Genomic DNA, 280,658 nt, shown 5'->3' on the forward strand with positions numbered 1-280,658 from the left:
CACAAATGATAAAGAAAGAGAAAACTAAGAAAACCATCATAGAAAACTACCTAATTGAATTAGTAGTCTGAAATACACAGGACGAGAAACAAAGGAAATGCAGAAGAAGCGGAACATGAGCTATAAAATGGCAGCATTAAGCCCTCCTAGGTCAATCATCACTCTAAATGTGAATGGATTGAATTCTCCAATCAAAAGACACAGAGTGGTGGGATGGATTAAGATACGAGACCCAACAGTCTGCTGCCTCCAGGAAATACGTCTCAGCTTCAAAGAGAAACACAGGCTCAGAGGGAAGGGATGGAAGATGACACTCCAGACTAATGGCCGACAAAAGGAAGCAGGTGTTGCCATACTTATGTCAGACAAAGGAGACTTCAAGTTAAAACAGGGAATGAGTGACAATGAAGGGCAGTATATAATGATAAAAGAGATGCTCCACCAAGAAAATGGAATACTGATAAATATGTATGCACCCAACACAGGACCACCGAAGTACATAAAGCAACTATTAACAAACCTCAAAGGAGATATTTACAAACAACACAATAGAAATGGGGGACCATAACACCCCACTTAGATCACCTATCTGAATGGAAAGATAATCCAGAGAGAGATTCGATGAGGAAATGGTGGATTTAAATTAAAAACTAGGCCAGATGGACGTTATAGATATTTATAAAACACTCCATCCAAAAAGCACAGAGTACACATTCTTCTCAAGCGCACTGTGAACGTTCTCAAGATACACCATATATTGGGAAACATAGCAAACCTCAATGAATAAGAAGATTGGAATCACATCAAACAACTTTCTTCACCATAATGCTATGAAAACAGATAATTACAAGAAAAAACTAGGAAAGGGACAAAGATGTGGAGACTAAATAGCATGCTACTCAACAACCACTGGATCAGTGAAGAAATTTTAAAAGCTATCAAAAAATATCTGGAGATGGATGAAAATACACCATACCAACTTATATGGGATGCAGCAAAAGTGATCCTATGAGGAAATTCATAGCAATACAGGCCGATCTTAACAAACAAGAAAAATCTCAAATAAGCAATCTTAAACGACACCTATCAGAAATAGAGCAGAAGAACAAACAAAGCCCAAAGTCAACAGAAGGAGAGAAATAACAAAAATTGGAGCAGAAGTAAAATAAATTGAAACAAAAAACGCAGTAGAAAGGATCAATGAAACAATGAACTGCTTCATTGAGAAGATAAACAAAATTGACAAACCCTTAGAGAGACCCACTAAGAGAATAAGAGAGAAGGCTCAAATAAATAAAATTATAGACGAAAGAGGAGAAATGACAATGGATACCACAGAAATACAAAGGAATCTAAGAGAATACTAGAAAGGACTATCTGCGTACTAATTGGACAATCTAGAAGAAATGCATAAATTCTTAGACTCATCCAACCTCCCAAAACTGAACCAAGAAGAAATAGGGAATCTGAATAGACCAATCACAAGTAGGGTGATTGAAACAGTCATCAAATACCTCCCAAAAAATAAAAGTCTAGGACCAGATGGCTTTTCTGGAGAATTCTAACAAACATTCAAAAAAGATTTAACACCTATCTTTATCAATGTATTCCAAAAAAGTGAGGGAGATGGAACACTTCCGAGCCCATCTTATGAGGCCAACATCACCCTGGGACCAAAGCAAGAGAAGGACAAGAGAAGGAGTTAAATTACAGGCCAATGTCACTGATGAACATAGAAGCAAAAATCCTTAGCAAAATATTGGCAAACTGAGTACAGCAAGACATTAAAAAGATCATACACCATGATCAGGTGGGATTTATACCAGGGACACAGGGATGGTTCAACATCTGAAAATCAATCACTGTGATAAGCCACGTTAACAAAATGAGGAATAAAAATCACATGATCATCTCAATAGACACAGAGAAAACTTTTGACAAGATCCAACATCTGTTTATGACAAAAACTCTCAATAAAATGGGTATAGAAGGAAACTACCGCAACATAATGAAGGCCATATATGACAAACCCATAGCCAACATCAAGGGGAAAAAACGGAAAGCCATTCCTCTGAGAAAAGGAACAAGACAAGTGTGCCCACGCTTGCCACTCTTATTCAACATAGTACTGGAGCTCTGGGCCAGAGCAATTAAGCAAGAAAAAGAAATAAAACGAATCCAAATAGGCAATGAAGACGCACAGCACTTGCTGTTTGCAGACCATAGGATTTTATACATAGAAAACCCTAAAAAATCCATCAGAAAACTATTAGAAATAATCAACAGCTACAGCAAAGTTTCAGGGTACAAATCAACTTACAAAAATCAGTTGCATTTCTATACGCTATTAATGAGCTAACAGAAAGAGAACTCAAGCATACAATCCTATTTACAATCCCATCAAGAAGAATTAAATATCTAGGAATAAATTTAATTAAGAAGGTAAAAGACTTATACAAACAAAACAACATGTCATTACTGAACTCAAATGATGCTAACAAAGAAAGGGAAAGATATTCCATGCACACGGATTGGAAGAACAAACATAGTTAAGATGTCCATATTACCTAAAGCAATTGACACATTCAATGCAATCCCCATCAGAATGCCAGTGACATTCTTCACAGAAATAGAACAAAGAATCCTAAAATTCATGTGGGGCAAGAAAACACCATGAATAGCTAAAGCAATCCTGAGAAAAAAGAACAAATATGGAGGTTTCACAACGCCTGACTTCAAAATATACTACAAATGTAGAGTAATGAAAACAGCATGGTACCAGCAGAAAAACTGACGCAGAGATCAATGGAACAGATTTGAAAGCCCCGAAATATAACCACACACCTATGGACAGCTGATCTTCGACAATGGAACCAATAATCTACAATGCGGAAAGCAAAGTCCCTTCAATAAGTGGTGTTGGGAAGACTTGACAGCCACATGCAAGAGAAGGAAATTACACCATTCTATTTTGCCGTATGCAAAAATTAACTCAAAATGGATTAAGACTTGAAGGTAAGACCTGAAAGTGTAAAACTCCTAGAAGAAAGTACAGGCAGTATGCTCTTTGACACTGGTCTTAGCAGCACCTTTGCAAATGTCATGTCTACTCGGGAAGGGAAACAAAAGAAAAAATAAACGAATGGGACTTCAGCAAACTAAAGAGCTTCTGCAAAGAAAAGGAAACCAAGATCAAAACAAAAAGGCAACCCATGAACTCGGGGAAAATATTTGCAAATCATGTATCTGACAAAGGGTTAATCTCCATAATATATAAAGAGCTCACACAACTGAACAACCAAAAACCAAACAACCTGATCCAAAAATGGGCAGAGGATATGAACATTTTTCCAAAGAAGAAGAACAGATGGCCAACAGGCCTGTGAAAAGATGTTCAGCAACACAAATCATCAGGGAGATGCAAATCAGGTCTGCACTAACATAGCCTTACATCCGTTAGAATGGCTATAATCACCAAGACAAAAAATAACAAATGTTGGAGAGGCTGTGGAGAAAAAGGAACCCTCATACAATGGTGGTGGGAATGCAAACTGGTGCAGCCACTATGGAAAACAGTATGGAGATTTCTCAAAAAATTAAAAATAGAAAAACCACATGACCCTGCCTTCCCGCTACTGGGTATTTATCCAAAGACCTTAAAATCAACAATTCAAGTAGAGGTGTGCACCCCTGTGTTCATCGCAGCATTATTCACAATAGCCAAGATGTGGAAGCAACTCAAGTGCCCATGGACTGATGAGTGGATAGAGAAGAGGTGGTGTATGTATACAATGGAATACCACTGAGCCAGAAAAAAGACAAAATCGTCCCATTCAGAACACCAGGGATGGACATTCAGGGTATGATGTTAAGTGAAATAAGCCAGACAAACAGAGACAAACACTGTGTGATTTCACTCATATGTGAAAGACAAAGGAAACGTGGACAAAGAGAACAGATTAGTGGATGCCAGAGGGGGAAGGGGTTGGCGGTGGGCGTGAGGGGTAAGGAGCACATATGCGTGGGGACCAACAATAATGCACAGCTGAAATTACACAACGTTATAAACTATTTTTAAAAAGTATCATTACTGTGTGTTTACAATTATGTATTCCTATTCATTTCATATATTTTCAATAATTTTTCATATTTCGATGTAGTTGGTAGTTGTGATTCGAATAGATGCATAAGCTTTCATTCCCTTCCCAGATTCTAAGCTCCTGTCCAGAGTCGAGAGCTTTAGAGGGTCCCTCATATCACACACACATGCAGAGTTTATTGAAGAATACGTGAGCCCCTCTGTCACTTGGGATCTGGTCCTGCAACTGGCACAGAGTGACCCACAGCCCTAAACATGCTTTTTCACAACCAACACCGTGCAGACCCCAGAGGAACAGTTCCTCGCATTTTGCACTCGGTCCCTGAACCATCGGGCTGCTGTCCCCGGCTGTGCTGAGCCTTTGTGGAGGATGCTGCTGCCGACACGGGAGACGGACCTGCTTCAGAGCTCAGGGAGCATCAGAGGAGACTTAGGGCTCAGAGAAAGGACAAGTGACTAACTTCTGATTCCTCCCTCTCAGCGCAAAGGCAGTAAATTCTTGCAACATCAATGTTTGTTTCCCAATGAGACGGCGAGTCCATCACTGCGCTGTGTGGCTGGGCTTGGTCGCCTGAATTGGAAACAGGTGGTATTTGCAAGAGTTGCACGTGGAGCTGAGAAACATTTGGCAATATTAAGTCATTCATATGATCCAATTGTGTCTACATAGATGTGACACACAATACAATACACGGCTGGGGAAGGGAGGGCGGGTGGCACGGTCCCCAGGGTGGTCTCCTCTATCCTGAGCAGCCCTTTCTGAGACCCACGAGCCATTCACATGTTACCACTTTCTCTGCGTCCGTGATATGAAGTCATCCGGGAGGGCTGCCTCTGTCAATCTCGGGCTCTTTGTCCATCAGTCATTCAGCAAACAGTTTCCGACGCCTCCGTGCCCCAGGGCCCATGCGTGGTTCTGGGAGCCCATGCAGCTGTCAGTCATAAGGAGGGTCAGGAAGCACCTGCTGTCGCAGGACCTGGGCTGCATGCGAAGACAGAATCATCTACTCCCATCCGAGAGCCAGGGCTGGGTCCCCAGGGACCCTGGGTCATGAACCAGGCACCCGGCGCAGAGTCAGGCTCCAGATGAAACACAGTAGGATTTCAAAGTGCTTAATGTTACAACATGCAGAGAGATGGCTCCTACTTCCATGGATCTGACTGCAGAGCAGAGCAGACAATAACGAGTAAGCGGTTATGGTAACAGTGCAGGTTATCACATTAGTAAGTGAGTTATAGACGTGGCCATCCCCCGTGGCTCACTGGGAGGGGTGGGTAACTCCAGAGCCACTTGCAGGGGGCTGGGGACAAGGCAGCAACAGGAAACATATCTGTCCCGGGTGAGCGGACAGAGGCCGAGGAGCTGGGAGTGACAGGGTCCCGGAACATCACACAGAGTGGGACCCTCACGGCCCAGGAGGGAACGAAGAGCCGGAACCGGGCCATGCTGAAGGTCTGACTGAGACCCAGGGATGTCGAGGCAGGGGTGACGGACGGGGCTGCATGAGGACCCAGAGTCTGTCCAACTTTCTAAGAACATTGAGCGTTTCACATCTGCCAGGGCTGAGGGGAGTGCCTCAGGGATCCGGCCCCATCCGGTTCCCCCAACAAGCCTGTGACATGCACACCATGACTGTCCCCATCTTACAGCCCCTGGAGCACAGGGAGGAAACCCCGCTGCCCCCAGGCTGAGTCTTCCCATCACAGCCAGCAGATGGGGGTCCATGGGGAGTTTCCCTCTGCCCTTGCTGAGCCCGGCTTCCTGGGCTGCTTTCCCATCCTGACCGAGCTTGGGTTTGTTGACTGCTTCTGTGGGTCACGAACCAGGCAGCTGGTACCCAGGTAGGATGTGGGATGAAGCAGGAGTCTGAGCGAGCTTTCAACAAATAGAGAAATAAACATGTTTTTATGGACATGTGTCTTTGTGGACATATGCATATATCCACACACACACACATATATACATATATATATATACACCCCTCCAGCCAATAATTTATAGACAGATGGACAGATGTTTTAAACTGAGGAGTGTTCCTGTCTTGCATCCTCCGTAGGAGGCCGGAGAAGAAGGGAGAGGCCAGGGGCTCTGGTGCACACCTGGCCACCCGCCTGTCACCAGCTGCTCTGGAGCAGCGATCCCTGGGATGGATGTGGCTGGGGACCTTCCTCTAGTGACTGGTGGCCCGTGTGGCACCTTGACACCACTGGACCATCGTAGCATGGCAGCACTGAGGGTGACGTGCGCCCAGCCTTGCTATGGCTGGAGAGGCCTTTCCCGGAGCCTCCAGGGATGGACACGCCCACAGACGGCCTGGGAAGCTGGCAGCCACGGCCCCTCCCACACCTCCCTCCACCTGCCTCCCTCTGGTGGCTTCTGTGTCTCCCACTTTCCCCCTCTGCCTCTCTCAGAACCATAAGTCTTTCTACTGGAGCTTCTGCAAAGAGAGGCCGTCTGATCAAGCCCTTCGTACGGAGGCCAGAGATGCTACAAGACACACAGTAGATCAATGTGTGCAAAAGCTGGAGCCTGGACTCTCTCTGCAGTGCTCCATTAAGTAGCAAACAGCAGCCACAGCTGCCGTTCGCTGAGCGCCTACCAGACGCCGACCCCTGAGCTGAGTCTTGGGTGTGTGCAGCTGGCTCTTTGGTGGGCGGTGGTGTGTGAGCGCAGGACTGGGCATCAGGCGTGGGGTTGGGGCCTGTCTCTCTGAAGGCTGAGGCCGCTCACACGAGGCTTTGCCTGGAAAATTCAGCCCCGCCATTCCCGCCCCCTGAGTGGAGCCTCTGCCCTCCCGTGACCACAGACCCAGAGCCCTCAGGCTGGGAGGAGGCGGCCTTCCTCGCTGGCCCCTGTTCAGGTGCTCATCAGCCTCTTCCTGCCACAGCGTGGGCTGCCCCGGACGGGACCCTGTCCGGAGGATGCAAACATATTGCAGGGTGGTTGGCTCCCAGGAGCCACATCCCGCTGGGTGTCGTGTCCTCTTGTTGGGGTCAGGCGGGTGTCTCAGGACGTGTCACAGTGACACACGGCCCTCGGTCCAAGGTGCCAAGCCCACACGTCCCTCGCCTGTGCTCCTGGCTGTGGTCCAGACCCCCGCCTTTGCCAGGATGCTTCTCACGGCCCACCTCGGGTCTTCGTGCCTCCAGTCTGGCTCCTGCCCCCTCTCTTCCCCTCAGGGCCAGAGGGATGTCCCCAGTAATGTCCCTCGTGCTTGGACCACACGCCCGAGTCCTCCCTGCCCCGAATCCAGCTGAACCCCTACGTGGGGTCCACTGCCTCAACTTCCTCCAAGGCGTCCTCCCAGATCCTTGGGCTGCAGCGGAAGCAGACGTGGTATCCAGTTCCTATCTTTCTACACCAGTACAGACGCCCCTTCCAGGCAGCCCACCCGGACTTCCCCATACAGAGGGAACCATCCCCGTGCTGGGCTCCCACTGGGCTCAGGCACATGGTCGTCTGTCCTGGCACGGGTGCTGGGGCTTCTAGCGGGGGCCCTGTGAACCAGGGGCAGGGCCTTGTCCAGTGCTCGGCCAGCGCTCAACTCAGGGCGGGTCTCAATGGGAATGAATGAATGAAGGAGCGAATGACGGAATGAGTGAATGATGAGTGCCCGTCCCAAAGGCAGAAGCTTTATTGTTGCCACTGAGGGAAGGAATGGAGGTACAAAGGGTGGGTCGGGGCTGAGGACGCCCCCAAGTCCCCGAGGCCCCAACCCAGGGCTGCGTCCTCCTAGGCCTCCTCCTGTTTCTCCTTCCTTTCCTCCTCGTGCTGCTTCTCCAGCGGCCCACACTGATCCTAGAAGATGGGGAGAGAGAGCACAGTGACGGGGTCAGCAGGGGTCCCTGGGGGAAGCCGGAATGACCTGTGGACTGTGGTCAAGGCCACCCAGGGCTCCGGCCCGGCTCTGCCACTTCCGAGCTGGGTGATCTTGGGTGAGTCACTTTCCCTCTCTGAGCCTCAGCTTATTCACCTCTACAATGGGGCCTCAAACCCTTAGGAATAGCCGGCAGTTGCCCAGCCCTTATGTCCCGCCCATCCCTCATGCTGACCTCCTATATCCTCACCACCATAGTGCAGATGCTGCCACTGAGGCTCTGGGCGGCCGTGTGGCCCCCGAACTCCCCGAGTCAGGCGATGGGGTGGCAGGCCACAGGCCAGGGGGCCACCTCCAGTGCCTGTGTCCATCAGCCCTTTCCCAGGGTTCCCAGGAATTGGGGTGATGGTGCCACCTGTGTCATGGGTGTGGCGTCTTGGTGGGCAGCTTTCCCTCCCTGGGACTCTGGGGCTGCCCCAGGGAGGACACACTTGGGTGCCCGCTGCCCAGCCCTCCTTGCACTCACCTTTTTCTCATCAGTGTACATGATTTCCGACTTGTCAATGTCGATGCACCCAATGGCTTCATGGAACTCACTCATCTGCTCCGGGGTCACCTCAGGCCTGTCCGCTGCAGGAAGGAGCAAGGGGCTGAGTGAGGATGCTGGGAGCCTGGGTGGGAGGCCAGGGGGGGCCGGGGTTCTGGGGGCTCAGCCCCCGGATCGGGGGTTCCCTGGGTCAGGCCTGGAGGGCAGGGGTTGGAGGAGAACCTACCATAGAAGGACAGCCCCATATTCTGCTTATCGTCCAGGAAGTAGGCAAACATGAAGGTTCTGGGGTCCTTGGTGAGCCACACGTAGGCAAACTGTTCTCTGCCATTTTCTGGAGGAGGAAGCCTCTGGTGAGACCACGAGGACGGCACCATGGCTCCCATCTCACAAGCGAGGAGACTTGTGTGCCCCGGGCCACATAGCCAATGGGAGAAAGCCAGGGCTCAATTGGGCCCCATGTCCCTGGCTCCTACTGTGCGCCACGCCCTGCCTGCGCCAGTTCCTCGTGTGGAACCCTGGGAGCTGCACACGGACTGTGGCTGTCAGCAACTTCCTCCCCATTTTGCAGATGAGGAAAATGAGGCCTAGGGAGGGGCCCTGAGGCTGCTACGTACTGTGGGTTCAAGTCCATCAGCATCATGTGCTCATACTCTGTACCCTCTCTTCTGTGATGGTGGGATCGAGTGAAGTCACTTCCTGCCCAACGCACAGGCTGCCACTTGAGCTCCCAGAGGATAGAGAGCAGTGAGAGAGAGGTGGGACAGAGCCAGCCTGGGGTTTGATCCGAGTTCTCATCGCAAGTGTGTGACCTCAGGAAACTACCTGACATCTCTGTGTTTCTGTGTCCTCATCCGATCCCTGTAATGTCCTCCTAGGGTTGTCTGTGAGTGTGAAGTGGGTTAATTCATGTCAGAAGCTTCAAGGTGCTGGGCACAAAGTCAGAACTCGAAACTGGTGGCTGTCATTACTGATTATTGCAGTGCGCAGGGGCTGGCAGCACGGATAGAAGAAGAAGTGGGCCTGTCCCATATTCTCTCTGCCCAAGGCCCCCGGGGCTTTAGCCTCATCCCCTCCTGTAGGCTGGCCACCCACATCCTCCCCGTTCCACACAGCAGCCCTGTGCCCAAGGACTGGCCTCACCGTGTATGGATAAGGTCCCTTCCTTCCGGTGGACATTCAAGAGGGCTGATTTGTAGACACACTGGTTCCCACTGAAGCCAGACCGAAGGGGAGAAAAACAATAAGTGGGTCAAGGAGAAGTGGACCATCACCCATCGCAGTCATCCTGGACAAGAGTCAGCTGGCGACTGGAGTCAGCCCTCCCCATTCCATGGATAGGAAGGCCGAGGGCAGGAAGGGGGCAGGACTTGTTCAAAGTCCCTGGGCAATGAGGGGTAGAAGCCAGAAGCTGGGGCTGGGGTGTGTGTGTGGGGGTCTCACATGGTTGAATAAGCTCTGAGCTGTATAGTGTCCTCCTTGTGGCTGGGATCAAAGTAAAAGAAGGCTGCCTGATACGTCTTCGCTGAGTGCTTGTACCCAGCATTGCGGGAGGCCGACGCGATATAAAACCACTTGCCAGAGAGCTGGGGAGAAGCCAGGAGCAGGTGAGGGAGGCTGGGAGCTGGGGTCTCAATGGTCCAAGGGACAAGACTCCAGCACACCTCTCTCCAGTTTGCAAACAGGGGGACAGAGGCACCAGGTGAAGAGTGGACATGTAGGAGCTCACACTGCAGGTCAAGCATCCCACCAACCCAGTGGACTCTCCTTGTTAAGTACAGAATTATCCCCTGCTGGGGGACCTGGCAATCAGGCTTCTATGTTGGGAGGCAGAGGAAGGCCACTGGAGGCTGGTCAGAATTTCACCCCCGGACCCAGGAGAGAAAAGGCAGAATCAGGAGAGGGGACTGACCACAAGCCAGCAGAGGAGAGGGAAGCCCAGAGAGGGAGGAAGCTGCCCATGGTGCCCAGCACTCACCCAGTCTAGGGTGGCATCGGTGATAGGCAATGCCCTGAATTTGGCACATCCTAGGCTCTGGGCATCCAGCAGAGGAAGGAGGCTCAGGACAGTGAGAACCCAGGGCAGCGCCATGCCGAGATTGGGAGGCACCTGGAGACAACGGAAGTGGTGGCTGAAGGGTGCAGTGACCTTTATAAGGAGCTGTAGGCTGATGTGACATCATCCGGTGATGGGGAAATGCCTTGCACAAAACCTGCCCTCCTTCCCCAAAAGCCAGATGTAGGCAAAGCCTCTAAGCCCAGGTCTAACTTGGGTCCCTGACCTGGAGGTCTGGCTATTCCAGGCCAAGGTGGGTGTGGGCTGCATGGAGATTTGTCAACATGTGGATATCAATAGTCTTGCCTCTCAGCAACCTCTCACATTTTCATCCAATTACTGCCCCACTGACTTCAGACGGGCCCAGCCGTAGATCACATGCTGAAAGCAACTAAGAGTTCCCAGGCTTGTGTGGGGAGCAGGAGTAATGGGGTGGGGGAGGAGCTTTGGGGGTGGACGTGACAGCAAACAGGAAGTGAATTCAACTGAGTGTGGTGACAACTGTGACAGTGCAAATGTCCAGAGTGGCTGACGCATTCCCAGAGGCAGGGACACTTCCCAAAGAAGGGGGCACAAACGCTGAATGTCTATTTTCAGGAAATGTGTTACTTGAACTACCTCCCATCGTCCAAAACAGGAAATCATCCCCATGTGGTCTCCAGCCCCTGCTATGCAAACAGAGAGCCTGTCTGTCTCTTCACCAGGACGTCGAGTCCTGGGACAGTGCCCAGCACAGGGAGGCTTCAGTAAGAACTGTGGGATGAATAATTCCACTGCCCATTTCCAATTCTACCTCATGGGGTCCAATCTTCATCCATATGAATAAATACTTTCCAGAAGTATTATATAAGGGGAGACATAAGCATCATGGCAGAGAGAACTCTCCCTGTAGACTTGGCCCCTAGATACAATGTAAAAGATGTTCACACGCCAACAGACGACCTTCACAGAACACAAAAGATGTCTGAGAGACTCACACAGCCTTATGTCTGAAGGTGGTGGTGCTGGCCCCCCTGGAGCAAGGGGCAGGAGGTAAGGGGATCTACTCTCCCTGCCCCACGGCAGCAACACAGGGCCTGGGACAGCATGGCTATAAGACGGAAGGGAGAGTGGTGGCCTTCCGTGAGAATACCTTGACTCTCTGACATCTCTCACTGCCCAAGGGAACATCCCATACAGAGGTGATCAAGCTATTTCAAGCTACCACCTGAGGAGAGCAGACAGCAAAGACAGGGCAAGAGCACCCCTAGGATACAGCAGCCAACAGAAAGCCCCCTTTCCCCGCCAAGCACTGCAGGTCAGCGGGTCGGCCAGAGCACCCACACAGTTGCAAATGTCGCTAGCAGCTGTGAGCGAACAAGCTGCAGAATGCGGCTGTGAGCTCAGAATACACAGCACTTGACTCCTACCCAGGGGCAGCAGGGGGAAGCTGGGATCAGACACTATCACTGTGCACAGGCACGAATCCATGCCATCAAACAGTATGAAAAAGTGGATGACCTCTCCAGACCTGGAGGAAAATGACAAGTACCCAGAAATTAGTCTTGAAGGCACTGAAATTTATAATCTAAATGAGAGAGACTACAAGCAGCTATCATAAAAAACTCAAACGGCTACAAGAAAATACAGATAGACAATTCAATGACAAAAGGAACTTCAACAACAAAGAGATTGAAACTATAAAGAAGAAGAAATCAGAAATGTTGGAGATGAGAAACACAATGGGTGGTATTCAGAAAATTCTAGACTCCTTGAAAAATAGAGTTGATATTATGGAGGAGAGAATCAGCAGTCTGGAGGACAGAAATCTAGAAATGCTTCCAGTGGAGGAGGAGAGAAGTAAGACTACAAAGAAATGAAGAAATTCTCTGAGAAATATCCGACTCCAATGGAAGTGCAACAGAGAGATTATACGCATTGTTCCAGTGCAGTGAAGAGAAAGGAGGATGCACCAGAAAACTTCTTCAAAGAAATAAGAGCTGAGACCTTCCAAAACTTGAGGAGGGAGCTGGAAATGCAAGTGAAAGAAGCCAGTAGATCTCCTAACTCTATCAATGCAAAAAGACCTTCTCCAAGGCATATGGTAGTAAAGCTGGCACAAGTCAATGATAAAGAAAAGGATTTCAGGGCAGCAAGGCAGAAGAAAATAACTTACAAAGGAACCCCTATCAGGCTGTCTGCAGATTTCTCAGTGGGAAACTTAGAGTGTAGGAGAGAGTGGAATGATATATTCAAAATTGTGAAAGACAAAAACTTGGAGCCAAGAATACTCTATCCTGTAAAAATATCCTTCACATATCATGGATAAATAAAAACGTTCCCAGATAGACAAAAGCTAAGGGAGCTCATGGCCACAAGACCCCCCCTTTCCCCCAAGAATAAATGCACAAGAAAGCCCTCATACCTGAAATTGAAAAGAAAGGGGTTACACAGCCTTGAGCAAGGAGAGAAATAGGTAGGCAAAATCAGACAATTGCAGCTCTCTATCAGAACAGGCCCGAAAACACTGAATTATAACATTAAAGCTAAAGGAAGGAAAACACCAAAAATAAATATAATATCCTCATTTTGACCACACTCAAAACACAACATGGAATGAATTGAGACAATAACAACTTAGAAGAGGAAGAGGAAAGGAATGGAATGAGCTTAGTCTAAGAAAATAAGAGGCTATCAGAAAAAGGACTATCTCATCTGCGAGATTTTTTACACAAACCTCATGGTAACCACTAAACAAATAATTAGAACTCAGACACTAATGATAAATAAAGAGAAAACTGAGAAGACAACCAAGGAAAACTACCTAATTGAATTAGTAGTCTGAAATACGTGGGACAGGAAACAAAGGAAATGCAGAAGAACCAGAAAACAAGTGATAAAATGGCAGCATTGAGCCCTCATATATCAATAATCACTCTAAATGTAAACTGATTGAATTCTCCAATCAAAAGACACAGAGTGCTGAGATGGGTTAAAAAACAAGACCCAACAACATGGTGCCTCCAGGAAACACATCTCAGCTGCAAAGACAAACACAGGCTCAGAGAGAACAGATGGAAGATGATCCTCCAAGATAATGGAGACAAAAGAAATCAGGTGTTGCCATAACTCTATGAAAGTAGACTTCAAGATAAAACAGGTAATAGGAGACGAAGAGGAGCAGTACACAATGATCAAAGAGATTCTCCACCAAGAAGACCTAACACTGATACTTATATGTGAACCACACACAGGAGCACCAAAGTACATAAGGCAATATTGCAAACTTAAAAGGAGATATTAACAAGACACAATAATATTAGCGCACCTTCACCCCCACTTACACTGCTGAGAGAATGGCTAGATCTCCAGAGAGAAAGTCAACAAGGAAATAGTGGATTCAAATGAAAAACTAGACCAGATGGACTTTATAAATATAATAGAACAGTCCATCTCAAATCAGCAGAACCCACATTCTTCTCAAGGACACATGGACATTCTCAAAGATAGACCATCTGTTAGGAAACAAGGTACACCTCAAAGCTTTCAAGAAGATTGAAATCACGTCAAGCATCCTTTTCAGACCACGAAGCTATGAAACTCGAGGGAAACGACAAGAAAAATAGCTAGGAAAGGGAAATCATGTGGAGACTAAACACCATGCTACTGAACAACCAATGGATCATTGAAGAAATTAAAGGAGAAGTAAAAAAATATCTGGAGAGAAAGGAAAAGGAAAATACACCAGACCGATTCATTTGGGATGCAGCAACACTGGTCCTTGGAGGCAAATTCATAGCAAACAGGCTCACCTGAACAAACAAGAAAAATTTCCAATAAGCAATCTTAACCTACACCTAACAAAATAGAAAAAGAAGAACAAACAAAGCCCAAGTCATCAGAAGGAGGGAAATAATAAAAATTAGAGCAGGAGTAAATGCAGTTGAAACAAGAAAGACAGTAGAAGGGATGAATGAAACAAGGAGCTTGTTCTTTGAGAAGATAAAGAAAATGGACAAACCCTTAGCCAGACTCACCAAGAACAAAAGAGAGAAGGCTCAAATAAATAAAATTAGAAATGAAAGAGGAGCAATTACAACAGATTCCACAGAAATACGGAGGATTCTAAGAGAATACAATGAAAAACTATATGCCAACAAATTGGACAATCTAGAAGAAATGGATAAATTCTTAGACTCATACAACCTCCCAAAACTGAATCAAGAAGAAATAGAGAATCTGAATAGACCAGTCACGAGCAAAGAGATTGAAACACTCATCAAAAACCTCCCCGAAAATAAAAGTCTAGGACCAGACAGCTTCTCTGGAGAATTCTACCAAACATTCCAAAAAGATTTAAAACCTATCTTTCTCAAAGTTTTACAAAAAATTGAGGAGGATGGAACATTCCTAACACATTTTATGAGGCCAACATCACCCTGGTACCAAAGCTAGAGAAGGACACCACAGAGAAGGGAAACTACAGGCCAATATCACTGACGAGCATAGATGCAAAATTCCTCGGCCAAATATTGGCAAACCAAATACAGCAATACATGAAAAAGATCATCCATCATGATCAAGTGGGATTTATACACCAGGGGCACAGGGTTGCTTCAACATTTGCAGATCAATCAATGTGATACACCACATTAACACAATGAGAAATAAAAAACACATGATCATTTCAACAGACTCAGACAAAGCATTTGACAAGCTCCAACATCCATTTATGACAAAAACTCTCGATAAACTGGGTACACAAGGAAAATACCTCAACATAATAAAGGCCGTATATGACAAACCCACAGCCAACATCGTACTCAATGGGGAAGAACTGAGCACCATCCCCCTGAGAACAGGAACAAGACAAGCGTGCCCACCACTTCTACTCAATATAGTACTGCAGGTTTGGCCAGAGCAATTAGGCAAGGAAAAGAAATAAATGGAATCCAAATAGGCAAGTAAGTAAAACAGTTCCTGTTTGCAGATGACATGATTCTACATATAGAAAGCCAGAAAAGATCCATCGGAAAACCTTTAGAAGTAATCAACAACTACAGCAGAGTTGCAGGGTACAAAATAAACTTACAAAATCAGTTGCATTTCTATACTCTAAGAACGAACTGACAGGAAGAGACCTCAAGAATGCAATCTCGTTTACAATCACAACAAAAAAGAATAAAATATCTAGGAATAAATTTAAATAAAGAGCTTAAAGACTTCTACAGGGAAAACTATAAAACTTTATTGAAATAAATCAATGATGACATAAAGAAATGGAAAGATATTCTATGAACATGGATTGGAAGAACAAACAGTTAAAATGTCCATATTACCTAAAGCAATCTACACATTCAATACAATGCCTATCAGAAGCCCAACGATGTGCTTCATAGGGCTAGAACAAAGAATCCTAAAATTCACATGGGGCGACAAAAGATCCTGAAAAGCTAAAGCAATCCTGAGAAAAAAGGACAAAGCTGGAGGCATCACAATCCCTGACTTCAGAACTTATTGCAAAGCTACAGTAATCAAAACAGCATGGTACTGGTACAAAAACAGTCCCACAGATCAATGGGACAGAACTGAGAGCCCAGAAATAAAACCACACGTGTATAGACACCTAATCTTTGACAAAGGAGCAAAGAACATACAGTGGAAAAAAGATAGTCTGTTCAATAAATGGTGTGGGAAAAACTGGACGGCCACAGGCAAAAGAATGAAAGTAGACCATTATGTTTCTCCACACACAAAAATTAACTCAAAATGGATTAACGACTTGAAGGTAAGACCTGAAACCATAAAACTCCTAGAAGAAAACATAGGCAGTACACTCTTTGACATCCGTCTTAGAAGCATCTTTTCCAATACTATGTCTACTCAGGCAAGGGAAACAAAAGAAACAATAAACAAGGGGACTCCATCAGACTAAAGAGCTTCTGCAAGGCAGAGGAAACCAGGAACAAAACGAAAAGACAACCCACCAACTGGGAGAAAATATTGGCAGGTCATATATCTGACAAGGGGTTAATCTGCATAATATATAAAGAACTCACACAACTCAATGACATAAAAACAAACAATCAGATCAAAAAATGGGCAGAAGATATGAACCAACACTTTTCTAAAGAAGACACACAGATGGCCAACAGGCACATGGAAACACGTTCAACATCACTAATCATCAGGGAAACGCAAATCAAACTACACTAAGACAACCTTACCATGATTACAATGGCTATAATCACCAAGATAAAAAATAACAATTGTTGGAGAGGATGTGGAGAAAAGAGAAACCTCATAAACTGCTGGTGGGAACGCAAACTGGTGCAGCCGCTATGGAAAACACTACAGGGATTTCTCAAAAAATTAAAAATAAAAATACAATAGGGCCCAGCTATCGACTACTGGGTATTTATCCAAAGACCTTGAAATCAACAATTCAAAGAGACTTATGTACCCCTATGTTCATTGCAGGATTATTCACAATGGACAACATGTGGGAGCAACCCAAGTGCCCATCGACTGATGAATGGGCAAAGGAGATGTGGTGTATAGACACAATGGAATACTACTCAGCCATAGAAAAGACAAAACCGTGCCATTCTCAAGAACATGGATGGCCCTTGAGGGTATGATGTTAAGCGAAAGAAGCCAGATGGAGAAGGATAAACAGCACATGATTTCACTCCTATGTGGAGGATAAACAGACACGTGGACAAACAGAATGGATGAGTGGTTACCAGAGGGAAAGGGGGTTAGGGGGTGGGAATATGGGGTAAAGGGGCACATTTAGATGGTGACTGACAAACAATAACATGCAAGTGAAATTCCCAATGTTCTAAAATATTAAAAAATCTTATAACTGTGTGCCTACCATTTTGTATTCTTCTTCATTTCATATATTTCCAATAATTTTTCATGTTTTGGTGTAGTCAGTAGTTGTGAGTTGAATGGACACATAAGCTTTCGTTCACTTCCTAGATTCGACCTGATCAATAGATGAAAAGCAACAGTATATATTGGAACATACGATGAAGCCATTTGGTTTAAAACTAGTTCAGCCTGACCTTGTTTTTCCAGAAGTGCCTGACGTGGCCTGTTGAGCGTGCATTGTAGGTCTGCTTCATGTATTTACGATGTCCCAAAGACAAGCTGATGCCCTTAGATACGGAGGTAACAGCCCCATATGGCATTTCTTTAAGGATAAGCGTCTCTCCCTAAACGAAAGATTAGTTCCTGACCTGCTGTGCTCACCTGGTGAGCCCCCACCTTGTCACCACTGACCTGCTGACCACTGACCTGCTGTGCCAGCTAAGGTCTCATGACATTTGTAAAAGGACATTCCTCTCCTATGTGAGGCATACATCTTTGTTACAAGACGGTCCATAACTCACTTTGCACACCCCACGTCTTTGGTGCCCCTCCCTCCTTGGGGAAGGAAGGCCCCGGGCTGGTCCTCAGATCTGGCTCATAATAAACTCACCCCAGTTTTGATTTATAGCTTGATCATGGATGATTTCTGTCGACATGACTTACCGGGCCGTGTCCTCTCTTTATTTCTATAGTATTTTGTTTGAGGTTTTCCAGCTTTATTGAGACACATGTCTGTACCGTTTTTTATTGTGATGTTTTCCTCTCATGTTAAATGTGAGAGATCGAATTCCTGTCTCTACTCGCTGCACCATCACGAGAGAGAGAAGTGTGTGTCGTGTGGAAGACTGTAGCGTTATTCAAAATAGCCAGAAACTGGAAACAATTCGAATGTCCATGGATATGAAAATAGAAAAACCAACTGGGGCGTTTTCATACCATGGGATGTCACTCAGCAATGAAAAGGAGTGAAAGCAGATCCAGACAACGTGAATGAATCTCAGAAACGTGGCACTGAGCAAAGGAAGCCAGACTCAGCAGAGCTCCTACCATCAGATTCCGTTCATGTCAAGTTCTAGACGCGCCAATGCTAATCTATAATGACGGAAATCAGGTCGGTGGCTGCCCAGGGCGAGGAGACAGCACGATTGTCAAAAGGCCAGGAGAAGTGTGTGCAGTGGACGGCGATGTTCTGCATGTGCTGGTGAGGACACACGTGCTGTGCACCTGTGAGAACCCATGGAACCGGGACCGACAACCTGTGCATTTCACTGTATGCCAGTTACACCTCAGCTAAGACGATTCAAAAATCTCTCCCCAAGGGGCTGACCCCATGGCCGAGAGGTTAAGTTCGCGCGCTCCACTGCAGGCGGCCCAGTGTTTCGTTTCTTTGAATCCTGTGTGCAGACATGGCACTGCTCATCAAACCATGGTGCGGCAGCGTCCCACATGCCACAACTAGAAGGACCCACAACGAAGAATATACAACTATGTAGCGGGGGGCTTTGGGGAGAAAAAGGAAAAAATGAAAAAAAATCTTTAAAAAAAAAAGCTCTCCCCCAAAACAGAGAAAACAAAAAAGGACGAATAAAGGATGAAAAAACACTGATGATTTTTAATGCTGTGTTAATTACGCAAGGAATAAATGAGTCTCTTTCTCCACATGATGGCCAGAGACGGAACTTCCCTTTTTCACTTTCTTTTTGGCCAGCTCAGGTCGTGTTTTGAATTTGCATTGCTCTAATCTGAGTCTTGAAGAAATGGTTGCAGTTCTTCAGGAGGGCAGAATGCAGATGAGAGAATGTGGGGAGGAAGAACCTGGCACGGCTCTGTGGCTGGAGCCTGCGATGGTGTCAGAGGGACCAGGACAGATGCTGAGAGGTTGCTGGGATCCGAGCCTGCAGGGCATGGAGCCAGGCTGAGGAGTTCGCAGTGCACTCTGGGGAATTCAGGAGAAATTGAAAGACTGTGTGGGGTGAACAGTCAGCTTGTTCTGTAGATGGATCACTGTGTGTGCAGTGGGGAGGGTGGGAGGACAGAGGACAGGAGAGGGTCTCGGAGAGCAGCGGGAGGCTACGGGAGTGGTCCAGGTGTGAGATGACGGGAGGGGGACACACGCGAGACAGTTTATTTCAAGGAGAGGCTGCGTGATGGGTGGGACAGCACCTGCATGAGACCTAGGCCATTCGGGCTCCTGCCCAGAGCCCAGAATTTAGAGGGTCCCACATATCACACACAGACACACACACACACACACACACACACGCAGAGTTTACTGAAGAACACGTGAGCACCTGTGTCGCTTGGGTTCTGGGTCTGCTACCAACACAGAGTGACCCACAGCCCTCAACATCCTCTATCACAACCAACACTGTTCACACCCTGGGGAACAGTTCCTCGCATTTGGCACTCGGTCCCTGAACCATCGGGCTGCTGTCCCCGGCTGTGCTGAGCCTTTGTGGAGGATGCTGCTACTGACACAGGAGACGGACCTGCTTCAGAGCTCAGGGAGCATCGGAGGAGACTTAGGGCTCAGAGAAAGGACAAGTGACTAACTTCCCAGTTTCTCCCATTCAGCATAAGCCAATAAACTCTTGCAATATCCACGCTTGTTTCCCAACAACACGGTGAGTCCATTTCTTGCACCGTGTGGTCGAGGAGGCCTCCCGAGGGTGGCTGGGCTCAGAGAAGGTGCTCACGGAATGTTCGTGGACGCCTGCAGCCCCATCCGAGGACAGTGATGGGTGCCCAGCAGGCAGGGGTGTGGTCGGGGTACGTTGTAGAGCCAGCTCTCAGGCCACCAGGAGGGTGAGGAAAGAGGCCGAGAGACTGCTGAGAAGCCTGCCTCACCCGGGAGGGATGCGGGACCAGTGGGGAGGGGGTGCATCTCAGAAGAGATGTTAGACGTTGGACCCACAGGACTTGGGAGCTGGCTAACTCTCGGGTGTGCTCAGGGAAGGAGAAGGGTCTAGAATGACTCAGATTTCTGGCTGACCAAACAGTTGGTGCCGATCCAGAGATGGGAACTCAGGAGGGGAGTGAGTTTGCAGGGAAGAAGCATTTGAAGGGCCAGCTGGCACTCAAGCACTGAGGAATTAAGTCAGAGAGACTGAGACTCTGACACAAACAACCCAGAGACGGCAGGGGACCCCCGAGTGGGATTCCGAGTGCCCGCCCCATTCAGCAGCCTTGGGCCTGAGACAGGGACCAGAACCGCTCTCCGGGTCTGCACGCAGCATGCAGTCTCGGCCCTGCCTCCCAGGGGACACCTGGAGACGCAGCTCTCCTGAGCCACCACCCCCACAGTTCACCTGGGAAAACCCAACACGTGCCCCCTTGGGGAGTTCCCAGGGAACCACCACCCTGGACACTGTGCTGGGGCAGAGCCAGAAAGGGGTCCCCGCTCCTTCTGTGCACTCATCCGAGAGCTGGAGGTGGCGCCAACACACACTCACCCCTCGGGCCAGGGGCCACCAGGCAAGAAGTCACCCTGAGGGGCTCCTCGCCCAGCAGCTGGCCCAGGAGTGGATGGAGAGCCTGTCGCAACCTGAGGACAGCCAGGCCGGGCCCACACCCTGACACTCTCTGAGGAGGGCGTTTATGGGGGGGTTTAGGGGGATCCTCTGCCGCCATGCCCACCACGCCCTCAGAAGGAGACTCTGGAGCTTCAGGGAGGGATGGAGAGAAATGCAGACAGGATTTCCTGCCAGATGCTGGCAGCTCATGAGGTCCCATCTCAGGCTGGGCTGCTTTGGGGGCTCCACCGGGAGGACAGCAGCCTTGCAGAGGGCACCCCAGCATATCCCAGCCTGGTCCCGTTCCGGTGGTGGAGGGAAGTCTCATGGCCTCTCCGCGTCCTCTCCCCATGCACGGCCTGCACTTTGCTCCTCTGGAGCCTGGGGTCCCTTCAGTAGAATTTCCTGAGCATCTCTGAGCTGTAGGGTACTGGGGTGTGAGATGGGGAAGCCCTGGCTCACTATCTGGTGGGGAGACAGAGGGACAAGCATCTTCTGCTGGGAGTAGAGACATGAGCTTGAACAAGATGGGAAAGTTTTGGGGGACCCAGGAGCGAGGGGCTGAGTCAGGGCAGGAAGGACCCGGGCCTGGACGGGGAGTTAGGGTTTCCGCAGACAGAGAGGGGAGGGAGGGCAGCCCAGGGGCCGAGGCGGCCGAACTCCAAGCGTCAAGTGGAACGTGAGCCAACGCCCTCCTTACTCTGCACCCTCGTCTCTCTTGAGAAATTGTCGCTGGGGTTTCCGAACAGCTTCTCAGAGGCCCTGCGTGTGAGTGTGTGAACCTCAGAGTTCGGCTCTGCTCACCGAACGTGCAGGAACGTGGACAGAGAGGTGTCACCAGATGGAGCCAGAAAAGTGGACACACAAGGAGCGTCCAGCATCAATGCATCCGTGGGGCATCCTCTTCAATGGCCTGTCCTCAGAGGCCTGTGTCTGAGGACAGCGAGGGGCCAGCGTCCCTGTGACGGAGGTTGCTGGGTGGGAACAGAGGCTATGGCCCCATCCAAGCTCAGTCCCCACGAGGACTCCCGCCCCCAAGGTGGTCCCTGCCCTGCAGCCCACTGGGGACGGGTCTTTAGGGAACCCCGGTTCCATCCTCTGTGTGAGGCCAAGGCGCATGCGCAGGTCTGCGCGGAGCTGGTGGAGATGCCCGCTGTGCCCCGCTCATCGGGCAGGACGGTCTCGCTGGAATTTGGGGACCAGGATGCAGCTCTGAGCGCCTGTGGGAGCCAGGGGTCTGTCCACTTGAGGCCCTTCGTTCCATGTCCTTCGAGTCTCAGGTCTGTGGACACAACTAGTCAGTCTTCTGTCCCCAGGCCTGGACGGACACGGGGAGGGGAAAGGCCCTGGTCCTTAGTGCCTGACAGACCGCCAGTAGGAGCCTTGTCACCTTGGACGGGTCACACTGCTCCTCTGGGCCTCAGTTTCCCCTCTGTGAAATGGGCTGTAGTGAGGATCAAGTGAACTAGTGTCTGGAGGACGCATCGTACACGGAGGGCGGCCGGTACCCACAGCCCGTCTGACGCTGCTGAAATTGGCCCTGATTGCGCCCAGGAGAGTCTCCAGCTGTCAATCAGCAGACTGCGCATGCTCAGTGGCCGCGGCCCTGCGCTTCAGGAAGCGGACCGGGCCTGCGCTGCCCCCTGCTGGTCGGCCGCCGCACAGCGCCTGCGTCGGAGGCTTTCCGGCCTGGATGGCTTTTTGTTGGTTTTCTGTTTGGCTGTTTGTGTTTTCGTTCTTGCCTTTTTTTTAGCTCTGCCCGTGGGGAGTTTTGGGTAACTTTCAGGCCGAGCTGGGCCTCCAATTCTCAGAAGGTCGGGGAGTGTGGGAGCCCAGCACTCACCCCGCATAGTCCCTGAAGGAGGGAGGGGGATTCAGAAGCCTGTTTATTGGGTTCAGCTGATTCGGATCAGCATCTCCTGGGAGCTCAGTGGCTCCGGGTGTGGACCCAGCCCTGCCCGCCCAGCCCTCCGGCCCTGGGCCTCAGTGGCTGCACTTACAGAGTGTTTCCGTGGCCAGGCCACGGACAGAGCTGTTAGCTGGATGATCCTGTGGGACCGGCCCGGGGACACAGCTCCATATGGCTGTTTCCGGTGGGGAACCGGAGCCCTTGCAGGAGGAGAGGCTGGGCCAGGGTCCTACTGCTGGAGGGGAGCATCGGTTCATGTGCTTCCTGGCCATCTGTGTGTCTTCTCTGGAGAGACGATGTTCAGATCCCAGCAAAGCCCCTTTCTCACTCTGTCCATAATGGAGCTTAGAGAGTGGGGGGTCAGCAATGAGAGCAGAGTTCACATCTGCCGGGCAAGACGCCAGGGAAAGACTCCAGCCGGGTCCTCCCTCCTCCTTCCTGCTTTATTTGGGCAAGCTGCTTCTTTTCCCTCTGTCTCCCTGCCACACTTTATTCCAGACACAGGGCCACACCCTCTTCTTGCCCAGCACCACTTTCTAGGAACCCTACACTGGGTCACCTCCAATGAATGCAGGAGTCACTCCCTAGAAAATGGGTGCTGCATCTCATGAGGTCGGCCCATGGTCCTCAGCACTTTAACCCACCACCCCAAGTCCTGCAGGGCCAGGCTGGGCAGGGACCTCTCCACCTGCTGGCCTGGGTGAGTGGACCAGACCCGCCGCCTCCTGCAGGCCCCTAACTGTTCTTTTCTCATTGTTCCAGTGCCCCCACTGGCACGCGGGACTCCCGTATGTGACCTCTGCCAGGAAGGGGGTTTGCTGCAGAGCCTGGGGTGATCCTGGTCTCCCTGAGATCTGGCTCTGGGATTAGAAGGTCCAAGGAGGCCTCGGGGTCCGTGTTGTTCCTTCCACATTGAACCCCAGGGCCGAGCACATGGGCTGGCACGTGCTCTGTTGTGAGGAAATATTGAATGAATGGGCAGATTGAACTACTCCTTCCTGAGCCCCTGTTCTGGGTCAGACACGCCCGTTTTCTTCCCTCATCTTTCTAGCACATCCCTCCAAGTAGGCCTTTACTCTTCCTATTTAGAGGTGGAGAAACTGAGGCCCAGAGCATCAGGGCCTTAGGACGGTTGGCTCCAAACCCCGGCTCCTTGGCGCCCCTGCCCTCTCTGTGGCTGACGCTCTCTCTGCCATCTCTCTTCAGGTTCTTCGCGTCCCCAGGACCTACCTCAGCCCGACCAGCCTCCGAGTGGCACTCCTCTTCCTCCGCCCGGCCGGCCCGGGGCCCCCGGCACTCTGTCCAGCTGGACCTGGAGGACCTGGAGGCCCTGCACCAGGCCCTGAGCCGCGCCGTCGGGGCAGCCATGCACGTGCGCTCCCGCAGCCGGCAGCTGAGCCGCGCCCTGGAGGCTGAGCTGCGCCAGGCCCCCAGCCTGCGGGGCTCCTGTCCCCTCTGACCCCACTCGGAGCCAGGGACCCACGGGGCAGGGTGCAGGCCGCCACTGTCTCTGGGCGAGGAGTCAGCTGAAGCCCCTTCTGAAGGTCCCGGGGACCCTCAGGAGGAGGCCCCCCAGCACAGGCCCTGCCTGCTCAGCCTCAGTGTTCTCAGACCAGAAGGGGCAACAGGCTGGTCATGAAGAGAAGTGGCTGCCCAGGGGACCAGCCCTGCAGCATCTGCTGGGACTGAGGCCACCCTCCGTCCAGGCGCCACCGTGGGGGCTCCTCGTCCTGCACTTGTCCTCCTCCAGCCAATAATATGGACTTATAGACGATGGACAGATGTTGTAAACTGAGGAGGGGTCCTGACTTGCATCCTCTGTAGGAGGCCGGAGAAGAAGGGAGAGGCCAGGGGCTCTGGGGCACACCTGCCACCAACTGTCACCAGCCTCTCCAGAGCAGCCGTCTCTGGGACAGACGTGGCTGGGGACCTTCCCCTGGTGACTGGTGGCCCATGGGGCACCTTGAGACCACTGGGCCATTGTAGGATGGCAGCGCTGAGGGTGACGTGTGCCCAGCCTCCCTGTGGGTGGCGAGGCCTTTCCCAGGGGCTCCAGGGACAGACACGCCCACGGAGGGCCCAGGAAGCCGGCCGCCACGGTCCCTCCCACACCTCCTCTGAGACCCCGCTCTACTCCGGGGTCCCTGGGACTCTGGCCAGTGGGCAGCTCCTGCCAGGCCGTGTCCTGCCCCCACCCTGTAGCAGCGCATACCTCAGCTCTTCTGGAATGTGTGTGCATCAGTGATATCTGTATATTTGAGGCATTTAAAAATCTATTTTCGTTACGATGGCAAATGAAGAGAATGAAAATCAATCTCAAAAAGAAAAGAAGTCGGCCAACATTGCCAAAGGCACCCAGGTCTGTGGTGTGTGTCCTCAATTTGTGGTCCCTGAAGTCAATTGTAGGGGGGAGGTTGGACGCTAAGGCCCCTCCCCCCCAGGGGGCCTGCTGGGTGCAATTTCCTGACTCCGCCTGCCTCCCTCTGGTGGCTTCTGTGTCTCCTACTTTCCCCATTGGCGTGTCTCAGAGCCATAAACCTTTCGACTGGGGGGGCCTGGGAGGAGGGGCCCTGGCTCCCAGGGGATGACCTCACCCATAGGTGTCGCGTCCTCCTTCTGGTGTCAGGCGGGTGTCTCAGGACGTGTCATGGAGACACACGGCCCCTCTAGCCGAGGCCCCAAGCCCCCACCTCTCCGAGTCTGCCCCAGGCTGGCCAAGTCCCCTGCCCTTGCCAGGATGCTCCTCACAGTCCGCCTTCCTGCCTCCTGTCCGGCCCCTGCCCCCTCGTCTCCCCTCAGGGCCAAGGGGATGTCCTCAGTAATGTCCCTCTTGCTCGGACCACACACCCGAGTCCTCCCTGCCCCTCATCCACCTGAACCCCTACGTGGGGTACTCTGCCTCAATTTCCTCAAACGCGCCCTCCCAGATCCTTGGGCCGCAGCAGGAACAGACGTGGTGTCCAGTTCCTATCTTTCCACACTGGTTCAGACGCCCCTTCCAGGCAGCCCACCCAGACTTCCCTACACGGGGAGAACCGTCTCCGAACTGGGCTCCCACAGCGCTCAGGCATGTGGTCATCTGTCCTGGCACGTGTGCTGGGGCTTCCAGCGGGGGCCCTTCCAACCAGGGGCAGGGCCTTGTCCAGTGCTCGGCCAGCGCTCAACTCAGGGCAGGCTTCAACGGGAATGAATGAACGAAGGAGCGAATGACGGAATGACTGAATGACAACTGCCCGTCCCAAAGGCAGAAACTTTATTGTTGCCACTGAGGGAAGGGATGGAGGTACAAAGGGTGGACGGGGGCTGAGGACGCCCCCAAGTCCCCAAGGCCCCAACCCAGGCCTGCGTCCTCCTAGGCCTCCTCCTGTTTCTTCTTCCTTTCCTCCTCGTGCTGCTTCTCCAGAGGCCCACACTGATCCTAGAAGATGGGGAGAGAGAGCACAGTGACGGGGCTGGCAGGGGTCCCTGGGGGAAGATGCAATGACCTGTGGACTGCAGTCCAGCCCACCTGGCTCTGCTACTTCTGAGCTGGGTGACCTTGGGCGAGTCACTTTCCCTCTCTGAGCTTCAGCTTATTCACCTCTAAAATGGGACCTCAAACCCTTGGGAAAGGCTGGCGTTTACTGAGTACTTATGTCCTGCCCATCCCTCACACTGACCTCCTGAATCCTCAGCACCATAGTGCAGATGTTCCAACTGAGGCTCCTGGAGGCTATGTGGCCTCCGAGGTCCCCCAGCCAGGAGATGGAGCGGCAGGCTGCAGGCCAGGGGACCACTTCCAGCACCTGTGTTCATTAGCCCTTTCCCATGGTTCCCGGGAGCAATGGCGGAGGTATTTGTGCGACTTGTGTCACAGGTGTCTCATCTTGGCCAGCCGCTTTGCCTCCCTGAGCCCCAGGGGCTGCCCCAGGCGGGACCACCCTCAGGGTGCCCACTGCCCAGCCCTCCTGGCACTCACCTGTTTCTCGTCGGTGTACATGATTTCCGACTTGTCCATGCCCACGCACACGATGGCTTCATGGAACTCACTCATCTGCTCCTCGGTCACGTTCGCCTTGTCCGCTGCAGGAGGGAGCATGGGACATGGTGAGGATGCTGGGAGCCCTGGGTGGGAGGCCAGGGAAGCTTGGGGTTCTGGGGGCCCAGCCCCAGGATCAGGTGGTCCCAGGGTCAGGCCTGGGTGGACCGGGTGTTGGAGGGGCACGTACCGCAGAAGAACAGTGCTATTTTCTGCTTATCATCCGGGAAGTAGACAAACAGGATGATACTGGGGTCCTTGGTGAACCAAACATGGCCAATGTGTTCTCTGCCCATCTCTGGAGGAGGAAGCCTCTGGTGAGACCGTGGGGTGGCACTGCAGTTCCCATCTCACAGGCGAGGACATTTGTGTGCCCAGGGCCACAAGGCCCATGGGTGACAGCCAGGGGCTCACATGGGCCCCATGTCCCTGGCTCCTACTGTGCACCAGGCCCTGAGGGAGCCCGGTCCTCGTGTGGAAGCCCAGGAGCTGCACGCAGACTGTGGCCGTCAGCAACTTTCTGCCCATTTTGCAGACAGAGAAAATGATGCCCAGGGAGGAGCCCCCAGGCTGCTACGTCCTGTGGGTCCACGTCCAACGCCACCGTGTGCTCCTACTGTGTGCCCTCTCTGCGGTGATGTTGGGGACAGGGGTGAAGTCACTGTCAGCCCAACGTGCAGGCTGCCACCTGAGCTCCCAGAGGATAGAGAGCAGTGAGAGAGAGGCGGGATGGACCCAGCCTGGGGTTTGATCCGAGTTCTCACGGCAAGTGTGTGACCTTGGGAAACTACCTGACATCTCTGTGTTTCTGTGTCCTCATCCAATCCCTGGAATGTCCTCCTAGGGCTGTCTGTGAGAATTAAGGGGATTAAGTCATGTCAAGGGCTTCAAGGTGCCGGGCACAAAGTCAGAACTCGAAACTGGTGATTATTGCAGTGTGCAGGCGCTGGCAGCACGGATAGAAGAAGAAGTGGGCCTGACCCATATCCTCTCTTCCCAAGGCCCCCGGGGCTTTAGCCTCATCCCCTCCTGTAGGCTGGGACCCACGTCCTCCCCATTCCACACAGCAGCCCTGTGCCCGAGGGCTGGCCTCACCGTTTGTGGTTATGGTCCCATTCTCCCGCTGGACAGTCAAGATGCTGAAGTTATAGACACACTTGTTCCCACTAAAGCCAGACAAAAGGGGCAGAAAAATAGTAGGTCGGTCAAGGAGAGACAATCACCCATCACAGCCACCTGGGGTCAGGAGTCTGCTGGCAATTGGGTCAGCCCTCCCCATTCCATGGAGGGGAAGGCCGAGGCCAGGAAGGGGACAGGACTTGCTCCAGGTCCTCCGGCGGCTCAGGGTAGAAGCCAGAAGATGGGGCTGGGCTGGGCGTGTGGGGGTCTCACATGGTCGAGTACTCCCTGAGCTGTATCGTGTCCTCTGTATGGTTGGCGTCACAGTAAAAGTAGGATGCCTGATATGTCTTCATAAACTCAAGGTACTCAGGGTTGTGGGAGGCTCCCGCAATGTAAAACCACTTGCCAGAGATCTGGGGAGAAGCCAGGAGCAGGTGAAGGATGCTGGGAGCCGGAGTCTCGATGGTCCCCTGGGACAAGACTCTGGCACACCTCTCCCTCCAGTTTTCAAACAGGGGGATGGGGGCCCAGGTGAGGAGAGGACATGCAGAAGCTCACGCTGAGGGTCAGGCATCCTCCCACCCCAGTCACCCCTCTTTGCCCAGGACAGAATTGTCCCCTGCTGGGGACCTGACAACGAGGCTTCTGAGTTGCGAGGTTGGTCAGAATTTCACCCCCAGAGCCATGAGAGGAAAGGGCCGAGTCAGGGGAGGGGGTTGACCACAAGCCAGCAGGGGAGAGGGAAGCCCAGAGAGAGAGGCAGCTGCCCCTGGGGCCCAGCACTCACACGATCCAGGGTGGCATTGGTCATAGGCGCTGCTGTGAAGTTGGCACACCCCAGGCTCCTGGCTTCCAGCAGAGGAAGGAGGCTCAGGACAGCGAGGGCCCAGGGCAGCGCCATGGCGAAATGGGGAGGCACCTGGAGTCAAGTACAACTGGTGGCTGCAGGGTGCAGTGACCTTTATAGGGAGCTAAGGGCACATGTGACACAGTCCAGTGATGGGGAAATGCCTTGCATGCAAGCTTCCCTCTTCCCAACATGCCAGCTGTTGGTAAAGCCTCTAAGCCCAGGTCTAACTTGGGTCCCCGACCTAGAGGTCTGGCTGTTCCAGGCCAAGGTGGGCGTGGGCTGCACGGAGATTTGTCAACATGTGGATTTCAATAGTCGGGCCTCCCAGCAATCTCTCTCATCTTCATCCAATACCTGCCCCACTGACTTGAGGGGGATCCAGCCATAGATTAGAGGTTGAAGGCAACTAAGACTCCCCCAGGCTTGTGTGAGGAGTAGGGGCGATGGGCGGGGGAGGGTTAGGGGTGCGGGTGATGGCAAACAGGGGTTCAGTTCAACTGAGTTGAGTTCAACTGTGACAGAGCAAAAGTCCAGAGGGCCTGACCCATTCCCGCAGGCAGGGACACTTCCCAAAGGAGGGGCCATCTATGCTGAATGTCTAACTCCAGGAAAAGTGTTACTTGAACCATCTCCCAACGTCCAAAATAGCAAGTCATCCCTGTGAGGTCTCTACCCCCTGCCATGCGCACAAGGAGCTGCCTGTCTCTTCACCAGGAGATGTTGTCCTGGGACAGCGCCCAGCACGGGGTGGCCTCTGTAAGAACTGTGGGATGAATAATTCCACTGCCCATGTGCCTTTCTACCTGATGGGGTCCAATCTTCATCCATATGACTAAATACTTTCAACAAGTATGGATTACGGTGTGTGTACAATTTTGTATTCTTACTCATTTCATATATTTGGAATAATTTTTCACGTTTTGGTGTAGTTGGTAGTTGCGATTGCAATGGATCCATAAGCTTCATTCGCTTCCTAGGTTCTAAGTTACCGAATCATGTCCTCTCTTTATAGGATTTTGTCTGATGTTTTCCAGCTTTATTGAGACAGAGTTGTCTGTAGAGTTTTATATTTGATTTTTTTCCCTCTGATGGTAAGTGTCAGAGACCAAATTCCTTTCTCCATTCACTGCACCATCAAGAGAGAGAAAAGCGTGTGTCATTGTGTAAGACTATAAGCGTCATTCAGAATAGACAAAACTGGGAGACAATTCAAATGTCCATCGATAGGAAAATGGAAAAACAAATTGGGACGTTTTCATACAATGGGATGTTACTCGGCAAGAAAAAGGAATGAACTTTGGATCCGGATAACAACGTGAATGAGCCTCAGAAACGTGACATTGAGCAAGAGATGCCAGACACAGTAGAGCTCCTACTGTATGATTCCATTCATGTAATATTCTAGAAGCACCAAAATTAATCATTAATCAGTGGTGGTTGAAATCAGATCAGTGGTTGCCCAGGGCAAGGAGGACAGCTTGACGACCAAAAGGCCCGGGAGAATTGTGTGGAGTGGACGGCGAAGTGCTGCATGTGCATTGTGCTGGTGAGGATAATGTACTGTGCACCTGTGAGAACCCATCGAGCCGGAACCGACAACCTGTGCATTTCATTCTATGCCGGTTACACCTCAGCTAAGATGATTAAAAAAACTCTCCCCTGAAACAGAGAAAAAAACCCAGGAGAAATGAAAGAATACTGACGATTTTTAACACTGTGCCAATTTGGTGATGAACAAATGAGTCTCTTTCTCCTCATCCTGGCCAGAATTGGAATTTCCCTTTTTCTCTTTCTTTTTGGGCAGCTCAGTTCGTGTTTTGAATTTGCGTTGGTCTAATCTGAGTCTTGAAACAATGGTTGGAGTTCTTCGGGAGAGAAGAGCGTAGGTGAGAGAGCGTGGGGCATGATGGACCTGGCAGGGCTGTGTGGCTGGAGTCTGTGATGTCGACAGAGGGACCAGGGCGGATGCTGAGAGGTTGCGGGGATCCGAGCCTGCAGGGCATAGAGCCAGGCTGAGGAGTTGGCAGTAGACTCTGGGGAATTGGGAGAAATGGAAAGATTTTAATGGGAGGGGGGTGTGAATAGGCAGATTTGAACAGGGAAAGCCAAGCAAAGAGCAGGGTTTGATTTTTCTTTTGTCAAAAGCAATTCCGCTCTGTCCCAACCCACATGCCTCCTGAAGCAAAACCACAGACAGTGCACGAGATACAATACACAGCATCTATTTGGTCTCTCCCTCTGTTTCCTGGCACACAACCCTTGGAATCTCCAAAGTGGTGTCTTTTTGAATGCTAAGGAGATGGCCAGTGGCTGGGGGCTCCTGGACAGCCTGACGATGGGGTTCTGGTGACCACAGAATTAGAGGGTTGGAATTTTTAGCCCTACCCCCTGACCTCCCAGAAGGAACTGAGGCTGGAGACTGTCGACGAAAATAATCCATAACCAATCTATAATGAAAATTTGGGAGAGTTTATTCTGAGCTAAAATCTGAGGACCATGGCCCAGGGCCTTTTTTCCCAAAGGAAGAAAGAGCACCAAAGAAGTGGGGTGTTCAGAGTGGTTATATACCCCCAAACAGGATGTTTCACATAGGATTGAAATGTCCCTTTTACAACAGTTGCGAGACTGCTCTGTCGGCACAGCGATTGATGGACACAGCAGGTAGGTCTGCTGTCTCAGTGAACACAGCAGGGTGGCAGGTCTGTTGTCTTGAGCTGGGTGGTCACAGGTGAGCTGGGTGGTCAAAGGTGATCACAGTAATCAGTTCCTAGCCTAAGGAAAGATGCTTATCCTTAAGGAAATGCCAATGTGGGGGGAAGTTGCACCTTTATCTTAAGGTCGTTTGTTCTTGCCATAGGAAATGTTTAAAGCAGATATACAATGCCTGCTCAATGACCATGTCAGGCCCTTTTGGAAAAAAAACAAAGTCAGGCCGAGTGAGGTTTAAACCAAATGGCTTCCCCATATATTCCAATATATCCTATTGCTTGCCATTTCTATTTTGTCAAGACTGACTCGATCACTAATGAATGACCAATGATTTAATCAATTGTGCCTATGTAATGAAGCTTTCACAAAAATCCTAAATTTCAGGGTTCGGAGTGGGAAACATGTGGAGCTGGACAGGTGGCCCCTACAGAAGAGGCGTGGAAGCTTAGCGCCCCTTTCCACCTACTTTGCCCCAGGCACCTCTTCTGACTGTTTCTTTCTTTCTTTGTTTTTTTGAGTTATTTATAAGCCTTTAAAATTTTTTTTTTTTTTTGGTGAGGAAGATGGCTCTGAGCTAACATCTGTTGCCAATCTTCCTTTTTCTTCTCCCCAAAGCCCCAGTACATAGTTGTATATCCTAGCCATAAGTCATTCTAGTTCTTCTATGTGGGATGCCACCACAGCATGGCCTGATGAGCAGTGCTAGGCCCGCACCCAGGATCCAAACTGGTGAAACCCCGGGCTGCCGAGGTGGAGCACGCAAACTTAACTACTCAGCCACAGGGCCGGCCCCCTCTGACTGTTTCTGAGTTGCATCCTTTTATAATAAACTGAGAATCTCGTAAGTAAACTATTTTCCTGAGTCCTGTGAGCTCTTCTAGCAAATTGCCACACCCTGAGGAGAGGGCTGTGGGAGCCTCTGATTTATGGCCAGTCGGTCAGCGGCCCAGGTGACAACCCGGACTTGTGATTGCTGTCTGAGGCGAGGACAGTCTTGTAGGACTGAGCCCTTAACCTGTGGGATCTGATGCTACCTCCGGTTCGTGTCCCAGCTGGATTGAATTGCAGGACACCCCACTGGTGTCTGGAGAATCCGGGAAGTGCTTGGTGTGGGAGAAAAATGCACATATTTGGTGAGCAGGAGTATGTGAGTAGAGCAGAGAGAAGGGAAAGTGTGAAAGATGGCGTGAGCGGCGCCATCGTAAAGTAGACCGGAGCGGGCTTTGCAGAGGAACTGCCTGGCACGCCTTGTTTTCTTCATCTTCCAAACTGGACCAAGCCATCAACATTCCAGGGAAGTCAGCAAGGACAAGAGAATCCTGTCTGTCAGGGCTGATGGAACAGGACTTTGCTTGTGGTCGAATCGCTAACCCATCGATGAAGCACAAGTCGAGCCTCTGCCTGATGATGGAGCCTCAGCCAATCTCTGAAGTGCAAGCCTAGCCTCACCTCATCTGGTACCACTGACCTCTCCTTTCATACGACTCACCTCGTCCTCCTCTCCCCGTAAAAACCCCAAGCCCCTGCCCTGTAACCGGGACACTATTTGGGTTTCTCCCAGATCTGTGCTCCCCCAATTGCAATTCTTTGACCCCAAATAAACGCTTTTCTCTTAAACTGGTTTCTGTTTTTGTCAGTTGGCAAAAGTTTCCCTTAGAGTGAGCAATGGAGTGGCTGTCCTTGGAGGGGCGGGTGGTCCTCAACACCCTCACTGTCGCTCAGGCTGCCCCTCGGGGGTCTCACTCTCCTTCTAGGAGGCTATCCAAGTAGCTCCCCCAGGTGCACCCTGCGCTCACCCTGACAGTACAATTTTCTCCATCTTCTTATGTTTCAAAGACGCTTTACTCTCTCTACGGATTGAGGTTCTGGGCAGCCCTCCGAGCCCGCCACTCCATCTGGCCCTGGCACAATGTCAAGAGGAGTTTGGCAGGAAAGAAAGAGACAGAAAAGCAATCAAGGCAGTGTAGGATGGTGGTGAAGTGTTGTCCGGCTCTATCCCTTCCTAGCTGTGTGACCTTGGACAAGTTACTTAACTTCTCTGTGCCTCGATTTCTCTTCCTATAAAATGGGGATAAAAATGGTACCTAGTTCTTTGGTTGTCAGGAGGATTAAATCAGTTCACATTTGCCAAATGCTTGCTAAAGGAAACCAACTTGCTTCTAAGGGTCCGCCAATGGTGATAACCGTCTCCATCAGTTTCAGGACAAGCCGGGGTGGGGGAGAAAGAAAGACTTCTGCGTTACATAAATATTTCAGGGACTGCAGGTTCCATCCCACTTCTAAAGACATCAAAAAGCAAAAATGTGTCTATAGAAGCTTCAGAGACAAAGGATATTTTCCCCACTAGACAGATGAGGCGACAATGGCCCCGAGAGGTAAGGTGACATGATGAAAACAAGGAGGTTTAGATACTCAGGGAAATGCATCCATTTGAAATGATTCATTTCCTGAGAAAGCCACTTAATGCGTGTGTCTTCCTCAAAGCCCGGGCTGAGCTGCGTCTGATGACTAATTTGTGATTTCCTGGATGAGCAGCCGTGAAGAATACATGGGCAGAGCGACTGGTCCTCATTAGGAGCTTTGGGCGGGGGCTGAGGAAGTCCCCCAAAAGAAGATCCGCTGAAGTTCAAATCCTGTTTTCGTGATTTTGGGCAGCTTATGTAACGTCTTTGGACCTTGGTTCCATCATCTGACGGGCCGGGGGACTAACACGTGACGCAGGGGTTGTGTCTAAGAGGAAAACACGCCACACTCAACACGGCTCCCGGTGCACGGTTGGTGCACAGACATGGTGGCCACTCTTATTTTGAATGGTGCTATTATTGGGTGGAAACATACGAAACTGTGGATTTGATGATTCGATGGGTCAAACGCAGTTAAATATCATTCAGTTTCATACGGTTCACCCCACTATTATCAAACAATGGCCCTGTCTCTGGTTGGCAAGCCAGGAAGGGCAGAGCATCCCCATTTTGCAGAGGGAGAAACTGAGGCTCAGAGAGAGGGACTGACCCACCCGGGACAGCAATGCACCTGCCAGCCCCTCCCCTTCTTGCCTGCACCGCCCTCACTGTCCAGGCGCCAGGCTGCTGGTCACGGTGGGGTGTCACTGTCCCCACTGGGGCTTGATTCACTGTGGACAGAGCAAACACAGGCCGGCCTGGGCTTTGTGGAGTTGGCTGGGCCTGGGAGGGCCACCCTGGCTGTTTCCCGATGCTTAGTTGTGCAATGGGAGATTGGGAAAGGCAGGTGCTGCCAGCTCGGGAAGAGCCACCTCCTGTCCCCAATGACCTCCTATCTGTTCCTGCTGAAAACAAGCTGTCCCAGGTTCAGTGTCTCACTCGTCAGGTCGCAGAGGCCCTCCTGGAGCGTGGACGGGGCCGAGAGTTGCATGGGTCTCATTTGAACGTAGGCCCCCTTCCCTTCTCCCTCTGGCCTTTCTTCCTGTCCCTCTCGTGTCCTGCCACGTCTTCAAAGCCATGCAGCTGCGGCTGGTGGCTCTGGAGCTCCGACTGCGGGTGGCACAGACGCCTCTCCTGTGCTCCCAGCTCAGCCAGCTGCCTCCTGGACAGCTCAGCTCCAGCGCCCCAACTGTGGCTCAAACCCAGCTTGGCCAACCCACACCCTGTGCAAACCTGAGGCTCGTCCTATTCCAAGCCAAGTACCCTGGGTGTCCCCACGCAGTACCCTGTGGCACCACTTTGAGATGCTTACTGTTCCTCAAATGCACAGCACTACTTATGGGCCTTGGCAGGTGCTGTTCTGTCTCCCCCTAATGCCCTTCCCCATCTGGCTAACCTGTATTCATTCTCTCTCAGCCTCAGCTTGTGATGGTTAATTTTATGTGTCGACTTAACTGGGCCACGGGTACCCAGATGGCCGATTAAACATTCTGGGTGTGTCTGTGACGGTGTTTTTGGATGAGATTAACATTTGAATGGGTTGAGTGAGTAGAACAGATTGCCCTCCCAGCTGTGGGTGGGCCTCGTTTAATCTGTTGAAGGCCTGAATGGAATGGAAAGGCTGGGTAGGAGAACCCCTCCTGCCTGATTGCTTGAGATGCACATCAGTCTTTTCCTGCCTTCGGTCATGAACTGAAACATCTGTTCTTGCTGGGTCTCAAGCCTGCCAGCCTACAGACTAGAACGACATTGTCAGCTCTCCAGGGTCTCCAGCTTGCCAAGTCACTCTGCAGATCTTGGGACTCACCAGCCATCATGATCATGTGAGCCAATTCCTCGTAATAAATCTCTTTGTACACGCACACACACCCACACAAGCTCACATGCACACCCACACGCATGCACACACATCCTATTTGTTCTGTTTCTCTGGAGATCCTGATCCATCCGTGTCACCTCGTGACTATCCTCCCTGTGCCAAGATTGCATCAGCTGTGCCACTTTTTGCTCCCCTGCCCCCCTACACCTGGCCTCCTGCTCCCCGCCTTCCTAACCCTTGACCACACAAGGTCCAGCTCCTCCAGCTGCCTCCACCAGACTCAGAGCCCCTCAGACACGCTGTCAGACCTGTCTCTGTGACTCCAGCGCCCACCCGCAGCTTTATGCAGGGAAGGCGCTGCTGGTAAATGCATGTCGAGGCAATGAAGATGACACTTCCTGTGAGCAGTGGCTTAAAAAGTCGGAGTGCCTACGACATGCTGAGCTCTGTGCTACAGCAGAGAACAGGGTCCATCCCCTGCCCTCACGGAGCTTTCTACGGGGAAAACAGACAGTAAAGTGACTGAGCTTTCCCATCTGCAAAATGGGAAGTGTGATGGAACAGCTGGGCACGCTCAGGGGGTGACCATATATGGCAGATCTCAGGAAATAGGCCACTCTGTCTCAATTTCTTTTACTTGGCAGTCAAAGAAACGAAAAGACCGTTCTTATCTCATTTCCAAGGTTTTTTTCCTCCAGTGCTGGAAATCGGTTTTCCAGATTTAGGAAACAGTGCAGGGCCATGATTCTTGGGACGTGAGCTTGCATGGAATCTCCAGGAAGGCTTCTTAAAACATAGATTGCTGGGCCCCACCTCGGGGTTTGTGATGCAGTAGGTTTGGGATGGGGCCAAAAAATGTGCCTCTGTAGCCATCTCCCAGGTGTGTGGCTTCTGCAAATTCCAGGGACCACAACGAGCCGCTGGTCTAATGCATGTGACAGTGCCCTCTGCAGTCTGGGGTTTGAATGGCAGCTCGGTCTCACCCGGGGACCTCAGGCACATCCCTGGGCTTCAGCTGCCCTCTGAGTGAAGTGAGAGGGCATACTTGGGACCTGGGAATCACCAGGTCCTTCTGGACCATAAATCCTGGGCTGTGTGGACAGGACTCTGGGGGCCAGGCCAGGACAGCAGCTCCTGGTGCTCATGGTCCGGGGGTAGTTGTGGGATGGGAGGGCAGAGAAGACCGAGCTGTAAGTAGACTGATGATCTGGAAACCTAGAGAAAATTTTTAAAACATAAAATCATGGATACAAACTCAACTACTTGTGATTTGTTTTTTTCCTAAATGAGAAGAGCAGAAAAGTTCTGATTCATCTAAGGTCCCAGGGAAGGAGGAAGAAGCTAAGGAAGAAAGAACTCTGAACCCAGGTTCAGAAAATAGGGGTTCCAGGCCCAATAGGTATAAGTACGTCCCCAATATTGAATGGGATATACTTATGCTAAAAAAAAGTACATACTATTTATCCGAAATCCAAATTTATCTGGGTGTCCTGTAATTTTATTTGATAAATCTGGCTGTTTCCCAGACTCTCCCTCACGTCTTCTAAGGCAAGTGATGGTGTGGCCTCTCTCAAGAATCTCACAGGTTAAGAATTGCTCAACCTGAAGCACAATTCACAATTGCCAAAAGATGGAGACAACCCAAATGTCCATCAATGGACGAATGGATAAAGCAATGTGGTCTAGCCACTGCAGTGGAATATTACTCAGCCATAAAAAGGGATGAAGCACTGACACATGCCCCAAAGGGATGAGCCTTGAAAACATGATGCTAAATGAAAGAAATCCATCACAAAATGTCTTATATTGTAGGATTCCATTTATATGAAATATCCACCGTAGGCAGAGCCACAGATGGGAGCAGATTTGTGGTTTTTAAAGGGGGGCTGGGGGGACCGCTTCATGGGTGTGGAGCCACCTTTAGGGGTGATGAATATGTTCTGAAACTAGATAGTCGTGACGGTGGGACAACATTGTGAAGGTAAGTTTTATGTGAGGTGTATTTTGCCATGATAAAAAAAAAAAGGAGTTGCTCATGAGAACCTCCATACCCTCCTCCCTGTGTGTTAGGGGTTGAATTGTGTCCCCCAGAAAGATATGCTGAAGTCCTAGCCTGGTGACCTGTGAGTGTGGCTTTAGTTGGAAAGGGGGTCTTTGCAGATGTAATCAAGTTAAGATGGGGTCTTGAGGGTGGGCCCTCCTCCAGTATGACTGGTGTCCTTCTAGAAGGATGCCAAACAGAGACACACAGGGAGAAGGTCATGAGACTACAGAGGCAGAGACGGAGGGGCTGCAGCCACAAGCCAAGGAAGGCCTGGGGCCACCAGGAGCTGGACCAAGTAAGGAACCTCCCCAGAGGCGTCAGATGGATCATGGCCCTGCCAACACTTTGATTTCAGACTTCCAGCCTCCAGGGCCAGGAAAGAATGCATGTCTGGGGCCGGCCTGGTGGAGCAGCAGTTAAGTTCGCTCATTCTACTTCATCAGCCCAGGGTTTACCGGTTTGGATCCCAGGCGTGGACCTACACACCACTTGGCAAGCCATGCTGAGGCAGGTGTCCCACATATAAAGTAGAGGGAGATGGACATGGCTGTTAGCTCAGGACCAGTCTTCCTCAGCAAAAAAGAGGAGAATTGGTGGCAGATGTTAGCTCAGGGCTAATCTTCCTCAAAAGAAAAAAAAAAGTCAATGCATTTCTGTTGTTTTAAGCCACGAGGTTGGTGGTATAGTTACAGCATCCCTAAGAAACCAATACACTATGGGTCCTGGACCCCCTCACTTTTAGCGCCCCCCCCCCCAGGCACCATATCTCTCCCTGTCTTTTGCTCCTTTGGGAGAAGCCGCCTAAGCAGGGCATCCTCTGAGCATCGTCTCCCGGGCCCCCAGCCCTGCCAGAAACCTCCCTCCCGGCTTTTCAAAGAAGCACACGGCCACAGATGCATCATTCCATTGCCTCAGTTTTAAATATTTATTTAAAATCCAGAAGGGAAAAGGAGAAATGGAACCCACTGGGGTTTTAACACACTGACGTGGACAGAGACATCAACGAGGACAGCAGAAAAACCCAAGAACGAGACAGAGGCCAGGTTGAGACTGGCGGCGTGCGGACACCGAGCACTGAGATGAGGCCCGAGCTGCTACCAAAACGCACTTCCACGGGGAGCATCCGGGCTGGGGCAGGAGGGCGAGGAGACAGGAAGTGTCCAGTGGGGAGGGTGGGCCAGAGTGAGGTATTAAATAATGAAAATCAAATCCAATTCCCAAAGACACAACTTTAGAAAAAAAAAAAAAAAGACACAAATAGGCTTTCACATAAAATTTCCCCTTCTATAAAAATAATTCCATAGTTAAAATCATCTCAAAATCAACCTGGATGTTGACTGGTTCGCTGAGACAGGACAATTCAGACGACACTGAGGACCGCTATGATGCTGAACTCCAAGATTCCCATAATTACTGTTTCTCAGCCCACGTTTACATTGGCAGCTAATGACGCTGGGTTTCTACAGAATTTAATGACAACGAAAAAGCAAGAGTGATGATTGCATCTTGGAAGGACGAGCTCCTGGATGGGAGGACCTTGGGGGATGGTATGCGGCTCCGGGAGACGGTTCCATATTTCTATTCCACCTCCAAGGCCAGCCCTGACCCAACTCTGCTCACTGGTTTCCTCAAGGTCAAGACTTCTCCCAGGATTCTCCAGTCTCGATCGCTCCCTCCAAGACAAGCCTGACTTCCTTGCAGGGCCGTGAAAGGCCAAGTCACAATGCTTCAAGCTCAGACCACCCCCTGCCTTCAAGACGACAAACGTTTCAACGTCTATAAGTTAAAAGGTAAAATCCTTCTACTTCTGTTTCTGATAGTTTTTTTTGGTATTTTTTTGCTTTGCTTTTTTTTTTTTTCTTTTTCCTTTTTTTTTTTTTTTTCCCCTCCTTAGCAGATTACCTGATGAGCACAAGGGCGATGGCAGGAAAATCGAAAACGTCCCCAAACTTGGTCATTTGGAGGAGAGAGAAAAATGTGGCTGATAACCCCACATCAACGTGTTGCTTCAAAGTCTGTGGCAAAAATGCTAGCACCTTCAGAATCTTAAATAGGTTTTTTTTTTCCTTAAAAAAATCACAAACGCTACGAGACAATTGCGAGCACCAGGGGTTTCACAGTGGGAGGTAGCACGCGTGGCCCCCCAGCCCCGAGGATCTCGCCTCGCCCCCGCCGCTTCCCGCCCTCTGGCTGTTCATTCTCTCTCTCACCTGTTTCTCTGGTGAAAAAAATAGGAACGCACCTCCTTTGTGTTTGTTTAAATAAAATATATATACTTCTTTCTTTCCTTTTCTCCTTTTTCATGTCTCCTCTCTAATATTGCACATCAAAGCGCCCCCACAGGGACCAGCGGACGAGACGCCCCCTTCCCTCGAGCTGGAATGTGGGGCTCTTTGGGCAGGAAGCTGGGAGAGAAGGGGGTGGCCGCAGAGCTGGGAGACAGGCCGCGGGGCTCAGGCGGGTTGCAGGCCCAGCTTGCTCTGGCTGGCTCTTTGGTTGGTCTTTGGGGTTGAGCTGGGATCCATTGTTCCCAACATCACCCGGGGCCCTGCTACCCACCCACCCCTCCCCCTGCCCAGGCCACTTCTACTGGGCAGACAACAGCTGGGGCCTGCCCAAGGATGCCGGGGCGGGGGAGCTACCTCTCCTGGGCTCACCTGCCCCTAGGTACCCTCCCTTTGCAGCCTCTTCCTCTTCCCTCCCCCACGAGGCCTAGAGGAGCCAGGAGGTCAGAGGTCAGAGGAAGCAGGCAGGTCCAACTTCGAGGCGGTACTGCTTCCCGGATGAGGCAGGAGGGAGGTTGTCCACGCCGACAATGGGCAGCTGCTGGGGGTCCTGGGTCCGGAAGGTGAAGAGCGTCTGATGCCAGCGGCCATCCTGGACCTGAGGGTCGATGGAAAAGAGGACGCATGTATCCATCAGGGTCCTCATCCTGTATCATGTGCATTTCCCCATCACCTGTCCTCACAATTTTTAATCGTCATGGGGTATTTCACTATCATGACGACTTGTCTTTGTCCATTTAGATTGCTTCTAATTTTTTTTCTTGTAACTGATGCTGTAATGAACATCATTGTAGCTAAAACTTTGTGCACGTTCTTAGTTACTTCCCGAGATCAAATTCTAGAAGAATTGCGGGATCAAAAGATAGGTACATTTCCAAGGCTCTGATTATATATCTAGCTGCTGTCCCAATGTCTCTGCCTATTTCTTTTTTCTAAATAGCTTTGTGTGAGAGTGTCAGTTTCCCCACCTCCTCACTAACATTGCGTATTACCAGTTTTGTGTAATTTTGTGAACCCGTTTTTGGGGGCAACTTTCTGTCTCCCTCTCCCCCAACAACCCACCTGTTTTAGATATCTGAAAATGACCGAAAATCTTAAGAGAAGAAATTAGCCTGATCAGAGCGGGGATAGAGAGAATAGTAGAAATACAACCGCCTATAGGCAGCCTTGCAAATAAGTATAGCATTTACCAGCTGGTTGGCTTTTACGAGCCCAGATCTTCCCTCAGAAGGTTCCCAGAGAGGAAAGTGAATAAAAACAATCTTATGAGGCTGTCATGATAAAATTACCGCATAAAGATAAAAATTATACAGATCATACTAACATAGTATAAAATTGTCATATATAACTTTATAATAAAAATAAATTTTTCCACTTGTTCTGCATGAGGGGTCTGTGAGGGGCTCCCAGAGTTACCTTGCAGCCATCCACGGACACCTCCGGCCTGAACTGACCCCCGGCTTCAAAGATTTGCCCATTCCAGGCCCGGAAGCGCACGGCCTGCTTGGCTGGGGTCTGTCCGGTGCTCTCCTGCCACACGGTCATGTTAAGGCAGTGGATGGTGATATGCTGCGTCACCTCAGAGCTAAGGAGGTGCAGAAAATTCATCTGGACCCGGCTGACGGCAAACTCGACCTGGGGAAGAAACAAGCCACAAGACCGGGTCAGGCTTGGCTGCCTACCTTCCTCGCCTTTCTCTGGATAGCGTGGGGATGAATGGTCTCCTGGCAGGCATTTCCCAAGCATGCTCCCAGATGGGTGCCCACTTGAAAGATATGGAAATTGAGGTCTGCGTGAGCCAGTCTCACAGCCAAAGGGTAACAAGGAAGGGAAAGGACCGAGATCTGTGTGACCCTGGGGCCAGGGCTGCAAGGGTCCTGGTGTCATCTGATCCTCCCTAGTGTATGGAGGGGTCTTTTGAGCTGAGCTGGTTTCCAGAGGCCCAGAGAAGATGAGAGTCTTGCCCAAGATTGAGAGGCCGTTGGAGTGCAGAGGAAATGAGAAGTGACTTTCTGTCCCTCCTAAGTCCCAATATTCCAGTGGAGTGGGGTGGGGTGGGGTGGGGTGGGGTGGGTGCTGCTGGAAATGGCAGAGCTGACAACAAATAGGATGGCATGGTGGCTTCAGGGGTTGTCATGGGAGCCCTGACAGTTGGGTTTTCTCTTTTTTGTAATACAGGTGCCTGACTTAAGTTTTGATTGCTGAGGCATTCACTTCAAAGACGGTGATCTGGAATAAACACACGGCCGGCCACATGACCAGATAAAGAGCCAGGCCACCTCCCACCACCAAGCCTCCTTTGCTTTAGGTCTTGGTTGATTTCGATAACTAACCATTTAGGCCACTTGTTTTTTTCTCTGCTCGTGCTTTAAATTCCCGCTCTTAAGTTTTTAAATTCACGAGCCCATGAAACCCTAGGCCACCACCCTTGACCCTAATAAAAGCAGAACCCCAGGCCCATGTGCCCTTTCTCTCTCTACCTGGGACCTCACTGTGTGTCCCCAGGTGTGCTGTGTAATTTGTAGGTCCTGTAAGTAAGAAACCTTTAGTTTTTCAAAGTTTCCTGATGGTAACTGCTGAAGAGCATCTTGAAATCCTGGTAAGAACCACAAGCAAGAGTCCAGCCGTAGGATGTGGATAGGCTGAGACCAGCACAGAACAACTGGCGTAGTCGGCAGGACCGCGTGACTGCCCTTGCAATGAACCAAGGGGAATGCCCTTTGCCTGCAGCTTGCTTCCTAACCACCTAACTCAGGTGGGTAACACCATCTGGGAAGGGAGAGCCACTTCCTGAGGTCTGTCACACCACTGCATGCTTTCACATATTACCTCTGTCATGTGTTTCCTGTGGGGATCCAACCCAAAAGGTCACAGCTGCCGTAATAACCCAGTGATCTCGTGAGAGCAGCCTGATCAAGGCCATATCGTCTAGCAAGACGATTAGACCACTAATTACAAAGGCCTTAATGTATGTAAGGTTCCTCCATGCCTCAAGGCCAAGGAGAGCTAAGGAGGGTGGACTGGATCACAAGGCTATTATTGTCATCCAAGGAGAGGCTCTGAGCTAAAGGCATGACAAAGAGATTCCCATAGGTGAGGAGGATGGCAGACCTATGCCTGCGACCACTGAGTCAGCAGGTCGTGCCAGGACTATGTGTCCTAACGCAGAAGAGTGAAATAGCCTTGCACCCAGAAACCAATGGCACCAGCAGAGGAAGATATAACAGAAGCCTGTGGTCTCTGAGCCACCACTTCACCCACTGCTTCGCTGTTCACCCCCTGACCTAGTGGGATATTATGGGTCTAATCCCGGGTGTGATGTCACTAAAAAAATTAATGGACGGGGCTGGCCCCGTGGCCGAGTGGTTAAGTTTGCGCGCTCCGCTGCAGGCGGTCCAGTGTTTCGTTGGTTCGAATCCTGGGCGTGGACATGGCACTGCTCATCAGACCACGCTGAGGCAGCGTCCCACATGCCACAACTAGAAGAACCCACAACGAAGAATATACAACTATGTACCAGGGGGCTTTGGGGAGAAAAAGGAAAAAAATAAAATCTTTAAAAAAAATAAAAAAAAAAATTAATGGGCAAATATAAATGTCGTGAACATCTGGTGCCAGTGCCTCCTAAGAACCCTGAGGAGGCAAACCAGCTCCTTGACAAATGCAAAACCCCGAGGAAGCTCCCTAGGCTTGCTCAGTGCCATGGCATAACCACCATGCCGAGACTCTGGAGTGACGCTCCGGAGGCCTGAGGGCTTTTCCCAAAGACTCTGCACACATCATGCTAGTGGAAGCAGACCAAGCTTAGAGAGATCTCTTGAGAAAATCCTGAAAGGAAAGCAGCCACCCAGGAAGAGGGCTCACAGCGATGTCATCTAAAAACTTCCAGTCACAACACACAAGATTAAGGTAACAAGAAAAAAAGCAAGAAGTTGGGGCCAGCCCGGTGGCGCAGCGGTTAAGTTCGCACGTTCTGCTTCTCGGCGGCCCGGGGTTCGCTGGTTCGGATCCCGGGTGCGGACACGGCACTGCTTGGCAGCCATGCTGTGGTAGGCATCCCACGTATAAACTAGAGGAAGATGGGCACGGATGTTAGCTCAGAGCCAGGCTTCCTCAGCAAAAAGAGGAGGACTGGCAGTAGTTAGCTGAGGGCTAATCTTCCTCCAAAAAAAAAAAGAAAGAAAAAGAAAAAAAGCAAGAAGTAGAAACTGAGATTTAAAAACTATACCTTAACTAAAATTCAAACCTTTCTTAAAGATTTTACGCAGCAGGAAGGAGAGAGGGGGGCTAACTGGCTATTTTGGGTTTTTTTGTTTATTCGTTGGTTTTTTTTGGAATGGGCACTGAATTGTTACTCAGGGCTGCCGAAATGTCAACTGGCCAATTTGTCTCTGAAGACCCCGAAGTCCACAGCTTTCTGAAAGATCCATCCTGGCTATATGCTGGCTTCCTCCGAGACACCACAGACCCTGAGGCCCCTCGGCTTTCTCCTGAATAGGGCGGGACTAAGAAATGTGCCCCACAAGGTGTCCGTGCCACCAAGGGGAAAGCTGACAGGGTTATCGAGGCCTCCAGGGAGGAGGAAGATAGAAAAGGGGAGGCAAAGGTCCCTAGAGCCCCGATATTTGTACCAGGGCCCTTCCTCCTCTTCTTTTTTTTTTTTTTTTTTGAGGAAGATTAGCCCTGAGCTAACATCTGCTGCCAATCCTCCTCTTTTTTGCTGAGGAAGACTGGCCCTGAGCTAACATCTCTGCCCATCTTCCTCCACTTTTATATGTGGGACGCCTACCACAGCATGGCTTGAGAAGCAGTGCCATGTCTGCACCCAGGATCCCAACTGGCGAACCCTGGGCCGCCGAAGTGGAACATGCGCACTTAACTGCTGCACCACCCGGCCAGCCTGGCCCCTCCTCTTCTGACTTGGATGTTTACTGCCTGGCGCCATGTCCACCCTTCCATCACAGTGAAGATGGCTAAGGCTCACAGTGAAAGAAAACATCAAGATGAGGACTATCTCCAGTTGCACAGAATTGGCACAACCCAAGGAGTTTATCATTTCCACGACCATAATGACCCAAACGGCCCAGTCTTCATTTCCAGCTCCAAAGAGGCCCCATGTGAGCCTGAGTCCAAAGAATTGTTTTTACAGGGCGCTCCCCCCAATCACGGGGCTGCACCACTACATTTTATTGGGGCTGCCAAAACCATACAACCTGGGCTAAAAGTCCTCGCAGAAAACTTACATCCTTTCCCTCTCCCGTGAAGATGTAAATCTGGCCATGTCTTTGAAATGCAAACACCCCAGGAGGTAACAAAAACTCTGCCCACAACCACCTGGGACTGAAGGAAAAAAAGGGCGGGAAGAAGCCTCTTGAAACACAAACGGCTATAAAAGCTCTCTTGCCCCCAATCTCGCTCACAGTCTCCTTAAGATAACTTGTCAAGGACAAATACAAATCTTCAAAGTCTTCTCTAGGGGCTGGCCCGGTGGCACAGTGGATAAGTTCACATGTTCTGCTTCTCCGTGGCCTGGGGTTGGCTGGTTTGGATCTCGGGTGTGGACATGGCACCGCTGGGCAAAAGCCATGCTGTGGTAGGCGTCCCACACATAAAGTAGAGGAAGTTGGGCATGGATGTTAGCTCAGGGCCAGTCTTCCTCAGCAAAAAGAGGAGGATTGGCAGCAAATGCTAGCTCCGGGCTAATCTTCCTCAAAAAAGAAAAAGAAAAAAGTTTTCTCCACAAATATTAAGAAGATTTAGTTATCGGAGTGGGTAACCATAACTTCTTCCATCCACCAGACACAATTTGGAGCCCAATATTACTCATAAACTAGTGAGTTTTATGTTGCTGTACCTGATTCACAGCTAAAATTTTGCAACAGAAGCTACAGGGTCTCTGTGTTCGGCTGTGAGTATATGTATGTCTCTGGATGTATGTTACGTATGTGTGATTTTTTCTCTGTCTCTCTACCTCCAGATGCTTTGCCAAAATTAATTTGTAGGAGAGCTCTATTTAATTGGCTTACAAATAAGTGTTTATGAATGAAGTATTCCTAAAACTCAGAAATATAGAAACTAATTCAAATATTTTTCAATTTCACAGGATCTGGGATAATCGTTGGTAAATAAAAGCTAGTTTAAGTTCAGTTTCTTTAAAACAGGTATGCCTTCAGAGTTATCATCGTTAAATATAATGCAGATAAATGGTTTTTATTCTACCTGGGTTTACTAGCCAAACAAATTCATACTGTCTCGATTACAAAATTTTTCGGTGAAAAAAGTGGCTTGGGATGATGGCTGACTTTGTCTACTGTCCAATGAAGTTTTGTGGGTAATCTTACCATAATTTTTGGGAGAAAGTGATTTAGACAGATGTAAGTGGAATAAGAGTTTAGGTGAATTTTACAGCAAGAATTATGTGTTATGTTTACTTAAAAATAGTTTCCAAAATCTTTGGTAGCTTCCACCCTTAGAATTTTCCTAAGTTAAATTAAATGATGGGATTTATAAGGAATTGAATGTCTAGATCATTTCCAAATAAGATAAAATACTGAAACATTAATTGCTAAACAAGTCTAAGTTTACCTACTTTTGACCTCTTATTACAGTGTAACTAAAGAAATTTGGGTCTGTTAGTAAACACATCTTGTGCCACACTGAACAATTATGCTATGAGAAAATGTATGTTTCTAGAAATTATGAAATGTATTCATAAATTTGACAATTTAAAGAACGCTGGTGTAACCGACAGTTCGTGACTGCTTCTTAGTTTTCACTGGAAATGAAAGTTTCTAAGGGTTAAGAATTCTAATTAATGTATGTAATTAAAACTACTAGAAATAATAAGGCACACGTCTCTGTATGCAAGGAAGGTAGGATGTGTTTTGGGGCAAAAGAAAAAGTATGAGGTATGGAGATGCATTTTTGTTAAGGGAAAAGAAAATAAATTTGTCCTAAAGTAAAACTGGTTATTTCAGAATGGGAAAGTGGAAAATAAAGGAAAAAATGGTATAGAAAGTTAGGAAAAGAGAGAATGAAAAAGAGAGAGAATATTACTTTGTCTGGTCCAGTTTGCTAGAATTGGATTATTATTATAACTGAATTTTTTTAATAAGTTTTAATTCAATAATATGCTTACATAACTTTCTTTCATCTCATAAAAGGACAATGTTTTCTTGGCATATTGGTCTGCTCCTGATAAGAGATTATGAAAGGCTTTAAGGCTTTTCTTTGCCTTTTGAGTAATCTGGCTAGAAAGCAAAGACTTTGTGTTTTATCAAAATAATTTCCTATGCTTCATGTTATCTTAATCAGGTCTTTATGAAGAAAACTGAGTTTTCTCAACATTAAAAGAGCTAAGTTTTGCTCACAAATATGTAACCTTCTCTATTCATCTTTAAAATCTTTTGTCATTTTGGTTAAGTAGATAATTAAGTACAGTTTCATAATGATCTGTGATCTTATTCAGTCAAGTGTTCAAAATCTTTGATATTTTTGACAAACTTCCCCAAACCAAATTCTAAGTGAAGTCTTCTTGACCTGGAAGTAACTTCAGGATCTTCCAGAGGGGCCCTGGAACATCTCAAAAGATTTGTTCTCTCCCTTGTAAAAAGGGAGGCATTAAACCAATTAGGCTTATTTGATAATAAGAAATAAATAATGCTAGACCTTCTTTATGGATATCCTTGTATGAATATACATTATTAATATAAGTGTTCCAGAAATTATATGAAATTCCTAAAAGTCTGATATGTAATGTTATCAGTCATAATTCCAGTTATTATATTAAAATGTGTGTCACAGAAATAGCCCAAACTTCCTTGTCAATTGCATCCTAATGAACTCTCATCAGATCTTAACCATGGGCGTTTTTAAGTCTTTTGTCATTTACAGACAGTTATTGTTTTACTCGGACACTTTTGCAGCCATCTCTTCAAGGAGGTTCATGGAAAGGACTCTGACAAGTACAGGTTTCTGATCACTTTCAGATCATACTGAAACTGGTAAGAATTTACAGAATTCTAAGGACAAATTGGATTAAAAAAACTGCTGAAAAAAAAAGATCAAGAATTCGTTACACAGGAACTGAATGAACCGATGAGGATGATTATAATTTTTTTATATACTTCTGTTTGAAACATTGCTGATTCTTTAATCTTTTGTTTTCCAGACTTAAGGAAACATTTTTCTTAAGCTGGCTATGACTTACAGCAATTTGGTAAAGAATACCTTTGTGGACAAAGATGAAACAATTACTCTTTCTCCCTACCTTATCCCTCCAGGATTTGGAAGCTCTCAGTGAGTATTCTTATTCTCATGGCAATTTAGTTATTTGCATAAATTCAATAAGAATCTGTGTTCTCCTTGTAACAGGATGCTATTGGAAACATTGGTTATATTACCAAAGCTTTGACCAGAAAGTCATATTTGAGAGAGACATACATAGACTCAGCTATGACCAGACAGCTTTAAGGAATGAAGGTTGACTATATGGAGCCAATAAAGCCCTCTTGGAAAAATCAGCCTTATACCTCATTTACAGGGTTCCCAGCAGCCTTTCCAGGTGAGTAAGGAAGGTCACTTCCTGGCAGGCCCAGGAACCCCAGGAAATTTTGGGGACCTCGAGAAGAGAAGAATTCTCTCAAATCTATAGGTATTCCAGGCAAAGTCTGATGATGAGTTCTTGGCCAGGCTTCCTAGCCTCAAAGAGGCTTTTCAAAGTGAATCTGAGATTCCTTAAGAAAGGTTCCAGCAAAGCAGACTTAAAAGAGCTTGCATCGTCAATCGCTATTCCTGCTGTCCTTACGTAATAATCAGGCCAAGTTTATTGAAACTAAACGTAATTTGCAAGCAAATTCGTCTTACTGTGGTTATCTTCAAATAAATGGGGGTGATTGTAGAGAGAAAAATTGTATTTCAATGGAAACTATAATACACCCTTGTGGATATTAGATTCTAGTTCTGTTAGTTATCTTTGTTTTGTTTTCTACCCGTAAACTGAACTGGATGCTGAATTCTCATTTCCTCCAATATTGGTTACAGCTCTAAGAATTAATGTTTCCAATTTTTCTCCTACCCTTCTGACCTGGAATCATTGAGAACTAAAATTGCCCTTTTCCCTAAGCTGTGCAAGCTAAAGTGGGACAACTTGATAGAAACATCAGAGAAATCACCACAACAGCTCACACATGATAATCTTCATGCCTGTTGCCAGGTGGGCCGCTCAGAAAGATCACCAGAGACATTCGAACTGTAGACCAGGAAAATCTATCAATTGCCACTGACTGCCCTCACTCCATCCGAAGATGCTTTGAGCCCAACATCTAGAAATCTTCTCAAATGGCTGCCTTCAGAACTCAGAAACTGGGACTATAATCTGCTCCCATCATTAATCTTTGGGGCTTGTTTCCTTTTGTTTCCATAGAAATGCCTCTTATTAAATACTTGATTACCTGCACCATGTAGGCTTAACTTGGAGAACCCACTTACATCACTGCCTCCTGAAATGAGACACAGCCCTTTAACTGAAGTGACCCATTCTCAGGGCTAAGAGACTGGCTCAATGAGACATGGAGCAATCTACTGACTCGGGATGGGTTCAAACTTACCAACACCAGAGGACCCAAGATGTTAAAATACTTCCCAATATTACCCACAACTTTGACCAGATTCCTAGGGCCCCTGAGATCACTGACTTAGTTTCATTGTTGGACTCTTCAAATTTGGGACTATGGCTATGGACTAGATTTCAGACTATTGCCTGTATAATTTTTACAGGATTTGCCACTATAATCCTATTTAGATGTGCACTTCCTGGGTTACAACATGCCCTACCCCTGACTTTCAGCATGTCAGCTACCCAGGCAGTTAGTGTCTCATCATTGACTCCGATGCCTCGACCCCGCAGGGTGGACTGTAGCGTGAGCCCCGACAGTTGAGTTTTCTCTTTTTTGTAATGTAAGTGCTTGATTTAAGCTTTGATTGCTGAGGAGTCCATTTCAAAGAGGCGTCCACTTCAAGATGAGCTATCTGGAATAAACACATGGCCAGCCACAGACTAGAAAAGAGCCAGGCACCTTCCCACCCTGAGGCTCCTTTGTTTTAGAGATCTTGGTTGATTTCAATAACTCACCATCTGGGCCACTTGTTTTTTCTCTTCCTGCACTTTAAATTTCCACTCTTATGTTTTAAATTCACCAGTAAAGAGCGAGCCTGCAAAACCCTAGGCCCCCGCCCTCAACCCCAATAAAAGCAGAACCCCGGGCCTGTGCTCTTTCTCTCTCTCTACCTGTGACCTCACTTTGTGGCCCCAGGTGTGCTGTGTAATTCCCAGGTCCTATGAATAAGAAACCTTTATTTTTTTCAAAGTTTCCTGATGGTTACTGCTGAAAGGCATCTTGCAATCATAGTGAGAACCACAAGGGCCAGTCCAACCACAACATTGGTTATTGATAGGCTGAGACTGGCACACAACAGTGGTTCATTGTTCCTGATGGGGATGGCCACCCGGCTGGGCAGTCACGCTGCCAACCCAGGCGCCAATGGTGACCTCACTCTTCTGCCGGGCGGGTTTGCCACGTGGCCCCCAAACCTCAGAAACAGAGGAGAAAGGGCCTGCTGGACCGTGACCCATGTTTCCTGCTGAATCCCAGGACCTGGCTCGGTGCCCGGCACATGGTAGGAACTCAACAAAGACTGGTTGCCCTGCTGGCTTGACTAGAGATTCTCAAACCCTGGGTCAGACACGGTCATCACAAGGCACCTCCTCGAGCCTCCCCAGTGGGGCTGATAGGATGGGATGCAAAGGGACTCTGGGTCCGCACCACCCCTGCAGCCACAGCTGCTCTTCTCCCTGGAGCGTGAATCGTCCCACACGGAGGACTTCATGCACCTGCAGACCCACAGTCCCTGGGGGGTTATTTTGGGTGGGGTGGTTACACCCCCTTGCCGCCACCTGCCTTGGTTTACTGTTGAGTTGCCCTGAGCTACCTAAAATTCTCAGCCCAGAGACAGGCACAGGGTAGGCAGGCTTCGAACATTAAATATTTGCACACACAGTTCTGCCAGCCTGTCCCAGGTGACCATCACACGGATTTATTTTGTGCTGATGGTTCATGGTTCTCCAAGCCAGGCCAGCTTGGCCAACTAGGCTGTTTTAGATATTAGGCAGAAAGTTCTATTTGAAGAAAGAAATATTAGCATTGTACAACTCGAAAGGGGTTGGAAACCACAGATTTATAACAATTTATCCTAAATTTACAGATGAGGAAACTGAGGTTCCGAAAGAGGAGATGACTTCCCCAAGGCCATGCAGCAAGACAGTCAAGGCTCCAAACTTGGGTGGGCTGTGGCCCAGGGCAGGGTCAGGGTAGAGCCGGCCAGCCGGTGGGGGGTGGGGAGCAGATACGTACCTTGGAGGCCGTGATGGGTTTGAGACACGTCTGTCCACCATGTGTGAAGTTGCAGGAGACTTCGATGGTGTCGGATGAGCAGCCAAGGTTTGGATCCACCCAGTAGGTACCTGCAGGCAACGTGGGATGTGGGGGAGGGGTGTGTATGTAGGGAGGAGCCCAGGGCTTGGTTCTGCAGGTGGACCCCGCACATTGTGACCCGCTGAGCCCCAGCTGGATGCAAGGTTGGAGAAGGGGAAGCATAAAGAGACTCCACGGGCCACAGAGATGGCAGGAAACCCTTTGGGCAGAGCTCACAACTGGCAGAGCCCCCACAGGGGCCACGTGGCTGCGTACTTGCCCAGGTTGCTACTGGGAAGTGTCCATTTCATAAAGGGAGCAGCTGAGGTTGAGAGAGGCTGAGCCGCCTGCCCAAGGGTCTTAGGGATCATCTAGTTGAAGGGTTTCTCCGCAAGGCCAATGATCCTCCTAGGGCTGGCGGGGGGAGGGTGGAGTCTGGGCTCCCACCCCATCAGCCTGGCCCCTCTTCTGGCATCTGATTTCCCCACTGGGCTTCCAAATGAGCCAAAGGCCCCACAGCTGAAAGGGTGGGACAACCGGCCACTAGTCCACCATCCTGTGCAGCGGAGGGAAGAGTGGCTCGGGGGGTGGCCGTGGTTTGACCCCGCTCACAGAGCTGGTCGGAGGCAGGGCTGATACTGGACTCAGGTCTGCTTGCCTGCAAAGCTTGTGGTCCTTCCACGGCACCACATGAGCTCACAGAGAGAGCTGGACGAGGTGCAGACAAGAAGGGTGGAATCCTGGCTTGCCAGGGAAGCCATGACGGGGTCCCCCCCCCCGGGTCCCCTCCTGTCCCTCAGGGGTTTTTTCTGCCAAAACTCTAGTCTTGTTGCACTGAAATGGTCGTGCCCAGCTCGTGGATCTGTGGGTTCTGGAAGGGTGGAACCACTCCTTCTATGTTTCCCACTATATCCCCATAATCCCAAGTGCAAGGCCTGGCATATTGTGAGGCTCAGGGACTGTTTGTTGAGTGAATAAATGACTGCCCACGTGCCTATCTCCTCAAGGACAGAAACTTGGCCCAGATGAGCTGAGATTCGAATGCTCCATCTCCCCCACCTCCTTCCGGAGCTCCCCCGTCCGGTCCCCGCCCCACCCCCAGGGCAGGAAGCCCTCTCTTCAGACCCCACAGGCCCTCATACCATCCACCATCTTCTGCTCGCAGTCCATGAGGTCCCGGCACACCCGGGCGGGGTTCTCTTTGGTGCCCAGGGGCGTCTTAATGCTCTGGATGAGGTTGCTGAGGTAGTGTAAGGTTTTAAAGATCTCCCCGCCCTGGTCCAGCACCAGCCGGTCCGGATGGCTGTAACCCTGTCGTGAGGAGAGAGGTGACCAGCGGCCCCTTGAGGTCCCGGCCCGGCCCGAGGTCCAAGCTGCCACAGCCCCAAGTTCTCCCTACTTGGGAGACATCTCTGCATCCCCAGGGGCATGGGTGGGACAGGGGTGGGTCCGCCTCCATGTAATGGATAAAGAAGTAGGGACCAGGGATGGAGGGGGGGGTGCCCTGCCACGAGGGTCTAGAGGCTTGAGGAGCAAGGCTCAGCCTGGTCCCCAGTGCCGGACGGGCAGGCCCCCATGAGTGAGGTAGACAGGGTGTGCAGGACCCTGGGGAGGGGCCAAATCCCTCCGGAAGGGGTCGGTGGAGGTCTTTCCTCTGATCTCCCTGGATGGAAGGAAGATAACGGGCCTTTGCCTGCTGCCGTCTTTCCTGGATTGTGAGCCCTAGAGAAGCGACTTGGCATCAATGTTCCCTAGCATGCAGCTCAGGGAACAGATGGAAATGCCTATAGGAGGTCTGAGCTCGGGGAGGGGGTGGTGAGTTCCCCGTCACAGGAAGGAATCAAGGCAGCGAAGGCACTCTGGACAGGAGCTCAGCCAGAGGACACTCAAGGGCTTTCTCAGCCTGGAGTCTTGGAGCTGAGCTGGCCCCAGGCCGGGGTCTGAGCAGAGCCGTGCGGGCTGACCATGAGCTTCCTGCTCCTGGAGGCTGGCGGGACTGAACCACGGGAAGCTGCTGTGGGCTCTGGGCCTGGATGAGCATCTCTCCTGACTCAGGCCAGCAAGAGCTCTGAGCCCCTGAGAGGGCTGGCGGGAAAGCAAAAGGGCTCTGGGCCCGTTTCTGGCCCCGTGCTGGCTCGCACCGGCCGTGTGGCGGTGGACTGGCCGCTCTCCATGCCGAGCGCCTGTGGTTGGGGGATGTCACCAACGGCTATGAAACGCCCCGTGTGGGCCACGTGGAGGGCGCTGACCACACGCGGGCCATTATTTCCGTTTCCCTGGGAAAGATCCCACGCGGGCAGGGCTCCTGGTGGTACCTCTGCTCTCAGTGCTCCATTCGTGTCCATCCACGTCTGGAAAGCTGCCCCAAGGTCATCTTGTTGCTGTGCAGGGAGAAGACAGGGCATGTATCCTGGTCCCTCAGGGCCCCCCAGGGCCCCCTAGATGCACGAGGCAGGAGCCCCAGGGTCTGAGCATGAGCTGTCCCATCCCCCCTTCCCTGGTGAGAGTGTGGCCAAGTCACATGTCCTCTGGAGTTCCCAGTCCTTCCTCCTCTTGCAGGGAGTCAGAGCTGACCCTTCAATCCCTTTCTCCAGGCACTTCCATAGCTGTCCATCGCCCTTCAGATTAAGTCCAAATTCCTCAATGTTTTTACGAGACCCAGCCTGAGTGCTGTGGTCATTGACCCTGCCTCTCTTCTCTCCCACAGATGCTCTGTGCACCTGACACACTATCACACTTCAACATTCCCAAGCACCAAGCTCTAACTAGCCACGGGGCCTTTGCACATGCTGCACCCGTTTTGCCTGGAGCACTCTTCCTTCCCTCCAATGCTCCATCCGGCTCTTCTTTTCCAGTGGTTCCCAACCAGGGGCGATGTTGCCCCCTAGGGGACCTTTGGCAATATCTGGAGACATTCTTGGCTGTCACAACTGGAGGAAGGGGTGGTACTGGCTTCTAGTGAGTAGAGGCCAGGGATGCTGCTAAACATCCTGCAATGCCCAGGACTGTCACTCCCAGCAAAGAATCATCTGGTCCCAAATGTCGGTAGTGCCACAACTGAGAAACCCTGCCCTGCCCTCATCCTATAGCAGTCAGCTGTGATGGGGGCTTTGTCCTGATGCTTCTGCCCCCAGGCTGGGTGCGGCCCCCTCTCTCTACGCCCCCACAGTCCCCACGTCTCTCCTTCGGCTGGCACTGCAATTGTCTAACGTACACTTCCACCTCAGGCCCTAGCTCCAGGCTTTCCAGAAGCACAGCTGCAGTCTTGCCACAAAAACAGTGAAGAGAAGGTGACAGCAGGCGGAGCTCAGGACGGGGTTTCAGGGCTGGGGTTCAGGGGTACTTCCCAAGTTCAAATCTCAGCCTTGCTGCTTCCTGACTGCATCTTGCTGACTGGGCAAGCTGCTTAATCTCCCCTTTTCCTCAGTTTCCCCATCTTGACAATGGGCACGATTATAAACCTCTCTCAGAGCAGTCGGAAGAAGGGAGTTAATACACGGAAAGCACTTCTAATGGTGTCTGGCATATTACAAGCGCTCGATATATTAATTATCATTCAAACTATTCAGAATCCTCTAATGTTCCATCGTTTAGAGGGCAAGGCTTTTTCCTGGCTCTCTTCACATTCCGTAGCCGGCTTTCTTACTGACAAGGACCCGGGAAGGGAGCTGAGAGAGGGCCAGGGCTGTCGGAACGTTTGTGTGGGCGACGCAGACAGACAGGGACGGCAAGAATCTGAGACAAGAAGAGCACAGATTCCTACGGCCCCTCTCCATTCACTCTGTCCCCTTGGTCACTCCCTGGAACGCAGTGGGCCTGAGTCTCCCAGCCAGCCGGGGGCACAGGGGTGAATGGGGACGGATGCGTCAGAGGGCTTGGGCCGGGTACCCACCAGGCAGGGACGCAGGGACCTGATCTGCTCTCTCACCCGACCCCCATTGGACTCAGAATCTGAGCTGGAGGGACCCCGTGATGGTGCGATTTATAGTAAGAAATACATATTCGGTCTTTGAACCTGATCCTGGCACAGAGCCCTGTAAACCCTTGGAATTTCCCGTGATGAGAGTGACAGAAGTGTCTTTTGTTATGCTAATGAGGCGATTTTTGGAAAGCCCTTGGGGTGGGGGCTGGCAGCCTGGGGAGCCAATGACGTTATTAGTGGGTTGGAACTTTCAGACCCATCCCCACTTCCCACCAGGGAGGGGACAGAGGCTGGAGGCTGAATCCATCGCCAAAGGCCAGCGATTTAACGATCGTGCCCTCAGATGCTCTCTCCTCTCCGGGTGGTGTCAGAGTTGAGTTGAACTGTAAACTGTAGGACACCCAGCTGATGTCCTGAGACTTGATTGTTGGTGTGGGGACCCCACTGCCCCCGGAATTGGTACCAGATCCTATTCAGAGCCTCAGCAAGCAGCTGGTCTGTAAGAGTGCACCGGCACGACCCGGGAGCCCAGCAGCTGGAGAGTCCTCCTGGGTCCAGGGCTCCCGTAAGGAGTGACAAAGGACACGTGCATCCCTGGGCCCAGCTTAGGGTTCTAGCCACCATGGCCAGAGAGGTCAGCTGCCAAACACCCACCCCCTTCCCGCAAGGCCTTACCCCAAGGAGGCAAAAGAGAATGTTCTCCAACTTACAAAGTGGAGGGGGCTTCCTGGAGGACCCTGCAAAAGAAGAGGCTGGCTCAGGATGTGATGGGGACTGGGGGCTGGAGGCCCGGGGCCACCAGGAGACTAGAGAGGACCCCCCAAGCTGGTCTGCACTCTCCCGGAGGCCTGGCCCCACCGGGGCTGGTCTCCACTCTCCTAGAAGTCTATGGGCTCTAAGAAGCTTTCAAGTCCTATAAGGTCAGGGTCAAGAAAAGCAGCTGCTGGCAAAGCCCTGGGCTCCCTCACAGGACCCCGCCTCCTGCCCTGCAGTCCCAGGGGCGCCAAACACACAGTCACCTACCGGTGGGCCGGGCCGCCCTCGGGGGCCGGGAGGACCCTGGAGGGAGACAAAAATAGTGAGGCCCTGGTCCAAATTGTTCCATCTCCCCAACCCCAGGCCTTCTCCAGCCAACTTCAGACCCTGGGACACTGGGCCCCCAGCAGAGACAGGTGCCGGTGGGACGACAGGTCCAGGAATCCAGAGTGCCCCTACCCCGTCCCACTCCCCCCCCCACCCAGCCCGCACACCCCAGCCCACTCACCCTCGGACCTTGCAATCCCTGGAGGGAGACAGAAGCGGGGAGAGAGAGTTAGGGGACCCGGGCTAAGCCCCCCACTCCTAGAGTCCACCCCTCCCCCAGCCCCAGCAGCACTGTCCCCCCATCCACTCACCAAGTCCCCTTGGCTGCCTTTGTCGCCCTTCGGACCCTGCAATAAACCACAGCCCAGTGAGTGAGGGCTCAGAGAGGAAGGCCCATTTCCCAGATGGGGAAACTGAGGCTCAGACCGGCCCTGGGTCACAGAGACAATCTGGAGCCAGGCAGAAAAGGGAACCCAGCAGTCTGTCTGGCCAACCCCCTGCACACGTACCGGGCGTCCTGAAGGTCCCAGGATTCCAAGGGGCCCGATGATGCCCTCCTTTCCCTAAGGGAGAGAGAAGGGCTTCTGTGTCCTCGTCCCAGGGCCCAGGGAATAGAGTCACAGGGGCGGGAGGGTCGAGGGCAGCCTGAGTGTCCCAAGGGAACAGAACGGAGACCTCCTCAAGCAGGCACCAGGCCATGCGTCTCCTGAGCCCCCTCTGTGCTTTGGGGGGTGGGGGGTGTCCAAGAGTGGAGACAGGAGAGCAGGCAATGGGGTAAGATGGTGGCCAGCCGGCAGGCATGGCATAGACAAGGAAGTGGGGACTGTGGGCGGAGGGGCCGCCAGGCTGAAGGAGCAGGAAGAGGAGCACACACCCCCACCCAGCCGGTGGCTGGCCAGCCTTGGGCCGGGACAGAGAGGGAGGGGACTCACCATCAGGCCAGGGGGCCCCCGAGGGCCCTGGATGCCTTTGAAGCCGATGTCTCCAGGGGGGCCCTGGGGAGGCAGAGGAGCGCTGTCTGTGAGTGGGTGGCCGCTGGTAAAGGCGCCAGCAGTTCCACCACCCCTGGGGTCTGGCCAACTTGCCCTCCCTGCCCAGAGACACCCCAGGGAGAGTAACAAATGTCCACCGCTATTAAGCAGCACCAGTGCGCAGGCCCGGTGCCACGCGGTGTATATGCCTCTGGTCTTACAGCAACCCTCTACCGTTGTCAAGCCCATTTCACAGGCGAGGAACCTGAGGTTTGGAGACCAAGTGACCTGCCTGCGGCACAGAGCAGGTAAACTGTGGAGCTGGGCTTAGACCCCAGGTCTGCGGGGCTGTGAGCACCCGGGGCAGGATGCTCAAGCTTGACTCTGCCTGTGTTCCAGCCCACATTGTAAATGCTCCAGAAATCTTTGTTGAATGAATAAATGACCACGTAGGTGGGTGGACGGGACCCCAACAGGAACTGGGTGGAGTGGGAATCGGTACCTTGGGTCCGAAGAGGCCGGCCATTCCTGGGAAGCCCATCTCACCGGAGTCACCCTGAGGGGAGAAAGGGATGAGAGGGGGTGAGTGGGGCTGGGACAAGGGTGCCTAGCTGGTCGCCCAGGACCCCCAGGCCTGCTGCCTCCCGGGGACATTGGCCACCCACCGCGGGCGATCAGATGACGGGAACAGCTTAGACTAGACACCAGCTCAGCCTGGCTGAGGGGGCAGGAGCCTGTGCCGTCTGCCAGATGAGAAAGCGGAGGCCAGCCCAGGGATTCCATGAGGAACGTTCTAGAACACTCGGGATCTCCTGTCCTAGGTGTTCCAGGAAGAGAATGGAAGGATCTGCAGACTCTTCCCAACCCGCAGACCCCAAAGGCTCTATGAAGGAAGGAACCCGTAACAGTCACCCCATTCCTGAGGGCGAGCCACGTGCCAGGTGCTCTGTGTGAACCACCAGGTGTGCAAGTTCCTCCATCAGCCCAGGGAGGTGCACACACCCTCTTCACAGAGGAAGAAACGGAGGCTCAGAGAGGGCAAGAACTTGCTCAAAGTCACACAGAGGCCGTGTTGTGGAGTGCGTAGATTCACATCAGGTGCGAACAATTCTAGAGGTCTGGACCATGTGGTAGGTGTATGTTTAACTTTTTTTTTTTTTTTTTTAAAGATTTTATTTTTTTATTTTTTTCCTTTTTCTCCCCAAAGCCCCCCAGTACACAGCTGTATATTCCTCGTTGTGGGTCCTTCTAGTTGTGGCATGCGGGACGCTGCCTCAGCGTGGTTTGATGAGCAGTGCCATGTCCGTGCCCAGGATTCGAACCAACGAAACACTGGGCCGCCTGCAGTGGAGCGCACAGACTTAACCACTCGGCCACGGGGCCAGCCCCTGTATGTTTAACTTTTAAAGATGCCGCCCAAGTGTTTGCCAAAGTTGTACTGTTTTACATTCCTATTAGCAGAGTATGAGAGCTCCAGTGGCTCCACATCCTTGCCAACACTTGGTATAGGCAGTCTTTAACATTTTCAGCATTCTAGGGACCAGCCCAGTGGCATAGTGGGTTAAGTTCACACCCTCTGCTTCAGTGACTCAGGGTTTGCAGGTTTGGATCCCAGGTTGTGGACCTACACACTGCTCATCAAGCCATGCTGAGCCAGCATCCCACATACGACATAGAGGAAGATTGACACAGATGTTAGCTCGGCAATAATCTTCCTCAAGCAAAAAGAGGAAGATTGGAAATAGATGTTAAGATCAGGGCCAATCTTCCTCACCAAAAAAAAAAAAAGAAAAGAAAAAGAAAAGAAAATTTTCACCATTCTAACAGGTGTGTAGTAGCATCTCATTGTGGTTTTAATGAGCATTTACCTAATGACATTGATCTCCTTTTCATGTGCTTATTTGCCATCTGCATATCTTCTTTGAAGTGTCTATTCAAATCTTTTGCCCAATTTGTTTACTGGGCTGCTTATTGTCTTATTGAGTTTTGAGAGCTTTCTGTATATTCTACATATAAATCCTTTACAAGAAATATGATCTGTGCTTTCTCCTAGTATATTGCTTATCTTTTCATTCTCTCAACAGTGTCCTGTGAGGAGCAAAAGTCTTAAATTTTGATGAAGTCCAATTTTTCAAATTGTCTTTGTGGATCATGCTTTTGGTGTCCTACCTAAGAAATCTTTGGATAATCCAAGTCTCACAGATTTTCTTCTATGCTTTCTTCTAGAAGTTTTAGCGTCTTAGGTTTTACATTTAGATGTATAGTTCATGTTGTGTTCATTTTTGTACATTAATGAGGTATCTAATTGTTCTGGCGCCATTTGCTAAAAAAGACTATTCCGTATCCATTAAAATGCTGTTGCACCTTTGTCAAAAATCGGCTGTCCATATATGTGTGAATATGTTTCCGGATTCTTTGTTCTGTTGCTTTGATCGATTCATATGTTTATGGAACTACCATACTTTCTCGATTGCTGTAGCTTCAAATGAAGTCTTGAAATCTACTATTGTGAGTCGTTCAATTGCGCTCTTCTCTTTCCAAGTCGTTTTGATTATTCTAAGTCTTTCGAATTTCCAAATGAATTTTAGAATCAGCTTATTATTTTCTACAAGAAAAGTTTGATGGGATTTTGACTGGGATTGTGTTGAATCCATAGACCAATGTGAGGAAAACTGACGTCATAACCATATTGAGTCTTCTGACCCACGAGTACAGCGAAAACCTCCATTTTTAGGTCCCCCTCACTTGCTCCCAGCAATGCTCTGTACCTTCTCAGTGCACGTCTTGCACACCTATTGTCACACGTATCTCTGAGTATTTCATATTTTTATGCTATTGTAAACAGCACTGCTTTTCAGAGTTCAAATTCCCACTGCTTGTTGCTGGTGCAAAGAAATATGATTCATTTGTGCCTCTTGAGCTGGTGTCCTGCCTTCTTGCCAAACTCACTTATTCTAGCAGCTTCAATGTAGGTTCCATTGGATTTTCTACATAGACAATCATTTCATCTACAAATGGAAAGTTTCACTTCTTCCTTTTTGATATGAGTGCCTTTTATTCATTTTTCTTGCCTTACTGCATTGGCTAGAATTGCCAGTACGATACTGAATAGAAGTGGTGAGAACAGATGTCTTTGACTTGTTTCTGCTCTTGGGGAGAAAACTGTCATTCACTATTAAGTATGAGGTCAATTATAGGTCTTTCATGGATGCCCTTTACTGAATTGAAGAATTTCTTTTCTATACCAACTTTGTTGAGAATTATCAGAAACAGAGTTGGATTTTGTCAAATGCTTTTCCTGCACCAACTGAGAGGATCAAATGGGTTTTCTTTTTTTAGTTTGTTAATATGGTTAATTATACTGATTTATTTTCAAATGTTAAACCTTCCTTGCATTCCTGGGATAAACCTCATTTGATGTTTATGTACTATCCTTTTTATATATTCTTAGATTCATTTTTCTAAAATAGCATTGAGAATGTCTGTATGCACATTTATGAGGTATATTCGTCTGTAGTTTTCTTTTTTTCCCTTTTTGGTGAGGAAGATTGGCCCTGAGCTAACATTTGTTGCCAATCTTCCTCTTTTTTTTTTTGCTTGAGGAAGCTTGTCGCTGAGCTAACATCTGTGCCAATCTTCCTCTATTTTGTATGTGGGATGCTGCCACACATGGCTTGATAAGCGGTGTGTAGGTCCACACCCAGGATCCAAACCCATGAACCCCAGGCCACCAAAGCAGAGCATGTGAACTTAACCACTATACACTGGGCCTGCCCCTGTAGTTTCATTTTCTTGTAATGTCTTTATCTGGCTTTGACATCAGGGTAATGCTAGTTTCAAGGAACGTGTTGGGAAGTATTCCTTCCTCTTCAATTTTCTGGAAGAGTTTATGAAGAATTGGTATTATTTCTTCCATAAACATTCACTAGAATTCACCAGTGAGGTCATCTGAGCCCAGAGTATTCTTTGAGGAAAGCTTTTTAAACTATAGATTCAATTTCTTTAATAGATATAAGGCTATTTAGGGTTGTGGGTGTGATTCTCCTCTCCTCATTCTGAAGGGACCACTCCAATCTCATTTCTCAGCCTCCTTCCACCCACCCCGCTCTGCGGATGCAGCACGGCATCTGGTGCCCAGAGAGGATCTTGCTCTGCCCTCATCACAGAGCAGGCCGGTGGCTTCTGGGTCTGTGTGTGTGCACGTGTGAAGGTGAGTATTTGTGTGCATGTGAGCGTGTGAACACGTGCTTCCCCTGGGGCTCACTCACCGGCTGGCCTTTGGATCCGGGCTCCCCCTGGGTCCCGGGAAGCCCTGTTCCGCCCTCTGTCCCTCGCTTGCCAGGAGGACCCAGCTGCCCGGGTAACCCACTTTCACCCTTAAAGAAACACCAAAATGAGCAATCAAAGGGGGGAAATGGTCCTAGGGGAGGGAAGGGAGGTACAGGAGACACAGAGCAGTGGTTCCACGGGGTCAGCCGAGCCGAGATCTCAGGATGCTGGGCTCAGACGTAGACGTGGCGAGGCCTCAGAACTTCAGCCTCTTCAGAAGGAAAGTCTTCCCTTCCTCTGGCATTCCAGGGCCCACCCCCTCCCCTCTCCCACACTGCCTCTCCTCTTTTTTGTTTTTTCCCATCAGACCATGAAGTTCCCACCTCTGCACCGCCACCCACTCTGTTCCTCTTGCCCGGAAGGTGGCCTCCTCTTCTTTCCTCACTTACATCCTCCCTGGGCCGAGGCCGCCTCTCCCTCCTCCACCTGCTCTCCTCACCAAGGGTTCCACCTCTCCCCATCCCAACCTCGAGCTCAGGGAGGGTGAGAGCCGTGTGGATTCATTCCCCTCCATCTCCCCTTCAGTGGCTAGCCCTGGGCTCAGACAGACTCACAGCAGCCTCCCCCACCCAAGGAAGGTTTCTAAAAAGATGCCTCGGAGGAGGGTCCCAGCCACAAGCACCATCTCCTTCCAAAAAAAAGTCCACAAGAGGGCGCCCAAGGACAACTCAATGACCAGCTGCCCGTTTCAAGGGCCTGGCAGGGGGCAGTATTGATAGCTATCGGGATCAATGATCCTTTAAGTCAGGTTCAAGCTTGGGGCAGGGACCCCTGAGAAAGGTCAGCAACGTGGACTCCATTTCACACAGGCCCTGGGACCCGGGTGCCCGTGTGAGCATTACAGTCAGCGTCATTATAGGTAGCGCCAAGGCGGGAAGGACGGAGGGTGGGGGAGTGGATTAACGAGTGTCTGACCTTGAATCCTGGGGGCCCCTGGGCTCCAGGCAAGCCGGCCACCCCTGGATTTCCTCTCTTCCCAGCAGGGCCCATGGGGCCAGGGTCCCCATCGTCTCCCTGCTCCCCCTGGAAAGAAAAGAGGGCAAAGGAGGAGCTCTCATGTTCCAGGACACAGGCAGCCAAGGAGGCAGGATGGCTCGAAGTCTGGGTGGTCTCGGGGGGCTGAAGGGAGGGAGGTCAAACTCCAGGATGGAGGTCATCCGGCCCGTGTGCGAGGAGGGCTGGACCAGGGGGACAAGAGGAGATGAGGATGTGCAAGTGGGGAAGGAGAGGGATCTTAAAAACCAGAAGCTCTCTTCCTTGGACCGGGATGACCTTTGGGTGCTGGCCTGGAGGAGAGACAGTCAGAAGGGCCACACTCCCAGGTCCCAAGCGATGAGGCAATTCGCCCACGCAGGAAACGTCTGGGTATGTTGGGTCTGCCTCACCCAGGTTTCCAAACCTGCTCCCCCTGGCCCAGGGCCTATGGCAGCACCCCCCACCCCCCTGTCTCCAGTGGAGACACCATCTGTTCACCTCGGGCCCTGCTCACCTGCTGTCCCACTGGACCGTCTCTGCCAGGAAGCCCATCTGGTCCAGCGATGCCCTCGGGGCCCTGTCTCCCCACCACGCCCCGAGGCCCCGGCAGCCCCTGCAGGCCCTGGGGGTACATGAGAAGCTGGTGAGGGCTTCTGGGGCGGGCAGGGGAGCAGGTGGGGGAGGAGTAGCTGCCAGTCACTCACCTGGATCCCCCTCCGTCCTGGTGCCCCGGCCTTGCCTTGTTTTCCCTTTGGTCCCTGAAAAACCAAGGGGCACATGACGGGGGGCTGCCTGGAGGAGGCATGGAACCCTAGGAGCTCTGGAAGGAGGCGTTGAGGGGATCATGGGCCCCTGTGTGGCTGAGCCCTGCCCTTCGGCCTCTTGGGCCTCTGCACCTGAATCTGCAAATGGGCCCAAGCATCCTGGCCTGAAGCCCAGAGCAGGGCTGGCCTTGTGATCTGCCCGAGTGGTCGCTGACCCTGCTCTGGCCCTGGGCCCTCACAGGCTCCCTGCTGCAGAGGCTCTGAGCATTCCGTTTCCAGGTGGGAGCCTGAGTCCACAGCTGGCTGGTCCCTGTGACCCTCAAGAGTGTGGCGATCCCTGAGGGATGGGGTGGGTGTGCCGGCAGAGGGGACATGCCTGGGGGTAGCTTGGGGGCATTAAGGCAGTGCTGGCCCAACCTCAGGCAGGCAGATGCAGGGGCCCCGGGGGCAAGGCAGGAGATCGCTCCTCCAAGGGCTCTCAATTCCTTCACAAGCATCACTGTCCCTCTCTCTTCCTCCAGACCCCCTCACTTCACTTCTCCCAGTTGCCTCTCTTTCTACAGTGTGCTATGGTGGAAAGAGGCCGACTTGGGATCTTGACTGTCCTGGATTCAAATCCCACTGGCTGACCTCGACAGGCAGTCCCCCACATGGAGGCTCCATAAGTGGGGCTGGTAATCCCCCTCCCTGATCCCATTGCTTTCCAGCCCTGCCCCCCGCCCGCTGTGTGCATGGGCCGGTCTCTTCCCCTCCCCGGGCTCAGTCTTCCCTGTGGACATCCAGGCCTCTTACCTCTTCTCCTTTCGATCCTTTAGGTCCCGGTCGCCCCCGGGGTCCTGGATGCCCCTGCAAACCAAGGTGAGATGACGCAAGGCAGCCCCAGGATTCTTTCCCGGGGAGGGTGGCCAGTCTCCGCCTGGAGGGGGAGGGGTGGGGAGGGGTTTGGGGGTGCAGGCTCTGGGGGTGCCCCCAGGGTCAGAGCAGGAGAGACCAGAACGGGCTGCCCCAGGCTGTCCTGCAGGGAGGATCCCCTTTAAGCTTTAAAGGGCCCAGTTCTTTAACTCCCCCACTGCTGCTCCACCCGCCTCAGGGGAGGGGGGATGGGACTGGAAACACCACTCACGGGTAGGCCCTGCTGGCCTGGATTTCCACGGAGGCCTTGGACACCCTCCTGTCCCTGCAAGTCAAGCAGAGACAGGTGAGGGGGCTTATCTTGGAGGGGGCTGGGGGCGGGGCAACTTCCAACGTGGAGGAGCCCAGGAAGCCCGTGTTCTTCCCAGCCATGCGTCACTGTCCCCCTGAATCTCAGCTTCCTCATCTGCAAAATGGGTGAAATAACGACCCTGCGAGCGAGGAGGATGAAGGAGGGGAGGCGAAGAGCCCGGTGGGAGCCTGGTGCTCATTTGGTGGCTTGTCTCCTGCTTCTGTCCACAGCTTCTGCCGCCAGAGCTGTTCTCAGCCAGCGATGGGGAGGCTGAGGCCTCAGACGGGAGGGATCTCTCTCCTCCCCCTCCTTTCCCTCCTTCAGGACCCTACCCCTTGCCGCGTGCATTACACCAGGAGCCCTTTCAGGGGGTTGTGCTTCAAGCCTGGGCACGGATGGTGGGAGGAAGGGTTTGTCTCCTGGTGAAGTCTGTTCTGACTCCAGGGGGCACGGATGGGGCTGAGGAATGTCCTCCTGTAACACACACGCGTGCACACACACACACACACCCCCCGTGCTCCTGGCAGGTAGGAGCTCTGACACTTACAGGGTATCCGGGGTCCCCTGGTTCCCCACGGTCTCCTTGATCACCCACGGGGCCCTGAATGACAAGCACAACAGAACATATGGGCCACTTGCTGCAGATCCTCCTCCTTGCCTGGCCTCCCCTCCCCACATAGCAGGAAGGCCGGGGATCCCCCTTGGCCATGGTCCACGGGATGGAAGGAGGGGGCTTACCCGATCTCCAGGTGGCCCGGGGGGCCCCTCGGCCTTGCCGTCCTCGCCCTGCTCCCCCTGTGGACACACAACCAGCTTTAGGACAAAGCTCCTGCTCCTCGTGAATTCTGGGAATTCCAGACCCTCCACCCTGAGGCCGAAGGGGATTTCATCAGAGACGAAGTCCAGCCTACTTAGGGTTACAGACGGGGAGACTGAGGCTAGAAAGGGCAGGGACAGGAGTGGGGTCAAAGCCCGGAACCAGGACTGTGGACAGAGAACCATGCTGTTTACCCTCCAACCCGTGGGCACGCCTGGCTGACGCCCTCAGGCTGGGTGACCCAGGTGGCTCAGAGCAGAGACCTGGTCACGCCCAGCTTTGCACAGGACCAGCTGCTGGGACCTTCAACAGGTCCCTTCCGTCTCAGAGCTCTTTCTCTCAGCTACAGAATGAGGGTGAGGTGGGGCGAAGGGACGGTGGTGACGCCCACAGGGGACTGGTGGGGCGTCCATGGAAGGATGCAGAAGCCCCTGCATGGCAGCCAGCAGCGCGTGACAATAATGCCAACAGCTGGCACGCAGCGCCCTGCCCGGGCCAGACACAGGCACCCGCCGAATCTGCCCACAACCCTAGCAGGCGAGGTTAGTCTCCCCATTTTACAGATGGGGAGACTGAGGCTCAGTGAGGCGATGGGAGCTGCTCCGTTGTTCAGCCCTCAATTAGAGTCCCTTTCTCCAACTCTCGCTGGGAGAAAGTGGGCCGAGAACCAGCTTCAGGACCTCAATGGAAGCCCCGAGAAGGCCCTGGGCTGCCCCAGCTTGCACTCAGCAGCGGGCCAACTTGCGGGTCTCATCCACAGACAGTTTCCTATCTGCAAACGGGACTGCAAGGTCGCACAGCGTTGCTCTGAAGACCCAGGGAGGAAAGGCACAGTGAGCTCTCAGCTCGCAACTGCACACGTCGTGGGAGCTCAGACAAGGGCTGTGAAACTGGCTGTTATTGATCATAATAACAGCAGGGACGATGTGTGGCAGGGGTGTGGTCAGAGAGATCGGGGGAGGAGCGGAGTTTGGAACGGAGGTCCTTCCGCCGTGTCAGGCCACCCTGGGCCCTGGTCCACCCACGGGGCAGGTGGCTGGGCATCATGTGCCAGCTGCAAGGAAGGTGTAAGCAGAATAGCAAGTGGCAGAACCTCAGGGCTCAGGATGTTCCAGCCCAGACAACCGGTGTCACCCCCTGTGGAGGTGCATTCTGGGTAGGGGCTCAAGTCAGGGCACCCCTGAGCCCCCCGCTGTCAGCAGGGATGGAAGGGGAGGCCTGAGAGGCAGGACAGACAGGAGCAACCCTGGGGTGGAGCCTGTCCCAGGCCCCGATCAGTCCAGAGGGCTGACGGTGTAGCATGTGGGCCCAGGGCCTCTGTGGCTCCTGCGGGCAGACTGAAGGTGGGAGGGACCGAGGTGTCCCCTGGGGGGTGGCCCAGGGAGTGAGGATTCCCTCTTCTCCCTGCCACTCTCTATGGCTCTTTGTCCCGGGGCTCGGTCCTGCTGTGGAGGGAGCTAGCTGGACTGGGGGCTCTGGGAAAGGGGGCAGTGTTTGCCTAGAATGTTCTACGTGCCAGGCACTTCATGCAGCATGTTTCACAGAATCCATACAGCACCCCCATGCTGCTGCAGCTATTGGCTCCATTTTACAGATGGAGAAACTGAGGCTCAGAGATGGAACGGTGTTAGCCAAGGCCACACAGGGGCGGTCTGGGCCCAAAGCCAGCTGTGCAGCCTGCCTCTCCCCCTACACTGTGGCTGTAATTTGGGGAGGATTTGGTGGAGCCCCCGACCCTGTCCCCGGAGTCTTATCCCGTCTCCCCATCCCTCTGGCCACCGCCTTGGTAGACACACGCCTCCACAGGGAATTTTCAAGCTAAACAGCATCTTGACTCATCTAAGCGTCTGCTTCCGGTTAGGGAAGCAGAGCCTGGCATCAGACAGTCTGAACCCTGGTCCTGCCACCCTCCCACTGCTCCTCAGCTAGTCCTTGAGCATCGCGGAGACTCAGTTTCCCCACCTGTCATGTGACACACGGATACCTCCGTGCTGGGGTGGTGGTGAGGATTATGGGGAAATCCTGGGGGAAGAGCTCTGCACATGGCCGTGTGCTTCAGAGGCGGGGTCTCCCTCACGGACCTGCTGTCTCCCCTCCCGGCACCATCCGGCTCATGGCTGGCTATTTATTGATGTGACATTTTTATGTTTGAGTTCTTTAGAGCATCCTTCCGCAGGCCCTAGCTCAGGGCCACGAACACACTGAATAAATCATTGTAAATCCATAAATACCTGTTGGATAGCCGGAGGAATGACTGAATTAATATAATAATACCTTCTAGGTCAGAAAATGCATCTGGCTGACATATACACGCTGCCCTGCTCAATGTCCTCACATTCTCGAGGTATCCACCCACTTAACAGATGAGGCAATCAAGGCTCAGGCAATCTGGGGCCCCACCCAAGGCAGACTGAGGGCAGATTTGGGGTTAGGGTTCCATTCTCAGCAGCCTTGGGGACTGCTTCTGGGGCTGTGGATGGCAGCCTCGTGTCAGGGTCCGCGTTAACCCCTCCTGGGCCAGCCCTGCCAGACAGTAAGGAGGGCCAAGGAAGGACTGGAGGGCCGAGCGGCGCTCTCTGCAGCTTCCTGTGGGCTGTGTCGGAGCCCGCGGCCCGCTCCGATTGCAGATCTGTCCTCCTCCAGGCAGGAGGAAGGGGCCAGCTGGAGCGCCAGCAGCGCAGGGTGATTCACCCGCCAGCCGGATGTAGTTAACGGGGAGCTGACTCGGCAAAAGAAAGGGGGGCAAGGAGACAGCGGCGGGCCGCCTGCTGGAGGCCGTCCAGCAGAGCCATCAGGGGAGGAGGGAAGAAAGGCAGGAGGGACTCAGGGCCACTGATGTGGGACTCAGAGCCTTGGGGCCCGGGGCAGGCTCGGGGCTGCCTTGGAACGTGACCCAGGGCCAATGCCTTGGACCTCTGGTCCCCCACGTCCCACCTGCACAGTGGGGCAGGCGCAGTGGTCAGCAAGGTTCCTTGCAGCAATCTCTGTCCTCTCCAGAATCTGGAGCCAAGGGGTGGGGAATGGACACGCCCCCCCCACCCCCACCCCCCCGCCACCTTGGTGGTTCCCCCCTGGCCATGAAATGTTGCTGTCCATCGCTCTCCAATCTAAGCCCTGTCCCGGCTCTCGCTGGGTGATCCCCTCACGAGCAAGGCTTTGATTGCCACGCTCCCGGAGAGGATGGAGTTACAGTTTTAACAGGACAGAATTACATCATCCAAGACTGATGTCCATTTCTCCCGCTCGACTGGAAGCCCCAGGAGGGCAGAAACTGTGTCCGGCACAGAGACCACATCCAATCCAGCTGTGCTGAATGTGGGTCTTGTGGCTCCTGCTGCCCCACACGGCCGTGGCGACCCTGGCCTCCTGGCCAGCCAACCGTGGTGTGAGCGGGGTGAGCCTGCCGTGCATGTCCCACGCCACTGCAGCCTCAGTGTCCCCGGGGGCCTGCGCCTGCCGCCCGGATAAGAGGCGGCAACTGCTTCCCAGGACCAAACACCCACCTTCTCGCCCTTTGGTCCAGGAGGTCCGAGGGGTCCTATGACACCTTTGTGTCCCTGCAGGAGACAAGATGGCGGGAAGTGAGAGCATGGGCAAGGGAGGACTCAGCGGGGACGCATGGGGAAGGACGGGAACTCGGAGATGGAGACACTGGGCTGTGTGCTTGGGTCTTGGCTCTGCCCCCACTTGCTGTGTGACTCTGAGTAGGCCCTGTGCCTCTCTGAGCCCTGGCCTCCCAGACACGCCATGTGGGTCCCAGCCACACCTTTAAAGGGTGTGCCCACATGGATGGTCGGGGGCTCTGCTCACCCCACCCTGGAGCAGACCTGGGGCTCGTTACTGGGAGAGCCAGCTCTGTCCTCTGGGGCCGGGCCCTCTCCCTCTGCTCTCCTCCCCCCGTCTCCTCCTCTCCCTGCTGTATCTCTTTCAGACACTGGATCCCACCTTCAAACTTAACAAGCTCTCAGGCCAGGTTGTTTAGCCCCCCTGAACCTCAGGCTCCATTTCTGAGCAAGCCCCACGCCTCTCTGTGGCCTGATCTCCCAGAAGTATAACGTGGGTTTGGCTCAGCCGCCTTGGAGGGTGCCAACTTGGATGCAAAACGGGCTCAGGCTCTTCCCTTCCTGAAAGCAGCTGTGAAGCTCAGACACCAGGTATTCGGGGTGCCCGCCTGGGGAGGAAGGACTCAGCAAGGGTGCTGGGAAGAGGAGGGCTATCTGTCCGTCCCACCGCCCCCCGAGCCCACCGATGGTCCCTGACCCCCCACCCTGGCCTGTGGGCCCAGGTGCTCCCCGGGACAGGAGAGACCACGAATCTTCAGGGGCCCCAGGACCAGCCCTCAGCTGGGAGGAGGTGGGGGCAGCGGCCGAGGCAGGCCTGGGTGCAGAGTTCCAGAGAAAGAGGGAGGCAAGATCTCCTTACTTCGTAACCAGCCAGTCCCGGTTCTCCTTGGGCCCCCATCCGTCCCGGAGCACCCTAGGAGAGGAGGGGACCGGCGTTGGTACGGCGTGTGGCTCTCACAGCAGGGACTCAGGCTGGGCCTCTCCCCCAGGCCCCAGCCCAGTTCATCCCAGCTGCCCGGCTCGTCCACTCCGCCCGGAACCCCGGCCGGAGGGAGAGAGAGGTGGAGAGGAGGTGCCATCTATCCCCTCCTCGGGGGAGCTCCCCTCCTCGCGTCAGCCCTTCCTTCTCCCAGCTCCAGTGGTTCATGAGAGCCGATCGCTAAATTTCCCCCAATTTTGTGAGCCAATCGTTAAACAGAATCGTTACGAAAAATTAAACTATATGAACTTACGATTAAATCAATTCTATTAAAGACAAAGAACATAAATATTCAAAACTCATCCCGTCCTATTTATTTTACTACTAGCCATGCTCCTGAGGTCACGTCTGCCTGCTGAGTCTGCGTGGTGGGAATACCACACGAGGGAGCACTCCCGCACATTGCTTCCCAAGTCTGCATCCCGTGACATGATGTCGGGAGCCTGGCCTCGGCGTGATGGGGCATTTACACCACGGCAATCGGCAAGTGCCACCAACCAGCATAGCTGTTGACCAGCACAGCTGGCAGGTCCGAGATGCGGCAGCACCCTCCTCTGCCCCTCCCTGGCTCCCTGTTGGGGTCCTCCTCTTCCTACAGCTGTCACACCCCTCAGGGGCCCTTCCTTCGGGGCAGGCCAGTGATGGGCTGGGACACCCTCAGCGTCACCCGGGACCTGCAGCAGCTTCATGCTACTCCTCCTGCATCTATTTCCAACGGGAAAACTCCGTGCTCAACACAAACACTCCCGCTGGGGGGTCTGGTGCCCTCTCCCCATCCCCGCAGCAGGGGTGCCCGTCTGTCTAGAAAGGGCTTCAGAAGACCCACAGACCCCTACAGATCACAAGAAAGACTTTGCCTTGGGAGCACTTTTCCGGGGAGGGGCCTGCCACGTCTGTAGCTTCCCAAATGGACCCACGATTCAAAAGAAGTGGCTGGGCCACCGAACCCCAGCGGTTTAGAGGAGAGCTGGGGTGGGCGACGCCTCCCTTTCCATCCTTGGCGCCCTCTGCTCTGCGCCTGATCCCCACCCCACCCCACCCAGAGAGTTCTCACCGTTGGTCCCAGACTGCCCCGGGACCCTTTAGGGCCTGGGGTGCCAGGGGGTCCGGGGTCTCCAGGGACGCCCATCTCACCCAGCTGTCCTTGGTAGCCCTTGGCACCCTGCAGTGGGAGGAGAGAGAGGCTGTCACCGGCCCAGCAGAGACGAGGGGAGGGGGCGTGGGAGCTGGGGGGGGGGGGGCGGGCCACAGCGGGAGGAGAAAGGTCCCACCTTGGCTCCGGTCCTGCCCTTCTCGCCTTGTTTCCCTGGTTTTCCTTCAGGACCCTGAAGGGAGAAGGACGGAAAAGAGAGAGAAAGTGGAGAAATGAGACAAGATGGTGGCAGACGCGTGGAGCATGGAGCCAGCCCCGGAGGCAGACCACCTGGGGTCACAGCTGATCCTGCACTCGGTGCCCGTGTGACCCGGAGCGCGACCCCACCGCCGGTGCTGGGTCTCGTCTGGGAAGCGGGACAGTAGTCGCCTCTGCCTTACAGGGCTGAGGATTCAACCTGGTGTTGGGGCATCACATCTGCCAGTGGCCTGGCCCACGGAAATGGTCCATAAACTGCATTGTCATGGTGACTGTCCCACCCAGGGCTGCCCGGGGGAAGCCACTCTGCACGGAGCTCTCCTCATGCCACACACTGTCCCACCCTCCTAGTCACCCCGAGCCTCAGGCCCGATTCGGATCCCTCCCATAGATGGTGACAGCAGAGTGCCCAAAGGTGATGTGACTTGCTCTGTGGGTCCGTGGCAGGGCCCCGATTCCATTGCAGATGTGTCTGTCCAGGGCTCAGGGTGCCCCCTGATGACAAGAGTGAGGCAGGGGCAGTGTTCTAGGTTCTCCTTCATCTCTGAGATGCTGTGCGTCACTTCTGACCATCCCTGAGGCCACATCCCACTGACAGGGCGCCCCTCCCTCAGGGCTTGGGGCTGGAGGGGCCTCCTCATGGGGGGGCATCACGCTGGAAGGTCAGCCACCCTCCCCTACTCTCTCCCACTGGGGCACCCAGGCCACTTCCTCTAACAGGCCGCTCCACCCCCTCCCCCCCAGGGCATCCTAAATCCTGCCCTAGGGAGGCCGTCTGGCTTTGTCTCCAAGTTGTCAGAGAAACTCAGTTCAATGGGGGGAAGTGAGTGTGTGTGAGTGTGCATGCGTGAGTGTAAGAGAGAAGAGAGAGTCCCGACCCTGGACCACACTGTGTTGGGATGCAGGGGGTAGGGCAGGCAGCATTTCAGGACATCCCAGCTGCCCCAGAGGACAGTCCCCTCAAGGCCCAAACCTCAAAGGGAGCTGGGAAGAACATCTATATTCTTGGCAAGCATGAAAGAGCTGGTTTGATTCAATTCCTTTGGCTGCATTAACAGAGGCACATGCTGTAGGATGAGGGAGGTGATTGTCCCATCTTGGAATAGGTATTGCACTCGAAGGCACTGCACAATGAGGCACTGACTAATTGTGATGGAGGAGGGGCAGGAAGAGGGGATCCTAGAGGAACAAGGAAACATCTGGGCTAACCCAGAGGGACTTAATTCCTGCATCCGGGTGCTTGAGTCCTCATGTGACCCTGGACAGGTCCCTCCCCTTCTCTGTGCCTCAGTTTCCCCACCTCTAAAATGAAGTGTTTGAACTATCCTTGTACCATCCAACGTGGTGGCCCCTAGCCACACAGGGCTGCCAAGCACTTAAAATGTGGCTCCCGTGGCTGAGGAACTGAGTTCTTTATTCGATTTAATTTTAATTAACCTAAAATTAAAGTTTAAAACTGAGAATTCAGTTATTGGAAAACTTTTAAGTATGTTTGGAACAACTTGGGGATATAAATCTACATTTTCAACTGTATATTTTATGAAAACTAAATACAGATCAAGTATTTCCAATGGAAATTTAGCATCTGACTTGAGATGTGCCGTAAGTGTTACACACCAGATTTCAAAGACTCAGTATGACCAAAAGCATGCAAAATAGCTTACGAATGGCTTTTTACATTGACCACGTGTTGAAATGTTAGTATTTTGGATGTATTGGGCTAAGTAAAATATATTAGTAAAATTAATTTCACCCCTTTCTTTTTAGCTTTTTAGAAAATTTTTAAATTCTGCATTTAGCTCATATTCTGTTTCTACCAAACTAAAAAATCTCAAGATCTCTTGCTCCTCCAGTAATAAAATACTAACAATTGTCACAGCCTCAACCACGGGCGGGGGACTGTGTCCACACTCTATGTCATATCTCATCCAACTGGGGCCACGGGCGGGAGGAAGAAATCATTTATCCCATTTTAGAGCTAAAGAAACAGCCTCAGAGAGATGAAGGTGCTGGCCACGGGTCACCCGGTCAAGTTAGAAGGAAATGGATCCTTAGTAGGACCGGCCCGTGGCCGAGTGGTTGGGTTTGCACGCTCTGCTTCAGTGGCCCAGGGTTTCGCCAGTTCGGATCCTGGGTGTGGACATGGCACCACTCATTAGGCCATGCTGAGGCGGTGTCCCACACGCCACAACTACAAGGACCTACAACTAGAATATGCAACTATGTACTGGGGGGCTTTGGAGAGAAGAAAAAGAAAAGAAGAAGATTGGCAACAGATGTTATCTCAGGTGCCAATCTAAAAAAAAGGAGAGAAATAGGGATCCTTAGTTTCTGGGGCACCCCTTGTCCCAGGCTGGTCCTGTACAGGCAATTGTGAAATCATGATACAGGGTCTGGTGGAATTTGCCGGTGGACTGAGGTGATTGCAATGGCTGATCCCTTGTCAGAAGAAGAAATGAGTCAGCGCGAAGTATTCAGCACAAGGCCAGGGAGACGGGCGTCTCCCCCAGGACAGGGCGGGCGGCTGGCCACTTGCTCTGACAGGCCGTCTGTAGCGGGGCGCAGCTCCCATGGTGTGGGAAACCCTGAGTAAGGGCTGGAGAATCCAGTGGGGTGAGGCTGTGGGGCCAGAATGAAGAATTTTGCTGGGCCCCCATCCACATAGATGTATTTCTGGAAAGGCCCTGATGGCTCGTAAAATTCTATTTTTAAATACTCCACTGTTTCCAGGCCACAGAGTGGGAGATACTGTTCTGCAGCCCTGATGACAAAGAGACTCAAATCCAGGCCTCCGTCACCCAACACACACTCAGTCTAACCCCAGGGAACCTCCTTCTAGTTCCAGTATATGAGAATTGGGAGTGACCGCAAACTACGGACAGTAACACTGCTACCAACAACACCATTCCCATCACCATGGCCACTGTCACCACCACTGCCACCACCAGCACCAACACCACCACCATCATCAACACCACCATCTCACCATCATCACCATCACCATCACTGTCACCACCACCACGACCATCTCCACCATCATCATCACCACCATCTCTACCATCATCACCATCACCATCTCCACCATTACCACCATTGTCAACATCACCACCAGCATCATCACTACTGCCATCACCATCACCACCATCTCCACCATCATCACCACCACCATCATCACTACCATCACCACCATCACCATCACCATCTCCACCATCATCATCATTACCATCATCACCACCATCTCCAGCACCATCACCACCATCTCCACCATCACCACCACCACCATCACCACTACCATCACCACCACCAACACCACCATCAGCACCATCACCACCACCAGCAGCCTCCAATCATTTCCTCCTCCACATTCATAAAGACCATCTTTTATATTTTTGGTGCATTTTATAAAGTGCTTCCCTATCCAATGTTTCATCAACTCTTTATAGACGAGAAAACCAAGGCTCAGAGAGAGGCACGGATTTGACCAAGGTCACACTGAGAGTGGGTGCTTGAGCCAGAACTCAACCTTTGGACTCTGGGTCCAGAGCCATGTCTGCCACATGGTGCTGCCCATCTCACAGTCATGACACTTAAAAGCTCGCTAGGAAAAGGCTCCTGGAATGCTGGAACTCAAGTGATCTCAGCACGCATTCCTTCTAAATCCTTCAGCACGCCCAGGGCGCGACCCAGACAGGGCAAGGGCAGGGGAAAGGTCACACAGCAAGTTACTGGCGGAGAATCAGCCAGCGCCCCTTCTGTACACTCAGTGTGGCTGACCGTGAGGGTTGCGGAGGGCGAGGTAAGCAGGGGCCGGGTGTGTGCAGAGCACGGCAGCCGGGCTAAGGACAGTCCTGTTATTCTGCGGGCGCTCGGGAGCCACAGGAGGGCTGGGCCGGGGAGGGACATGGTCCGCTCGGTTCTCTGGGAAACTCCCGGGTGGAGGAAGGACCACAGTAGAAGACCCTCCCACATAACGGCCTAAAGAAGCCTGAGTATTATTCACACCCAAGAGCCCCAGCGCTGGCACGCAGCCATGCACACTCACCCGGATACCAGTGATGCCAGGGGGCCCGGGGGGCCCATCCTCACCCTTCAGCCCCTCCTGGCCCTTCTCGCCACGTTCACCATCAGGCCCGGGGTCACCCCTGTCGCCCTGGGTTGGAAGGGCATGAGAAGGGGAGAGAGAGAGAGGGAATAAATTAGTCACCAAGTCCCTCCAAGGCCCCAAACCTCGGGCTCCATTTGGATGTCCACAGCCGACGAGTTCCTGATTCTCCTGTCGGTTCCGAGCTGCCCAGAGGGTGGGCTGGCACAGGCAACATCCCCCACGTGGTGGTTTCTAGTGTCCCTGCCTGCGCCGGGGAGGGAGTGGCTCAGTGGGCAGAGAGGACCCAACCACGCCCACCCGTGGAGCTCTCAGGAAGGGGGCAGGTTTGGGGGACCAGGCTATTTCTCCCCGACAAAGACACATTGCGAGGACAGGAGTCTTAAGAAGCTGAAGGACATTTTTATAAAGGAAAAAATTCACCCACTTCTGCCTCTGAGAACTCTTTGCATTTTTCTGAGTTGCATCTTCAATGTTTGCTTACACAAAAACAGTTGGCAACAATGATAGTAAGTAACAGGCGTTGGTTTCAATTGCTGTGTCCAGGCTCAGAGTGTGAAACAACTGTTGCAAATCAATGATGCTGGTTAGCGGGAAACAGTTTTAAAGCCGTCACCCAATAGGACGGCACTCTCCCATCTTTTTTTTTAAATGTCTTTCTCTACTGTGAGCACGTTCTCCCATTGCTGTCTGCTCTGGCTGGTTCTCACTCCCACTGACTGCGGAACACTCCCTGTCCAGCGATGGCAGCTGACACTTACACAGCACTTGCCACGTCCATGCTCTGGCACGGTAGGCTGTGCCAGGAGGGGGCACAGGCTGTCGCCCTTGGCCCCCTGGGCAGAGCAGGTTGAGGGGTGCAGCATGGGCCGCTGAGGAGTAGGGCAGCGCCCATCAGAGGGCCGCCTCTGTGAGGGCTGGCAGGCCTGGTGGGCCCTGTGGCCAGTCTGCAGGTGGCTGGGCTGTGACTGTCCAGGGAGGCCCATGGAGAGGGTATGAAGTTACAGGTAGGAGGAAGGGTGGGCGGGGGAGCGGGCTTGGAAAAGCAGAGCACATCTTTGCCAGTTTTGTTTCCCAGCACCATGCCCTACGAGGGCACTGATAAAGTGGTGTGCATCCAGGAGAGGCAGCACGGTGCAGAGGGTGTGCAGCCGGGGTCTGGGGACAGGACCTCTGGGGGCACATCCTGCAGGCCGGTCCTGCTGGGGCCTGGGCTCTGGGGGTGGGAGGCTGGTGCCAGAGACCGCTCAGCCCGGGTGGACTTCCCGGTGGAGAGGGGTCCGGGGATGACACAGATGAGGGAGGAGGCTCCCCGCTGAGGCATGGGGCAGATGTGTGCCCGAGGAAAGGGTCAGACAGCTTGGTTTCTGGGGTCCCTTCCCACTGAGATTCTCAGATTCCAAGCGTAGCCTGGCCTGGAGACGGGGAGCTGGCCCTGAGGACCCTCTTGCAGAGGTCTCCGGCTCCAAGATTCCCCTTCTGGCGCTCCTAGCTCTCAGAGGCAGGCAATCTGTTCCAGGCAGCTGTGCTGGGGTTTCAGCGAGGGGTCCCAGCCTGGGCCCTGCAGGGGCTCCAGCTCCAGGGACTGCCCAGCCCCCCACAGCCTGGGCTCCTGCACAGCCGCGGTAGGTGGGCAACCTCATGGGTCCCTTGCAGAATGGGCTCGGGGTTGGGGGGCGGTCCTAGAGAATCCCAGAATCCGAGGACAACTGCCAACGCTCAGAAGCACCTTACACATTGCCAAACTCCCCCTTCTCAATCTACAGATGGGGAAACTGAGGCCCGGAGAGGTGGAGACTTCCCAACACCACATAGAAGTCAACGGCAGAGCATGGCTAAGCCCCCGGGGTTCTGGTTTCTCTGAATTCCACAGTTTTTTGCTGAGAGGACAAGACCTCCCTCACCCCAGGGGCCACGTCGCCTAAATTCAAGTCTTGCTGCCCCCTCGCCATGGCTGTGCGGCCCCGGGCAAGTGTCCTCCTTGGTAAAATAGCACAAAGGGTCACTGCGAGGATGGAAAGACAGAATCCACATAAACAGCTCAGCGCAGCGTCTGGCCCCCCGGGCCCTGGAGAAAGATGCACTATCACCAGGAGCCATGGCCACCCTTGTCACCCTCAGTGGGTTGTCAGCCAACTCAAAAACGATAATCGACACAGAAGCACCCTCCAAACTATAAAGTGCTGTGCACGTCCAAGAGGTTGTTTTTTACCATGAAGGTGATTCTTGGACACACACCACAAAGAAAGCAGATTCTGTCCTGGGATTCCTGTGAGGACTGGGGCAGACGCTGCACACCTGCGCCCTCCTCCGGCCCAAGGTCTCGGGTGGCACTGGCCTCGGAGGGGGTGAAAGAGGAGGAAGCCAGGGCCGAGGGGCCGGGACGAGGGAGCAGGAGGGACTGTGGATGCCCCCGAGCCTGGGAGACCCCCTCCCGTCCCCCATCAGCAAAGATTCCAAGGAGAAGAAGGGTGGCTGCGTAGGGTGCCTCAGTTTCCTCACCTGTCAGTGGGGATGGTGATGAATCTAGCTTATAGGGTTTCTGGGAGGATTAAATGGGGTAATTCAAGGAATGCTCTTAAGGCGGGTGGTGCAAGTACATGGCGAGTACACGAGGCATTCTAGCCACAATGTGCTTCAGTGTCGCCACAATCCGGGCCGGCACTCGGCAAAGGATGGGGTTGTACCCCAGGATGCAGCAGGGGTGGAGGGGCGAGAGGGCAGACGATGGCAGACAGGGGGCGCTCTCGCCCTTGCAAGGAAACCACGGGGCAGACGGGGAGCCAGTGGGGGGGTCTGTCACAGAGGCATCCCCAGACCCAGGGCAACCGTGGGGACGGGGCAGTGGGCTGGAGGTCTGGGGATGGGGAATCGAGGCCTGGAGAAGAGGGGTGCTTCTCTGAGGCCACATGAGTCAACGGGTGACAAAGGGACGGGGAGCCGACTCACATGTGTGACAGGCCAGCCCTGGGGAAAGCCCACGGACAGGTCCAGGGCTGGGCCAGGGATGGAGGCCAGGGACAGGCCTGAGCTGAAGGCAGGGCTAGTGAGTCAAAAAGCGATGCCGACCTGCCCCGTGGTAAGGGGGCCCTGGTGCCTCCTTAAGTTCCCAGCATCTGTGGCCGACAGATGCATCTAAGGGACACAGCAGGGCTGAGTTCAGCCCACATGCTTTGGTGCCAGGGAGCCCTGCGTTTGGGTTTTGGATTCTCCGCTCACAGCTATAGACTCTGGATGAACACACCTCTGCCTCCTTCTGAGCCCAGTCTCTCTCCCTTTAGAATAGGCTCATGGTGCAGAGAACGAGCCAAGGCTCGGGTCTCGGCTGTGCCAATTACTAGCTGTGTGTCCCTGGGCAAGTTGCTTAACCTCTCTGAGTCTCAATTTCCTCATCTAAAGACAGAAATTACCCTGTAGCATTGATTGACGTGATCCATATAAAGGGCTTATACGTGTGTGACTAGTCCTCCATAAATAGCAGCTTATAGGTCATGGGTGGTCATGATCATTTTCCTGATCTCTTAGGATGTTTGGAAGATAACAGTTATCAAAGCCACTGGCTCTCGGCCTGGCAAAGAGTGGGTGGTCAGGTGCCACCTTAGCCAGGAGAAGCCGCAGTGTCGAGGAACAGGGCAGCAGTGAGGCGTGGCAGGGGGGGATGGTCCCCGGTCCCGCCTGAGTAGGGTCGGGAGCAGTGAGCAGGGTGGGGGGCGGGCACTGGACAGGGCTCACCACACCCACCCTGCTCTCAGTGGGAGCCGGGGGTCTGCTCGCAGAGCTTCATGGGAGCACACTGTTTCTGGGATAAAACTTAGGTCCTGATGGGAGGGCAGTGGGGACAGAGGGAGAAGGCAGCTCGCGAACAGCGCTCCTCCCCAGACCCTGCACGGGACACTCACCTTCAGCCCGTCGGGCCCCGCAGAGCCACTGTCACCCTCGAGGCCTGGCTCTCCCTGGAAAGGGGGGACAAGGAGACATTACCAGGGAGAGTCCCAGCACACTTTGACCTCCTCCCCTCCCTGGAGCACGACCCCAAACCCCAATCTCCAGACAGTGGGGCCCCGGGGCACCTGGCACACAGCGGGCGCCCAGTAAACAGGGGCTGAATTAATGAATGAGCAGGAGAGGTGAGCAGACCCCCAAGCCACAGCCTGCTCTGTCTGCAGGGTCTACATGAGGTCACAAGTGAAAAGTGCTGGTCGCAGAGCCGTCCAGGTTGGCTGATAGGACGGGGGGGAGCAGTGCAGCCTGGGGTTGAGAACAGCTCTGCCATCAGACAGACCTCAACAGCCCCACTGGGCTTCGCCTTCACTGGCGGGTTGACCACAAGCAAACCACTGAGCCCTCGCGGGCGTCTGTTTTCTCATCTGACAATGGGGCTGATCCCACTTCCTTTAAGGGTTCCCAGAGGGCATGGTGGAAGCACCCCCAAATGGCAGCCGTAGGATATACTATTCCTGGACACGGGGCGAGCCCTCAGACCTTCTTGCCAGTAAGTTTAGGGGCAATACCAAGACCCTGAATCCCCATCTGAGCCCAGCCAGGTTCTCTCCTCGCCCTTCCAGCTCCAGAGATGCCCCCGGAATCCTTGGTTCTCCAAACAGCCGTCAATGTAAGGCTGGGTCTCTCTCTGCTTTTGGAATTCATAGCTGTTCTGCATCTGAGCTGGAAGGGGCCTCAGAAGTCATCAGATGCAGGGATGGCAAAGACGTGATGGGCGTGTGTAGATCCCGCCCCTCTCATGCCCATGGCAGACATCACTAATCGATCCACTAGGATGCGGGTCCATGAAGCCAAGGCCTTCTGGTACTCGCTGCTGTGCTGCCAGTGACTTGAGAGAAGTGCCTGGCACACAGAGGGCATCAAGCGAATGCCTGTCATTCTCTTTCCTACGGTGCCTGATAGGGCCTCAGGATCCTTCTTAACATGGCTCTCCACGAAGACAGTACTGATCCATCTTCATGGACACATAAGACTTGCTGGCTCCACGCCGTCCTCTCCTGCCCTGTGGCCTCCCCCTCATTCTATATCTGAGCTCAGCTGTGGGGTCTCTGTTAGCTTTGGGAAGCGGGTAGCAGGAGGCATCAGAAATAAGGAAAGAGGAGAAATGAGGGGACTTGGGTTGGGGGCCCAGTGCCCTGTGAACTGAGCCCCACACAAATGCCCCCTCACTCTCGGCCCCATCTGTGAGGTGCTCAGCATCTGTTCCTGTACTCAGGGAGCCACGTCCAAGCAGGGACCGTATAAACCGGGCACGGAGCACAGAGAGGTGGACACAGGCTTCCCAGAGCTTCTCAGAGGAAGACAAGATGTGAGGGTTTCTTTTGGACAAAAGGAAGATAACCTTCCATAGAACAGTTTCAAGGATGATAACAGGCATTTTTTCAATAAAAGCGCTCGGAGGTCAAATAAGTTTGGAGACCCCGGATGAATCCAAAAGGAACAGATTTCTTCGGTTGCAGGCCTTCTCAGAGCCTTGAAAAAGCTACTGCTAACGTGGAAGAGGGAAGACTGGGCACGCAGTGAGTCCCAAACGCTTTGACACAGCATGCTCTTCTTTGAAGAGCTCCCTACACTGTGGAGATGCTGGCCTCCCAGGAGAGGCTGGACGAGGCTGTAGAGACTCATGGTCCATTTCTGCAGTTGGGGAAACTGAGGCTCAGATAGGCTGAGTAAAGCCCTGCCGCCACCCGAACACCCCGGGGGACGCTTTTCCAGGGAGAATGAATTTGCATCAACTTACCCGCTGCCCAATGAGGCCCTGCTCCCCAGGGGTGCCCAGAGGCCCAAGGTCCCCCTAGGAGAAGCCAAACACAAGTGCATGGGGGTGGGTAGGGCCAGCCCGGCCCTCACCACCAGCTCGGATGTGTCTTTCTCCTACAGGGATTTCCAAGCTTTCCTCCCCCATTGCTGGTGTCTGGAGGGTGGGGCACAAAGAGGAGGTGGAGCTCGGAGCCCCCAGACCCGCCCCAATGGGACAACCCCACTTCTCTCCGTCTCATATACAGGGTGATTTTCTGCACTGTTCGAGCAAAGGATGCTGGAACTGAGCAGAGACTGAGTCCCAGGGCTGGTCCAACTCCCTCTGGATGCTGGGAGGCTCAGGCAGAGATGGGGGTGGTGGGCTTCAATCCTGCAGCCCCACCAAGGCTCCCCCAGGCCCCTGCCTCAGTGAAGCCCTCAGGCCACCAGCATGGCTCCCCAGCTCCAGGAGCTGCGTCCTCTGCCAACAGCAGAGCAGGGAGGGGCTCTCAGAGCCCAGGTATCAATGGGTGCCTGTTCCCAGCAGGTAATGAGGGGCACTGGGGCTGAAATGCCGATGGTATTGCTGGAGGCCGGGAGGTGGGACCGCCCCAGGATGGGCGGGTGCCAGAGAAAACATTGCCGGGCAGGGGGCAGGGGCGGGGGCTTCGGATCGGCTGGGCCCTCCGATGTGGCCATGGACAAGCCCTGCTCCCCAGCCAGGAGCACAGAGGACCCATTATCCAGGGCACAAGAAAGGCCCGTTTCTCTTCCGTGGGGAGGACGTGGCCGCCAGCTGGGAGCTGGTTTCAACAAGTCATTTTTCTCTTCTTTCATCCCGCCTTACCTTCATCCCAGCTTCCCCAGGAAGGCCCGGTTCTCCCACTGCACCTGGTGGCCCCTGCAAGAAAATGCCATTGGTCCCTCCTGGAGCAGGGGCTGGCCCCCGTGGTTCTAAGGGAGGAGATAACTGAGGCAGGTTCAGAGAGGGCAAGGGACATGCCTGAGGTCAAACAGCAGGAGAGACCCAGCTGGGAGCAGGCTGCAGCCTTTTCGGAGCTGGGAGCTGGGAGGGGAGTGGTTGGGCCCAGGCTGCTGAGCCTCGGGGCTACCCAGAGGCTGCCGGAGCCCGTCCCCGCCCCATGAGTGTGGTTCACCACATTAGGAGTCCCTTGGCGAGCACGGGGAGGAAAATTTCATGATTCACATCAGAACAGGGGAGGAAGCCAACGGATGCTGTGTTCGGGGCTGAGGGGTTCCAGCCCTTCTCTCTGTAGCCGGGCCAGGATGACAAGGGCGGGAGGGGTGCTGAGTTATCCCTGCTGGCATGGCTGCGGCCCTTGCATAAACCCTGGGGCTCAGCTTTCTCCTCTGGAGAAGGCCCGGTTGTCTGAGGCCCCTGCCAAGCTCCTCGCTGCACGACCTCAGGAGGGCTGGCTCTGTACTCAAACCTGGTGCAGGGGGGAGGCCCCAGCGAGGGTGGGGGGATTGCCGCTTTCCCTGGTGCTGAAAAAGAGGCAGCGCCAACCCCCAGGAGGGTCCCGGCACCCTGCAGCCCATCCCTGCCCCTGGATCTGGGAGCCAGCTCCTCACCCTATGCCATTAGGGTGGACCTGCCCTCTCTGCCAGGGTGTCTGCCTCCAGTCTGTAGCTCACAGAACGTGACCACCTCCTGGGACCAGGACAGGGACCCCCCAGGAGGAGGAGGGCTGGGAGGCGCTGATGCATCCTCAGCGGCATCATGGGACGAACGAGGGTCCCTCGGCACTCACCTTGGGTCCCATCTCTCCTGGAGGGCCAATTAGCCCCTGGGGTCCCTGAGGGCCCTGGAAGACAGACAGACACACAGACTGTTGGGAGAAGCCAGCCTGGGCTCTCTTTGGGGTCTGAGGCTCGATAATGCAATCTGGAGGGGTGGGCGAGGGTGAGGACCCACAAAATCCTGGAGTCTGCAGCCCACCCACCCCCTGCCACACTGAGGGTCCTCCTCCGACCCCGTATCCTCTCCAATCCATCTGCACACTCTTCTCTTCATTTCCCTAAACCCCGGTGGGGCCCTGCCCTGCTCAGAAACCTGCCAGCTCTCGAGCCTCGCTCACTCTGTTCCCTCTGCTTGGATGCTCTTCCAGCTCAGATCTACCTCTGGAAACCCCCAGCCCTGCCCCTGGTCAATCCATTGCTCAAGAGGGCATCACTTTGGGCGCCAAGATGTGGGAGTGCGGCGGGGTCCTGGGGTGCAGGCACCTCCTGTCCTCCCCCTGCCCCATCCGGGCTTCCTCCTCTGAGCCCCCTGAGCTGCTGCCCTCTCCTCTCCAGCAGCACCACTCCACAGCCTCTTCATGGGGTCCCCGACGCTGGGACTGTCCCCCAAACCCATCCTTCCAGGGAGATCTTCTGTGGAGTCCCCTCTGTTTCAAACCCATCCATGGCTCCCATTGCCCTTGGGATAAAGAGCAAATCGTCTCCAGGGCTCTGGGGGACTGACCCCTGTGACCTCCCCCTGCAGCTCTGTCCCCTCCAGCCATGCTAGACTCTGCAGTTCCCGGTCCGCTTGTCCATTTATTCTTATCTCCCCTCCCTGAATACGCGGTTCCCTCTGTTTTTCACAGTGCTAAGCACTCTATATGCATTTTCTCATTTCCTCTGCACAGCAGGAGGGCAAGGTAGGAACAGTTATTCCCACTTTACTGGCAAGAAAACTGAGGCTGGAGGGCAGGTGAGCTTAGACTCAAAGGCAGAGCTGCTGAGCTCCCCGTCCAGTGCTCTCTCCACCACCAGAGGCCTGTCCCGTCACGGCGGGGGAGCCTCAGCACCGTCTCCCTCCATCCTCTCTCCTTGTCTGACAACACGGCCCACACGCCCAGGAAGGTGGCGCATCTGAGACCCTGCCCGGGGCAAAGATGTGAGCAAGGGAGGGAAAGGGCACCTACCGGTTCTCCTGGGAGGCCCTTGGTGCCTGGGGGGCCCGAGGGACCAGGGATGCCCTGCAGAGACAAACAAAGGCAACCTGAGGCCCTCCATGGCCTTCTGCACCCTGCCTGTCCCCTGGGCCTCAGTCAAGCGGTTGCAGCGTAGGAACGTCCCACTCCCACTCTCTGCCGTATGAGGGATGGGGAAACTGAGTCCCAGGGGGGAAGACATGTGCTGGAGGGTCTTCAGTGCAGGGAGTGGGCACCCAGAACTTCGGGGTTTCCACAGCAGGATGGCTAAAGTGGGTATCAGCTCCCCCAAAAGCCCCAGGGAATTTCAGGAACCGCCGCTACTCACGGGAAAGCCTCGCGGGCCTGAGTGCCCTCGCTCGCCAGCCGTACCCTGGAAGCACAGGGGGTTCGTTAGGGGCCCATGTCACCAGGCAGGGGGCGGAGGTGGGGTTGGTGGCCGTGCCTGACGTACCTGCTGCCCGGGCTGGCCCGGTCTGCCCTGCGGTCCTGGAGGGCCCTGCAGGAGGCAAGACACAGGGAGGTGGCAGAGGGCACTTGGGAGGACCCTTCGGGGGTCTCACACTCCCACGGGAGATCCAGGGAACCAGGAGCGGGAGCATGGCACCCACCCCTCTCCCCAGGGCGCAGGTGGGAAGACTTAGGGCAGTGGGGGAGTGGCTCCCCACAGTCAGCAGGTGCTCGGGGTCAGGAACCAAGGATCCCTTGTTTCCGATAGAGGTAGGAGCCGGCTCAGCTCTCAGGGGCCCTGGAGGGGGCTGAGGGTCCCAGGGAAGGGGCCAGAGGCTGGGTGTGATTCCTCCGCCCTCTCCCCTCTCTTTCTTGCTTCCTCCTGCTCTCTCTCCATCTCGAGCTCTCTCTCCCTCACTTTCAGTCTCAGGACTCCCTCTCCCCTCCCGTCTGCATGCTCGGCCAGGAGGAGCGCTGATGAGCTCTCAGGAAGTGCCCTGCAGCCTCTCGGGACACCCTGCTGTCCCCAAGGGGCCTGCTGCTGACGAGGGTGTGACCTCTGGTGCGGGATCCCAAGCTAGCATGGGAGGCGAGAGGAAGGGCAGGCCGGAGGTGGGGGCAGTACCTTCAGGCCCCTGGACCCCTGCTCCCCAGCTGGTCCATCTGGTCCTCGGGGGCCCTGGAATAGGAAAAAGGGACTAGTGCAGTGGACAGCAGGGGTCTCCCTTGGGCTGGGAACCAGGAAGGCGGGGCTGCCTGGAGCCTTGGGCCTTCCCCTGCACAAGCCTGGGGCTCTCTCCTCCCCGACTCTGTGTCCCTCTCCTCTGCACACTCCCGCCCTGAGTGGGTCACCCACGTGCAGCGTGCCTGCTGAGATGGCTCTGTGGGGGCTCGGCATGGAGGACTCAGCTGGAGGCCCTACCATTTGGAATGGGGCTGCTGGTGCATTGAAAGCCTGTTTAAAGTGACCTTGGCGGGGGGTCAGCCAGCCAAACCATTTCACACACGTGGAAACTGAGGGCCAGAGCCAAGAGACGTGTGGCCAAGTCCCCAGAGCCAGGCCTTCAGATTCTGCGGTCGCATGCTCTTCCCAGAGCACGTGGGGCAGAAACGGGGTAAGGACCACAGCCCCTGGGGGAAACTGACAGAAGGCCCTGGGGGGTCTGCGTGCGGCCAGATGTGTGGAGGTAATCTGGCCCAGCTCACAGAAGAGTTGAGCTGAGGAGGGGGCAGGGGTGAGACGGCTGTTCCCTGGAGCTCTGGGCTCAGGGATGACCCCCCCCTCCCCCCCCCCCCCCCCCCCCCCCCCCCCGAGTCAGGAGCGTTGTTCCTTTGAGAGCTGGGAGGGCCCTGAGGCGGGTGGAGTGCGCTCCCTGCCGCCACTCCACAGACGGGAACACTGAGGCCCAGCCCAGGAAAGCGACTTGTCTAAGTGCTTAGCACATTAGCAGCTGCATCCCCCCCAGGGTTCCACCCACTGCGCCATATGTCCCCTCCATGGGGCCTCCCACAGGGACACAGATGGAGGGGGCCCCCTGGAAGAGGCCCCTGTGGGGAACAGTGTGGTCTCTGTTCTATATGGGATCGGAGAGGCCATGCTGGGGAGACGGAGGGTCCTATGAAGGAGGTTGGTCCACTGAGCCAGGGAGCACCGGGCCAGCCGCAAAAGGGGGCTGGAGAAGCGCCTGGCGGGGAGGGGGTAAAGGGATGAGAAAACGGAACATGGGGAAATCATTTACAATTGAACAAGGAAACTTTCCATTAATAACTGAGCCAGAAAAAGTGACAATTCCTCTGATCAGTCACCCGGGGCTCCCGGGGCTTCGACTCTGCACGGCAGCCTTAAATAGCGCCTTGTTGATTAAATAAACCCAGGACAGGAGACCACGGGCTGCAGGGGGCGGTTCAGCTGGGGGTCGTAGGTCCCAGTGTCTCTGGGCCCAGGACCCACTGGGGGGTCCAGCACCGGGCACAGTGGCGCTCGGGAAATGCTGTGTCTCAGGGACAATGACTGCTCCTCACTGAGCCTCAGTTATCTCGTCTCTCAAATGGGGACAAGAAATCTCTCTCTCAAGGCAGGAGATGATGCACGTGGCAGCTCTGCGCCTGGCATGGAGGAAGCACGCTGTGACGCCCGGGTTTGCCAGAGCAGTCTGCAGGCTCCCTTGGCCAGTCTGGATTCAGTCCCTTCCTCCGAATAGGCAGCTTAGATACAGCATGTGGCATAGAACTGGAGAGAGTGTTTGCAGGCTCAAGATGAGGTTGGATAAGAGGGCGTGGGGGCAAGACTCGGTTCTGCTGCCAGCTTGCTGTGTGACCCCAGGAAAGCCCCTTCCCCTCTCTGGGCCTCAGCCTCAGGTGGGCCCTGTCAGACCATGTGTTAGACTTACCACCTCTGCTTCATGGACAGGGGCCTGGTGGAGATGGAACCCAATTGGGGGGAGGGGTCATCCAGAATCATGGGAGCCAGGACAGAGGCTGAGCTGACCGGTGGGCCTCTGGGCCCTCCTGAGGGATGGCTTCAGGCCCCTGGGCTCTGTCTCCAGCTGAGGCATCAACCTCCCTGGAAAGGGCCAGCTCGGGGAGTGGAGTGGAGGCCCAGAGGGGTTGAGGGCTTGGCCTGAATCACACAGTGCCCTGTTTCTCCTTAGAAGCAAGGCCTTTCTGGGAGAAAGGTCATGGGATCTACAAAAATAGTAACAGCAGCAGCAGCAGCAATAATAGCGAAAGCTATTATCCTCATCTTACAAATAAGGAGACAGCCTACGGTCACACTCTAGCAAGCGGAGGAGTCAGAATTTGAACCCAAGTCAGCCAGATGCCCATTTTTTTCCCCAGCACTACCTGTTACAGTTAATCAGTGTGAGAGTGAGCTCCCCATCATAGGGAGTGTGCAAATCAGGGTCTACAGGAGCCTGCCCTGAAGGCTCGGCCCTGGGGCAGGGTGTGGGAGAAGACAACGTCCAAATGCCTGTTATCTGCGAGCCTCCGTTATCCCCCGGGAGCACCGCAGAGCTCAGGGAGAGGCTGGGGCTGGCTTGGGGGAGACGAGATCAAGCTCTCCTGTCTGGAGGGAGAAGGAGGGAATGGGGCCGCAGCCATCCTCCCTCCCCGGCTCCGCTGTGCAGGGAGAGCAGCCAGGGCCGCCAAGGGCCGTGCACACGCCCTCACCCCTGCTCTGGGCCGCTCTGCAGCTCATCCTGTGTCCTGCGGGTCCCCCAGTACGGACTCTTTCTTCTCCAAATGAACACGGCTGCCCCCCCACCCCGACCCCGGCGGCAGGCCTGGGTTTCCATCAGAGCCGCACGTCTGTGCCCTGGGAGCCACTCCCCAGCAAGATGTCTGCAGCCCCCGCCTGCTGGGGCTTGGCAGGAGGGGGCCCAGGACAGAAAATCCAGCCAATCACAGCTCTCGTGACAAAGGGATGGATGAATGAGGGGGAATGAACACGAGCTGCGTGCATCCTGCGGGCCGCCCTAGCAGCCGCTTCCCACGGGCGAGGAGCTGGCAGGAAGATGGACTCCCCAGGGCCATCCGAAGAGGTCAGTTCCATGGCTGACCCATTTTACAGAGAAAAACTGGAGGCTCAGAGAGGGGAAGTCAGTTGCCCGAGGTCAAAGAGGAGGGGCCGGGATCCGAGGCTGGGTCTGCTGGGATCTGAGCCCTACTCACGGGAGCCGAGTCCACCGTTACGCTTGACTCACCATCGTCACAACCCCCTCAAGGTGGATGGCAGAGGGAGACGGCGGAGGCTCCGTGATAGGGATTTAGACATCATCTTCTCCAACCCCTGGCCCAGCACGCAGCCTTCCTGGCAGGATCCCCAGGCCCTGACCTGCATACCCCTGTGATGGGGAGCTCACTCCCACACTGATAAACAGTGACTGGTAGTCGTGAAGAAAATGGGCATCCAGCCGACTAGGCTTCAAATTCTGGCTCCTTAGGACTTCCTCCTGATGTCATCCACCAAGCCTCAGAGAGGTTAAGAAACCGGCCTGAGGTTGCAGAGCTGGTAACTGGGAAGGCTGAGACTTGCTCCCTGTCCGACCCCAGAGCCCCACTCTTTCAACTGGGGCCCGTGGACCAAGAGCCTGGTCAGCAGCTCTACCAAGAGCCGAGGGTCTGGGGCCCCATCCAGTCCCTGGCTTTGACCCCTTAGTGCTCATTCTTCCCAGGGCAGAGGGTGGGGGAGGGGAGCAGCGGGGCCCACCCGGCACACAGGCAGAGAAGCTGGCAGGGCCTTGCAGACCTCCAAGCCCATTCCTCATGGCACATATGGGGAAACTGAGGCCCAGAGAGCAGCAAGGCCTTGGTAAAGTCACAGGGCCAGCTGGGAGCTGCACAGGAGCCCTGCCCAGAACTCAGCTCTTTCGCAGGCACAGTGGGTGCCACCCCATCTGTGAAGTGGGGCCAAGGGTGGCCTGTTAGGCAGGGGACCCAGGGGGCAGATCCCACAGGTCTTGTATTCCTGCCAAACCCAGCAGGGGGGAGGGGCTCATGTTCCCGAAGCTCCCCTCCCAGCCCCCAGACTTTGATGTGGTCGGGAGCCTGGGTTTCCTCAAGCAGGAGATACATTCTTGGAGTCGCGGCTGGGAAGGGGTGGTGGAGAGGCTGCGGGGAGCTCCCTGAGCCGAGGGGAGCCCGAGCTCCCACCTGGGGGGTGGGGGCCAGGGCCTGGGCCAACGTGCTCCCCCTCCAGCTACTCTGGTTTCCTGGGGCAGGAAGGAACATGCCCAGGGTCACGGTGGAACCCGGCTGCCAATGGGGCTCGGCCCACTCAGCCCAGGACGTGGCCCCGGGAGGGGCCCCGATGAGCCAGAGGAATGCCTCTTAATCTCCCGGCTCCCAGGCCGACGGCGCAGGACATCTGGTTCGGAGGAAAATGTAAAACCACTTGACACTCAGCCAAGGGAGAACAACCATCACACATCCCCTCTGTGCAGCTTGGAGAGCAGGCCTGGGCCGCCTGCTCCACCGGTGCCATCCTGTTTCTTTTTTTACAAGGCTGCACAGCCCGGCACCTGTACACCAGCTGGGGGCAGGAAACCACTCCAGCAGCCCTCCCTGCGTGATGGAAAATAAGGCTGCATTCAGTGTGCCAAAGAGCCGAATTCCCTGGGTTCAAATCCCAGCTCTGCCGCTTTCTAGCTGTGCAACCTGAGGCAAGCAATGTAACCTCTCTATGCCTTGTCTGTAAAATGGAAATAAGAACAGCACCTACTTTATAGGGTTGTGTTGAAGACTAAATGAGTTAATGGATGTGACAGACAGTGCCCAGCACATAGTAAGTACTAGTGATGACCTCTGGCTACTGAGCTCAGGACAGCGCTGGCTTAAAACCCTCTATAGCTCCCTACTACCCTCAGAGCACGGCCCACAACTTAGCTGTGGTGTTTGAGGCCCTGTTTGGCTTGGTACTCACTAATTTTTGGTCTCATCCCTCTCCCCTGGCCCTCTGTTGGACAACTGGGGACCCCTATACGTGCCACATCATCTCTCACCTTCTGGCTTTCCCTCTGCCTGGACCCTGTCACCAGCTCCAACATCACCCTCTCCCTGAGGCCTTCCCTGGTACCCTGTCCAGGTGAGGTGCCTGTGCTTCCACCATCATCATGCTAATGCCCCGCACTGCCCCTCAGACATTCTAGCCTGAGCCGTGAGGCAGGCAGGGAGCATGCCCATCAGAGCCTCCGACAGTGGCTGGCACCCAGTGGGTGCTAATAAATGGTGGCTGAATGAATGAATGGAGCAACAAATGAATGGACCAACCACGGGTACCACAGAGTCCGTCTGTGCCCACTGGGTGGTAAGGCCTGGTGCTCAGAAATGGGCTAGAAAAGATGGTCCCACACTGAGCGGCAGGCCTGGGATGAGCCGGGAACCCTGCCTGGTAGCAGGAGAGACAGATCTCAGGGCCGGGCGGAACAACAACCGGGAGGTGGTCTCTATGGCAGGTGGCCCCTGCCAGCATCAGCCCCTCAGGGAGCTGGGCCCCACTTACCCGGCGTCCCTTGGCTCCCCTCATTCCCGGAGGGCCTCGAGATCCTGGAGGACCCTGTGGGGAGGAGAAAGCTTCTGGAGAAGCCCCCTTTTCAGAGGGCAAGTGCAACACCGAGGGCCAGGACAGCCCACCCGAGCCCAGCAGCCCCCATATGGAAGGATGGAGCCCAGTGGGCTGGCTGAGCTACAACCTTGAGTCCACGCCCTGGGTCCCAGGAGAATGGGCCTCAGCCTTGTCTGGGGCCCCAGCAGTGGGGAGAAGCTCCCCTGGATGGATGAGCCATTTCCCCCCTTATGTCAAGATCAACGACGAGAAGCTCCATGACGTTCTGCCAAAACCCTCCTCAAAGCCCCATTTCCCCTTTTCCCCTCCATCAGCAAGGAGAGTCTGGCCACCCAAGTTCGGTCCCCCACCCTGACCCCAAATCCCACCTGCATGCCGTCCAGAAGGCTCGTACCAGGGCAGAAAGAGCCCAGAGGCAAGAGGGGAAAGGACCAGACCATAGCCAGAGGTAGGGGGAGGGTCAAGGAGGGGGAGCGGATGACAGGACAGGCAGTGGGGTCGGGGGGAGGCGAAGAGAAGAGGACAGACCTGGCCCAGGGAAGATGCGCAGTCCACTCTGTGTGATGAAGGAGTGAAAAGGAGAGGCACAGGGAGAGCCAGAGAGGGAGGGAAAGAAATCCCAGGGCTGGCTTTGTTCTCAAATCCTCAGCCCTCGCCCAGGACAAGGACTTAGGGATGCGACGATAGAACATGAACACACGACAATGGAAGAGGACAGAAAGGTGGAAAGGGAGAGAAAGAAGCTGAGGAGAGGAAGGGGTGCCTGCCTGCCTGATTTCTCTCCCCATGCCAGCCCAGCCACACACAGCAGGCAGCACCTTCCCCATGGCGGCGGGACACTCGGACGGCTCTCCACTCAGTGGCCAGCATCCGATGGCACGTGCTCCTCTGACAAGGAGGAGGCAGCCTCAGCCCCTCCCCAAAGAGCAGGGAGAGGCCCGGCTCCGTGTGCTCCTCCCATTTCTCTCTCCAGGGAGCCTCGAGGGGTGTTGCACTGCTGGAGGGCTGATGGGGGTGGGGTGGCCAGGTCCCAACCCGCCCCCTTGACAGCAGAGCAAGCAGGGTGTGGACCCGGGCTGGGCCCCATCAAAAGGCAGATCTGACTCCAGGATGGGGGAGAACACAAAGATTGGGTGAGAACGGACCATTTTACAGAGGGCGCTCAGACGGCAGAAGGCACACGACATGGCACGGGAAATTTCACGTGCCCGAGACTCAACCGAGAGGCAGCAGGGCAGGTGCTTAAAAGAGCAGACTGCCGCCAGGGAACCAGCTTCAAATCATGCCTCTGCCGCTTCCCGACTCTGTGACCTTCAGTGAGCCACTTAACCTCTTTGGGCCTCAGTTGCAACACCTATAAAATGGGCACGAGAAGAGTTCCTGTCTCCCAGAGTTGCTGGGAAGATGAAATGATCCAGAAGGTCCTCCATAAAGGGTAGCTGTCAGCTCTCTCCGAGGGGAAGGCGGTCGGAAACTGGAGGTCCCAGAACCTGATGGGCCCCCTCCCCCAAATAATGGAGACGGTCATCTTGGCTGACCGCCAAGGAATGTAGCAGAACATGGATGTTAAAGTGATTGGAAAGGTGGGAGAATGCCCGTCAGATGTGAACAGCATCATCAGAAACGTCATTTTAATAGTAATGGTCTTACTAACAATAGAGGTCATTGTATCCAACAAGTAGTAATAGTAAACAGTATCCTGACCATTCGTTAAGCCCTTAGTCTACGCAGGGCGTTTGCTGAGCGTCACATCATGCACTGTCTCATTTATTTCTCACAACCGTCTCTTAATACAGGTAGTATTATGCTGACTTGCCGATGGGGAAACTGAGGCTCAGAGAAGCTATGAACGTTGCCAACCATCACACAGCTGGCAAGTGGCAGAGCCAGGATTTGTCTCACGTGTGTCTGAGTCTGTAGTTTCCTGGACCTCCGTGCTATCCTGGGCGCTGGGGGCAGCTGGCGGCTGGAAGGGTCCCCCAGAGACCCGAGGGACAGGCCACATTGCAGCCATGGGGGGTCCACAGCAAACTTGAGATGTGAAAGCCTCAATGACTGTCAGATTTCACTCAGTCTGAGCCACCTCACTGAAGAGATGGAAGCACTGAGGGAATGGGGCCGGGAGGTCAATGGGGCCACAGAGGCAAGGGGATCAGAGGAAGCCAGCACCTTCCTCCTATGGGCTGGCCTGGATGTCCCCACTGTTTCCCCATCTCCCCTTGGCCTTCCAATTTGTCCCAGGATCTCCTTTCCAGGCTTTTCTACTCCCATTGGACAGAGAGGCAGACGGAGGCCAGGGAGGCCGAGGTCCAGGGGCGTGGGAGCAGGAATTTGATGACAGACCCTAGCATCCTCACGCTTGGGCTTCGGCCCTCCTGTGGGCACCTCCCACCCTTTGGCAAGCGACTTAAACTCTTGGGCCTCAGTTTCATCGTCTATAAAATGAGGACAAGAAGAGTCCCTGCCTCTTAGAATTGCTGGGAAGATTCTAGAGGGCTCAAATCACTCCAGGAGCAGCTGCAGGGCCCTAGGACTCAGGTCCTGGGGACACTGGGGAGGGTGGTGGCCTTCGGGCTGGGTGGGCGGGGACCCTCGGATTCCACTTGGACACTTCAGCCAGCCAACCAGCCCCTCCAGCCCCGGGCTAGATGTGGTTTTTCCTCCTCCTCATGGACAGGGGTAAAAACACACCAGGGGGAGCCCAGAGTGCTGGCTTCTGATGCCGACTCTGAGCTCTGGGAGTTTTCCACCGCATCAGAAGGATTGCGGGGGGCAGACAGAGCCACCTGGCACCTGGCACCTCTGTCTTTGGAGGATGGTTCCTTGTGTCCGGGCTTCTCACCCCTGGGCTGGCCCTGGGTACCCCTCCTCAGCACCTACCACTGCCTGGCACGTAGTAGGTACTCAGTGAAGGTCTGTTAATGAGCAAGAGGATGTTTAACCTCAGCACCCCACTAGACAGCGAGACTCCTAAGATCAGATCAATCTCATCCTTTTTGCACCTCCAGGGTGGAGCATAGGCCCTGCACACAGTAGGTGCAGGAAAAGTTCGGGAACCGGGTTGGCCTTGCTTCCCTAGTTGGCACAGAGAGCTGGTGTGTGTGAGCGTCCCTTGGGTTCAGACCATCAAAGCTCCCGTTCCCTCCTTCATCGGACCCCGGAGAGCCCCTCAGTCTGGCCTCTGGAGGGACCTGGGCAGCCTGAACTCATCATCGCCCCGGGACGCTGCCTGGGCTGGTCCCCCTCCCCCTACGCCCTTCTCACCTGCCTGAAGCCCATCCCCCAGCCTCCCCCGAGTGGGCTCCCGGCCCTGAGCCCCGGCCTCGGCTGAAGGGAGTGCCCTTACCCGTCTCCATATTCTCCATCAGCAGAAGCCCCTCGTGCTCCAGACCCCACGTCACCCTCGGGGAGTGGAAGGGGCCCCTGAGTCTGAGTGCTCCCCGCCACACCCCTCCCCTGGCCCTCCTGCCTCCCCCATCGCTCCCTGCCCTGGGATGCTCAGGAATATCCCTGAATCCTCAGTCATCACAGGAAACCCTGGACCGCTGCATCCTCGGCTCTGACCCTCAGCCCATTGGTCCCCAGCATTTCTCTTCTTCTCCCCTGCTTTCCCCACAGCAGACACCACTTACTCATTGGCTTCTCTCCCCCCGCCATGCAGAATGTAAGCTCCTCAGGGCAGGGACGACTTTCTGCCTTTCTGATGGTTGCCTCCCAAGCTCCCAGAGCAGCCCTGGGCACGCATCCCACAGTAATTCCCGAGTGAATGAGCAAAGCAATAATAAATAATAGTGCTGAAGACGAAGGGGCCCCTGTGGCAGGAACATCACTCGATAATGAACATTAGCCGCACGGTTTCATTTAACCTGAGCAATCACACTATCACGACAACAATTATTTCTCACTTTTCCAGGTGAGCAAAATTCAGGCTCAGAGTTCAGTGCTCTGCCCTGGCAATGGAGCCAGGGAGTGGGCGAGCTAGGATTCAAACCCAGGTCTGTCTGACTCTGCGGCATGGACCCCTCATCCATACTCGATGGTGGCTTTGAGCTCGGGGAACATGAGAGCTATGCTTACCGGGGGTCCAGGCTCTCCGGGGGTCCCAACACCACCTGGCATTCCGGGATGACCCTACTCAGAAGAAAAAGAAGGAATCAGCTGTGGGAGGGGTGCCTTCCTCCTTCAGGCCCTCCTCGCTGGCTCAGCCCCAGCCCAGGGACACGAGGGCGGCAGCCAGGCCTCCCAGAGGGAGAAGGAACAAGTCATCCTGAACGCCTGGGGTATACAGAGGCAGGAGAGCAGGGCTGTCACTGCGCTGTGACAGGAGAGGGCAAGGGGAGGCAGACTTGCTCCTTACCATTGACCCCTTGGGTCCGGGCACGCCTGGGGGTCCCACCATGCCCCGGTCACCCTGTGATGGAGACAGCAATTCAGGGAGGTCACGGCGGGCAGTGCACTGGCTCTGTTGGGGGCAGGTGCAGAGGCCTTCCAGAGGCCAAAGAGGGGCAGGGACTTGGCCAAGGTCTACAGAGTCCCTCCCGGCTCACGGCCACATCACCCAGGGCGGTTACAGGGGAAGGGTGGAGGTCTGGGATTCCACCCAGCACACGCCAAGACCCCTGGCAAGTTCTGGGAGGCCTCAGCATCCACTGCAGCATGCCATGCCGTGGGCTTCTCTAGGGCAAGGATGGTCCTGATTGAGGATGCGCTCATTACATTGTCCCCTTTGATCCCTGCCCACGTCACGTGGTCCTCGTTAGGCCTGGCATCCCCTGAGCAGGGCTTGCTGAGGCAGAGATAGCCATAGAAGCCATTTCTTTCATTCCCCCCACCCCCTGCCCAAACCTAGATAAGATGCTGGAGAATCAGAGGTGTCATTCATTCCCTCTTGAGCAACCCAGACAGACTGAGCAGAGACGGCAGGTGTAGCGGACAGAGCTACGGCCGGAAGGCAGGGGCCCTGGGTTTTGAATCCTGGCTCTGTTTTGGGGAGGCCCTGTTTCTGGCATCCACCCGGCCAGCAAACATAAATTGAGGATCTGCTGTGTGCTGGGCACGGTATGCTAGAGCCTAAAGATACAGTGGTGAGCAGACACAGGCAGACCCTGCTCACACGGAGCAAGCCCCTCAGACTGTGGTGGGAGATGGAGACAAATGAGCACAACAGACGCACCCTGGGGTGAGGGCAGTGAGGGAGGGATCTTGGGGCTATGGCATTTTCAGCAGGGGATTTGACCTCCCAGGTGCAGGGGTGCAGCAGGGAAGTCTTGCTTGACTGAGAGCTGAAGGATAATCGAGAGGCATCTATGCGAAGAGGGTGGAGGGGGCGGGAGCGGGAAGAGTGTGCCTGGCCGAGGGAACAGCGTGGACAACAGTTTCTAGGTGAGGAGGGACACGGACGTTTGAGGAACCAGGGAAGGCACAGTTGGCTCTGCTATCGCACTGTGGTTGTGGAAGGTGTCACCCCTGGGGCATCAGGGGGATGGGCACACGGAACCTTTGTGTACTATTTTTTGCAACTTCTTGTGACTCTATAGTTACTTCGAAATGAACAGATAAATTACAAAAAGAAGAGGTAACGAAGGAGGAGGAGTGGAAGGAGGAGGAGAAGAAGGTGGGGGTGGCCAGAGGGTGTGGGACCCAGGGAGGCATGAGGAGAGAGGCCCAGGAGGACCCCGGAAAGCTGGATTAGGGGAGATGCTCCCTCTCTCTGGCCTCAGCTTCTCCATCGTTCCAATGGGAAGAATATCAGGTCCCCCAGAGGGCCTGATGGGGATGAGATAAACCCAAAGGAAGGAACGCGGGGACCCTCGGGGCCAGGCGGGAAACGGGAAGCCACAGGCTGTCTGGGGGCTGGGAGCCAGCCTGAGGCAGAGTGGCTGAGAGGCAAAGGTGGGCTTGGGGAGTGAACCCAATTCAGATCCCAGCTCTGCCACCTCCTCTCTGGATGACTTTGAGCAAGCCCCCTCCCCAGTTTGAGCTTCGGCTGTCTGGTCCATAGAACAGAGCTGCCGGGGATTAACAAGCCAGCCTAAGGAATGTGCTCCTTTTTTAAAAAGATGAATCCTTCCCCCGCTTCTGCTGCCCACCCTGTGCAGTGGCAGACCACGAGCATCGGCTGGTTCTCATGCAGACGCCTAACCGCACTGCGGGCTGCACACAGAGGGCCGGGCAGAAGCCCTAGAGGATGCTGGGAAAGGAGACAATGGCTCCTTGAGGATGAGAACACCAGGGAAGTGAGGAGAGGCTGGGGGAAAGAGGTCTGAAATCCTCAGGTCAAAGGACCCCCTCATCTTTTTAAAATTTCAAAGCACAAGCTCAACTGGTTGATCTCTTTCCCCCAACACAACTTACCTTTTCTCCCATGATTCCTGGCTCCCCGACCAGACCGATGAATCCCAGAAGTCCCTACAAGAAACACATACAAAAGCAAGAGAAAGGAGGAAGCCACGTGAATTCAGGGATGTGCTGAGTTTCAAAGGCAGCTTGCCTGCATCTTCCTCTCCATGGAGCTGTCTCCCCCACCCCCTGCCCCGTGCCTGGCAACCCTGCTGGCATGGGGCTGCCACCGAGGAGAGGGCTGCCTCTCTCTGGGCACTGTCCTGACTTCCCTCACTCCACCAGATGGTTCCGATTTTGGAGCCAAGCGGTGGGGCCACTGCCAGCCTCCCTGGGAGAGCCACACATTGCTCCCGCGCCAGGCACAGGCTGGGAGGCGGCCACGCTTGGGGGGTGGGTTGGAATGGGGGGAGGGGTCGGCCCCTAAGCTGTCCTGGGAAGAGACCTGCCTGTGAGAAATCTGTCCCCATCTTTCGGGGCTCTGGGTCTGTTTCAAAGTGAGAAACAAACCCGCTGGCCAGGGTAGAAATATAACAGCCGCTGCCAAAAGTCCTGATTGAAATCTGGTAAGTGGAGTCCTTTTTACTGTCTTGTGAAAGGCTTCCTCTCCTTTCTAAAAGGGCACACACACACACACACACACACACGCCATGGTTCCTGTTGCTCTTTTTAACTCTACTGGGTGACAATCCGCCTCTGTGTTCCAGGGGCTCTTCCGTGTCTGCAGACCTCGCAGTGGTCCCGAGCGAGCGAACACACACGGGCACAGCGAGGTGAACAGTCTCAAGAAATCACCCAGGAAAGCAGGCGATTCCTCGTCCATACCCCACACGCTTCTCTGCCGAGGAAAATTCAAGTAGAGGGGGGGTCTCGTGCGGTTCAGGGGTGTGAAAGCAGCTTAGGAACAGCACAGGTTTGTAGCCAAGAGTTTCTGGGAGAATTAGGAAAGACTGAGGGATGTATGGGTTTGTCCCATAACATCTGTTCCCTGTCCCCAAACTATCCAGAAAGGAATGAGACCTTGAACCTGACCGGAAACAGATCAGAAGTCGGACACTCAGAAAGTGATGCTGCGAACCTGTCAATCAACTAGACAGAGAGAATGGTACCCAGTGCTGTCAGCTCTGTGGGTCTCAGAGACAGCTGGAAAGTGGAACTCAAGCCAAGACCATGGATGCCTTGCTGGTGCAGCCTGGGATTCAACTCGGGTCTGTGTGGCTCCAAGTCCACGCACCTGTCCCTCCACCCTGGGGGTCTCCCAAGTGTGTGGCCATGAGCACAGCTTCCCTGTCTCCCCCCATCATTTCCACAAGGTGGGGCATCTTGCTTCCCTGGACTCTGAGACCCTTCAGGGTTGAAGTATGAGGTGAGGGGTGTGAGGTCATGGCTAGTAAGTCACAGAAAATAGCCAAGCGTGACTCTTGCAACAACTTACTTTAAAAAAGTTAAGAGCATTTTCAAAGTGATGGCAATATTAATAACAACAGTTGGCATTTACGATGCGCCAAGTCCTGTACCTGGCACTTTATCTACGTCATCGTCCTTCAGCCCTCAGGTTTGTGGACCCTTGGCCAAATCGCAGAGCCCCTCTGAGCCTCAGCTGCAGAAGGGGGATCTTTAGATAAAGGCTGTCCCTACCTCCCAGGGTTGTTCTGAGGATGGGAGATAACACATGGCACACGTAAGCACACAATACACGTCAGTGCCTCCCCCCCCCGCCCCATCCCACTCTAATTTATTTCAAAAGGGCAGGGGGTTAAGACAGAGGCCCGAGCTCCCCACATGGAGGACGCAGACTTTTAGAGGATGCCGGTGAAGGGAATAAAAACTGCTCTGTTAAGAGGCCCCTGCCGGACTGGCCCAGAGAAACAGAAATTTCATAGCTACTTTAAATTTATGAGTTGTTGGGTCCTGGAAGGCAGGCGGGTCATAAACCTCAAACAAGAAGCCAAACAGGATCCTAATGAATAACGGCCATACAGCAAGTGCCCCATTCCGCTGCCCCCCTGCCCAGGGCACCCCCGGGGCACCATCCCGGAACATCCTGGCAGGCCTTTCCTGCGGGTGGAGCTGAGGCTGGTCCAGGGAAGCGTGCCCCAGAGGCCCAGGGCTTCCACCTGGCTGGCCGGGTGGAGAAGCAGCTCTGAAAGCTGCAGGCACAGCTGGCTCCTCTTGAGCTGGCAAGAGGGCACGGGGGAGGAGGCAGCATTGTCACCTACAGTGGGCACTGCCCAGGTGGGATCTGAATCTCTGATCTGGGGGAGGAGGCTGGCCTGGTCCTTACGCTGTCTACAGATAAAGGGCCGTTGTCTGCTATGGGAGTTTTTCTCCCTCCCTCCCTCCTCTCATAGGGCATTCTGCTAGGCACTGGGAATGCAACTGGGGACAAGACAGGTGCGGCTCCTCTGCTGGACTAGACATCTCAAGCTTAGGTATTTACAAGACCAGCTTCCCCCTGGACAGAAGTTCTTGAAGGCCAAGCCATGCCTTGTGTCATCTTTGGGTCACCAGCACCCAGGACAGGGCCTGGCTAGCCGGCTGCACTCTAACCAGCTGTTAGAAACTGCAGGGGCTCAAGAGGCCAAGAGTTTTTCCAATCCCTCCGGGGCAGCAGACCTGAGTGTCAACCTTGGCTCTGACAGTCATGTGACAGCCTGGGAGATCTTGGGCAAGTGTCTTAACTTCTCAGAGCCTTGGTTTCCCCATTTGCAAAATGGGGATAATTAATGCCCACCGTCATACAGTGGCCAGGGGAATTGCAGGCGACAGCATAGACAGCGTTTGGCAGAGGAACTGGTACCGAACAGGTGCCCAATAAATGTAGCTGATACTGTGGCTATAAGGAGGTCCTTCCACTCTTTCCTGATTCTGCCAGGAACAGGAAATGCCTGCTTCTTCCCACATTGGGAGGGGGCCAAGGGAATGGCTGGTGTGGCACCCCAGCGTGCCTGGTGGCAGCCACAGGGCTCCAGCTCTGCCCTTGCAGCTCAGACAGGTCTCATGCCTGCTAAGCCGGCTGGGCAGTGAGCTGGGGCTCTGCCAACCAAGTGGGCCGGGGGCTGCCCCAGGTGGGGTCCCCACTCCTCTTGGCCTCAGCTTTGCCACCACCTCGTTTGATCATCTTAGTCAAGTCCATTCTTCTCCATCAATTCCAGATTGCCAATGTGAACTAGGACCCAGGGGTTCTGAACCCGGGGTCCCCGTAAGGCTCCCCGGATGGATTCAGGTGGTCCCTGGACTTGTATGGGAAAAATCACAACTTTTATTTTCATTACCCTCTAATTGAAATTTAGCATTTCCCCCAACTATGAGGGTAGGTAACAAATGCATAGGACCTGGAACTGCCACAGATATTTACATGTCACATTACAGTCATTTGCAGAGATTTCAAAATGTATCATTAAGGCTTGTCCCCACTTCAAAATTGAGGTCGTTAGTGGACCTGCTGCTAGACGTCATTATTTAGTGCATTGAGAAAGCAGCATATCTAGGAGTAGATCACATTTTAACAGATTTTCATAATTGCATTTCAATATAATTGATTTCCTTTGCAATCCTTTGTTTTGTATTTTATGCACTGAAAAACTCTATTCTGAGAAGGAGTCCCTGGACTTCACCAGCCTGCCACGGGGTCCAAGGCACAAACAAGCTTAGGACCTGGGGACAGGGTGATTGCCCAGGACCCTGGCGTCCTGACATCCAAGGATTCTGAGTCTCTATTTCCCCAGGGCCCTACCATCAGCATAACTATGAAATTAAACTTGCTGATCATATTGCCTTTTTTTTCCAATCAGGAAATACATGCAGCCGCGGCAGCCCGTCCAAACTCCGGGGCTTCCCACAGAATGTGCTCAAATGACGCTGGCAAGGTTTCAAACATCTAGTCCTCCCCTGCTTAATTCCTTTCTTCCCCCAACAGATGTTGCAGGCCTGGCGAGGAAGCCCAGCGTGCGTGACTCTCACGCCACGGAGGGTGTTTCTCCGCGGAAACAAATTCTTCTGGGTCCCCAGCAACAGGCTTCCCTCGAGCCGGAGGCAGCCCCTTGCAGGGTTTCAGGGAGTGGGGTCCCCTCTTTAAAGGAGGGCAGGAGACCGCTTCCCTCCAACCTGACCTCTGAGCCTAGAGGTTAAGCTCTCCGGAGGTGCGGCGTGCGGAGGAGGGACCACGGCTGTCGCTGCCCCCGGCTCTCAGAGCTGCTTGTCTCCAGGCCGAGGGTCCTGGACCTCAATAGAAGGTCACGGTCCTCAAACCTCCTTTTTAATGACTACTTGCAACCTCCTTTCCTCCTCTGTCCTTGGCCCGGCTTCTGAACGAGCCAGAGCCACTGGTTCGAATTTCATTTTCTTTGTAATTTAGGGGTTCCTGGACCAAGAGTCCCCAGAAGTAGCTATGCGTCCCTGGCTATCAGCTTCCCCATCTGTAAAGGGAGCATGGATGGCAATTGTTAAGGCTCTTCCCGTATGAACATTGTGGGAGCAAAGTCACATCAGCGCTTTGGGAAAATGCCCCAGAAACATCCGCAGAGTCAGGCCTCGGGGATTGCCCGTGGTGACCATGACTCACGTGTCACTCCTCATTCAGTGACTTCACCGCCCGAGAGTCACTGTCCGTGCAATGAAAGGGGAGACAAGCAGACCTACCTCTGGGGCTGGGACGGGAATGAAACGTGGAGGGGTGCGTGGAGTGCTTCCCGAAGGGCTTGGCACAGAGCAAGCGCTCAGTAAAGAGAGCCGTTCTGCTCCGAGGCCAGCACTGACTCACCTGCTCGCCCACGGGCCCCGGCCGTCCAGGACTGCCCGGCTCCCCCTGCAGAGGGATACAGAGGGTCACTTGGCATGCGCGATGGGAGTCCAAGCCTCCCGGGGACACCCAGCCAACTGGCCTTAGTCCCCACCGGTGGGGATGGACCAGGAACCTCAACTCCAGAGTCTGGCCTTGGAGATTTGGAACAAATGGCAGGGACTCTTGGACAGAACCTCTGGCCCTGGAGATGACCCTAATCACCCATTCGTTTTGAGCGACGCTTCGCAGATTACTTGGCATCCCGATGTCTATCTCTCATTTGGGCCCTTCATCAACCCATTGCATTTGGTGGAGGTGGAAACTGAAGCTCAGAGAGGTGAAGTGGCCTCCTGGAGGCCACACAGCGAGCTAGAGGTAGGGCTAGAATTGGAATTTGGTCCCAGACCCTGAGCCCCCAGAGCTCAGCAGAGTCTGGTCTGCTCTGGGCTCAGCCTCCTCGGCTATAAAGTCAGACTCCGTCGTCTCCCAGGCTATTTCCAGCTCTCGCACTTGGTCTCGTCTGTCTGCTTTATTCCCTGCTGGCGTGGCTCCCGCTCCTTAGGCAGCCGCAGCCGCCCTGGTCGCCCCATGGCGTGAGCTGGAGAGAGGCAGCAGACCCACAGGATAAGTCCCACCGGGCCGTGTCACCACTCCTGCCACAGAAACCCAAATGGCATCTTAGGGAGAAAGGCCGAGACCTCACAGGGCAGGACGTGGGCTCGGACGAGCCAGGAGTTTGGCTCACAAATGAATGTGGCTCACTGCAATCCCAGCTCAAGCCTCACCCTCCCCTCCAGCTCCTCCCCCAGCCCACATGCTCTTGCCAATGAGAGGGGCCAGCAGACACGTGAGACATCTCCCCTGTCTCCACTGGGACGTGGACAACCTGGGCCCCCGGCTCTGCCCTGACCCTCTGCAGGTCTGCCCCGCTGGAAAGTTGGCCCGACAAGCCCTGCCCGGGACGGCTGGGAAAAGCCAGCCCCAGCGGGGAGTCCTTGGGAAGCCATGAAGCAAGGCTACCCAGGTGCTGAGGAGCATCACTCGCCTGCCCAGGGCAAGGTCTTTTTTGGAAACTCTAAAAAACCTGTTACTAATGTAACACATATCTATTGTACAAATAGGGAAAGTATAGAGACTCAGAGAAGAAAATGGAACTCTCCTACAACTCCACCACCCAGAGATAACCCTTGTCCACAGTCCAGCCTCTGCTCTGAGTGTATAGGACCATGGTGCAACCAGCCCCCGGAACAGACTCCTACTAGAATGTTCCATCTTATAACCTGCTTTCTACGAACACCACCACCACCACTGCACACCCTGGCCTGTGCCGTTGTGTCAAATCTTGCACCGCACCATCTCTGGTGGCCACGTTGCATCCGTGACTTGAATGCTGCCCCACTGCTGAGCACCTTGGTTATGTCTGTCTTTTTCTGTCTGTTACCAACACTTTGTGATACATGGGGACCCTCTCCCTGCTGTTCACAGCTGGCCATGGGGCTCAGGGTTTGTGCTGGGCCCTCATACATTGGCTCCTCATTCCCCCGTTCCTCCCTCAGCCTCCCCAGTCCAGTCACTGCCAGGTCCCCTCACCTTCAAGCCATCCGGGCCGGGCCTCCCAGGAAACCCCTTCCTGCCGGGTTGACCCTGCGAGAGAGAGAGATAGAGAGAGAGAGAGGAAGGAAGGAGAGTGAGAGGAGCCAGATAGGGCCCCACGCCCTGGGGGGGCAAGGAGGGCCACAATGCCCCAGGGGGTGGGAACGCAGAGCCCTGATGTCCTCAGGCCTGCCAGGGAGAGTCTGCAGCCGTGCCAGTTCGGGCAAGTCTCCCCTCCCCGCTGGCCTCGTTTGTCAATGGGGATGATCCAGTCTGTTTCCAAGGAGTGAGGAAACAGAAAGGGTTTGACAGAAGATAAACGGCACAGGGGAACGCAGCGTTTATGCCCGTGGTTCTCAAAGCGAGGCCTGGGGAACCCCTGGGGGTTCCTGAGACCCTTTCAGGAGATGCACGAAGACAAAACTATTCTCATAATAATATTAAGATGTCACTTGCCTGTGTCATGCTCACTCTCATGAATGTAAGTGGAATTTTCCAGAGGCTGCATGACTTGTGGGTTCATCAACAGATTGAATACAGAAGCAGACTGGAGAACCCAGCTGACTTCTATTAAGTGAGACATTAAAGGGATTTGCAAAAATAGTAAAACCCTTTTCCTTAGATGATTTAGCTTTGGAAAATAGAGCTATTTTTCATAAAACTATTTTTGTTAACATGAAATGGGTTTATGATTCATTTTAAATGAAGATATAAATACATTTAAAATGTCTCAATTTTAATTAATAAGCTCAATAAATGTAACCCACACAAAGAAAAGCATTTGGGGGTCTCCAACATTTTGAAGAGGGTAAAGAGGTCCCGAGAGGAAAAGATTCATGAACTGCAGGTTTACGCGATGGCCCGGGAGGATGGAGGTTGGGGTGGGAGAAGCACCTTCTGGAAGGCGGCTTGGAGCAGGGGGGAACGCAGGATTAGGCTCCCGGCAGGGCATCCTCAGTTCCCGGCTGTGAGATACTAGGCTAAACCTCTCGTTCTTTGAGCCTCGATGCCTCGAATGAAACTAAGAAAACTGGTGCCTTTCTCACGGGAGAATCAAATGAATGAAAATGGATACAAAGCACCAGCACATAGTAGGTGAGCAAGGACAGCCGGTCAGTTTCCTGCCTCGTGTGTCTCCCCCTTGGGGTCTGTCCTGGTCCCCTCTCTGGCTGGCCCATGGCCCTCACTGATGACAGCTCTCTGGAGCACCACCCAGATGCTGCCTGCCTGCGCATAGCTGGCTCAGCGCCCGCAAACCCCACCTCCCCCAGGCCGGCAACACTCACCTCCAAGCCAGGGGCCCCTGGTGGCCCCATGGGTCCCTCATCTCCCTAGAGTTGGGAGGCACGAGAGAGGAAAAAAGGGAGAAAGTTAATCTAGTGGGAGTCTCAGAGAATTCTCCTGTAAGGAGGGAAAGGGGTGGACAGAAGACAGCCAGCCTGCACGAGAGAAATGGTGCACCTGGAACCCCACCAGGCCCCACCCGGGGCAGAGGCATCACCAGTCATGGCCCAGAGGCCGGCCCAAATGGGGACTTCCATGTGAATGGGGTTCCCAGTGTCGTCTGAATGTGACCCGCCCGTGTTTGTGGCCGTGTTGGGCAGGGAAGTCAAATGCCATCGTATGCTGTGGGAATAGAGCCCCAGAGTGCAGCTCAAAGCTACGGGCTCCGTTCTGAGCTCTGCCATTTACCCAATGGCGGACCTTAGCCTCACTGTGCCTCAGTTTCCCTATCTGTAAAATGGTGCAGAGCGGAGAGGATCGTCCTAAAGTAGGGTGACTAGCAAGCTCCTGGAGGACAGCGAGTGATCACTCAGGAGGGGCGTGCACAGGGTCCCATGGACACCCGGTGAGCGAAGAGAGGGAGGAGGGCTGGAGAGAGGGAGTAAATGGAGAATGAATGGATCAATGTGAGCAAGACATGAGCAAGTAGCAGGCATGCTGAGGGTTTTCTTGAGTGGTAGCGAGCGCATGTAGACCGAGCACATGGCTGGGGCTCTTTCCCTTCTCCCCTCCCTTACCACTTCTGGCCCATGGAGACTCTTCAGACCCTCCCACAGGCACAGGCAGTCTCTGTGCCCCTGTAGCACGCCAGGCCTAACCGAGGGGCCCCCTCCAGAGCTGCCCCCCCAGCTTCCAGGAAAGCTGCCCCACATGGCAGTTCCCCGAGCCAGCACTGGGACCCCGCCAGACCCAGCACCAGCCTGAGAAGGCATCTGCGTCAGCCGGATGCGGGCCTGTGGTCACGGCGGGTCTGGGCCTCCCAACCCCTCAGCCGGGGCTGCATGTCACGGGGGCCCGAGCCAAGGGGAGGGGTGGAGGGCCTCATGCACAGGCAAACTCCGGGGCCAGCCTGTGGGGTGCCCCACAGCCCTCTAGCTGCTGCTCTAACAGCCCCGTAGAGACGTCGTCACTGCCCTTCCTCATGTGTGAGTAAAGAAGCAGATCACCCCTCTGCTCCTCACTTACTAGCTGTGCAAATCAAGTATCTCTGGGGATGCCACCAGGCAGCTCCCAGGGGCACAGAAGTGAATCGCACAGGGTCTGTGTCATGGGCTTTGGGCTCAAGCAGAGCTGGGTTCGAATCCTGCCCCTGCCTGCCACTAACCACGGGACCTGACACAGCCTCCTCGGAGTCTTGGAGCCTCATTGTAAAACGCAGCTGACAGTTCCCACCACGCCCCCCATATCAATACCCCGACAAACGGCGCCACTGTGAGCAGGAGTCGGGGCAGCCGCTCTGAGAGAGAAAACCCCAAGGCAACGGGGGTGCAGTGGAGGGACGGAGTGACCCGCCAGCCAGGCCAGGACAGAGAGGGCCCCTGGAAGGGTCACAGGAGGGGCTGGAAGGGACGAACTGGAGGGTGAGCCTGAGGCGGCCCTGGCTGTGTCCTGGCTGAGGGGCCCTGGCTCCCAGCTCAGGCCTCCAGGCCCCAAGACAATGCAGGCAGGGGGCTGTGGGGAGACGGGCAGGGGCAGGGCCAGACGGTCTCACCTCGGGCCCCAGATGCCCACGGGGTCCCGGCAGGCCTCGAGCTCCAGGCTTACCCTGGTGACAAGGGAACAAAAAGGATCTCAGAGGAGGCACTGCATCTCCATCACGGGCCGGCAGGATTCCCCCTTTCCGTCCAAGCCAGGCAGCCAGCCCAGAGGCCTGTGTTTTCCGCAGGACTGTCGGCTTCTTCAGCTGGAGCTACCCGGGGGTGCAGGGACTCACCTTCATGCCTTCTGGGCCATTGTCCCCAGGGGGGCCAATGTCTCCGGGGAATCCCTGAGGGGAAGCAGAGAGCAGGGGTCACCCACGGGGACCGTGAAGGGAAGTCCTAAAAGCAGAGGTCTCGGAGGGGGACCGACCCGGGTTTCCATGTCACCCTGCGTGGGATGTGACCCAGGGCAGGTCAGTCAGCCCCTGTGACCCTGCGATCCTCGGTTCTAGAACAGGGACCTTGGTACCAGCCCTACACCTCAGAGAACTGCTGAGAAAATAGGAGGAGATGATTCGCGAAAGTACTAAGTATGGGAGCAAGCACTCACAGGTCTGGGCCCGGGCCCGGGGCCACCATCCCCCGGCCAGGGAATCTCGTCCTTTGGCCGCAGGGAGGATTCTGTTCTGGGTTTGCTGTGACTTTGAAAGGGCTGAAAAGTGCTGATCCAATTAATCTCAGTGCCTCCAATCCGGAGCTGAACCTCCCCACCCCCAGATCCTGGCCAGGCGGACTCTGCCCCACCCTGCCAAGAAGGGCTCCCTGCTCCCAGCCCAGGCCGGGTGCCAGCGGATGACCATGCAGTGCAACCTTCTTCCTGACACGGAGCAGATCCCCTCCCTTCCCCCTCAACAACCTCGTGCTGCCCCTCTGGGACCCACACCGCACAGGGGGTCCCTCTTTCCACAGTGGTCACAATTTGGAGATGAGTTACCCCATTCCCAGAGGCCTGCCCTTCTCTGTCCCTTCAGCAGCTTCTAGTCAGGCAGCCAGGGCATGCTTCTCTGGGTGTAAACTGACCAGCACAGGCCAGGATGGGAACATCCTCTTCCTTGTTTTAGGTGTAATACCTCTGTTAATTCAGCCTAGAATTCCATTCATTTTCGGGGCATCCCCACTGCTCCCTCATTTTCCTGCCAGCTAGAAACCAGAGCCTTTTTACATGAATCCCTAAGACAAAAATGCCCCCTCCCATCGTGCCTTTGTAAGTCGCATTTTTTTTTTCCTTCCTCTTTTGACCTTTTGGTAACTCCCATTAAATTCCAGCTCAAACATCCTCTCACCTTTCCCCCTGGTAAAGGCAGGAATGGTCCTGAATTTGGAGCTAACACAGGAAACCAAAGACCCGTGTCTTTTTCTCCAAAATGAGAGGTTCAAAATCCCGTTCTGCCTCTGACTTACTGTGTGATCCCCAGCAAGTTCCTGGGCCTCTCTGGGCCTCAGCTTCCCCTTTTGTAAAATGGCGACCCTAATATCCACCTCACAGGGCTGTTCTAGGGCTTGAAGGGAATAATGTGAGCGACACACTTAGTCAGTGCCCGGCACCTGGTAAGTGCTCAATAAAAATCTGCATCCAGAATGAGCCTGGGTCGCACGTCCTGGGAAAACAAGTGTGCCTCGGGTGGGCCCAAGTCCAGGGAGATCTTGGGGGTCGGGATGCTGAGCAGAATCTGCTGCTCCCACAGATCAGGCCGCGGAGGAATGAAAGATCATCCACGCGGGGCTGGAGAGCTGGCGCTCCCGTCCGCGGTCCCGGGAAAGGAGGGGAGGACCCGGAAGCCGCTGACACGCTCATTAGCATCTATCTTCCACTAAGCAGAGCCATCTTCTGGAGCCTGAACCAGCCCATCCAAACAGAACACAAAGCCAGGAGGGGCAGACCCCGATCTGTCCAGGGACCCAGGAGAAAGCTGAAGGGGAAAGCCTTTGCTACAAGTCGCAGAGCGACCCTGAGGAAGTCCCTTCCTGCTCTGTGACCCGTTTTCCTCCTCTGTAAAATGGGGGTGGTCCTAGCTCCCTCCCACAGTTGTGGAGTGATTCAACAAGCCCTCATCCCGAAGACACGACACAGCCTCCTGGCACGAGCGGGTGTCTAATAAGCGTGTGGGAGTGCACATGCCCTCCACTCTCACCGGCCAGACGGCTGGGAAAGCCGGACTCTCAGAAGAGTCTGGTTCCGCACTGACCAGGGGAAGGGATGAGGACCGTGAGGAGAGGCCAACTGCAGTTGTCTAAAGATAGGACCGTGTCCCGGCCAAAGTCAACACAGCGGAAAGTCAGCGCTTGTAACTTTCAGGAAACGCTCCCTCATCCCTCTATCCAGGCGATACCAGGAGTCATCTTTGGAAGGGTCTGGAGAAGGGCAGAGCCAGACTTTTGTCTCTGAGACCTGGCGCGGGAGCAGGGCCCCAGGCTAGGGAGCTGGGGGCGGGCGGGGTTGGCTGAGACCCCCCTGCAGTCCTGGCCCAGGCGCTGCATGCCCCGTGCTGCCGAGCTGGTCCCCGCAGGAGACAGAGGAGGGCGAGATGCTCCGCCAGCCGCCTCACTCCGCTGCACGTGAGGGCCAGTTGGTGGACATTCAGCAAACCGAGGCTCATGATCACGTGCATCTGAGACTCCCAGGGTCCCACCTACTCAACCAGCATGACGACACTCATTGCTACAGCCGTCCTTCACTACTTTTCATCCTCCATTCAAACACCAGAATTTCACATCTGCTTCTTGCTTCTCACATCCAGGAGCTCTGAGCCCCAAACTCTTCCCGGGTGCTTGGACATGGGGAGCTCCTGTGAAGCACCCAGGCAGTAGAGCTCAAAGGGCTCCCTAATGTTTTTTTCTGGAAGCTGGAAAGGTGGCCACAAAGCTGTGAAGCATCTCTGAGGCCGCTGCCATGGGGAGGCCCTGAGGAAGCAGGGGGCACAGGAGCAGAAAAGGAAAGATGGCTGGTCTTGGAATTTCTATTCTCAGTCCCATCTCTCTTTGCTGTGTGACCTCTGATCAGTATCTCCCCATCTCTGGGCCCTGGTTTTCCAAGGACAGCAGCCAGACACAGAGAAATAGGGCATTACATACCTCGGGGCCAGGGGGCCCAGGAAACCCGAGGGATCCTTTGTCTCCAACTCTGCCCTGTGGAGGGGAAGAGAGGGCAGGGAGGCGAGGGTGAGCGAGGGTCCACCTTCCACTGACCCCTTGTCTGATCCCCCTGGCGGTGGGTGGTTGGAAAAGCTCAGGAGTACGTGAATGCCATCTGCCTAGATGACTAAAGGGGCTCCTCTCAAACGCCACCTACACTTCCCAGCCATGGGATCCTGGGCAAGTCACTCCACTGTGCGGAACCTCAGCTTCCCCATCTGCAAAATGGGAGCAGCGATAATTCTCTAACCCTGGGGTTGTTGGCAGACTTCAAACAGATACAGTATGGGAGGGACCGGATACACAGTGACGTTCAATGAATCAGTGACACCCGCTGCCGTTAATAACAATGTTACTACAGTTTACAAGGCATTGAAAGCCCTGGATTGTTGCTAGAGCTCTGCCGGTGTTGGTGACAGAGGCCCATCCAGGATGCTGAGTGCGTGCCTGCCCCTCTGGGCCTCAGGGTCCTCATCTGTACAATGGGCGAATCCCCATTCCTGCCTGCTCTGCTCGCCTCCCGGGGCTGCTACAGGAGGAAATGAGGTCCCGGATGTGAAGGCGCCCCCGGCCACGTTCCACGACCGTTCAGAGAGTGCGAGGTTTGGGGGTCCCAGAGCTGAGGCACTTACCAGAGGCCCTGGTTTCCCCCGTGCGCCCGGGAACCCTGGCAGTCCCTGGCTTCCCTGGAAAAGACCCAGAGCAGGCTGGGGTTAGTGAGGAACAGACACGGTCAGATGAACAGTGGCTCACCTTTGCCGGCCTGAGCCCTGGAGAACACCCCCTGAGGGGCGGGGGGCATGAGCTCCCCCTTCACCTGGCCTGCTCGCAACCTCCAGCTCGGCCCCAAGGATGCAAAGGCGAGACAGCATCCCCGGTCCGCAGCAGGTCATCCTGGAACCCAGGATGTTGGGGCTCCAAGCAGGCACTGAGCCCCCTGGAGACGACGGGAGACTGGGGCCCACCAGGAGGAGCAGCGAGGCCTGCGTGGCTCGCAACCCAGAGACACCCAGGCTGGGTCAGGACAGGCCAGCCAGGAGGGAGGGAAGAGGAAGGGGAGAGCTGCCAACATCTGGGCCTCATTGACTGGCTGGGTGAGGTCCAGATGTGGCCACATGGTGCCGGACACAGGCACAGAGGAGCCGGCCTCGGCAGGCCGCCTCGACTCATCAGTCAGTCACTCAGGCCAGTTACTCACTCGCTCACTCAAATGGGTCCTAAATGTTCACGGTCCTGTGTAGGATGCAGAGCTGAGTCGCACCAGGGCAGCCTGGGGCCATAGCCCTACGGAACCCACCACCTGGCACAAGTCCTCATCCACCAGGGGAGAAAGGTGCCGTCACAGGTGAGGGACAGACAGGCTGCTCAAGCCACTCGGAAAGGAAAACAGCCACTTCCCGAGCAGGTGGAGGAAATGGCATCCGAACAGGGTTTGAAAGATGGGGCAGGGCTGGGCCAAGCAGAGGCTGGGCGGAGACCGGTCCAGGGAAGCAGCGGCGTGTGTGAAGCTGGAGGAGCAGTGGGCAGTTCAGTGGGCAGTCAGGGCAAGGGGCAGGAGAGGGTCAGAGGGGCCTGCTCTCTGGGGTCCTGGGGAGGAGTCAGGCCTTCACTCTGGGAGCAGTGGGGAGCCATGGATGGTTTGTGAGCACAGAGCAGAGCCGTGCCCTCAGAACCATTTGTGGCAGTGAGGAAGACAGACTGGGAGGGAAGAGGCTGGGGACCTGGGAATAAGTCAGGAGGCCGTTGTCAAGTCCAAGAAGAGAGGATGAGAGGGTAAAGCGAGGAGGGAGAGGACAGGATTGTTTGAAAGGAAGCCATCTGGCAGGTGGGTCCTGGTCCATGATGGGCCCTGGGGAGGAAGCCAGAGCCAGAGAAGAGAGGGGCTGGGGTGAATCTGATGCAATTACCTTGTCTCCTTGGAATCCGGTATCTCCTGACACACCTGGAACCCCTTGTTCACCCTAAATACACACCAGCAAAGAAGGTTACAACGGAGACCACAGTGGCTTCCAGAAGCCTCCCCACATCCAGACCCACTGGCAAGGGACAGCTTTGCTGAGGCTGTTCCCAAAGTCGACCTGACCAGCAGCAGCCTTGTTAGAGAAAAGGGCAGCCCCTCCCTGGGGGAGCCTGGCTGGGGAAGGCAGGCCCTTGGAGGGGGGGACCGAGCTGGCCCATCTGCAGATCTGCCTGGAGTTGCTCAGATGCCCGAAAACACCACTAACAGTGCTAACCCACCCAATGTCACCCGGCCCGTCCAGGAGGACCGACACTTGCAGGTGGAAGGAACTGTGTCTTGATCCTTCAACCTCTTCATCATCAACTGATGTCCCCCGGGGCGAGCACAGCCTGTACAATGACCCCACATCACTATGGTTTCCAAGTGCTTGCATCTGTCACTTGATATTTTTCACCACCAGTCTGTGAGCTGTCACTTCTTCCTTCTGTGGGAGTTGCTATGCCAGCAATGTGCTTCGGTCTTCTTCTAATTAGCTGCTTTTAATCAGCGATAGCGTGAGAAACCAGATCGCCTGGCTTGTTAAGACCATGTGTAAACAGCGAGTAAACCGGTCTCGAGTTAGGTCTGAGTGTTTCTTTTCCAGGATGACGTATCGCACAGGCTTGGTGACACTGATTCTGGCTGTCAGAGTTCTCGTCTGCTCCCTCCCTGTTCTCAGCCACGTCCTGGTAAACAAGCTGTCACAGAACCAGATCGGGGATGTTTCTCCTTAGAGCCGGAACCCCCAGGCACAGCCCTCATCATTTCCAGCTCTCCAGGGCGGACGTTACCAACAGCCCATTGGCCCCAGAACCTCCAGACATTCACAGCCCTTGGAGCAGTTGGAAGAATGGGGAGAAAAACCCAGGAAGAACAGAGAATCTGCGAGAACCCACCGCGTGCAGCTGAGGTCATGACCCAGCAGAAGAACTTCCTTGGTAGAATAAAAGCCAGAACGAAAAAAAAGAAAAATTGTTTTAAACTTCCTTTGGTTTTTCCGATTTGGAAAATCCTGTATAACATCCCAGAGTTTTAGGAACCAAGGAAAACTTTTTTTTTTTTTCAATGTCCAAAGGAGGAGTGAGGGAGTGAAAAAAAGAAGAAAAAAAGATTAAAAGGCACCTAAGAAATCAGGACAATGGATTTGGAGAAAGCTGGGCTTGGAATAGGAGCTCCGTTCCAGAAAGCGCCTCCATGCAGGCAAAGCGAGCCAAGTGGTTGTAAGTGGGCCCGAGGCCAGGCTGGTCATGGAAAATCTAGGATTCTAGGCAAGATGACCACAGAACATGAACGATGGTTCCGTCATCCCAGGGGAGGGCCGGAGGAGTTGGGGGGGCCACTGATCAGAACTCTGCTCCAGCCAAAGGGGCAGAAAAGAGATTTCTTTTTCTTTTTTTTCTTCTTCTTCTTCTTCTTTTCTTTTAAACTCCAAAGGCTTATTTGATTTTCCTGAAAACTATGGGCAGGAAAATAACTTCCTCCTCCTCTTTTTTTTTTTTTCCAGAGCTTTCACATCTCTCAATGTCCCAGGCACCACCAGTCAGCGAGCCAGCGAGTTCTCTGTAACACATTTATTTCCATGTTCCTGAAGAAACAGGGAGCTGGAGGCCAGCTCTGCAAAGAGCCTATAAAAAGCTCACTGCCTGCACTCCCATTTCCCCGCCTCCCTTCCTCCCTTGTCCATGACTTCAACATTTCCAGCGTGCTGATGTCTCAGACCTCAGGGTAAACGGGTAGCGGTGGGGAACCCCCGCATCCAGCACGAGAGGACGGTGGAGGAGAGGTCACGCCCTTAGTGGCCAGCAGGGCAGCGCCAGAGGGCAGAGCTGAGTGGGGGAGGAGCATGGGGCTCTGGGAACAGAGGAGACGGAAGAGGTGGATGCAGATGGAGAGTTGTGTTAGCCTTGTACCCTCAGCTGCCGACAGGTTGGGGTGGGGAAGACAATCTGAGGATGCCCACTTCCGTCCAGCAGCTCTAATTTTCTAAGAGGGCCCCACAGATCATTGAACGTCATTTGACGCATCTCTTCTCCTCGTTGGCTCTGTTTCGCCAGCTATGAGATACAGGCACCGGAGGAGGTGGCCCCCGAGGGTCTCATCAGCTCTGCCTTTCTGACCTCAGTTCTGCCTCGTGGTCGAGGTCTCTGGAGCCAGATGCCTGGGTTCAAATCCTGACGCTACTTACCAGCGCCGTGGGCTTGGGCAAACTTCCCGTCTCACAGGGGGTTGGAGGATGGGGGGTTAATCCCAGCAGAGCACTCCGACGGGGCCCAGCACTGGTGCCTGTTCCTGACTCTCAGGTTTAGGAGGAGCCGAGCATGTGAAGACAGGTGCACAAGGAGCCTGGCCACGGGAGCAGCTGAGCGGCTCTGGTCCTCGCAGGCTTGTGGAAACTGGGGTGCTGCCCGAATGCCCTCCCACAGACCCTTTGGGGTGCCTGGTTTATCAAGAGACTGAGGGGCGAGGGCAGGAGGGTGGCCACAGGGCAGAGCACTAGAAGCATTGCCCCTCCACCCATGTCTGTCACTCAGGTGCTGTGTGACCCAGGCCACGTGCTGCCCCACTCTGGGCCCCCAGGGCCCACCGACCCACCCCCAGCTCTGCTTTGGCACAGCGTGAGACAGTATGAGTTCAGTGGCAGGGCTGTGCAGAGGACACATAGCAAGGGTGGCCTCCCCATGGCAGCTGGGAGGAAAGCGGGTCAGGAGCTCAGGAGCCAGCCTCTGGCTTTCCTGTTGCATCTTCGGCCCAGGTGCTCCCTGGGGTTGGGCCCCCAATTCCAATGTGGGCGGTTTACATGGATGTTTCCTCCTGTGCCTGGCAGAGGTCTCTGGACCCCACACCATCCTGGCCCCGGGGGCCCATCATCTCAGCAATACTCCCTCTTCTGCCCCCCACCCCTACCCTCTGCTTCCGTCGTGGCTTCGGTCTCAAAGCCGGGACATTGGCCTCAGCTCTGCTCCCCAAATTCAGATGCCGGCTCCACCTCACCCCTACCTTGGCCTCAGTGGTCCCCCACGCTCTATCTGCCAAGGGCCGCGTGCCCCCAGAACCGTCTGTCTGAGCCCCGCCCAAAGTTACGAGGAAGCAGCTGGGGAGCACAGATTTAGGGGGGCCCGCGGGGAGGCAGGGAGGGCGCAGGAGAGTGGACCTGGCGAGCAATCAGCAGCAGCGTCGAGGCGGAAGGGGTCGCATGCAGATAAACACAGTGCAATAAGGGAGTATTCAGATCACCTTATCACCTTTCAGTCCGGGTTCTCCCATGCTGCCCATCAGCCCCTGCAAGACAGAGGCCGCGGTCCAGCTGTGAGGGAGGCTCGAAGCCCCCTAGCAAGGACCCCTGGCTTAAACCCACCGACTCACTCGCTGTGAGACCCCGTGCTGGATGCCCCAGCCCAGGGCTCAGGTTTCTCATCTGCACAAGGGGGCAATGACCCCCAGCTCCAAGGGCGATGGTGTGGACTGAAGGAGCAGGGGAAGGGGCTGCTGACTCGAGAACCACAGCACTCTGGACAAATCTAGGGGCAAAGGGTGTTGACGGGGCAATGGGCCTAATGAGCAGTGTCATATGTGTGTTGGCCAAACAGGGTCATCCCAGAACGTGGTCCTGGCAGTTTTAGCCCATCTTTCTCCTGCACACCCATCCCACTCAGGGATGTACTGAGTTTGTGGTTTGCCATTATGGCTTCTATGCCCCTGGTGACGGCCCCACTGGACTTTCAGTGCCCTGAGCTCCAGAACCACATCAGACATGCTCAGCTCCAGGACTGCTGTAAATAAAGATGCCTGGATCAAGGACACACAGGTATGACTGGCTCTCAGCTCCTGACCTGCCTGCCAGCTTCCACTCCAGCACCTCCCTGAGTGTCCCCCGCCCCTCCCCTCCCCCAACCTTGTCTCAGGGCACCCTTCCTTCTGGCCTGAAATGGGTCAGGGGGTGCCCAGTTGGGACAAGGCCCAGAATAGGCCAAATGGGGTGTGGGTCCTGTTTACCTTCATGCCCTTGGGTCCTGGGTAGCCAATCGGGCCCAAAACTCCCATGTCGCCCTGGGAAGAGAAAGAGAAGAGGCTGCTGTGAGAGGCCGGCCTGGGAGGGGTGGTTCCTGGGTCCCTGGGGCTGGGCTTCTGAGGGTGCATCCCCACCGGGCTGCTCCTGGAATCAGGAATGCTCCTCATTCTGTTTACCTCCACTGAAGAGCTGGAATAAATTTCACAGACTTCCTTTCTCAAGTTCATTTCTTGGTTGCTGTTGCTCCCTCACCACTTCTCTGCATCTCATACCAGAAATTAGATCTTTCTATGGCACATTAGATTCTTTACATCTTGCACCAGCTAAGGGCCTCAGGGCATTTCCCATGATTTCTTTGGACTTCAATCTCCCCAACCATGAAATGGGGGTCAGTGATGCCTCCCAGCGCCTCAGCTTATAGCAAAACCAGACCCCTTGGGCTCATCTCTCCTCTGTGATGGATCTAAGTGTCTGGCTGCTGTGTGAACTCAATCGATGTGCTTGACCTCTCTGGGCCTCAGTTTCCCACGTCCTTGAGTCAGGCTCCATGGAGGCCCCGGGCAAGGGCCCTGAAGCATTGGAGGAACAAAGTCTGCCCCAGGTGGCCGAGGTGGAGAAGGGGTTCCCGTCTGAGCTGCCTGCAGATGCCTGGGAGGGAGGCGGGCAGACAATGAGCAATCACATTCCTGCCTTACTCCTGCAGAAGGGCCGAGGGGCTGTGCAGCGGAACGCCCCCCAGGAGACAGACGAGGAAAGGCAGAGTTCACAGTCCACAGTCACAGTGGGCAGCGTGGCACCCTGCCACTACCCCCAACCTCCACCCCGAATGACTTCGATCAGCTGAGGCGGACGCTGGAGTCTGGCCGGGGGCCCTGCCGTGGACTGGCTGTGTGGTCTTGGGCCAAACCCTTCCCGTCTCTGAACCTCAGGATCCCCATCTGATTGGGTCAAAGCAAACCTTCTAGGGAGCCTTTGCTAAGAATGGCTGCTTTCAGTTCCCAGCAAGTCATGTTCCCACTGAGCAAAGGCGGCCTTGGCTTAGCAGGTAATCACAGGCACATGAACACTGCGCTGAGCGCTTGCCGTGCGTCAGACCGACGGCTCCTCCCCGCAGCCCTTAGAGATGGGTCTACGACTATCCCCATTTTACAGAGGAGGAAACTGAGGCTCTGAGAGGTTAAGGCTGGAGCAAATCTGGGCAGATCTGGGATTCCCACCAGGCAGCCCGTGTCCAGAGCTTCCAGGCCATTGTGAAGTAATCTTTGGAGGGAAAGGAGAGAAGGGAGTGAAGGAGCCAGGATCGCTGGCCGGGGAGAGGCTGGAGTCAGAGGAAAAGCCAGCCTTGCGGAGAACTGCCCCCGGGCCGGCCTCCTCTCCCCCTCTCTTTTGCTGGAGGAAGGGAGAGAGGGGTGGCCCGCCCAGAGCTCCCCGTGGAGCACAAATAAACAGAGCAGGCTCTGCCGCAGCGGCCGCTCCAACTGGGGCCCGGGCGCAGGCAGGGGACCAGCCAGCAGCTCCAGGAACTCAGGCGCCTTCGTCCCCGCTCCAGGCCTGCGGACGGCTGGTGGTGTGGGGACCAAATCCAGTGCAGTCCCCGGGAGCCACAGCATCACCATGCTCCCCTGCACGCACTCCCACCTCTGCAGGCCTCCCCAAGGGGGTCTGGGTGGGATGGGGGGCAGGGACCAGTGGAGGCATCCCGCCCCAAAGGGCAAGGGATCCATGGAAAAGGGACTGTGGCTGCAGGACACCCGAGGAAAAGGTGGCGGCTCATTTAGAGCAGGTCACCCCCACGTCAGCGGGACCCCCTTGCCGGGCTATAAAAGCATTTGGGGGAGGAACGGAGAAAACGCCAGGCCACTTTCACCCAAGGACGGCCCACAGGGCAGCAGTCTGCTCTGCGCTAGACGCCCCCGCGGGCGGCTTGGCCAAGCAACACACATAAAATCATGTCCCCACAAGAAAGAACAATGAGTAATGCCCTTTGTGTGGATCCTGCTCCCCCTTCCACCTCAACTCCCCGACAGCGCTCTATACACTTCGCCCTTCATCTCGCTGACTCCCCCCGAGAACACGACCAACCACATCTGCGACCATTTAAAGAGCTCCTACTGCATGCCAGACACCACACGCCACACTCTGACGTCCCGTTAAACCCTCGTTGGAGGCTCGGGGGCTCACCAGCTGCTCAGGGTTGCTCCGGGAGGTCAGCACCATTCCTAGTCCTGTTCCATCTTACAGATGAGAAAACTGAGGCTCAGAGGGAGGGAGGTGAAGCAAGCAACGAGGAGGGGGCAGAGGCAGGACCAGAACCCAGGTCTGTCTGTCTGTCTGTCTGTCTGGCCCCACAGTCCACGCACACTGGCCCTGACTGACTCTGTTTATGCCAATAAACAACCCTTTCCTCATTGAAGTCACTCACAAGTGACAGTGCGTGAGGTCAGCTTCAGATTCAGAAACGGGCGTGAGTTCCGCTCTGACCTATGCCAGGGGGCTTCTCCAGGGGCCCCCAAAGAAAACCTGGGTGGTGCCGGTGCCCACCCTTCAGGGCAGACTTGCTGGCAGGGCCCCGCTCCTTCTCTCACACATCTTACCTTCCTGCCCTGCAGTTCCTCCAGTTGTGACATTGTGGCCACTGTTTCCTACACCCAGTGTTCTGCCCTGTGCTCATGCTGTTAATGCCCATTCGTCCTTCCGCCACCCGCAGCGTCAGCCTCACTGCCCAGACCTCGCAGCCAGGTCAGGCCCCTGCTGTCACGACCACTTATGTGTGTGCCGATGTGGCCACTGCCTGCCCCGTGGCCCAGAGGAGGAGCTCATGAAAAGTGGCTCAATGCCTGGGTGGTCTTGCTAACCACCATCTTTCACCCAGAACAGCCCCTGGCGATGCCCAGTCCACATTCTCGCGCATCTGCCGCCTCCGTTCAGCACAGCAGTCGTGCCTCTAAAGCTGGCCGGGTGGTGTGGCGCAGCGGTGAAGAGTGGGAGCTGCGCACACAGGCCTAAGTCCAGCTTACTGGCTGTGTGACCTTGGGCAGGTGCTTCAGCCTCTCTGAGCCTTGGTTTCCTTCACTGTGCAATGGCAATCCCACTTCCTACCCTTGAAGGTTTGCTGTGATAATTAAATACTTAGCATGGGGCCCAGTAAATGTCAGTTAGGGGGGTTCTTGACCTTGCTTTATAGTCAAGGAAACAAAGCCAGACCATCGTTAAGTGACACAACATGGCGGACTTGTCCACTATACACCACATGCTGGGTTTTGGCCAGATCACATACTCTTTGGGCCTCATTAAATGGAGGAGCCAAAATTCCTTCTGTGTCACTCACAAGGAAAAAGGCAGAAATTTTCTCTGTTGAGCAGATTCTGGAATCAGGCACACATTTCTTGAGGGCCGGACAAAGGGTTTCAAGTACTCAAAGGGGGCTGTTTCAAGGCAGTTCCCCTCAGAGGCTACAGGAGAGCACACGGACCTGGGTTGCAAGTCCCTAGCTGGTGACCTCGGGCCCCAGCCTCCCCGTCTGGGTGACCGGGCTCCCCCAGCCTGATGCATGTCAGGCACACGCAGGGCAGACAGACGCTCCGTCAATGTTAGTCTGTCCTCTCGCGCCCTTCCTCCCGGCTGCAAGGACCCCGGGGGACAGGGGAAGCTTCGGCTCCTGTCTGCATGCAAATTGCTGCAGCTGACTAGGCAGAAGGTATTGAATAAATCTGACTCGCCACTAAAACGATAATCAATACGTGGACTTCCCATTTGCTCAGCAAAAAACCCACATCCTCTGGAAGACCATAGGTGACTCGCAATCCCTTATCCCCTTTAACTCCTCGTTAGAAAATTCCTTCCCTTTCCAGCTTTGGGGGAGGCACAGAAGTAGCTGTTCCCCAAACTGAGGGAGGCATGCCCAGCGCGCACCTCCAGCTCAGAGCCCTCGGAAGGGGAGCGGGGAGAGGAGGCCCCGGTCCAGGAGGTGGGAGACTGGGCTCCCATCGAGCCTCCAGCCTCTCCTGCTTTGTGTGTGACCTTGACCAAGGGCCTCGGGTTTCCCATCTGCCAAATGGGACTCTCCTAAGCGGCGAAGAGTGGTCAGAGCGAGCAAATAAAAATACAGGATGCTTGGTTAAAATTTGAATGTCAGATCAACAATGGATGATATTTTAGTATAAGTGTGTTCTAAATATTGCATCCGACACTCAAATTTCACTGGGTGCCTTGTATTTTATCTGGCAACCCTAAGTGTGGAGAGGAAAGAGGAGCCTAGGTGGGAAGAAGCTTTGCAAAGAGTCAGGAGGGCCAAGGGCTGTGATGGAGTCAGTCTCCAGAATCTGCACGTCTTTGGCCAAGCAATATTCTTGCCTCTCTCACGACCCAACCTAGTGGACGCCGAGACAATGACAAATGAGAACACGTGCCAAGGATGACAGCCAGGATATGTAAACATCCCTTCAGAAAAGATTTGGCGTTTCGCCTGAAGAAGGAGCTTGGGGAGAAGAGACAATGACCATCTTTCCATCTCCACAGCCTTTCCCAGGGGCCGGGAGATGACTCGGGCTAAAGCCACAAGAAAATCTTACACAATGGGAGCACTGTGAAAACGGGAGGGAGCTTCCGAAACCAGGGCGCTCAAGTTGGAATTGAACGACCTTATGACCAAGACGCTCCAGAAGGGACTCCTGCTGAGCCCAGAGAAGGCTGGGCTGGGAGACTTCAGAGGTCCCCAGGAACTCAGCTTCTCTAACTCTCATTGCAGATACTTCTTCTTCCAAAACATCTAGGTCAGCGCCTGGTGTCCAAAAAGGTGCTCAGCAAAGGACATCAGTGATGACAAATGTGTGACTCGCGTGTTGACACTTGCTCATCCCGAGCCAAGGCAGACATCAGTAATCAATCGCAGCACCCTTTCCCACTGAATTCCAATGTGACTTTGAAATCTTTCTCAATGTGGCGATCCTGACAGCCGCTACCAGGCACCAAATAGCTTGTGTGTGTGTGTGAAATCATTATCACCGTCATCATCATCATCATCAACTACTATTATTATAACTAGCACTTCTGGGTGCTTGCTATATACTAGATACTTTATATATACTTGTTCCTTTAAACTTTCACAACCATCCTCCAACTTAGGTACCAATACTATCCCCATTTACAGATGAAGAAATTGAGGCCGGGGGCGTTTAGAAATCTGCTCAGAGCTGTGGTCCCAGGCATCTGATTCCAGGAGCTGCCCTCTTGCCCACGGGACTGGACTGGACTGTGTATCATGGCCTGATAAGAGTGGGCACAATGATCCCATTTTACAGCGGGGTCCTGAGGCTCAGGGAAGTGAGGCCATAACTGAGGACCACAGAGCCAGAAGGCGGCAAGGCCAGGATTCAGACACAGGTCATCTGACCCTCCGACCCGACTCCGCCCAGGTTCTGCTCCCGTCCACCTGAGCGGGAGCAGACTGTCACTGGGGGCCTCCGGGCCCTCCTCCCAGGCCTGGCATCCCCTGAACAATGGGCCCTCCTGCTCCCCTAGGGTTTCCTCCAGTCTCCCTCTGAGCAGAATTTCTCGGCACAGTTGCTGGAGTGGCCAAAGCTGGCAGCCCATTTGTCAAACTATGGAATAGTCTCTTTGTGTCCCTCCAAGGCCCCCAGACTCAAGCCCCATGAGGAATGATCCAGAGGACGGAGCAGAGGGGGCATCAGACCCTCGGGAAAGCTCCTGGAGTCATTTCCCAGGCTAGGGCCTCTCACCGGCCCTCGGGGCTGCCCCAAGGTCAAGGCTCACCCTTGGAAGGCCCAGTGGGGGGTCCTGGTTTTGGCTAATAGAACCGCTCCACCAGGCCTACCCCACCCTAGATGGAGTCAGAGGTCAGAGTGCCTCCCACCTCCCTGTGTACAAGCCTCTCTGAGTCCCAGGCACGCCAGGAAGTAATAACAATAGTTAATATAACAATATTTTCCACAGTGCTAGACTCTGCCAGGGACTGTACACGTGACACCTCATTTAATCCTCACAATCTCCCCAGGAGGATTCTAATATCATCCCTGTTTTATAGCTGAGGAACTAAGGCTCAGAGAGGCTAAGTGACTTGGCCCAGGTCACACAGCCAGGATGTGGCAGAGTTGTGACTTGAACTCAGGTGGCCTGGCTCTAAAGTCAGTGCTTTGAAGAAAAAGATGGAGAAGACAGCCCAACGTGGCCCGGAGCCTCAGCGACTCTGCCAGTCACTTCCTTCCTCTGGATCTGAAGCGCCTCACCTGTCGAATGGGCGTGCCATCACCTGCCTAGACCTCCTTGCAGAGCGGACAGGCAGCAGGTGTGAAAGTACATGGGCAGTCCCATGCTCCAAGCACCCACCGCCATTTAACCAATGAAGAAAGGGGCTCAGAGAAGCTAGGGGATCCAGCTGAGGCCACACAGCAGGGCCTGCCTCCCTCAGCTCCCTGCCCAGATTGGTCTGTCCTGCTCCCTCAGCTCCTCCTGAGGTTTGATGAGACACGGGCCTTTTCAGCAAGACTCGTCCCCTGCTCCCCACACCCTGCCTCCTGGCACTTTCCCTCCCCTCCCCAGTCATCGGGGTACTTACCATGAGGCCGGGGACTCCCGGGGGTCCTGGCAGGCCCAGCTCTCCCTGCAGACAGAGATCAAAGCGGTTACTGGCCCTGTCTCCCTCCAGGGCCTCTCCCTCCACACTGTCCTTCAAGCGGGCACCTGGCGGAATCCTTCGGAGCTGACCACTCCTTGTCCCTGGCCAGTGGCTCTCCTGAGCCTGGCTGGAGTTGGGACGAGACCTTGTCCCCACTCCGCCATCAGTTTTCCACATTTGTAAAAGGGGAAGGCTGGATTTCCCACATCCAGTACCTGCCCACTGTCAGCGTGAAAAGATAGGTGGCATCCTGATGTGGGTAAGAAAGATGTGCAGGATGCTCCACCCAGGAGACGTCAATCTCCAGGGATAGAGGGAAACACTGACGCTGCGGGGCTCAAGCGACGGGCCCAAGGTCAAGTGCAAGGAAATGACACAGCGGCGGGGGCTCCCAGCTGAGAGTCACCGGGCAGGCCTCCCTCCCTCCCTCTTTCAGCCAGGAGACGCTGGGGACCCTTCCAGAAGCCCCCCACCACCAGAAGGCAGCTCCAGGGTTTCGGCCTCCCAGGGCCTCTGAGATGCTGGAGAGGGCTCTCGTCTGGGAGTCAGGAGACGAGGCAGTGTGTGCTGCAGTGGGCGCTTCCCTTTATCCTCATCTCTAAAAATGGACCTTCAACTGCTTGCTCCAGAAAAGAGGGGAGAGGGGTTTGGGTCAAGCTCAAAATGCAAAGGCAGGAATAAAAACAGGGGGCCTAGCAAGGGTGAATATCCATGAGAACTGCCCACATCCTCCAAGCGGTTTGTCTTCCTCCCTCTGTGCAATCCCAGGGCTGCTCAGACAGGGGGTTGTCATTACTACAGCCATCAAGAAGGGGCAGAGGCGAGAAACAGCCTTGGCTTTACAACCAGGGAGCTGAGGCTCAGGGAGGGCAAGTGACTTGTCCAAGGTCACTCAGCAACACTGTGGCAGAGCTGGGGCCACACGTGAGGTCCACTTTCTGCTCCTCTAGGCCATGAGTACACAGACACCCCCGCCCCTCCCCAAGGGGACTTCCAGGGTGACATCATGTATTACAAGGGTTAATCAGTAACCGATCTGCGGAAGGGAAGGCCCTGATTTCTCCCCTCTGTGCCTTTGCCGGCTCTTTCCTCCACCTGGAATGTCCCCTCGCCTCTCTCCTCATCCCAATTCCAATGTCATCGTCCCCAGGAATCTTCCCTGTGCCTCTCTCCCTCTTCTACAGCCCCTGGGACCTCTTCAGTTCCAGCCACCTCACTCCACCCTGTGCGATGGGCCGGGGAGACAGCCATGAGCTCCTCGAGGGCAGGACACATACCGGGTTACTCCCTCCTGTGTATGACAGCTCCGTCCAGCGCACACTTGTCATGGACCAAACCCCTTCCCTGCCCCCACCCCCTCACTCCATCCACACAGCCGCCCTTGGAGTGAGCATTCTGGTCCCGCCCCCTGATTTACAGATAAGGCCATTCAAAGAGGCGAGCTGATTTGTCCAAGCTTCCACGCCTGGCAAGCGGTGCAGCAAGATTAAAACTCAGGGCTTAGGCCCCCAAGCGAGGCGGGGGCTCAGCCCCAGTGGGATCCGTCTCAGGGAGCATTCGTGAAATTGAAATTAGCACATCATCAGGGGCTGATGATGGACCCAGCGGCCACCTCCCTAGAGGGCACAGCTGGGCACAGCTGCTCAGGTGGGAAGCCCCCAGGAGAGATGGGGGACATGGCAGGTGTTCCGAAGAGCTCTGGACGTGGCCTGCACCCCCAGGCAGAGAATGAGCTTCCTGTCCCACCACAGCCTGAGCCCGGGACAGGAAGGGAAAGGCGGGCTCAGCTCCTCGGGGGCGGGCTGACCTGGCTCCTCGATGGGCCTCCAATTATTTACAAACTCTATAAACACGCCTGTGCTGGAGATTTCTGTCCGCCTCGGCTCTTCTCTCCACACAGGCCTGCAAACCATCTGCTTCCCAGGCTGCTGTCGTCCCGTAAACATTTCTGATGCTTCTTAAGATGGCAGTAGCCCTGGCTGCCCCAGTGGGGACGGACCCCTGGGTCTTCTGAAGTCCTCAGGGATGGGGCACAGCCCGGGGCTTTGGGATCAGTGGGTTCAGTGGGTTCAGTGGGCTGGGGGGCTCTGCTGGGGGGCCACAGGGCATCCGTAGCAGCCAGGAGCCTGGGGTCAAGAGAAGTCATGCTCTTTGTCCAAGGGCACACAGCTAGGTGGCGGGGCTGGGATTGAACCCCCGTTTTCTGAGCCCAAAGCTTGGGTTCCTGAAACCCGCAGGGCTGGCTCTGAATCTCTTTAAAAATGTGAAATACTTACAGGGTTTCCGTCCAGTCCAGGAGGGCCTCTCTCCCCAAAGTCTCCAGGAAACCCCTGAGGGCATGAGAGAGAGAAAACATCTGCACATGAGTGTCTGGGCCTGTGGGGCGGCTTTGATCCAACCCCCAGGGGACACAAGGACACGTCCATGCTGTTTCGCTCCTTGGCTCCGGGATCTGGGCAGGCAGTGGGGTCCCACGTCACCCCTGTGCCCTCAACAAACACCCCATGTAAAGAGCTTCTCAAGGACTGGCTACGGCGGGGGGCCCCTGGCCAGAGAACCCTCTTCTTCTCTGCTCAGAAGCTCTGGAAAGAACCTTGTCCCCTGCTCTCCAGTGGAAACGCCAACCCCGCAGTGCAAGCCCTGGTCCAAATGGAGAGCAGAGTCAGGAAGCTGCTCTAGGCCTGGAGAGGTCGCTGACTCGCTGAGAGTCTTAAGAGTCTCCTTTTCCCCCATGGGCCTCAGTTTCCCCACTGGTCAAAGAAGGGAAGCCCTCTGAGGCATCTTCCAGCTCAGACCTTCTATGGTTGTGACGGGGTCTTCCAAAACCACCCCTTGGAATCACAATCCCCATTTTACAGATACAGAAAGTGAGGCTCCAAAAGGGTAAGTGTCAAGATCGCACAAGGTCACACCACCAGCGAACATCAGCCCCGCGGCCACAGGTAAGTGTCTCGGCAGCTCTGAGGCCAGGCCACCGAACTGGCCCCCTCACCTCTTCTTGACCCCATTCCAGACTCTCTGGGGAGACGGGCAGCTGGAAAAACATCGGCTGTGGGGATGCCTCCGGGGGCCGGGGGAGAGGGAGAGCACGCCACCGGACTTCAAAAGGAAAAGACAGTCCTCGCGCTCGGAATTCAGGGAAACCTGCTCTCCTCCCCTCCTGAATCCAAATCGTTGTTTTTCCAGGGAAATTGAATGAAAAACAAGCACATGTTTTTCCGACCAAGTGGATGCCCGAGCTGTTCAAACAGTAACAATTCCTCAAGGAGGATGGCTGTGTTTCTGGTTTCTAAAGCGACCTGGGGAATCCAGCGAGGAGATCAGCCCTAAAAACTAAACCCAAACCAATTACGCCGTCTATCCTGGCTGAGCAAAGAGACCTCGAGACGTGTGTGCATCCAGGCCTGGAGCTTTGCCTCAGCCTGCAAACCTTGTGGTTGTTAGTGCCATCGCGTGGATTCCCACTCCTAATGACCCTGCGGACAAGAGAGCGGAACCTTGCCCGGTTTTTTTGGCGCCATCCTCTTGCCCTCCAGCACTATGTCAGACGGTGCCCCACTGCCGTTCACAGGGTTTGCATGGGCAATTTTTTCGGAAGAGGGTGGCCAGGTCCTTCTTCCTAGTCTGTCTCAGTCTGGAAGCTCCACTGAAACCTGTCCACCATGGTGACCCTGCTGGGGTTTGAGATCTGGTGGCATAGCTTTCAGCATCACAGCTACAGGCAGCCTCCATAGTACGACAGCCAGATGGGGGGTGTGGTTCCCTGACTGGGAAATGAACCCCAGCCGCAGTGGTGAGAGCGCCGAATCTTAACCCCTGGACCACCAGGGCAATCCTACTCCCCTCACATCCCTCCTCTGTCAGGAAGCCCTCTTGGATGAGAAAGGTGGGAGATGACATGGACCCTACGGGAGGTGTGGCTCATTCAGACACTGAACGGAGGAGACGAGGACGTATTCCAACCATGTGTCCATCAGCGACGGGGACGTCCTCTGAGAAATGCGTCGTTAGGCAATTTCGTCGTTACACGATCATCCTAGAGTGTACCCATCCAGCCCAGATGGTACAGCCTGCTACACACCCAGGCTGCGTGGGACTGACCTTACGGGACCACCGTCATGTACGGGTCTGTCCTTGACCAGACTGTCATCACGTGGTGCCCGACTGTAAGGAGATCTGGACCAAGCCGGTCACTTCTTAGGCACAACTTCACTTGCCTTTGACATCCATCCTTGAGGGCAAGGTTATCAGTGCCATGTGACAGATGGGGAAACTGAGGCTCAGAGAGGAAATGTCCCTTGGTCAAAGCCAAAAAGCAAGTTTGTGGCAGAGCTGGGCCCAGATCCCACCTCTCTGGACTCTGCCGTGTCTGTGTGAGCTGTGCACGGGCAGATCCCGGCATGCAGAAGCTGCTCGAATGTGTGCCCGACTGGTTTCAGAGGGTGGCAGAGGGGTGTGTGTGTATGTGTGTGCGTGTGCACAGGCCCACGTCCAGATCAAGTCTCTGTGGGGTACTCCTGACCCCATCTAAGATTCCTCTCCCCACATCCTTGGGGTTTCTCCTGGCAAATTCCAGCCTCACCCCAATCCAGCCCCTCTTCGTCATGCCGTACGGTGGATCCCTCTCCTCCTGGGACAGGCGACACCAGCCGGGTGGGCTGTGGTCAGGGGAAACTTCTAAAGGCACTGAGGTTGGGGCAGGGGGCCTGGCAGGAGAGGAGGACAACCCCTCTCGGGGCACGAGGGGGATGCTGTCCAGCTGGGCATCTGGCTGACTCCACATGGCCCACGAGGGGCAGGACTTGGGAGTCCCGTGCTCCAAGTCCAGCGTCTGGAGACAGCCTGGCCACTCACCCCAGCTCGCCTCCAGCCTGGCTGTGTCACCCGGGCAGACCCTGGCCTGACCCTGCGTCGAGCTCAGGCTGGGGGCTGTAACGTCTAAGACCCCTTTCAGCTTGGCCCAAGCCCTAGACGAGGCCTGGGAGGAAGGGGCGCCTTGGGGTAGGCGCAGGACTGCCTCCCAGCCAGGGCAAGATGCTGACCCTGACAGCATCCCCCGGGCACCGAGCCTGGCTGCCGCGCCCGTCCACTCACAGCCAGCAGCCCCCAGGCAGCTCTAGAGCGTGTGGCTCTGCATTCGGAGGCCACGCCAGGCTGGCTCGAGAACTCCTCTCAGACCCAACTGCTGGGCTCGCTTCCCCCACTAGGCTTGCGGACCAGAGCAACCCGATGCCAGTCCTGGCTCCACCACCCACGGGCCTCTCTGAGCCTCAGTGTCCTCTGCTGGGCATTGCGGAGCAGTAAGAGGAGGAGCCGAGATGTCACATGGAGGGCGAGCCCTTGCCAGCCCGTGGAGGCAGCAGCCATGTGCGGGCACGTCCCTGAGGTATAAGCGAGGGAGAGACCATCAGAAGGGTCAAAATCCCGAAGGGAGGCACTTGTGTAGACAAAATGCAGCCCACGTATCGCCCACGGGTGACCATAGTGGGATGATAAGAGTGACCGTAACAGCAAACTCCAATAGTCCAGTGAGATGTGGCCCCATTTTAAAGACGAGGTCCAGAGATGTTAGATCACTCGTCCAAAGTCACACAGCTAACGGACTAGCAGAGGCGCGATTTGAACCCAGGCAGTCTGACTCCAGAACCTGTTCTTTTAGCTATGACTGGACAGTGAACGCGCAGAATGGACTAGAGCCTGTGGTCTCTCAGCGGGCTCCTTCGAGCCCCGGGCTCATGCGCCAGAGGGAAAGGCGCTCCTGACGCTGAGGACCCGTCTGCTTGTATGTGCGTGGTCGCCTCACGGACCCACCCCTGTCTCCATCCGCAGTCTCCCTCCCTTCAGGAGTCCAGCAGAGGACTTCTGGGAATCTAGGATTTGTAATTAAAAGTGCAATGACTGGAAAAAAAAGACAGGAGCTTTAAAAATGCGGGAACAAAGCTTTGACTGGAACAACCATAGGTGGGCCAAGATGGAAAGACCCTAGCTGGTCCTGACATTCAACACCTCACTGCCCCAGTGGGGAGACTGAGGCCCCAAACAGGCCCAAGTCCCCATCACCCCGCTGGCCTGCCTCACCCCTTCATCCTGAGCAACATAGCCCATTTCTGACCCTGACGCTCGGCCCGGCTGGGTCTCAGAGAGGGGGTCGCCGAGCTGGGCACGCGGCCCCACCTCCACCCTGGCAGCTTCCCTCTGTCTGGCCACACCCGCCCGTGCATGACATGCGTTCCCAGCCTGGCCAGCAGCGGGACCTTTCCCCGCAGGCCTGAGCTCCTGGCGGCTGCAGGCTGGCCCGAGGCCCGAGGAATGAGCTGGGCGCCCTGCCGGGGCCCCAGCCACGTGGTCTCCCTGCTTCCCCGAGGTCAGGCCTCCCTGGGGAATGGGACGCCCGGGGCTTTGGGCAGAACAAGGCCCAGGAGGAGACCCGGCTCCACATTCCCTCTCGGCTACAGCAATTCCGAAGATGAGACATGAAGACAGGGGCAGTCCTTGTCACACACCCACGGCAGGACGCAAGGGCTGAGGAGGCCTCGGAGGGGTAGCTCGTCCGCTGCCTGGCCCCCAGGCAGTGTCTGCCCCGATGGTCTGCTCCAGAAGGTGGGATGCAGGCACAGGGCACGCCACAGCCTCCCGGATCAGAAGTCCTGCTGATGTCCGGAAGGCTCAGCAACCTGGCCTGCAGAATGGTCAGTCCTGCCCAACTCACCTGGCAGAGCTGGGCCAAAGAAGAGGTGCGATGCTGGAATCCAGCCCCTGGTAAAGCCTAACGTGCCATCACCCGCTAGTTAGGGTTTGTACCAACAGTGGGAATACTTAATAACTTCTGGGAAGAGCCGCCAGAAGGATCTCAGAGACCTCTTGACGATGTTTAAATTCTCCAAAGTCGGGAAGTTCCTCCACACGTCTAACCTGCATCCTTGCTGCTGCGCTTGAACCAGCCCGTACTCTTTTCCAGAAGATGCGTGCTGACACGGAGAGGCCCCCGAGGTCCCCAGTACCCGTTTCTCACGATGCAGCGCATATTTTTACCCTGCCCTTTTGAAATCCACAGGGAATCCATCAAGAAGAGTCACCTCAGGGAACAAGGAGGAGAGAGGCAGGCAGAGTCCCCACCGGGATTCCAGGGTCACCAACAGCCCTGGGACAGCCCTAGCTCGAGTCTGGGACCCTGGGGACCACAGCCCCAGCTCCCAGCATCACACAGCTAAGACCTTCATCTGTCTGGCCTCAGTTCCCCTGCGTGGAGCCCACTTTGCTCCCTGCTCCCCTCAGTCTGAGAAATGCAAAGAGCTCTGAACTTGAAGTCAAAAGGCAGAAGCCCCGTTCCACGCTGGGCGGGCGTGTGGCCTTGGGCAAGTCCCAATTGTCCCTGAGCCACACACAGAGGGAGCTGGGGCCAGGGCTGGGCCTCTAAGCTTTAGGGTCTGCCTGCCTGAGTCACTACGTAAGAACAGCGTTGGCAGGCCTGGCCGGAGGCCACGAGAGGAGCCGTGAGCAACGGCTGGCCCTGCTACGCATTCCAGCAGGCTGACAGCAACTTCACAGAGCGCCCGACAGAATTCACGGCAGCATCTTCCCAGCCCCCGTGAGAGAGCCTTGTCTGGGAGGCAGGGCCTGGTCCCCAGCTCTGAGTGCCACTGTGCCGTGCCCCGAACAAGCCAGGACAGCCCAGGAGAAATCCCTCCAGCTCCAGCAAGTTTGCAGCATCCTCCATTTGGACCCGTCCTCAGGGAACCACAGCACATTTCTCTTTCTGGCAGGTGACGTGAAGAGGAGAAGAGAGCCGTAGACTCAGCTTTCCTTTGAAGGCTGAGGATGTGAGCACAGAGAGGAGAAGGGTGATGTGGAGAGCACCCCGTACTAGCAAGCAAGGGTCCTGGCTTCGAGTCTTGACTCCGACACCGACTTGCTGTGTGACCTTGGGCACGTTGCTAACCTCTCTGAGCTATGTCTGCTCATCCGACATGGAGGTTGGGCCAGCTCATCCCTCCCATTCCTGCAGCTCTGATGCACTCTGACCTCTCCTGTCTCTTTCTCGGCTCCCATCAGCAGAAGACTCCAACGCACCCTCCTTCCAACCTGGCAGCAAGGAGGCCGTGTGCACGGGCCTGAGGTCCTGCTTGCTGGAGGCAGACGGACCACAGCAGAATCAGCAGCGGCCCCGCCAGAAACGAGGCCGGCTGCGATCCGGGACGAGCACTTCAGCTCATTCTCCCGACATTTCCTCTCGTTAATAAGCGCCCAGAAACCGCCCGGCCCTGGACTTGGACAAGAGAAAAGCCGTCACAGAAGGAGCCCCCAGCCCATCAGGCAGGCGGAGGGTTCGGGAACGCTGGTGGCAGGGGGACGGCTCAGGGAGCGTGCGGGCTGAGGGCACGGCGGACTCGGAGGCCCGGCAGAGGCAGAGATGAAGCCCCAGGCACTCGGGGACACGAAGTCATATTCCGGACACGTTCAATTCCACCCCACACAGAGCTGGCCCACTGCTGGCCACGGCGGTTGGACCAGAGTCCAGGGGACTTTCAGAGCCCTCAGGGGACGGTGAGGCCACAGGGCTGTCAGCCTGGAGGGAGGACAGTTCCTCCCACCCACACCTGACCCCCCAGTGCCGGGGACACCCCATCACGGAGGAGACGGTGGCATCTCAGGAGGTCAAAGGCACAGAGCCAGGAAGCAGAGCTGAGCTGTGGCGGGTTGACGGCTGACAAGACCGTGGGAAGTCTCTGGGTAAAAGGCTTTGACTGTCGCAGCCACGGTCTAAGCATCCGGAAAATAGGTAGAAGCAATCCGACCTCAAAGAATCAGTGGGGGAATCCCATGCAGTTCGAACAGCACGCAGACAGAGGCGCCTCCATCCATCTCGCTTCAGGGGCTCTGTTTTGACTACAGGTTATCCCCAGGGCCCCACACGTAGGAGGTGCTCCAGAAATTTCTATGGCACGAGAAATGAGTGAGTGGCCTCATCTCACGTGCAGATGGGACAACGGTGCTGAGCATCTCAGACCCGGGGCTGCCTGCCCGGCTCTTTCAACTCCAAGAAGAAAACAAGGAAGGCAGGGAGGAGGCGATGGCGGGGCCACAGGAGCAGGAAAGGGGAGACGGAGGCTGGAAGAGGACAGCCGAGGCACGGCCTTGGGGACGTCCCTTGTCGCAGCAGGTGGGGAAGAAGTCATGCACACCCAGCGTTTCCCAGGTCTGGCTTCCTCCATGCTCAGAAGACTCTGGAACCCACACCCACATCTGGGGCAAGAGGTGCCCCTCTGGCTGCTGCATTCTGACCCAGCTCCGACTCTGGGAAGCCACAGACCTTGGCCAGGTCATTTGCCCTCTGAGCCTCCATCTCATCTGTACGCTGACAAGGCCTGGGCCTCTGTGAGGCTCCCAGGATGGAGTCTGGGCTGATCTCCCATGGGTGGCACTGGAGGCGGACCTGAGTGATGGGACAGGGCCCAGATGAGATCATCTAATTCAGTCAACTGGCCCCCTTCTGCGACTGAAACTTTGGGAAAACAGGCCCAGAGAGGTGAAGCTGTTGGCTCGAAGTCACACAGCACACAGAAAGCCTCAGCCATCCATGAATCCACACATAGGAACAATGACTGCTACTACTTGTCGAGCACTTATTATGTGACAAGCACAAGGACCCCACGGGCTAGAAGCTATTATCCCTGTTTCTCAGCTGGGAGAACCACAGTTCAGAGAATTTCAGCCAATAATGCTCCTGCCCCAGGGCCTTTGCACCTGCTGTCCCCTCAAACTGGAATGCTCTTCCCCAGAGAGCCACATGGCTCCCATTCTCACCTCATTCAGGTTTTTCAAGAAGTGAGGAGGACTTCCTGGGCCAACTTCTTCAACAGCCCATACTCCAAAAACTCAGTCCCCCTACTCTGCTTCATCTTAACACTGAGCACCGTCTGACATGCAATCATTCATTCTTCACCCCCCCCCCCCAGCATTCAATCATGGTCTGTGTACCCATGAGAATGGGAACTGTGTGTTCACTGCTCAGCACCAAGCACACCATAGCACACACTCCATATTCACTGAATGAATGAATGAATGAACGAATGAATGAGTCTCCTTGCCCAAGGCCACCTGGCCTGAGGAGCAGATCCAGAGGCCAGCCCAGCCCTCGCAGACTCCAGGTCCTCACCGTGAAGCCAGAAGCCTCAGGTGCCACTCCTTGTCCAGATCTTAAGCGTCAGACCTCAGGCCCGGAGGGGCTTTCGGCCACAGGGAGACCCACGTCTGAGCGGGAGGCGCCCCTCGCTCGGCTCCTTGAAGCCAGAACCTGGATCTTGCTCTTCTTTGTACCCCCACTCGGCCCCAGAGGGCTTAGATCCCTACACTGCAACAGGTAAGGTGCCCGCGAACACGCATGCCAACCCCCAAATCACAGATGGCCTCCTTTCCGGGGACCCCTGAGTGCTGCTGGCCCCCTTCCAGCCACCTCTCCAGTTCTAACCTCCCCACAGTCCCATCTCCATCAACCACAAGCAAAGGGGGGCCCAGACCCGGAGCCGATGGTGCTTCCAGGTCCAGGGGTCCCCCTGTAGGGCAGCGGCAGAGACCATTAAGCCACCCAGGGGCTGCGTCTGAAAGAAGGATGGCTCAGTCACAGTCCTGGGTCTCTCTGCCTGGCTGCGGGGCCCTGGACACACCACCCCATCCTTCGGAGCCTCAGTTTCCCCTTGTAAATATGAGGTCATTGGAATGAATGACATTCCCCCCAGGAAAGATTCTAGGAATCCATGTTTACAACATTATCGCCGACCAGTGAACCCGAGAGGCCACCTTGATGCACCACCGAGATCAGAAGCCGTGGAGACAAACCGAGTTAGAATCCTGGCTCCGTTAGTCACTCGTTGTGAAACTGTGGGCCAGTTACCTAATTTCTCTGGGCCCTGGCTGTCTCTTCCTGCCCCGCAGACACCCAGACAAGGGGAAACACGATTTCCTCCCATGATGGAGAGTCACGGGCAAAGCTGGCATGTTGGGGGTTCCTGCTGAGCCCCTCCTGGGGGCACCCCTGCTGCGGGCCTGCCCACACCCCACTGCCCTCCGGCCTTGTGTGTGCACCAGTGGAACTGGTGACACCAAGACCATGTGGAGACTGCGTGTTTTCTGAGACAGGAGCACTGTCACCTGTCCGGCCGAGATCCCCCAGTCCGAGCAGGCCCGTGGACACTAAGGACCCAGACACAGAAGGGCACGGCAGAGCACCTGCGGCACACACAGCGAGAGGAACCCCCCGGGGGCCGGTGCCCACGCAGCCGCAGCCCCAGCCAGGCAGCAGCCACGCCGTGTTCCGGCAGCAGGACACCAGGCCCGACAGCCCCACACACTCAAAGCAGAGCAACGACCAAGCAGAGAGAAGCGGAGAACACGCAGGCCGCGGGTGGACACAGCAGCGCGGCCAGCGGGAGGCCCAGTTCACCCATAGAGTCTGCATCATAGACACGGAAAATCTTTACCGGCCTACCCATCTTGCCCCTCTTGCCAGGAACGCCAGGCAGACCCTGCAGGGGGAGAGACAGGGAAGAGGTCAGGATGCAGTTCGGGCACGGGACAACCAGCATCGCCCCAAACCAGCCCCAGAGCCACCCGCAAGAGGAAGTCACAGAGGACCTAGGGGACGGGCCACAGACACAGCGGGCGCCAGTTACGTGCACATCGGATGGATGGTCCTTGCCCTCTAGAGAGCTGGGGTCTGCATGGACCTGAGCTGGGGAACTGCCCAAGGAAAGCGCCCAGGGCTCCTGGTATTCAGTAGGTGTTCAATAAGTGCTCCTTCTGCTTTCCTTAGATTCTCTATACCCAGCTTGTCGATGAGGTTACAGTTCAGTTCCCAAACACGGGCTCATGCTGGGAGGGGATGGAGAGGATAGGCCCGTGGGCCATCCCGTCTCTGTGATGATTACTCAAATCTGTACCGAGAGCGAAAGCGGCCTCAGACAACGCGTCAACTGAGCACAGGCGTGTTCAATAAAACTTTACAGAAACAGACGGCTGACGGCACCCGGCCCACGGGCCACAGTTTGCAGACCCTGGATCTGAGATGTCCAAAACATCTCATTTCTCATTTCTCATTTGCTGAAAGCCCATGGGCAGCCCCTCGTGCTCTCAGAATAGAGCCCCTTTCTGACCTCAGCCTGGGGGCCGTGTAACTCGGCCCAGCACTCCCTCTAGCCTCGTCTCCCCTCTTCCCACCTCACACTCAGCGCTTTGACCGTGTCGACTGTCAAACTCGCAGAGTTTTTCTATGCCCTGACTTTGCACACGCTCTTCCCTTTGCGCGTGCTGCCCGCGTCTGGAAGGCCTGTGCTTTGACTGGTCCCCACAGTGGACTCCTATTCAACTCAAGGGCACCTCCTCCAGGAGGGACTCCCTGACTTCTCCAGGCTTGCACCTGGCAGAGGGGGTGGGTGGGAAACAGAAGCATACTCACTCGCTCTCCGTCGGACCCTGGCAGGCCGAAGAGCCCTGGGAGTCCAATGTAACCCTACGAAAGAGCAGGGGGCGGGTCAGGGGGGCTGCACGGGGCGGTCTGGCTGGCCCGCTCCCTCGCCGCCCTCCCTCGCCCGGCTCCTCTTCCTCGCTGTAGCAGTGCTCCGGCGGCTCCTCGATGACATAGGCCTTGAGGCAAGTGTATATGCCCATGGACTGCATGGTGCTGGCTTCCACGATGTAGTCCAAAGGCACATACCCTCACGCCAGGGAAGGGCACGGGCGCTCGCTCGCGGGAGGAGGCCCGCCCCGCGCCGGGGGCTCCGGGACCTGCGGGAAGGAAGCTGTCCCCCGGGTTAGATGCTAGCCTGGCACCAGGTCCCACCCATGCCCGGGAGGCCGGCGGGCGCCTGTGGCTTCTGTAACGCCTTCTTCCAGGGCCTCGAAGGCCCTGGACGTGGGCTCTCATCCCCCCGGCACCGGCCGCCAAGCACCGCAGGAACAGCAGTTGCCGCCCTGGCGTGGGTGTGTGTGCCACGTGTCCAGCCCTCCCAAGCACCCTGCAGATGGCAGCTGTCCCCCTCACTGGACACACAAGGGAATGCACCCTCCCCTCGAATGCTCCTGACGTTCTATCTCCCAGCCTTTACTTGTGCTGTGCCCTCCGCCAGCATGCCCTTCCCACCCCCAGGCCTGCAGGGCAAATCCTTCCAGCCCAGCTCTAATGCCCTCTCCTCTGCGAGCATCCCCGACACACTGAGCCAGAAGCAATCTCCTCCGTGCCCCCCCAGCACTCTCTTGCACCATCCCTTAAAGGGATGTACCACTTTCTCCCCTGAGCCCAGGGTTGGGCTCCTAACCACTTTGCTACACTGCCTCCCACAGACATGCAACCATCACAGACTCACAGACTCACAACCGTCTCTCCTTCCCTCTAAGGTCAAGAGGTCATGGAGCCTCCTTCTTGGCATCCAGCGTGATCGATATCCATTATCTTAAGCGACATTTACTGATCCTTCCAACCAAGGCTTATATCCCAGATGTACAGGTGAAAAAATGGGCTCAGAGAAGTTCAGCAACTTGCCCAAGATCCCACAGCTGGTTAACGGCAGAGCAGGTCTCAAAGCCAGTTGCCGCGACCCCAAAGCCTGCGCTCTCCCTACTTGATAAACATGAAGCCGGTGGTGGGACAGGGTTGGGAGGGCAGCGTGAGCGGCCCCGGCTCAGCCATGCTGCTCAGGGCCCTGTGACCCTGGAGAGGGCTGTGCTGGGGCCAGACCAGCTCTCTCTCCACATGTGGCCTCAAGATGCCGCTAGCATGACAAGCATGCAGCAGCCCCAGACGTCATTAGCCTGTGTCGCTTCTCCAGTCCTCCTGGCAGATCGGGGAACTGAGAAGACTTTCTCTCTGGGCTCAGAAAGCCTCTCTGGGCCACAGCTCGTGGGAACAGAGAGGGAGGGAGGCTCAGCATCCTAGGACAGGAGCCTCTTCAGTCCCTGCATATCACCACCATCACCATCACCATCATCATCATCATCACCATCACCATCATCATCACCATCACCACCATCATCATCATCACCATAACCACCATCATCATCATCATCACCACCATCATCAACATCATCACCATCATTACCATCATCATCATCACCATCACCATCATCATCATCACCACCATCATCATCACCATCACCACCATTATCATCATCATCACCATCATCACCATCACCATCACCATCATCATCATCACCACCATCATCACCATCATCAGGTCCTTGGGAGCTTGCCCACCCACCCCCTCACCCACCTCCCAGACACTCTCCTAACAGCTGCCAGTCAGTCCCAGGGATTAGGGCTGAGACTGTGGCCATAAATAGCTTTGGCTCAGGAGCAGAGAACATGTCACACCGGACCTGGCCTGACCGAGGACAGTGTGACCCACTTGCTGAGCATTCTTCGAGAAGCAGTGAGCCCAGGCCTCAGGAAAGCGGGTCCTCATCCCAGCTCCACTTTGGGCGTGCAGTGTGAACTGGGGCCCTCGGGTCCCCACCAGGATCCCAGTCCCCTTGTAGGTAGAAGAGAGGGTTCCACCAGATCACCTCTTTGTCTTCTGAACTCCATTTGCTCCCATTCAATTCACCCAGAACCTTCTCCACTGCCGACAGCCTGCCTGGGAGCCCACCCGGTGGTCCCCCTCAGCAGTACTTGTTTCCGACTTCCTGGTACCCCCGTGACACACTAGCCTTAGGGAGGGACATCACTCTCATTGCAAAGATGGGCAAACTGAGCCTGCTGGCTATGCAGGGTTTGCTCCGGGGACCTTGAAGGAGGGGAGATCAGACGCTCCAGCAGCCTCCAGGCCTGGGCAGCACCACCCACCGGGTGCCGAAGCCCTCCACAAAGGGTGGTCCCTCAGCCCTCAGTCGGGAGCAGGAGAGAGGCCTCCGAAGATTCCAAGGACAGACAAAGTGGCCCCAGCTTTGGTTCCCAGCCCTTGGGATGTGCTGGGGGCACAGCAAGAAAATGCCTGACTGTAGCAGCCAGACCGTGGCCAAGCCCCCACAGAACCTCTGTGGCCCAGTCTGCCCAGCCGTGGGGACCAAGATGGCTTACCTGGCTCGGGGTCCCCCATCACCGGGCCCTCTGCTCTCCTGGGAGCATGCCGGTGGGAGCGCCTCGACTCTAGCCCCCCTGAGAGACCACAGGGGGAGGCCTTCCAGCCCTGACCTCCCATCAGGCCCACTGGAGGGACAGGCAATGCCCATCTAGGGCCCCACCTGTGTGGCACTTGCCAAGGCCCACTTACCCGGCTGCCTTTGGGGCCGGGGTCTCCTACAGGTCCAGGTAACCCCTGAAACATACAAGACAGAGGGGCGAGGACATATGGAGGCGTTCTACCTGCTGCCAACAACCCAGGGCAGTCCTGGCTCCTTTGGGCCTCAGTTTCCCCCTTTGCAGAATAGGAGTGGGGTTTTCAAACTGAGCCCCCAGGTACCCCAGGGTCCCAAGAAGATGGCCCAGAGAGGAACCCCCAGTGGGAGGAGCCTCTGGAGCCCCACCCCCACAGTACGGGCAGTCCTCTTTCTTCTGCTCTTACTGAGCATCCTCGCCCCACTGGCTTCAAAGAGAGGGTTCCTTGGTCCTGCCCACTGAACAGCCCTTTCTTCAGGGCTCCCCCCATCGGCGGGCGCAGCTCCTTGGCCCCAGCCCACTGCCTCACTCTACCCGGGGGTCACCCGTGGCCATCTCCGCACCACCATGGCCACAGAGCTTCCAGAAGCCATATACTGCACCTGCCTGCCAGGGTAACCTTTGGCCCCTGGGCTGCCCTCAGGTCCCGGCTGCCCCTGCAAAGGAATTGGAAAAAAACATGAGGAAGGGAGAGGGCCAGCTCAGCTCCAGTCTGGGGGGTGCTGGGGGACCAGGGCTCACAATGGACAAAGAGCAGGGCAGGAATGTGAGATGCCACGGGAGGAAGGGGAAGCCACCGGGCCCGCTGGGCCCCCCAGCCCGCCCCTCTGTGAAACCGGTAAGACCAGCTCGGAGGGACAAAACCCGCCATGCTCACAGCCCAGGAATAAGACCGCACTGAGCAGGCTGGCTGGCTCTCCCACGCTGGCAGTGGCTGCTGTTTGACTTGGGCTGGGGCAGCCAAAATTCCTGCAAACCTCGTGGCGGCGTGTATAATATCCCCTAACATCGCCCGGAACAGGCCAGCTATTCATGCCTCGAACCGGAGGGGAGCGGCTCATGCCAACGCCAGGCTGGCGTGGACTCCAGCTCTCTCGGACAGATGTGGCTGGGGGAGGAGGGGGGGCCAGCAGGATGGGAGGCAGCACGGCCTGGCTCTGGGGCTGGCTCATGGAGTGGGGCCCGGGGAGGAGGCCGGGGCCGGGCAGGGGCTGCAGCGAGGGAAGGCGAGCAGGGCAGGGCTGAGGCGGCGGCCCTCACCTGTTCTCCGGGGTGCCCCGCCGGTCCAGGATAGCCCTTGTGTCCCTGTGGGGGGGAAGACACTGCATCAGGCTGGGAAGACGCATCTGGGCGTGCGGCTGGCAGAGGCCCAGGCTCCCTGGCCGCCTTTTGAGTGCTGCCTGTACCGCGGCACGGATGCAAGGCTGGTTTGGCAGATGCTCGCCCAAGGGAGATGAGTACAGCACAGTTAGCAAGCTCCTCTGGGCTCTCCTCTGCCAGCAGCAGAGAGCAGAAGACCTCAGGGGGTTGTTGACTCCGCGGGCAGGTTTGTGAGCTGAATTAGGATACAGCAACTGTGACAGAGCGACACTGTGTCCCAACCGTTCCTTCCAAACCCAGAGCAAGGGGGACACCCTCAGAAGCAGGGGTAGAGGGATTCCTCAGTGGATGGGTGGAGCGATCGGGACCTTACGGTGTGGGATGCGCTCAACCACCATGTGATGCTCGGATCTTCTGCCAGGACCTGCCCCTTCTCATAAAGCCCCCCTCGGAAAAGATCTCCCCAATACTGACCAAGGATATTAGCCAAACAGCGGTCGCCCTTCCTCCCGCTGGTCCCAGTAACTATGCCAGGGGGAAGAGGTCATGCGAATGCCTGACTGAGCAGCACTCCGGCAGCATCCCAGCACCAGCCTTGACCCTCCGGCCCCTGGCCTGACTCCCATGGTCCAAGGCGAGGTCTCCAGGTCAAGAGAACCAAAATGATACTCGCTTTTCGGTGGCGCTGGGGACGACCACCTGAGCCGCTTCGTGAGTTAGGAGCTCTCGGAAGGGAAAGCCCAGACTTGAAGCTTCTGCCAGCTTCGGGCTGTTGTGAAATCGGGTCGAGCAGGGGCTTTCCACTTCAGAAAGGCGGCCGCACCGATTTCCACTAGACCCTGCAGACAGGGAGCCCTGGGCTTGGTTCAGACAGTCTCGGACTTGCTGTGCGACTCTGGCTGGGTTACTGCCCTTCTCTGGACCTCAGATGAAGGGGTTGGAACTCTGAGTCCCCTTCAGCTGTGGGGTCTGAGAACTCGAGTGCAAAGTCTCCCCCAGAGGGTGATAAACAAGACTCTGTATCTCACACACACACACACAGAGTGCCTGTAGACCCCTTGTACGCACTGCCGCTTACCCCACACGACCTCCTCTGGTCCTTACAACAGCCAGACGAGGTGGGGAGGCCGGGAGCAGGGGTTGTTATTTCCATTTTACAGAGGAGAAAACTGAGTCTGAAGCCACGTGCCCCATGTCCCCTTGCTAAGGAGCAGCAGGCTGACACTCACCGCCGGTCCTTGCGACACCTGAGGCCACATCCGGAGCCCTGCAGGCGTCCCGGGCACGCACGGCTCAGGCAGAGACACGAACACACACAGGTGTGCACACTCGGCACCCCGCACACGCCCGGAAGCGGGACTCTGAGTCACAAACAGCAGAGGCGGCTGGATCCAAGAGGTCGGGGAGTTTACAAGCATTTCCCCTGCACCAGCTCATGCCTGCCTCCAGGCTGCTCAGTGATAGAGCCGCATCTCAGGCCAGTACCCACGGGACGGAGGGAACACGGCTGGTGGGATCCTTCTAGCTGGGGCGTGTGCTCTGTTCCCCAGCGGGCAAACTGAGGCACAGGCCACCGCCAGCAGCCAGCATGCAGGGTGGTTAAGAGCTCTGATTTCAGATTGATCTGGATTCCTAGCCTGCTTCACTGCCAGCTGGCTGTGTGACCTGAGGCCTCTGACGTCACCTCTCTGAACCTCGGTTTCCTCTTTTGTAAAGTGGGGATATAAGGTTTGGTGAGTGGATAGCATGTCATAATGCGTGTAAAGCATCTAGCACAGTTGATTTCAAGGGCCCTGTAAAGACCAGCTGCTCTTATCATTTCGATCTTCATATTTCACTCATTCATTCAACAAACATTTACCGAACTTGTATGTGCCAGCACCATGTAGGCATGAGATGAAGGAGCAGACAACATCTTTGCCTTAATGGAGTTCCCAGTCCCATTAAGGAGCTATGAAAACAAATAAATATAAAAGATCATGTCTGGGGGACGCAGAAATGGAGAGGCGCTCTTTTCACGGTTGTAGAGTTTCAGTTTTACAAGATGAAAAAGTTCTGGAGAACCATGCCATTCAATGTGGTTAAGATAGTAAATTTTATGTTATGTGGGTTTTCTTACCATAATTAGAGATAAAATTTTTAAGAAGGAGAGAGTGTGTGGTAGTGACCAGCGCTATGAAGAAAAGCAAGCAGCGTTTGAGGACAGGGAATGGCAGTGTTGGGAGGGGTGGCGACCGCAGGGGAACAGGCAGAGAGGCCACTCTGCGGAGAGGAATGAGGTGAGGGAGCTGGACGGAGGGCTGGCTCTCTGGGGAAAGGCATTCGGAGCAGAGAGAACAGCAGGTGCAAAGGCCCTGAGGCAAGCACGCTCTGGGTGGGGGAGGGGGTGTTCAAGGGGGAACAAAGCCCATGCGATTGGAGCAGAAGGAGTGAGGGGTGAGGGTAGAGGGGTGGGGTGGTCAGATAGAGGGATGGGAACCACAGGAGGGCTTCGAGCAGGGACGGGCCACAATATGACGTGTATAATCACTGTTATTAACCTTTCTCTGCTTGGAGAGGCAGATGAGGGAGAACAAGTCTAGGTTTTTCCCATGAAGAGCTGAATCAAGCCTTGAGCTCTAGGCTGTGTGACTCAGCCCAGGAGATTGCCCTCTCTGAGCCTCACTCTGCCATCCTCTGCCTGCCTCAAGGGGTTGGTGAAAGAGCCAATGTGATAACGGGGCAAGGATGCCAAGAGAACAGTGAATGGGCACCAGGGAGGCCCTGAGCATCACCTGCGCCTGTGGCTTCCTCTGCAGCCACAAAGGAACCTGCTGGAAATGAAAGCTTCAGCAGAGAAGTGTTGCCAGGGAAGTCCCAGGAGGAGGTTTCAAATTCACCCTTTACTCAGGATGCAGCCAAAAGGAAACGAATGATCATCAGGGACACAGACAGTGGCCTGCCCTGTGCCCAGCCTGGCACTACAGCCCTAAATATATCAGTTCATCAAATCCTTGCCATCGCCCCTTGGAGGGAGGAATTACCATGCACACTTGCCAGATGAGGAAACTGAGGCTCAGAGAGGTAAAGAGACTTCCCTGAGGGCACACAGCTGCCCAGGGGCAGTGCCCAGTTGTGACTCCAATCCCTGTATCCTTAGCCACCAAATCATGGAATGAGACATACTTACTGTGGCCCAAGGCGAGTCTAGAAGAGCCACAGGGCCAGCCAGGGAATGACCCCCTTACGGACCCACCTTCCCAGATCACTGCGGCATTACGGGGGCAGCGGACAGTCACAGGATTTTGCAGGACCTGAGCTGGAAGGGGCTGAAGCCATCAGTTCAACAACCTCCTTTCTCACTGGACAGACTAAGAAACTCAGCCTCAGAGACAGGAAGGCACGTGCCCAGAGTTACTTAGCAAGTTCTGGCCAAGCCCAGACTGTTCCCCAGGACTCTGGACACGCTGGGCTGTGCACTGTCCAGAAGGCCACGATTCCTAGGTCTTTCCCAATCCGCGGCCCCTGAAGGGCCTTGAACACTGCCATGAGCACTTGTTTCTCCTGGCTGGCCACGAGCAGCACAGACTAAGGACAGCCAAGCATGGGGCAGGGGGGGCGGGGGGGGGGTGGCGTGGGGTCAGGTTTGTGTGCTCCCTGGAAGTACCCTAAGAGTGTTTACCAAGCCGGGGCCAGCCAAATAGCTTCAAATGACAGAGCCCCAGGACCCAGAAGCATCTAAACCATCATCTTCCCCAGGGCCCCAGCAATTACGGGGCGGGCACTGACCGCAAGGTGGACCCACGGTCAGCAATTTCTCCGTGTGAGCAGTGCCTGACTAGTACGAGGGGAGAGCAGATGCTTTGGGGAGCCCCGGGGACCACAGAATCCGCAAGGGACCTCTGGCTGCCCGGCAGGCGGGTCTCCACAGGACGGTGTTTATAATAGAACTCCGTCTATATTTTGGTTTGGGAGCCAGATTAATCATTGCTTACAATGCTCAAGGAGAAACCAGACATCACCTCACTGGGGCTGTAGACAGTCTCCCGTCGGCGGGGACGCTATTTGGGCTTTGGGTAAAGGGGGCGAGGTGGGGGCAGGGGGGTCCTGTCTCTGCCCGGGGGTCCTGGGGACCCGACGCGTGCCTGGACCTCAGCTGTTCAACCCTGGCTCCACCCCAGCCTGTATGAGGCCCCGGCTCCTCTTGCAGTAAAATGGAACTCGCCATCCTTGCTGAGCGCTCTAGACGGCTTCCCACTCAACTTCCTGCCACCCTGGCTGCCTGCAGGCCACACCAGGCAGTCGGCAGGACCGAGAGCCCCATTTAACAGACAGGATCCACGAGGAAGGAACACACACCAACAGAATGGCTCCTTGCATGATACTGGCCGAGTCCCTGCTCGTCTCTGGACGTTGGTTTCCCCAGCTGACCTCTCAGAGCATCCTGCTGGCTCAGAAAGTAAAGGATGCTGAAATTTCTTGTGTGGCTTATTCAAAAGTACAGTCCATCACGCCCCAGCCGGGCATCTGATGTCCAGCTCTGCTCAGTGGGTACTGGAGACGAGTCGGGCAGGAAGGGACAATTTCTCTATGGCTCCTTCATTCATCCAGTTGTTCATTCATTCAACAATGGCTTCCTGAGCCTCAGAGAGGAGCCAGCCTCTGTGTCCGGCACTGAGAATACCCCAGAGAACAAAGAGAACTCAGTCCCCATCTTCTAGAAGGGGACGTGGGCATTAAACGCTTATGAAGCGGAACAAAGGAGAAGTACTGATGCTCCCCCAGGACATTCCCAGGTGATCCCCTCCCCTTTCCCATTGTGGTACAGCCTCCCACACTTCCCACAGACAGCAGCCAACTCAGGCGGCTTAGGGAGGGCTGGTGGGTAGGGTGAGGGCTGCAGGAGGGAGCCAGGAGGAAGTTTCAACTTGGGTACCAATTTCATTCCATTAGTCCTGTTTACCTGGGGCAACGTGTTAAGAAAGATTCAGAGGCCATTCAGAGGCTTGGCAAGAAAGATCCCTTAGAGATGTCTACCACAGGCCGGGGAGGGGGATGTGGAACAGAGCAGATGCACGCGTCCAGGACTGTGCTAAGCCCCGCTTGAGGAAACAAAGATGGACAGGTCCTCCGTGCGCTCGCTCCATTCTGACAAACGTGCCAAGGACATCAGCAGAGTTGCCTGCCAGCCAGAAACCGCAGAGTCCCAAAGAGACTGAGAAGATGGGCTGGCGTGAGAAGAAGAGAGGTGTGACTTCTGCTTGGAGGCGCTGGGGAGGCGCTCTCAGAGGAGATGGCATTTGAGAACAGAATCAAGAGACAGCTAGGTGAAGATGCATGGGGAGGAGCGAGCATGTCGGGGGATCGGCCAGCACAGGGAGGCAGCAACGCCCGGGGCAGACAGGGATGGTCGGAGGGAGGGTTTCCACACTGCAGAGTTTCTCAGCCTCAGCACCGCTGACCCTGGGGGCCGGATAAGTCTCTGCTGTGGCAGCGCGGTTGTCCTGTGCATCGTAGCTATTTACCAGCATCTCTGGCTTCTACTGTTAGAAGCTATTAGCAACCCCCTCCCAGTCTGATGAGCAAAAATGTCTCCAGACATTGCTAAATGCTTCCTGGGGGGCAAAATCACAGCCAGTTGAGAAGCCCTGCTCTAGAAGAGAGAAGGCAAGAAGGTCAGACCAGGGACAGCATTGGACTCTGCCCTCCAAGGCGCAAATAGGGTTCTGGCAGCCTTTTTGGCTAGTGGAGGGCAGTTAACTGGTAATTAAGCAAGATGACTGATGGGCCTTCTCCATGATCATCATAATCATTCATTCACTCAACAAACATGTATGCAGTGCCTACCGCGTGCCAGCCTCATGCTGGGTGCTGAGGATGCAATCCTTCATTTAATGCTTCCACGGCTCCATGAAGCCACTGAGGCTCAGTGAGGTGGGGCCACTTGCCTGAGCTCACACAGCAGGAGAGGGACAGAGCGGGATTCCATCCAGGTCTGTCCCACCCGGTGTGTGTGCCTGCCCAGCCCTGGGGAAGTTTCTCAGCAAAGCCCCTTAGAGAGCCCGGGAGGCAGAGAAACAAACCCTCTCGTGGGCGGAGCCTCCTTTGACTATGGGCCCGCTCTTATTTAAGAAGCTGTTTTAATCAGCGTTGTGGAGATAGACGAGGCCCGAGGGTCAGAGACTGGGTTCAAATCCACTTAGTGACCCCGGAAGGCATTTCCACGAAGCCAGTGGCTCCCAGTCTTGGCTGCACGTGAGAATCTTGTGCCTGGGTCCCATTCAGACCAACCAAATCAGAAGCCTTGTGGCGCGGCCCGAGCTCTCCAGCTGGTGCTAACGCCCGGTGGGGTTGGGAACCAGTGCCATAGACTGCACTCTCCACGAGGCCCCAGGCCATCTCGTTTGCATTAACACCAGCGTCGGCACAGGGCCTGGTATATAGGGACATACTTGCAGAATGACTGGAAGAATGAACGAATGAATGAGTGAATGAAAGAGACTTACCGGACCTCAGTTTGCTCAGCTGTAAAATGGGCACAATACTGCCTAACTCTTGGAGGCTATTGTGAGCAAACCACGTGACGAGCGACAGTAACCCTTTCTGCCACCTCTAATTTGCCACACTAGGCAATATGGGAGCCTTCCAACCAAACCCCCTTTAGCTGCCTAATTTTCCCCACTGCCCTCTCGTCTTCTCACACACGTTAGATCTGTCCTGCCTTTACTGTCTCTCCCCCAACAAGAACGCACGCTCTAAGGGGTAGGGACTTTCGTCTATTTATTCGACTCACTGGCTTGCACAGTGGCTGGCACGCCACAGGCATGCAGTCAATTCTGTCAAATAAATGAATGAACAGGATTATTGGTGTCGCTCTGAGGTGACACCAAAATTCAACGTGTTGGTGCAGAGGACAGAGGATGCTGGCCTCACCTCTCACCCACTGATGTTCCTTCTCCCCTCAGGCCCCCTATATGAGATGATGCAAAAAGCCACTCAACAGGACCCAGCGCAAAGTGGCCACTGTTGTCACCAAAGATGCTTGTGGGAGGAGAGACCGCTTACAAGCAGTGACGATCTCAGCCCTGGCTGCCCACCGCATTTGTCCTCCTCCCTGACCCCCCACAACTGGTCAGGGGGCCCTGCCTTGGGACCTGAGCTCCCCCATGTGCCATCCCCCACCCTCTGGGAGCAGGTGACACGGGCCAGCCACAGACCAACTCCTCCATGTTCGCCTCGGCTGGGGCCTGAGGGACTCGGTGTAAATGGCTTTGCCAAATCGCTCTCCTACCGCACAGAGATTCTTCTTGGACTTAGAAAGGATGCCTCTCCCGCTCAGGTGAGCTGGCTCCTCTCGGCTGGGCACTCTCGGCCTCCCTGGACATCTGCCGAGAGCAGCAAGCCCTGCAGCCCCAGGCGGGAGCCAGGCCAGGCTGTTTTTCCGTCTCCCGCCACCCCCGCTAGACTCCCACCCCCAAGCAGAGTGAGACCACCCCCAGCGGCTTTACGAGCCGGGCCCTGGAAGGAGACTTTTCCACTCACACCTCATCCGTCAGAAAGTGCTGGAGCCCAGAGGGGAAGTGAGTGGGGAGAGGGAGTCCCCCTGTGTTCTCGGAGCCAAAAATCACCGTTTCCCCAGCTCGCGGACAGCCACGCTCCCCCGTCTGGGCCGGACGGCTTCAGATTCATGGCGTGGCCGGTTCTGACCGTGCAGGGTGGAGGAGAAGGGGAGAGGGGGACGGGATGCTCCAAGTCCTTCCGAGCCACAGAGACCCTCAGAGCAAGGACAGGATGGAGCCAGGAGACCCCACAGCCATCCAGATGGAAACCAGATGGCCCAGAGAGAGGGCAGCTGTGGTCACAGCTGGGAGCCAGGGTGGAAGCTTAAGAGATGGCCCTAGGCCGAAGGATCTACTGGAAAACCCATCAGCAATGGGCGATTTTCCTGCAAAACGTGGTTGCCCCTTGGCCTGCGCTGTCCTCCTCTGTGTCCTGAACACCTCCTACGCCCACGCCCTGTGCTAGGCTCAGGAGGGAGAGCGACAGGTTTGCACACCCTCGTAGGTGAGGCTGGTCTTGGGGCCAAAAATAACTATGCTAAGAAGGGCTAAGGGTCCTTGGCAGGGCGGAGGCTCCCGGCCTGAAGGCTGGGGTTCTGGAGGGCTTCCTAGAGTTGGCACAACTAGAGTTGAGTCTGAAGGATGGGAGACCCTTGGCTGGGAAGCTGGAGAGGGATCCCAGGGCGGTGTGAGCCAGAGAGCCAGCATCTAGGCAAACGGCAGACTTTCCCCCAAAGGCCTTCAGAGACATCACTCCATGAGCATAGTGAAGCAGGGGTGGGAGCAGGGTGGCAGGACGACAGCACCGGATGTGCAGAGAACTCATCACTTGATGGAGCACGCCCCTTCCCCTGCAGCATACCAGGAAGGGGCGAATATCAGACTCAGAGAAGTTGCTGTCTTGCCCAAGGCCACGCAGCTAAGAAGTGGTGGAGCACGGTAGGACCCGTGTCTCAGCTTCTCTGCTCCAGGCCTTGCTCCAGGCTTACAGCCCCAGGCTGTGCAGGATCAGGGAGGGAAGGAGGTTATGTCTCCATCCCAGGTAGGAGGAGCCTGAGGCTCAGAGAGGGAACGCGCAGACCCAAGGCCGCTCAGCTGGTGGGAGGTGGAGCCGAACCAATTCGGGGCCCTCCTTGCTCTGACAATGCTCCTTCCACCACCATACAGATTCCCCAGGACGGCCTGCCCGGGAGGAGCCGGGCCCCAGAGGAAGGACAGCAAACCAGGGCCACTTCTTGTCATGCCTCATTAACCCTGGGCGGGGGGGCGGGGGGGACCTACTCCAAGCCAAGGTGACTCCTGCCCCCAGGCCAGCACAGACACTCAGAAACCTCTCTCCCCTCCCCTCCATGATCCCCACGCCCCGAGGGAGCTGGGGGGGCCGGGGAGAGGCGGGCGGGCAGGTGGGCAGCACACAGCTCCTGCCCGAAGACGCCGTTGGGTAGAAGCCCACTGGGCAGGGCAAAGCATTGCAACCGAGGCGTACCTTTCGTCCAAGAGGTCCTGGATTCCCCGAGAGCCCAGGTAAGCCCATGTCGCCCTAAAAAACACAGACAAGGTGGTGAGGTGGGGGCAGGGGACAGAGACTCATTCAGCTGAAAGTGTGACCTCGCACGGCCAGTTGTTTACAAAGAGGATTCACAGAGACCTCAGAGGAGGCTCAGGGGTCTCCCAGGGGGGCAGCTGAGCGGGTGGGGGACCCAACATCCCCCCTCTCAAGCTAGTCACTCTATTTGACGTATTTGATAGGTGGGACTTCCGCAGGAGGTACCATGCGGGGAATGGATTCTCTTCCTAAAACCAGGTTTGAAAACCACTGCCTCAGGGGACATGCGACTCCTTGGTCCCACTCCCACCAGCTCCCTCTCTGCATTCCTGAGACATCGTCCCTTCTGCCCACTCCTCAGCCTTGCTGGGCATGGCGGTCACCCAGGAGGGGGGATTTCTGCCACCACCATGGGACCCATGATTAGACAACCCAGGAGCAAGAGAGAAGCTAGGGCCCCTGGACTCGGTTAGACCTGAGCACAAATCCTGCTGTGCACCTGACCAGCTGTGTGGCCTCCAGCAAGCCACGCCCCTCTGGGGCCTCTGTTTTCTCATCTGCAAACTGGGCCCCTCTGCCCTGGCTTATAAGGTTCTGATAAGGAGTACATGGGAGTGTAGGTGGCAGAATTGTCTGCTGAATGAGAAAACCTATCAGGGAGGATGTGAAGGAATGAGCCACCCGTATCTAGGGGAAATCAAGGGAGCTGACACTTCTGTGTGCCCAAGCACAGGAGGCTGGGTTGAGAGGCAGCATTGGGCCTGTCAGGAGGGCTCTTCCATTGTGTCCAGAAGGAAGCCAAACGGACTGGAGCATTCCTTCCAGGATACAGATGTTGGGAACGCTGGGGGACCTTATTTGGAGTTCTGGGTTCCCCTGTTCCCACATGACCTGCACTCCCTCCAGGCCCCTTGCTTAGTTTCTGGGGTGGATGCTTCAGAGACGGATGAACTCCTTTGGCCGGAGTATTCTCTCTTCCATAGGAGAACCTTCTGGTCTCAGAGCCCTTCAGAGTCCGGAGGCCCTGAAGCTCCAGCTCATTCCCTCCCCACCTCCCGGAAATCCACAGACCCATCTGCTCGAATCAACAACCTCAGAGGGGACTTTGACTGTCTATTGGAAGCTTCCTGAGCACGTGCTACTAAGAAGCTTCTGGATGCCGGGGGTCACCTAGCGGGCCCTGCAGAAAGCTACGCAGAGCGTCAGGCAAAAGACCATTCACCAAAGGTGTGTCCACAAGCAAAATCTTTTATCGGTTGCAACCCTGGAAGAAGGCAGCAGCCGGGCTTTGCATTTGGTGGGAAAGCGGAAGGCCTTTGAGGACACAGCCAACCACACTCCGACCTTTCCAGACTTTCCCTCCGCCCTGCCTCGGTCATGCAGCGGCCTCTGCCAGGAGGGCTCGTCCCAGAGCACAACGGGTTCCCTACTCTCCACTCCCCCGCTTCCCTGAGCACTGGGGTCCCTGGAAACCTACCTTCGCCCCATCGTGGGCCTTTCCTGGTGAGAGCCCGGGGTCCCCTTTCTGTCCCTGTAACAGAAACAGTTCCACTTTGGCTGCGGAGTCGTCTAGAGAGGACATCTCCCCCCACAACACGGCTCTCAGCCCTGTCCCCTGCTTAAACGCCCGCCCCTCTATCCCTCACTCACACAGCTCCCGAGCGGTCTTCCCCAATCCCATTACTCCTCTGCTCTAACACCTTCCATAGCTCCCTACTGATTGCATGACGACAGAGTCCCAACACCTCCTGGGGCATCCCAAGTCGTCCGTCATCTCGTCCCAGCCATCCCGTCGAGACTGCTCTCGTTCCACCAGCCAAACCCACAGATGGGGTCCCTCTGCCCCTTGCCCAGGCCACAGCCCGTTCCTCAGCCACGCCTTGTGCTTTCCTGCTGCCAGGCGTCTGCTCAGGCAGTCACCCCCCAACACCCTAATCATCACAAGCCAGACCATAAATCTTCTTCAAGCTACAGCTGGAATGGACCCTCCCCAACCAACCTGCAGATCTCTGGGCCGGGCACATGGGTGACGGGTCCCTGCAGGTGAGCGGTGCTGGGACTGCCCCTGGGCTGCTTCCCTGGGGCTCTCAGAGAGCTTCCGAGAGACCCGGGCAAGAGGAAGGCCCAATGCTTCCCTATTTTCCAGCAGGATCACCTCACCACTCTAGTTACCGAGGGTCGGTGCAGCGACACCTGCTCGCATCTGTGTACAGCCCTTCCCAGTCTGCAACATCCCCCACCTCACCAGATTCTCAGAACAGCCCGATGAGACGGGCAAGGGAAGTGCTATGATCCCCGTAGCACATTCGGGGAAACTGAGGCTGGGAGAAGGAAAGGGACTCTCTGAGGCCCCAAGACGAGGCAGTGGCGGAGCTAAGACTAGGACCCTGAAGATGTGACTCCCAGATCTGTGTTCTCGGATGTGCTGGCACCCGATGAGTTACAATAGGCAGGCAACAGAGGAGAAACCAATACGCGGTGGGTCCCTCAGAGACAAGCATCCTTTGTGCCCAGCCTATGGGAGTGTCCCCATCATAGGGCTCCTGGGTCCTGAGAGCACGGGGCTCCGGGAAAGGGCCCACAGAGTTCTCAGCTGTGTCTCTGATGGGGCTGAAGAGGGCCCTGGCCGCAGCTCGCTCCTTTGGCCCAACCTGGACGAATTGCTCAGGGAACGGTCCTTTGGAGAGTCGGGCCACCCTGACGCCACCTTGCAAGGGCCCCTGAGCCCCGTTCCTCGCCCTCACTCCCCTGCTCCCTCCCCGAGCTGGACCCTGAATTCGAAGTTCTGGGGTGAAGCCACGAACTCACACTGGGACCTCAGAAGTCACGTCACTTCCCTGAGTTTTTGTTTCCTTTAAAATGGGGGCCACAGAATGCACACAGGCACACACGGGCGTGCACCCACATGCACACGGGGGCACGCACATACCTACACACACGCACACAGGCACATGCACGCGCACCTGCCAGCTTCCCAGGCTTCTTGGCGAGGAGCCAGTGAGATAACGGACGTGACACATGGGACCAGCGGTTTGCCCAACTTAAATTCCCGCTCGGTTCTTTTCTTCATCAGAACCCAGACCTTTCAAATCCTGACTCAGTCACTCCCCACAAGAAATCATTGCATCCCAAACTGGACAGAGCCCTAAAGAGGATAGGTGGGTCTTTCACTGCCCACTCGCCCCGTGCCCGATACTCTGCTGGGTCCGCTCTATGCAGCAACTCCATTAGTCCTCTTAACACCCACTTGTTGTCACTCAGCACCAAAACCGGAGTTCAGAGAGGCTGAGTCACAGCCTGGGGTGACACACAGCTAAGAGGCAAGGTCTGACTAGGTCTCTCTGGCCTCAAAGCCCTCGTTTACCAATGGGAAGGCCAGATGCATCTCCGACACTCCCTCCAGCTGCCCTGAGCTGAAGGCCAGCCCCTCCTTGCTAGGACCCCAACTCCCTGGCCACCTGGGCCCCTCCAGGTCACTTCTGCAGAACCCCCCTCTGGGACCCTCTGCCGCCCCCTGCAGCCACCCCTCCGACCCTCTCCCACCCTCAGCAGACCACCTTCCCAGCTCCAGGGCCTTTTATGTCCATGGAACACGGCCAGGCCCAGGGCTACCAAGGATTCCAATGGCCAAGAAAGGACAGCAGCTTCTCCCTACCCGCCCCTACCCACCTCGGTCTGCAGCCGGTAGAGGAGCTGGGCTTAAAAAGCTTTCGGAGGTGGGCCTTTGTGTATCCTGTCCTGTCATTTTACAAAAGGGGAAACTGAGATCCAAAGAGATGATGGACTTGCTCCTTGCCCAGAGTCCGCATCTGGGGCATTTCAGTTGTTTGTGGGTTTCTCTCTGCATTCGCAGCAGCCAGCACAGTGCTGGAGGGGTAATCCCTGCTTGACAGCAACACCCACAAGGACAGACATTTACTGAACATCTACTACAAGCCAAGGCTTGCCATGCGTACAGGGAACACCACAGCAGGCCGCAGGACAGCGCGTGCCTGCGGAGAACTCTCGCGGGAGAACCAGAGAGACCAGCGAGGAAGACAAACACCTGCATTTCCTGAGCGCCCTTCGAACCCTGGACGCGCAAACCCGTGAGGTAGCAACGACCACGCCCCTCCCTTCACAGATGAGGCAGGGAAAGCCCTGAAGGGGGTTTCAGCTAAGCTTCGGCTGGAGGAAGACCAGGAGGAAGCCAGAGGAAGTGTCGGCCCCCGGGATGCCTGAGGCACCCGGGGGCAGGTGAAGGTGTGACTTCTGGGGTGGAGAAGACTGTAGTCTTCACAGCCAGGCTCCTGCAAATTCCCCAGCAAAAGACAAAAGGAGTATATAAAGTCTAACTAGTCGTTTACACCTTGGTGAGGACGAGAACCTGGTCGCCAGACCTGCTCTCCAGCCAGCGAAGCTGTGTGACCTTGGACAAGCCTGTTTCCCTCTCTGTGTAGGGAACAGCAGACTCCCCCTGGACCAGCTAACAGAGCCTTGCAGAACTAGAAGATGGATGGGAAGGTATGGCCTCCACCATAAATGCTACAAATACAGTGGGAATGGGAACTATGAGCTCCTTTCCTGCAGGTTGGGTTGGGAGGATGGATGAAGGCTACAGAGGGACTGAGACAGAGGAGGAACAAGCCATGAAGGACAGGGAAATTCTGGCCAGGGTCCCCTGTGCAAATAGTCTCTGATCCTGAGCACCCAGCACAGGGCCTGGCCCAGAGGAGGCATCACAAAATATTTCACAAATGAACAAATGAATGAATGGAGTCTCAAAAGAGAATTGTAGGGCTGGGACCAGGTCAGACCTGGTCCCGTTCCAGGAACATCCTCTGACGATTCATTGGGACTCTCACTATCACCACTGCTATTTCACGTGTTTAGAATTTCTAGCCAATGCAATAAGGCAGGAAAAACAAATAGACTACTAACTGCTGAGGAAAAGGAGACAAAAATACACCCTTTTTGCAAACCATATAAGTGCCTGTCTAGAAAATCCAGAACGAACTGAAATACTGTAAGAACCAATAAGATAATTCAGTAAAGAGCATGGTGATAAAATAAACACAAAGCATACAAATACACAAAAGTCAATAGTTCTCTTCAATAGCTGAGAGCCAGCTCGAAAACGTAATGGGGAAAATAGCCCATTCATAACAGCGACAGAGATATAAAATTTCTGAGTATAAATACTAAGAAATGTGCAGGGTTTATGTAATAAAAACTATAAAAGTTTACTAAGAGATGTTTTAAAAGTTCAGCCAAATGGGAAGACATGCCAGAGTTTTAGATAGGAAAACTTAATATGTTAAAGATGTTAATTCTTCACAAATTAATATACACATTTAATACAATTCCACTAAAAACCCCAAGAGAGTTTTTTTAAAGGAAATTATTAAGATGGGCTTTATAAAGTTCATCTGACAGATTAAATAGCCAGAAATAGTTTTGAAAAGGGGGAAGAGGAAGAAACACAGTATAAAGACAGTAAATGTCATAATAAAAAATAGTATTTTACTAGCATAAAAATATAAAAACAGAGAAATGAAACATATTTGAATGGCCTGAAATAGATCCTGGTCTATCATATAATAATCAGTGGAGGAAAAGTTATTTAATAAATGGTTAAGTTTCGGGGAGAAAATTAAGTCCGAGGCCCTCCTCATATGCACCTCCATGAAGATTAATTCCAGATGGTTTAAGTTTTTAAGAGTACAAATGATATTATGAAATGACCAGGAATATAGTGAATATCTATCTGGTCTTAGGATGGGAATGAAATGTCGAAGTGTAAAATTAAAGAACCATAAATTTTACATATGGTAGCGTGCTCTCCCAACCACGTGACATCCTGAGTTCCTAATAAGTATTACCTATTACTGTTTGTCAAAAAAGAAAAAAGGATAACACTTCCATTTGTGAAAATCATCAAGAATACTCTTAATAGGCAAACAACAAACTGGAAAATATTTGTAAGGCAGATGAAGCCTAAATAACCTTAATATCTAAACATAAATAACTTCTACAAATCAATAACAAAAGACAACATTCCAACCCAAAAAATTAACAAATTCATAAATGGTGAAGTACAAATGGAAAACAGATGTAAGAAAAACATTCTTCTCATCGATCATCAGTGAAATGACGTGAAAACAATAACGAATTATCTTTTTAAGATCTCTAATGCTAGCGGCAGCATGAATTGGTTCAGTCTTTCTAGGACGCAGTTCACAAAATAACAGCTAAACACTTACACTGCACTTATGTGCAAGGCAGATTTTAAGTTATTCATATAACTGTATGTATGCATTTATGTGTATATTCATATATATATATATACACATCTTGATTAACGTATATTGTTTAATCTACAGAAGACGGACGGCCAGAGAGCTGTGGAGCTGAACAGCCTTGTGGCTAAAAGTACGAATAGGAGTCGGGCAGAGGGTTCGAATCTTGTCTTTGCCACTTATTAGAAATGTCACCCTGGGCAAGTTACTTAGCCACTTTGGACCTCATTTTTCTCATCTGTAAAACGAAGGTAACAAGATCTTTCCTGCAGAGTGCGTAAAGCTCTTGGCTGGTCCCGGGTCCCCAGGCTGCTCAAAGTGCGCTCAGTGTTTATCACTGGCAGGGCCCCTGCAGGATGCATGCATTCTTCTTGATGCTTTCTAGACTCTTCCCCATTTTCCCTAATGAACATGCCCTACCTCAGTCATCAGAGGAGGGGGAAAGGTAGGCTGAGGCTGAGGCTGTCTCCATCTCCGCTCCCACCAGCTTTGCCAGCAGTCCCCTGGGTCACCGAGCATGCCCCTTCTCGCCTGCGTGGCCTCCCTGGTGCCCAAGGGCCCATAGCAATCCCGGGTAATGCACCTCAAACAAGCAGGCCAGATCAGGGACGGGACGGCCGGCTGCCAAGGGGAGTAGGGCCAGGGGCCTCCTCGCTGGCAAGGCAGCGCTGCTTTTCCGCACAGCTGGAGCCCCACCTGCCTCTGGCCCAGAGCTCCTCACCTGCACCGCAGCCCTGCATCCTGCCCGACTTCACCACGGTCCAGCCTCAGCATCCTCACCAGGGCAGCTCCAGGCCTCCCCGATGGGCCCCCTTCACCCTGCTGGGTACCGACAGGCTCTGCCTCTCCAGCAGCCTAAGTGGCCTTCGCAAACCTCTTCTGATCATGTCACGTCTGCTGAGAACCTTTTCATGTCTTTCTGCCACTCTTTGCATAAAGTCCAAAAGTCTTACCACCACCTGCCAGGCCTCCCACGCCCCCTAGCCTCCTCCTGCCCCTCTGCCTGGTCCACTGCACCTCAGCTCTCAGTTCAGCCTTCCCACCCTCTGGGAATTCCCATTTCATGGGGTTTCCCAGCATCCAGTGCCTCTCACAGGGAGCCCTTATCATGGTGTAATTCTACGTTTATGGGTGTAATTGGCTTGTGTTCAAAAGTATGGGGACATCGTGTCTGTGCCGGGTTGCTGGCCCGGCGTCTTGCACGTGCTCATAGCTGACCCATCCCTGGCACTTGCCTCAGGCCAGCACTGCTCTAAGTGACTCCGTGACTCCTCATGACAACCCAAGGGGACAGCTACTCTCATTCCCCATTTTCCAGATGAGGAAACGGAGGCACAGGAAGTCCAAGTAATGTGCCCACAGTCACAGAACTAGGAGGTGACAGGGCCGGGATGTGAACTCTGGCCCTCTGGCTGCAGAGGCTCTGCTCTTAACCGCGGTGCTTTCCCGCAGCAAGAACCATGAGTCACTGGATACAGGAATCAACCCGATGACTCCATCCTGGGCCACCAAGGTCAGCTAATGCCAGCCTCCCGAGGGTTCTGGCTTCTCAAAGTCCTTGATCTTGACTCCCCATGGGAGGGGGACACCCTCTTGATGGATCTGAGCGTGGGATGTATGAGTCACCAGTACATGGGAAGACCTGGGCTCTGGAGGAGGCAGCGGGGTTGAAGTCTGGCTCCAGCCTGTACCAGCTACGGAGCCCTGACAAGTGTCTTCCGGGAGACAAACCCAAGGATCCAAAATAAAGCCCTGCCATGGCTGGTCACTGCGAGTGAGCCGGGCAAGTCACCTGGGCCCTTTGGGTATCACTCCTCTGCGACCTCAAGAGGGATGAAGTCCCTCGTCTTTGCTGTCTCTGTTTCTGGAGCTTCTTCCACCCACTGGTCTCTCCCATCCTTCAGTCTGGCAGCGGGATCTTTATCCCACAGGCCATAGGCTCCCAAGGGCTCAGTAAATGAGCTGAAGGAGTGACTGCACAGTGACCCATCCAGACTCACGGCAGGTCCTGCCCGTTTGGCTGACTTCTCCATCAACAGCGCATAGTAGATGCTCCATAAAGCTTTGTGGACTGACGGGAGATGAATGGATGGGTGGCCCCAGAGGTGGCTCTGGAAGTCGACACCATGTGAGAGAGGAGGAGCCAGAGAATCCCAGAGCAGGCCAGCCCCACAGTCCCACCAGGTCACCTCCCAGGCCCAAAGGGGATCTGATAAACTGTGAGGACCCTCGCCCTAGAATCTCAGCCATTCCTGCAGACACACAACATTCTCTTCCTATCTCGGCTAAGTCAGGAATTCCATCCTGGGAGAGCCCTTCTTTAACCCTGTCCTGGCCCTGCCACAGGTCAAGGGCAGCCCAGGGCCCACGCCTGGCAGACCCCGGCCTGCCACCCACATGGCCCGTCCTGCGTCCACCTCTGCTCACCCCTTAGGCTCCCAGCCAAGCGTCCAGGCAGAGAGCACGACTTTCTCCCTTGACATTTCATGCAAGTGCTAAGGGGAGAAGCAGACCCCCGCTCCAGTGTATTTTCTGGAATCCACCCCCTTATCTGTTATATACAGAAGCAAGCTGGAGTCCTGTCCAGGAGGCCCTGAAGCCATAAGTCCCCAGTCCAGGAGGACCCACTTGCTAGCTACGAGCCTCACTCGTCGCACCTAGAGCTGCTCCTCCAAATGGCAGGAGAAGCAGCTGGTGGGCCCTCCTCCTGCCTCTACGTATCTGTTGGCAGGATGGGAGAGGGCTGCAGGTCAGGCTGGGGCTGCCACGGGCCTGGGGCAGAGGCCCCACAGCGGCGGGCCAGCAGGAACGGGAGGAACCGGCTGCCACAGAAACAGGGGTCAGTCTGGGAGCAAAAGAGAACAGGAAAGACCGGACAGTCCCAGAGCAGGCCAAGAGAGGCACGTTCCTGAACAGACCCGCCACTTCCGAACTGCTGCTGGTCCTCGGGATTTTGACGTGCCCCACGGCCTGGGAGACCCAAGGCCTCTGCGAGTCAGAAATCCCCGAAAGAGCTCCCCTCTCTCTGCCTGACTTGTGGGGGCAGGTCTCACTGTCGTCTCCTAGAGCATCTCTTAATCTGCCTGAGCCTCAGTTTCCCTATCTGGAAATGGGTACAGTATCCACATCTATCTCTTTAGGTCTTTGCAGGGGTCAAATGAGACAAGCTACATAAAGTGCACGCATAGCGCCTAGTGCGGAGTCACGATCCAACACACGGTGGGCACCATCATCGACATTTGACCCGAGAAAACCCAGAGCAGCTCCAGGCAGCTGCTGGCCCCCTGAGGCCTCTGTGCTGCCTTCCGGGGAAGGAGCCCAGCCCAGCCCTGGCCGGAGAGTCACACATCTACAGGTGCTGAGGCTGGTGCTCCTGCAGCTCTGTGCAAGGGCCCTGCGCCAGCAGTCTGTGCCAGATCGTCCTATATCCAAGGCTGCCTGCGTACGACTTTTGTCCCAAACTCCCAGACAAGCTGGTGCGCCAGAGGAGCTGTTCCAGGAATGCACCGAGGAGCTCCAGGGCTAGTGTTCCCCGCGTTCATCAGAGCACCGGTCACCCCGGTCTCATCTGAAAGTTAACTGCAGCATTCCAAGCAGGTTCCCCAAGGCGAGTGGCATCTCTGGGCTGGCCACCCCCTAAGGCTCCACCCCCAGCTCAGAGCTCTCCCGAGTTTCAGAAGGTCTGTCCACGAAGCATCTCCACCTGGCTGGGCTACAGGTTCCCAAAGGCAACGTCATCTTATTCCTCCTCCCAGGTTCCTGGGTTCGGTCACCTAGGCTAACACCAGAGAGTCACCGTCTGTCTCCTCTTGTCCATCACTGAGGCCTCTCCATGTCACCTCCACATTGTGGACGCACCCACTTCCCCTCCTCCCACACCCCTAAGCTGCCAGGCTGGCCTCCTCTCTCCCGTGTCACCACCCCTCCCCCGTCTCCCCGCCTCTGCTCGGGTCCCCACGCCAAGTCCATCCTCCACACGGCATCCAGTGCTCTTTCTCAAACAGGATCTTTGCAAGTCTCGCCCCATCTCAAAACCTGACATTTCTCCCCATGGTGCGTCTTACGACCCAGGAAAACTTACCTCCCTCATCAGACCTTCAAGGCCCTTCCCCTTAGCAGTAAATGACCTTTCTTTACTGCCTTCGAGGGCTCTCGGTTCCAGCTGCCCTTCTCCCCGAGTCCCTCCCAATCAGAAGCTAAACTCCCAACTCCTCACTGGGTCTCTCGTCTGGCCCGGGGCCTGCGACTTGGGAGGCGCTCACAGACTGCCTGTGGCCAGGATGTGGATCCCCCACCACAACCCCGAGGCCCTCCCACCAGGAGCCCCCAGGAAGCGCCCCAAATGTGGCCTTAACCCCAGCACCCACTCACGGCCCTATCTCCAGACCCCACAGCAAGTACTCACTTTGGCTCCCGGGGGCCCAGGGAGGCCTGGGTTTCCATAAGGCCCAGGAGGACCCTGAAAGGGAAAAGAGAAAAGGAGGTGAGGGGAAAACAGGAGTCACTCCACTTCCCACCGCGGCGTCTGGCACGTTCCTTCTGTCCGCCGGGCCTCCCCTCGTTCCCAGCCAAGTCCTAGCAGTAAGGCAACTGTGGCCTGCTTTGTGGGAGGACTCCCTGAACGCCGGGCCCCCTGCTGAGCACCTTTCATGAATCACCTCATTCTAGCCTATTAACCCAGGAGGGAGGCGCTACCATGATTCCTATTTTGAAGACAAGGAAGCCGGTACTCAGAGAGGTTTATCATTTTCTTAGGTCACCCAGCCACTAAGGGGCACAGAGAACACTTAAGCTCAGACGTGTGATTCCAGAGCACAAGCTCCCCAAGCCCGTCTGCACTCTCTCCGCCGGCCCCCGTCAGCCCTTCCCAGGCTGGCTTCCTTGGGCTCACAGCACTCTGAGCTCTTGGCTGCCCCGGACCACGCCTGGAACTTTCTTCCCTCATCCCCTCTGCCACGCTGTTCCCATCATCTGGCGTGCCTTTCCCATCCATCCCCTTCAGCAGAAACCCAAGCCATCCTTCAAGGCCTGGCTAAAATGCTACCTCCTCCAAGGAGCCTTCCAGGACTCCTCCTGCTTAACGGAGCCTCTCCACTCTTTCGACTCCGACGGGGCTGTTGTCTGAGCCTTTGGAGTTGAGAGTTCAGTGGAGGGGGCACTTGGCCCCTTCTCAAAAAAGGCACATCCCTCTTCTGGCCACGACACGTGGTCAGAGCTCTCTCTTAGATGCTGACAAGCTCCAAGCTTGCAGGGTCCTCCAGGGACCACGAAGCAGCTGGGAAGACCAGGCCCAGAGAGTCAGAGAGTCTTGGCCAAGGTCACGCAGCAGAGTGGTGGCCAAGCGGGGGTCAGGACCCCAGCCTGCTGGCTTCAAGTCCAGGGCTTATTTATGGCCCTGGATTTTTCCAGGCCATATCCAAATCCCCTTTACCACAGCTGGGGCCTGTTATGTCCACTTTCTCCAGCAAGGGGCCTGGACCAGCATCTTGCAGCTAGTAACATAAACGGAGCCCTCAGTCTCGGGTGCATCCTAAGGGTCTTTGTCCAGACAGAATCATCTGGGGTATTGGGGGTGGGGAGAGCCACCTCAACGGGTGCCCCCCACCACCTCAGCTTCCAGACACACTGCCCTCATCCCCGGCCCCTCTTGACTCATCTGGCTAACTGTGTATGAACTCGCTTCCTTCCTCCTTCTCCAAGGCCAACTTCCCAGCTGCAGCCTGTCACATTCCGACCCAGGCACCTCCCCCTTCCTCGATGCCTGAACCCAGACCCGCCCCTTCTCCGACCGTGTGGAGACGGAGCAGCATCCAGCAGTTCACTCAGCCTGGGGGATTCATAACAGGGTCCCAGGTGACCCTCCCTCTAAATAATCACCCCTCTGGGCCCCTCCCGATGTTCCAGCACACACCACCTCCTGGCACATGGAAGTAACCCAGATGCGAACGTGGCCCCAGTTCTGAGCCTTCCCACCCAGCCTCAGTCTCCCCATCTGTCCTATGAGTGGCTGGGACTCGGTGGTCTCAGGGAAACTGGAAGACCCCAGATCTTCACCCCAACCCAGCCTCCCGGGGACGAACCTCACAGCTCAGCCTGAATTGGGCCAAGGTTGGGGGGACGGGGGGGTGTTGGAGGAGGGGCCCCTCCCCTCCAGCACCCCAGAACCAGGCGTGGGCTGTGCCAGGCGAGGTCAAGAGCAAGCCCCTCTCGCCATTGGTGCTGCCCCAAAGATGGGGGGCTGGAGCACTCTACCACCCATCTGCAGCCTGTGAGGGTGGGGGCTCCCCGCTGCCCTGCCCCCACCTCCCACCCCGCTCCAGCCACAGCCTTGCAGAGAAACGAAGCACATAGTTGACTGGGAGCCAAGCAGACCAATTCTATAAATGCTGCAGCCCAGAAAGCAGGGTGGGGGAGGGCCCAGGGATTCCCCACCATCCCTCCCTGGGCCGGGGGAGTATGTGGTGGTGGGATGGGGCATGCCACAGAGCTGTGGGTGACCTCAGGTAAGGCCCTGCCCCTCTCTGTGCTCCAGAGCCGCCATCTGTGCAGAAGGGAGCTGGGACAGTTTAATCCTAGCATGCTATTATCTTTGGAATTTTATGATCTATGGAATTTCCAGTCTAGAAACAATATGACAGGGGTGGGGGCACACAGAGAGCCTGAGAAGGATGTCAGGAGAGTCATTCCCTCACTCGTGGAATTTCAGAGCTGGGAGGGACCTTGCGAATGCCTTACCACGATCCCACGTTTTATAGATGCAGAAACTGAGGCCCAGAGAGGGGAAGGGACTTGCCTAAGATCACACAGCTTCTTGGTGGAAATGTTCTTGGCTCTCGGACTAGAACTTGTCCGCAACCATTTGTGGGGCACTCTGCTAGGCATCGTGTAAGAAAGAGACGGAAACAGAGTCCGTCTCTGCCCAGAGGGGCTCAGGTCAGCAGATGGAAAAATCAGCATAATAGGTGGTTTAAGATCATAGGCTCCGGAGTCAGACTGTCTGGTTCAATCCTGGCTCTTGCAATGACTCTGTCTGACCTTATCCAAAGTCACTGAACCTTTCTGAGCCTCAGTTTCCCCACCTGTGAAATGGGGATAATATTGGAACCAATTTCTCAGGCTGGCTGGGAAGACAAGATGAGATCCCTCAGAGGCAGCTCAGCCAACAGAGTTCAGAGGTCAAAGGGAGCTTTTAGAAAGTGACCTGTGCCATCCAGAGGGACAGTCAACTGGAGCTCCGAGGAGGGGGTGGTCCTCAGAAAAGGAGGCGGCACTTGATCTGAGCCAGGGATGGAGGGAGAGTTAGCAAAGGAGGGCACGCTGGGTCGAGAGGACCGCCGGAGCTCAAGTGCGGAGGCCGGAGGCCTCGGGAGGGGTCTGGGGGCCCCGGGCAGAACGCTTGAGCCCGGAACGCCAGGTCAAAGGGCCTCATCCTGGTCCCAGGCTGCAAGCTCCCGGGGCCGGCAGGGTCCGTGACACCTCGGTGGTCCCCAGCTCTGGGCATGTGCTCCACGGAGCCTCTGAAGCCAGGAGGAAATGCCGCTTCAGACAGCAGATTCCAGAGCCCTGGGCCCAGGCAGCACAGGGCCAGGTCTGCAGGGAACTAGGGCTCAAGTAATTGCATAACCAGAACCATCCGCTGGGCTCCGAGCTAAAAATATGCCCCAGGCAGCTCTCTCTGCCAGGGCCTCGCCAGGCACCCAGCGTGGGAAAGGCTGATTCAGCCTGGGCACAGATGCCAGGCGCCGTGGGTCCCAGCCCTCTTGGGAAGGGTCAGACTCCCCTCCAAGAGGACCCCCCAAGGGTCCCAGCATATGGTGAAGAGCCTGGGTCCCAGCCCCGGCTCTGCTATTTCCTAGATGCTCCGCTCCCTCATCTCTGAAATGACAGTGATCATCCTCGCCCGTGGGCGCTCTGGAGAGGGGGAGCAAATAAAGCAGCGTAAGCGACGCGCCAGGCATGACACACACGAGCTGCTTTTCCCTCCCAGGCTCGGGCTGGCTCCTATCAGCCACCGCAGCTCTGCCAAGCACTCCTCCAGCGCCCGGGTGAAGCTCTCAGCACAGAGAGCTCATCCCCAAGCCGGCACAGCCCAGCCAGCGCCTATGTCAGCATCCCCGCCCCCAGGATGGCCCTGCAGGGAGGGGAAGATGGATGCAAGGGTCACGTCCTCCCAGGTCAGCTTCTCTCCTGGAGAAACACCAAAGGCCATCAGCTCAGCGGAGGTGGTCTTCAGAAACCCCTTCTCCACTGCCAAGGAGGCTGCCAAGGGCGATGCCTACAGTGGACAACAGAGACCCTGCAAGAGGTCATCGCCATCCCGTGCCGTGTCTGTCCACACAGCGCCCCTAAGAGCCCTAAGTCCACTCCAAGGGACAAAGGGGAACATCGGTGCCAGAGAGGGGCAGGGAACAGCTTGAGGACACACAGCAAAGCTGGGACTTCAGGGGCAGCAGGACGCAGGCCCGAGAGCCAATCAAAGTTCCGTGTGATCACTTACCCGTGGCCCCCGTGCCCCGGGGGGTCCAGGGAGCCCAGGCAGCCCAGGGGGACCCTGAAGAGAAAATAAGAAGACAGCGTTAGTGCCAAGTGGCAATAAAGAATGGCTTCAAGCAGTCATTCAACAAACCTGTCTAGAGCTCTGGGCACAGAAACCCAGAAGAGGGGTCTTCAGAGGTCCGTACCTGAGGAACCCCCGCTCTTTGGGGCTCTCAGGGCTTTGCAGCTGCTGTTTCTCAGTCTTTGAAGCTCTCATCTTCGATTACCCGGTGAATTTACTCAGAGTGTCACCTCCTCCAGGAAGCCTTCTCTGATCCCTCCCCCAGGTTGAGCCAAGTCCTGTCTTTCCCTCTACTTTAAAGGCCACCCTATCGTTTGGGGAATTGTCTGCTTAGAAGCCGGTCTCCTCTCCTAGCACATTCTCCTCAAAGGAACTAACGGAATATGAGTCATCTCTCCCCAGGGCTCCACCAAAAAATTGATAAAATGCAATAGCAGGAGACCTCAGGGCTCAGTCAAGTTCTCGGCAGAGCCAGAGCGGGGAAGGCACTTGTCCAAGGCCGCATGGAGCATCTTTGCACCACGGGGAGGCAGTGCGACAGACGGGGCATAGCCACAGGCTTTTGCATCTGACGGGCCTGGGTTCAAATGCCAGGGCTGCCACTTACAAGCGTGCTTTGGGTGAGTTCCTCAACCAGCCCATGCCCATAAAATGGGGCAATAACAGCCTCCTCCCAGGAAAATTGTGAGGAGGCAATGAGAGAAGGTAAATGCCCAACACACTGCCTGGGATGCGACCGTCACTCAAACATTCCATCTATTCCAGCAGCCACAGCCTGGTCCAGCCTTCATCACTCCCCAAGAACCCGCAACAGCCACCTCATCTGTCCTCCACCCCACCTCCACCCTCTCCCCTCTCCAGTCCGCTTCCACATAGCTCCGTGCGCCCAGGGCACCCTCCTGCTCAACGACAGTCAATGGCTCCCCATTTCCCACAAGAGAGAGGCCTAAACCTACAGCACAGTCTCCAAGAAGCACCGTCTGACCTCCCGCTCTTCTCCTCACGCAGGAAAGGAGGCAGCCGGGCAGGCCTGCTAAATCGTGGGCTGACCTTTGTTCAGATCCCGGGTTTGCCCCTAAACAGCTGGAGACTGCGTGGGCCCGTCAGCCCGAGTCTGTGCTGCCCGGCTTTGCGGTGGCTTCAGTCCCATCCCATCCCCCCCAAAGGAGTCAAGGAGGATGAAGAGAGTGTGCCTGACGGGACGAGCCCAACACGGAGCCTTCGAAGGCAGCCAGGATTTCGAGGATGTGTGAGGCCTGGGGAATTCATTTGTTTCAAATAACCATCAACGAGATTCCAGGTTTCCTGCCCAGAGTTAAAATCGGTGTTGAAAACCCAGTCCGGCTTGGCTGGTAATTAATCCAGATCTCACGCTGGGCGCCTCGGTCCACAGTTCTGGCCTGTGCACACCCCGTGCCTGCTCAGCCGTGAAGACAACTCCGGAGAAAGATGCAGATGGGCAGATAGGGGGCCGGAGGCCCCGGGTCACTGCAAAGAGCCTGGGTGGAGGGAGGGGGGCTGCTGTGTGACTTTGGGCCGGCCCCGGCCACCTCTGAGCCTCCGGGGACCTCTGGCCAAGTTGGCAGCAGTCTTGCCTCCATCCAGAGCCTGGGGGCTCAGGAGACGGTTTCTAGTCTCCCCGGGAGCCACAGAGTCCAGTGTAAGCCTGGGGGCCTGGGTTCCCCCTGCGCACCCCCAGGCAAGCTACTTCCGGTCTCCAGGCTTCCTTCTTTGACTGTGAAATGAGGATATAACAGCATCTAGCTGACAGATAACCTGTAGAAGGCACTAATCCTGGTGCCTGGCACACAGTTAATGCCCAGAAGTTAGCTGTTTCTGATCAGTAAGCTGCTGGCACCTCCCCAACTCAAAATTGTAAGCCACGTTCTTCAGCATCTGTGTTTTGGGGAGAGCCAAGATCTCCCTTCCTAGAAGGCCCTCGTTGGCCCTATTCGTCCAGGTGACCCGGAATTAAACGGAAATGCAGGGGCTAAGGGTAAGCACCACTGTGGGCATCGTTATCGTCATCCAGCCCTTGCAACAGATGAGAAGCCGAAGAGAGGCTCAGAGAGGCAAAGTGATTTGCCCAAGGCCACACAGCCAACAGGCAGAGCGTGGATTCAACCCAGGAGCATTTGACTCATTCGCTTATCCCGGGCAGCTCCCACACAGACCATCCTGGCCAGGTGTGTTCTGACTAAGTGTGCAAGCTTGGGTAAGTCCCTTCCCTTGTGCGGGCATCTGTGAAATGAACATCCCGGAACCTTTCCAACAATGGCATTTCCTGAATGCTTTCCTCCTCTGGGTGATCGGCGAACGAGGAAAGGTGAGCTCATGCCCAACTCACAGGGACGAAGGCCCAGGCCCAGAGGGGTGAAGGGCTTGGCAGGGCTGCCTCAAGGGAGGATGGACACTCCCTCTTGGCATTTCTTTGGCCCCAGAAATGGGGGCATCCCGGCTGGAGACTGACCTCACCCACAACATCTGCTGAGCAGACTCCGAGCACCAGTCAGGACCCAGGGCCCAGCCTGTGAGGTCAGCCCGGGGCGTCCACCAATGTGGGAGCACCAGGCTGCAGCCAGGGGCCTGACCCTCCCCCACTGGGCGCTCTCCGTGTCAGCGCCCCCTGCCCCCTGTCCCCTGCTCCCAGACCCTGCCTGGTCCCCATGCAGTGGAAAAATGCTGCCATTTCTTTCCAGGGCCCGAAGCCTGAGCGGGTGATTCGGGGATGATTCACGGAGCCGCGGTGGGATTTTCCACTCCACGCTGCAAACAACAGGGCCTCTGAGAGGGCCCGGGCCCGAGGGGGAGGGGAGCGGGGGTGCAGGACCGCCTGGGGGCGGCCGACGAGGCCCGGGTTCCGGCGAACAGAGCCATGGAAACAGCCAAGCAGCCCCCGCCCTGGGATCCCCCAAGGGTCCCAACCTCTGACAGCCAGACCCAGGGGAACCCCATCCCTCGGAACAAGCCCACCCTTGTGTCCAGCTGCGAGGGCCCGCCTGCCAAGCCTTGCAGGAAGGACTCCGTCTGGCAAAGCCCCTGGCAGCAAGAAGCAGAGGTTTCACAGGCCTGGGATCTGTGTCCGGTCCTGTGTGTGCCACTAACTACGGGGTGACCCTGAGCCACGACCTGCAGTCGCTGGGCCTCTGCTCAGTGGCTGTAGCCTGATGGGGGCGGCCAGGGCCCTGGCTCACGGGGCCCTCCCATCTCTGACCACCTGAGCTCACGGCTGTTCCCAAGCAGAGCCCACAGGGTGCCGAGACATCCCGTCTCTGTCCTAGAGAAGAGCCAGCTGGGCCAGGGCTTCTCAGTGTGGCCTGGAGCAAGTTACTGCATCTCCCTGTGCCTCTGGGCCTCAGTCTGTCCAGCTGTAAAATGGGGACACAACACCCATCTTCCAAGACTACGTGCGGGTGCTGGTTTTTCTCCATTCGCTCCCCAGATGCCTGCTGTGCCCAGGGACGCTGAGGCCGCACCCTAGGCTCTCTCGCTCTCCTGGGCCAGCTCCCAGGCTCCAAACCCATAGTCTCCAGACAAAGCAAACCCCATCCATTCTCCGGGGCTCTAGAGGACATGGGTATAAGGCATGAGTTTCTCAAGATCTAGCCCCAATTCCTAACCGCCCACAGTACAAAGGCTCTCCCATGTCCAGACCCTCCTGGTTGTCTTAGTGCAACAATGCCCGCCCCCCTGCCGACCATCAGCACATGAGTCATCAGCCACGACAATCCACTGGGACCCAGGCTCTAGTGCTGGTTGCTTTATGGCGCTCATCTCACTCAGTCCACACAACAACCTGGGAAAGGTAGGTTGTACCTTATCCCCACTTTATCAAAACAGAAACTGAGGCTCAGACAGGTTAAGCGATTTGCCAAAGGTCACACAGCACCTGGCACCTAGAAGGCACTCAATCAATGTTTGCTGAAAGGATGGCTGGACAAGGGAAGTGTTCAAACCCAGGTCATTCCAAACCCAAAGTCTGTGTGCTCTGTGCACTCCAGGCAGCCTCCTCGCGCCAGCAGCAGCAGAGATCTGGGTAACCTCAAGGGGCCTGGCCTGAGAGTCAGGACGACCTGGTTCTTGTATGGATCAAACGCCTTCATTCATTTCCCAGATAGTCACGGAGCATCTGCTGGGGGCCAGGCCCTCAGCTGGGTCTCCCCGGGGTGACGCTCGCAGAAAGAGCAAGCTCGTGCAAATGCCAGCAGCCCGACGTGAATGAATGAGGCCTTGACTCGCCTCCTCCCAGGCGTGGGGCTTCTGTGCAGCTTCTGTGCAGCCTCTGTGAACCACAGCCTCCCCGCCCTGCTCGCCCGGGGCCAAGCTCAGCTTTTCCATGTTCCCCCCGCGCTGGGGGCTCCCACGGAGCTCCCTCGCTCAGTGGCTACAACTCCTGGCAGGCCTGGGCCCAGCCCTCTGCCTCGGCCTCTGCCAGAGCGTCTCGTGCCCCTCGAGAGCCGTGGGGAACGGGTCCCACACAGCCACGGCACCCTTCTCGGCTCTGAAAGGTCCCACCGTCAGTTCTAAGGAGGGAGTTCTTGTCACCGAGGGGAGACAGCCCCAAGGGGGAGCAAGGAAATTCCCCAAAGTCACCCGGCAAAAATAGAGCTCCGAGGCAGCCCTGGCCATCGCCCAGCTTGCCTCCTGGCAGGAGGTGGGAGCTAGTGTCATCCCATATTCTGCAGAAACCGAGGCTTCAAGGGAGTGAGGGCCACAGAGCCAGCAAGGAACAGAGTCAGGATTTGAACCCAGGTCTGCATGTCCCCAGACTGGGGACAATTAAGCCCCTTGTCACAGGCAGCACAGCTTCTTCTCTGCTGCCTGAGATCCTGAACGTGTACGGGGGTTGGGGGCAGATGAGAGACGACAGAAGGAACACGAGCTCTTGTCACTGCCACTCAGAGATGCCACTGCGATTATATAATGTCTGGTATCTGGTGAAACATAAATGACCAGTTTGCCACCTGCCACCCAGCAGACTGGACAAAGCTTCTAGAAGCTTCTTGGCTCCTGTTGGAGTGAAGCTAGGTTCCAAGCTGAGGAAGGGTGGGATGAGGGCACAGTGTGGGTCACGGAGGCAGGCTGCCACCCGAGCACACAGACGTCCTCCCTCTTGTCCTTGTCTGTTCAGGGTTGGAGAAACAGGAAGGGCCCCAGTCCTCGCCGGAAGTCGGGGACCCAGAGTTGCATCCCAACTCCTATAAGAATGTGCTGGGTGCCCTTGGCCAAGTCTGTGGTCCCCCCAACCCTGTGCCCTCACCTCCAGAGCACGGATTAGCACACATCCCGCCCTCCTGAACCAGCGGTCACGAGGTCCTACAGGGAGACGCCGCACACATGGACGTAGCTCATAAATGTGACGGGTATAGAAAAGAAGATTCTTTAGATGTAAGCTCTTCCTCTGAGGACAACGACAGGCTCTAACACATCTCTGAGGCCACCAGCTCTCAGTCCTGAGTCCTAGGCTCTCAGAGTGGACACTCTGGGGTGGAATGGAATGTGCTGGAGTCTAGAGCTGGGGTGTAAACTTTAACTCTGACTCCTCTGTGCTGTGTGGCTTTGGGGCAAGTCCTGGCCCTCTCTGGGCACAGTCTCCAGGCTCCTCATATGGCCAGTGAAGAGGGTTGAGCTGAATGAGCCCTAAGCATCTGTTGTTTGAACAGGACGATTCCAGGAGCTTCTTCAATCCTGGGGAAGCTCAAGGAGGAGATGTGGCCGGAGGCCTCACCTTCAGTTGACCCACAGCACCAAATCTCGGAGGAAAGGATATGGCTCAGGCATCCAACAGGCTCAAAAGGCAAATTCTACATCGGAAAAAAACGCTCCTGCTCCAGTTCTGCTGGCCCGGACACGGCCGTCCTGTCTCCACACCACACACCCCTGGGGAGGCAGGGTTGGCCTCCTCTCCTTGGCGGGGTGGAGACCCCGAACCTCGCGAGGCTCTGTCAGAGGGGGGCAATTCACCCCGCTTTGGCCTCGCAGCCAGTGAGCTGGCGCCCATGCAGCTCGGGAACCTGGGTTGTTGGGGCCCAAGGCACCTGGTGCCTGAGTGGGGTTGGGTAGCTTGGAGGGTGAACACGGTTTCTCCTCCTTCACTCAGCTCCCAGCTCTCTCCCCTGCCAATTTCAGAACACGGGGACTCGAGCAGCACGCTGACATAATTGCACAGCAATGCATACGATTTCCATAAGTTCCACAATATGGTTATAATAAAAACGAGCTCTCAGTCCCCTTGGAGACAGGCTGAATAAATATTATTTCTAATGGCTATTAAAACTCATTAAGTGTGTTTGTAAGGCCCAGGAATTCCCAGGATCTGCCACTGTCTCCCCACTGTAAGGAGTCTCCCCTCAAACACAGAGCCCGGTGGAAAACGGGGCCCCAGGAAGGAGAAGACCCCACGGTGGTCAGGTCCGAGGCAGGAGCACAGAGGCCCGAGCGTTCTGGAAACTCTCTCCCACCATTCCCCACCCGGAGGAATTGGCCTCCAGCTGCAGAAAGGTCGTTGCCCCTGGAGACAGTCCCAGGCACCCTGGAGGCACCGACCCTGAGGCCGTCTCCTGCACGTGGAATGTTCCGTCTCCCGTCCCTGACTGCTCAGGCCTGACTCTCCTCGCCCCAAACTCCTCTACCAGGGGCCACCAATCAAATGTCTGCAGGAGCCAGGCAGGCGACACAAACGGGTGAAAGGACCGGGTTGGAAGACCCAACTGGGAGACATGGGGACTGCGGCAGACAGAAGCAGGCTTGTCCTAACAGGGCAGCCCTGACCCAGCCACAGCCCACGGGCCACTGCGTTTCTCCAGTTTCCAAGAGAAGCTGGTCACCAGGTCTTTTATATGGAAGCTCCCAATTTTTTTTTAAATATTAGCAGCTTAAACATTTTAAAACAATGCTACGTGTGCCAAACAAAACAAACCCAGGACTACCCATGCGCGACCTTTGTCCGAAGCTCCCAGACAAGCTGAGGGGCCCAGAGGCTTTGCTCCAGGAATCGGAGAGCTGGGTTTGGAGGCTGTGGGACCTGGGGCCAGTTGGTTAATGGTTTTCCTTAAGCCACTCGACCTTGACAGTCGGGATAGCAAAGAATGACCTGGGACCGGGGCCCAGCAAAGCCCAGGAAGCTTTTCACCTGGGGGCAGCCCCCAGACCTGAGTGTGCCCCAGCAGCTCACAAATCCGGAACGGGATGTCCAATCCTGAATGCAGCAGAGCTGGGCTAGCGGCGGACGCGGGTTCAAGTCAGGACTTTGCCCATAACCAGCTCTTCCCTCACCAGAAGCAACCACTTCACCCAACTGCCCCCATCTCCCATTGAGCTCCATGCAACATGCAGACCCCACCCAGTCTTACCGGCAAACCACAGTCTCCCTTGGGCCCCGGAGGTCCCACCAGCAGAGGGAAAGGCGTGGGTCCCGCCAGGTGGAAGAAGGAATAGCCACTGCTCATGGGCCGGGGGCTGGAGGACGGGAATCGCACGGGGGCCAACGCCGGAGCTGGGGTGGTCTGCGGGCTGGGCTGGGGCGGTCTGGGGCTCGGCCCGGCTGTCGGAGGGTTCGACGGGACGGCCCTGGCTGCCTTCCCAGGTCTGAGGGGGACAGGCTTCCGGGGGCCGCTCTTGGGTCTGGCTTTCCTCGTGGCTTCTGATCCAGTGGATTTCTTGCTTCCAGTGGGGGCTGAACCAAGAGCCAGGGTGGCTGGTGGCCGAGTGGTCCTGATAGAGCCAGGACTGGGGGCAGGTGATGGGTGCAAAACAGTGGGTTGGGGAGGTCTGTGTGTGCCGGTGTGGGCAGGGCCCGGCTCACTGGCCCGACTGCTCATCTTGGTCTCAGTCTGGACCACGGAGGGGACGGGCTTTTTGGAGGAGCCAGTGGCGGGAGGAGGGGGCCGGCCACTGGGTGGCAGAGGTCTGGGCGTGCCGGGGTTCCTCTGGATGGGCTTCACGGTGGGACGGGAGACCCTGGCAGGAGCTGGGTGGGGAGTGGGCAGCGCTGGCTTCTTCGTGGGACGGGCTGACTTTGTAAAGGAAGGCGGAGCTGCCTTCTGGGGGGATCCCGGGCTTTGGACGGGGGCAACTGAAGAAGGGGCTGTAGGCTCGGTCGGGGGACTTTTGGGCATTTTGGTGGCTGTGCTCTTCCGCAATGTCTGGACAGATCTGGAGCTGCTGGCAGGCGAGGCTGGGGATGTGAGAGGAAGCAATTCACTGGCTGACAGCTTGGCAGGTGGTAGTGGGGTCCAGGCTGGGCTTCCCACTGTGATACGCTGCTGGGGGTCTATGGTGCTAGTCCTTTGGGGCTTGGAGGGCGTGGGGGGCACCACAGTCACCCAGGGCCCGCTGCCTGCAGGCCGCGACCCCAGGGCTGCAGCAGCAGTGGTCAGGTTCTCGAGGCCCAGCAGAGCAAGGTCGGTCTGGAAGGCGAAGGGTGAGCCAGCATCTTGCGGGAGGAGGGGTCCCAGCCGGGGCCGGTACATGTCAGCCTGTCCACACTGCTTTCTCAAGTGGGCACAGTAATTGTGAGCGACCCGCGCCACAGGGTGGATGCTGAACTGGCACAGGGCGCCTTCAAACTGGACCGCGTGGGGGTTCATCTTCCCGAAGAGGAACGAGCCCTCGGGGTCGAGCGCCGGGTCCCTGTGGAAAGGCAGTGGGACAGGCACCCGGCGCTGCCCGCAGGCCGTCACCAGGGTGACCGTGCGGCCACGGAGCTCGAGGGCCAGGTGGTGCCAGCGCCCGTCGTGCATGTCGAGGTCAAAGGCCACGGAGCGCCGGGGTCCCAGGTGGACCACCGTCTTGCCGGGGACGAACTGTAGGCCCAGCTGCAGCTTGTGCTTGCGGCTGCGGACGGCAAAGAGGAAGGCATGGTTCACCCGGTGGGAGCAGAGACTCAGCACCAGCGCCAGCTCCGCGCCCAGGGTGGCAGGAATGACGGTGGCCGTGGGGGCCTGCAACCGGGCCCGCTGCGTGAAGATGAAGCCGGACTGGAACGGAATGACCCCCGGGGGCGGGGGGCTCCGGCCGCCTGCTGCCTTCGTCCAGCCGAGGCCCAGGCGCTGAAGGACGTCCACATCTGCAGAGGGAGGGCAGAGGGGGAGGGGGCACGGTCAGGGCCCGCACCAGCCCGGGGCCCCTCCGGGTGCACAGCCGGTGAGGATGGGCCCCCCCACTGCCACCCACGGCTCCACGGTTGTGGCTGAGAGTCCAGAGTCAGGACCAGTCTCACCCAGCTGCACGATCTTGCATATAGTGGCTGAAAACACCAGCTCCGGAGCCAGACTTCCCAAGTTCAAACCCTAGCTCCACCACCACCACCAGCCCCCTGACTTCCGTGCCTCGGTTTTCCCATCTATTAAGTGGGATCATGGTACTACCAACCTCACAAGGAGGTTCTGATGCACTTGGAAAAAAGTGCCTGGCACAAAATAAGCACTTTGAAATGACAGCCACTAATACTAAAATGAATGATCATCACCCAATGCTCACACGAGGCATATTTGAGGCTGCCTGACGTGGCTCGTTTCCCCTTCTCTCTGACTCAAAAGCCACCTCCTCCAGGAAGCAGTCCCATAAGTGAGGGAGCAGGGTGACAGGAACGGACGTGTCACTGGAGCTTGGGAAGGATGTCCAGGGGGCCTGACTGCCTGGTCACCACCTTTGGGAACCGACCCCGGCCCCTTCCCACCTCCAGGGGTCTCTCTCTGGCCGGAGCAGGCAAGGGGAGCTGCTCGCTGCACAGAAGGGAGAGGACGTTGCCACGACTCCCCTCCTCCCGGGGTGGCTTCGGAGAGAGCACAGGAAGTCATCGAGGCAGCCCTGCATCCTGTGTCCCCCGGCGCAGCATGTGGACGTCCGACCATGGTCTGGCCAGGCCACGCCCGCCCAGGACTACGTTGGTGGGGGTCTACAGAGCAAAAGGACGGCTTCCAGGAAGTTCATCGAATGGCTTCCTGACCTCGCCCCTCGCAGGTCAGCTGACCTCCTCCACCAGCTGAGCTGCCAGGGTCTACAGAAGCTGGCTCCGAGCTCCCCGGCAGGCAAGGAGAGGCTGCCTCCGGAATGGGGGTCTGGGTTAGGTCCTCAGGCCCTTCCCCTGAGACCCTCAGCAACCCAGCCCGAGTGCAGAGTGCTCTCTCCCTCGCCGCCCGGTGCCAGGGGTATGCACTGGGCTGAAGGCGGCCCTTAGCACTTAGTAGGCCCTCGGTCGACAACTGTGAGATGGATGGACAGATGGATGGACGGAAAAATGGGCTGTGAGAAACTGAGAACCTGGGTGCTGGAAACCTGGCAGCATAATGGTTCCATAGCAGCTCTGGAGTCAGAAGGCCGGACCACAGAGCCGGACGAGAGCACCTGTGAGTCTGGACTCTGAGCCTCAGTTCCCCCCGCTGTAATGGGGGCTATGAAGAACGCCCACACCATAGGGCTGTAGGGAGGTGAAATGGCAGTCTTCCTCACCATCCTGCCCCACCCCCTCCTCCCGGGACCTCTGAGTAGATCTCCTCCTGAGCCCCGGGCCTCAGTTTCCCTGCCTGCAGGCTGCTATTTTGGGTTGGCCTGGCTTGAAGACCCTTATTCCTCCCTCAGACCCACGGGCCCTCATTTCACTTCAAATTCCTCCTTTCTCCCACCTCTGTCTGTCCCCAGGTCCTGAGCTAAAATAACCCACGGTGTCAGGATCCTCCCAGTAGCAGTGTATTTTATATGTTTTCATCACGGAAAACCTCTTACTATCATGGAATGCAACTCACTATAAACAACTTAAAAGGGAGACGCCATTTGTTGGGGATGAGGGAGGGGAAAGAAAGCCACCCCTCCCGCGCCCAACCTCCTCTGTCCCCTGGAGGCCCCCAGGCCTGCACACTCCTCTCCCTGCACACCGCAGCTGACAGACACCTGCACTGCCCAGGGACAGTGACAACTGGCCAGGCCAGGTGGCATCGACGAGCTTTCCCTCATCGTCCTCTCCAGGGGGTTTCAAAGCTGACCCTAGCCAGTCTCCAGGCCTCCCCCACAGCTCAGGGCAAAGCCCCAAATGCACAGAGCCGGCCATCGCTGAGCTTCCAGAAGCTTCTGACCACTGTGAGCTCCACAGGACACAGGGCAGGGCTGTTCTCGCCCAGACTTTTCGGATACATAAAATAACTAACAACAATAATAAAAACTCCTATTTATTGAGCACTTACTATGTATCCAGGGCCTTACATGTATTATCTCGCTGGTTCTCCGAACCATCTATGAAGCAAGTGCTGTTTATCATCCCCACCCTATAGACGAGGGTTAGAAAAGTTGGCTAGAATAACGTGCCCACGGTCACACAGCTTGTAACAAAGCCCACAGCTGGGGTTTGAACCCAGGCTGCCCGGCTCCAGGGTCTGCGCTCTTAGCCACTATGCTCTCCCACACTAGAGCCCCCCAGACCGGCTGGAAGGGCGGAGACACAGCCAGAGTCCCATCAGGGGCGAGGAGCGAGGGGACAGAGGAATGAATGCAGCCCATCGCCAAGAAAGGAGGATGCAGCCAGCTGGCCAGATCCCTTTATTACATAAACCTGGCTCCACGCAGCTCCACCCCCCACCCCCCCACCGCCTGACTCAGGACTCTGGACAGCTGTTCACCTACTTTGTGGGGAAACAGCAAGCTCGGAAAATATGACATTTGCACAAAATGTTGCCGGGCAGCAAGAGTCTCTTCCGGGCACGGCCCTCCACTCCCTGGTACTCAGTGCCCGCCCTGCGGCCAGGTCAGGCCACAGGGGCTCTGGGAGGGCCCGGCTGCCCGCCCTGGCGCATGGGCAGGGCATGGAGAAGGGGTAAGGGCCGCTATTTTGAGAGGCATTGTGGCTGCTTAACAAACAGATGTGGGAGAGGTTTCAGTTTCCACGGGCAGCCGTGTGGCCTGCCCGCCGCCACTCCGGCCCCCTGGACAGCTCCTCTGGGAGAGCAGGAGCGGGATGGCATGGGAAGGAGAGGGTGGGTCACAGGCGTGGGCAATGCCAGGTGGCCTCGGTGCCTCCTCTCAGCTTTTCCTGGAGTACCCATTGGACAAATAGGGACAACAGAGGCTGACAGCCCAAGTGACTTCTTCAAATTGCACCCCGATGGGAGCAGAAGGCTCAGCCGTCCCCATTTCTACCCTGAGCCCTGCCTGCCCCTTATGAAACACCAGCCATGATTCTTTCAAGCCCAGAGAGAATTTGCCAGTGACTGGCTCCATTCTATTGATGAGAAAACCGAGGCACTGAGTTCCAGTTAGCGGCACGGATGCCTCCCACCCCCGCTTTCTCGGGTCCCTCTGTCCTCCCTTGTCTCCCCCTGGACAAAAAAAAGAGAATTACCTTCAGGAGGTCCTTGGGTGGAGGCCAGGCGACAGGCAAACGAGACTAAGATCCAAGTGAAGAGAAACCCCCTAGAGACGGGGAGACACAAGCAGACGCAGCATCAGCTTCCGCCCTCTGGCCCGGATCCGGTGGGGGCGTTGAGAGGGGATCGCCCAGCCCGGGTCCCATCCTGGCTGCACCCGTGGCGGCTGGGAGGCAAGGCGCCAGCTCTAGGACCCCATCCGTGCAGCCCACGCTCCAGGTCTCCAGGGTCGGGACCTGCTTACACAGTACGAACACAGCCTCGCCTTTGACAGATCAACACACCAAATCTGGGGCAGGAAACGCTGCGCAGGAAGCTCTGCCCTGGGCGTCAGGAGACCCAGGGGTCAGCTCGGAAGTGGCAGCCGACTCACTGGGCAGGAAGGGGCCAGCTCCTCTCTCCCACTGGACGTCAGTCTCCCCATCTGTACTCCGGCCTCATGCTCTTGAGGCCCAGTGGGCAGCAGAGCCAGGGCTGAAAGGTCAGTAGGAAGACCAGGCTGGGCCGCTTGGCTGACCGACGTCCTCAGAGAGCAGGGGAGACGAGCACTCACTCTCCCCACCCAAGGCAGGCAGCGCAAGAAGACCCCCCAACCGGGACCAGCGCTTGCTAAGGAGCTGCTTCCCTGGCTTTATGCTGATGGCAAATGCGAGGAAGGAAGAGAGAAGACCCCGGGGAGTCAGGCAGACCCAGGTGCAAACCTGGCCCCCTCACTTACCAGCTGTGCGACCCTGGGTGAATCACACAGCCTCTCTGAGCCTGTCTCCTCCTCTGCTGACACCCCCTATCCTGCAGACCAGGCATGAGGATTAAATGAGCTCACGCATGTCAAGGCCTCAGCCTGGCACCAGGCCCAGAAGTGCCCCTCACACCATCCCTGTGGCCCCCGCACTCAGCGGCTCCTGCCAAGATGGGCAGAGGTAGCGATCCGATTTCCCCTTCCTGTGGGAGCAGGCACAGAGACACCCGAAGCCAGCCACCCGGGGCATGGGATCCCCGAGCGGCCAGAGGAGAGGGCGGCACGTGGCCGGAGCCGGCCGGCAGGGAGGCGGGCAGAGAGCCTCGACCGGCGGGTAGTGAGGGCTGAGGCCGAGACACAGAGGCCCAGGATCCACTTCCAAGAGGACGGTGTGCTTCTGGGGAATCGTGCGATCCAGGAAACCCGTCAGCTGGGGGTGATGTCTGGGCCCTTCCCAGCTCCCTGGGGGCCTTGGAAAACAAGCTCACGCCCTCTGATTTAACAGCAATACTCCAATTTCATTGCAATGAGGATCAATGGTAACGCTGACCAGACACTAGGAAGACGCTGGTGGTCACCTGCCCACAGCCACGCCCCCCTCCCTGTTTGTTGAGGGACACCTGACCTTCAGAGGATCCAGGATGAATCTAGGTAAGTCTAAGTCGATCCTGGGAATTTCATCTGCCACGCCAATGACTGGTTTAGGCATGCATGTGACCCAAATGTGGCCAATGAGATGGGAGGGATGCCTGCCAGGGCCTCTGGGGAAGTATTTCAAAGGGACAGAGAGGTTTTCTTCTAGCCTTTGTACGTTGTTGAGTGAGGATGTGCTGCTGCTGCAGCCATTTTGTGCACATGAGGTAACAAGCCCCACCAGCACGTGAGGATGGCAGAATGCAAAAATAGTGGGTGTTTGATGACACTTGAGATGCTGAATTAGCCAACCCTACTACTGCTTTTCCTTTGGACCTCTTGATAGGGGACGTAATAACTCTCCTTATTGTTTAAGCCATATTGAATGGGGTCAATTCCTTGCAGCATAAGTCAAACTAGCTGAAACAGCACTCAGATGCTGATGGTGTTCCCTCGAAAGCCTTCTCCAGCCTCTGGGCCTTTGCACGTGCTGCTCTTGTTATCTAGACACCACTCTTTGGCCTGGTCGGTTCCCACACGCGTTAGATTCCAGCTTGGGTGTGAGCTCCCCCAGTCCACTTCATGTACCCGCCACAGCAGGAGTCTCATTATCTCTCTTCCTGTTTCCTCTTCCAGTCCTAAGTCTCTGAAGGGCAGGGACCACACCTGTCTAGTTGACTCCTGTATTCCTAGCGCCCGGCGGGCGTGTGGGAAGTCCTCCGTGTACGTCTGTAGAAGGAATGACCATTACGTGGTCTCACGGGACACTGCCCTTTAAAAAGTGCCTTCCCATCACCTCCACTCCAGCAGGCCCTCCCACCTCTGACTTTTTCCCAGGATGCTCCTGGCTAACCCTCGGTCCCTCCTCATCCTCTCCAAGCTGCTGCTGCTGCGGCTGTGATCGTGCCTTTTTCACGTGGCCAGTTCTTCCCGCCACTACAAGCCTTGCTGCCACCTCCCCACCAGCAATGACTAAACGTCAGGGTGCCTAGCGGCCCTGGCGTTGCCTGGGGACAAGAGCAGAGGCCGACCCTTCCAGCATGACCTGCTCGCTTGAAGCCAACGGCAGCCTCATCAGCCCTGAAAAGAAATAATAGGTAGCTTTGTTCGAACTGACAAAAACTGAGGCTCCAAGAGGTCAGGAACTTCCTCAAGGTCACCCTGGGCAGGCTCTGGGGTCATCATTCTTCAGAACTTCACACCCACCAGGTAGACACTCCAGAAAACCATGGTCAGATTTATCGGGGATGAGCTATCTCCTACATCCCAGGCTTGGCAGTTCCCAAAGCACAACTGCACACCAAAGGCTCTGACAAGTCCTGCAATAAAGGACCTGACTGCACTTTCTGTCACTCAGCAGTCCCTGAACTTAGAGGACTGGGGAAGACTCATTTTTCCTGAAGACACTGCCTCTCACTTTCCGGGGTTCCCACAATCTCACTAGTTTCAGTTCCATTTCTTTCCACCCTCCCTCCCTAGTTCTTTCCAGACACCAGCCCTCCTGAACTCTCTCTCTATGTTACGTCACATCCCCCCTTCATAGGATGCTCCCCAAGCTAATAACGAAAGGCCAAGTGGAGAGGAGAAGACGCAAGAAGCACCCATGTCCTTCTCAGTCGACTTTTCCTGCTGGGGTAACACCAAGGAAAGCACTCTGTAGAGAGTAAGAGGGGAACTTAGGGGGAAATAATTTTAATCCCTAAAGGTCAGGAGAGAGAAGACTCGAAGCTTTGAGAGAGGGGACCGGAATCTTCTCTTCCATTGAGCTGACTAACACTGTGGTTTCTAACTTGAGAATTTCAGCCCCCGAGGCCTGTAACAAAAGTATTTGTCCCCCCATTCATTCACCTCGACAAACACAGCTGACCCTCTCCTAGCCAGATTCTGTGTGCACTTGACCACAGACTGCCAAAGGATACCGCAGGGGTATAGAATGGGAGAAGGTCCTTCAAGGTCATCTAAAGGCCGGATTCCAGTCTCATCCCCTCCTCGTGGACACAGGCAACTGAGGCCCAGAGAGGGGATGCGACTTGCCCAGAGCCACACAGCACGTCAGTGACACACATCCTCTGACTCCACTACTTAGCAGACAGTCCTTTTCGCTTGACTAGTCTCCCATGGAGAAGAAATTGGAGACTTCCAGGGGCTTCCTCCTTGCCAGAGACCAGAGTCCCAGCCTTCACCAACCAGAACGGAGATGTGGCCTGGAGATCCAAGCGCCAGGCATGGAAAGTTGGCTCCCAGAGGGAGGCCCTGCCGATCCTTGTGCTCCCGTTCCAGCCCTGTTTAGGCTCCTGCTAATAACATTCAGTGCCTGCGCTGGCTCAGCTCTGTGCTTCCAGACTTCTGTTTTCACCGCTGACTTGTGGGCCTTGGCTCGGCAAACCCAGGGCTCCAGAATGCCGGGAAGACCAGAGCACAGGGGCCAGAGAGGGCAAGAGGCAGCCGAAACGGGAGCCGCGCTCAGGGAGCCTGAACTTGCAGTCACAGCCTGGCCACACAGCCCTCCCAGAGGAAAAGCAGGTGTTCCCTTCCCCTGCGAAAAGCCCCCTGCCAGGACACCAAATATGGTCATTCCTGGACCACGAGGTTGCCAGAGCCTGCAGCTGGTTTCCTTGTGTCTTCCTCCATCCCTGTTACCTGGGAACACACAGGATCTCGGAGACCCAGACCAGCTTTAACATCCACTGAGAGCTCGGAGCTGAGATCCAGGAGACTGAAACACACAAGGAAACCAGCCCTGGGGACTGCGGGCTTGGCCGGGCTCCCCCGGGTAAGCTGGGAAGGATGCTGGCCGGAGGACCACAGGACAACAAAGGAGGATGGACCTGTTCCACCTGCCTCCAGGGACGGGCAGGCCCCGTGCGCCCAGACAGCCACGCCCAACCTCCTTTCATCACACCTTAGATCTCTTCCAACCTCTTCCACGGGAACACAGACGGCTCATCCGTCTGGACAGGATGCAGCCCAGGATTTTCCAGTTGACTCACACATCCATTCAAGATGAAGTGAATAATAATACAAATAACAGCTGCCGTTTATTGAGCACTTACTACATCCCAGGGACTATTCTAAGCCCTGGGCAAGCACGGTCCCATTCATCTTCCCAAGAGCCTGCTCACTGAGAACTCAGAGGCCCGTTTCGTGGATGAGAAAAATGAGAAGCAGAGAGAGGCTGGTCCTGGCTCACAGGGCAGAGCCAGGACTGCAAGTGTCTGATCGCCAGGCTCTTTCTGCCCTGCAACCTGCCTCCCAGGGGCGCGAGTCTACAAGGACCTGGCTTCAGCCGTCCCCCGCCAAGCGATAGGACATTTCCGTGTGCCACGCCAGATTGTGGGGTATCAAGAGGATCCCTGGACACAGGAATGGGGGAAGAGACTATGCCAAGGACATCACAGGAGGAATGTGCTCAGAGAGGGACAGAGCGGATGGGCCCCCCAGTGCACCACCAGGGGAGCTGACAGCTGTTAAGCTGAGCCTTGAAAGACAGCAGGGCCCATGGAAGCATCCATGAGTCCAGAGAGGAAAGGAAAGGAAAGACAGATCTGGGATGTGCCCCGTAGGCAATGTCACGGAGCCTGGTCTGAGGCACAAAGCTGGAAGGCACGCCGGGGCCAGAGGGCACAGGATGGGGGCCACTGTGGCAACGAGGGAGGCAGGGAGGCAGGAGAAGGCAGAGGCCGGGCCTCAAAACAGCTCGACTGCCCACCTGCCCAAAGCTTGAGCCCCACTGTGGGGTGCTTGCCTGGCACCAATTTTCTACCCAACCGCTGGCCTCTGCCCTGGCACAGGGTCTTCTGGAGAAAATGAGTCAGCAGTGTGCTTACTGGTGCTGTGTGTGTGTGTGTGTGTGTGTGTGTGTGTGTGTGTTGTGGTGGGGGGGGCGGGGGAATCTCAACCACCCAGCTTTTTCCAAGACATGGGAAAGAAAGGGGGGGGGGTCATCCCCCTGGTTCCAGCTCAGAGGGGGCAGGGCATGGGGCCGTAGGGTGGGGCTACAGCCCTGACCAGCCTCTTGGGAATGTCCCCTGGTCCTGGGGGCAGAACAGAAAGGCAGCAAGGTCTGGGTTTCTCTGGACAGTAAGCAGGAGCCACAGTCCCCGGTCCCTAAGGGGCTGCTCCCATCCTCGCTGGCTCCCACACACACCCACACTCCGACCGGCTCTTGCACATGCTCACTGTCTCACAACTCCTACTCCACGGGCTGGGAGTCAGAGCCGCTGGGTCCCAGCTCAGCCGCAGCCCCACCTTGGGGATTCCCGCCCGGCTCTGGCCCTCGGTCCGGGCATCTGTACAAGAGGGGCTCCACTTGGAGATCTCCCGGGCCCTTTCTGCTCTGACATGCTTGCTGACTCTCTCTTTTTCTCTCTCACACGCGGAAACCGACAGGAACGGAGACCCCCCCCTCTTCCCCAGAGAAGCGGGGAAACACTGAGACACACAGACCCAAACAGACTGACACACACGCGGAGATTTCCAGAAACAGGGGACGTGCAAAAACACACAGACACTGAGACAGGAGCAGAAGCCGAGACCCGGAGTCCCAGAAACTTGTGGACAGTTTCCCAAGAACAGACAGAAACTGAGACTTCCAGGCTGGGGACCTGGAGACACCGACACCGGAACACACCGAGACGGCCAGAAACGGAGATCCCTCCTACCGCCAGCATCCAAAGAGCCCTCCTCCGCCCCCCGCCGGCCGCTCCAGGCGCCACCCCCCACCCCGCATATCGACCCCGGGGCTCGCTCGGCACCGACCCTCCCCGCCTTGGCCCCCCACCCCACCGCGATCGGGCCGCCGGGCCAGGCGGGGCAGGGCGGGCGGCGCGCAGCCAACCTCGCCGGGCCGGGGGCGCTGCCCGCGTTAACCCTTGGCGGCCCGCCACGCAGGGGCGCAGAGCAAGGGGCAGGAAGCTGACGTTCCTCTGGAAGCGTCCCGCGCGGCGGGGAACCCCAGCCCTCCCCGGAGGCTGGAGCAGCAGGAAGCTGGGGAGGGGGATCCCCGAGCTCGTACTCACCCCCCGCGCGCCGCCGCTGCCGCCGCTGTGCCTCGGGCCCCCCGCGCCGATCCCGCTCCCATGGCGGGCCCCTACTTCATGCTCCCGAGCCCCGGGGGCAAGTGTGGGCGCGCCCCATGGGGCCGCCAGCCCCCCGCCCCGCCGCGCCAGGCCGGCTCAGAGCGCGCGGCCCCCGCGCCCCCCGCGCAGCCCCGCGCCCTGGGGCGCCCGAGCAGGCAGGCAGCGCGGCCGGGGCCCCGCGGGCGCCCGCGCCAGGCCCATGGTCCCAGGAGTCCCGGCGCCGCCGCGCTCGCCCCTGCCTCGCTCTGTTCCTGCTTCCACCGAAAAGGAAGAAGAAGCAGGGGGAAAAGAGAGATGAGCAAACTTTGGGAGGCGGGCAGCTGGCGGTCCCCGGAGACAGAGCAAGGCCGGGCGAGGGCGCGCGGAGGGCGGTGGAAGCTGCCTCCCCGCCGGCCTGGGGGAGGAGAGGAAAAGGAAGGATTTGGGGGAAATGAAGGCGATTTAAAGTCTCGGCCCGCGGCGGCTCTCCACCTTCCCTCCTCCCTGCGCCGGGCCGCCCTCTGCTGCCCCTTGCTGCCCCCTGCCGGACGCAGCCGGGGACGCAGCCCCCGCCGGCCCACTGCAGCCCCGCGGAGACCGCCCCCCCGCCCCCAACCCTACCCCCTGTAAAGACGGGGAAACTGAGAGTCACAGAGAGGCAAGCGATGGCCAAGGCTGCACAGCCGGACGATCACAGTCCGGAGATTCGGGACTCCTGGCTTGGGAGATGGCGAGTCCCCGAGTTGGGGGGCAGAGACAGAGGGAGAAAAGGGACAGACTACTGCTGAAAGGAACCCGGAGTTCCAAGGAGAGATCTGGGACCGGGACGCAGTGTCCAGACTCCCAGGACAACGACAGCCACTGTCCTACCACACACACACACACACACACACACACACCCCATTTCCCTCCCAGATTCGGAGCTCCCTGGAAAACAGACTTTCCTGGCACGTAGTGGGTGGGCTTGTTAAACGTTCGTCACCCTCCTCTCTCTTCCCTCTCGGTTTGGTAAGAAATGAGAGCTTCACCCTACCCTCCACCCCAGCCCCCAAGCCCCCAGAGTCGACCACAGACTCCCTCGGATCCTACGCTGGAGCGCAGAACTGCACACCTTGACGCCGCCGCAAACACCAGGCAAATTCGCACACCCACAACCCCATTCCGAGCCCGGGCAGCAGAGCCCTCTCCGCCTCCACCTCCACGGCTTGCTCACTGGCGCATACACACTCTCACACACATCCACACTCACCCCACACTCACGCTCACAGTCATTCACATGCAAGCACAGCCACGCACTCCTTCTGGGCTCACACAAACACACCCTGGGGTGTCTGGACTCCGGCGCACGCCCGGATTCCACATACGCAGACGCATGCACACTAGTGCTTACACGCGCACAAATGCACACTAGCCTAGCCTGGCCTAGCCACATCTCCCCCAACGTACGCACCCGCGCGCACACCTCTCATACACACCCTCACGCGCGCACAAACCCCACGTACACACCCCAAGTGCGCACACTCACGCGCGCACCCCCCCCCACACACACTTGCACACAGCTCCCCGCTAGTGCCCACCCCGCGCGTGCACAAACGCACTCACTCCCAGCGCATGGACTGTCCTCCCCACACGCGCGCACCTTTACGCACACACACACCGGTACCCCCTGCGCTCCAGGAGCCCCAGGGCACTTACTGGGTCCCTAGGTGCGAGGCTGGACGGTCGGTCCTTCCTCGGGCGCCTAACGGCATTTGTATTCATGGGTCCCCGCAGCCCCGGGCGCGGGCGCGGGGGCGGGGGGGCGGGGTCCCCTTCCCTAAACTGGGCGCGGGCGCTCGGAGCGCAGGGGCACCGGGAGGGGCATGGGCGCGCGGTGCTGCGCCGCCGGCCCGGTCCGCCTGCGCTCGAACTTCGGCCGCTCTGCGTCCTCGGACTCCGACGCGGGCTCCGCGCGCGGGGGGCGGCTCATAGGTGCTGGGGCCGCGGCGCCCGCCGGGCCTTTTGAAGTCTCCGCTGGGGGCGGGGAGGGGGCGCTGAAGGCGGCGTTTTAAACCGTGGCCGCACGCGGGCTCGGTGGAGCAAGGTGTCTGGTTTCAGCAAACTTGAGGAAAAGTCCCAAGCCAAAGGGGTGGGGTGGGGGGAACGGGCAGCCAAGCGAGAAAGAAAATGCGGCCGCCTGGCTGTGCGCAGCTTCCTGCAGGGGGCAGAGCACCCATGGCTGCCGGCAGGGAGGCCCGGCTTGGCGCTGGGGAACCCGCGGGCGGCTGGACGGCGAGTGGAACCGCTCCCCACCCCCGCACGCCCACGTTGAAGCCGAGTTCTTAACCTCCGCGTGGACGAGCCCCGGGGAAGGCAGGAACACCCAAACTCTGTACAAATCGTGCACGTTCGTGCATTCTTCTCGGGGAGAGGGGCCAGGGGTTCCTCAGGTTTCCGAAGGCCACGGCTCTCGCAGGTTGAGAACTCCCTGTGCAATCTCAGGTGACGCTTTACGAGCTGCATACTTGGTGCTAGGCAGATCCCGTCTTTATTTACATTTCTGGCATTTTGTTCGTCACGGATTTTTTTTTTTTGCATTAATTTTGACGTTTTTAAAGTATTGTATTAAAATATGTATCTTGATTACTTGGGGGGATTTGGGGCACCCCCTTAGATGTAAAACTCCTTTCCTGAGTTTTGTTGGCGTCCCCTAGTAGTTTTGCATCCTGGCTCTCCTCCGGCGCTATGCTAACTGCCACCATTTATGGGAGGCCTGTTAGCTCCATCCGCAGATGGGAAGGCTGAGATTCTGCAAGGTTAAGGAACTTTCCAGAGAACCCAAGTAGTCCGATTCCTGTCTTCCACAGCTGAGTGTGATATTCAAATCTGGCTTTTTGAAGAGGTTCTGAGCAGATCCTTCACGTCCTGTCTGTGAGCTCCACTCTCTCTGATGCCTGGACCTAGGCTCTGGACAAGCCAGCCGGGTTGATGGCCTTGTCCATGCTGTCTCCTCCAGGTTCTCCCGCCACCCCACCCCCGCCCCTTGCCTGTTCACAGACTCTTTGTCCTTCTAGGTGCAGCACAAAGGTCTGCCCACACCCACATTTTATGTAGCACACACCACACGGTGCTGTCATTGTCAGATCCATCTCTGTGTCCCCTCTGTGTCCCCACAGAGCCAGCACACCCAGCATGGAGCCAGGGACACAATAGATGCTCAAACCATTAATAATTTAAATGAATTTCTTTAACTCCTACAGTGTGCAAACCCCTGTGCAAAGCTGGGGGGGAGAGAGGTCTGCCACTATGGGAGTGACAACAAAGCAATTTGCACACGGTCCTGCTCTCTGGTCACACGCACATTTGTAATGTGGACAGGAGACATGTACAGCAACTTGGGGCAGGGAAGAGAGGCTGGGTGGGAGACCTTGGACACCACCGTGTCACAGAGGAGCCCCTGCGATCACGTAGAGATAACACAAGGAGAATGGGAGAGATGCCATCAGAGAGATACAGATGAACTGAATTGTCAGGCAGACGAAGGAAGGGAGAGGAACGAGGGCCGGCTCCCAGGAGGAGGTGGCCTTTGGATCCTGAAGATTGTGTTGGATAAACATGCAGCCCTGGGGGAAGGCAGCTCAAGTGGAAGAGCCACAAAAAGGCCATGGGGGGGAGTAGATTTCAGGCAGGTTTTGCAGGAGGGCTGAGGGGAGCCCCATAGAGCAGCCAGCCGGTTCTCCCCAGCACCCCGTGTGGGGGATGCTGCGCGACTCATTGGCCACAGAGACATTTCCCGGCAGGAGAACGCATTTCCTCAAGGGTCATGCAGCAGGCCATGGCCACGCTCCAAGCTCTGTCCACATACCACTCCCAAACCTGTATATGCAGTGGGGAGCCCCAGGGACCCTGTTCCACTGAGGGCAGCCCAAAAGGCCCATGGGAAACGGTTCAGAGCCCGTGAGGATGGAGGGTGTCCTCTTCTGGAGCCTCACTCTCTCCATCTGTAAAGTGGATGCCTCGAACGTGATGATCTGCGTGGACCCTTTGAGCTTATTGGTGAACAATAAACCCGATTCAGTAAGTAGTTATTGAGGGCTGACTGCGTTTTCCTAGGTTGGGAGGAAAATGGTCTCATGGCCTTGCAGGAGCTCCTGGCCAGCTGGAAAGAGGAGAGATGGACATGGATAAAAATTCGTGGGAAGGGACCTTCTTAATCTGCTGCCTCTTCCTGCCCCATCTTTCTGCCGTGTGGGTTCCTGGCACAGCACCAGTGACTGGGCACCCTTTGGATGGAAGTTGGGTCCAGAAGACACTGAGCCATTACCCACCATGTGAAAGGGATGGGGTGCTCACCGGCCAGCCCAAACGGGCCATCTCTGTCGGGCAGAAGGCGACGAGACTAGGAACTGGGTGGACAGTGACTGCCTGGCCAGTGTAGACGTTTCATGAACGAGGCAGGAGGATGGGAATTTGTGGCCTGGTGGGGCCTTTCATGGGCTAACTAGTCTAGTGCCTGCCCCAGCAGATCAGCCACCGACCCGTTGCTCTGAGGCACATCTCCCTTGAGAGAAACTGTTGCTCTCAACATCCTTCATGCTGGGCGCTTAGAGAGTGCTCCCTAAGTGACGATGAACCAATCACTGCTAGAAGTCAGCCTGCAGAACAGAGAGTTGCACACTGCCTGGGTATCACTAGCCATCCATTTATCCACCAAGCTTTTTCTGAGGACCCACTGTGTGTAGGCTGTGCTTCCTGCTCTCCAGCGATCCACTGGAGGAGGCCAGCAAGGAGACAGGCAGACAGACACACGGGTCAGAAAATCCTGCCTCAAATCACGCTTGTTGAACTGGTACTGCAGACCTGGGAGGGAAACTTGGGTCCCGTCTACGAGCCCCCGATTGTCCTCTGCCCTGCACTGCTGGGCACACTGCTATGGTCTTTCTTTCATACTTGGGTCCCCCACAGCAGGCAGCATAGGATGTGTGCGCACAACACAACATCCAATAACAGAGTCTGTCCTTCCCTGGTGACGCGGCCAATCGGGAGATGCTGCCGGGCACGAGGCCCTGAGCTGGGCACTGGTCACAGGCGGATCCCAATTGTGGTCCGTGCTGTGAGCAGTAGCCGTGTTGACTTTCTGCCATGTGCGTGCAGCACAGCACCTGGCACATAGGAAGGACCCCGTAAATGCTGAATGAATCATGGGACGAAGGGAAGAATACATGAATGAGAGAGGTGTTCCCCAGATCAGAGAAGTTCCGCTCTCTCTCGATGACCCTCACTCCTTACCAGTTTCGTGGGCACGCGCCATGTGGCAGGCCCGATTGTAGGAGCTGCAGAGACGTGAATGGTGCTCCTTGTTGTCTCCCCAGCACCTGGGATAAAGCGTGTCAGTAAAGTGAATTGAACTGAGCTGCACGCTGGACAGAGACAGCCTCCCATAGGGGCTCCTCCCTCTGCCCCCTCCAGGCGATGCCAGTCCAGTCTCTCTCCCCAGGGGAGGCGCTTGGAGCCAGTGCTGGCTGTCACCATGACCTACCTGGCTCCTAGGGTGTGGATTCTGCCTGTGGGGCTGTGTCACTCTGGCCTGGCCGCTGCCAAGACCCCAGAAGCAATCCTTCCACCAAGAGGAATGAAGGCTGAGGCCAGGGATGCGCCCCGGCCAGCCTCCAGGAGGGCACATCCTCTGGGACGGAGATCCTATTGTCTGGGCACCCCAGACCATCTCTCCAGGGCCTTCTCCCCCCGCCCCAGCCTGACTTCATTTCTTCGGGGCTGGGTGGGTAGCAGAAGGCTGTGAGACCCCCGAAGACCACTTTGCAGAGGCTGAGATTGACCCAACGGTGGGGGTCCCAAGAGAGATTCAGGCATGAAGGAGCCCCTACAGCCAGCTAGCCCAACTCCTCATGTTACAGGTGTATAAACTGAGGCTCAGAGACAGGGGGCATGATTTTCTCAAGGTGGCGCAGAGTCGATGACAGGGCGGGTGCGAGAAGTCCGGCCTCCCATGTGATGTCTAACCATAGAGAGTCAACCTGTCTTCAGTCAACCTCGGAAGCGTTCAACCCATTTTCCAGATTTGAGAGCTGTGCAACTTGCTGTGTCTGGACTCTCTCGGATGATGTGTCTGGAACCATTGGCTGTACCAAACGGGGAGTCAGTGGTGAGTTCTGGGCCACCCCCACAGCTGACAGTGGAGACAGGGCAGTTGACGAGCTGAGAGAGTTTTCGGGCCTTTGCTCATGGGACCACCTCTGCCTGGCCTGTCCTTCTTCCCTGGAGCCCCCTCGGACTCCCACAGCTGCCCCTGTGCTGCCCCACCCTGCTGGGTTTCAGGACACCATTTCCATCAGGGTACGTATTGGTCTCAGGCACCTGCTCAGCTGGGGCTCCTCGAGGCCGTGGCTGTGTCTTGTCTTCACAGACTCCCTGGCGCCTGCGCAGTGGTAGCCTAGATGGGCCCATAGTAAGCGTTGGGTGGGCCAGGCAGGCATGGACAGAGGGGTAAGGGGAGGAGAGAAGGAGGGAGGCAACTGAAGCAGAGCTGGGGGCTGGCTGACCGTCATCCTAGGACATCCGCATGACGGGGGCAGACACTGTCGTTTCATCCTTCCGAACAGAATTCCATCTTCATCCATCCTCTTCTAAGCAGCCTCATCCTTCAGCAGAGATCGTGTCCCTCCCAAACCTCAAGAGCTGAATCCTGCTTAGACTAAGCCCACCGAGGTGGTCTCCTTCCCCTGGCCAGTGAGTGGTTCGGGTGTGGACATAAGACACAGCCCAGCCATTAAGATGTGAGATGAGTTACATATGCTGGGGCCTTCTGAGAAGGTTTTCCTCGCTTTTATAAGTGAGCACAGACAAGCAACAGACCCCTTTCTTCTTTGAACGTCGTTGGGGGAGGACGTGCTGTTCGGAGAGGCTGTAGCCATCTTGCCACAATGAGGTGACAAGCCCTAGGTCCATGCCCAACAGACTGGGGATGGTAGAGAGGAAAGGCAGGAAGAAACTGGCTCCTTCGAGGCATTGTCGAGATGCTGAATCCGGCATGCCTGGACTGCCCTTTCTTAAAACAATTGTATCCCTCATTGTGGAAGCCACTTTTAGCTGAATTTTCTCTCACTGGCAGCTGCAAGCATCCTAGCTGGTGTGACAGAGGAAGAGGAACTTTGGTCTGTACCAGACACACTAGGAAATTGCAATGACAACGACAGTAATAACTCTCTCCTCCCAGATGGCCCAAAACAACTTCATGTCCAGCATCTCAAGTTTCCACCCCACAGACTCCTGAGGTCGACAAGACAGATAACTGCATTTCTGGTTTAGAGACAAAGAGCCACATCCCCGGGAGAAGGGTCTTGCCCAAGTTCACCCAGCAGCAAGGTGACCGAGCCAGGGCTGGAACTGTGGGCCCAAGTGCTCATTATGCTACCCCAAGCGCCGTGGGTGTGGTGAGGTCGGGGGGAGTTCCCGTCGCTGCCCAAGGAGCGGTCGGTCAGAGCCAGCTACTGAGGGGACCCGCACGTGCGTTTCAGAGTTGAAGGTTCGTCCAGCCCGATGCCCAGTTCCACGACGTCCTCAGCAAACTCCTGGGTGGCAGACAGCTGGCAGGCACCTTGGAGAGACAGCCAGGTTGGGGGGTCATCATTCCTCGGCCACCAGCTGAAATCTACACTCTGAGATCTTGGCCGCCTCGTCACCCCATGCCCAGACCAGACGCCGTGATACGTTCCTGCCAGCAGGTAGCTCCGGGAGAAACCAGCCAAGGTCGGTGCTTTTGGATGCTTCTCCTTGTCAGAAAGTGAGGAAGGAGGGGCCACACACACACCCTCTGCGTCCCCGTCCAAAAAATCAAACACCGGTTCTGCAAAGGGCTCTTCAGAGTGTCATCCCGCCACAGCCCCTTTTACGATGGCTGTTGAGAACAGCAGCACTGAAACCAGCTCAAGTCTGACTCTGTGGCTGACATCATTCTGAAACCAATAACCACCCCACCTCTGCAAGGCATCCTTTCTCCAGGCTCAGCATTCTCATTTGCTCTAACCACTACCCATCTGGCACCTGTTTCATATCTTCCGGCATTGTCCCCTCCAAAGGCATTGTGTGGCTTTCCAGTCCCCAACTGCTGCCAAGTGACCACAGCAAAGCTCAAGAGTTTGGCTGGCATCTGACTAGCAGAGATGTGCAGGACTATCACCTCCCACCACATATGTTCTATGCTCCTGTTAGTGCAACCTGAGTGCACATTAGCTTTTCTTGGCAACTACACTACAACATTCACACTAAGCTGATGACCATCAAGAACCCCCAAGATTTTTCTCATGTGCCTCCTCTGAGGCAGGGAAGTTTTGTCCCCCTGAGTGGAGCCCTTGTTAAATATGGTTCATCCTTTCAGCTTACTGAATCGTGGCTTGTTAAATACACTTCTGTCATCTTTGCTTAAGGAGCTGTGACTGTAGGACACTCACCACTGGGGGCACTGATGGCCGTACTGATAAATAGTCTTGCTTTGAACCCATGGGTCTGAGGCATTTCAGATGGATAATACCAGCTGGTCAGTATCGTTGATTGATAACAGCGAGACTAATGCTTTGTACCCGGTCTTGGTGAGACTCCAGAAAGCTCTGCCATGGGGGCTGGTTTCCTAGTGAGACTATGTCTATGTGACCAGCCAGGGATAAGAAATCCCAGTTGACACTCCACTTGGGGTTGCCTTGGTTTTAAGGTGTTCCATGCACAAGCCGGAGGTCCCTGATCTGAGAGAGAGAATGCACCTGGGATGGCCCTTCACAGCGAGGACAATTGGAGTTCGCGCCTGGCCTCCCCAGATCCCTCGCTTTGAGGCAGCCCTTGGCTGAGAAGAATTGTCTTCCTTTAGCGAGGTTCCTATATTGCACTGTTTTCCTGCAAAGAACTATGGATGTGATGCATTGTCATTATGAGCCCTGTGATTAGCAGTCGAACCCTCTCGAACTGCTGTCACTAGCGCAGGACCCTCCTGCAGGCACAGGCATTGGCAGAGGTAAAGGGACACGGCGATCGCAGCTCTGATAGGCCATCAGAGACGGGCGGTCACCACTCCCCTCTCCCGGGGATGGGCCATTTATTCACTGAGGGGTATTTTTTCCTTATTTTCTGCAGTTTTCCAACCAGATTCTTAATTGGGGTCTCACCTATCTAGATATCTGGGAATGGTTGTGATTTATATGAACCCCACACTTACCCAGCACCTGAGGCTGGCTGCAGGGTGTGGCCAAGGTGACACCCCTGGGTGCACATCACGGCTCCACTGTGGCACCTTGTGGGCTGTCTTTTCCCTTGGAGCCTGTTTCCTTGTCTGTGAACTTGGGGTAATTAACACGCACCTCCATGGTGACTCTTCCTTTCTCCCAGCTTCATTGGTCCCTGGGAGGCAAGCTGTCTGGTCAAATCCAGCTGGTCTTGGCTCGATGTCCCCCCGAGCTAATGGGGTCTCCTCTAGTTACGTCGGGAAACAAGATCACGCTCTGTCTGTCTTGCTGTTCTTGTTGAACAGGAGCGACTAGCAGCAAATTCCAGTTCAACTCTTAGTTGTGTGGTCTTGATCATGTCATTAAACCTCCTTGTGTCCACGTTTCTCCATCTTTTGAATCATGGTAACAGCAGCATCCTCATCTTTTAAGTTGGTATAATACTGTTACGTACCTTGTGCCTCTGCTCTGAGGAATAAATGAGTCAATAGATACAAAGCACTTGGAACAGTGTCAGGCACGTGGCAGAAGGACCATAAATATTGGTTGTATTTATCCTTAGATAGTTTAGGTTCCAATGCTTCAGAATCAAACGGCATTCTTGAAGGGATGAGGGTGTGGGACCTCAGGCAAAACTGGCCTCAGGCTGTTCTTTGTTCCTGGCTGGAAATCTTCCTGAGCATCTTGTTTGCTTTTGACTCTCTGATGCCCCCGGATACTGCCTCACCCCAGGAAGCCGCCCAGGGGCACGGATCCGTGTCCCTGTGCACAGAGGGTCAGGGCAAAGAGCACTTCCTGATGAACCTGGTCCAGGGTCTCAAGTTGGGAAAATGACGCCCAGGGAGCCAGGGAGCCCCATGGCCCCAGTGGACAGGCTGGCAGTCAGGACCAAAATCTCTTCTCCCGGTGATGCTGGAGCCGGCTCGTACCTGCTCCGCCTGGCTCATGAGAGCAGATGGTTAAATTTTCAGGAATTTTGTGACCTGCCAAGTCATTATTAAGAATTAAACTACATAAACTTATAATTAAATAAATTATGTTAAAAACAAAAGTAATAGGGGCCAGCCAGTGGCGTAGTGGTTAAGTTTGTGCCCCGCCCCTTCAGCGGCCTGGGGTTCACTGGTTCAGATCCTGGGTACGGACAGGGCAGCACTTGTCAAGCCATGCTGTGGTAGGTGTCCCACAGATAAAGAAGGGGGAGATGGGCATGGATGTTAGCCCAGAGCCAATCTTCCTGAGCAAAAAGAGGAGGATTGGCGGCAGATGTTAGCTCAGGGCTGATCATCCTCAAAAGAAACAAACATAGGTAATAAACACTGAAAACTCATCTCTTTCTAGTTATCTTTCTGCATTTTACTATTATCTACGCTCTTGAGGTTGTTTGTATGTATTGTAAGTGGACCGTGGAAATACTATATTGTGATGTGCTACTGGGCACCTCTTCTCAACTTAGCACTCAGTGACATCACAAAGGTAGCTTGAAATTGCATAGACCCAGATCTTGCTTGATCTCGGGGCATCACTTGGTGCTGTGACCTTCTCTGCCTTCTCGAAACTTGCTTCTGCAGCATCACACATTCCGGCCACACTCGGCTCCTTACAGCGCCCTAGAAACACTACACTTTTTTCCATTCCTCTGGTGCTTTGTACATTGAGTTCCTCGTTCAGAGGGATGTTCTTTCTCTCCTTTTCTAGATTCTTATCCTGCAAAATTCAGCAGGTATCTCCTTCTCTGGGAAGCAGACCCCACCGCCACCCCAGTGCAGGCTGGGTATAGTGGTGTGCTGGTAAATATTTAGCAACCAACTCTCCAGAAAGGGAGGGGAAAGCCCTGATTTTTAGCGTCTGCCAGTTTCCATGGTGTAAATATTCCCATCGTGACCAGTTTCAAGCTACGAACGCGCTACCCCGCGTGTGAAGCTGGGAAGGGCCGGGCAAGCTGATATGAATGAGCTCCAACACACCACGGGCTAGATCAGACGCCGCCTTTTCCTGTCCCACAGCAGTCCCCAGTAAGACAGCGCCATGCCAAGCCACTTTGGAGGCTGGGACAAAAGGAAAAGTCAGTAATACAGATCCTGTTTTCATTTAAAAGTTTTATCTTTTGTTCACTCTTGATCTTTTTGCATTAATTTTGATTTTTTAAAAATAGTGTAGTAAATTATTATTTATTTTGATTGCTGAGTTTTTTAGCACTAAAATTTGCTTCCTGAGACCAGTGCCTCCCCTCCCCTCACCCTCATCTTGGCCCTGACGTCATAGCCCATGTCACATTGTTATAATTACCTATGATGTAACTGTCTCCCCTCCCAGTCTCTGAACCTTGAGACAGGAATTCATTTCTGTGTGTGTAGGACTTGCCATACAGTAGGCACTCAATCATTATCATCCAGCGAGAGAGTGGATGAATAGATGGATGAACCAACTCGTCAGTTTCCTTGCCCACAAAATGAGATACTGATGAAAGACATCCTCTGCTCTTAACCAGGGGCAGGTTTTGAGTGTTTGAGTTTCGGCTCTTCCAGCTCAACCAAGATTAACCTTGCCCTTGACCCTGGTGAGCCAGCCCTGTGCTGGGTATTTTCACTAGCGCCTGTCCGCAGACACCTCCAGCCTGGGGCAGTAATGGAAGGAAACTGAATCGGGAAATTGGAGGCTGTCTTAAGACCAGGGGTGGGAAGTCACAGAGAGGCAGCCACCCCTTAGATCCCAGGGAAGAGCTTCTGTTTGTGTCAGCTTCCTCAAGAAGTCGCAGAGCTCCTGTCCCTGGATGGGTCCCAGGGCACTGCCATTTGGCAGGGTCAATGGGAGGCGATCCAAGCATTGGAGGCTTCGGGACGACTTCCAGCTCTGCAATTTGACGGGTCTTCTGCCGTCTGAGGGCACCAGGACTTGTTCCTGTGCCTGGTCCCTTCCTCACCCTGGGGACCACCAAAAAAGAGGTCTTCTGGAGATGCCCCATCATTGGCATCTCAGACATCTCACGGGACTCCAGTCGGGGTGGGGGTGGGGGTTAAAGGATTCTATTTCTAGAAGATTGGCCACGGCTTCCATTTTTTTAAGCACTTGGCATATGCTGATCCCACGGCGAAGAGCTTCAGACGCATTAGCTCTTGATTACTCACAAAGCTCCCAGAGGCAGGCCTTATTCTAACCATTTTATAGAAGGGAAACAGAGAGGTTGACAACTTGGCCAACGTCACACAGTTGGTAACTGATGGAACTGAAATTCGAACCTAGAACCGTCTGATTCTAGAGTCTGTGATCTGAACCCCATCTATGCAAAGTAAAGGAATTTCTAAGGTAGAAATTTGAGCACTGGTGTCTATGAAAGTCAAAAATGGGGGTGGCAATGAGCAGATGTAGCCATTTTTGTCCTTCTTCTGACCTGGCCCTGAAATCTGCTTGGCACATGCTCCCCACTCTCCCAGCCCACCCGTCACCAGCCAGCCTCTCATCCCCCTCTCCACCAGTCTCCAAAGGGGAGCCACATCTTCAGCTCAGAGACACGTGTAACTCCATATCTCAAGGGGGCAGGAGAGAGAGAGGAAGGGAACAAGCAGCGAGCATCTCTCATGTGCCAGGCTCGACATACACGCTATCCATCCTCCTCACCCCAGGACCAGGGGCAGGCGCTTTTCCCTTCTCCATTTTAAAGGCCTGCGTTGTCCAATACAGTAGCCCCTAGCCACATGTGGCTATTTAAATTTAAATTCCTTAAAATTAAAAATGATTAAAAATTAAATTTCTCCGCCACACTAGCCACATTTCAAGTGTTCAGGAGCCATATGCAGCTAGCGGCTACTGTGTTGGACAGTGTGGCTATAGAACATTTCCACCCTCGAAGAAAGTTCTAACGCACAGCGCTGTAGCGAGCCAGAACGGGGACTCTGAGAAGGACTTGCCTGGAGCCACACAGTGAGTTGTAAACAGAACTGGGATGAGACCCATCCTTCTCGCTTCCAAAGCCTCTACTCCCCGAGCCTGGAATATATTTGCCACCGCCTGGCCCCAGAACAAGGAGGATTGTTTGCCTGGGATGGTAGGTCGACTTGGGAATCCAAATAAGAGATCTGAAGACTGTGGGTGAATAGCAAAGTGGAGAAGAAGAGCCAGAATGTTCCTGAGAGTTATTTTTATCCTGCCCAGATATCCCGGGGAGCCACCCCCCTCTCCTTAAAGCTATTTTTATCTCAAGAGCTGGAATCGGAATGCTGTCTCCCTTGGAAGGATGGAGAGCTCCGCTGACACGTCATAATTCTAGCATCAGGAGCGCCCTCTTGCTTGACAATTTCCAAGCGGGTTCGTATCCATTCTCTGAAGCCGTCCTCGTACCAGTTGGAGAGGCCAGCACAATAAATGGGGGGGAGGGGGGGCGGCGAGCTGCAAATTACAGATGGGGAAACTGAGGCTCGGATGGGTGCAGTGAGCTGTTTCAATGGCTCATACATAGGGGAGCGGGGATTCAAACCCAGCCTGAGACGGGTCCCTCCTTTCTGAGCTGGGGGCGGATTCCTCGTGAAGGGTACCTACTAAGTGATGGAAAGGCAGCTCGAATTTGTTGCTGAAGCCCACCTCACCCCTTTCTGGATAAACAGGGAAGCTGCTCGCCATCTTTGAGCTTCTCTTCCCTGGTCCATGATGCAGGGAACTCTAATTTTTTTCTGGCATCCTCCATGGGCTTGCTGGGAATCTGGCCAATGGGAAGATTTTAGTAAATTGGAAAGCACCCAGAAATGCCCAGAAAAGATTTATCATCATCATCATCATCATCATCATCATCATCGTCAGCTGTGAAATCCATGACTGTACGCAGCTTCCATCCCTTCCCCCTCTTTGGTCCTCAGTTTCCCTGCCTGAAACCTGAGTGGTTTGGCGCAGAGGATCTCCGTGGGGCCTTCCTTCCAGCTCCGGCTTGCCGTTTCTATGACCCATTCATTCGGTCCACAAGTGTTTATTGAGCCCGAGTAGGCTGACACGGTGGGGAAATGAAGGCCCAGCTTCTCGAGAAGGCGCTCTGCCCAGGCTGTTTCAACCACATACGCAAATTTCCTCGTGTTTTCAAAAAGCAAATTATGGGAAACATGTTATTCACCATAACACACTCGCCCCATCTCTCAGGGGAAAAAAAAAAATCCGTCGGACCCCACCAAGAAGTAAGCTAACAGAGGACAGAAACCCACCCTTGTTCCTCCAGGCAAGTTTCCAGAAGCTCACGTCCCTGATGGAAAAGGGGGAACTATGCGGCCGTGTCTCTCTGGGGCTGCTGTGGACCTCGTAAACAACCTGCGTTTGTTCCAGCTCCCTCCATCCTGAGAGGTCAGTCATAGCGAAGGAAAAAAACAGCCCTGTTCTGTGGGCCCGGCCGTCCCCAGAGTGAGGAAAATTGTCCATAAATATTTTTATCTTCATGGTCACCAAGGGAGCTGAGAGGAAAGCTTTGATTCTCCATTGCCCTGGACCACTCCCTTCCCCTGGGGACCCTGCGGTCAAAGCTGACCTGGGTGTCCCATCTCCCATCCCCAAATTACAGGCTGCTGCTCACACCGCCAGCCCCAGGAGGCGGTGGGATTAGAGGCAGGACCACACTGTACACCGTGGCCAGCCTCAGGGCTGTTGGAATTGCCTCTGCCAGCCAACTGGTTTCCTGCCAGGAGCTGGGTGGCGAAGGCATAGGAAGGGAGGACCCAGAGATGGCGCTGGGGGTGGGGAGAGGATCCTAGGCAGAGGGGCAGGGGGAGGCCCAAGGTCGCCACCTGCATCTGGAGTTCCCTTGCTCATCAGGGCCCGAGTAGAGGAGGTGCTCACAGCATCACTGGTACGGGAAGTGCATTGTAGCAAAGTAGATCCTTGGAGGTCAATGGGCTTTCATGATCCAAAGAAAGAACGGCTAAGGGTAGAATTTCAGGCTCTGTGATAGCCACTGACGAAGGCATTGACGGTCAGGAATCCCATCCCAGAACTCCTAAAGTCATCCCAAGCAGAAATCTCCCGTGTCCTAACCTCCACGCTATCTGAAGAAGCCTGCTACCTCCTGGAACTTTCTGGAAGGGAATGCTGCATCGGGGAGTATATCAGACCTGAGAACCTTAAGGGTCCTCCAGGTGCAAGGGTCTGTGATTCTGTGGTTCCTAGATCACCCAAGCCACGAAATTTTATGCCCAAAGCGCTAGACTTGTAATGCCTTTTGATGCCAGGGCTCTGAGGCTCTGGAATCCTGGAACCCCACCTGGCATGACTTCTGGCTTCTATGATTCCACGCTTCTGAAGCTAAGATTTCTGTGATCCTTCAACTCTGTGACCTACTTCAGGGCAGACAAGGACCTCGCACAAGGGGGCATTCACTCCCAGCAGGGATTACACGCGGAGGAGCCCCGTGGGTCCAGCTGACCGCTCTTCCGGCTGTGATGGGCAGTGATTCATGCTCAGAGACTCCCGGAGGCCAGCTTGCCTTCTGACCTGCTCCTGGCCATATCCTCACTGGGCCCCTGTCCCACCCTGCTCGGGCCCTCCCAGCCCACGTCACTAGGTGCGGGCAAGGATGCTGCAGCAGCCTCACCCACGCTCTGCCCCCGACCCCGTCAGCATCCATTCCATAGTAGGTCCCAGCACCAGAATGGCCCTATCTGGATGATTCACAAGTCCATCAACCTCAAAATATGTCCTTCCATGGCTTACACACATTGGAAATCCCTTCAATCTCTTTCATTGTCTTACTCATTTACTCAACATGCACGAAGGTAAAATCTCAGTCCACAACTCAGAGCACAAGAAATATGACCGTCTTTAATTTCTTTGAATAAACTAAAATCCAACTTTCAGTCCATGGATCACCTTGCTGGCAGGAAATTCAGTGCAGGTCATTCCTGAGACTCCCTTACATTCTTCTATGCTGGTTCTGGTCATGCAAATGTCCTGGGGTCTTATGCAAAATAACACATTCTGGGAGGCCTCTCTGTCCTTCTGCTCCCATCTGTGGCCACTGAGGTGCTCATTGTGTCAGACATCCCTTTACATCCAGTGACCTGGTGGCACGCTTTAGACATGAGAATCTAGGATGCCAGTGTGTTGGGTCCAGCCTCCCTAGGGACATCACACAGCATCCCCTTTAGGGCTTTATCTGTTTCCTACCGACACCAACTTTCACCTCCTCCTTGCCTTGGGAGGCACCGTCCCCTACCTTTCCCCTCGGGGACCCTGAGCCTCATCTCCTCTCTGAGCTCACAGAGACTTAACATCAAAGAGCCCTGGTTTTCCGTGCTTCCAAAACTCCAGTGACCGGATCATCTTGAGGGTTGACCACCTGCTTGAACAAGGATGGAGCGGGAAGCACACAGCCCTTAGTGCAAACGAGCACCTCACAGGCTCACCCTCCCACAGACGTTTATTTGCAAATGATCTCGGAAGATTTATTGGAGCAGCTGGCTGGGTCCTTGCTAAAGACAAGAGTAGAAGCCAGGAGGAAAGGAGCATGGCGTGGGTGTGATATGTGGGGGTGCAAGGAAGTGAGGTCTGAGCACTGGCTTCCTCTGGGAAATGGAAGCTGAGTGTGCAACGCTGGGAGAAGCGGTTTGGAAAGCGGGGGAGCGTTTGGGGAGGCCTGCCTGCAGCCCCTGGGAGGGTCCTGAGAACTGCCGGGGAGAGAGAACAGCCATGCCTTATGAGGAGGCAGCTGGCAGCCGCGCAAAAAGCACTGGGTTTGAAGTCCAGAGCCCTGATTTCTGGCGGTGGATCCACCACAACTCACTGTGACACCTTGAACAAGTCTGTCCACACCCCCCACCAACTTCCCCCGCCCCCAACCCCAGGCCTCGGTTCTCCATCTGAAAATATGAGCGTTGGGCTTCCCCTCCTGTAGGGCCGAGTCCTGATCACCCGGTGCTGATGCTGCTTATCTCCAACTGGGGTCTAGCATCAGCCTTGTCCTGGGTCTGCATCGAGCCCCTCCTGCCATCTTGAACAGAGTTGGTCAAGGACTGCTGCCTCAGTGGAATCTGCTCTGGATTCACAGCTCAAGGGTGGCTGGGGGTGGGGTGGAGCACAAGCCCATCAGCAGGGGCTGCAGCTCTCTAGAGATGAGGGAATATTATTCAGCCATGAAAAAGAGGGAAATCCTGCCATTTGAGATGATACAGTTGAACATTGAGGGCATTATGCTAAGTGCAATGAGCCAGACACAGTAAGACAAATGCTGTACGATCTCCCTTATATGTGGGATCTTAACAACCAAACTCATAGGAATAAAGAACAGATGGGTGGTTGCCAGAGGTGGGGGTGGGGAAAATGGGTGAAGGTGGTCGAAAGGTCCAATCTTCCAGTTATAAGACAAGCGCCGGGAGGTAAAGAGCAGCAGGGGGACTAGAGTTACCGATACTTATTCCATATTTGAACGTTGCAGAGAAAGTGAACCTTAAAAGTTCTCATCACACACAAAAAAATATTGTAACTATGTGAGGTGATGCCTGTGTTAACTACACCGATTGTGGTCATCGTTCTGCAACATATACGTATAGCAAATCATTATGTTCTACACCTTTAGACTTGTACAATGTTATACCTCTATTATATCTCAATAAAGCTGGGGGAGGGGGAAGTGGCTGCATCTCCTGGCTCCTTTTTTCCCAGCTGCAGGGGCCAGGCTGACACCTGTCCCCGACCACATGCACACACACACACACTCCCACACACACTCGCACATGGCTTGGCCCTCTGGCCCATGTCGGCCAAGGAGAGAATGCTTCAGAGCCTTGAAGACCGCTGCCAGGCATCCTGCTCCCCCGCGGGCAGCAGACCTGCCTACCACACCCTTGCAGCCCTACTATGAGCCCCTGCCCGCATCCCCAGGGGTCCAGCCATACAGGCCCGGCCCAGCTGTGGGCAGTAAGTGAGAGAAAGGAGAGAGAGAGGCAGGGAGTGGAGATGGAGGGAGAAAAAGACAGAGAGACAGAATCCGAGAGGGACAGAGACAGAAAGGAAACCGGGAATAGAAAGAGGTGCCAGAGCCGCACAGAAGGGCCCCAAAGAGGAAGAGAGAAAAAGAGCGAGCCCGATGGCTCCGAGAGAAAGACGTGTTTCACAGGGAAGAGAGGGGTCCCAGGCAGAGAGCGAGAGAGGGACTGAGACACGGCGATGCCGGGACAGAGACGGAAGGAGAGATGGAGAGAGATGGGAGGAGGAAATACACACAGTCACACACACACAGTCACTCACACGCACAGTCAGACACACTCACACACACAGTCGTACACATATAGTCAGACACAGTCACACACAGTCAGACACATATAGTCACACACAGACACAGTCAGACACAGTCACACACAATCATACACACAGTCAGACACAATAACACACACAGACACACTCACACACAGTCGCACACATATAGTCAGACACAGTCACAGTCACACACAGTCAGACACAGTCACACACAATCATACACACAGTCAGACACAGTCACACACACAGTCAGACACACTCACACACAGTCACACACATATAGTCACACACAGACACAGTCAGACACAGTCACACACAATCATACACACAGTCAGACACAGTCACACACACAGTCAGACACACTCACACACAGTCACACACATATAGTCACACACAGACACAGTCAGACACAGTCACACACAATCATACAAACAGTCAGACACAGTCACACACACAGTCAGACACACTCACACACAGTCACACACATATAGTCACACACAGACACAGTCAGACACAGTCACACACAATCATACACACAGTCAGACACAGTCACACACACTGTTACACACAGTCGCACACTCAAACACAGTCACACACATATAGTCACACACAGTCACACACAGTCTCACACACAATTACACACAGTCACACACACAGTTGCACACACGCAGTCACACAGTCACACATACTTGCACACACAGACACATATTAACACACAGTTTGTACACACAGTCACACACATAGCCAAACACACACAAGTCACACACACACAGTCACACAGTCTGACACACACGGTGACCACACAGCCTCACACACACAGCCACACACATACACAGCCACATACATACCCAGTCACACACACACACCAAGGACAGGCCAGGAGAGGAGCTGGAAGGCCCTGGGACTGAACCTCTAACCAGGAGGGCCCTGCACACTCAGCAAGAGCCTGCACGGCCCCCAGGGGCCCTGGAAGCCCCGAGGCTGCTCACCCCAGTGGGCCCAGGTTTCCTCACGAGAGCGCTGCTCCCCTTTCCTGCTGCCGCCCAGTTCAGAGTCAGAAACGAGTATGGTGGCTCGGCCTGTGGACTGCCCTTGGAGGCCAGGGTCTGCCATGAAGGTACAGGAGCCTGCCCGTGCCCTCTGAGCCATCACGCTGCAGAGCCCACCCCCTACTCCTTGCCCTTCCCGCCCCCGTTCCCCTCAGCTGTCCTCACTCCTTTCCAGGTTTAATCAATAAACCACACATTGGAAGCTCACCCTCAGGCCTTTTTTCTAGAGAACCTGGCCAAAGATGCTCACGGCTCAGCCCAATTCTTTCTGAAAATAGGAATAGTCAGACTTACTCTTCAGGGTTGTTCTGATAAATAAAAGGTGATATTCAAATCACTTGATATAGGGCCTCCCTGCCATTGAGAAAGCCATTGATAAATGCTTGTGGTCATCATCACCATCACCACCATGATCGTTATCTTCATCACCGTCACCATCATTGCCACCACCATCATCATCTTTGCTTCATCACCATCATTATCGTAACCATAATCATCATCACCATCACCATCATCACCACCACCATCATTGCCATCACCATTATCATCATTGCCTCATCACCATCATTATCATAACCGTAATCATCATCACCATCATCACCACTATCATTATCATCAAGGCCATGATCATCATCATCATCACCATCACCATCATCATCATCACCACCATGATCGTTATCTTCATCACAATCACCATCATCACCATCACCATCATCACCACTATCATTATCATCATGGCCATGATCATCATCATCATCACCATCACCATCATCATCGTCAATGCCGTCATCATCATCATCACCGCCGTCATCATCATCATCACCATGATCATCACCACCATCACCAACATCGCCATCATTGCCATCATCACCATCATCACCAGCATTATCATCACCACCATCATCATCATCACCACCGTGACCGTCATCATCATCACCAACATCGCCATTGTCACCCACATCACCACCATCATCACCCCACAGAGGTGTGTGGGGAAATGGGGAGACTGAGGCCAGGCTCGTCCTTCTCCTCTTCCGTGTTCTGTCTATAGCACAAGCCTCTCCCACAAGCTTCATGCTTGTCTACCCAACTTCCTGCAGGTCCTCCGCAGCTGTCCCATGCACACGCAAACTCAACCTGTCCAAAACTAAACTGTCACCTTGTTGTACCCCAATTTGCTCCCCCTCCAGTGCTCCCCTTCCGCCTCCTGCCCTCAAGGAGGATAAACACTTTGTCATTTATTGATATTTCTAGTGACAAAGATAGACCCTGGAGTAGAGGTGATTGACACTCAATACACGTTTGCTGAATGAATGAAGGAAGGAAGGAAGGAGCAAATAGGAAACATCAATAAGGAAGGACATAACTTGCGTAAGAACACACCAAGCATGGTGAGAACGATCTACATCCAGGCTCCTTCTCCCACACCTCCCAGAGGTGGAGCAGGCAGCAGGAGCTGCTGTGGGCCAGCCTGAGGCAGCGTCTGCCCCCATCCCGGGCCCTCTGAGTCTCTAGGAGCAACACCTTCCTTCCAAAGCCCAGCTTCGCAAATGATGGAAACAGTGAGCGGCACCGGCAGAGGCCCAAGGATGCTCACAGGCTCTCCTAAGAAGCTGGCGACAGGCCACGGGGAGCTTCCAGCCGCTTCTGAACAGTCTGCCCAGGCACTATACACGCAGGTGGGCTCCCCATGGGAGGGGCGGCTCCTTCCATCCTCGGGGCGGACAGCTTCTAAGCCTCACCTCCCTGGCTTCCAGGACTGGAGGACGCAGGGCCACTTCCCACGGCCCAGATGGGGAAGTGGAGGCACAATGGGATCACCCAGGTCACCCTGTGTTTTGGCACTGTACTTTGCCAACCACATCTCCTGACGTCAGGAGTCAGTTAACTGTGGTAGCTGTTGTTTGTCCACCTTCTCTCCACCCCAAGTGCTATGCCGGCTGCTCCGGCCATGAGAGCAATTCTTAGGCATAGGTCTTATTATCCCCATCCCAAATACAGGGGCAATGAGGCCTAGAAAGCCTGAGCAGCTCCCTCAGGCTCTCCCAGATTCAGGGAGGGGCTGGAATGCTGTGGCGTCCCGGCTGCTCACAGAGTCAGCCCCTGATCCCTGGGGATATGCCCCTGCCCTGGTGGCCTGGGCACAGGTACCCAGCTGGTGCTGGGTGCGCAGGCTGTCCCTTCCTCGGCCCTCACCCACCGGCCCTCAAAGCCCCTTTCATGGGCCTGCTCCACACCCCATGGGGGAGGCCAGACAAAACCGCCAGTGTTAGGATTATTTTTCTATTTCCAGATGGATCTGTTTTCTGGCTCCATCCAGGGCCTCCCATCACTGCGTGGGGGCCGGGGGCCCAGCGCCAGGTTAATATTAGGAGGCAGCAGAGAAAAAAGCAACCCAAGGCAGCGCCTCACAGAGTTCTAGGCTGTTCCACCACAGCAACCTCAGGGATATTCCTGGGGCATTTAAGGGGCCTGGCAGGCAGGTGAGCCACGAGGAAAAAAGAATATTCACTTTTCTTTTTGAATTTTATTTTTACATTTTTCAAGGAAGCTCTTAAGTGTCTCGTTTGGGGCTGGGGGCCAGCACGGAGTCCCCGGGTGATCCACGGAGCTGGGCTGGGCTCTCTATTCATGCTGAGCGGAGGATGGTGCTTGAAAATTCGACCAGGCAGCCATTTCTTTAACCAACATTTGCTGAGGACCCACTGTTGCCGGAGGATGCACCACACCCAGGGGAAAATGATTTCTACCCCGGGGGAGCCCATGGTCCAGCAGGGAGACCGGACCAGTCACACATTTACACCCACAAACGGAAACTTACCACGGTGACAACGTGCTTCGGGAAAGAAGGCCCAGATACAGACGATGTCAGGCTTTGGCTATTTTTTTAAACCACCCAATCTAAACGCCTCATTTTTCAAAAGAAGAAAAATAGTCTCAGAGATGGACAGAGGCTCTTGGGTGCCCAGCGAGGGTACCAGAGTCAGAGCTGTACCAGCCACTTTGGATGGCCACGGCGGAACCATATGGACAATGACAGCATTCCAGCAGCCTTGCCCTTGCCCTTGGGGGACTATGTGAAGCAGATCGGGGTGCAGAGAACTCATTGATCACCACGGATCAAAGCCAAGTGTATGAAAAGTTGTCTCCAAAGACTGATAATGGAAACATAATTCAGTTACTATTTTTAAAAAACCCGTTCCAGTCCGAGGGGAGAAATGTCTCGTCTGCTCCTGGTCTCCAGTGCCCAGGGACAAGGTCCACAGAGGAGGACCAACTGGTGCACCACAGATGGGGTGTTGGGGCGGGGAGAGGTGGGGGTCCTCTGAGGCCCAGGTGAGGTACCAGGACCGTTTGACGGGCAGCAGAGTTGTCTCAGTGGAGGAGACAGCGTGTGAAGGGCTGTCTCGGGTAAGGCAGTCCATGTGATCTTGGTGGCCTCAGGCGGAAGCTCCAGAGGGAGATTTCAGCCCACACTGAAGAGGGACTTGTGGAGAGTCAAGCAACGAAGGGTGATAATGGAAGATGGTAAACAACCAGCCCTGGGGGGACAGGACACAGCGGCAAGCAGAGATCAGGGGTTTTTCGGCACAGGCTTCAGGGGAAACTTCTGGCCCAGTTAGGGGATTGGATCCGAACCCAGGGCCAAATGAGGTCTACAGACGTTGTCCCACTCAGGATCCTGGCGGGAGGCAGCACACGCAAGCGGGGTCAATGGAGAGAGCGCTGAGTGCTCCAGGCAGAAAGACCGCAGAGCTGACAAACAATGCTGCTGCTGCTACCGATGACGAGCAAAAGAAGATTGGAATGGAGCTTCTTAGTGGAAATATTCCCAGTCAAGCATGTGCAGAGGAGAGGGCAGGGTTCTGGGAACCAGCCAGGGGGATGCATCCTGGGGCTGGCGGCAAGGAGAAGCCCTTGCCAGCCCAGCCTGAAGGGGCAGCGCGAGGGAACAAAGTGGAGCCACGCGGGAGCTGAAGCCTGGGGAAAGCAGCCATTGCCACAGCTGCCACGGGGCAGAGAGGGAGTGAGCACCCCTGACCCCAGCCTCTGTCCACTCCTGCCCTCCCACCAGCCGGTGCCTCCCACAGACCAAATCCATTTGGAAGCTAGGGGACAAGGGAGCCAAGGCAAGGCCGTCCAGTCTGTGGAGGTCAGCCTCCATGGGCACCGAGCGGGGCAAGGAAGGGTAGAGAGCAGATGGGGGGCCCCAGAAGGGGAGGAGAATAACAAGAGGAGAAGCGTTTTGATTGGTTGTCCAAATGTGTCCACCTTTCTTTAGAATGCCTTGGGTGGTAGGGCATGCAATTTCCAGTTGGCCACAGGCCTCAGCACTCCCGAATGCCTTATAGTTCAGCAGGCCCATTTTGTCCATATGTTCCCAGCTGGCTCCTGTAGGCATTTGAGTTTGTGACTCCCCCCGAAAGATGAACTCAGAGGTGCCTTCCAAGCCCCCTCTGACTTCACGAGTCCCGAGAAGAGAGGATTAGATGAAGAGAAGAGGGTCACTTGTTCAACACGTACAGAGACCCTGCTCTGGTTGGGGCCCGACTGGGGTTCTGGGGACCCAGTGATTGTCAAGACAGACCTCTTTCGAGCCTCAGGGAACTTACAGTCTGATGGCGGAGACGTGAATTTATTTGTTGAACAAATATCTGGTAGGTAGGGCTAGGCGCTGGGGCTACGTATTCCAGCCGGGGGAGATAGAAAATAAACCAGAAAACCCAGAAATGTATAATATAATTTGACAAATACTGGGAAGAAAAACCAAGTAGGCTAAGTGGTTTCTATACGATCAGAAAGATGTTAAAGTTGTCGATTGCCGGGTAAAAAACAGCTGCCTGCTTCATGGCACAACGAAACCGCCGTTTTTGTGCTCGCGGATGCTGTGGGTCAGGAATTCGGACAGAGCACAGCGGGGAGGGCTCATCTCAGCTCTGTGAGGTCTGGGGCCTCGGCCCGGAACCCTGAAATGGCTGCAGGTGACTCGAATGAGAGAATGGGGGGGCCACAATGCTCCCCCCCACCCCACCCTGGCCAAAGACATCCACATCCTAATTCTTTAGAACCTGTGAATATCCTACCTTCCATGATCCAAAGGATTTGCAGACTAAATTAAAGATTTGTGACTAAATTAAGGCTTTTGAAGTGGGGAGAGGATTCTGGGTTCTCCCGATGGGGCCGATGTAATCATGAGAGTCTGTATAAGGGAACGAGGGAGGCGGGAAAATTGGAGAAAGATGTGACAACCAGAACCAGGCGTCATGGTCAGAGAGAGAGTGTCGAAGATGCTGCATTGCAAGCTTTGCGGGTGGAGGAAGGCGCCACAAGCCAAGGGATGCAGGCGGCCTCTAGAAGCCAGACAAGGCCAGGACCAGGATTCTCCCCAGGACCCTCTGGAAGGAACGCACCCCAGCCAGCACCTTGATTTTACCCCTGTGAGCCCCACTTTGAACTTGACTTCCAGAAGAATAAGAGAATAAATGTGCGTTGTTTCAAGCCTCTGAGTGTGGTAATTTGTGACAGCAGCAATGAGAAACCAATACCCCACATCCGGGGCTTTGGCTGGGATAAGTAAAAAGCGGGCTCAACCAGGACAGCTGAGCAGAACACCCGCACACGGCCTCTGCACGCGGCTCGGGCTCCTCACAGAGTTGCTGGACTCCCACGGCAGTTCAGGGCTCCGAGGACAAGCGTCCCAGCAAAAACGGCAGAAGCTCCATGGCCATCGACTCCCCAGCCTCAGAAGTCCCATGCTGTCCCTCCCACCGCACACTCTTGGTCAAAGCCGTCGCAAGCCCACCCAGATCCAAATGGAAGGGACGGAGACCCCACCTCTTGCCAGGAGGAGGGTGAGAGAACTTGCAGCTGTGTTTTTAAAATCCCCAACAGGCCAGTTTCCATGAGATGGTCGGGGAAGGCCCTCTGAGGAGCCTGGATGGGGGGGGGGGGGAGGGGCAGAGCCAGTCGGGGACAGAGAGTTCCCAGGACAGGGAACAGAAGTGCCGAAGTCCAGAGGGGACAACGAGGCAGGAAAAAACCAGGCAGTTCCAGCCCGTGTGACAAGTGAGTATCAGGGGCTCAAGCGGCTGTGAGAATCCAGCTGAGGGCCCTGAACCGTGCCTGAGAAGGTTCCAGAAGGAAGGGGTGTGTGAGCAGACGGCTGCTGATGGGGGCTGAGATGGCCACCCCTCTCATATACGCCCCATCCTCCCGCCGTGGAGGACTGAGGACTGGTCCCCATGAGTGCTGGGACCCCACAGGCCCAAGATGACCTTGGTAAAGGCCCCTGCCTCCTGGGCCCCACCCAGGTCAGCTCTCTTCTTGGGTCCCCTGTGGCCGGCCCTTTCTTCCCAGACATCCCTTCTCCAGCTCCACTAGGTGAGCTCTCACCTAATCACCGGAGGACTCGAGGACTCGAGGATGCACTGTCTCATTGAGGTGAGTAGAGCCAGTGGGGAACCGAGGAGGGCAGTGTGTGCTGAGGTGGGGAGGCTGCCTCTGGACTCTGACACCCCCAGGTCTGCAGAGCCACCACCTCTCAGGACCCCATCAAAGCTCCCTTCCCTTTGCAGTTGCAGCTGGGAAAGTGGGAGGAGGCCCTGGGGCCAGCCAGCGAGGAGTAAGCAGGAGAAAACCTCTGTCTGGTTCTGGATCAGCACAGGGATGCCAGCCCCAGCACAGGACTCAGCATAGAAGATGCTCGGTAAATATTCCTTGAATAAAGGAAAGAGAGAGAGAAGGAGGGAGGGAAGGAGAGGGAGGGAGCAGAAGGAAGGAAGGAAGGAAGGAGGGAAGGAAGGAAAGAAGTGAAAGGAAAGAAAGTTTCCTCTCTCACATGCAACAAAGATGATTACAAACACAGGCTCATGTTCTCCAGTCTTGGGTTCAAATCTCGGTTCAGCCTTTTACTCACTTACTGCAAGTCATTCCACTTTTCTGAGCCTCAGTTTCCTCATCTGTAAAATGGGGATCATCATACTAACCTTATAGACTTATGGGATGGTTAAACAGGATCGCCTCCAAAAGGGACGGATGACAATGACGATGATGGTGATGAAGATGCTGGCGGGTGACATGTGTAAGCCCTCAGCCCGTGCCAGGCACAGTTCTGAGACCACGCTAGGAATCAGTGTATTTCATCCTCACAATTCAAGGAAGCATTTTAGAGATGAGGAAACTGAGGCACAGAGAGGTTAAGTAACCTGCCGAAGGTCACACAGTTGATAAGCTGTATAGCGCAAATTCAAACCCCGGCGCTGTGGTGGCCCGCCTGCGCCCGAGCTCCACTCCACGGAGCCCGGCACAGGGTAGGGGCTGGCTATGGGGCGGGTCCTCTGCCTGTGGGGTAACTGTCTTCTCCCCCTGGGTGGTGAGCACCTCAGGGGTAGTGGCTGCTGGTTCCTGCCTCCCGGCTCCCAGCACTGGCCTGGGCCTGGGTGGGTGTGGCGCCAACAAGGCTGTCACTGTTGTCATGCCCTTTAATAGGATAAGAATGCTCTGAAGTCAGGCTGCCTGGAGTTGGACCCACCATTTGCTGGCCGTGAGCCTCAGTTTCCCTAACTGTCAAGGGGAGAATCAGAGTGCCCGTCTCCCATGGTCGCGTGGTTGAGATCAGGATGTAGGACCCTGAGCAGAGTCGTGGGGGAGCTCAGCAGATGTGAGCCATTGTCACCGTTGTTATTTTTGTGGCTCTCCCATCCTCCCCTCAGCTTCCCCAGTAGGACCCTGGCTCTGCAGGGACCAGCCCAGGCTCCCAGGCACGGAACAGTTAACCAGGCTCTTTCGAGTGACAGGTAACCTAAGTCCCATCTCAGAGGCCGAGGCAGAGAGCAGGCGGGAATGCGAGATGGGCCCTGGGCCGTGCGCTCCCTAGCCAAATGGCCAGCGCTGTCACCCCCGACTCTTTCTTCTTCCGCCTTCCAGAGCGGCGGTCATCGATACGGCGAAACAAGAGTAGCCTCCAGTGGGACCGGGTTAGGAGGGTGTTGGCAGCAGGCAGGTTGAGGGGGTGTAACACAAGCCCTCTCAATGTCCCTCCCAGACAACACCGAATCTGCCCTTTGACTTCCCCAGAGGCCCAGAGAGGTTAAGGTCCTGGACCAGTAGCACACAGCTTATCTGGCAGTCAACTGGACTTTCTGAACCTGGAGATCCCTAATTCTAAAACTCTGTGACACCTCCCATCCCAGCCCGGCACAAGGTCCCTTCTTGGGGGACGAGGGACAAGGATGGGGCTCCTGGAGCTTTCCCACGGGTCTTGGACAGGGAGCCAGGCCAGAGCTTCCAGCGTGGGGAGGGCGGGGAGCCATTAGGCAGCAGGATCGAGTACCAGGCCCTGCTCCTTTGCTCCCGGGGGAGGATTGGTTGCTAGAAGGCTGGGAGGAGGGGAGAAGGGCCGGAGCTCCAGGGATGGAAGGCACTGGAAGCCATTTCTCTTTGCAGGCTCTCCCTGCCCTGCTTCTCGCTCTGGCCCGTGCTCTCTAGTCTTCTGTCCCCACCTCTGCCTGCCCTTCTCTGCATCCGTCTCTCTCTGTCTGCGTCTCTGTCCACAGTTCCTCTGTCTCTGTCTCCTGTCTCCCTGTCCACCCCTCTCTTATCAGTCTCTCCCCGTGCATCTCCTTCCTCTCTTCCGCTCTGAGCCAGCATCTCTCTCCTGCCCACTGTCTCTCTCCCCCCTCCCCGTTTCTCTCTCGTTTCCGCTCTCCTCCTCTCCTTCTCTTCCTCTTCTTCCTCCTGCTCTATCTCCCATCTGCCCTATCATCCATCTCACCTGGGAGAGAGAATGGATCTGGGGTAGGAGAGTGACACAGCAGGGCCGGAGGAGGGCAGAGCAGGGCAAGCGGACAGGAGTCTACTGCAACCGTCCAAGCACGGGCTGGCAAGGGCTGAGCCCCGTGAAAGCTACGAGGCGGAGTGGAGAGGGTGGCTGTGAGAAAGACTGTAAAGGCAGGAGCACGACGATGCTGTAGGGCTTGGGAGGAGGGTCAGCAGTGGGGAAAACTGCAGGGGAAAAAGGAGGAAGGGGGACCTCAGCCCGTGTGAGGGGACCGTGCAGGCTGAACCACAGGTCTACTGGGGAGAGGTGGAAGGATGGGGGCAAGAAGGGGCAGATGCTGAGACCTGAGTCTAGGTTGGGACCAACTTGGGGAAAGCCTTGAATGCTGACCACGAGTATGGACTTAAGCCCTTAGGGTGATGGCTTTTTATGTGAATCTAATGAAATTGCAGAACTCTCCCCTGACAAATGTATATGCCTAATGTTTGGCACCCATGTCAAGGCTTCTGGGATCCTCTGAAATTCCCCCGTGAGTCACAGACATCTCAGGATATGAAGCTGGTTCCAGGCCCTGGGGAGCCATTGAGGGTCTTTGAGCTGAGGAGATGGCAGACTTGGAGCTGCATTTTAGGAAGGTGAATTGCAGAGATGCTGCCTTAATTTTGGGGCAGAGAAGCCTCTAGCAGCCTGGACCCCCAGGCCCACGGCCTCTCAGATTGTCCCTCCCTCCTGGAGACCCTGCAGGGCTGCATAGACCGAATGCAGAGGAGCGGCTCTGAGCCCCCAGGCAGGGTGGCTGCAGCCCAGGCCACCCAGCCTCAGAGGGAGGGGCTGAGGCTCTCTCCACATCACTGCGAAGGACCAGCCTAAGGGCCCCAGACAGGAGCCCCGCTCTGCCAGGCCCAGCCTAGCCGGGTCCCTTCCTGCCCGCCCACCCACTCTCCCACCTCCCATTCTGGGTGCCCTGCATCCAGTCTCTCCCTCCTCTGTTGAGACAGGGAGCAGCCCCAGCGTGGGTGCTGTCCTCATCCGGCCAGTGGGCCAGCCTACTGTTTGCAGTAACCTTGGTCCTCTTGTCCAACACCCATCGTACAGATGGGGAAGCTGAGTCCTAGAGAGAGGTAGACGTGCCCAATTATCCTCCAGCAAACTGGTGACCTGGGCAGGCCCCCAGGCTTCCCGCCACGGCTCTTCTGCCTGTGCTTACAAGATGGTCCTCCAGCTCCCACACATCCTCCTGGTGCCCCCTTACCCAAAAGGCCTGGGTCCTGGCCCAGCCCCCCTCATTACACCCCTCCCCACTAGACATGGGGTTCAGCCAGGGCTCAGTTTTAGCAGCAAGGGAGGCCTCAGCCGCTCCCACCCCTTTAGCAGAAGACCTGCACGGGAGCATGAGATGCCCATGAACCTGGTCTCCATCTAGCTCTGCCATTGACTTGCTGTGTGACTACGGCCTCGTCGACGCCCCTCTCTGGCTGGGCCTCTGTCTCTCCCTCTCAACCTGGAGGAGTTGGGCTCCAGGCCCCCCGGGGGCCGTGCCAGCCCGAGTGCCTGCCATTCCTTGGCTGGAAGGCGATGTCTTGGTGCCCTCTGGGCGGAAGCCTTGCCAAGCGAAGGGTTTGGCATGCCCTCTTTGCCTGCTCTGTTCGAGAGTGACTGTCTTATTCCAACAAGGAGCCACCCCCGGGGTGGCCCACTCTAAACCCCAGTGACTCACTTACAGAGTGAGGGGCAGGCGGGCGGCAGCCGTCTCTGTGGCTCTTGGCGTCCGGTGGAGCCCACGGGCCCACGAGCCCACGCCGAGCGGGAACTTGTGTCAACCACTGGCTCCTGTAAATCGCAGGGCTGGGACAAGGTGGGACTGTCAGCGGCCTCGGAGAGAAAGCTCAGCCTGTGTGCTCTGGGGAGGTGACCCGGGGGGACCCTGGGCCGCTGCTCCGGGAGTTAATGAGTGCTCCATCTGGAGCCATCCTCAACCACTAGCTGACGCTGACACAGCAGTTCGGCCGGGAGAGAGAGAGCGTGTGTGTTCCAAGGCTAGCAGAGCTCAGTTTTTCCGAGCCGGAAAAATCCGTTCAAAGAAAGGAAAATTGAGGATGAGGAGCTGAAGATAGCCCAACTCACGCTTCCTCGGTCTGCACCTTGAAGGGTTCACAGCAAACTATTTCCCTTGATGGCTAACTGGGGAGACCTCGCGAAGGAGGCCGAGTCCCATCGGGAGGACCATGGCGAGGCCAGAATAGAAATGTGACCTTTCACCTCCCAGCCCAAAGCTCTGACCATTCTGCCACCCTGCCTCCCTCAGCCAGGGGCCAGCTCGGCCTTTGGCTCCCGTGGAATGTGCACCCTGGAGCTCTCTGACTCTGATTTGGATTCAAGGTCTTCCCACGTCTGATTCACAGCATCAACAGACATTTTTACAAAGAGGCACCCCAGGCAGGGCACCCCGAGTCCCGCCTTCAGAGGGTTTATCATCTTCAGGAGATAGGAGGGAGTTTAGAAGCAAAAACTGAAAAACAATAATGACGGATGCTTACATGGTGCTTGTTATACACCAGACATAGTTTTGTTCTAAGGGCTTTTCATGTTTTCGTGTGTTAACTCATTTAATCCTCACGACAACCTGTAAAGTATTGTCAGCCCCATTTTTACAGATAAGGAAACTGAGGAAGCTGAAGTTAAGCAACTTCCCCCGGTCACACAGCAAGGAAGTGGTGTAGAAAGGCAGCCTGGTTCTCGAGTCCACACCGTGAAAGAAGACATTGTGTGGCAAGTGTTAGCACCTCCTCTGTGCCAGGCACCATCCTCAGTATTGGGGACTCGGTAGTGAAGAGAATAGGCAAGGGGTCTGCCCTCAAGGAACTTGTCATTCTTCCTTCATTCACTCATCCATCCATCCATCATCCATCCATCCATCATCCATCCATCTGCCATCCATCCATCATCCATCCATCTGCCATCCATCCATCATCCATCCATCATCCATCCATCTGCCATCCATCCATCATCCATTCATCATTCATCCATCCATCATCTATCCATCTGCCATCCATCCATCATCCATTCATCATTCATCCATCCATCATCCATCCATCCATCATCCATCCATTGCCATCCATCCGTCATCCATCCATCTGCCATCCATCCATCATCCATCCATCATCCTTCAATCCATCCATCATCCATCATCCATCATCCATCATCCATCATCCATTCATCATTCATCCATCCATCATCCATCCATCCATCCCTCCACCCATCATCATCCATCACCCATCCATCCATCCATCCATCCATCATCCATTATCCATCCATCATCCATCATCCATTATCCATCCAATCATCCATCATCCATCCACTTCTGTCTATTTCTACTCACTATTGTATCCCCCATGCTCAGCACATAATAAGCCCTGAACCAATGTTTGCTGAAGGGGTAAAGAAACGAAGACAGATTTGGGTTGCCCAAAAGCTCTGGGTTCAAGTCGCTTCCCCTCTCCCCGTCTCGGTGCAGTTGGGAGTGAACACTGCCCTGCTTGTATTGCAGGATTCTTGGGAGGCTCTGACGCTGAGTAGGCAAGTGCTTTGCAAACTGTAAAGGGCTGTGCAGACATGGTCGGCATCAGGCTGCCGAGCTGCTGTGCAGGCGCCGAGGCCCGCAGAGCTGTGTCTCTGTCAGGTCTGGCTGGTGAGACCTGTCAGACACTTCCCCTGGGCCTGCCAAGAAGCCCAGAAAGGAAAGGAAATTGACATTTAATGAGCATCCATGATGTGCCAGGGCCTTCACACACTTTAACCCTCTCTGTCCTTATACAGATCAAAGAAATGGAAGCCCAGAGAGGTCCATCAATTGCCCAAGGTCACACAGCCAATGAAGAGCAGAGCCCAGGTTCAAACCTGGGTCTGTGAGCCCCAAAGCCTTTGCTTGGGACCTTAACCCCCACCACCTTCCCTTAAAGCGATGCTGCTGGCCTCCTGCTTCCCAAATCTCCTTAAGTCCCCACCGTTCAAGGTCACACAGCAAGCTCCTGGCAGAGCCTCTTAAAAAGTGTTTCCATTTAGTGTTTGCATTGATTATTTCCTTTTTGCTTTATAGGAATTTTCCCCCTTTTATTTGCAAAGAAAAGCCAATGTAAATGTTCTCCCCACACACAGCTTAACCCTTGCCTGACAGAGGGGGTGGGAGAGCAGCTGCTTGCTGCAGACTTTCACAGACCCTCTCGATAGTTCACACAGAGATGCGGCTGTGCTGCCTAATGTCATCCATGGCAGAAGGCCGTGACCCTCTGTTACCACTTCCTGTGACCCTTAACACAGGGCAGGCTTCTAGGACCCAAGTCAAAACCATCCCCTGAAACCTAGACCCAGGGAACAGTCTTCCTGGAGACTCGACCCGGGTGCCACAGGCGGGGATACAAAAAGAAACGCCCACAGCCACTGTTCCCGGGCCACCCACCGAGGGCCTGGCACAGCGCTGGGCACCTCACCAACAGCCTCTCACTGAGTCTTCTCAACAGGAGGGGTTGGTCTCCATGACCCCATTTTACAATGGAAAGGGAAGCTGGGGCTCAGAGAGGCTGAGTCACCTGTCCAAGACCACACAGCTAGCCAGGGGCAAACTGGGCAGAAGACAGAACTCCTGCTTACACATTGCTTTCCATCCAGGGCTAAAAATAAGACATTGTGCGTGTGAGAGGACAAGGCGCCTCCTCCGTGCCGGGCACCATCCTCAGTACCGGGGCCCCGATCCAATAGGAAGCTGGTGGAAGCAGTCCCAGCCTGCCAGAGGCTTGCTGAGGGGCCTTGGGTTGGTCATTCTCCTTCTCTGAGCCCAGAGTTGGCCGGATGTGAAATGAGCGGGTGGACCGTCTCCATTTTTTACGCTCTTTCTTACGTGGTGCTTGGGTAACAGTTTGCAAAGCAGGACTTAGCGGGGAGAGAAGGCTGGGGTTCGTGGGGAGGCGCTGCAGTATGGCTGGGACTTATGAAAAAGCCCCCCTCTGGCCTCCTGGAGACCCCGTGACTGACACCCCATGGGGCAAACTTCCCGCAGGACGGAAGGGCCTCTGCAGCGTGCAGCGTCGCTCCACTCCGGCCCCTCAACACCGAGCCGCGGGCTGAGGGAGGGACCGCCAGCACTGGGCCAGACACCAAGGGGAGGAAGGGACGGCCCAGGCCTCCAGGCTGGTGGACAGGATTCTCTCTGAGCTCCCCGCTCGGGCCGCTCCTCCTCCAGCCCTTCTCCCTGGCAGCCCCTCACCCCAGGACCCAGCACCCCGGGGCCCCAGCCCCCTCGGTGGAGGCTCCTCCTGGAGCTGGCTCCAGCTCTAGCAGGCCGGCCATTTAAGGCTCCACCTCACCCCTTAAATTCTATTTTTTCAGACCACATTCTTGAACTTGGCAGATAACGTGGCAGGCCGACAAGAGCCCTATTTACTCGGGGAGCCGTGAATGGGCCCTTTATAACAAGCTTCATTAAGATTTCTACCTATTGGCCAGCTCTCCGTTTCCTCCCCCTAGACAAACAGATTCTCTACACAGAAAGACTTTTCAAATGCTCTTGTTGACTTTCCCCAAACAGGGAGGGCAGCCGGGCTGGCCGGGGTGTGTGAGAGTGTGCGCGTGTGTCCAGGGGAGGGGGCGGCCGTGGGCGTGCGCCCGCCCAGCCTGGTGCAGGAAGGAAAGAGGCCCGCTATTCACAGGCAGGGGCGGGCGGCCTGGGGGAGTCCAGGTATGCTGTGCCTCACAAAGGGACAGTGAGCCCAGCCTGCGCCGTGAATTCCACACGCCTGGCCCGAGGAGTTGGACTGTCCCTTCTCAGCCCCTGCTTCCCGGCCGGGTGACCTTGGGCAAGTCCCTTCCTCACTCTGGGCCTCCCTGTCCTCCTCTGTCAGTTGGTTGACACCCTGTGGTCCATGCAGCGGCAGCATCAGCATCATCTGAGAGCTTTGAGCAATGTGGTCTCAGATTTGCCATCCCTGCTTTTGCATCTTAAGATGCCTGAGTGATGCACAGGCACAATAAGTTTTCAAAGGCGTCTGGTCCACAGCACGCGCCCCCACACCACCCCAGGGCTGCTCTGTGGCTCAAAGGCCATCGCGGACCTTCAACATCATCAAGAAGGCAGCCACAAAGCTGTTTGGCTCTCTATTTTGTGACCACAGGCCTGGCCCAGTTGGGGCCAAGGAAATAAATGAACAATCAGAAAAAGTGGATTGTCAATGTCCAAAGCCTTGGGGTAGGGACAGAAATCTTTCCTCTTCAGCTTATGAGAGCTGTGCAGGACAGCCATTCTGTCCTTCGGAAGGTCACACAGCATGGGGAAGCACCTTCTAATAGTGCACTGCATGGGCTGAGCGCCCTGTCCTTTGGAGGAATGCAAGCAGAAGATGGACGACCTGCGAGGGAAGCTAGAGTAGGCTCCGAGCCCCAGGAGTGCAGGACAGACCTCTGGGGCTGAAGAAGAAACCCCACAGAGACTGTGGCGTCAGCACTGAGCATGCTGACAAGGGCGCCTTTGCAGAGAAGCAGAGCCAAGTTCAAAGGCTGGCGATCCCCGCGACAGCGAGGACATGGGCCAGTGCCTTCCCTCCCTTTCCACGTGTTCACGTGATAAATGTTTATTCTCTGTGTCAGGTCCTCTGCGGGACCTCGGGGACACGATGATCAATCAAACAGACTTGCCCTCATAGGGGAGAGAGATGATCGACAAGCAAATAAATAAATACAAATGCTGAGGAAGCTGCAGAGGAGGGTGACAGAGATGAGATTTGTGTGTGTGTGTGTGTGTGTGTGTCGGGGGGAAGCTCTGAGTCAGAGGAGTCAGGGAAGACGTCTCTGAAAGGTGACTTCTTAAATCCAAACCTGCAGACAGAAGAGCCTACCACGTGAGGAGCTGGAGGAAGGGCACTCCCAGCAGGGGGAACAGCATGTGCAAAGGTCCTGAGGCAGGCAATGCTTGGTGCTTTGAAAGGGGGTCTGTGTGGCGATAGCATTCCTCACACAAGGGGGAGGCGGATCCATGGGGGGGTGGTAATGTCCACCTTGCAGACCTGCTGGGAGGGAGGATGGCACAAAGAGGGTGCTCCGAGCACAATGTGTTTGCTCTTACTGACCTTGAGGCCCCTGTGGCTGTTCAGGCCCCTATCAGGACTGCTGTCTGCTCTCTCCGTCTCTCGAGGGCAGCAGGGGCCGGGCCTCAGCCTGGGCCACCGCCCAGGACAGGGTCAGCTGAGCTGGAGGGGGTTGAATGAGCTGCCTGTGTGCATCTTGGCTACCTACATCTCCCCTTTTTGGGGAGGGGGTGGCCTGGCCTCTCCCGGGACACCCGCCCAGCTTTGGCTGGCCTAGGCGGCTTGGACAGAAATCCCTGACCCCCTGCCTAGGTCTCGGCAGCCAAAGGCCAGACCCTCTCGGGAGCACAGAGCCCTCTGGCCAGCCCACACCCAGCTCCCTGGCCAGCCCTTAAGTACCAGGCTGGAAATAACCAGTTCCCTCCGCCCTCAGGGCTGTGGGCTTGCCCACCGCTGGGGCTGAAGCGCTGGGCGGGGCGGCCTCCTGGATTCTTCCAGCCAGGAGGCCCTGCTCTCTGAGGCTGGGGGCGGGGAGGGAGGGAGACGGGTTCAGATCCTGGATGTGCCGGACTCCCCAGGAGCCTTTCCCCAGCTGCTCAGCCATCTGAGCCTCAGTTTCCTTATGTGCAGAGTGGCACTGTGAGAGGCGTGCGAGCTTTGTCAATTGCCCTGCACACGGGAGAGCCCATGGTGGGTCGGGAAAAGGCAGTCCCGGCTACAGCCCCAGCTCCACCTCTGCACCCATCACGGCGACGCTGCGAGTCTCAGTTTCCCCAGCAGTGACTTCTGGATCCTCGTCCTTCCCTCAAAGGCTGTGATTAGAATCCAGCGAATTCAAGCAGTGCACGCACTGCGCACCTGCCGCGGCCGTCACTCACGGCATTCTAGACGTCCTGCCAAGGGGGGCCCTTCCCTTCTTCACCCACAGGGTGTCCCTTCTGGAGGACTCGAGGCAAGCCAAGGATGTACTCAGGAAACCCAACAGAGGCAGCAGAGGGGAAGGAGTCTGGGTCGAGGACTTGGCCCCACGATCAGGTTGGTGATCGAGGTCCTGCTTCAATCTCCCACTGTCCCTGTGACTTTGGGCAAGTTACTTAGTTTCTGCAAGCCTCAGTTTCCCCATCCATTCAGTAGGGAGAATGTCAGTGTCACAGAAGGCCGCGGCTCTGACGGAATCACATCGACAGATAGCGAGTGCTCAGCTCAGCCCTCGGCCCAGGGCGTGCAACCCCTAATGTTCACTGCCACCAGAGGCAGCCGTGAATAGTACCTCATTGTTGCGGTTGTAGCAGTAGTAAAATAGTAGTAGCATAAATACTAGTAGTAGCAGCAGTGGTGATGGTCGTAGTAGCATAAGTACTAGTAGTAACAGCGATGTAAGTGCTGGTGGTAGCAGTAGTAGCAAGAAGTACTAGCACTAATAGTAGTAGCAGTAGAAGTAATAGGAGCACAATACTGCTACTAGCAGTAAGAAGTACTAGCACTAATAGCAGTGGTAGAAGTAATAGTAGTACCATAGGGGAAGTAGTGGTAGTAAGTACTAGCACTAACAGTAGTAGTATAAGCAATGGGAGCACAATACTACTAGTATTAGCAGTAGTAAAAAGTATTAGCACAATAGTAGTAGTAGAAGTATAGAGGTACAATACTGGTAGTAGCAGTAAGAAGTACTAGCACCGATAGTAGTAGCAGTAGAAGTAATAGGAGCACAATGCTGTTACTAGCAGTACTAGCACTAATGGCAGTGGTAGAAGTAATAGTAGTACCATATTGGCAGTAGTGGTAGTAAGTACTAGCACTAACAGTAGTAGTATAAGTAATAGGAGCACAATACTAGTAGTAGTAGTAGTAAAAAGTACTAGCACTAATAGTAGTAGTAGAAGTATAGAAGTACAATACTGGTAGTAGCAGTAAGAAGTACAAGCACTAATAGCAGTGGTAGAAGTAATAGGAGTGCCATATTGGTAGTAGTGGCAATAATAAGTAGTTGCACTACAGTAGAAGTAACAGGAGCACAATACTCCTACTAGTAAGCACCAGCACTAGCAGTAGTAGGGGAAGTTGTAGCACAGGCCTGGTAGTAGCAGTGAGAAGCACCAGCACTAGCAGTAGTAGGGGAAGTTGTAGCACAGGCCTGGTAGTAGTAGTGAGAAGCACCAGCACTAGCAGTAGTAGGGGAAGTTGTAGCACGGTGCTGGTAGTAGCAGTGAGAAGCACCAGCACTAGCAGTAGTAGGGGAAGTTGTAGCACAGGCCTGGTAGTAGTAGTGAGAAGCACCAGCACTAGCAGTAGTAGGGGAAGTTGTAGCACAGGCCTGGTAGTAGTAGTGAGAAGCACCAGCACTAGCAGTAGTAGGGGAAGTTGTAGCACGGTGCTGGTAGTAGTAGTGAGAAGCACCAGCACTAGCAGTAGTAGGGGAAGTTGTAGCACGGTGCTGGTAGTAGCAGTGAGAAGCACCAGCACTAGCAGTAGTAGGGGAAGTTGTAGCACGGTGCTGGTAGTAGCAGTGAGAAGCACCAGCACTAGCAGTAGTAGGGGAAGTTGTAGCACGGTGCTGGTAGTAGTAGTGAGAAGCACCAGCACTAGCAGTAGTAGGGGAAGTTGTAGCACGGTGCTGGTAGTAGCAGTGAGAAGCACCAGCACTAGCAGTAGTAGGGGAAGTTGTAGCACAGGCCTGGTAGTAGTAGTGAGAAGCACCAGCACTAGCAGTAGTAGGGGAAGTTGTAGCACGGTGCTGGTAGTAGTAGTGAGAAGCACCAGCACTAGCAGTAGTAGGGGAAGTTGTAGCACGGTGCTGGTAGTACTAGTGAGAAGCACCAGCACTAGCAGTAGTAGGGGAAGTTGTAGCACGGTGCTGGTAGTAGCAGTGAGAAGCACCAGCACTAGCAGTAGTAGGGGAAGTTGTAGCACAGGCCTGGTAGTAGTAGTGAGAAGCACCAGCACTAGCAGTAGTAGGGGAAGTTGTAGCACAGGCCTGGTAGTAGTAGTGAGAAGCACCAGCACTAGCAGTAGTAGGGGAAGTTGTAGCACGGTGCTGGTAGTAGTAGTGAGAAGCACCAGCACTAGCAGTAGTAGGGGAAGTTGTAGCACGGTGCTGGTAGTAGTAGTGAGAAGCACCAGCACTAGCAGTAGTAGGGGAAGTTGTAGCACGGTGCTGGTAGTAGCAGTGAGAAGCACCAGCACTAGCAGTAGTAGGGGAAGTTGTAGCACGGTGCTGGTAGTAGCAGTGAGAAGCACCAGCACTAGCAGTAGTAGGGGAAGTTGTAGCACGGTGCTGGTAGTAGTAGTGAGAAGCACCAGCACTAGCAGTAGTAGGGGAAGTTGTAGCACGGTGCTGGTAGTAGTAGTGAGAAGCACCAGCACTAGCAGTAGTAGGGGAAGTTGTAGCACGGTGCTGGTAGTAGCAGTGAGAAGCACCAGCACTGACAGTAGCAATGGAAGTAGCAGGAGCACGGTACTGGTGGTAGGAGGCAGTGCTGGTACGCAGGAGTACCGGCAGCAGTAACAGTAGGGGAAGTACTCGCGCGCTGGGAACGCGGCGGCCGCAGTCCGGTGCCCGCGGGCGCGGAGCCGGCAGGGAGGGCGGCTAGGAGACCCCAGCCCCTCACCCTGGAGAGGAGCGGTCAGCCTCGGGGTGCGCGAGAGGAGGGGCCGGGGAGGGGCCGGCAGGGGAAACTGAGGCACGGAGCCCTGGACCCGGGGGCTAAGCACAGTCTCCCGGGCCGGCGGGAGAGTGGGGCTCTGCCGTCTGCGGACAGTCTTGGGGTGATGGGGTGCTGGGGACTGCGTCCCCTCTCCGCCTCCCCAGGGGCAGGGACTGGGTTTGCGCCCAGAAGCCCCAGCGCCCTGAGCAGGAGGCCCCGTCCTCTGGGTCACGCGTGGGGACACTGAGGCTGGAGCGCGGGAAGGCGCCCCGGGCAGGGCAGGGCCGGGAGCGTGCACGCGGCCCAGCGCTGGGACCTGGCGGTGGACACGAGAGCCCCGTCCCGCTCCCGCCCAGGCCTCGGGCCTCGGTCCTCCTGCCAATAAGGCGGGCGGGGCTTCCCGGGAAGAGGCTGAATAATCGCGAGGAGGGGCCCGGGCGTCCCCGGATCTGCTCGCCCCGGAGAGTTGAGTGAGGACAAGCTCTTAGCGAGGACTGTTGCCCAGGCGGATTCCGTGGAAGCTTCTGTCTCTGGCAGTTTGAAATATGATCCCAGCAATCTTCCAGAACTTCAGTCCCACTAAGCCCCAGTTTGCTCTTCAATGTGTCCCACCCCTGGGCCTTTGCTCGTGCTGTTCCCTTTCCCTGAAATGTTCTTCTTCTCCCTTCTGCCTGTCCCAATTTCTACGCATCTTCTTAAGCCTGTCCTACTGCCACCTCCTCCAGGAAGCCTTCTGGGATTCCCCAGCCCTTGCTCTCTGCTCAGGATTCACTTGCCCAGCCCATGGTCCCAGGGCATTCAGCTCCCGCTGCTACGCACATTCCATTAACAGACATACCCCCGAGCACCTGCTCAGATTCACGCACCAGTCCTGCCCTCAGAGAGTGATCATTCACAGGGCTGGTAGGTGTGGGAGACTGTGTGGCCCTCTGAGGGGGGCTCCCATCCCAATCCAGGAGGACTTCCTGGAAGAGGATGAAGCTTACTGCGCTCACAGCCAAACAACACAGTGAGTGGTCAGCACCAAGTTTCTGACCCGGCGCATAGTATGTTCTTTGGGTGTGCTCAGTTAACATTCAAACTGAATACGCAGCTGCACCTCGCACATTGGATAGCTTCCTGTCACCTCCATGGAGGAAACCCAGGAGAGAAGAAAAGTCTGGAAAACTCTCTGTGGATCCCATGGCCCCACAGGCGGGGCGTGTGGGCAGTTCCACTCCCCTCAGCCGAGAATTTCTCAGGGGATTCCTAGCTAGGAGTGGACAGGAGGAATCTGCTGAGAGAGCTCCTCGGGAAGTTTGGTCCCGAGAGAACGGTGGGTGTACTAGAAAAAGCCGACACGAGGTCTCAAAATGCCCATCGGGATCGCAGAAAGGACTGTCAGAATGCAGCCCGAGACACACGCGGGAGGGATGACGTCAGCCATCAGGAAAGTTCGAGAGCGGACGTGGTCCCCCCGGCTGCACGTCAGAACCATCCGGGGGCTCTAACAACATGGACGCCCTGGCGGTGCCCCCAAACCAGTTATCCAGAATCTCTTGGGTGGGGCCTGGTGTCCCCAGGTTCTGATGCCAAGGGTGGAGCGCCACGGCCTTACAGCATCACTCAACAGTCCCCAGGGAAGAAGGCGGGGCAGAGCGAAAGGTGAGAAGGGAGCATGTTTCAACAGAGACGGTTCAGCTAAGGCAAACCGTGTGCTTAGGTCAGCTTCAGGTGTCCAGACTCACCTGTACCGAACAGCTCGCAGAGAAAGGCTGCAGAGTGGAGGACAGGACACACGACAGATCCCCACTCCACCTCCTAGTTTCTGTGTGACCTTGGGCAAGTTACCGAATGTCTCTGAGCCTCAGTTTCCTCATCTGTAAAATGGGGACAATTGTAGTGCCAGTCCCAGAGGATTGCTATGAAACTTAATTAAAATGAAGCAGAAAAAGTGCCCAGTGATTGGTAAGTATTAATTCCCATCCCTCTGACCCGGAAGCTTCCGGACACATGAGGCATCCTCGTGCAAGAGAGGGTCCTTCAGGCTCCTTAACGTTCTTACACAGTAACATTAGCGTTTTTAGAGGAAAACCTCCAGCTCATAGGTAAGTCATTCCTGGGTGAAAGGGGGGTAGATGACTCAGGGGAAAGCTGTTGACATTTTTAGGGATAAGAGCTGAGATTCTGGAAACGACCGGAAGTTTCAAGTCTGGATCCTTCGATTTCACAACCAGCCAGAGAGGCCCGTCTTTACCAAAAGACACGGCTTGGCTTCCGGGCGTTTCATTGCCTCTTGCTGGGTGCTCGTGCCCCCATCAGGCAGACAGTTCGTGGGGTGCCTCAGCGCCCGGCCCTGTGCTGGGCGTAGGGGTGTGACCCCTACCCTCACATAGCTCCTTGTCCAGGGGAAGCCTGGTGTGGCCGCCAGTCCCTGCCACACACAGCACAGAAGCCATGCGAGGCCTCAGAGGAGAGGGGCCAGTGGTTTAGGGAAAAGAGCCGGGGCCCGGGGGTGCCAGTGGGTCGCTGGGACTCTCTCCTTCCTCCCCAAAGTCGCTGCTCTCCACCATGAAGGCAACGGCTGCTTTAGCCTCCCCTTCCGTTCTCCCATCTGTAAAATGGGGTGAGGGGCCAGCTAGAAGTTACTGCAGTGGTCCCCTAGGTTCCTGCCTTGGAGAACTTTGTGAAATGAGTCCTCTGGCCTATATTCACGGTTTAATGAAAGATGACAGCACGCCCCGTTCGGGAAATTTCACAACAGCCCTGGCTCCATCTGGCTTTTCCTCTGCTGGGGGTCCGAGTGTGTGCAGAGCGAAGATGAGCGCTGTGTGATGAAGGCAGAACTTCCTCCCTCCAGGATCTTCCTTCTCATCCCGTCCCGCCTCAGTCCGATGCAAGGCTGTCCGGCAGGGCGAGCCCCAGCCTGGGTCCACTTCTTCCCACAAGGCCTCAGTCTCTGCAGCTGACAAATGGGGACGAGCCCTCCCGTGGAATGTGCTGGAAGGAGCAGAGGGCATTGACTCCTGGGTTTACCAGGGTCCAGGGGAGCCTGTCCTCCACCCTCTGGGAATTCTAAATTTGTAGCAGATAGTTGGGCCCCAGAGGCCAGCTTGGCTGGGGCTGGGAGAGTGTCGCTCAGCTTCTGGGCACATCGGAGAGCAGCTTTGTGGAAGGAGCTGATGATCTTCGTGATAAATGAGTCCCTGTACGATCCTGACATCATGCAGTTGAGTGTTTGTGGTTAGCCTGGAGAGGAAGGGAGGGAGGAGGGAGAGAGGCGGGCGAGGAGGTCAGGGAGGGGTGCATCCAGCAACCATCTCACCAGCCTCCCTTCCTCTCCCCCGCCACCCCCACTCCTTCCACCATCATTTGCTGAGCTCCTACTGTGCACAGGGCCCTGTACTGGCTCAGAGACCAACACAGCCGCCCCCCCCCAGCAGACAGGAAGAGCAACCCAGTGTGGTCAGGACTGTAACAGAGGGAAGCCCAGGAGGCTGTGGGGACGCAGATGCGGCTCCACACTGATCTGGTGGGTAGGGGGTCCTGGGGAGGGCTTCCTACCAAAGGCTTGCAGGACAAGTCCACCGGGCAGCAGTGAGCGCCCCCCGCAGACAGAACAACGGGGGTGAAGCTTTCGAGGCATTCGACAGAAGCCTAGGAAACTTTGGGCTGGCGCACGGGATGCCGGGGTGGGGGCTGTGGGTAAGAGGAGACGGACAGCCGGGGAGGTCAACAGGAGATGGAGCCCGAACGGCCTTGAGTCCTGCTCAGGGAGCTCAGGGCTTATTCTGAGGCCCCAGGAAGTCAAGTTAAAGAGGCTGGACCCAGGAGCAGGGCTGCGCGTGGGAGGGTCCCCCGATTGCCCAACGTTGCTTTTATTCACTCTCTCAAGGAACGCTTCTTGAGGGCCTGCTCAGCCCTCTCCACAACACCAGGCTGGCCAGCCCCTCCAGAGTGCACGAGCTGGGGAGAAAATGTATGGAAGGAGCGAGGCCACGCTTGACAAAGCCTCCTTTGTCAGGAGCCCTGGGGCCCTGGTGGCGTGGTGCTCTGCTGCCCTCTAGTGAGGCCTGGAGATGCGCCCCTGCGGAGTCCAGCCGGCTTCTGAGATGCTCTGAGTTTCCCAGCATGCCTTCCCTCTGTCCCGTCCTCCACCACGGGGCTCCCACGGCTCCCGAGGAAAAGGTGGGGGCTGGGAATAGAGGACAGGCTCAGAAGAGGGTGACGACGGGAGGGGGACACACAGGGACTCAGTCCCAGCTGTGGGAACAGACAGCACCGTGGCCAATGAGGGGTACCACTGGTTGGGAGCCCAGGTGTTACATGTTTAATTTTTTCAAATGAATAAACACAGGAGGTGTTTACACCTGTTACTATTATGATGAGAATAGTGATGAGGAGGGTGGTGATGGTGGAGACAGTGACGATGGTGGCACTGATGATGGCTGCAGTGACTAAATGATTCTGGGGGCTGCTCTCTATGCAGGTCTTGGTGGGGATGGTAGGAATTTGGTGAGGATGGTGATGGGGTTGTGGTGATGGTGGCAGTAATGATGACGATGACAAAGGCAGAAACAGCGGCAGTGGGGATGGAGGTGGTGGAGGTGTGTTCTCATTTGTATTAGGCACAGACCTAAGAGTGGAAATTCTGGATCATCAAATAAGCTTATGTTTCACGTTAGTAGATATTGGCAAACAGTTTTCAGAAAATGGTTGTATCTCACTCTTAGCCAGAACATATGGGAGTTCCAGACGCTCCACTCCCCACACACACACGGGCTTGTCTGTTCTGTTCCCTGATGCATCTCCCATGCCTAGAAGCCCAGCACGTAGAGAAGGCTTATTAAAAATTTGTGGAATGAATGCTCAATGGAAGGGTAACAGATGTTTGACTTCGCTCCTGCTTGTGGACACCCAGCGATGGACACATGCTGACCCAGGTTGGGAAGCCTGGTCTTACGTCCGCATCAAACAGCTCATCACCCCCCAATGTGCGCATGTCCCTCATCTCTGCACTTTCCTCAAGGTCCCTTTGGGTGGCTCACCTCGGTCCAGTTTGAGGGGCGACAGCAATCTGATCAAGCCAGTGCACGCCCAGATGTGAAGGACCTATAGTCCTGAACGCTTTAAGGCCATTGAAAGGAGCAGCTCGTCCCCTTGTTGGGTTCACCCCTGGAAAAGGCCACTTGCCATCACGGACGGCACTAGACTCGGGGTTCACAGTTCTGGGTTTCAGCTCTCGCTGCCCATTTACAGCTGCTCACTCCGTGGACAGCCTGCCCTGGGTACCTCTGTTCTCCTCAGTTTTTTCATCTGAAAAACAGGAATAGTAATTCTTGTCCTATCCACCTCAAGGATGCAAAAAACATCACAGGTGAGGGAACTTCAGAGTTGAGAGGGACCCTGGAGATCATCTAGAGCTTTCTCATTTTGGGCCTCTAGAGAATTCCTTACAATTTATGAATTGCTTTCAATTACCCTGTCTGACTGAAATCTCAGAACAGCTATGTAAAATCATTAATCTCTTTGTACGGGAAGGAAACAGATTAAGAAAGAGGAAATGACTTGCCCAAGGATCTGTGGTATGTTGGCAGCAGAGCTGGGGGCAGTGGCTCTGCTCTGCCTAACTCTCTCTATAGATCCAGCTAGAAGGCCCTGTACCCAAAAGGTTAACTGGCTCTTGCTTGCACACCTCCGGTGCATGGGGAGCTCACTACCACCCAAGATAGACCATTCCCTAGCTGGGTGGCTCTGATGCTTGGCTGTCGTATGTGGTGGGATAGAGCGTGTTACATTGGGAGGGGTGATTATTACAGCTTTCATTCATCCTAATGTTTGTTTGGGGTAAGAGGGATTTACAGAAATATTCAGAGAACATGCAGAGACAGCCAAAATGGCAATAATAATAATAATGCCTATCAGATGGTGTCACTCCCCTTTGTAACCCTTCAGTGACTTCCTGGTTCTCTGAGGAGTGAGTCCAGACTCTTTGATGTCTCCTCCATGAGCTTGGTCCAGCCTCAAACCACCGCTACATCCCACACACATCCCCCATCCCACCCGAGCCTTCCTGCAGCGTGTCCCCTCTGCCTAAAACACCCTCCCCTCCCCCCTCCCTCCCTGCTCTGATGGGCCTCTGAGCTCCCCCCAAAGCCCCTGCACGCTAGATCGCACTTACCCATCTCCCTAGCAAGACTCTGGGATTCACCATGGGGACCGCCACTGAATGGGGGATTGCCCCACCCCAGCGCAGTCACAGCCGTCTCTCGGCTGCTCTCATCAGCCAGCCCAGGAGAGGAGTAAACAACCGCCCTGGCCTTGGCATTGGAAAAGCAGGTGGCCCAGTGTTTAACCAGAGCCTTCCGGGCCTGTTGTCCGCTCAGCTCAGGAACTCCATCCAGCCAGGTCTTCGTGGAACTGAGACCTGGGCCCCTGCCCTCCCGCTAGACCCCTCCCGTCTCTGGGCCCCGGAGCTGCTGGGGAGGTTGGGGGTGGGGGGGCATCACGGAGCTGGAGGAGGAGTATGTGGAGAGAGTAGGGAAAGCCTGCCTGGTCCGTGGTCCATGCTCGGCCCAGGCTTGCTGTGTGGCCTTGACTGAGTCCTTCCCATCCCTGCCTCAGTATCCCCATCTGTGCAAAGAAGAGGCTGGTCTAGGTGGTCGCTCCAGATGGGACTGGGCAAGAACAAGGGGTCCACAGCCTCCGGAACCCCCTCGCTCTGGTCGCCTACCTTGGGAGAGACTTTCTCCACCACAGAGGTGGGAGTGGGTAAATCTTTAACTAGCTAGCCCTGGGCAGGCCTGAGCTTTTCCGGATGAACGGCTGCCTGAGAAGGAGGGAGAGCGTGGGGGCTGTAAGGGGTGGACAGCCAGTCCCAGTGTGGAGGAGAAGGGAGGCGACTGGGGAGGGAAAGGAACGAGACCTGGGCGGAGCTAACTCCGTGTGCAAAGCAGGACATGGAGGAACGCGGGTCCCCCGATGGGTAAGCAGAGATTCTGGGAGGTTCGAGCAGCGGCGGGGGAGCAGGGATGGTTTAACTCGCCTTGCCGCCACAGGGACCCCGCGCGGAGCCTGGAGCAGGGCCCAGAGGGGCCGGACACGCCCATCCAGGTGGTGTTGAGGTGGGTATAGGTTCTCTAGGAGGGGTCCGCGCGAGGAAGGGACCGATGGAGACATCGGGATGGACCATCCACCTTCCCGACGGACCCCAGGGTGCGTCCCATGAGCGCGGCCGAGCTGCGGCGAGGGGAACAGAGCGCGTTGCACTGCTCAGGGACCAGGACTCTGCAGGTGAGGAACCCTTCCACGCCCCCCAAAAAACCCACAGGGAGTGCGCCGGGTCAGTTCCCCCGGGTAACTTTGCCCCAGGTCCCACCCTTCGCAGCTAAGCCCCGCCCACCAAGGCCCCGCCCTCCCCAGGTGAGCTCCGCCCACCCAGACCCCTTCTCAGGTGAGCCCCGCCCTCTCTGACCCCGCCCCCCCAGAGTGCCCCGCCCCTTCTCCACCCTCCCCTCCCCCAGGTGAGCCCCCCGGGCGGCGGCCCCGACGTGGCGTTCCGCTTCGGCGCCGTGCTGGACGGGGCGTGCACGCAGGAGGACGTGTTCCGGGCGTGCGGCGTCCGGCGCCTGGGCGAGCTGGCGCTGCGCGGGTGAGTGAGAAGCTGGGGCTGCTTGGCGCCCCGCCGCCGCCCGGTTCCCCGCTGCCCCCATCCCCGCAGGCCCCAGCCTGCGTCCAGCCACGCCCCTGCCGCCCGCAGCTTCTCCTGCACTGTCTTCACCTTCGGCCAGACCGGCTCCGGGAAGACCTACACCCTGACCGGGCCTCCTCCCCAGGTGGGCCGCGCGCCAGAAGAGCCCACGCGGGGCGGGGGGCGGGGGTCTGTGGGCTGGAAGCCCTGGGGAGTCCCGACAGCGCAGACTCCCCGAGGGAGGGGGCGTGGACGGTGCAGCCCAGCCCCCTTTATTTGTGGACAAGGAAACTGAGGACCAGAGAGGTGCAGAGGCTTGCCCAATCTGGAGTTCAAATTTTGCGCCCTTTACTTGCTAGCTCTCGGTTTCTTCCTGTGTAAAATGGAGGTGATTGTACTGACGGTGAGAATTAAGGGAGAGGTTCTAAGGGTGAGTGAGTGCTGTACGAAGAGTAGTTATTACTGTGGTCGCCTGAGGATGAGGACCCAGCGGCAGGCTCAGCTGTTTCTGCCCCCAGGGAGAGGGGGTGCCTGTCCCCCCCAGCCTGGCTGGCATCATGCAGAGGACCTTCGCCTGGCTGTTAGACCGCGTGCAACACCTGGGTGCCCCTGTCACCCTCCAGGCCTCCTACCTGGAGATCTACAATGAGCAGGTGGGAGACTGAGATGAATAAAAAGGGCCCATAAGGAAAAGGAAGCATTTCTTTCCAGGGAGCCTGGGTCAAGGCAGCATAGGTGGGGGGCCTGTTCTCAGTAAGGTCGGGGGGAGGGGGATCTGGAACAAGCACTCAGGGCCCCTTCTCTCACCCTCCACCCTCATCTCCCAGGTCCGAGACTTGCTGAGCCTGGGGGCTCCCCGGCCCCTCCCCGTTCGCTGGGACAAGACCCGGGGCTTCTATGTGGAGCAGCTGCGGCTGGTGGAGTTTGGGAGTCTGGGGGCCCTGATGGAGCTTCTGGAGATGGGTGCGTGCTGCTTTCGGGGTGCTTTGGGGTGAGGGGACATCCTCGGCTGGTCACTGAGGGTGCTCTCGGGCCCCCTGGCTGGAGCTGTGGATTCAGGGATGATCCTCGTGGAGAAAAAGGGCCAGCACACCAGCAATTCAGACACAGCCCAAGGATGTGTCCCCCGCCCCACCCCCAGACCTGCTGATTCTGCCTTCCAGGCTCTTTCTGGGCCCACCCCTCCCTCCAACCGAGGGCCTCTGTGTAGTCAGGCCTCGTTTTTGCTCCCTAGAGAGGTCCCCCTGCCTGAAGGCCCTCCCCTTCCCATCCCTGCTGCTCCATGCAGCAAACCACATCCTTCTCCCCCTCTAGACTCTCCAGATCCTTCCAGTGCCCCGAGGTAGGTCCTGCCTCTTAGCCAAGCCTATAAGGCCCTTCTGTTCCAGTCTTATTCATTCTTTCATCCATCATTGATTGAGCACCCTTCTGTGGCAGGCACTGGGGACAGGGAGACTCTGGGTTCCGGCCCCAGCCTTGTGTCCTGCCTCCAGCTGATCTCTCTGCCTGTGCGTCTCTCCCTCCCTCCACACAGCGTTGGGACAGATGTTTATAAAATGTGAATCTGTCTGACGTTCTTCCGCTCAGTTCTCTCCATGCTAGAGCCAGACCCACAGCTCGTCATTCCACATTCCTGCCTCTGGGCCTTTGCACGGGCTGGCCCCTCTACCAGGATGCCTTTGCCCCTTTTTCTTCGCTCCTGATCCCCTGCTCTTCCTCCCAGCTCCAGTTCCTGATGTGTTTCTCCTCTAGGTCTTAGCCGTCGGAGGAGCTCAGCTCACACCCTGAACCAGGCCTCCAGCCGAAGCCACGCACTGCTCACAGTCTACATTGGCCGCCAAACCGTGAGTGCCCCAGCCTGGGGAAGCAGCTGGCTCCGGGCCACCGAGCGAGGGTCGGCCTCTGGAGGTATTAACCAGCTTGGGCATGTACAGGAGGTAATTGTGGAAACCCTTGGCCTTGTGACTTTGGTGGGGACAACCCCTCTCGAGTCTCCGTCAAGCCCTGGTCCCCCAATGCCAGCAGGTGCCTCCTGTGGACCCCGGGGAAGCCCCTGTTGGTGGGAAGCTGTGCTTCGTAGACCTGGCGGGCAGTGAAAAGGTGGCGGCCACGGGATCCCGCGGGGAGCTGATGCTTGAGGCCAACAGCATCAACCGCAGCCTGCTGGCCCTGGGTGGGTCCTGGGGGCCAGCTTGACGGACTTCCTGCCTCCCTCCTCTCCGTCTGACCCGTCGCTGTCCACAGCGGGGGAAACCAGCGGAGTTGTAGTACGTGGAGGAGTCAAAGAGCTGTGACCCAGGAGCCACTGGCCTCCTGGCCTGGGCTTGCTGTGGACTTGGCTCTTTCCCATCGCCACCCCAGGCCGTGGGCCTCCAGGTCCTTAAGGGCTGGGGCCTGCGCCCTGCTGTGTGCTGTGCATGGGGGATGCTCAGGGAGCTCCCTTCCTTCAATCCATTTGTCAGCCCTCCCCTGAGCCCCTGCCCAGTCCCAAGCCCGTAGGTGGGCACTGGGGGTCAGGGGCGGACAGGGCCCTCTCTGCCCACAGGAGCCCCAGTCTGGTGGCAGAGGTCCACCTGCGTGAGTGATGGCATCAGGTGGAAAGAAGCATGTTAGAGTCACACAGGCCTGGGTGAAGGTCCCAGCCTTGCAGTGCCCCATCTGGGTGGCCTTGGGCAAGGGGTATAACCTTGCTGTGCCTTGCTGTCCCCACCCAGGTCACTGCATCTCCCTGCTGCTGGACCCACAGCGGAAGCAGAGCCACATCCCCTTCCGGGACAGCAAGCTCACCAAGCTGCTGGCGGACTCGCTGGGGGGGCGCGGGGTCACCCTCATGGTACCGGAGGGGGGCCGGCAGGGAGGGTGGGGCCTGAGGGAGGGGCTTCCAGAGAGGCCCACTCAGAGGCTTCCTCCCAGGTGGCCTGCGTGTCCCCCTCAGCCCAGTGCCTCCCCGAGACTCTCAGCACCCTGAGATACGCAAGCCGAGCCCAGCGGGTCACCACCCGACCACAGGCCCCCAAGGTGACTGGAGGGGACACAGGCAGAAGGGGGGGGCAGGGGCGATGGCTGGGGATCAGGCCGTAGTTGGAGTCTGAGCTGGCGTCCCGGTTGAAGTCTGGGGTTGAGTTGGAGTTGAGATTAGAGTTGGAATCCTGAGGATAGGGTTGTGGTTGGGTAGGTGGGGTGAGGGTCAGGGTCAGGGTCAAGGTCAAGGGCAGGGCAGGTCTGGGGTTGGAGTCTGATTGGGGGTATGATCCAGGGTCTAGCCAGGATACCCGCTGGTATCGTGATTAAGTCAGTTGAGTTGGAGTCTTGTTTGGGGTCAGAATCTGGGTCAAGGATTTTAGAGAACAGAGGTTGGGGTTGAACTCGGAGCAGGGTCCAGCTTAGAGCGGGCCCTCTGGGCATGCAGCTGAGGCCACATGGCACCTTGATGCCATGAGAAGGTGCCCCTCCAGGTGGTGTAGCCTTGTGCCAGGATGCAGGGCTGGCAAGTGAAACCTGAGCTGGATTTTAGGTTCCACTCACTGCCCACCCCTGGAAGCCCTTGTGCAGTGCACAACTTGTACAACCATAAACGGCAGCTCTGGGCCGCTTTCTTTGCAGTCGCCTGTGGCAAAGCAGCCCCAGCGTTTGGAGATGGAGATATTGCAGCTCCGGGAGGAGAACCGTCGCCTGCGGTCTCAACTGGGCCAAAGGGACCCCAAGAGTATGAGCTCCCTAGGGGCGGGGAAAGGGGCTGAAGATAGGGTCTCGGCTTCCGGGGGCTCCAGCCATCTCCCCCTTCCTGCAGCCTCAGGGCTCAGTGGGGGCCGGGTGGCCTGGGCCCAGCAGAACCTCTACGGGATGCTCCAGGAGTTCATGCTGGAGAATGAGAGGCTCAGGTAGGGCCCAGCCCCTGCCAGGGGGACTCTGTGCCTCGCCCCTCACCGCTGGGCCGCTTCTGCCGCGCGGCCTCCCTTCCCCGGTCCCCGGCTCCCCTCTGTCCCCACCTGCCTCCTGGGGCTTGTATTGTGCTGCAGTGGGGAGGGGCTGCCCGACCCCCACCAGCCCTGCCTCCTGTCACCTTCCTGCGGCCCGCTCCTCCCAGGAAAGAAAAGAGCCAGCTGCAGAGTAGCTGGGACCTGGCCCGGGATGAGCAGCGTGTCCTGGCCCAGCAGGTGCACGAGCTGGAGCGGTGAGCACGGCCTTGGTCCAGAGGGCGGGTGGGAAAGGGGGCCTCGGCCAATGGTTAAGAGTCTGACCTCTGGATCCAGACCACCTGGGTGCACATCCCAGCTGTGCCCCTTACTAGCTGTGGGGGCTTGGGTGAGTCATTCAACGTCTCCCTGCCTGACCTTCCTCTTCTGTCACATGGGGGTGGTATTGCGCCTACCGTATGGGGTTCCTTTAAGGGTGGGATGAATGAGTTCAGATATAAAGCATTGAGAACGGCGCCTGGCCCGTAGTACACGCTCCATGAGGGTTTGTTGAAAGGAGGACTTGGGGGCCAGCCTGGTGGCAGGCAAGGACCCCACTGCTCTTTCCAGGTGTCTCCTGTCTGCCTGCTCCCTTTACCAGCCGGGCCCTGGCACAGCCCCACCGTGTCCCTGTGTGATGGTGCCAGCTCCCCCCTGCCATGTGAGTCTCTGCCCAGCCTGGAGGGGTGAGGAGCAGGGACGTCACGGAGCCTCTGACGTGACCTCTTGCAGGCCCTGCCACCCCTCTGCTCCTGCCCCTGCAGCCACCTCTGCCCCCTGTGCCGAGCACCACTGGGCCAGTGGGCCTGCCCACGGAGGGGGCTCCACCTGCCCCAGGTAGGAGGGACCAAGGTGGGGCTAGGGGAGGCTGGGAGCGCTGGAGACCTTGGCCTAGGGGATCGGCTCTCTGGGGGGCTCCGGAGCTCTGGCTGTCAGGCTGGGTCACAGGGGTGAGTGGCCGGCTTTGAGCTCCGTCTGCAGGGGGCTCGAAGGAGCTGTGGATCTCGCCTACCCCCTCCGCATGCTGCTTTCTTGCAGAAGCTCGTCTACTTACACATCACTGGTTTATGCATTTACCTCTTCGTGGATTCACTCACTCATTCAGTAGCTTTCTCGAAGCTCCTTGCTCTGCCTAGCCCCTGTTCTGAGCACTGAGGTTGTAGACAGAGACCCGACATGTTTCCTGCCCTCAGGGAGTTCCTAGTCTCCAGAAAGGACATTCCAAGGGCCACCTGCTCCCCACAGCCAAAGTGACAGGGACCCCACCCCTTTATGCCCACCTGACATTGCCGGTGCCCCGCAGGGCAGGTGTGGCAGGGATCACGGTGTCATGGTCGGCACCAGGGAAGTGGGGCGCAGAGGCGCGGCTCAGGTCGCCTGGGGGGTTCTGGTCTTTCCTGCAGATGCTTGGCCCTCATGCCCCAGGCAGCGTGCCCCTGTCTGCCCGGCCCCCGCCCTGCGTGCCCCCCTGCAGCCCTGGCTCTGCCAAATGCCAAAGAGAGAGGTGGGCCGGCAGTGGGGCTCTGGGGTGGGGAAGGAGGAGGCGTGGGAAGCTGAAGGCTCACCTCCCACCCCCCGACTCCCCCCGGCCCAGGAGTCACAGCGACTGGATTCAGACCCGGGTCCTGGCGGACTTGCTGATGGAGGAGGAGGTGGTACCCTCTGCACCCCCCCTACCCATGGTGCCCCCAAACACGTCGCCGGTGCAGAGAGGTGAGGAGGGGAGAGAGGGACAAGCCCCTGGTGTTGTCTCTGATCTTGGGCCAGAATCTCAGTCTTCCCATTTGGGAGATAGGCTGGGTGTTAAATGATTTCTAAGATCTTTTAGTGCCCAAACTTTGAATTCTCTTCCTGGGGTCATGTGTGTGTCCAGACGTATGCTGGAGTCCATGGTGTATGTGGGAGGTGGGCCGGGGTACCACCCGAGGCTTCCCCAGAGGATGTGGGGACCCAGAGGGGCCTGGGTGGGCAGGGGCCCGGGGGAGTGCAGACCCCAAGTCTCACCATGCACCTTAGGTGGGGCTGCAGTCCCAAACCTGGCCCGGAGACTGGAGGCCCTCAGAGACCAAATCGGCAGCTCCCTGCGACGGGGCCGGAGCCAGCTGCCCCCCAGTGAGGGCCCACGGAGCCCTAGCCGGGTCCTCCCTCCCTGCTGAGGGCACAGTGGAAACCCAGGAGATGCTGTGTGACCTCGGGCGGGCGTCTGCATCTCCCCATCTGTTAAATGGGGATGGCAGCTGCTGCTCCACTCTGCGGCTGGGCCGGCCGAGGACAGGTCCTGAGCGCCGGAGGTGTGGCCTGATGGGGCGATTTGGGGGAGCAAATGGAGGGTGCCCCCTCAGACCACAAGAAATGAGACTGGATTCAGGAGAAACCAGGCAGCGGGTGATGAAATATACAAATAAAGAGAGCATCAGCTCCACATCTGTCTGGTCCTGTCCTCCGGGTAGTCAGTCACTGCTGCATGGAGGGATCCCAGAGATGAGGGGCTCCTGGAGGAGTCTGAAGAAGAGGAAGCAAGGGCTCTTGGCAGAGGTGCGTGTCCCTTTCAGATCAAGAATGTTCCTTTTCCCATTTCCTTTCCTATATTACACAAGGTTTAACTGAGCAAATACAGCGTGCCACGGGGCAGGCGTGGGAAATCGAACTGTGAGCATCTCCATGAAGGGGACGTGAACTGGGCAGGCGGTGGACCGAGGGCCAGCTCTCTCTGTGCCAGCCACATGTGTCCTGGTGCTGAGGGGTCCCGAGGCCTGAGTTGTGATGCTGCAGACCTGCCCCGAGACTCTGGCAAGCCCTGCCGCCTCCCTGGACCACTGTCTGGTTTTCAGGCAGTGAGATGGGGACACAGTTCCCTGTCCTGGTGAGTTCTAGTGAGGGGCAGGGAGGTGGGGAATATCATGATTCCCAGGTTGGTGCCCGGTGTAGGATGCAGCGAATCTACAATTATGGGGAAGTTCAGACCTGACGTGAGAAATTGGGAGTACGAGTGGGACGACCTCATTACAGAAAGAGCCGCAGGCTGAGCGAACCCCATTTTATAATTAGGGAAGCAGACCCACCTGATTCATCCCTCGCTTCATACGTTCACTCACTCATTCATTCAACAAACACCATTGGCAGCAACTGCAAGTCAAGTGGTGAACTAGACTGACAAGGGACAAGCTGGTTTTGCCCCAGGAGCTCACAAGTCTGGTGGGAGACAGACAGACAGACACTTAGAACCTTACAGATGTGCTTTGATGGGGGAAACCCAGGGGACTGGAGGCAGGGAGAAGGGTCACCCAATCAGAACCTGTTGAGGGGATCGGGGAAGGTGTGCCAAAGAGAGCCTTGATGAAGGCTCCGAGGGTGGCTAACGGTGGCCCAGGGCAGGTGGAGGGGCTGCGGAGGCAAAGGCCCGGAGACCTCTGAGCTTCCCAGGGTTGCCGGGGCCAGGAAGTGCATGACCTGTAGGCCACACCCGGAGTTGGGCTGGTCCCGAGGGCAGAGGGGAGCCACCAGCTTGGATTTGCACGTAGGTCACACTGGCCACTGTGGCAGGTAGACTGACTGGGAGGGTGCGCTGGAGGCAGGGGGACCAGTAAAAAGCCAGCTCAGGGAGGGGATGGGACGCCCCAACCAGCAGTCCCTGAGCCAGGCCTTGGGCTGCGCGTCACCTGAGACCTGGGCCCTGGGCTCAGGCAAGGCCCCGGGCAGGCCATCCTCAGCCATGGGCTTGGGGAGCACCGGGGGAGGAGCTGGCCGAGGCCAGGGGCCACGCCAGGGAGCAGCTGCCGAGGATCAGGGAGTCTGGGCGGCCCCTGGGGAGGGGGTCACAGCATCTTCTGGAATGGTGCTCAGACTTGCCCAGAGGCCTGGCCTGAGCACGTCAAGTCCTATTGCCCCCACCCACTCCCCAGTGCAAGACCAAGCAAGCAAAGACCCGCTGCTCTCCTACCCACTGTTCTGGAAGGTAGCCTGGGAATGTTCCCTAAGTATGCCCCCTTTTCCCCAGGGCAGTGAGGACCCAAAGAGAAAAGCAAGGCACCTCAAAGCTACACTTCAGTGTGCTGTGTGACTTGAGGCAGCCTACCGGGCCTCTCTGAGCCTGTCGCACGGCAGAGTCAGCCCAGGCGGGAGCCCCCAGCGGCCAGGTATTGAAAGGCAAGACTTGTGACTGAGCATTAGGGGCGTTGCACAGTGGTGACTTCATGGAAGGCCAGTGTCCACGGCGGGAGGACACAGGGATGTGGAGTGACGGCCAGACACGACGGGCAGCCGGGCCAGACAGAGTGGACGCTGGTTTAGTCCACAGACCGAACCATGCTGGTTCAAATCTCAGAGCGATCCTGGGCAGGTGACGTAAGTGCTCTGAGAGGTCACCGCGTCTGCCGGAGGGAGTGGGGGGCGCCTGATGAATGCTGTCAAGTCACTTTTTTCGCCTGTGGGTAATTTTGATGCCACATCGGCTTGGGTGGCTCGGCAAGTTCGAGCCTGAGTCCGTCCTCTCCCCACAGCCCTTCTCTCACTCCCTGTATCAGGGCCCTGCTTGCTGGGAGGTCTCAGCCCCGGGCAGGGGAGGCCCCTGGCGCTGAGCGTGAGAGCTTTCCTTGGCTGCTTTGGGAGGATGGACAGGGACCACCCAGGGGGACCCCGGCTGTTGCCGGTTCACTCGTGTTTGGACAATTCCTTCTCCCGCTGGAGCCAGCCACGATTTTCCAGTTTCCTAGTTCCAGCTCAACAAAACCCCCAGTTGCTTTCCCAGAGATAGAGGGATCAAGGGGATGGGTCTCCACTGCCCACGTCTCATAAGCCGTGTGACCATCTCCCCATCAGCATCCTTACTCTGGAACTGCCGCTTGTCCGGAATCCCTAAACCCTGGAGGGATTCTGACTCCAGTAATGTATCCAGACTCTTCAAACCAGTGGTCCTTACTGAGAATTTGTAGGTTGCAGGGGGCATTTCTGGAACCCTGAGAGCCAGAGTCCTTCCCCGGAATGCCAGAGTTTGGGGCCGGGTCTCTGGCCTCAGGAAATAGAGTAATAGTTTTCTGGAACTTTCTAACTTCGAAGATGGTCTCTGTTCCCCCAGTTAGAATCGGGGGCAGCTCTTGGAAATCCTGACGCACTGTAGGAATCTCCCAGAATTTTAAGTCCCGGGAAGCTCTCTCTGAGATTTTTAAACGTTCTGTGGAAGTTGAGAGGGGTTCTCTGGAATCGTTGGCTGGGGGTGGGGATGTTCGCCAGAGCTCAGAAGGCCATCCGTGCATTTCCAGAATGCGGGCAAATCCAGATCTACCTAGATGTCTGGAACCCTGGAGGAGTTCTCCAGATCCTTGGGGACCCCAGCTCTTGGCCAGTGCCGAATGGAGAGCATGGCCGAAAGCGTTCCTGTTGGACAACACGAGCTTTCGAAAGAGCACTCTCGTGGGTATTTTTTTGTTTAAAGGCTGTGAGGTCTCCTCTTAGCGACCATCCTCCAAGGGGTGGAGGCAACGTGAGGGTTTGTGAAGACCCCACTGCCAGGACCTCTGGCTCCTGTCTCTCTCCTTGCTTCCGCCCCACCAGCCTTCTCTCGCCCCCCCAGTGTGCCCTGCTTTCTCTCACTCAGTCTTTCCTCCCTTTGCCTCCTGACACATTTGCCCCAAATTCACGTTTATTCGATTTTGTACACAGTAGGTTGATTTCAGCTGCTTTATTGTCCTCTTAGACTTTTTCCATTTGCATCTCCTTGTTGAAATTCCAAAGACTTGCCTGCCTTTGTTTTAAGCGAACAACATATGGGGCAGCATTGGCCAGGTCGGGGTGGTCCTGCTATGAAACAAGGAGCAGCAGCTCCTGGAGCTTGTAAACAGGTTGGTGCTGTGGCTGGAGACCAGGACTGGAGCCAGGAGACCTGGGTTCTAAGCCTTCTCTGCAGCAGACCTACTGTGTGAGCCAGACGAGCCTCCTGGCTGTCACTGCCATCTGGCTGGCCAGCAAGGAAGACCTTTGCGAGTTGGCCAGAGGTGTCTTCCTCAGGAGCCGTCATTCAGCTCATGGCTCCGATCGTGCTCTCACTCACTCATCACATGTTTACTAAGTCCCTACTTGAAGGCCATGCTCTACGGGGCATAGGACACTGGCCTGACCTTGAGCCACTGCCCTGTTCTCAAACAGCTTCCAGCCGAATGGGGAGAAAGGACAATCAAAGTGACCGTTGCTATGCCATGGAATAAATAATAACAATTAGCAAATTTATCCAGTGCCTGGCAGTGTTCCCAGCAGTTGCCATGCATTAACGCCTTCATTTCTCCTAACAAGTCTGTGAAGTAGGCACTGTTCTCATTTGCAGCGAGGAAACCAAGGCAAGAGGTTGTTCAGGAACTTGCCCAAGGTCACAGTGAGTAGGTGGCAGAAGTGGGACTTGTACAGGGTGGCGTGGTTCCTGGATAGTCTCAACCATCATGCTACATGCCACCCCATGGGACCACAGAGGAAGGGCACGTGGAGGGGCGCTCTCTATCTGAGCCTGAACTGCTGAGCGTAGAGGCGCAGCCTCCCCAGAGCAGTTGGTCTCCATCAAAACCCAGCACGACCCAGCAAGACCAGACCATGCAGAGGTCTGTGATGAGGCAGAGGAAGGGGCTTCCCAAGCTCACTTTCCCCCAGGGAGGCGCCGTCACCACCCCCAAAGATAAATCCTTTACAATCTGCCCAGGGAAGCAGGATTCTGTGCAGCCTGAACCGGAACCAAGAGAATTAGGAATGGACCCCTGCAGTCCAGCCTTTGTGTGGTGGGCAGGGTCCTCGGTGGGGATCTGGTGGTCTCCAGGCTACGGAACCTTGAGCAAACCCACCCCCTCTCTCAGGCTCAGTCTGCCCAACTTACAGCTCGGGCAGCCTCGGCAAGGGAGTTAAGCTCTCTGACCTTGTTTCCTCCTTGGGAAAGTGGGGATAAGATTGGTTTACCCTAGGAGGAGTGAAGTGCTCACGGGGGATGATGTGGGGATTAAAGGAGTGAATCCATGTAAACTACTTAAGACAGAGCCTGGCACGTGGTCAGTGCTATATAAGTGCTGGTGGTTGTTATTATTATTACTAATGGATGCTCTGAGCAAACCTTCCACCATTGCTGTGCTTGCACAAGAGGAATTGCGTCTGTGTCTGCTCTCTGGTTATTACAGACTCATAAACTTGTTGACATCCAGCTCTGCCAGCTCCTTCCCACAAGGTGACCCTTCTAACGCGGGTGCTTCCAGGGAGCGAGTGGCCGTTCAGGACTCCGTCACCCAACGGAAGAGCCAGGGAAGGGTTCCCGCTGACCTTCCAGGGCAGCTGATGGAGATTTATTTGTCTTCGTTGAAGAAAGGCCAGTGGGACTTTCCAAAGAGTCCAGCTTGCCTCGTGGTTTCAGAAAAGAGCTATTTTAGTCGCTCCGAGGACGCAGGGTGACAACTCGGTCAGCCAGGTCCCTGGAGGTCCTGCTTTAGTGGACAGAGCAGCCCACCCTGCAGAGTGCAGGAAGATGTCTGCCTCCTCCTCCTGCACACTGGTCTTTGGAAGTTTACTCCTTGGGGAGCCCTTTCTTCAGGGATGCAAAGCGAGCCAGACCCTGAGCCCCAAGCTCTGTCTCCAGGGCGACAGAATCTCCAGGACAGTCAGCTCCACAGTGTCTCCGTCTCTGAGCTGCTTCTCTGGGCTGAGCCACCCACTGCCACAGTCAGGAGGCTGAACTGACGCATCTAAGGGCACCTTCCCCCCAGGGCTGGCATTCACTATTTGCTAGGCTCTCTCCCAGGAGCAAGAACATGACACGTCCCTCATCACTTAATTCTTCCACACCCCTGTGAGCTCTTATGATCCCCATTTAATAGAGGGAAAGACTCAGATTCAGAAAAGTGAAGTCACTTAGGATCAAACAGGCAGGAAGGGGTCGCAGCCACAAGTGGAGCGTACGTCAGTCTCGGGGCAAAGCTCAGCTGCAGAGCCGTCACTCTGCTGGCCGGAGCCCTGGGACTCCTCCTAGCCATGAGACCCAGACTAGTCCAAAATTGGCGACGCAGGAAAAAGCCACCACAGAGCAAGGGCTCTTTGCTTTTTAAATTGTGCCATTGAGCGGCTGGCCTGGTGGCACAGTGGTTAAGTGCTCACATTGCGCTTTGGCGGCCCGGGGTTCAGCGGTTCGGATCCCGGGTGCAGACATGGCACTGCTTGTTGGACCGTGCTGTGGCAGGCGTCCCACATATAAAGTGGAGAAGGATGGGCACGGATGTTAGCTCAGGGCCACTCTTCCTCAGCAAAAAGAGGAGGATTGGGGGCAGATGTTAGCTCAGGGCTAATCTTCCTCAAAAAAAAAAAAAAGGTTATGCCATTGAGTGTCCCAGTCACTCCTTCGTTGATCAGTAGTCAGGGCCTTGGGGCACAGGGATTTCCATCTCCCCGTTCCCTCAGCTGTCTTCTCATTGGGTGGTCCTTCTTGGGGTCTGACCTAGGTTCCCCTTCCCAGTTCTAAGTGAATCAATGAGCCTGTGTTCACTGAGAACCTGTTAAGTGCCCATACGATGGTGGGTCCCGAGGAGGAACAGAAGGGTCAGGCCTTGATGTGGCGAACACCAAGCGTGCTCTCGACCCAGGAAGGGAGAACCAGGCTCCCGTGAGCCTGACTCCTATTGGAAGGAGTCCAGTGAAGGGAGCCCACCCACCCCCCAGATCCAGGTGTCAGAAAGAGCAGGGCCTGCTGTTTATCAGGGGACTGGGTCTGGGAGGTCAGCTGAGCGAGTCAGGTGTCAGGGAGACAGATCTGGGTTTGAATCACCACTTCCTGGCTGGGTCACCTTTGACACGGGATCAACTGATCAACCAGTCTCAGTTTCCCTATCTGCAAAATAGGGGTACCATCGTAGTAAGATGATGCAACCTTAATGGGAGGATTCAGTGAGGCGTGCTCATCGAGAGCTCAGCATGGGGCCTGGCACTTTGTAGGACTTCATCACGTGGTCATTCAGGCCGCAGCAGCCTTTATGGTCCATGGAAACAGTACCCAGTTCTGGCTCACTTGCAGAATCTCCCAGGTGAGGTTTTGCAAAGGGCCCAAGCTAGGCATCAAGCTCAGTAGCTGCAGTGGGGTCAGGTGAGGTAGGAGCTGATGTTTTACAGTCATCAGGGGATTTTAAGCAGGGTTGGGGCAGAGAGGCTGGGCTCTAGTCCTGGTGCGGTCGGCACCCGGTTTGTAGAGAGCAATCTGAGCAAAGGCAGGTGGTCCGTCTGGAAGTTCTCTGCTGCCCCCTGGTGGACCTGGGGCGCTCACACCTTTTCGCAGCATAATTCCTGCCTGTGTATGGGGCTCTTAACCATCGCTGGTGGTCCCGTGGTTAAGATTGGGCGCTCTCACCACTGCAGCCCCAGTTCGTTTCCCGGTCAGGGAACCACACCAGCCATCTGTCGCTTGTCATACTGTGGCAGCTGCATGATGCTGCAATGCTGAAAGCTATGCCACCAGTATTTCAAATACCTCCAGACTAGGCAGCCCAAGAAGAAGGACCTGGCCACCCCGTTCTGAAAAAATTGGCCACAAAACCCATGAGAATGGCAGCAGAGTGTCGTCTGATACAGCGCCGGAAGGTGAGAGGGTGGCACAGAAGGACCGGGCTGATTTCACTCTGCTGTACACGGGGCTGCTGGGAGTTGCAACTGACTGTGGCAGGAGCCCTCACCTGGTGCCTCAGTGCCTGTGATGACACTGGTGCCGTTGGTCCCTCCAGTGCATGCACCTGGGGAGCACTTTCACGAACATCCCTCGAGTTCTTATCTCAGCCCCTCCAGTGAGTTGTTATTCCCTCACTCGGAGATCTAGATGAGGCAGCTGAGGCCAGAGAGGGAAGGACTGCCCCACGGTCATCCAGCAAGTCACAAGGCCTGGGACTAAGGCTGTGGGCGGCCCAGCTCTCTGGGGCAGGGTGGGGAAGGAGTAACAACGTCTAGAAAGGGCTGGGCAGTGAGAACATCCCCTTCCGTCGCTGGTCGTGGAGTCCTGGGGGCTGCCCACCTCTGGCTTCACCCGGAACAGACAGGCTGTGGCTCTGAGTCCAAGGGAGCTGGGACAGGTCAGGCATTCGGGGCGAGGCCCCCTCCTCGTGGGGAAGGAAGGTCACCCTGCCACCCTCTTCCACCATTAGCAGAAGAAGAGCCAAACCTTGAGCACACCTCTGGTCTGAGTTCTGCCCAGTGTCCTTCATGTCCCTGCTGGTCCAGTCACCAGGTCCCGGGGCCCCAGCTCCCCCTTCCTGGAGGACCTCCTAGGAAGTGGCTTTCCTGAGCCTCCCGCTTGCACTGCCTCATTGATTTCTCCCCATTACAGATCGGACGGCCATTGGCTTCTGAAAGCCAGCCAGTGCTCTCTGTGTACTCCAGAGAACAAGCAAACCCCTTGGCCTGGTGTCAGCCCTACCTGCTGGGCCCCCGCCACCTCCCCAGCCTTGCTCTGGCCACTCCCCTCTGACCCCAAGCTCCAGACTTACGGGTTTTTGTGTTTTGTTTTGCATGTCTCTCTGACCATCTTCTTCCTCTTAGCCTTGGCAGGTGCTGTTCCCGCTGTCTGGAACACCCACTCCCTCATCCCCCTAAAGCAGCCCCATGTACTCGTGTCTGGCTGACTCCTTCTCCTCGGGTAAACGCCCCCCGGCCTCTGCTGCCCCCACCCCCACAGTGACCCTCCTGTCTCCTCTTCTCCTCGCACCCTGCCCCCTGCCCCAATGGGGTGAGCTCTGAGTTCTGTCATAGTCTCCATCGTATGCCCCACCCCAGGCACAGAGTGTGTGTTTGATGAATGAATGAATGGATGATGAACGAATGATGGGGGGAAAGCCTTGGAGCCAGAGTCAGGCCGATCTTGCCCCCAACACAGTCACCAGCTGGGTGACCCTGAACAAGTCCTGTTCCCTTCCTGAGCCCCAGCATGTTCATCTGGAAGTGAGGGCTCTGTACCCCACGGCATGGGCACCTCTGCGGCCCTGGGTCCTCTGCCTGCGGCAGGCTCCCCCGCAGCCTGGAAATGGTTCAGGAAGCTGGCCAATTCCTGTGGACTCTTGGACCCCGGGGGGTCTCCTAGGAGGGCAGGGGCCCCGGAGCCTCCATCCTCCCACCGTGATGGCCAGAGGATCAGCAGCTCGTGACCGCTGCCGGCCTTGCATCCTTGCGGCCCGGGGTTAATTTTTAAAAAGCAGCTCAAAGTCCAGGTGGGTTAGCAGAGTTTGTGCACTCTGTTTGCACGCTCTGGTTAATAATCTCGGGAGAGCAAACATGCCTGGGGGCAGGAGAAGACATTGACATCCTGGCCAGTCCTCCGGGCCTCTCCCCTCCCCCGGGAGAGGCTGTGCGGTGAAGGAACAAAGCTCCAGGGGTCTTTGCCCCATGTACCACCTCGGGCTTCCCGTGGGGCCGTGGGGTGGATGACCCTGATAATGTGGACTGCTGTGAGGATCACATGAGCCGTCGTGGCTCTCTGAAGCCAACCTTAATAGGATGGCTGTCCTCCTATTGATGAGTCATTGTTATTTTTCCATTCCTGTACCAGGCCTAGTTCCTCCGAGGTCCGACAGCCCGAGCCCATCACACGGGGAAGACAGCGGACAGTCTGCAGAGCCCCTCCTTGCTCTTTGACCTCTTGGCAGACAGCACAGAGACTGTTATTGTCCATTTACAGGTGTGGAAAGTGGGCTTCCGAGAGGGAAAGCCATCCCCAAAGATGCAGAACAACAAGTCAGGACTTCTGGCTCCCAGGTCTCAGTGCTCCTCTTCATTCAGACTGCCTCCTACGACCACCACCAACCAAAACCATAAAAGACTGAGAAACTTGGTGAGCACGAGTGAAGATAATTGTCTCAGAAATCTAAGCCAACACAGGGGCTGTGATTAAACTCGTAACTTGGCTTTGAGCCAAGAGCAGAGAGGAAGTAGGGACAGCAGCTCTGACCACTGCGTTTCATTGACAGGGCCTGTGGTGTCCCTGGCAGGAATCTGAGCTTTGGCGACAGACACACCTGAGCTTTCAAAATTCTCATTTAAATTTTTTAATGTAATGAATGATGTTTAGTTTCCTGGGGCCGCCCTAACGAAGTACCACAAACTGGGTCCTCCTAGTCTCGGAGGTTAGAAGTCCCACACCAGGTTGTCGGCGGGGCCACATTCTTCTGGAATGTTCTAAGGAAGGGTCCTTCCTTGCCTCTACCTGTCATCTGGTGGCTGCCGGCAGTCCTGGGCAATCCTGGGCTTGCGGCCGCCTCACCCCATCTCTGCCTCAGTCTTCGCATGGTGTGAAGACGTCCACGGGGTGAGGACACAGCTTCCGTGGGCATCTGTGACTCTGTGTCTGCATCTCCCTCTCTTTTCTCTTATAAAGACACCGTGGTTGGGTTTAGGGCCCACCCTCGTTCAGTACGACCTCGTCTTATCTAATGACATCTGCAAATAAGGTCACCTTCTGAGGTTCTGGGAGCCCATGAATTTGGGGGCCGTTCTTCAACCCACTGCAAACACGTTCGGCTCTTACTCTGTGTGCCAGGTGCTGTCCTGGTGCTTTACAAGTGCAAACTCCCTGAACCTCCACCACAATGCTGTGGACCAGGAACTATGATTATCCCCATTGACAGATGGGGAAACTGAGGCACAGAGAGGTAGTCACTCACCCCAGGCCACACAGCCGGTGAATCGCACAGAAGACATTCTGGCTCCTGAGTGCAGGCTCTCACCCAGCACCAATGCCTCTCCCAGCAACTCCACTTCCCGGCTGGGGGACCCCGGGCAAGTCACTTTACCTCCTGGAGACTCGAGTGCCCTGTGTGTAAAGGGAAAAATGGCACCCGCTTTGTGGGGTTGTGGTGGCTGAATTCACTTCCAAGGCATGTGTACCGCGTTGGCGCATATCAGGCGCTCAGGAATGGAAGCTGTTATTATAATCATTATAGTTATTATTTATACTATTGTTTGCTAGGGCTGTGGGAAGGAGGGGTCAGAGAAGGGACTCGGGGCACAGGCCACCCGAGTTCTGGTTCTGCATGGCCTTCCCTGTGGTCTCTGATAAGTCATTTCCTCTCCCTGGGCCTCAGCTTCTGCATATGAGAAATGGGCCCAGTCAGGCTCATCCTGCTGACTCATGGTAGTGTGGGGTCCAGCCAGGTGGAATGACCCAGTGGGACTGGCCAGGGGCTGCCCATTGCCATCCTCCCCCTGCTGCCTCTGGGCCAGATTGCGCTTGGCCAATGCCTCCTCTGCAGCAGCCACCCTGGCCCCTCCGGACCAGTGACCCCGGCCTGGGCACTACCTGGGATCGATCAGACCTGGCCTTGGGGACCTGATTGGTCCTGGCTGAGCAGGGCAAACACCGACATCCCCTACAAGCCACAGGCCCCTTCCCCCAGCCTCAGTTCTCAGCTGCCTCCAGCAGGAAGCTGGTGGCTCCTCTGTCCCCAGACTGAGCCCGTGAGTGACACGGAGGCAGAGGAACCCAGAGCCATGCGGAGTCTCGGGGCCCTGCTTCTGCTGCTGACCGCCTGCCTGGCGGTGAGGGCCAGCCCTGTGCCGACGCCACCTGCCAACATCCAGGTGCAAGAGAACTTCGACCTCTCCAGGGTAAGGCTGGCCTGTCTGGCGGCGATGGCGGGGTGTCCGAGCTGCTAGGCCTTGCCAAGGGGCGAGTCCCACCTGCCTCTGGGCCTCAGTCTCCCCATCTGAAGGGCCCTTCCTGCCCAGATCGTCTGGGATTCGTTGAAGCTACCAGCCCGTGGATCCGCCATTCTGTGGGGCTCTGGTCTGAGATGCTGAGTTAAATGTCCTCGCCTTGGAGCCTGTCCTCTTGGGCTCCAAGGGGAATCCATGGCCATGCTTCGATTCGATCCCACCCGGGGAAGGCTTTGTGCTGACTGCTGCCCCCCAGCCCTGCCCCCTTCAACCACTCACCTGCACCCTCTCTGTTAGCCCGTCCTGGATCCCCCACCCTCACAGGCCTGGGGTGGCACAGGGTGGGCGTGCAGGGTCACGGGGAGAAGAGATGCAGGACAGAGGTGCTGGGGGGCTTGGGAGGCCTGGGCGGGGTGCTGGGGGCCGGGGGGGGGGTCTCCTAGGACTGCCTTCCAGTCCCAGCTCTGCCCCAAGTCACTGGGTGTCCTTGAACAGGACCTTGCCCCACCCCGAGCTCAGTCTCCAGGTCAGGGTGAGGGGCTGTTGGGCGGTTCTAGCCACAGCCTCTTGTGGGTGTTGTGTGCACTCAGGGACAAGCAAGGGTTGTGGGTGGAGGGGCGTGAGGAGCAGGGACCTTGGGGGTCTGGGAGGGCGGAGGGTCCGAGGCTCATTGGCCCCTGCAGGACGTGAGGGCTCACTCAACTCCCCATCGTGTGGTCAGGGGAGAGGCGGCGGGTTGTCCCACGTCAGACTCAGCTCAAGGAAAGGAGGTACTTTGGATAACATGGAGCTACGGGCTGCTCGCGAGGTGGTGAGCTCCCTGTCCCCAGAGGAGTAGAACACGGACTCCTGCTCTTGGGGAGCAGTGGGTCATGACCACCTTAGGGAATGGGGATTTGGACCCCGTCCAGGTGAGCAGCAGAGATCTCCAATCTCAGCAGAGTCAGACCTTCTGCCAGGCGGGGTGGGACCCCATCTGCGCATCTCCCTCCTAAGCTTGCCGTGATGCCTGAGTCCCACCGTGAGGGCTCCAACCTCCCTTGAAGCTGTGTGGCCTCCAATGAGCTATCGGACATTCTCTCTTAGAAGGATTAGGCATTGAGAAGAGGGAGGGGCGCGGACTTTCGGCAAGGTTCCACTGAGGTCTGAGGCAAAGCCGGATCCTCAGAGCTCGTGGCTGCCTCCTAGATCTACGGGAAATGGTTCCTCGTGGCCATGGGCTCCACCTGCCCGTGGCTGAAGAAGATCAAGGACAGGATGACCATCAGCACGCTGGTGCTGGGAGAGGGAGCGACGGACGGCGAGATCAGCACGACCAGCACTCGCTGGCGGTGAGTGGGGACGCGGTGGGAGGGCCGGGAGGGACCAGGGCCCATGCAACCCCCCCGGCCCTGGCTTCAGTCACCACCCTGTCCTGGAAGGTTACACATCCCTGCCTCCAGCCAGGACCTCGCCTCTGAGCTGCAGACTTCTCTGCTGTCCTCCACCAGGGCATCTATTTTCCAACATCCCGTCGACAGCTCAAGGGCAACGCTGCCAACACTGTGCCTGTTTTCCAACCTGCTCTTGCTCCTTGGGCGTCCCTTAGCTCAAGAAGGGCACTTCTATGCCCCAGGGACCCAACCTGGAAACCTGGGCAGGAAGGGGGTCTCCTAGACCCCTCTGTCTGCTGCCACTGGCCATTCAACCCCTTGCCAAGCCCTGTCCCTTGTCTTCCTAGGTCCCTCCAATCTTTCTGTTCTCCCCTCTTCTCTGCCACCACCTGGTCCAAACCACCTTCCTTTCTTTCCTGGGTGTCTACAGCAGCCTCTCCACATTGCTCCCTACCTCTAATCTCGAACCTTCCATCCAGTCCGTTCTTCACCCGGCAAACCAGAAAGACCTTTGGAAAACTCACATCTGCTTAAAGCTTTCTGTAGCTCCTTCCTGCCCTTGGGAATCAAATTCAACCCCTGTGATGTGGCCTTCCAGGCCCCTGCCAGCACTCGCCATTCCCTGCCCCACTCTCTCCCACGTACTCTGTGACCCACCCACGTGGACCTCCTCTCAGTTCCCGGAGCCCTCCGCCCTCTCGCACCTCTGGACCTTTGCACCTGATGGTCCCTTGTACCAGGAAAACTTCTCCCCACCTCCCGGGACTAATTGCTATGGATCCTTCAGGACTTAGGTTCCATGTTGCTTCCTCCAGGAAGTCCTCCTGGCCCCACAGGTTCAGGTTACATGAACTCCTTTGTGCTGTCGGAGCATCTCCTGCTTCCCCCTACATGGCATTTGTCACACTGACTGCCTCTGCCCACCCACCCCACTCGATTATAAGCTCTGTGAGTGGACACAGTCTCTCTTGCCGTCCTTTGTATCCCCAGCGTGTAGCAGGGGCCTGGCACATAGACACTGCTCTATAAATAGTAATCATTGTAGCAATAATAGCTAATTGTGTGGAGGGCGCACTCCGAGCTCCTTTCCTATAATATCTCATTTGACTCTGGCAACCACCAGGTGAGGTAGAAACTGTCACCATCCCCATTTCACAAGAGAAACTCGGAGTAATAAATGAATTCCTGCGTTAACCCACCGCCCCGGCTGGGCATCGGCAGGATGTGCAGACTTGGTTAAGGGCGTGACTTTTAGTGCTGGCTTTGCCAAGAAGATGGCAGGGACCCGTCCCTTTTCCTCTGTCCCTCTGTCCCCTCGTCTGTACAACGGGCATCTCCCGGGGCTGGTGTGAGGATTAAACAAGGTATTTAGAAATGTTACTTTCCAAGCTGCAAAAAAAAAAAAGATAGTTGGAGAGGATGTTGCTAGAGAGTGGGGTGTCAGGACCGTGGTCTCCACCAGAAGTGACCTTCCTTTTGGTTTGTTTGTTTGCAGGAAGGGCGTCTGTGAGGAGATCTCGGGGGCTTATGAGAAAACAGACACCAAGGGGAAGTTCCGGTATCATAAATCCAGTAAGTTGAGTCCCAGGAACACGCAGAGTTCTCTGCTTTGCTAAAAAATGCCTTGACGTCTTGAGCGCTCTTTCCTTCCACCTCAGCTCTCGCTGCCCCTCTAACATTTCCTCTCATTTTTCTGAGCCTTCCTCCAAATTCCTCCTCTTCTTTCTCCTCTTCCTTCTCCTCCTCCTCCTCCCTCCTCTCTTTCTCTCTCTCTCACACACGCATAAATGCGAGCATCCACAATGGAGGATGGCGCTGATCGCTGAGGATAACATCAAGATGTGGTCAGTCTGCGTGTCTTGTTAGGTATCTGCAATCAGCTGGTAATTTGCTAAGCAGCTACCGTGTACAGTGTGCGTGGCGCTTGGACATGAATTTATTCATGAATCCAGCCAGTGTTCATTGAATATGTGCTGTGTGTCAATGATTGTCTGAGGGGTTGAATGTATGAATGTTTAGGTAGATGGATCGTAGGATAAATAAAGAGAGAATAAACAAATGATCGGTAAAGGAACCCATGTATGGATGGCGGGTATATGAGTTAATCAGTCCGTCATCTAGTAGATAAATTGATGGATTAATGGATGGAGGAAAGAAGGAAGGAAGGAAAATGGATGCATTTATGGACCGATGTATGGAGAGGATGGAATGATGATAAGTGAATAAACAATGAATATACAGAGGAGACGGATGGTTAGAGAGAGAGAGACTGAAGATGGATGGATAGATAAATACACAGAAAGGATGTGTGGACAGAGGATGGAAGAATAGATGATGAGTAGGTGAATAGTGAAGGATCTCAGGCCGGAAGAGCCTTCTGACCACCGATCCCTTTGTCTTCCTGCATCTCCCACGCAGAATGGAACCTCAGCATAGAGTCCTATGTGGTCCAGACCAACTATGATGAGTATGCCATTTTTCTGAGCAAGAAATTCAGCCACCGCCACGGACCCACCATCACCGCCAAGCTCTACGGTAAAGGCCTGGAACTAGATAAGCTCATGGAGTTGGGGGCGGGAGGAGGTCCGTGACTTAGGGACAGTGGAATGGGGAAGAGCAGGGGGTTTGCTTTTTCTTTCTGACAACACTCTAGTTACGGGACAGCTGGAAACCTTTACCCTCCCTGGGGGAGGTGGAGCTCAGCCTCCCGTTTGAGGTAGAGTCCTCTTCTTTTGATCTCCAAAATTCCAGACCCAGAGACTTCCAGAGCCTCCAGGCCCTTAAAACAATCAGTGGAAAGAGCACCGTGTGGGGAGTTGGGGGACCCAGGTGGGATCCTGGAAGGGACACTGCCTCCTTTCCTGGAGCCCACCTTTCTGTAACTGTGTTGAAGAGGTGGAATTGGGCCCATGGTTTTCAAACTTCCCCTAAATGAAAATCCCTGGGCAAGATTGCCTCAGGCCCCGCCACCGCAGGCACCTGTGGCTCGAGGCGTCTTCTCTGCTTTCCACTTGCAGGGCGGGATCGGCAGCTTCGGGAAAGCCTGCTAGACACGTTCAGGGAGGTGGCCCTGGGCGTGGGCATCCCCGGGGACTCCATCGTCACATTGGCTGACAGAGGTAAATGGCTTGCCACCCACCCTACATCTCTGTCCCCTCCTCATCCTTCATGGCCCCAGAGAACATCTTCCCAGCCCCTGGGCCTTTCCTGTAACCCTCGGAGATAAGCAGGGCCACAGCCCCGCCCCGCCATCACAGGGAAGGCAGCAGGGTCCCTGGATTTGCTCCACGTCACACGGCATGTTCCTGGCGGAGCAGAGACTAGAATCGATTTGGGGTTCACTCTTCCGTCCCGTGTCTAAGTGAGCTTACATCAGAATCCATAGGTACCTCGTAGGAGGCTTAAGAGCGTGCTTTAGAGCACCCAGCTTCAAACTGAGCTGTGTGGCTTCTGGCAGGTCAACCTCCCAGAGCCTCGCTTTCCTCATCTGTGAAGTGGGGCGTAACAATGCCTCCCGTGTAAGTTGCTGTGGGGGGTCAATGAGATAAAGCCCTTAAATACAATAGCACTGTGCCTGGCGTCTAATAAGTGCTCAGTAAGTGTTAGCCATTGCTGTTCCTGCGATGGTGCGGGTGAAAGGATTCTGGTCGTGGGGTGGAGAGGATGCCGATGCTGATGATGGCACAGCCACCAGTCTGTCGCTTTTCCAGTGAATGCCGCTCGGAAACCATGTCCGGGGAGCCATTCCGGAAGCGGGCTAATGCACCAGGCACTTTGGCGCAGTGCCTATCTGGCACACAGGCATTAGAACTATGAGAGAAACAATGCCCCCTCTGGGTCTGGGAGGCCCCCTGGTTTGACCCTCTTCCTTACTCCTCTGTCGTGTCCTCTCCCTAGGTGAGTGTGTGCCTGGGGAGCAGGAGCCAGAGCCCATGCCATTCTCGGTGAGCACCTCTCCCCCACCCCAGCCCCACCCTGCACGCTCATGCGGGCTGCCCCTGCTGAGGTCCTGCTGTGGTGGCAGGCGGGGGCATCAAGAGGGGTCGGGAGAAGGCAGTGATGGGTGTGGGTTTTGAAGTCAGACCAACCTGGGCTCAGTCTTGGTTCCCACTGGGGCTGGTTGCTGCCCACGGGGACCTCACTTTCCTCATCCGTGAAGTGGGGTAATGGCACTCACCTTCCGGGGGCTAGAATTCAATGACGTGCTAGAAAAGGCCTTAGCATGGTGCCCCAAAGCAGGAAAATACTCAATAATAAAATGACAATACTCAATACTCAATAAATGAAAATAAAGTCAATTGATCTTCCTAAAAAGCAGCAAACGCAAGAGCAAGCAGCTTCTCAAACCCGCTCCTCTCCTAAGCTGCTTTTTGATTTTTGGGCTTCCTCACTCTTCTGTTTTATTTTCCTGCCTTTTGTCATGTTCATTAAGCTTTCTTCATTCTTTTTTCTCTGACTATTTGGAAATTACATATTCTAATTTATTCTGCTGACATGTGTGTATATGTCTACATGTGTGTGCATAAATATATATATAATATTTATTTAGAAACATATTCTTGAAAATTGTAAAAACACAAGAAAGCAAAAAATAAAAAGACAACGATGTCCTTATTCCTACATAGAATTAACACTGTTAACACATTATCTGTTTGCTTCTTTATTTTTTAAGAAAAATTACCATTGATTTTATAAAACTAACATATGCTCATTATGAAGAACGAAAACAATGCAGGAAAGTATGAAAAATAGAAGTTTAAAGAAAAATTCCACCACCCACAAACTACCAGCATCCACATCATTCCAAAATCTTGACATGCGTACATGGAGAGAAGGACAGAGAGAAGGAAGGTTGGATAGATGAATGCACAAATTTAGACACACTATTATTAAATGGGATTATATTACAGATGCTATTTCTAATTTTAAAAAGCATTAATTGCAGTTTTCCTTGAATTAAAAAAAAAAAACTTGAAGTGGTCTTCTTGAACTTCAAATAAATATTTTTTCACCACTAGAGATTTGTTTCTTCAAGAATGCTCTGAGTCAAGTCAAGCTTGTGAAAAAACATGAGAGGCTGGCATCACTATACGTACTTTTAGAGGATATCTATTGTCTGCGTGATTTGAAAGGCACACATTTGCACTCGCAGACTTCATGTTCCATCTCCTCTTCCCTTTTTCTTTCACGTTGTCGAGATCGCTGCCTTTCCCATTCTGCTCTGTCGACATAATTCCCAGTCGTTTAGGAACAGTTGTATATTTTAATGGATTCTACACTCATCTGTAGTTAATAGAACCACGGCTTCTCCATTTCTGAGTTATTTATTTCCATTAATCTCCTAATTAGTGCCATTTCTTTATCAAGTGGTGTTTTCGAGGAGGGTTCATGGATGTTTTAACCCCTGAATTCTTCCCTCTTTGAGAATGTCTGCCAGTTTCCTCCACGCTTGAATGACATTTTGCTTGGGTGTCGTCTTCTTGGGTCCTGTGTTCTTTCCCTCAGAAAAATCTTTGTATGCACTGCTCCATTGTTCTCCAGCTCTGATTATCACTATGGGAAAGCCTGAGGCCAGCCTGAGATTTCCTTTCCTTGTAAGCTATTTGTTTCTTCTGTCCACATGCCTGGACAGACTTTATCCTTGAAGCCAACATCTTAACAAGCACCCGTGTGGTGGGGAGAATTCTATATCAAATTTTCCTGGAACGCTACGTGCCCTGTCCATCCACAAATAACATTCCTTCTGTATTTCAGGGAACTCTGCTGCATGATATGGAATTCATCTTCCATTCCTTTTGTTGGGTTTTGTTACCTGGGGAACACTTGTTCTCTCATCCTGGAGCATCTTTGTCTTCCACATGTACCAGTTTCTCTCAAATTGCTTTCATCTGTATTCACTGGCTTTATCACCAATCTTTCTTCTATGACAATCATTCCATTTAGCAGCATCTATTCTGTTCCTGACTATCTCTGTTTTGTTGACTAGCTCTGAATTTATGTTGTTTTGGTTCTCAATTTGTTTATTTAGGCCTGGGCTCTCTCTTTTCATCTCACTCTGTTGTTTACCATTTCATCTTTAATCTTGTTTAATAAATGCATGTTCTTATTAAGTAATTCTATAGCTTGAGGTCATTGAGGAATTTCCTTTTGCTCCTTGAGTTATGTTTTCTTCTAAGTTGGGGTCACAGGTTGGGTTCCCTGGGTCAACTCCTGTGGAAGGGAAGGGAGGATTGGGCAGAGGGAGAAACAGAGCTGGATGTGGTCACAGTGCCTCAGCCAACCCGACAGGGAGCTCTGGAACTGGAAGAACCCTTGGAGTTGTCCCATGATGGGGCCAAGGGCATGGCTTTAATGCCCCATGATGGTCGCTCTGGGAAGGAAACGTGACCTTGAGTGAGAGGGCTCCCTTTGGCTGAGGCAGTCTGCAACGGGGGCTGACAGCCAAGGGCTGTGGATGCCTGCACTTCCAGCAGCTGGGAATGTGAGTCCATCCTGAGGGGAAGTCTAGGCACTTCATGAGAGTGCCCACCATAGTTGGGCCCTTTCTCTAGTTCAGGCTGTTTATTCTTTCATTTCTGAGGTGGGTGTGGGTAGTTTCTGAACGATTTCTTTTTATCTGGCTCCTGCTTAGTCAGTTTTAGCCAGACTTTCTGTTTGTTCTGATATGGTGGGGTGGAGGTTTCATTTACTCCTCAGCCCTCTTCCCACTAAATTGGAGCCTAGTCCCCTCCCACCCAATTTTAGTGTAAGGTTGTGGTATTTTGTGTTCTGTCACTTTTCTGAAGTCCAAGGTTGGTTGGAATACCCTCCTTTGCTTTCTCTTTTGAAGGACTGAGAGATATCCTGTGTGGGGTTCATTCCACCTGGTCGGGGCTGGCAGTGATTGTCATGTGTCCCGTGGTGCACCCCCTAGCGCATTAGATTGTGCAGCCCCAGAACCTTCCGTTAGAGAGAGCCAGCCTCGTCTATTTTCTTCTTTTATTCCCAGAATTCATTTTCACTACTACTCGGTCAAAAGAGGAAAAAGATAGGGTTCCCTCAATTTTCTTCTCTCAGATTTGGGGGTCTCAGGGCAAGTTATCAGAGATGTGATGACAGGCCAGGACTTGGAGTTGGAGGGCGGGGTTAGGAGCCAAACCTCACTAACCACCCTGTCCAGCTCCAGAATATCTGATTTCTGTCCTTGATCAAAAGTTGCCATTTTTGTTTTAAATTATGCCTCTTTCCTTGTTTGAGTGATGTTGATGAACACTGTGGGGCTGGTGTTTATGAATTCATTTTTGGCTAACTGTTAGGTATTGGAGAGGGCAATTTTGAGGGAAATTTCAATCTGCCACCTTAATCCGGATTTCAACGGAGTCTGTATTTCTTTATCCATGTCAAGAATGAAACAATAACCAATGACTCCCCTTGCCCCAGAGAAAAATGTAGAGCACTTCCATTTCTTCCTTCCAGGCTTCCCACATGCCCATTTTTGTGGCTATAATCTGAGATTGATATTTGTATTTTCCACCTTTTGTTTTGAGAATTACTTTTAACATTTCCATTAAGTTGTATGACCATTTTAACAATAATTTAACCTCAACTCTATGTGTTATTTGGTTTATAGTGTTTCGTCATTTCTTTGCTCTCACATCATCCATTTTCTTGTGTTTAGATTCCCTTCTCAATGGGTGGGAATATTTCTGTAAGTACTTTTTCCAGAAAGATACATGGGTGGGAAACTGTTGGATCCTTGCGTGTCTGAGAATGTCTTTCTGGGTTTATGTTACATGATCAACAGCTCAGATGAGTGGAGAATCCTGAGTTACAACCTTCTTCCTCTTACAACCCTCACATATTGCTCTGTAGCTTTGGTCATTAAATGCTGCCATTTAAGGGCCACTAGCCTTTTTGTCCTTTGTCTCTAGGAAATGTCTAGAAGAGGCTCATCATTAATTTTGCCTCATTCCCTCTGAGCCCTTTATAATTGGACAACTCAAGTCTTCCTTTGACTTGGAAAAGTTTTCTTCTATTATTTCTATATCAATAGCCTCTCCTCCTAGAATTCCTGTTACGTGGACTTATTTCTTATACTATCTAACCTGCAGTTTATTGTCTCTACTGTGCAGCTAAACTCAACAAAGTCTTTTCTATCTCCACTAACTTTCCACTTCTTTCATTCATTTCCATCACTGTTGGCTCCTGTTATATTGATGCAAGGTCATCTTGCCTTTTATTGACGGTTTGAGTCTTCTCCCGTTTCTTACTGTTCTCCTGGTTTCGTAGCGATATTTCTCCTGTTCAGCCTGATCCTTGTGAGAGGCTGCATTATCTAACTTGTCTCATGGTTCTTCTCTTTTCCTTCATCTTCCCCAGGGAAGGTGTACATGTGACCAGCTTGAGACGGATTCTGGCAGACTGTGGCAGGCCCTGACCACAGCTTCCAGTTGCACCTTGAAAGGAGAAGGGAAAAGTTGAAGGCTACTGTAGTTTTAGTTTTTCAGACTCCAGGTCTCCCCTGTGGGCAGGAAGGCTGACTGGTGGCTGGCAGTGTCCCCGCTCATCCCCTCTTTAGTTGTCCTGGGACAATTAAAGCAGTCACTATCTGAGCTAGGAGCATTGGGGTCCAGTCTTGGGGTCCCTACTTCCTACTTTCTAGATGGCTTTTCCTCTGCAAGCAGCTAACGATGGTGTGGTCAGCCCTTCCTGCAAGGCCGTGCCACCCATGCTCCGTCGTGTAGAAACGCCTTCCAGTGCTGAGCATGGGACGCTGCCTTCCCCTAGATTCCACTCCAGGATAGACTTCTTTTCCGTGATTATAGTCCTTTGGGCATTTCAGCTGGAAGTTGAATATGTAGGTATTATTATTATACCTTGAGGTTCTGATCTTTCATTGCAGACCAGAAATTTATCCCATGATGTCCATTCTGGAGTTCAGGTTGATGCTTTTGGGAAAAGAGGCCATTAACCAGTCTGGCAGCTGTGCATCTGTCTGTACCCTGATCCTCAAAGCGAATGGCTTGTTTCTATATTCCAGGGGTGCGGGCGAGCTATAATGGCAAGGTCTCTGCAACAGCTTCGTCTCTTTCTTTCCTGCAGAGAGCCCGGCGCGCTGTGCTGCCTCAGGAAGAGGAGGGGTCAGCGGCTGGCCAGCTCACACCTGAATTCAGCAAGAAAGAAGGTAATGGTTGCTCGACTTTTCACCCCCTTCTGCCGTACTCCAGAGAGGGAGGGCCCAGAAAGGCAAATCAAGTCCTCTGCACTGTGCCGGGGGTTGTGGGCAGAGAGGAGGAGCATAAGGCATGTCCCTGAGCTTAGGGACCTCCAGCCCCATGGGAAGCGAGTTCTTGCCCTGTCTCCATCACTCTGTGGCCTCCTAGCTTCGTTTCCTCATCTATGCAATGGGATACCAGCCTGCTGAGCTGACCCTCAGGGCTCTTGTGAGAGCTTGGGGGGAAGAACATGAGGACGCTTTGTGTAGTCAACAGTGTTCACCAACAACTCACTCTCCAACTGACTCAGTAAACACTGACCCCTGCTCCACCGCAGGCCCTGCGCTGGGCAACTGGGATCACGGAGACAGACCACCCGCATCTTCTTGGGACTTCTGGTCAAGTAGGGGAGGCCGTCAAGGAAGAAAGTGATGGGACCAAAAGGGTGGGTCAGCTAAAAGGGCTGGGATAGCTCAGAGGATGGAGGGGTGAGGGGGTCAAAGAGGACTTCCTGGAGGAAGGGGAATTCAGGCTGTGTCCAGGTATCCAGGTAGGGTTTTATGGAGAAAGGCATTCCAGGGGCAGGAACACAAAAGCAGAGGCATGGGGGTGGGACGTCAGTGAACACGTCAGGCTGGCCGGCATGGGTGCTGGTGAATGTATCGTCAACTACTGTTACTACCGAGTCTCTGGGCAGACAAGACCGACACAGGGGGGCTGGTGCTCTGTGGGTGGCTGGTAACTCCCTGTGTGATGGAGTGGAATGAGCATGGATTTTGGAGTCTGACGTGGTTTTGAATCTTAGCTCTGTAGGACCCTGGGCGAGTCATTTTACCTTTCAGAGAATCAATCCCCTCCTTTATACCATGAGTGGGTGAGCCTTCCTCTTAGCGCAGAGAGGAAAACGAAAAGAAATGAGGCATGTTAAGTGTCTGGCCTGGTGACAGGTCCTCAGTCAGCACTCAGTAAGTGTGGCTGTCCCATCCGTCCCCAGATTCCTGCCAGCTGGACCACGCGGAAGGCCCTTGCCTGGGGATGATCAGCAGGTATTTCTATAATGGCACCTCCATGGCCTGTGAGACCTTCCAATATGGCGGCTGCCTGGGCAACGGCAACAACTTTGCCTCAGAGAAGGAGTGTCTGCAGACCTGCCGGACTGTGGGTGAGCGTGGGCCCCTCACCTCTGTGCACACTGTGCACACTGCATCCCCACGACCCCGTCTTTCCAAGAGACCGCCTGCGACTGAACAGCTAGCTCAGAGAGGACGTCTGATGGGTGGGACTCCAGGGCAAGTGTCCTGAAGTCATAGGAATTGCACATTTGGATATGGGTGACCCTAGGCAAGTCATTTCTTCTTGTGGGCCCCAATTTCCCAAACTATAAAGAGGGACTAGCTGAGTAGGGTGCCCTGGTTCAACCGTAAGGGTTACTAATGCTCTGCTCCCCCCACCCAACCCCCCCACTCCACAGCGGCCTGCAACCTCCCCATAGTCCAGGGACCCTGCCGAGCCTTCATCCGGCTGTGGGCATTTGATGCCGCCCAGGGGAAGTGCGTCCTCTTCACCTATGGAGGCTGCCGTGGCAACGGCAACAAATTCTACTCGGAGAAGGAGTGCAAGGAGTACTGTGGCATTCCTGGCGATGGTAGGAGGCCCCCCCGGGGTGCCAGACTGGGCCATGGGGCCCTTAGGGTCCCAGTGGGAGAGCCTGTTAGGAGCAGGGGGTCTGGAGAGCTGAGTTCTGGACTCTGTACCTGATGACCAGCTCATCCACTCTCTGGGCCTCAGTTCCCCATCTGTAAAATGGGGCCAAGCCCTAGGCCTCACCCCGGCTGGGATGGGGCAGCTGGAAGGTGCTGGCCAGGCACAGGCAGAGGGGGTGCAGGTGGGCTGAGGAGCCCCAATTCTGGCTCTAATTCTGGCGCTGCCACACTGGGCTGGCCACACTGGGCAGGTGCCAATTTGAGCCTTGATTTTCTCTTCTGTTAAATGGGACAAAGTACCTACTTGCCAGACTTCAAAGTGACGAGCACAGCTAGTCCTCAGCTAACGGAGCTGTTACTAAGAATGCTGGGGATGCTGTAAGGAGAATAGTAAGAGCGTCCCAGGGAACAGCCGCCATGTAGGGCTTCTGTGCCCTGTCTCCCCTCATGGCCCAAGTAAATGAGAAGAGGCAAGAAATCAGATCATTCTGTGGGATGCACTTTGAGGATATCAAGTCGTTCAGGGAGCAGAAGGTTCTGGCCTTGAGCTCTGGCCCCAACTCAGCCCGAGTGGCCTTCCCTCCTCCACGAGGCAGCCCCATCCCCTGACAGTCCCACCCACGGACCCCTGGGCGAGCCCGCACCCACTCCCTGGGCCTCTCTGTGTCCGCAGGGGACGAGGAGCTGCTGCGCTTCTCCGGCTGACCGGTCTGCAGGCCAGAGAGGGGCCACGGGGTGGCAGGGAGGGCAGGGCCAGTGTCTGTCCCCGTGCCCCACGGCAGTCTGGCCCACGTGACCTGGGTTCAAATAAAAACCAAATTGTAGACTCCTGAAATTCCACGTCCTGACTGTTCATTGTCGTCGCCGGTGTGACGAGGTGGGGGAGGGACGAGGAGGCAGAGCTGGGGTCGGGGCACCAGCAGCCCCAGCTCTCCCCAGAAGCAGACAGTGCGTGTGTGGGGAACGTAACAGAATCAGCTTCCGCACGTGAAACCGACTATGCAAATTATGAAGCATCAATCACAGTTCCGTTTACTCCACAATAGTGTAATGGGGGATGGTTCCTTTTAATAAAGCTGGTAAAAAGGGAAAATTGGGTACTTGTTTCTGGGAGGTGTTTGATGGGGTCATCCGTGACTCAGGGTCGGAAGAAGTAACTGGGCCCTCGTGTGCCTGGCGGGGTCAGGGCAAACGGTCCCCAAGTGTGCAAAATGATTCCTCTGTCCTTTGCCCAATGGAACCCCCCTCCACATTTTACCTCAGCTGCATCCTCAGCATCTGCTGCCAGGAGCTGAAGAGCCTTGGCTGTTGCTCCAGGAGGCCCTTGCCCTTGGCCCTTGAGTTCCCATCTCCTGGCATCCTCACTCTGACCTTTGCCCAGAAGCAGAATGTTTGCTGGCCTTTGCACTGTGTCCAGGACAAGCAGAGCCGAAGCCCCCGTCCGGCCTGCTTTTCCTCCCTTGAGAACGAGAACCAACTGGTTCAGGTGGCTCAGGCACCAACTCGGCCCAAGAACACGACTCCAGGAGCCTCCAATTTAGACACGCTCGGTTTACGAACATTTAACTTACAAAGACTTCTCGCTAGCTCCGTCCACCCAGAGCCCTGATCGACGCTGCTGCCGCCGAGGGAGGAAAAAACCCCAGCTTTGTGCATTCTGAGGTGGAGAGCTGACCCCCCAAGCAGAAACCCAGGCAGGGCCAGCGCCACCTCTCCGTGGGGCGACCCGCGTGCCAAGGGCTGGCAGCTAGCTCAGTCCAGGGTCCCTCTCCTGCCATTAGCCTGTTTGCTTAAGAGACCCATCAGGACGGAAGAAGGGAGGGAACCGTGCATCTCTTGTCGAGGGGAGGACCCAGAGGCAGGGACGTGGGTGTGCAAAGCTTGGAGGCCCCCTGGTCAGACCTCATAAAGACCCCGTCCTCATCTCCCCCAAGGTCCAGAGCTTGGGGCTTCCAGTTCCCAACAGAGAGGACAGTGTCTGTGGTCATGGCCAGGACTCTCTGGGCACAAGTGGGTGGGGACAGCGGCAGGGGGACACAGGCAGTTGTTCTGGGAGAAGCAACAGGCTCTCCAGCCTGGAACTAACAAATGGCATCACGTCCCTATCTTGCTCGCCTCCATGCACACTCACACACCAGGGCCGGCCACATGTGGCAGACTGAAGGTGCCACTCTGAAGAGGTTTATTTTGAAGTGACCTGAGGAACCAATGCTTAAACTGGAGGGTGCAAGCCACAGGCAGGCAGTCCAGCTTCAGCTGGTGGAAGTTTGACTGAAAAGGCATTTTTTACAGTTCTGAATTAGCCATTTAAAAGTGGACCTACCATATACAAATCCAGCTTTCTCAATTCTCTTGAAAAATAAGTTCTGGCAGCCCAGGGCCTGCATCCTGCACCCCACGTGGTGGGAGCCGAGTGGAGATGGCCCTCTAGACAGGGCCTCCCCTGTGGTTGGCCAGCCCTGCCTGCTGCCCTGCCTGGTCCCAGAGGCATGCGTCTCCATGACACTCACTAAAACTTTCACGACAAAAAATTCCCTTGAATCCTGACTTTCTCCCTGAGGGGTGGGATGGGGTTGAAGCCCATCTGTGACCCCGAGTCAAGAGTTCACGATGCTCATCTCGGAAGGCACCAGAATCACTCTCAGCAAAGTGGCTGCCCTGAAGACTCCATTTTTTTTTTTTTTTTTTGGTGAGGAAGATGGGCCCTAAACTAACATCTGTTGCCAATCTTCCTTTTTTTTTATTCTCCCCAAAGCCCCAGTACATAGTTGTATATCCTAGTTGTAGGTCATTCTAGTTCTTCCATTGGGACATCGTCACAGCATGGCTTGATGAGCGGTGTGTAGGTCCACGCCCAGCATCCAAACTGGCGAACTCCAGGTCGCTGAAGTGGAGCACGTGAACTTAACCACTATGCCACTGGGTCGGCCCTCTCCCTTGATTCTTAGTCTCGCCTCAAATTTTCTCTTAAAGATACTGTGATGGAGGCCGGCCTGGTGGCAGAGCCGTTAAGTTCAGACATTCCGCCTCGGCGGCCTGGCGTTTGCTGGTTCCAATCCTGGGTGCAGATGTACATACCACTTGTCAAGGCCATGCTGTGGTAGGCGTCCCACATATAAAGTAGAGGAAGATGGGCGCCGATGTTAGCTCAGGGCCAGTCTTCCTCAGCAAAAAGAGGAGGATTGGTGGTGGATGTTAGCTCAGGGCTAATCTTCCTCAAAAAAAAGATACTGTGAGGCTGGTTGCTGTTACCAAATAGATGTGGCTACTTAATAAAGAAACATATCCTTTTTTATTTTAATTTTAAAATCCAGAGGCAGGCCTTTTGGCGGTAGGAGGGCTCTGGGCCCACGCCCCGGCCTTCTCTGTGATGGTGCCAGGTGCCGGGAAGGAATCTTCCAGCTCCAGAGCTCTCCTGACTTTCTCGAGTGCACAGAAACTCCGAATGAACTCCAGCTGCTTGCTCAGGCCCGTCCGCACGGACACCTCCCCGCAGGAAAGGCCCCCGGAAGGATGGCTCTGAGGGCAGGGCTGCTGCCCCAGGGCTGGTGGCCCAGCGCTCGGCCTCACGTGCTGCGACCCGTGGGATTTGAGAGGATCGGTTCAGCTGATCCAGGCTCCACATCCGTTTCAGGGAGAGCACCCTGTGAGCTGGTTGAAGACACGGATAAAGCACGACTCGGCGTCCCCTTTGCAAGAGCTGTCCCGCCCGCAGCAGGCCTGCTCTCGGAGTCGTCCCCCCTCCCCAGCCACTCAGGCCACCGCTGGCCCTCTGGCAGCATCTTCTCTCCTTCGACTGGCCTTCCGTTTTGACGCTGTTCAAGCAAAAGCACTGCTGCTCTCCAGGCGTCTGTAGTGCGGGGCGCTGGGCGGGGCCCACAGAGGGCAAGTCCGCCCAGGCTGGGCCCCACAGCTCACCGCGATTCTGAATGTGCTCAGAGTCACAGATGCCATCAGGAATCTGGAAAAGCCAGGGACACCCTTCCCCAGATGGAGGACCACACACAGCACATAAGGTCACACACATCGCCTGGGAGGCCAAGGCCGCTGGGTGCCGGGTCACAAGAAGCACATGAATGACCACCGGGCGAGGCGAACTTGGACGCGTCCCTGGCCATTGGGCCTGCAGGACTCAGAGATCGAACCCATCCCTTCTTCCAGGGGACAGTGCTCCGGAAGCAAAGCCCCCAGGGGCCACGTCTTCCCTTGGCCATGTCCGTCCCTCCTTTCTCAAACATCGGCTGAGCCGGCTCTGGTGCCGGAGGTGAGCCAAGAGCTCTGATAAGGACTTCACAACCCCAACCTCAGTGTCCCGCGGGGGTGCACTCTGGCTCTGTCACCCCCAGGCATCTGGCCTTTGGTCCATCTCTACTCACCGGTGCCCTGCTCCTAAGTGGATGACACGGCCCAACCACAAACCCAAGAAATAACACCGCACACTGCCATCTTCCTAAAAGTCGTTTTATTGTAAAACCATAAATACAACACTGACATGAAATCATTTAAGCAACTGACCCTCTCTAACCATTAAAAGGATGTCTTCTTGCCTTGGCATCAACCAACTGGGAAATCATGTTGCAAGATTCGAGGGGTAGGGGGAATGCGGAATTCCGGGCTGGGGCTTTGGGTGATTTAAAGGACCAAGCGGGACCTTCCTCTTTTCCCTGGGGAATGTCCCACGGTTGGACAAGAACAGACAGGTAAAAACAGCAACATTGAAACAGCTCAGTTTTAAATTTTATTACTTTGTAAAAATCTTTTTTTTTTTTTCTTTTTCTTTTCCTTTCCTCCATTTGACATCAGTAAGAGTTTGAAACATCACGAAACTGATTTGGCTGTAAATGGAGAAACGGTACCAAAACAAAGCGAAACGGAAAACTCAAAGGACAAACAGAAAACCCCTAAATAAACCCTCAAGTTTGGTCTCAGGGGGGTTTTCGTATCACAAGAACCGTCAACTCAACCCCCATGCAACGGGACTCCTCGGAGAGCTGCTGGGCCCACACCGACGACACAGGAGACCGCGAACAATGTCTTTTGTTAATTAACACAGCAAGGGTGACACTAGGTAACTTTTTTTTTTAAATACAGTACATGGTACACAGGGTCCCAAGATGGCCCTGAATAAACCCCCTGTGGAGACTTGAGCCAAGTGCTGGCTGTTTATAAAAATATTGTGTTGCTACAAAAGTATAAATTAATGCTACCGGTATTAAGAAATATTAAACACATAAAACTTATAAGGATTAAGAAAAATATTCATTAATACCTGTAGAAAACTCTGGCCTAAAAAAGATATTTTTTTTTTGTGTTTGTTTTTTTGTAAATTTTTTTTTGTATTTTTTTTTAAGATGACTTGAGTTTCTTGCACTTGAAGAGAGAGACACAGTCGGATGTGTCTATGGTATTGCCTAGAATGTCTTAACTACTGAGAGAGGATGGGGATGCACGCACGGGGTGACCGAGTGGGGCACAGGAGGGAGGGGGCACCAAGGCTTTCTTGAGATTTACCTGATGTGAAAGAATCACTGATGTGAAGTTGTAGGGGGAAAAAAAAAAACCGCAGGACTGGGAAACAACTGAAAATAATTTACGCTTTTTAAAAAATATCTCTACTTCAGGTGGTTGTACAAAATGACTTCCTGATGTATGGGATCTGAATGGCCCTGGACGCGCTGTCCGCTGGGTCGGAGCTTCTAGCCCCGCAGGTCCCTCTCTCCTGGCTGGTGAGTCCCAGCCCCATGCCAGTCCATGAGCTCGCTCACTGCCTGGAAACCCAGCCCCCCTGAATGGGAGGGAGGGAGGGTCCCAGGCGGGGACCGGCTGGCACCTGGGTTGTGAGAGTAGGCCCTCCCTCGGGCTGGTCTCAGCTCCCGTGGTCTCGGCCAACCTGGACTTCAGGAAGGACCCCAGGCCCCTGAGGCTGCGGACAAGGCTGGGCTGTGCCCCTTTAAGGAACTTTGGTTCGAAGAGTCAAGGTGCCCAGTGGGATGCGTGGGTGGGTCGGAACCTCGTGGTCTTGATGCTGACACCCATCTGCAAAACCAGCAAGTCCTTCTGTGTACAGGAGTCGAATCGCTAAAGCAACGCCCGTGGTGGCGGTGGCGGTGGCGGTCAGGGGCGGGGGGGGGGGTGTGAATATGACAAACAGCAACCTAAGCAACCACCGACCGCGATCCTCCAACGCCAACGAGAGAGGAAGAAAAACGAAAACAGCAACAAGAGCTCCAGAAAACCCTGCAAAGGGGAAACCGGGAGGGAAATGTGAGAGGGAAAACACTGGATCATTGGTTCACCATAACTGGCCTAGCAAACTTGAGCCACAGTGAGGAGAGGGTTAGGCCCCTGCCAGGTCCTCCCACAGGCCCGGCTGGATAGGGGGCAGGGCGGGGCCGACAGGAGCCCATCTCCCATCTCCAGGGCACAGCCTGAGCCTGACTCAGCCTCCTGGTTTTGTCTAAACCAGTGGCTTTTCCAGGAGCCCTCCTTTGGGTACCCCCAGAGACACAGGCATCGCCGCTTCCCTAAGGCAGGGGTGAAGCTGTGAGGCCACCCCAGCTCAGTGGGGCAGGAGGGGGCGCCCACCGAGCCCCTCCTCTTCCCGTCTCTGCAAGCACATCCCTCATGATGACAACATCCAGCAGTTGTCCCCTTCTGGGCTGTTTCTCATGGGACCTCCCTTCTCCGTTCGCATCCCAGCTTCATCTCAAACCTTTCTTGTGAACCTGCGGCCCCCAGAGAGTGCGTGCTGTTCCCTGACGTCTCTCGGGGGGGGGGGCCCCCTTTCCAAGGAGTCCAGTCCAAGTCCAGGCAGAAGCAGGTGGCCTCGCGCAGGCCTGGGGGCCTCCTCGAGGCAGCGGGTCAGCTTCACAGTGGAAAACGTGCCTCGCGGGGTTTTTCTCTGGGGGTTTCCTCCAAGTGCGGGAGAGAGAGGAGCGAACTGAAGGGGAGGACCCTGGCCGGGCTGCAGACCTGGGGCCAAAAAAAAGGTCTTGCTGGAATCCTGGAGACCCGTGACTTCTCGACCGTGTCACTGGCCTGTCCTCCCCTCAGTAGGAACATTGGTACCTTTTCCCAGCCGAAAGCCAATCCCGGAACGCCAAGCACGAGTCTGACAGGCGGAACGGGGGCCAAGCATCCTCGCTCGCGGACGCGGCAGATGCTCTGTGCCGTGAACCCGAGACAAGGTGTAGGCAGAAAGCTCTACTCAGGCGGCCCCAGGGTTTCGTTTCCTGGTTTCTAACTACCATCCGGAGGGCGGCCTGGCGGGCTGACCTAGGCACAGGGAAGGGAGAACGGCGTTGAGACAAGAGCATCCACTCACGAGGACTAGGATGCCACCAGTGTTCTTGGTGGAGCTGAGACCACCCCCCAACCCTCTGGGCTAAATCGGAGGGAGCACCCACGAGGCTGTGTCCTCCGTTTGAGCTTTGGTGGTGAAGCTAACTGTCTCAGAGGTATGTTTTGCCCACCTCCTGTCTGGGGTGCATGTATGTCAAAACCAAGGCCATTTCTGTCCTGGGAACACACGGCTTGAGATGAGTTGCATCCAAGTCAGCCAACAACCGACCACCACGAGCTGCCAATACAATAGAAATGGCCCAACTTCCTGGTCGGCCAGCCCCCAGGGGCCCGCGGTTGAAAGTCCTGCAGCGGTCACACGACTGGGAGGCAGATGACAAAATCCTTCCGAAGGTGGACGCCAGGCTGGGTGGCAGGAGATAAACTGGAGGAGCCTCTCCCCAACCTTTGGCTGAACCAGACCTGGGATAAGGTGGCTATTGCTGGAAAGAAGGGGCCAGCGGCTGGAGGTGTGAGATCTTTGGGTTTTATTAAGCGGTTCCTCGCAGAGGGTTTGCCCCACGGGCACTGTGCGTGGGACAAGCAGACGGAGGTGCCACCGTGGCACAGCCTTTCCTGTTGGTGATGACAGTTTTTGGGGAACCAGAGGTTGCAACAGAGAAATGAGTACCTGCCACCTTGTTACCGTATGTGGATGAGGCAGCCCCAGGACACAGCTTGCATAGTCCCTAGGGGCCTTCACAGCAAACCTGCAGAGCCAGGCAAGCCCTCAGGATCGAACTGAGGTGGGAAGGGAGAAGAGAAAAGGAGGGAACACGTATGACCACTTATCTAGAGTTCAGCAAGACTTCTGGAGTTTTCCTTCTGGAGGGCAGACATCTTCATGTTCCAAAGAGAATACAGATATCTGGGCTTGGTCTCTGACGGCTTCGCAAGAAAGTGAAATGCCTAATTTCTACTCAGCTAGCCCAATCACCGGGGCAGCGCCAGCACGGCTCTGCTCTGAGGCTCTGCTCCCACCGACCACACAAAGTGGGCAGCGCTAGTCCCCCTGCGTGGTTCAAAGTGCCAGGCCGTGAACGTCCCCCGGCGGCAAAGCAAAGCTGGGGGACCTTATGCTGTAGGCATATCTCTCATCAGCAACCTTGCAGCCATCTTCTGGAACGCCCCTGAAGGTCTGAGCCCAAAGTCTGTTGATGCTTCCATACTCCCCAGGAAGTGATGTCAGTGTGGATGTCAGTGTCCAGTGTGGATGGAAGCTCCTCTGATGACGTGATCCCCGACGGAAATGTTATGGAGGACATATCGAGAACGTCTCCAGGAGGGGAGAAGCCATGCTGGTTCCCGCGACCATGGCTTGCTTCTCACTCTGACGCATCTCAGTACATCCAAGGGTTCGTGCTCATAAAGCAAAGTGGGCGGGCCTGGCATCCAGGGCCACGTCTGGTCCACCCTCCTACGCCTTCTGGAGGTTTTACACCCGCTTTCCTGCCACGGGCCTGGGGCAGGGCTGTTGTACAGTGCTTTTTGAAGTCGAGGTATCTCACAGTTGAGTAATGCTTTATTACTAGGAAGGGATGGCGTGGACTGAGCCCCCAGGGTGGCAGAAAGTGCCTTTGCAAAGAGCCCCCCACGATGGCGGTCATTCTTAGCCAGAAGCCCTTGGTGTGAACATCTCTATCCCACCGCCATGGGCACCGGGGGGACGTGGGACCACCAGCACTTTATTCACTGAGAGCTGGGGTGGGGGGTGAGCACGGACCCCAACGGAAACACCTCTTGGGATGGGGCCGGGGTCACCCCCTGGGCATTTGCGCTGAGAGTAGAACCTAAACTGCTCGAGGAGAGAGAAGCCTGAAGACATCTTCACAGCGTCAAGTTGAACGTGGCCTAATGCCAGTGCACCCTCAAGACATCCCTCGTTTGGCCCACAAGGCACCGTGCTCAACCACTGTCCTGGAAGGTGGCGGAGGCCGACGGGGGGACCCCCAGGGCTGCGGGCGACGGAACCACCGGAACCCTGGGGTCCTGGGAAGGGAGGGGAGGCCGTGGGTCTGAGGTGTGACGGACGTGAACGTGGATCAACTCGGGAGTCCCTGGGGAGCTGGAAGTGTCAGTGATGTGGCGAGTAGTGTAACGCACTCTGGGTATAGCCATCGGACCTTCGCAGGACCAGACACAGCGGGTCGGGAGGGCGGGTCTTCCGCGTACATTCAGGAGAACTCCTAAGCCACACGCTTCCCTATGGCTTCCAGCAGAACCCCCCTCTGTGAAACCCATGACTCCAGCCCCACTCCTGCTCTCCTAACAGCACAGCCAAGTTCATGGCCTTGGTTGTTCAAACATACAGAAACTGGACCGTACAAGGAAAGGCTAATAAAACCTTAGGATACTGACTATACCACTGAGATGAGCCAGTTTACAGTGTGACTTGAGGAACAAAAAGGGCAATTAAAAAAAAAAAAACCCAAAACATAAGTTATAGACATTCAGTGCCTCCTAGCAAAGTCTAAATCAAATTTGAAAAAACAAAACCCCCCCAAAAAAAAAGTAAAAACTGCTAAAATGTTAGGAAAAAAAATTATTAAGGAGTGGAGACAGGATCTATACTTCTTTGAAAAATGTCTTTCTTCTTTTCTATCTTATATTAAAAAGCAAAAAGTCAGCTTTATATTCTTAAAGTCTCCTTTCCTGATTTGGGAAGATAGATAGGTGTGTTTCTAAGGCGGCCGCCCCGGGACACGCAAGGGTGCCTCGAAGGCAGCAGCTCAATGCCCTGAAGGTGAAGAAAAAAGTCCAGTGCAGAAACTGTCCATCTGATGTAGGCTGGAGCGTCCATGGCAGAGCAGCCGGGGAGGGCGGGGTGTGATGGGGTCACGAGGGCTCGGGCAGGGGGACGGAGGGGAGAGGGAGACCACGGGATGAAGGACGGGGAGTGTCAAGTCACTTCAGAACTCAGCTGCCTGAATATCTTACCACACCAGCTTTCTACCCATCTGCACACCTGAAAATGGAATCTTTAAAGCCCCCTTAGCGAGAAAAGGAGGGGAAAGGTCTTCCCTCCCCCGCTACCACTCAGCTTTCCTGACACACCCAGTTTGATACACACGCGCCCAGGAGCAGACGTGTGCACGTGCACCAGGGCTGCATGTGTGTGCACGCGTGCACGAAGCTTCCGCGGCCACGCGGACGAGCACGGAGCCTCCACGCCTACATGGGTGGCGCACACGTGCACACACACACACACACACAGTGGAAAAAAAAGCACTTAAGTTTCCAGGGGGCGTTATAATGAGGTCCACAGTGTTTAGAACTTAAATTCCTTCTCTTTGTTTGCGACAGTGTTGTGTGTATTTTTTTTTCCTAACGTCCTCTTCTCTCTTTTTTTTTTTTTCCTTTCTCTTTCTTTCTCGTTCTGTTCCCAGGGAAGGTCTTAAAGCATGTTGGATTTCAGAAACATGAGTTTGTTCATGTCTTCTGGACTGAGCAGTCGTCTCCTTTTGATTAAAAGTGCCTGTTCACACATATTTACACACCCGCTCCTGGCCCCCACGGCCGGAACCGCCAGGAGCCAGAAGGCCAGCTTGGCGAGTTTCGTGTGCTTCTGGGTTACGCACGACCAGTACTGGAAGAGGTCGGGGGTGGCCTGGAAGAGGGGCTCTTGCAGGTAGTCGTACACCTCGTTCTTCCCAAGCCGATCGTCCTCCTGAGCCGCAGGGCTCTCGCTGGCGGCGGAGCGGGGCTTCTTGGCCGCGGGCTCGAAGTCAGCCTCCTCGGTCCAGGATTCCTTCACCTCGTTGATGAGCTCGCACACCTTGCCGATGATCTCCTCGTGCTGGTAGGGTGGGACGGGCCGCAGCTTCTGCTGCGGGTCCAGGATCATGGCCACCTTGTGCGCCGGGTGCACCTTGAAGTTCTCCTTGAGGGCCTCCAGGAAGAGGTGGCACAGCTTGCTGACGGTGCCCGCGTCGTTGGCCTTGGCCGTGAACAGCTTCTCGAGCCGGACGTAGGTGGGCAGCACCAGCTGCAGCGTGGGCTGGCTCTCGTTGCTCAGCTCGATGACCGCCTGCTTCACCGGCGTCAGGATGGCGGCCAGGTTGCTGAGCAGATGCTTGTTGAGGCTCTGGATGAGGTTCATCTTCTTGGCCCGGCTGTAGAACTCGCAGATCTGCTCGTAGCGCTCGTGCACCAGCAGCAGCGAGTCCGTGACCGAGTTCCAGCAGGGCGGCGGCGAGGTCTCCTCCAGCGACCCGAAGGTCTCCTTGGCGAGGCCCGTGGAGCCCGCCAGGTCCTCGCACACGTTGAGCAGCTCGATGACCTCGTGCATGCTGCGGGCCTGCAGCGTCCGCTTGCTCAGCACGCTCTGCACCACGGAGTTCAAGGCACAGGCTGAGCAGCGAAGGCACATGCCGGCCTTGGAGAAGGCGGACGCGCTCACCCGGCAGTCCGTCACGTACACGGTCCTGATCTCCGACATCACGAACTCCGACAGCACGTTCTGCACCCAGTGGTGCACCAGGTCACCGCTGTCACGGATGTCCGCGCCCTTCACGCCCAGCACGTAGCTCTTGATGTGGTTGCCCTCGGCCTGGTAGGCCGTGAGGATGTAGCAGGAGTCGGGGCCCACGCTCTGCGAGTGGCAGGTGACGCCGATGCCCAGGCAGGCATTGCTGCCCAAGGCACAGGTCACTTTCACCTTCACCTGGTTGTACATGCGCGGCAGGTGCTTCAGCGCCAGTGTGTTGAAATTGCCCAGGATCTCGGTGACGGAGAAGGCCCCGTAGCGGGCGCCGCTGTCCACCAGCGTCTGGGCCAGCTTCAGGAAGTCCTTCCCGCTGACCACGCTCAGCGCGCCCAGGTCGGCGCACATGACCCGCAGCAGCCGCTCCGCGATGTTCTGCCGCTCCTTCTCGGGGATCATGCTGTTGGGTGTTAAACCACTGGTCGTGGCTGGCAGGAAACACAAGGAGAGATGTGATTAATCCTGGCATTTGAGGCTCCATGGTCCGGCAGCAGTCTTAGTCTCTTAAGCATCTAGTATTAGGAATTATGAACAGGTTTCATCTTGCACACAGATTGGTGGTACTGACTTTAACATGTGACTGTCTCACAGGAGTAAAGTTCTATGATTGATTAGTGATGCCTGCCATGGGCATGGGACTAGAACACAGTGGTATGTGTGCCACAAACTTGCTGCATGTATCATTTCCCTAGACCTTTGAAGCCAACTAACTCAGCCTCTTCCTCACTACAGGAATGGCCTCTAAGAAAAGATGTCCCACCCTCTCCCTGGGCCTCCTGCCCATCCTAGGAGGTCACATAATTCCCAGAAATGAGCTTTTGGGGTGAAAGTGCTTTGTAGACCGTTCTGCCTGGTCTTGCATTATCGCGGGAGGCACAGGTCGGGGGGATGGCGGGCAGTGCAGGGGCAGGAAGGCGTGTGGGGCAGGCCTCCATGAGCCCCCGGGCTCCGGCCTGGGAGAGACCTACTGTTGTTGGCACTGTTCCTCTGGGCCTGGGGTTTCCACTTCTCTTCCACAACAGCAGGCGGTGACCGGGACTGGTTGGAGGCCATGTTGTTCTCATTGTCGGCTGCGGGCACAAAGGGGACAGTGCGTTACCCTGAAGTATGAGAGCTACAGCATGGCCAGTGAAGGCAAAACACAGCTTCCGGCACAGGCCTGGTTTCAAATCCTAGCTCTTCCTTAGACAACTGTCTAATGTTTGTGAAGCCTCATCTTCATCACTTGGAGAAATGAAGATAATAACTCGGAGGTGACACAATGGCTGGAAGGAATAACGCAAGGAAACAGGTGAGCACAGCGCCGGTGGAGTAAGCACTCAGGACACAGGAATCGCTGGACCCGAGTCTGGCTGGGTGCCCCCACACCCACACACAACCAGAACGTCCTAGCTCTGAAATAGGGGAGGGGGTGCAAGTACACCCCAAGTGGCCTAAGGCATCTCACACTCTCACTTCTGTAAAGTCTGCCTTTTCGTCTTTTCAGCATATTTACAGTCACATATTGCTAACAACGGGGACACGTCCTGAGAATGTGTCATTAGGCGATGTCGTGGTTCTGTGAACATCTTAGCGTGCCCTTGCACAAACCGAGACGGTACAGCCCACTACACACCTGGGACTAATCTTATGGGACCACCGTCGTATATGAGGTCTGCCACTGACCGAAATGTCACTACGTGGTGCATGACTGTACTAGAAATTTAATGAGATGAATAAAACAAAGCCAAAGCCCTATATGATATGAAGTACAAAATTTCCAACCCCCTCACTGTAAGACATGGGAACTGAAGTCCAGATATTGGAAAGGATTTGTCCACACAGAAAACCAGCAGCAAGGCTGGTCAGTCATCCCAGGGCCCTGGTTCCCAGATGCCTCCTCCACGCATTTCCCTAACTTCCGGTAACTTGTGCATATGCAACTGCATCCGGATAGAAAAAACTGGCACAGGCCTATTCTCATCTATTCACGGCTACTGCTTGACATTTTTATAGTCCGGAAATGGTCGGAGTGACATGCTTGTCCTAACAAATGGCTGCACGATCGTCTGTTGTACGACATACCACAGGCTGCTTGACCACACTCCACGCCCTGGGTTTCTGGGCTGTGCTGTTCCCAGCGTTACTGTTCTGCTAGGAACCTACCTGCCTAACAGTCTAACGTTGTTCCTCTGTGCCATTTTTGGTTGTTGTTGCTATTGTGGAGTTTTTTCCTCGAGACATCATCTCAAAGGCAGAACTGACAACCCGAGGCTAGGAATGGGTCCATGACACTTGTTCAGTGCTGCCAGGCACCTTCCACTCTGCCCAGTTAAAGGCATCAGGCCTTAGAGGCCAAGGCTGCACTTTTCGTACTTAGAGGAGAGACTTCCCCAACTTCTACACGCTCAGCCCTACAAGACTAGTTAAGAAACTCTGGGACATCCACTCGGAGGCGTATTTTGCAAGCGCTAGAAAGGTGGTTACGTAGACTGTAATAATATGGGAAAATACGTAAAAGGACGAGAAGCAAGATCTAATAGTCATTTTGTATGTATTATTTATATATATATTTTAGACTTGCAAGTCAAAAAATAAACAAATCTATGCATCAAAAATAGCTAGGGAGGGGGACTTCTACTTCTGCCTGTTAAGGATGACCCGCCACGGCAGGTGCCCTCCAGATGCAAACAACTGTGACCCGTGACACGAATGCTCTCAGACAGGCAGCCCAGGTGGGACCCCGGAAAAACAGCAGCAGGTGTAAGCTCTATGACGGCCCCAGCTTCCTGCCTGGAGGCGGTGTCCAAGCTGCAGTGTGGGGACAGGGAACCGGAACAGAGCCCCGGGGTCTCGTGGATTCAAAGAGACAGAGATCAAAGTTTAGGGAGGCCCAAGGCAGCTGGAGTTCACAGGCAAAAGTACCCAAGAGACAGAGTTACACAGAGAGCACTGGAGAACGTCAGTAGGGTTCCTTGGAGTTCCTGTTGAATATCAACCTGCCTAAGCACAGGGTCAAATCCCATGAGATGGGGAGAGAATCACCAGACAGCAGCAGGCCGATAACCCCTGGGGCTCCCACACGGGAGGGAGCCATCTGTGTTTCCTCAACCAGAATGGACAGACCTCACCATGGGGCTGAATCAGCCAGAGATGAAGGGCTGCAATACACCCGCCCTAATACCTCTTAGGAACAAGCCTCCAAACCATCAAGGCGGTCCCTTGAACTAAACTGTAAGCTGGAACAAATTTCAGCACTCTTTAAAAAACATACAGCAAAATCCAGCACCCGACAGTGTGAAATTCACAATGTTAAGTATCCAATAAAAAAAGTAGCACTTTCAAAGTCGCAGGAAAATATGACCTAAAAACCAGGAGAAAAACCAATCAAAGACAAGACCCAGCAAGAACAGAGACGATGGAATTAGCCAAGAATAAGGAGCTTAAAACAGCTGTCACAAATATCGTAGATATGCTCAAAGGCATGAAGGGAAACATGAGCGTCCTAGGGATAGAAATAGAAGATGTTAAAGAACCAAAACTAAAACTAACCAACCCAAGGGGAACTTCTAGGTATAAAAACAGACTGCATGGGAAACATACAGTGTACAGGATAAAAGCAGATAACATGCCAGGGAAGAAAAAAGTCAGTAAACCGAGAGACACAGAACTATCAAGTATGAAAAACAGAGAGGGTAAAAGGCTGAAAATAAACCAACAGAGCATGGACAATAACAAGCAGTTTAACAGACACAGAATTGGAGTGCCAGCCAAAAGGGGTGAGGCAGAAAAAATATTTGAAGAAATGGCGAAAATTTTTCCAAATTGGGTGAAAGCTATAAACCCAGATCCAAAAAGCTCAATTGACCCCAAGCAGAACAAACATAAAGAAACCACCACCATGGCCCAGTATCATAATCAAAATGTCGAAAATCATGAAGAGAAACTCTTAAAAGCAGCCAGAGACAGCGAAGTTACATACAGACAGAACCAAAATAAGGAGGAGAACAGACTTCTTATCAGAAATCACGCTACCCGGCAGGCAACAGAGCAAAGTACTAAAAGAAAATGTTAACCCAAAATTCTGAAGCCAGTGATCTCTTTCATAAACAAAGATGAAAGATTTTTGAAACAAACAAAACATCAGACCTGCACTATAAGAAATGTTAAAGGAAGTTCTTCGTATCAGGAAAAAATGACATCAAACAAGAATTTGGATCTATAGAAAGAAACAACGAATGCTGGAAACTGTTCATGTGTAGATAAATATAAAAAATATTTCCCTCATTTTTAATCTCTTTATAAGATAACTGAATACTCACTGGAAAAGAATAACAACGAATTGTGGTATTATATATAGAAGCAACTATATGAAAACAAGAGCATAAAGAACAGGGAGGAAAAACAGACAATATCGTGGAAAGTTTCTTACATAATATGAAAAGTGGGCCAATATTATTTGAAGGTAGACTGTGATAAGTTAGAAATACATAGTTTAAAACCCAAATAAACTATAAAAAAATAAAACCAAGAGTTATAGCTAATAAGTGCACTGTGGAAATTAAAAGTGGAATCATAAAAATTCTCAATCCAAAATAAAGCAGGAAAATTAGAGAAAAAGGAACAAAGAATAAATGAGACAATTAGCAAACAAATAGCAAGACGGTAGATTCAAACCCAATAATATTGAAATTACATTAAATGTAAATGGTCTCCATACTCCAAATAAAGGTCAGAGATTGTCATACTTATTAAAAAAGCAAGACCCAACAATATGTTGTCTACGGGAAACCTATTTAAATATGAAGACAGAGATGGGTTCAAAGTAAAAGGCTAAATAAAGGCAGACCATACAAACAGTAATGCTAGACTTCAGGACAAGAAACATCGCCAGGGATAACAGGAGACCCTGCATAATGATAAAGGAGTCAAATTACCAAGAATATATAATAATCCTAAATGTGTAAGCATGTGACAACAGAGCATCGAAACACACAAAGCAAAACCTGAGAGAACTAAAACAAGAAATAGACAAATCCACAGCTGGGAATTTCAACTCTCTTTTCTACGTGATTCTTACTGAGAAAAGAGAAAAAAGACTGAACATAATAAATGAACAGAGAGTGGAGAATATCAAGCAGACTCACATACAGATAACCGGATTCCCAGAAAAAGGAGGTGTGGCAGAAAAATACTGAAATCATACACAGTAGGGTCTCTGACCATAACTGAATTAAATTAGAAGTCAATAACAAACAGATATTTGGAAAAACTCCAACTATCTGAATATTAAACATCGCACATCCTAAGGGAAGCTAGAAAATGTTTTGAACTAAATAAAAATAAAAACCTAACACTTCAAAATTTGTGGGATAACTTTAAAGCAGGGCTTATGTATAGCATTAAATAATTATATTAGAAATGAAGGAAAATACAAGCAGTGTTACAAGCTTCCACCCTAAGAGATCTAAAGAGGAAGAATGAGTCTAAAGTAAGAAGAAAGGAAATAACAGAGATGGAAGCAGAAACGAATGTAACAAAATGGATAAACAATAGAGAAAAATCAGTGAAACTAAAAGGCGATCTTTGTAATAAATCAATGAAACTGATAAACTTCCAGCCAGAAAGATTAAGGGAAAAAAAAGTGCACAAAAATTATCAGTATCAAGAATGAAACAGGGGACATGACTATCGATGCTACAGATATTAAAGGGATTAATAATGATTATGAACTTTATGCCAATAAATTTGACCACTTGAAGCAAACAAATATCCTGAAAGACACAAAGCACCAAAGTTCACTCCAGAAAAAAATATATAACCTGAAATAGTCCTACATCTATTTTAAAAATTGAGTTCCTAGTTAAATAACCTCCCACAGAGAAAATTCCCACATAGGTTCATTGGTGAATTTGCCCAAATATTTAAGGAAGAGATAACATAAATTCTACACAAATTCTTCCAGCAAACAGAAAGAACATCTCTCAATTCCTTTTATGAGGCTGGCATTACCCTAATCTAAAACTAGGGGAAAATATTACACAAAAACAAACTACAGTAAAATATCTTTCATAAATATAAATGCAAAAATCCTTAACAAAATACTAGCAAACTAAATACAGTAATATATCAAAAGAATAATACTTCATGACTAAGTGGAGTTTATCCCACAAATGCAAGTTGGGGTTAACAGAAAAACCAGTCAGTGTAATTCCATATTCTAAGAGAAAAAAAGAAGAAAAATCATCTCCATAGATATAAAAGCACATTAAAATGTGGCAAATTCAACAGCCACTCATGTCACAAATGCTCAGAAAACTAGACAGAAAAAGAAAGTTCCTCAACCCAATAAATGGCATCTTAAAAAAAAACCCATAAGTTTACTGACCTGGAAGAAATAAAAAGGATTGTGAGGAAATACTATGAACAAGAGTATTCCAACAAATTAGACAACCTGGATGAAACAAATTCTTAGGAAAATATAAACTATCAAAACTGATTCAAGAAACAGAAAATCTGGATAGACTTAAAGAAAAATACCAAATTAGTAATCAAAAAACTTCCCCCACAAAAAAAGAAAAGCCCAGGCTTGGATGGCTTCCCTGGTGAATTCTGCCATATGTTAAAGGAACACTTCACAAATTCTTCCAAAAAACAGAAGAGGAGTGGACAAGTCTCAATTCATTTTACAAGGTGGGTATTATTCTGATACCCAAATCAGACAAAGACATTAGAAGAAAAGAAACTAAGCCCACTATCCCTTATGAATATAGATACAAACATCCTCAATAAAATGCAGCAGACCAAACCCAGCAACAGATCCAACAGATTACACACCACGACCAGGTGGGATTTATCCCAGGAATTCAAGGTTGGTTCAACATCCAAAACTCAGCGTAATATACCATATTAATAGAATAAAGGACAAAACCCAATGACCATCTCAACAGATGCAGAAAAAGCACTTGACAAAGTCTAACACCCTTTCGTGATAAAAACACTCAACAAATTAGGAATAGAAAGGAACTTTTTCAGTCTAATAAAAGGCATCATGAAAAACCCACTGCTAACATCACACTTAATAAATAAACACTGAGAGCTTTCTCCCTAAGATCAGAAACAAGAACAGAACGTCCACTCTCGTCTCCTCTATCCAACATGTATGGGAGGTTCTAGCCAGGGCAATTAGGCAAAAAAGAAAGAAAGAGCATCCAGACTGGAATGGAAGAAGTAAAATTATCAATATTTGCAGATGACATGAGTGTGTATATAGAAAATCCTATGGAATACACACCAACACACGACAATTAGAACCATAAATGAATTCAGCAAGGTTGCAGGATACAATCAATATATATTTAAAAAATCAACTGATAGACAATATTGTACTATAATCATCAAACTTGCTAAGAGACTAGAACGTAATTATTCCAACCAGTAAAAACAAAGGTTAATTATGTAATGTGACAGAGCTGCTAAATATCCCTACACTGGCAATCATTTAACAATATCTAAGTGTATCAAATTCACATACTGTGCCCCTTAAATTGACACATTGTTGCATGTCAAATATAGTTATAAAAAATGGAAACAAATCAGTTGAATTTCTCTACACCAGCAAACGAACACTCCAAAATTCAAATTAAGAAATAGTATCAAAAGAATAAAATATTTAGTAATAAATTTACAAAAAAGTGCAAGATCTGCACATTGAGAAGTAAAAACATTGTTTTTTTTTTTTTTGAGGAAGATTAGCCCTGAGCTAACTGCTGCCAATCCTCCTCTTTTTGCTGAGGAAGACTGGCCCTGAGCTAACATCCGTGCCCATCTTCCTCCACTTTATATGTGGGACGCCTACCACAGTATGGTGTGCCATACGGTGCCATGTCCGCACCCGGGATCTGAACTGGCGAACCCCAGGCCACCAAAGCGGAGTGTGTGCACTTAACCACTGTGCCACGGGGCCAGCCCTAAAAACACTGTTGAAAGAACTCAAAGAAGACTTAAAATAAATGGAAAGACATTCCATGTTCATGGATTGTAAGACTAGATATTGTTAAAATGGCAATACTCCCTGAATTCATCTGGATTTTCCCTGCGGGCTTTTTTTACAGAAGTTGGCAAGCTGATCCTAAAATCCACGTGGAAATGCAAAGGATACAGAATAAGCACTCAAAAAATTTCTTGGAAAAGAATAAAGTTGGAGGGTTTACACTCCCTGATTTCAAAATGACTACAAAGCTACAGTAATCAACACAGTGTAGTAGTGGCACAAGGAAAGCCATTTAGATCAATGGAATAGAATTCAGAATCCTGAAATAAACCTGCACACATATGGTTAATTGATTTTCAACAGGGGTGCCAGGACAATGCAATGGGCAGGTGGTGGGCGGGGGTGGGTGGGTAAGAATAGCCTTTTCAAAAAACGGTGCTGGGACACTGGATAGCCACATGCCAAAGATTGCGGTTGGACCCCTACCTCACATCACATACAAAAATTAACTCAAAGTTAAAAGCTAAAACTCTCAAACTCTCCTAAGACAACACAGGAGTTAAGTCTTTGTGACCTTAGGTCAGGCAGTGGTTTTTTAGATAGGCCACCAGAAGCATACACAATAAAAGAAAAAATAAATGAACGGACTTTATCACAATTACAAACTTTCATGCTTTAAAGGACAACATCAAGAAAGTGAAAAGATAACCCACAGAATGAGAGAAAATATTTGCAAATCATCTATCTACAGAGGTCTTGTACCTAGAATATACAAAGAACTCTTACAACTCCATAATAAAAAGACAAAAACCCAATTCAAAAATGGGCCAAGGATCTAAACAGACATTTCTCCAAGGAAGATATTCAAACGGCCAATAAGCCCATGAAAATATTCTCGACATCATGAGTCATGAGGAATATGCAAATCAAAATCACAATGAGATACCACTTCACACACGCCAGGATGGCTGTAATCAAAAAGCCAGATGATGACAAGCCTTGTCAAGGATGTGGAGACACAGGACCCCTCTCCACTGTTGGTGGGGGTGCAAAAATGGCGCAGCCGTTTAGGAAACTGTCTGAGAACTTTTCAAATGGTTAAGCATAGAGTTACCACATGACCCAGCATTTCCACTCCTAGGTATATACCTGATAGAGTTAAAAACGTGTCCACACGAGGACTTGTCCTTGAATGTCCACAGCAGGTTTCTTCATAATAGGCCCAAACTGGAGACAGCCTAAATATCCATCAATTGGTGATGGATAAACAAATTGTGGTATATCCAAACAGTGGAATACTACTTAAAAATAGAGAGAATTACCCATAACATAGAACAACATGGATGAATCTCAAACGAAAGAAGTCAGACACGGAAGATCAAATACCATGTATTTCCATTTATATAAAATTCCAGGAAAGGCAAAGCTATGACAAAAAGCAGATAGTGGTTGGGGCTGGCCTGGTGGCACACTGGTTAAGTTCGCACGTTCTGCTTTGGTGGCCAGGGGTTCGCTGGTTGAGATCCTGGGTGTGGACATGGCACCGCTTGTCAAGCCATGCTGTGGTAGGCGTCCCACATATAAAGTAGAGGAAGATGGGCAGGGATGTTAGCTCAGGGCCAGTCTTCCTCAGCAAAAAGAGGAGGATTGGCAGTAGTTAGCTCAGGGCTAATCTTCCTCAAAATAAAAAAACAAGCAGACAGTGGTTGCCAAGCATGGGGTAGGGCAAAGGGACTGCAAAGAAGCACGAGAGAACATTTTGGGGTTCATGCTAACGTCACACATTGTGATTGTGATGTGGTTAAATGACTATACATTTGTCAAAACGCATGAAACCGTACTTTGAAATTGGTGAATTTTATTCATGTAAATTATATCTCAATAAATTCAATTTTAAAACAGACTGAAAAGAACCCCATTATGAGAATAATGGTGGATAGCTTTTGAGTAATGAGGTTATGGCTGATTCTTCATTTCTCACTGCTCTGCATTTTCCCAGTTCCCTTTAATGAAGAGAACTTATATTTTAAAAAAGGAAGCACGAATTGTAAAATGAAAGCCAGCAGCTGCTCCTGCCGACGTTCTCCACTAGAGTCTAGGGATCTGAAGTCCCTAGATTTGAACCTGGCTCTGCAATGGCTGTGGGGTGTGACATTGAGTTAGTCACTTTACCTCTCTGGACCTCAATTTCCCCTCCTCCCTCCAAAATGCTGGGGCCGGGCAAACCACAGCACAGTGATTCCCGCTCTGCCTTTCCGCAGGACTTGCAATTGATACTACTCAACCCAGCTTTAGAAAACAACGTCCAGTACTGGTTGATTAAAATTATTTTTCCTCCACATCCCACAGACGCTGCTCCTGACGTGGTGAGGTACTCCGTCAATGCTCTGTGAAAGGCCTGATTTACAGCTGAAAGTAAGTTTTACTCACTGTGGCTATCCCTACGGACCATAAGTATACACACACACGCATGCACATGCTCCTGTGCTCGCACATGCATGCACACGCATTTGCAAAGGGCTGGATGCAAAGCTGGAATAAAGGCTGTCTCCCAGGGAGGGACCAGTGCACGAAAGAGAAAGTGGTTGTTTCCGGCAGGGGATGGAAAAAGAGGCACTGGCTGCTGTTTGTCTCATCTCAGAACGTGCCTCGGCCTCCATACTTCACGTGTGTCAGCTCCAGAACCCTCACCCGGCTTGTGGAGGGTGCTGACTAGCCCACTTTACAGACGAGAAGACTGAGGCCCGGAGAGGTGAAGAGGCTCAAAGGGATAAGAAATCAGGCGAGGCCCTTCCAAAATCCTAAAACTGCCATTGCCAACCTGTCTGCCGCCGGGGAAAGTCCCCGTGTCTCTCCTGGCTGTGGTCCTCAGGCAAGTTACCTAGCCATTTTGTGCCTCAATGTCCTTATCTATAAAGTGGAGCTAAAATGGGCATTTAA

The 280,658-nt window shown here is 54.8% G+C and overlaps 6 protein-coding genes across 78 annotated transcripts in view; 2 read left to right on the top strand and 4 right to left on the bottom strand.

The window, feature by feature from the left end:
• Positions 1–7,703: 7,703 nt before the first annotated feature.
• Positions 7,704–10,672, bottom strand: LOC123275594 (alpha-1-acid glycoprotein 2-like). Its single transcript, XM_044778964.2, has 6 exons — positions 10,443–10,672; positions 9,908–10,050; positions 9,608–9,678; positions 8,691–8,798; positions 8,444–8,547; positions 7,704–7,898 (listed from the first exon to the last, which is right to left on the bottom strand). Exons 1-6 carry the CDS (start codon positions 10,554–10,556, stop codon positions 7,833–7,835), a joined length of 606 nt encoding a protein of 201 aa, XP_044634899.2. The 5' UTR covers positions 10,557–10,672; the 3' UTR covers positions 7,704–7,832.
• A 15,363-nt stretch (positions 10,673–26,035) lies between these two features.
• LOC106836351 (alpha-1-acid glycoprotein 2-like) lies at positions 26,036–28,886 on the bottom strand. The gene is made up of 6 exons (XM_014849203.3): positions 28,727–28,886; positions 28,210–28,352; positions 27,913–27,983; positions 27,008–27,115; positions 26,758–26,861; positions 26,036–26,217 (listed from the first exon to the last, which is right to left on the bottom strand). The coding sequence occupies exons 1-6, from the start codon at positions 28,838–28,840 to the stop codon at positions 26,152–26,154; spliced, it is 606 nt and encodes a 201-aa protein (XP_014704689.1). The 5' UTR covers positions 28,841–28,886; the 3' UTR covers positions 26,036–26,151.
• Positions 28,887–39,338: 10,452 nt separating this feature from the next.
• Positions 39,339–183,426, bottom strand: COL27A1 (collagen type XXVII alpha 1 chain). Of its 6 annotated transcripts, none has more exons than XM_070518882.1 (61): positions 183,112–183,426; positions 174,963–175,033; positions 169,984–171,698; positions 162,572–162,625; positions 158,480–158,533; positions 149,274–149,327; positions 147,737–147,790; positions 138,653–138,697; positions 137,995–138,048; positions 137,508–137,552; positions 134,699–134,752; positions 133,725–133,769; positions 124,524–124,577; positions 122,188–122,232; positions 115,598–115,651; positions 114,839–114,883; positions 111,513–111,566; positions 110,238–110,291; positions 109,546–109,599; positions 106,707–106,760; positions 106,485–106,538; positions 104,776–104,820; positions 103,487–103,540; positions 101,876–101,920; positions 97,129–97,182; positions 95,132–95,185; positions 94,852–94,905; positions 90,712–90,765; positions 85,336–85,389; positions 84,715–84,759; positions 84,589–84,633; positions 84,252–84,305; positions 83,094–83,147; positions 82,169–82,222; positions 81,323–81,376; positions 79,479–79,532; positions 75,520–75,627; positions 71,398–71,451; positions 71,181–71,288; positions 70,007–70,060; positions 69,088–69,141; positions 65,506–65,562; positions 65,315–65,368; positions 64,687–64,740; positions 64,356–64,409; positions 63,504–63,557; positions 63,314–63,421; positions 62,740–62,847; positions 61,764–61,871; positions 57,998–58,051; positions 57,457–57,519; positions 57,034–57,087; positions 56,836–56,871; positions 56,706–56,723; positions 56,465–56,500; positions 56,152–56,178; positions 53,835–53,900; positions 52,662–52,830; positions 51,460–51,569; positions 41,465–41,683; positions 39,339–40,646 (listed from the first exon to the last, which is right to left on the bottom strand). In XM_070518882.1, exons 1-61 carry the CDS (start codon positions 183,165–183,167, stop codon positions 40,500–40,502), a joined length of 5,517 nt encoding a protein of 1,838 aa, XP_070374983.1. In that variant the 5' UTR covers positions 183,168–183,426; the 3' UTR covers positions 39,339–40,499. The 6 variants fall into 6 exon arrangements, with proteins under 6 accessions (XP_070374983.1, XP_070374982.1, XP_070374985.1 ...); XM_070518881.1 differs by lacking the exon at positions 183,112–183,426 and adding an exon at positions 181,378–181,921; XM_070518884.1 differs by lacking the exons at positions 95,132–95,185; positions 183,112–183,426 and adding an exon at positions 181,378–181,922.
• A 43,778-nt stretch (positions 183,427–227,204) lies between these two features.
• KIF12 (kinesin family member 12) lies at positions 227,205–234,453 on the top strand. 24 transcript variants are annotated; one of them, XM_044778969.2, is made up of 19 exons: positions 227,205–227,353; positions 227,427–227,492; positions 227,583–227,661; positions 227,892–228,019; positions 228,128–228,203; positions 228,577–228,711; positions 228,886–229,021; positions 229,811–229,902; positions 230,084–230,231; positions 230,773–230,891; positions 230,972–231,076; positions 231,662–231,764; positions 231,849–231,939; positions 232,146–232,232; positions 232,585–232,675; positions 232,747–232,851; positions 233,418–233,518; positions 233,609–233,727; positions 234,031–234,453. In XM_044778969.2, exons 1-19 carry the CDS (start codon positions 227,328–227,330, stop codon positions 234,168–234,170), a joined length of 1,947 nt encoding a protein of 648 aa, XP_044634904.1. In that variant the 5' UTR covers positions 227,205–227,327; the 3' UTR covers positions 234,171–234,453. The 24 variants fall into 24 exon arrangements, 22 of the variants coding, with proteins under 22 accessions (XP_044634904.1, XP_070374988.1, XP_070374989.1 ...); XR_011506278.1 differs by having other exon boundaries at positions 227,208–227,353; positions 227,856–228,019; positions 229,811–229,995; ... (1 more) ...; positions 232,747–232,964; positions 234,031–234,437; XM_070518887.1 differs by having other exon boundaries at positions 227,209–227,353; positions 227,856–228,019; positions 229,811–229,995; ... (1 more) ...; positions 232,779–232,964; positions 234,031–234,437.
• Positions 234,454–241,829: 7,376 nt separating this feature from the next.
• AMBP (alpha-1-microglobulin/bikunin precursor) lies at positions 241,830–258,757 on the top strand. The gene is made up of 12 exons (XM_014849209.3): positions 241,830–242,081; positions 242,548–243,212; positions 243,680–245,604; positions 246,841–246,983; positions 248,521–248,597; positions 249,444–249,560; positions 250,043–250,144; positions 250,923–250,969; positions 256,107–256,188; positions 257,214–257,381; positions 257,691–257,864; positions 258,596–258,757. Exons 3-12 carry the CDS (start codon positions 245,488–245,490, stop codon positions 258,625–258,627), a joined length of 1,059 nt encoding a protein of 352 aa, XP_014704695.1. The 5' UTR covers positions 241,830–242,081; positions 242,548–243,212; positions 243,680–245,487; the 3' UTR covers positions 258,628–258,757.
• Positions 258,758–268,506: 9,749 nt separating this feature from the next.
• Positions 268,507–280,658, bottom strand: part of ZNF618 (zinc finger protein 618) — a 176,159-nt gene continuing 164,007 nt past the window's right edge. For all 45 annotated transcript variants that reach the window (XM_070518927.1, XM_070518925.1, XM_070518926.1 and 42 more), the window contains 2 exons: positions 270,715–270,816; positions 268,507–270,174 (listed from right to left, as the gene is read on the bottom strand). In XM_070518927.1, the coding sequence (XP_070375028.1) occupies positions 268,658–270,174; positions 270,715–270,816 (1,619 nt within the window). In that variant the 3' untranslated portion in view covers positions 268,507–268,657. The remainder of the gene's footprint in view (positions 270,175–270,714; positions 270,817–280,658) is intronic.

This window comes from Equus asinus, chromosome 10 (assembly GCF_041296235.1).
Source record: "Equus asinus isolate D_3611 breed Donkey chromosome 10, EquAss-T2T_v2, whole genome shotgun sequence".
Lineage (NCBI taxonomy): Eukaryota > Metazoa > Chordata > Mammalia > Perissodactyla > Equidae > Equus > Equus asinus.

What these genes read in the sequence shown, in the direction of transcription:
- LOC123275594 (XM_044778964.2), bottom strand. Translation starts at nt 10,556, where the DNA reads ATGGCGCTGCCCTGGGTTCTCACTGTCCTGAGCCTCCTTCCTCTGCTG. An exon ending in CCGATGCCACCCTAGACTGG is followed by an intron (nt 10,051 to 10,442) that starts GTGAGTGCTGGG and finishes GCTTCTCCCCAG; the next exon opens with CTCTCTGGCAAGTGGTTTTA. An exon ending in TGTACACTGATGAGAAAAAG is followed by an intron (nt 7,899 to 8,443) that starts GTGAGTGCAAGG and finishes CCCATCTTCTAG; the next exon opens with GATCAGTGTGGGCCGCTGGA.
- LOC106836351 (XM_014849203.3), bottom strand. Translation starts at nt 28,840, where the DNA reads ATGGCGCTGCCCTGGGCCCTCGCTGTCCTGAGCCTCCTTCCTCTGCTG. An exon ending in TGGGACCATAACCACAAACG is followed by an intron (nt 27,116 to 27,912) that starts GTGAGGCCAGCC and finishes TTCCTCCTCCAG; the next exon opens with AGATGGGCAGAGAACACATT. An exon ending in AATAGCACTGTTCTTCTGCG is followed by an intron (nt 26,862 to 27,007) that starts GTACGTGCCCCT and finishes TCCCTCCTGCAG; the next exon opens with CGGACAAGGCGAACGTGACC.
- COL27A1 (XM_070518881.1), bottom strand. Translation starts at nt 181,439, where the DNA reads ATGGGAGCGGGATCGGCGCGGGGGGCCCGAGGCACAGCGGCGGCAGCG. An exon ending in AGGGAGACTGTGGTTTGCCG is followed by an intron (nt 162,626 to 169,983) that starts GTAAGACTGGGT and finishes TTTTCTCTTCAG; the next exon opens with GGTCCCCCTGGGCTGCCTGG. An exon ending in GTGGGCATCTGGGGCCCGAG is followed by an intron (nt 104,821 to 106,484) that starts GTGAGACCGTCT and finishes TCCCAACTCTAG; the next exon opens with GGAGATGAGGGACCCATGGG.
- KIF12 (XM_070518887.1), top strand. Translation starts at nt 227,328, where the DNA reads ATGGAGGAACGCGGGTCCCCCGATGG. An exon ending in CCCATCCAGGTGGTGTTGAG is followed by an intron (nt 227,493 to 227,582) that starts GTGGGTATAGGT and finishes GACGGACCCCAG; the next exon opens with GGTGCGTCCCATGAGCGCGG. An exon ending in CTGGAGAATGAGAGGCTCAG is followed by an intron (nt 231,940 to 232,145) that starts GTAGGGCCCAGC and finishes CGCTCCTCCCAG; the next exon opens with GAAAGAAAAGAGCCAGCTGC.
- AMBP (XM_014849209.3), top strand. Translation starts at nt 245,488, where the DNA reads ATGCGGAGTCTCGGGGCCCTGCTTCTGCTGCTGACCGCCTGCCTGGCG. An exon ending in ACGACCAGCACTCGCTGGCG is followed by an intron (nt 246,984 to 248,520) that starts GTGAGTGGGGAC and finishes GTTTGTTTGCAG; the next exon opens with GAAGGGCGTCTGTGAGGAGA. An exon ending in CTGTGGCATTCCTGGCGATG is followed by an intron (nt 257,865 to 258,595) that starts GTAGGAGGCCCC and finishes CTGTGTCCGCAG; the next exon opens with GGGACGAGGAGCTGCTGCGC.